Raw genomic sequence first — 240681 nt, forward strand, 5'->3', positions numbered from 1 at the left:
AAATGCAAGATATTGTAGATGGAGCAGCTGCCTCAAAATTTTGGTGGCCAGCAGAAAGTGTCTAGAAGATCTAGATTGACTATGCCTAAAACGTTAAATGTACCAAGGTAGAAACTTTTGTCAATAGAATTTTTTTTAAAGGCGAGAGGAATATGATACTCTTCTATTACAAACTTTTCGGACAGATACTTGTGCTCTGCATTGGTTGCATTGTTAAAGTTCACTGCGTTCCCAAGACCACACCAATCCATATCAAACACCAACGGGCGATAAGGTAGCGTAATTTGTTTAATAAAGTGTTTTCTTAAAAAAAAAAAAAAAAAGTTTTATAAGACACATATTTCACATGATAAATTATCAATGACAGGTTTTTTTTAACACATGAAAAAAGACTGTACTCCCAAACCTGGTGTTAGACAGAGCTTGTACAATATATGGTAATGCACACAGATTTATACATTGCTATGGAAACAGGCAGCACATGACACTACACAATGAAAATGAAAATACAAGCTTGCTTTGAGATATCTTCAGAATTAAAGTCAGAATTTGAGGAAAAACCTGATTTATTTTCAGAAATTGATCATGTGCTGTGTTGTCATATGTTCTGTTACAATCTGCATAAAAACAATCACCCTTTATTCAGTAAACCAGAGGTCCCCAACGCGGTGCCTGTGGGCGCCATGGCGCCTGCCGGGGCGTCTAAGTGCGCCCGCGTACTGGTCAGCGGACAAGCATCCGCTGAAATGCCGCCGAGAAGCAGCGTCATCCAGAGACGTCACCGCCGAAATGCCGCCGATTTTCGGCAGCATCTGGATAACGCTGCTTCTCGGCAGCATTTCGGCGGTGACGCCTATTCACGTTGCCACTTATCAGAGGCATTTTGGCGGATGCTCGTCCGCCGCCACAGTCTCGTCGTTTGGCGCCCGCCAGACGAAAAAGGTTGGGGACCACTGCAGTAAACCACGTGAAAACAAACACAGATACACAGAAAAATGCTGTGAATCATTTTCACTACTACGAATACATTTTAACTGAAACTGGTAACATTCCTTTGGTTGTTTTTAGTACAGAATGATGTAGAGTCATAATTTCTTAGTTCTATTTTCCTGCTTTTCTTTCTTTTCCAAAGTCTTTTAAGATCGACTCTGAGGATAATGTAAACTGTGAATTCTTAAGGATCCAACGTAGCCTTTGTATGACAAACTGTTAAATGCAAAAAGAAATAAGAATATCACTAGACACATGCAGGAAACTTACAGGCTTCTCTCAAACCACGTGAAGAAAAATACCTTTGCTTGCAGTCACGTGAAGTCTCCTCCATGAACGTTTTCCCTTTGCTACGCACACCCCACTTATCGACACCACTCCAGATCAGAGCTCCATTTAAAACCCAGGACAAAAATGCATGGCTGAGTAGCTAAAATAAGTAACTAATGGAACCCCAGAAAAAGGAAAAGCCCACATCTAGGGGAAAATATGCAGATTTGTATTCAGGCAGTGTAACGGTGATACCAAAATTGTTGGGCTATTAACAAGATGTAGCAAGAATTTACTAAGTGCTCCCCCCTCCCCCAATCTTAAAACAAGATGTTGCAAACACGACCAGCCTCTGTTGCTCTGAAGTACAGACCATATAATAGTAAGCTCTTAAAGTAACCCTCTCTACCTTCTGGCTTGATTTCAGCAGTGATATGTCACAGAAACCTAATTTGTTTTGATTGCAGCGAAGAGAGACAAATAATTCTCATATCCATAACAAAACTTCTTCGGTAAACAGCACTTCATTAGATCTCATTAGAAATCCTGCATTCTCGTCTGGCAAACCCCAGCCTACGTACTGCCATGGGTCAGAGCTTTTGTTTACTAAAGTACATTGTAAGTAGTATCAGAACAAATAAAGTAATGGCAACTGGCCAGTGGAAATGCAAGATTTACTGACTGTGTAATACGCCACTCAAGTACGAAAAACGAAGGGATCATCTAGATTATCATGAGACGTTTTGAAGAGTGAACTGTAGCCTAGCTGGTGTTAGTAAGCCAGCAGGACGTTAACAGGTAGAGGACATTAACAGAGCCGAGGACTGGAGCACGGGACTGCATACTCCAGGATTCCAAGACAAAGAAATGTTTTGACTTAAAGGTTTCTCAAGATCTTCTCTGAACAGACTAAAGCCCTTCTAGAGAACTCCTCTTGCAACCTGATTCATTCATTCACTTGAATCCAATAGGTATGTGACCTACCATACTGTGGAATTCTTCCCTGTAGCCCTATGCACCAGGCTGCATCACAGATATAAACAGTTTCTAACCAATACCGGATATGTGACCAGATAAATCATAGCCCAGCCTTTGAGAGGAGGGCCAGGTCTAACTTAGTCACTGTGGTAATAAATTAACATGAGTAACAAATAGCCATTCAAGGGAAGCACTGCTTTGCTATTAGTAAAAGAAAAACATTTCAAAGGTGCCAAAGTGATTTAAGCAACTATGTGCTATTGATTTTCCGTGGGAAGCAGGCACCTACATCACTTGGGCAGATCAGTGGAAGTGTTCAAAGAAAGGGTGGGAAGCCTTGTCTTACAGACCTCAAACAGGTCTGAGATTACAAGGTACTAAGCGATGTGGCAATTAAAGAGGACTAGATGTCAGACCAAAACATCTCAATAGTAGCTGCCAGGATGAATGGAAAGAGTCATTTGTCCAAGTCATCCTCAAAAATATTTAGAAACATTGGGAAGGGAGGGAGTCATAATTGGATGACTCATTTCTGGTCTCTCTTCCAAACCAACTCTTGGAGACAATGTTTTCTGGAAATAAATTATGGTGGCCAGTGCTTTCAGAGAGATGCCTCGCTATTAGGGAAAGCCAGGAGGGCAAAATATCTCAGTGCCTCTCAATGCTGAAGAGGACCAAGAACAGGATTTCCAGACAGGCCACCACAGAGCTTGAGAGTGAGAATTTACTAGACTCCAGCTAGAATCAGATCCAGATTCAGCTAAACTTCTATACAGTAGATCTGGACTATGACAGGCATGAATGGCTGTCAGGAGTGAAGAAGTTTCTCCCAAAGGCATTTATTATCACGCTCAGAGCTGTGGGGAATGGATCCTAATAGCCCTATCAATTGTCAGGATGTGGGGTATTCTCTCAGCCCCCGAAGAGTCACAGCTGGGTTTTGTTTTTACAAATAATATTTTTATGACTGTTACCACTGCGCGCATTATTTTCACTTAAGTATATCACAGGCCAGGACAAAGTTCAGGTCTCTTGGGTCAAGCCAACAACAGACCCAGCGGGGCCTGATTCCCATTTACAGCAAGGCTACTTTACGCTTCTCTGGCAGAGTAAAGGGGCCTTCAAATGGAAGGAAATTACATTTGTACCCACTTTAATGCCCCGTCTGTGCTGCCGTAGTGGTGTAAAACGGTGTGGGTGGAAATGAGAATCAAGCTCAGAGGTTTTTAAAGACAAGGGATTTTGAGGAATAAAGCCGCGAAAAACATACCAGGAAAGTCCGAGGCGTTGTGTCTGGAAAAGGAGGAGGAAAAAGTATAATTGATGGTGCAGTTAGATTGTGTACACAATGGATATGAATAGTAGGAAGGGCTTTAGCTGGTAGAGAGAGAGAGAAAACAAATGATTATTACAATTGGTCTGTAGGTCTTGATTGATGGAACCTGGAGTGTGACAACCCAACAGCTGATTTGTGAATCCATAGTGACAGAATAGGATAAGGTGGGAGCAAGATTAATCTGCTCAGGGCAGGAGATTTCATTCTAGTCACACCAAGGTCAGATCAGGACAAGAGCTGCTGAAAAATGTATCTTATTCTGCTGAAAGAGTCAGAATATGGAGCTTGAGTTTGTCAGAATCTTTTAAAGGAGACACATTACAAATTTCAGAGTAACAGCCGTGTTAGTCTGTATCCGCAAAAAGAAGAACAGGAGTACTTGTGGCACCTTAGAGACTAACAAATTTATTAGAGCATAAGCTTTCGTGGACTACAGCCCACTTCTTCGGATGCATATAAGAAGTGGGCTGTAGTCCACGAAAGCTTATGCTCTAATAAATTTGTTAGTCTCTAAGGTGCCACAAGTACTCCTGTTCTTCTTTTTACACATTACAAACCCGTCTTCACTAGCTGGGACGGGGCTAGAGATATAACTGGTAGGCTTATCGCTGCTAATGGAAAAGCCCTGCAATATTCTGGCTGGCATGCCTTAAAGCAAGAGGATAAGAAAAACACAAGCAGCTTTTAGCAGTTTTATGTCCATTTGATAAAATAAGCAAGTCACATTTCTTCCTGATATATGCAGAACTACTGATCGCCTGGGAACTCAAACTGAACTGAAAAGTATTTTTGTATCTTCAAAGGAAATTTTGCACAAGATTGTACAGTCAGTCATTTTATTCGCTTTCTTAGATCTTTCCTGATATATGACGTTAAGGCCTCCGAGGATTTTTCAGCTCTTCAGAGTCAGTTTCCAGTGCAGCTTCCAGTGCAAAGCTATGAGAAATCTATGGCTCACTTTAGCAGGTTCTGTCGGCTTCCTGAAACAGGAACAGGGTACATGCAACTGCAGCACCATCTACAAAACACTCTACCATCTAGGAGTCCCCTCTTTGTTTTAAATTCTGCTTCACTCACCCGCCACTGGATTTAGCCATTTCAGTGCAGCTGAACTAAATGCATGGCAGGCTGGCAAGTCATCAAACGCCACAAAAAGAAAAAAAGAACAAGATGCAAACCTGGACAATAGCTTCAGGTACATAGGGATCTGATTCTTCATCTGAAATACTGGGCAATTTTTTTTAAAAGTACCATCATTTAACCTGCAGCAGTTCTCAGAAAAATAAGAAATTAAAAATGAAAAACATAGAAGGTAACATAGTTCACTCCTCAACCTAGGACCATCCCCTACAGTATAACCTTAAATGCTTTATCCAACCAAGTTTTGAGTCAGTCACTCACAGCGGGTTTTGCCACTACTTTATAACGCTTGTGTAACACACCTCACTATCAGGAAACTATTTTCCAAAAACTCATTTTAGACTAAAGGTCTGCCTGACCAGAGGTGTGCTGCCAAAATGTTAACAGGGGTTTCCCTAAAAATGTTGGCCTTAGAGGTTCATGTAATGCCTCCTAAGCAAAAACCACACTCCTTAACCAACAATCTGCCCACTGACCCAAATCCACCTATTTATTCCCTGCTCTTACCTCACCTCTTAACAAACCAGAGGCTGGGAGTGGGCGACAGGGCATGGATCACTTGGGTGATTCCCTGTTCTGTTCATTCCCTCTAGGGCACCTGGCATTGGCCACTGTGGGAAGACAGAATCCTGAGCTAGATGGACCTTCGGTCTGACCCAATCTGGCCGTTCTTCTGTTCTGAACCATCAATTCCATACTCATATTTCCCCACAATCCATTAATTACATTCTTCCTCCCAACCATCAATCTTTCAACACCTCCCCTATCCTTGTGCCCTTCAGCCCACCAGGCTCCTCCTTCCAAGCACATGTCCAATTTCTTCCACATACGTGATTTTTTTTTTTTTTTTTAAGATAGAGTTGACTTTGTGAGAATCTTTAAAGGAGACACTATAAACCAGTCTTCGCTAGCTGGAACAAGGCTAGGGATGGTATGATTATTGCTAATAGAAAAGTCCTATAAAACCTTCTGGCTCATGTGCCTTAAAGCAACAGGATAAGAAAAAGAGAAGTAGCTTTTAGCAGTTTTATGTCCGTTTGACCAAATAAGCAAGTCACATTTCTTCCCGATATATGCAGAACTGTTGATCACCTGGGAACACTAACTGAACTGGAAGACATTTTCTTATCTTCAAAGGAAATTTTGCACAAGATTATACATTTTTTCCCATCTCCCAAACCATCAATCCTTCAATCCCACCCCTATTCTTCTACGCTTCAACCCACCCTTCCACATGTCCAATTTCTTCCACACAAGCCATCTGAAAATTCTGGCTAAATGAGGGTAAGGAACGTCCTACACTGGAAAACAAGAGAGACATGAAAGCTTCTGTAAATGAAAACGCCACCAATTAAGATGTTTCCACACCACTGACTATTTCATGTATCTCCACAAATACAAGAAAATGATCAATAACCGAGGAAAATACCCACAGAACAAAGTTAGTTAAGAATTAAAACTTTCCAGACAAAAAGAAAAAAAGCCCACAAGAGCACTGACACCTCTTGACACCTACATGACAGTCTGAAAAGCAAAAGTATGGAGCTACCCAATGATGATGATGAACTACTGTAACTGGTCACTGAGAATTGCAGACGGGTCTTTGGTGACATTGTATAAGCAAAAGTCTGCAGCTGATAATTATCATGAACTGAAGAAAGTCCATCTGTGTTGTGAATGAAAAAGAAAAAGACGACTCGCTATTCTTGTGTGATCAGTTTACATGGAACACGTCAATTTTTTCCGCATGCTGCTGCTCCTCGTTCGGGAGCGTGCCGGATGCCAGTTACCTGGCTTCAAGTTTTCAAATACCAAAAGCATGGTCCTGTCGGAATGTTGCATTGCAGATCTGTGACGTCTCCTTTCGTTCAGATTATTTTATTAAATTAAGTGGCATTTTGCGTGAGAACATAAGAGTTTTAAAACCTACAAAAAGCTTAAGAATGACATTTACAACACGTTAACAAAAGAAGATTTAAACCCAAAAGAGTAAGGTACATTTATTCCACTAATCCCAGGCACAAATGAATTTGCTACTTACGTTCCCTTTCCAAAGATCTAGTTTCAAAGATGTATGACAACTCCTATATTATTCCACCTATTTTTAAATCAAGATTGGATGTTTTTCTAAAAAATATGCTCTTGTTCAAACAGGAACTAATTCAGGAAAGTCCTAAGGCCTGTGCCGTAAAGGAGGTCAGACAAGATGATCACAATGGTTTTATAACCTATGAATCTACTCTTCTTATAGGAACAGAAGCATTGACATATGGCACCAAACTAGTGGTCCATCTGTTCCAGTATCCCATCGCTGAAAGGGGTCAATTCCAGGTACTAGTTAATGGCCAGCTTCTTCTTATTTTGTTTGTAATTAAAAAAAAAAAAGCCCTAAAACTTGAGGGTTTATATCCCTATTTTTAATACCATCTAATGCCAAATGGATGGCCTCATAAACCATATCAATGTCTAATTCTTGTAGACATTCGCATAAGTCATACAAATGGGTCATCTGACTCCTACTAAGATCTAGGATTCAATGTTATATTGTGCCAATGCCTATTGCAAGTTAATTATGAGCTGTATGAAAATATTTCCTTTTTACGCTTTATATGGGCTGTCTTGCCGTTCTTTGAATGCTACTTGTTCTTCTATTATAAGAAAGGATAAGTAGGAGCATCTGATTTACTTTCTGTATACCATTCATTATTATGCATACCTCTACCATGTCCTCCTATTCATCTCCTCTAAATTAACAGCCCCAATCTTGACAGTCTCTCTTTTTACAGAAGCCTGTCTGTGAACTCCTATTTCTGCCATATCTTTAATGAAGGCCGTGTAGTTGTAGTCGGACTGTAGTCGGACTCAGGATATTAGAGAGGCAAGGTGGGTGAGGTTATATCTTTTGTTGGACCAACTTCGTTGGTGAGAAAAACAAGCTTTCAAGCCACACAGAGCTCTTCTTCAGGGCTGGGAAAGGAACTCCCAGCATGACAGTAAAACGCAAGGTAGAAGCGATTGTTTAGCGTAAGTAGTTAGCACATATTGTAAGGGACCATTCAAGCACCTCTGCAGTCATAGGACAAAAAGAGGGGTTAGTGGGTTACAGATTGTTGGAATAAGCCATAAATCCAGTGTCTCTGTTCAGTCCATGATTTTTAGTGTCCAGCAGAGTAATGAATTTGAGCTCCCGGGCTCATCTTTGAAAGTGCCGTCCAGATTTCCTTTGAGGATGAGGGCTGATAGGTCAGATATAGAGCGATGGCTTTGTGAAAAGTGTTCACCCGCAAGTGATGGGATGTTTTTGTCTTTTATCATTTTCCTGTGCGAGTTCATTCGATAGCGTAGTGATATGCTCTGAGGAGAAAGTCTGGGATATACACCTTATCACACACAAAACCACATTCACTGAACACAGACACTCCACCAGAGAAGTCGTTCACATTGTTGAACAGGCCACCCAAATACCCTGAGGGAACCTGCTTCCACACAGAAATAAAACCCCCTCGGACTGCATCCCTAGTTGTCACCTACCACCTCACACCGGAACCCATATGGGATATCATCAAACAACTACAGTCCATACTCTATGGGGAGGCCAGCTGGGAAGAAATCTTTCCTAAACCCCCTCTTCTGGCCTTCAAACACCCCCACAACCTCTCTAAGTTCCTCATCAGAAGCAAGCTATCCACAGACCAGGACCCAACAACTCAAAGCAGCACCAGACCCTGCCAGAACAACAGATGCCAAACCAGCAGACTTATCTCCACTGCTACAACGATCAACACACATCAAGATCCATGGGTCTTACACATGCCTATCACAATATGTGGTGTACTTCATCCAGTGCACTAAATGCCCCAACAACTATGTGGGTGAAACCGGACAATCTCTACACTCCAACAAACTCTCACAGGAAAATGATAAAAAACAAAAACACCCTATCACCTGCAGGTGAACGTGGCTCACAAAATGATCACTCTATATACATATTTGTAGTTTGAAATGCAAAACATACAACTTTAGAATTCATTTTAATGTTTTAAGTGTCTGGTTTAAAGAAGCAGGGTATATTGTTTGGAAATAAATGCTTATTTGCTACTTGAGTTCATAAAACTCAAAGATATCTTGTATATACATAAATATGTGGATACCTATATTCAGCCTTGGGCTGAATTTGGGGAGGAAAGTTTCACCTGAACAAGTTTAGCTGTTTCAGAGAATGATATTAAGAAAAAAGAGGTTTTGTCCATTTAAAAAAAATTATAACTGTTTTGTTGAGACATTCTAGCTTCTCCCTGGCTTTGCAGCAGGGACTTGAAATTTGGTAAGGGCTCCCCTGCCATATCTGGGGTGTGCCTTTTGCTGTCCCCATGAAAATCCACCCACATCTGGCCAAGTTATAACTTTCTGAAAATCTCAGTTCGCACATGAGCAATACAGACTTGTTCGAATTTGGCAGCTAAATTCTTTGGAGATCCTGTCTACACTGAGCATGTTCCATGCCGGGGCTGGGGAGGCTGACTAGGATTCTGCCTGCGATTGCTCCTTCTGGCAGCCAGAAATCACTGTAGTGTCAGGCACCATAACTAAGAGTAAGGAGACACTCTCCCCAGTGCTCCCAATGCATCCCATGCTGGTGGTACAAGCAGCAAGCAGGAGGGATCACCCTGAATGGAAGGCAGAGGGTGAGCAGCTGGGAGGGTCCCTACTCTCCTAGTTTCAGCCCGGGCTGCGTGTTGCGACTCTGCCTTCAACACACCCCTCCTACCACCAACCCCTGGCACTCCCCCTACACCAGGGCTTACAGTGGGGTCCTGAGAAGGCAGCCAGGGTTCTTTATTGTGGGAGTCCTCTCCTGGCTGGAACCAGGGCTTTCAGAGCTTCTTTATGCTTGGACCCTTTCGCCCAGCCTAAAGGGGGGAGAATGGGACTGAGGCTCTCACTCGGTCATGCACACCACAGTTTGGGTTCGGGGTGAGTAGAGGCATTGGAAATGCAACCAATTGTAAATGAGAAAAAAGTGACTGTTCAAGAAGCTGAACTGAAGAGGAGATATACTTTTGAAATCTCTAAATCAAAGACGCCATCATCTCCAAGTTAGCTGTCTAGTTTAGGGCCAGGCTGAGGAGACCCTTGTTCATACTGAATAAGTACCTCGCCCTACAAATAGGCCCTGAGGCTAGTCACTGCGAACAAGGGTATCACTATTAGACCTTTAGGCACTTGCAAGGTGACTGTCAGAGTATCCGGGCAAGTGACAAGGATTCATACCTGAGGCCTGCTTTTGAGGATCACGGTTCCCTTTCAGAAGACACATCTCCCTCTGCTCCACTGCTTGCACTGGGGTCGTCCTTATTACGAGGGGCATTTCTTTCTCTACTTGATTCAGAGGGTACCTTGGTTCTGGTCTTCTCTTTCCTTTGCTGCTGTTTTTCAAGCTTTGTCAGCTATTAACAAAGAGAAAGGAAAATAAATACTTTAAAAAATACAAACAGAATATTAGACAATAGCACCAAAAACTTCCTGAATTTGAACCTCTCTTCTGCAACTACAATAAAAAGATTTTCAATGGTTCCTAACAGCAAGAGAAAAGTGAATAATTTATAAGACGTGATCTCAGTGGATCAGAGGTGAATAGAAGAGCGCTCATCCTCACGCTCTTCTTTTGGGAGCGCAGTACCTGGTCATTTGCCACTATGGAAAACTGATTAAAGTCCTGGATCAAAAGAGGAGAGAGAGTTTAAATACAAAGCCCCGGATCCACAAAGCGACTTAGGCGTCACAATGCTGAGCACTACGGCACCTAACTTTTAGGCATCTAGAAAAATCACAGGAACACCAGTGCAATCCACCAAGCCTGAGTTGGGTGCCCTATACAATGAATGGGAGATGGGTGCCTTAGAATGCTATCTGCAAAATCCAGTACATGGCAGGAACCCGATGAGGATAGGGCGGGTGTGCTAAAAAACATCACCCTTCTCTCAGAGACAGGCTCCAAAGTCCAGGCTACATGGACCGCTTAGTGATCCATGAATGGGAACCCACCTGGAGTCAGTCACGCTCACGCTCTCTGGCCCAATGACTATTTAAGTATTTATTCACAGTGAAACAGTCATTGGGCCCGAAAGAGAATGAGGATGACTCTGTAGTCCAGAGGTTAGGATGGCCACCTGGGAGACCCAGGGTCCAATCACTTGCTCCAATCACTCTTATTATCTATCCACAGCGGAACAGCTTCAACAGGACAGAGTGAGGGGGCCCCACATCAGATTATCCCATAGCTCAGTGGTCAGAGCACAATCCTGAGAGGTGGGAGACCCCTGTGCAAATCCTCTCCCCACTTCTGGCAGAGAGAGGGTGGAACTGAACTTAGGTCTTCACATGCTAGGGGGTGCTCTAACCATTGGGTTAAAGTTAAAAGATAGGCACTACCCCCACCTCCTCCTAGATTTGAATAGGATACGAGCCAGTAGGCAGCCTCTGAGCATGCCTACCAGATCGGACCCCGTACCTGGGTTCGGTGGCCGAATGCCTGTCTTCTCGGGGTTGCGAATCACTCCGGGGCTTGGCAGGAGAAAGGTGTCCGGACGCCTAGAGGGAGGCAGCAGTGCGCATGCCCAGAGGCAGAAACGTAGGCGCTAAGGGAAGTTTTACCCTGAAAACTTAAGTGCCAAGTGAGTTTAGATGCCTACAGAATTCAGCAGGAGTTCTGTGAATTACTGTGGAGCCAAACCCTAGACTTAGGTGCCTACCCCCAAACGTAGGTGTTTAAGTCTGAGGTTTAGGTGCCTAAGTCCCTTTGTGGATCTGGGCCAAAGCTCTTATAGAATTCCAGTGGAAACCCACCAGCTCTACAGCCTCGGGTTTTAGAGGGGCTTCATCATCTCAGACATTTCTTATTCTGTAATGTTATGACTAAGGCAGAGCCAGGAACCAATCAGACACATCCCGTGTTCTGAGACCCAGCCTACACGACCATGCTAGAGGGGAGTGTTATTTTTATGGAGAAAAACATTTGTATGCTCCAAAGCGTGGGAAACAGAACACCCAATTTCAGCCACATCAGAGAGAAATCTCTGCTAACATTGTAGAGCTAATATTCAGAAGGAAAATAATGAAGAAATCATTTCTCAATGTAGAAGCCTTCAACCCAATGTGAAAAATCAAATTAAGTTGAATGTCAGTGTCACTTTGGCATTTATCTCCCATTTTTCAGAGAAGCAGCCTGCAACACGCTTCCGGTATGTTGCTTATCAATTGCTACCCTACTGACTGGAGACACTTCATGATTTTAGTTTATCAGTTGATTTGATTTTCTGTAATCTACTGTAATTTATCAAACTGTTCTTTCCAATTTCTTCTGGGTTAATCATGTGTTAGCTGCAAATCATTATTTTCAAGGCCAGCAGGACTTTTAGGGAATGAAATCCACAGAGAACAAATGGCGCTAGTTTACGTGTTACGATTCAGCAAGCTTCTTTTTCCTGTATGATCTGGTATAGTATAACACAGGGGTAGGCAATCTATAGCTGATTTTCAATGGCACTCACACTGCCTGGGTCCTGGCCACCGGTCTGGGGGGCTCTGCATTTTAATTTAATTTTAAATGAAACTTCTTAAACATTTTAAAAACCTTATTTACTTTACATACAACAATAGTTTAGTTATATATTATAGACTTATAGAAAGAGACCTTCTAAAAACATTAAAATGTATCGCTGGCACGCGAAACCTTAAATTAGAGTGAATAAATGAAGACTCGGCACACCCCTTCTGAAAGGTTGCCAACCCCTGGTATAACAGTTTAATTAATGCCATATAGTATATTGATAAGTCACAAGGACAAATATGTAACCCAATGTATATGTCTCACCTATATGTACAACATTCTAAATCCCATAGTATATAACATGCGCATTATTTTCCCAACAATACTACAGATAATACAGCAAGTGAATGTTTTAGGTCAGTGGTTCCCAAGCTTTAACAACCTGTGAACCACTTTTACTAAAATGTCAAGTTTCCTGAACCCCCTCCTAAAAATGAATATTTCCAGGGATTTTCTCTCTTACCTCAGCATAAATTATAAAAGCAGTGATCTTGGAAATATAAAATTTGTTTTTATGACATGCTTATTGCACACTATTTATTATTCATTATTATTTATCATTACAGTATTTTTATTACATTATGAAAACGGCAACACTCTTCCAAGATCTCACTTTCGTAGCTTGTATCACTTTGAATAAGCCTGTTATAAGACAAGACTCCTATGTGTCATCAAGGAATATCAGATGTGAAACAGCATGAAAGTATTTAAGAAGCCAACTTCCTCCTGCACAAGCATTCAGGTCTTGAGCAGTCCGGGCAAACAACGCATGTTACAACAAAGCTTAAACTTGTTTTTCATAATAATTTTAAAAACAATCCTAGCTGCCTATTTAATTTAAAAACAGCAAAAAAATCCACCTCCCTTTCCATTTCTTATGAGTCTTGAAGTTTAAATCTCCTCAGTGAGATAGTTATGCTTGCTTTGATCTGCTTAGCTCTTGGAAGTCCAGGGGCTCCGGGCTGCTGGCCCCGTGCTGTCCGGAGTCCCTAGGGACAGCTCTGTCGGCCATTAGAGAATTTTTCCCCGAGAACGCCCTGTAACATTTTGCGAACCCCGGTTTGGGAACCACTGTTTTAGGTGATAATGGAGATTGGTACATTTGCATCCAAGGAAATCTAGGATACATTTACACTGCAAAAAACAAACAAACACAGCAGCAAGTCTCAGAGCGACTTGGGCTTGCGGAGCTCATGCTACGGGGGCTAAAAATAGCAGTGTACACGTTTCCACTTGGGCTGAAGCCCAGGTTCTGAGACCGTGCCCTCTTACTGGGTCTCAGAGCCGTCAATTGACTCAGGCTCGCTGCCGTGGGATTTTTTCTGCGGAGTGTCTGTACCCCTAGATTAGAATGGTTATTTTAAGAACCTTTGTAATTTTGGGCTGTTCGACCTCTCGCAAAGCACTGACGTGTGGTCCGTGCAGTTCGTTGCGGTAATGGTAAACTCCAAAGGCCCAAATCAGAAGCAGAGCCTCGTTGAGCTCAGCCCAGTGTAAACACGACTGTCCCTACTGCAAGGAGTTTACAATCTAATTTAAGAAGCAATACAACTAGTGTGACAAATTGCACAAGGGAAGGAAAAATTGACGGTGAGGGAACAGAATGGGAACATGCTAACAACATGAAGAACTCAAACTTTCTCAACCAGTTTTAAAAAATGTTATACACCTCTACCTCGATAGAACGCTGTCCTTGGGAGCCAAAAAATCTTACTGTGTTATAGGTGAAACCGCATTATATCGAACTTGCTTTGATCCACTGGAGTGCGCAGCCCTGCTCCCCCGGAGCGCTGCTTTACCGCGTTATATCCGAATTCATGTTATATTGGGTCGCATTATATCGGGGTAGAGGTGTATGTATTTAGATATGTGCATATAATAAAATAAATACCAGCAATCTTCAATCGCTTGGCCCTCAACCTAGCGGTTATCAGTCACATTTATATATCCAATATTAACCTCCAGCTGCACCAATGCAAAAGTGCCAAGAGGAGATGGTAGACAAGACTCACTATGGCTGACAAACCTCTAAGAAGTTACTCCTATTATCAATGTGTTTCCTCGTAGAATTACAATGATTTCCTTTACTGACATACATTTAATCGCAACAATGTCCCACCTACCTTAAATAATGGTGGCAGAAACAATCTCTGCTCCAACTGCGTAACCTTACCTTCCACAACTTTTAATAGTTTGTGATAATGATGTGATTATCTGAATAAAAAGAAACCCATTATTCTGTATCCGATGTTCTCCTGCTCCTCATATTAGTCAATTGTTTAAAAAACAACATATGGCACCATGAATCAAACACAAAATTTTCTCTGAGAACACTGCGAACCAACCTAAGAAATCTAAGTCTGTACTTTCTGAACTTGGAAAGCAGCAGTGTATGCAAACTGTGGAATTTGCATTATGAAGCAGAGAAGCCACAATGTTTATTCCATGTTTTTATATTCTATATTTGATGTGCAAATGGACCAGATATGCTCTTAGGATAACAGTCTTCAAGTTATGGGATAGATGCATATGAAAACAAAAATACAACCTCGAAAGAAATAGAAAGACCCATGTATATTTAATGAAATATTTGCAAAGGTCATTTTTATCGGTTGAAACAGTTCATATTTCTAAAAATCAAATAGTCTAAACCAAGCAGAATAAGGCACTACAGATAGCAAATTAACTAGAGATCCTAAGGCAACTCCAAAGCCATCTCAAAGCAGGTCAAGAATCCAGGTGTCAGTATTTAAATAAACCCCTCTCTTCTAGGATGTGGTACTGTTAATAGACAAGAAATGGGAACTGAGATAACTGTGGAATTCAGGTTGCAGTGGTCTATATAGCATATATAAATAATATAATATAATAATATAAATATATATTCCCACCCTAAAAATAGAAAAGATGTAACAAATGACTTGAAGAAAAAAAGGTGCCCAACTTTTTAGTTGCTAAATTAGCCTACAACTTGTGTCATACATGGGATGTAGTATCTACTACATAATACTTTATTAAAAGATTAAAAAGTAGATCGTTACTTTCAGCAAAAACACAAAGAGCTGTGAATTACATGTATAGAGACAACAATCTAACTATGTACTTATATGCTACCATCACCGTACCATTAATCCGTGGGTCAAAGTTCAGATACTTAGGATGTGATCAAATAAGTATTCCTAGCACAAGACCTATTTTGACCTTAGCTTTTCATTTCCTTGCTTTTAAGTGCTTGGGTTTGTTAAAATGATGTGATAAGCAAGTACAATGTTGTCACTACGTTTAAAAAAGTTAAGGTAGTTCCATTTTTTGGCTTTGGATAGAATATAATCTGAATTGTTAATAGTCTGGTCCAACAAATCATGCCTTGCAAGCTTTCGGTGTATTACTGAACTTTTCATGAAGATCACAATGTCCTTTGAGATGGTTTTAAAAACAAGCATAAGACATTTTATTGTTAACATTATATTGTGTTTGTTGATTTATTATTGTTGAGAGACTTCATGTGTGCAAATGCTGTAGTCAGTGAAGAGCGTTTCCATATTTTCCAAGATATCCTGAGAGGATCACAGACTACATACCTTGTTAAATGAGTATGAGCTGCAAGGGGAGCAATTAAGCCTTAAAACTAATTAGGAAACTATAATTTTTAAATGTAGACCCTGGAAACTCTGACCATCCAATCTACTGATGCAGTGTCCTGGAGCTCATTGGTGTTATCTTTCTGGTCCTCAGTCAGAGAGGGCCGGGGGGGGAGGGAGAACACACCATACCAAACCAATCAGTTATACAGAAATAATCCTCCAATTTATTGCACCGGCATTTTCCACTCATGCTTTCTGAATCAAGAACCCATGGTTATTTTTTTTAATATCAGCTTCAGTTTTGGTTCAACTGCTGACTTCCTGGAGCATGGCAGGAGTCAAACATCTCTCGAAATATCTCAGGTGTTGTAAGGCTATTTTTCTCCTCATCCCACATAAAAATGCGAACGCCCTCACTCCACAGAATACAGCTTCTTCCATTTAATATTGATATTTTTTTTCATTGAAACTGAGCTGATAGTCAAAGCCTCTGGACCTATGTAAATACACATTTTTTCCATCACTAAAAAAAAACCAAAAAAACCTTAAATAATCAACACGCAGATTAACTGATGTATGGGATAACAGTTTTGAAAAAGATCAACATTTACATCTGGGTTAACAACTTCTGTGCCAAATTCTAGCATGAGGCAATTTAACAGGACATGGCAGATATGAAATCCTAAAAACGGAATTCTTATAATGGAAAGCTTGACAGAACGTTAAGACAGGAGGTTTCATCAACACTGAAATGTCTGCCATTATGTCAGTTGAAGTGTCATGTCATATCACTTTTAAAAATCAATTTGCCTTTAATAAAAACACTCTGAAACAAGCTGGCACATCAAGTGAAAGAAAGAGTCAAGTCAAATGAAGTAAAAATCTTAAATGAACCAAACTGTACCATGGAATATCTTTGGATAGTAATTCCATGCTCTAAGAAGAAGAATATAGCAGGAGGGATATACTATCTATCACCTGACCAGGATGGTGATAGTGACTGTGAAATGCCCAGGGAGATTGAAGAGGCCATAAAAAACTCGATAATAATGGGGGATTTCAGCTATCCCCATATTGATTGAGTACGTGTCACCTAGGATGGGATGCAGAGACAAAGTTTCTGGTACCTTAAATAACTGCTTCTTGGAGCAACTAGTCCTGGAACCCAAGAGGAGAGGCAATTCTTGATTTAGTCCTATGTGGGGCACAGGATCTGGTCCAAGAGGTGAATATAGCTGAACCGCTTGGTAATAGTGACCATAACATAATGAAATTTAGTATCACTGGGAGGAGGGAGACACAAAAGCAGCACAACACGGTAGCATTTAATTTCAGAGAGGGGAACTACACAAAAGTAATGCACATTGGAAAACAAAATCTCAGTTATACATATAAATTGATGGGGTCTAAATTAGCTGTTACCACTCAAGAAAGAGATCTCGGAGTCCTTGTGGATATTTCTCTGAAAACATACATCCACTCAATGTGCAGCGGCAGTCAAAAAAGCAAACAGAATGTTGGGAATCATTAAGAAAGGGATAGAGAATAAGATAGAAAATATCATAATGTTTCTATATAAATCCATGGTACGCCCACATCTTGAATACTGCGTGCAGATGTGGTCGCTCTATCTCAAAAAAAGATGTATTAAAATTGGAAAGGGTTCAGAAAAGGGCAATAAAAAATTATTAGGGGTATGGAACGGCTTCCATCTGAGGGAAGATTAGTAAGACTGGGACTTTTCAGCTTGGAAAAGAGATGACTAAGGAGGGGATATGGCGGAGGGCTATAAAATCAAGACTGGTATGGAGAAAGTAAATAAGGAAGTGTTATTTACTCCTCCTCATAACACAAGAACTAGGTGTCACCAAATTAAATTAATAGGCAGCAGGTTTAAAATAAACAGAAGTATTTCTTCACACAACGCACAGTCAACCGGTGGAACTCTTTGCTAAAGGATGTTATGAAGGCCAAGACTATAGCAGGGTTCAAAAAAGAACTAGATAAAGTTCATGGAGGATAGGTCCATCAATGGCTATTAGCCAGGATGGGCAGAGATACAAAACCATGCTCTGAAGTGTCCCTAACCTCTGTTTGCCAGAAGCTGAGAATGGGCGACAGGGATGGATCACTCATTAATCATCTGTTCTGTTCATTCCCGCTGAAGCACCTGGCATTGGTCACTATTGCAAGACAGGATACTGGGCTACCTGGACCATTGGTCTGACCCCGTATGGCTGGTCTTATGTTCTTAAGTATCCAACTTACAGATCTTAATAACTCCAGGGGTCTTTTGTTTGGACAAAGTTATTTTTTCCAATCTTAGGCCTTGCGTTCTCAAATTTCTCCTACTTTCCATTGTTTTTAGAACGCTGAAAGGTGACTCCCAATATTTTCCTTTTCCATTTGGCAAAAGTCTGAATTTAGCTGAATCTCTTTACTCCAGATCCAATATTTCTCTTTTGGCTGCACCCTAAAAACACAGATAATGTCAGTAGGAAGTGAACAATTCTGGCAATATTGATACTTTGTTAGCTGCTTGCCTCATTTTACTATAATCAAAATTTGGATTATATGAAAAGAAAGGGGGAGAAGGGTTACATAACCTAGTATGGATAGAAATGTTTTCATTTCACTATTAAAAAAAAAAGTCTGGGAGCCAGAGGGAAAGAAATTAAACATTCGCCTGCATTGCTGGAGCCCAAAATGACAGAGGAGCAGCATTGTTCTAGATGGATGAGATCTTGAAAGAGACGCTATTAACAAAAGTGAAATTGACCAGTCACTACTCCTGATTAAAATGTAAAAAGTCAAACAACAGCATCTTTAGTTTTAATCATCTAAAAGTTACTGGTAATGGAGATAAGAGAGAATGTGTTGTCTAAACATGATTATTAGTTTGATAGTGCCTCTTTCAAAAATGGGATTCACAGTTTCCAAAATTCAAAAGAGTCTGGGGGGGGGGGAGGGGGAGGTGTAAAATCTGCTTTTTGCCTCCGGCAATGTAAATGTCCAAATATACACAGATTACATTTGGGATGCCAAAATGTTATTATGCAAAATTAAAAATAAGCCAGCTTTCCCCTGCATTGCTATAAACTAAGAGCATACAATTTTTATGAAGGGATTTAGATAAGGCACATTTCTAATGAAAAGGGGGGGAAATTATAATTGGATGATGTTGTATTATGGTATCATTCTTAACAGTTATGCAAAGCTGCACAAAGATAAAACAGCTGTCAGATAAACTTCACGATTAGTGCTGAGAAGCCCTTGCATTTTGCTTTAAATTCTCCTGCTATTACAAGATACAAAACAAACTGATGCCACAAACCAAAACCCCACAAAACTTTGTGAGTAAAAGTAATAGAGTCTGTCTTTCTCAAATCCTTCATCAGAGAAGCAAAGCAGCATGAATTCCACTTCTATTTAACCTTCAGCTCTGATAGATTTTCACAAATAAAATTTGTACAACAAGTGGATTTTAACAAAAAATGGCCAAGAAAAGTGTGTTTCTCTTGAATCCTGACCGGATTAGGAAGGATTAAGTGGGCAACGGATTGAATTTTCAACTCTGCAAACCTGTGCAAATCCAACTTCTGTTATTAACTAAAATGAGTTTAGTAGCAAAGGCTGCCTTTGCTCAATTCCTAGTGCCCATATTCCACTACTTCTAATTCCTTAATATTAATCACTGTAAGATGAAAAGTCTGGAACTGGCATGAATCCTCCACTGAACGTGCATTACTTCTTGCTAGTACAAGGAGTGGTCCCACCAGGACAGGTTATGGATTACTGTCCAATCCTGACAAAAAGTTAATGATTGAAGTCAATGAGACTACTTGTATGAATAAAGTTACCCACAAACTTCTGTCTTTGCAGGACCAGTCACTATATGAGGTGTTGGGTTAAGAATGCTTCCTACACATTGTAAGCTTTCCAACAATGTTTCAGAGATGTTTGTAGGTAAAGTTTATTGAACGGGGAAAAAAGTCCCTGAAACTATATAAAACAAACAAAAATGCTTCAAAGTTTTGTTGCTAGCACCTTCTGATAGTTAGGGGTATGTATTCTTAAGAATAAGTTGAGGGTTTTTGTGTGTCTAGACCAGGAGTCAGCAACGTTCGGCACGCGGCTCGCCAGGGTAAGCACCCTGGCGGGCCGGGCCAGTTTTATTTACCTGCTGACGCGGGTTCGCTGTCCCAGGCCAATGGGGGCGGCGAGAAGCGGCACGGGCGAGCGATGTGCTGGCCGCGGCTTCTCGCCACCCCCATTGACCCGGGACGGCGAACTGCGGCCAGTGGGGGCCACGATCGGCCGAACCTGCCACGTCAGCAGGTAAATAGGCTGGCCCGGCCTGCTAGGGTGCTTACCCTGGCGAGCCGCGTGCCAAAAGTTGCCAACCCCTGGTCTAGACCATTGCAAGTCTTAACAGATTTCTTCTAGTTACTTGTATTAGAGGAAACTCTACAGAATGCATTGCATTCATAAGCAATCTAGAAGAAAAAAAACTAGACAACTCATCTAAAAGTAAGAAACCTTGCAAATTAAACAAACCTCATTACTGTTATTTGTATTTCGTTAGCACCTGGGAGCTCCAATCATGGACCAAGACCCCAACACCATGGTAGGTGCTGCATCAACACAGAACAAAAAGAATCCATTAGCTCACTGTCTGATATGATTTAAAATAATTTACAGAAGGACAAGATGGCTGAGGGGATTAGCAACAGGATCTACAGCTTTTCACTTAGTGATCTAAATCTGGTCAGTAGTAACTGAAAATAATTATCTGTCTAGAAACCTATTATATAAGATTAGTGTACAGGGACATCAGTCCAGTAACCAGTGTCCACACCATGAAAAAGCACCACCAAAATAAGCATTAATTGACAATGCTCGTAGCAGACTTGCCAGACAGGGGGAATGGGCACTGGCACTGAAATGCACTCCAACCCCGCAAGACGATCCCGCCAGGTCAGATTTCAGACACGTTGGCAGAGCAGAGCACCGTTACTGCTCATGTTGTACTTGTTCTGTGGACAGTAAATTTACGTCTCCAGGTTGGTCAATCCAGCACCTTTGACAGGGACTAAATTCCCACACAGTAGAAGTGTGTTTTGTTGCATTTCTTTAACGAAAAGGAGCTTCTTTACACAATTCAACTTTTTTTTTTTCCATTGAGCAAGTTTTAAATTCACTCAAAAATGAAAGCTGACAAGCACTGGATAGCAACAGGCAAAGCCAAGCCTCATCTAAATGGGCTAACCTCATCCCTGATGTCAGTAGAGTTACACCAGGGATTAATTGGCCCAATACTCAGACAGGAGCTTGCTTAAAGTCTTGTCCATTGAGGTATATTTTTCATTAGAACAGATCAGTTTTATGTGCAAGCGAAAATATTACATAAACGTGAAAGACGTCAATTTTGTGATTAATAATGGATCAAGGCTTTTTCTAAATAGTTTATACTGCTCCTTTTCTTGGGACAATAGCATGCGCCTGAAGCAAGGTCTTGGCTAGCTAATTATCTTCATTTCGGAGACAAACCTGTTAATTAGAGAAGGATAATTTTTTTAGTCACTTCCAAACAAAACCATATTAACTAGTCTCAGACACAAGCATGCAATGACAAGGAGATGCAGTCCAGGGCTGACTGGACTTATATTTGAAGTTCAGCTACAAGAAAGTTCCTTATCTACACTACAAAAATTAAACCCTGTAATTTATCATGGTTACAGCCCCACCATATGACATACCATATATAGAGCTCAGACGTTTTTACCACATCATCTGACCTGCTCAGAGCAAGTCTAGCTGACACAGAAGTAAACATGTCAATGTAACTGTACTGGTGGGTAGCAACAGCGGGAAATTTTAAGAAAAAGTGTCTAGGGTAGAAAAGGTCCCAAGAGACAAGCGTCATTTCTTTTTCAAACGTTATCTTGCTCTCATGCAGAGGAACTTGCAAGTCAAATGCCTCTGCCTCAGATATTAAAATATTTAAATTAATGTTTTAAGGCTGGAAATCTCTCTTTCATATAGTCGCCAAGTAAATATGTCTATATAAGATATGCTTTGTTTATCTTGCTTAATTCATATTTTTTTTTCTAATGTAAGTTTCAATTCCTTCAGGTTTTCACATGAAGAACTGAATACTTATTTTACAAAACACGGAAGTCAAATAGGTGGATTTGATTTTCTATGCATCTGAAGAAGTGAGTTTTTTTTACCCACAAAAGCTTATGCCCAAATAAATCTGTTAGTTTTTAAGGTGCCACTGGATTCCTTGCTGTTTTTGTGGATACAGACCAACATGGCTACCCCCGATACTAGATTTTCTATGATTATTAAAAGATTTTTTTAATGTTTCTTCCAAAATTTATTATTTATGTAGCTCTACTTTTTATCATTTCATTTTTATTTTCTTCTCTTTTTGTCTTTTTAAGTTAATGATAATAAAATGAAGTTGGCACTTTTGTCTTTGTGGGATGAATGTTAGCCCTTCTTCTGTCTTTCACGAGTGTAACTTCATGAAGCAGTGCTTCAGGATTTTCTTGCAGTTCTTCTTGAGGAATAAACTGCATATGTATGCGATGTTTTGATCAATCAATCAACTATATTTTTATATAGTCAGTTTTATAACATATCAAACAGTTGTTTCACAGTTCCATCTTCCTCTGACTAAATATGAACTAAAACATTTGCAAGACATCGCCATCTACTGGCTATGAAGGGAATGCAATCCAGAAATCCACCAGCCATACCTGTCACTAGGTACTCCTCAGACCAACAGGAATGAAGAGTGTTCTCCCATGTTACTGACAGGTCTCTGCAAACCTGAGTAAACCCCTATCAAAGATGCTCTACAACTGAACCCAGCCAGGTTGTTGTGGTTTCACTTCTGCTACAGCCTATGGTATTCACTGTACATTATCCTCCCGCTCGAAATGGTCCAGCCATTCAATCAGGAAACAGAAACAATTCCATGTGACTATGGTGGCCAATCATACCACAGGAAACAAACAATAAATAGACAGAAGAGTGTGCAAGTATCCACCCAAACTATCCAACAAATAGTTATAGACAACAAATACATTCTCAGAAATCAGCACTGGTTTGAAAATGTTTTGCAAACAGAAAAAAAAAATATGATGAGCCCAATGAATAATATCGGCAACAAATAATTCAGCTAACTTTAGTACTAATATACAAATTAATACATTATGATGCACAGGATATGAAATATTAATCCATGAAAAAGGATGAGATCCAACAAGAACACTACATAACATTCATTTATTGTTGAAATGAATGAAAACAATTATAACAATACAGTGTTGCACTGTTAAATAACTCATCTATCAAGCATTTGATTTCATAGAAAGCTAAAAAGCTGAAGAGCATGGCAACATTTCCAGTTTGAGCCCATGTACTCTTTAAAGGAGAGTTTATTTTTTCTATGACTCTCTGAAATGTCCCATTACCTAACATTTCAGGAGCTGTTCTTGTGTCTAGTGAAGAAGCTTAAATGTGACGGGAAGGGATTATTCTATTGATTAAGGGTGTCATCATACTGTTAAGAAAAATATGATGATTTTAAAATATTTCAGTTGTTTTAAATACCATTCCTGTTGAGCAGCCAAGAACAATCAAAATCCCAGCCCAAAGAAATTAAGTTTAACTGACTTATCCATCAAACAAACTTCTGACCAAACAAGGTCCTAATCCCAGTTGCACTGACTGACCAAAATGTCTGACTTTAAACTGAATATGAAAATGGGGCCAATTTTTTTTTTAAAAATGAACCCTTAAGTAAAGCTCCCGAATAAAAGTTTGCCTGATTTTTCATAACACTGAGCATCCTTAGCTTCCGCTGATTTCAGGTGGACTTGAGGGTGGCTCACCATTTTTGGAAAAATCAGGCCAAACTTCTTTAGGATCTCATCTTTAGGCACCCACTTTTGAAAATCATGGTCTGGACTTCCATCTCAGTTTGTCACTGACGGGCAAAAGAAATTAATATTCTCATCTCCCCAGCTATTTTGTTTCTCTGGCTCTATTCTGCCAGCGATGTACCGATGCTGCAGCAGGGAAAGAATGTATCTATGGCTTAAAAATAAATAAATAAATCTGAATAATTTTCCAGTCAGCCAATAATCTGGAAGCTCTATCCTTTGACAGGGTGTTTTAGTTTTTTCTTAATGTATTATGGTACTTTTTTTTCATGGGGATGGGCCATCTTGTCCATTTCACAATGTTATTGGATTCAAAGTAAAAGGTTCCAGAAATGAACAGTTATCACAATAATCAACTTAAGCAGCTGGGTTTATCATTCCCGAATGCATTTTAACAAAGATGCCAAGTCAAGAACTGCATATTGCCATGGTATGTTTCATTATTTTTAAAATATATGTTCCATTTCTCATGTATAATCACAAGTTTGGAAGCCTGACACTGAAATCTATTTCCCCTACAGCATGTTTCCCCTTCACTACATCTGTGGTACTGTCTGGTCGTAAGGAGAGTTGTAACTACTGGATTGAACTGAGTAGTTCACACACATAAAAGCATGTGGTTCATATTTTAAAAGAAAAGTTCACGACACTAAGACCGCATTCCTACAAACACTTCTGCATACCATTAACTTTATCCATGTGAGTAGTGCCAGTGACTTTAATAGGATGACTCACATGAGTGAAGTCAGGCAAAGCCCATGCAAAAGCATTTTTAGGAACCAGGTCTATGGTAGATGTGATGGGTTGGATCACAGAAACCCCCTTGGGAGCTGCCACCTGATGTGCTTGCACTACCTCTGAGCCTGTTTTCCCTGCCAGCTTGGGACTTCAGTGCCCTGACTAGTTTGAGCCAGACATGCTAGCCTGCTACAAAAACAGACCCAGGTCTGAACTACGTCCCCCAAAAGCTGCAGGCTTAACTGAAAACAGCTTAAGAAGTGCTCCTGTCTCCAGGACTCAGATACCCAACTCCCAATGGGGTCCAAACCCCAAATAAATCCGTTTTACCCTGTATAAAGCTTATACAGGGTAAACTCATAAATTGTTCGCCCTCTATAACATTGATAGAGAGATATGCACAGCTGTCCGTCCCCCCCCAGGTATTAATACATACTCTGGGTTAATTAATAAGTAAAACGTGATTTTATTAAATACAAAAAGTAGGATTTAAGTGGTTTCAAGTAATAAGAGAGAACAAAGTGAATTACTGAACAAAATAAAATAAAACACACAAGTCTAAGCCTAATACAGTAAGAAAGTGATTACAGATGAAATCTCACCCTCAGAGATGTTCCAGTAAGCTTCTTTTACAGACTAGCCTCCTCCTAGTCTGGGTCCAGCAATCACTCACACCCCTGTAGTTACTGTCCTTTGTTCCAGTTTCTTTCAAGTATCCATTGGGGGTGGAGAGACTACCTCTTGAGCCAGCTGAAGACAAAATGGAGGGGTCTCCCAGGACTTTATACAGTTTCTCTTTTGTGGGTGGAAACCCCTCCCTCCCCATGTGTAGAATCCCAGCTACAAGATGGAGTCTTGGAGTCACATAGGCAAGTCACATGTCCATGCATGACTTAGTTGTCTATAGGGACGTTCCCAGAAAAGCTCAGATGTGGATTGGCATCTATCAAGGTCCATTGTTCGCCAAGTACTTCCATTTAGTTGAATAATCCCTTCACACTATGTTGATCAAATCTGCCTTAGGTGCTTTCTACAACACTTTAAATACAAGCATAGAGCCAATGCTCATAACTTCAGATATAAAAATGATACATGCATACGAATAGGATGAATACATGCAGTAGAACAAAACCTTTGCAAAGGTGTGTGTCCTGGCACATCTAGCATAAAACATATTCCAGTTGTGTCATATTTACATTCATAAGCATATTTCTATAAAGCATTATGGGGTGCAACGTCACAGTAGATTCCTCAGATCGGAACAAACAATAGGCCAGCGCAGTTTATCTTAGCATGAAAGCTTCACTTACGATCATATAGTCTGAGTTCCTGCCTAGCACCGGCCACAGAACTACACCCAACAATGCTTGGATCAAGTCCATGACTTCTGCCCCTTTCAGAGAGACATCCCATCCTGGTTTAAAGACTTCAGATAACAGCGAATCCATCACATCCCTTAGTAAGCTCTTCTAGCAGTCAACAGCCCTCACATTAAATTTTCTGCCTTATTTCTAGCCTGAATTGGTCTAACTTCATCTTCCAGCTATTGTATCTTATTGTGCCTTTGCCAGCTAGATTTAAGAGCCCTCTAGTATCAGCAATCATCTCCCCATGTAGGTACTTATAGACTGTGAAGGGTTATATTCTGGGAAATTGACAACATTAACCCCTGAGCCCCAGCGCCTCCCTCCACCTTTGGGGAGTCTTGCATCCTCCATGGTGCTAGGAGGGAGCAATAGCTGGAATCATAACAGGACTGCAATTGTACCACGTGCAGGAGCTGGTGCAATAGAGAGGAAGGCTTCTTGGGACCTCCTTCCTTGCACACCTACAGAAGGTCAATCCCAGCCTGGCACTTGGCAAGTTTTTCCAATATTTAGAATCTTCGTGTAATGTGTTAGACTGTGAATTAGTTGCCCGAAGGCAAGACATTTGAAAACAGACTGGACAAAGTAATAACAAATACTGTAGGTAGCAATACTGCATTGGCAGCAAATGGACCAAATAACCCAAAGGACTTAACTTTTACGATTGTACAAACCCTCTGAAAGAGTTCCCATCCTTTGAGTTACCCCTCTCCTCCCTCAGCTACTCCTCTCACTTACCACACAGTCTACTGGACATGGAAAAATCTCTCTCTCATGTACACAGGTTGAACTCTCACACACACACACACACAAATGTGAATGAGAAATTTTTTAGAGGCAGTTTCCTCTAGATTTCCCTGGGAAAGGTTACTACTACCATGGAAATGTAGAGGCAACTTCAATTAAAATTTTTTTTTAAAGGGACGTGGTGTTTGTTGACTGTGAGAGGAGCAAGGGATCTTCCCATACAGACAAAAATGAAGTTAAAGCACTAAGAATTTTAAGAGCCCTCAGTGTCTACCTGCTGTGAAAAACAAAGTCACCCCAAGGAATGGGAAAAAAACCAAACAACTTCATGTAGTATGGCTTATTTAAGTTAAGCACAAACCTGAGACAACTAAAGAAGAATGCTGTAAAAGGGCAGAATACAACTCACAGAATATACAGAGCTGTTTTAATATGGTTCACAAGACCAGATGCAAACAAGAAAATGGAGGGTAAGCTTTCCGTAAGTTACATAAGCTCTCTGAACAATATCATTCTACACTAAACATCCGTATGCCCCTTCATGCTTCGGCCACCATTCCAGAAGACATGCTTCCATGTTGATGACACTCATTAAAAAAATATGCGTTAATTAAATTTGTGACTGAATTCCTTGGGGGGAGAATTGTGTCTCCCTTGCTCTGTTTTACCCACATTCTGCCATATATTTCATATTCATATTCTCGGATGATGATCCAGCATGTGTTGTTCGTTTTAAGAACACTTTCACTGCAGATTTGACAAAACGCAAAGAAGGTACCAATGTGCGATTTCTAAAGATAGCTACAGCAATCGACCCAAGATTTAAGAATCTGAAGTGCCGTCCAAAATCTGAGAGGGACGAGGTGTGGAGCCTGCTTTCAGAAGTCTTAAAAGAGCAACACTCTGATGCAGAAACTACAGAACCCGAACCACCAAAAAAGAAAATCAACCTTCTGCTGGTGGCATCTGACTCAGATAGTGAAAATGAACATGGGTCAGTCTGCACTGCTTTGGATTGTTATCAAGCAGAACCCATCATCAGCAAGGATGTATGTCCCCTGAAATGGTGGTTGAAGCATGAATGGACATATGAATCTTTAGTGCACCTGGCATGTAAGTATCTTGAGACACCGGCTACAACAGTGCCATGAGAACGCCTGTTCTCCCTTTCGGGTGACATTGTAAACAAGAAGCAGGCAGCATTATCTCCTGCAAATACAAACAAACTTGTTTGTCTGAGCGATTGGATGAACAAGAAGTAGGACTGAATGGACTTGCAGGCTCTAAAATTTTACTTTGTTTTATTTTTGAATGGAGGGGTTTTTTGTACATAATTCTACATTAGTAAGTTCAACTTTCATGATAAAGAGATTGCACTACAGTACTTGTATTAGGTGAACTGAAAAATACTATTTATTTTGTTTTTTTAAAGTGCAAATACTTGTAATCAAAAATAATTATAAAGTGAGCACTGTACACTTTGTATTCTGTGTTGTAATTGAAATCAATATATTTGAAAATGTAGAAAACATCCAACAATATTTAAATAAATGGTATTCTATTATTGTTTAACAGTGCGATTAATCACAATTAATTTTTTTAAATCACTTGACAGCCCTAATTTTAACTCTTCATTACTGTAAAATGGACGTTACAGGTCATGCTCATACATTAACTAGTATTGCTCCGTTTTTAAAAGTGAATGGAAAATAACTTGAAGATGTATAATGATAGGTAGATAATTATACATTTCTGCCACTAGCTGACATTTTTCTCTGTCATGTAGAATCGTAATTATATATTTATTGTTTTTTTAAATCTGCAGGCAATTAATCTGTTGCTGATTAGAAAAGCGATACCAGCACTGTTACTCTAGAGCCTGAAAAATAATAAAATGTTCACCAAGATAATAAAAGGCATAATGGTCTATAACTCCTGTTTAATTTATACTGTAACTTACCCTGAGGTATTTAATATGGATCATCCCAACACTATTTACTTTCTTTGCTCCTCCTTCAATTCTGAAATTTTAAGCCTGCTCGATCAGAAAGTAAAAAAAAGTTTTTGTTCATGAGCATCGTTACCAAATCTGAACAGATGTTATCTAATAAGCAGACATGCAGAACAATAGGTCATGCACTCAGTACTAGTGTGTCTGTTGCACCTTTATAAAAAAAAACACACCGTCTATTAGCCAACTAGTTCTCCCCATTCTACACCAATTAATGACACACGCCAAAAACACCCCACAAAACAGCAGTCTCCATTTTGTCTCGGAGACAAAACACAAGATTACTTGGCATCTGTGCCATCACTTTCACAAAAGTATTACACCTGAAAGTTGCAATGAACAGTTCTCTACCCCATAAAAAAGCCAATGACACAACCATGCCTCAGTATACTACAAAATGCCTGATCCTGTGCCACTGAATTCAGTGGGAGCTGACTTCAACAGGTGCAGAATCAAGCCCAAAAAGCCACTAGAAACAAGCATTAAGTTCTTTCAGTCACCAAGGAGTCAAATTCTGAGAACTAAAGAAAAAGTCACACTTTCACCTATCCTAACAACAGAGAGAGACTGCCAAACAGATTAGTCTCAATACCGAACACTGCAGTATTGCCAACCTCTAGTTCAACATCATGAGACCAGCTTAAAAAATCATGAGATTTTTTTAAAGCTGACTCTGTATTTGCCTTCTAGTTCCTGAGCCTCTGGAGTGCCCCTGTTTTATGTTGCCACAAAAACTAGAAACTTACTAGAAATGTACTTTGTTTTAATGAAAGCGGAGATTCTCATGAATTCTACTGATTCTAACAGTTGGGTTTTAAGAATAACACCAATATCATGGGAAAGTTTTCAGAATAGTATATACTAGAAGTAGCTTTATGTATGATAAAGCAAATGTTAACCTCAAATTGTTGGTGAAGGCAGATATACTACATAACTTAGCTGTTTCTCTAGTTCATAATATGCCAGATAAGGGATGCAAAATCCACACGTAGTAGCTTCTGTACGTGATATATTCCTTTTGACATGCCAGCACTCAGCACAGAATGCAACAAAACGCAGCAGTCAGCACAGATGGAATTAAATTACAGTGTAACGAGAAAAAATAAGCAGTCCTCAGCTTTTTATTTATTATTATTTACTGCTTTCTTTATGGTTTAGTTTAGGCCGGATTTTAAATACACACTGTGGGCTTGTCTTCACTGCACCAGTTTGCTCGACTTACTCCACTTGAGAGCTAGCCTCGCTCCGTAAGAGCAGAGTGAGGGGATAGCGACACAGCAAAAGCTGTGCATGGCGTAGCTACCTGAGCTACCTTGAATTCCAGCCTTGCGAGGGAGGAGAGTGCCGCGCAGGCTAGCAGGGTCTGTGGCGGGCTTGTACTACTTGTGCGGAAGCCCACACTGCCCTGTCTTCCCTGCTATGGTTACCCGTGCTAGCTGGATTCAGGCTAGCCCATGCCCAGCTTTTGCAGTGTAGACATACCCTGAGAGTCACCACACTTCAAAACACTCGAGCTGCACAGAGTGATTGGATTAGCAGCTGATGAGCGACTGCAACTGGAGCTGCTGCATCGGCACTGCACACTAGCGCCAATCCACACACGCCCCCACCCTCCCAACGGGCCAGGTAGCTCCAGCTTAAAACACCGCTTCACAGCGGCAGTACAGAAGCTTTGATGTCCAGGCTATACAGAACAAACAAACGTGTGACACGTACGGTAAAGAACAATCATCCATGATGCCAGACATTGTCACTCATTTTCCCACTAGCTTTATTTTCATTCAGCTGTTTCGCCGGTTATCCTCCACTGATGGTGTACAGATTCCCGCTGGCACGCCTCTGCTGAGTTATGACAGAAACTCAAAATGCCCCCGCTTCTGAGAAAATGTGAGCAAAGACAATAGTTCTGTGAATCTGTTGAATGGTTAAGAATTAAATGGCCAGTATTGTTTTCATTTATGCAAGGGAGAAACTAAGGGTTGGTCTACACTGAAAAGTTACGTCATTGTTGCTACGTCTCTGAGGGCTGTGAAAAATCCACATCCCGGAGAGACGGAGTTATGCTGACCTAACTCCTGAAGTAGACAGCATTAGGCTGACAGCAGAAATCTTCTGCTGACCTAGCTACCGCTTCCTGGGGAGGTGGATGACCTATAGTGATGGGAGAACCAGTCCTGTTGCTGTAATAAGTGGCTACACTGAAGTGCTATAGTGGTGCATCTGCAGCTGTGCCGCTGTAGCATTTTAAGTGTAGACATAGCCTTATGCATGGGAGTGAAGTTACACAACTAAGGGCAGGTCTACACTTGAAATGCCACATCAGCGTTTAAGTGAAGACACTCCTATGCCGACAAGAGAAAGCTCTCCCACTGGTGTACAGTAGAACCTCACAGTTACAAACACCAAGCTGATCAGTCAACCACACACCTCATTTAGAACCAGATGTATGCAGTCAAGCAGCAGCAGAGACACAAAAAATAAGAGCAAAGACAGTATTGTTCTGTGTTACATGTAAGTTACTAAAACAAATAAAGGGAAAGTTTAATAAAAAAAGATTGGACAAGGTAAGGAATTGTTCCTGTGCTTGTTTCATTTAAATTAAGATGGTTAAAAGCAGCATTTTTCTTCTACATAGTAAAGTTTCAAAGCTGTATTAAGTCAATGTTCAGCTGTAAACTTTTGAAACAACCACCATAATGTTTTGTTCAGAGTTACGAACAACCTCCGTTCCCAAGGTGTTTATAACTCTGAGGTTCTACTGTAGTTAATCCATCTCCCCTAAAAGCGATAGCTATGTTGGTGGGAAGTGTCCCACCAACATAGCCCTGCCTACACGGGGGATTAGGTCAGTATAACTGCATCGCTCAGGGGTGTGGATTTTCACTTGGGTAAGTGCTTGAGAAACAAGGCATAGGGTTGTATTAAACACAGCAGAAAAAAATTATAGTCTTTTGACTATGTATTATTTTACGCAGTGTTTTTCTTCTGAAGCAGCATATACCACCTGATAGTCCTTACAGAATGTAAGTAAAAGGTCAGTTCATATGTTTATCTTAGACCAGATTAGTTATTGACTTCTTCAGAGGCAGCTTATTTTACATTGCTGAAACCTCAGAATTATTATTTTTAAATAGGAAACTCCAACATTAAAAACAATATAGATATACACTTTCCGTACTAAAGCAAGCTATAACGTTGGACAAACTAACAGGTTCACGTTGTACTTTTCATATTAAAATTTAAACAGGCTATATTGTTTTGATCACTGGCTTCATCCCAGCCAGAATACGGCTTTGGAAAAAAAGAGCTATCATCAATAAAATAACACAGGGAACTGTTAGAAGGGTGGAGAAAACAGTTCCTCTAAACATCGTATTAGATGGGGTTCAGACCAGCTCTCAGAATCAGGGAGTTAAAGTTATGCACGTGCTTACATGTTTTTCTAAATCAGGGCCTTCAGAAGACATTAGTGACAGAGAATCCATACAGCGCTCTGAGATTCTTCACAATACAAACTATACAGCAAAGAAGGAATTAGGACCAAATTACCTCCTTTTAACAACTAGGGAGACTGTAGAAAGTCTTCAAGAATATTTTGCAAGGATCATAATCCTAGCTTTCTGAAAAACTAACATAATCCAAAAAAGTACATTCTTAAATCTACTTGCAATTAAATATACACCTCTACCCCGCTATAACGCGACCCGATAGAACACTAATTCGGATATAACGTGGTAAAGCAGTGCTCCATGGGGACGGGGCTGCGCACTCTGGTGGATCAAAGCAAGTTCGGCATAATGGGTTTCACCTATAACACGGTAAGATTTTTTGGCTCCTGAGGATAGCGTTATATCGAGGTAGAGGTGTATATGCTAATTCTGTATTTGCTGATGCTGTTTTTTTTTTTTTTTTTTTTTTTTTCTTTTTGAACAAGCCTGGAAAAATGTTTCTGGCTTTCAAGGCTGATGTACAACATCAACTCTTGTATGTCATATGTGGCTGTGTGGTCTGCAATTATAATATTGGTAGGAAAGCGAATATATTTCAGTGAGTCAGTGACAGCATGCTGTATAACTCACCTTTTAAAAAACAAAGGTTTTGGGGAGAACAGAATAAGAAAGGTTACCAACTCATAACCACATTGAAACATTAAAGATATCAAAACAAGAATGTTTCAGTGTTTAAATCACATGAATTTCTTATCATTAACCCTCTAGCTAAGATTTCATAGAGCATACTGAGACACTATACCAAAAATAGACACCAACCAATCTTAAGCTTACGTAAAGGATTCTCAATGACATTTCCAAAACAGTATGATGCATCCTGGGTATATCATTTTCTGCTGACACCATTCAGTCATAAGGAATATAATGATTTATTGAAGTACGCATTTAAAAACAAAACGAAGTTAACGAACAGGGTACTATTGCTTCATTCTCCTCATGTTCAAACATAAGAATCTCATTAACTAACTGTCATCTATGAAAAAGCTAGAAGAATAGAGTATTATCTGAATATTGTTTTTCCTCCATAAAGGAAGAGGAAAATGAGTTTTTTCCAGCAATTAATATATGTCTCACGTATATCAAATTCTGATTATTAGCCAGAGGTGTAATACTAATAAAGGCATTTAATTCAAACACTCAGGCTGCCGCTACTGCTCCTGTTTGGCAGCTGAAAAATTATTTTGGGGGTGAGAGAGGCTATTGGCATCTTCTACATCTTGCAAGTTAATCTCTTTAAATATAAATTAGTTTAAAGTAGGCAAAAAAAACTTTCCAGCAAAAATGTCTGAAGCTACTGAAGGTCAAAAGAATTACTCACTGGAAAGGATACAAGAAATTTCACTTTTAACGAACATTAATGAGAGTATCTGCAACGACCAGAAAGCAAGGAACAGTTGCAAGTGCTACACTGCAGGGAAGGGAGGGAAGGGTGGAGTCAATAATAGGACCCAAAGTCTTGCACTTACTATTTTCATTAGCAAGCTAAAGAAAGGAAATATTTCAGCCATGAGCGAATTTCCCCACCGCACTAAAAAGAGAGTGACAGTAAATACTGTACACAGGAAGACAGAAGTAAACTACAAATAATGTGGCAGACCGGTAGACTGTACACCAAAAGGTATGATTTGTTATTAACAAATGTAAAGGCATATGGCTAAGGAAAGGAAATAAACTGCACGCCTGTAAAAAGAAGGCATCTACATGGAGAGGTGGTATCTGGAAAAGATCTGATAGGATTTTGGGGTTATTTTAGCAACAACGTAAATACAATTGTTGTTTTCCACTTTTACACCTAACTACATATTGTCCGGTGACACCATCAGCGAGATTTTGGATAAATCTAAAATATCCCAGGACTCATGAGCGTTACTGAATATTTTTAAGCATCAGTGCAAGTTTTATCATTGACTTCAATAGGATCAGATTTAGGCCAACAATGACTGCTTCTGACAATCCCACCCAACATGTTCTAATCCAATGGCTTTCAACAATTCAGTGACACTCAAGCTACTTGCATGGTGACAGGTTTCAGTGGTAGCCGTGTTAGCCTGTATCAGCAAAAAAAACGAGGAGTACTTGTGGCACCTTAGAGACCAACAAATTTATTTGGGCATAAACTTTTGTGGGCTAGAACCCACTTCATCAGACGTATGAAATAAAAGATATAGGAGCAGGTAGTTTATGCCCAAATAAATTTGTTCGTCTCTAAGGTGCCACAAGAACTCCTCATTTTTTTTACTCAAGCTACTGTTATGTGCAAAATTACTTTCAGACTCAGCGATCAAGTGCCAGTGTACAAAGAATGCAGTAACAAACTACTAGGCCAGAAAAATCTAGCCCTTGTAGGCCTTGATTCTCATTCACAGTAAGACCCTTATGCCCTTCTGGAAGCATAAAAGAGTCTTGGAGTGAGTGTGAATGTAATTTAAGACACTTTACAGCCCCTTTACATTGTCAAAGAACTGTACGGCCCACTATAAACTTACACTGGTATAACTACGTTGGTCAGGGGTGTGAAAAATCCACACCCCTAAGAAATGCAGTTATACCGACCTAACCCCTCGGGGAGCAGTGCTGCGGGGCTTGCCGGGCTCGGGCCGGCGCTCCGGCCAGGGGAGCGGGGCCGCGGGGCTCGAGCCGGCGCTCCGGCCAGGGGAGCGGGGCCGCGGGGCTTGCAGGGCTCGGGCCAGCGCTCCGGCCAAGGGAGCGGGGCCATGGGGCTCGGGCCGGCGCTCCGGCCAGGGGAGGGGGTCCGCGGGGCTCGGGCCGGCGCTCCGGCCAGGGGAGCGGGGCTGCGGGGCTCGGGCCGGCGCTTCGGCCGGGGGAGCGGGGCCGCGGGGCTCGGGCCGGCGCTTCGGCCGGGAGAGCGGGGCCGCGGGGCTCGCCGGGCTCGGGCTGGCGCTCCGGCCAGGGGAGCGGGGCCGCGGGGCTCAGGCCGGCGCTCCGGCCAGGGGAGCGGGGCCGCGGGGCTCAGGCCGGCGCTCCGGCCAGGGGAGCGGGGCTGTGGGGCTTCCACCGGAGGAGCAGGGCCGCGGGGCTTGCCGCGCTCCGGCCGGGGGAGCGGGGGCCCTCTTAGGCGCGGGGCCCAATTCCAGGGAATTGGCGGAATCGGCCTAAAGCCGGCCCTGCCTGGTGTGGATAGCGCTGTGTCAATGGAATGCATCTCCTGTTGGCACAGCTACAGCCTCTTGGGGAGGAGGATTAACTACTGCAACGGGAGAAACTCTCCTGTCGGCGTAGTGGTATCTTCCCTGAAGCACTACAGCGGCACCGCTGAATCTGTGCCACTGCAGCGTTTGAAGTGTAGACCTGCCTTTAGCTTTTCTTTTCAGTAATCAGACCAATAGGGCTGGAGTTGCTTGATTTGGCCTAGCATGAAATCATTGTCTCCAAGGAAGCAGAATTATATTGCCTTGAGGTGGGAATGGGCTCCGTGTACCATGATCTGTTTGATACCTGTAGAGTGATAATCATCTATATACAGTACTTAGGGCTGGTCTGAACAAAGTTATTCCGTCGCAAACTGGGGTGTAAATCTACAGTATTCCAGCACACACGCACTAACTATCCATGTGAACCCTGATGCTGTGCACTACAAGTTCCCCAGTGTGTTTTGTGTACTGCTGTTTCTGGAAACTGAGACCCTTTTTGAATGGGAATTATCAACTAGCCCAGGGGTAGTGCTGAAGGCGTCACGCAAGCTGATTTTCAGTGGCACTCACACTGCCCGGGTCCTGGCCACCGGTCCGGGGGGCTCTGCTTTTTAATTTAATTTTAAATGAAGCTTCTTAAACATTTTAAAAACCTTATTTACTTTACATACAACAATAGTTTAATTATATATTATAGACTTATAGAAAGAGACCTTCTAAAAACGTTAAAATGTATTACTGGCACGTGAAACCTTAAATTAGAGTGAATAAATGAAGACTCGGCACACCACTTCTGAAAGGCTGAAGACCCCTAAACTAGCCTCTGTTGTGGGGTCTGGATCAAAGGACTACCTCCATGTATTAAACTAACAGAACCATCAGAGCTACACCTCTTTTCATAGAAGACTTTCTGTTAGATAGAGGATCTGATGTTGTGTTTTATTTTCTCCCTCTTGGGTGGGAACAGTATACTGAATCACATTTCCAAATACTCATCATCTGAATCGGAATTTAAGGGGAAATAGCTGGGTCTTGTTGCCATGTGATCCGATTTTCAAGTGCCCGGCATCTTGTGTACTCCCATCTGCTCAATGTGAGTGCAAAGCGGGTGTCCAACTACCATTTCTGATCTGATAACATTCTACAAAGTGCAAATCAGTGACGAATCAGGCCCCTGGACTCTGAAAAAGTCCAAGTAGTGACTGAACTGCTGACATCATTGCTTGTTTTAACGCTGCATGGATTAACACCAATCTAGACCACAGTTGCCTATCAAGGCTGCTACCGTGACTTTCATTATTTTCTGCAGCCTCCAGGAGCTGCTGACAGTCTGAGTGGCAGTGCTTCGTACTGGAGATGACAGTCCTCTAGGTAGTGCTGACTATGGGAATGTGAAGTAAGCACCAGATGCTAGTTATTTATGTGGACCTATAGCGATGAATGCAGACTTCACCAGCTCCATCCTGGGGTGTCTTTGTACCTGACATCTAGTACAGCTTTTAGGAAATATAAAATAGAGTAAACATCTCAGCAGCTCTGTTTGCAGAACTGGAATAATATCCCTACAGAAAAGAGGTGAAACTATAAACAAACAAACAAACAAACAAACATGCCAGTTCTCTTTTCTGATTGTTCCTGGACCAAGGGAGACAAGGAAACTGCCTGTCTTGAAACAGACAGAACTGGGAGAAGTCTATCTAATGCCGTGCTGAAGCGCCAGGCCTCATTTGCCTGAGGTAACCTGCATCCCAAAAGAGTAGAAGACTCCCTACAGGAGGAGTTGGTAAGGCAGTCTGCTGACAGCCAGAAGGACAGAGTAGAAGTACGTTAGACTTCCCAGAGCCACGGATAATTCACAGAGCTGTTTAAGGAAAGATTCCCCAGAGAGAAAAATCCTTATTTGGAGGTTTATACAGTTCTGCCACATTTACAGCCTAGGAACATTTTTAGTTCCAGCAGACTATACTGGTAAACTATTTACTTCAGTGTCTCCTTTCAGAACTGAGCGCTCCTCTCTCTGATTCCCAGGACAGGTCTTCACCTTCAGCTCTCTGATAATAGCTTGGGGGTGCACGCAATAATCAGGGAATTAATCTTCCTCAACTGCCTTTACAAACCAGGGCACTTTTTGATTGCTTGATGGACCACTGAGGGAAGGGCATGAGCTGGGTCCTCTAAAAAATGTCAGAAAGGAACAGTACAGCAAGATCAGACAGGAGGAGAGACACAAATTATTCAGCAGGCCCAGAGGCAGGAAGGCTTGCATCATATGGAGAATAGTCTGGATTCCTGTGGGTGGCATAGCAGGAAGTTTTAGGCTCACTAGTTTTGGAAGCCATACTTCTAGCCTGATAACTTCATGACAAAACCTAGTTTATTTGCTGTTTTGTTCAGTCACACCTGTAGGCCCATGACCAGGAGAGAGAGCTTTAGATTTGTCTATCCATCTCACTCTCCTTGTGGGTCAGTGGTTGTCTCCCCACACACTGTGCAGAGTTCAGCACTTTATCTGTTTTTCTTTTCAGTTTGATTTTTCCTTATTTTTTATCAGGGGCTGCTTGCTGTGACTATCTGTGCGAGAGCCACAACAACAAGCAGAAAGGTCACAGAGGGAGGGGCGCCAATAGAGAGCATCAGAAAGACAGGTTGTTGGTAGCTGTTGCTGCTGGAGGCAATATGAAGAACTCATTCCATCATAACTGGTGAACAGAAGGAGCAGAGTTACATTTATTTTAATGGCATGCATCCTTGGCCCTAACCTTTGAAGCAATTAATGGGTCATGTCTTACTGCACTAGAGATCACATCTCCATCTACCAATTGCCAGCACAGTTGCATGCCTCTGGGAGAACGCAGATCACCAAGCTCAGAATGAAGCACGTGAGCGTTGGGAGCAGAGCATTCTAAGTTACGGGGATCCAGCTACAGAATCAATTTCTAGAGAAAATTTCACCTTTCGAAAATGCCACAAAACCTTCCAAGTTGATAACGCGTTTCCAATATAACCAGAACGTCCACAACATCAACCACCTTTCTTTTACCCTTTGCCCCCTCCCCTCCACAAAAACCAGACAAACAAACCTCCATCTCAAGCAGAACTTTCTATAACCCCACACTCCTCTCCTGCCAAGCCATTTTAGGTGGAAGCCTGGAGATACTACGTTGATGCGAAACCCTAAGAAGTGTTCATACTTAGTTTGACTGCTGTTGGGTTTTAGTTCAATTTTCCTACTCGGCATTGATCTTTGAGACCTGAACATAAAACCTCCCAGTCTGGACTACTGTCGAAGATTGTGTACTTTTTGGTCTAATACCTTTAATACTGGTTTAAAGAAACCATTGAGGACCTGAACCTCATTTCATTTATGCCAACCTAATTGCACGGACTTCAGTAAAGTTACTCCTAATTTACACCAGTGTACAAGTGGGTCAGAATTATATCCTTAAGATTTAACAGATTGCTAAGAGATGGCTCAAAGACCTTATTGTGCCAGGCGAGGCTTGTTATCTAGCAGCAGATTACGCATTCCAGTGGCAAAGCCAATGTTGAGTTCCAAGCTGTTAGAGACTGGGAACACTGCAAAGGCAACTTACCCAGCCTCTGGTGGGAGGAAGCATCTCATATCCTTCAAACAATCCCCTATGCTCGGCATTTGGAGCACACTTAATGGACTCCTCTTTGAGTGGAGTCAAGAGGGCCCCCATGATGTAATGGTGAGAAAGAATAATGAAGGGGAGAGTGAACCAGAAAAGCCTCTCCTTGAAATTAATAAAAGAAAAAGAAAATGGGATGGGAAGTCCTACATATACATGCCTGAAAGTTTTCAATATATCACCATGATGTGCTGTGATCAATCTCGTGTCAACTCTGTAGGCAGGCAATTTCTTTTTCCCTTTCTCTTCCTTTATTAATAGAACTTCAGCCGCAATTAATTTGTTTCTTATATCCAAAATACCATGTACATGAGCCACCAGAAGGCAAGTAATCAAGATAATTCTGTTTTTAGGTTCGTTTGATGTTATAACTTTTTATACCAACTGCCCAACAATATGCTATTACTCACATAATTCAGAGTCAACCGCCAACCCTACATAAAATTCAATCACCCACCTCTTCTGCTTGTACCCTTGGGGAATTTGAGTGCCTTGAACAAAACCATATTAAAGGACTCTAAACTAAAAATGACAGGCAAATGACAGCATTGAAAGGGCAACACATTTATAATACCAGGTTTCATTTTTCATAGATTTCATAGAGTCCAAGACCAGAAGGGTAATTCCTAGAGCTTATCTTTTAGAAAAACATCAAATCGTGTTTTAAAAATTGTCAGTGGTGCACTCAGCAAAGAAATCACTCCCCGCTGCAGAGTTATGGTATTTTTAACAATATAAACAACAGAAAATTTATCTGGAATTTACTTACTGAATTTTCTATAATCCAGATCATTCTGCCATTAAAATTAATTAAATCTCACTCTTAAGCAATTCCACCCCCATTCAAAATCCTGTTCACTCAATTCACAGAGGCACTAAATTATTATTTATTACTTATAGAGCAGCATAGATGGGTGCAGTGCTTTACAGAACAGATAACGCCAGATGCAATGACAAAGCCTGTTCCAATGCTCTCGTTTCTCTCTTCTCTCCCACGATAGTGTCCAGTTCCAAAATATGGGTCTAAAATAGAATGTAATTTATTTCCTTCTGGACAGTAATGGAATAAAAGGGGACCTTGGAGATCAATTCAGTCTTCCATTACAGGACATGCATTAAACATTAAAACAGCTATACTCTTTCCTTGCAGAAGTATTAAAAATGCACGGTACATTTCCCATTTAAATTTCCATAATTATGCCTAATGCTTTCAAAGGTTTTTATTTTTTGATCTGTCACTACGCCGCTGCCACCACTACCACATCACCCCTACACTCTAAAACCTCCCAACATCCCATCTCTGGCTGGCATCTCCTGCTAGAGACATGCTCCTTCAATAGAAACTTGAAGATTCTTTCTCCCAAGCCTTCCCCAAAACATAATATAAACAAGATGTAAGTGTTCTATCTGGCTATAACTGTCCTAATCAGTCTGTCAACATACAACATTATGTGAGTGCTAACTTTGAGACTTGTCTCTATTCTTTAACTGATGGGAGGTATTACAGAAACTTAACATTCTGAGAAGGGTGTTTCAAACACCACTCAGGTCTTGTTTCTGTAACATATGGCTGGCTCCCTTAGGTGAGAAAGTACCTACAGGATGTGGCCTGCTCTAGGTATTCTGCTGCTTACAGGGCTGCAGTCTCCCATGCAAGGACTTACTGAATATTTTGTTGCCCCTAGTATTTTGCTACTCTAGGTGACCATCTCTTCAGTCCATATCTCAGAGATGGCTCTTTGAACATTACACAGGTAGTGGCATATTCCAAAGCTACGATAAATAAGTGGATTCTGGTAACATAACAGCAAAAGCAACAATATGATGTTACTACTCAAGATTTTGTTTTAAAGTTTATTTTTTTATTGTACATAGGAAGTAACAAATAGAAGACAAGAAAATATTCTCTCTGGCCTCCCATCCTATGCAATCTTTTCCCTTTTCTTCCTTCTAGTTCTTTCTTACCCTTTTATCGTCTTCTGCTAATTCCAGTCTCCTATAGTGACACTCTTTCCATCTTATCCATTAGGACCAAACCAGTGGTGCATCTAGAACTGCATCCTGTCTCCACCAGTGGCCAGTTCCAGATGTTTCAGAAAAACTTACAAGAAATCCTGCTGGAGACAGTTATGGATTAACCTGTCCAGAGGTAAAGTTTCTACCTAAGCGCCATTAGTCAGTCACTTGCTTATGCCTGGAGGCATCAGTGTTGATTCTAGTTGTGACTTTTTTTTGTACACGGACATACATCCAACTTTTTTTTTTTTTTAAATTCTGCTATGCTTTTGGCCTCAAAGATGGCTTGGGGCAGTAAGTTCCACAGACAAATGAAAACTTTTCACACAAAGCATTATCAGCTTTAAATTTGTAACTTTCAATTTTGTTGAACATCCTTTTGCATTTGTATCATGAGCAAGCGTGAACAGAAATCCCTGATCTACCTTTTCTAGAACATTTATTAGTTTGAATGCCTTTATCAACACATCTTAAGTGAAACACTGGAACTGTTTAAAAAACCCTTTCTATGGAAGTTTTTCTATGTATCTAATCATTTTTGTTGCCCGAATACCGCCTGGTCCCCGTCCCCCACCACCACCTTCCAGTCTGCTACATCCTTTTTTGAGATAGGGTGACCAGGACTAAACACAGTATTCAGACAATGTGCAACTGATTTATACAGTGGCATTGTAATAATTTATAATATTATTTTATCTGTGATTGTGCCCACTATGCACTAAGCACTTTCCAAATTCCCTAAGAATCCTAAAATTTTGTTTGCTTTTTTGATTGGCGATTCATATTGAGCAGCGATCTCCATTGATCTCTCTGCAATGATCCTCGGGTCTCTCTCCACCACACACCAAAGTGGTTACAGTTCATTTATATCCTAGTAAGGTGTGCAAGTAGTTCAAATGATTCCTTCTAACGTGCTTTACCTTGCACTTGTCAACATGCACCTGACATGGTTAAGTCCCTCTGAAGTACCTCATCCTCTTCTCTGGTTTTGAGAAAACTGAAATAATTTTGTCATGTGTGAATTTTACAACCTCATTGCTTACCCCTTTTCCAAATTCTTAAACATATTAAACACTGGTCCTAGTATTGTTCCATCATTCCTCTGTTAACCTCTTGCTCTTATAAAATGTGCCTTTTATTCCCATTCTGTTTTCTGTCTCTGAGCCGGTTTCTGATTCATGACAGTACTCTGCCTCTCATCCCATGACTACCTAGTTTTCTCAATAGCCTCTTCTGAGGGACATTTTCAAAAGGTTTTTTGAAGGTCCAAATAAACTGTCAGTCCGCTCTCCTTTATGTCCTACTCTACTGACATGTCCATAGAATTCTAGTACATTAATAAGTCACGACTTTTTCTCTGTAAAAGCCATAGTGGTTAGTCCTTTTCTCTCATGATCACGTAGGTATTTTCTAATTTTATTTTTTACTTATTGTTTCAACCAACTTACCTCGTACTAAAGATACCATCCTTCTAACAATGTCAGAAAAAGAGAACGGCATTTTTAAACTAATAGTTATTGTGACTACCGCTTTTTACTAGTGTTTCACCTACAACTGGGCCACTCCCAGCGTCTAATTTTTATTATACAACCTCTCAGAAGATGCTTATTGCCCTGAGTTTAATTTTTAACTGATTTATTTATAACAGTGTAGTCCAGAGAAATCTGAAGTATGTTTAGATTAAATAGCCAGAATTAGATTAAATCAGCATTACAAAAGAATGAGAAAGATTAGAATTACCATTTATAATCTGAAATAGCCACTCCCTTTTAAAAATTAAGTGATAGTGAAATATACATAAAGACATGAATGAATTACTTCTCAGCAATTGTTTTAATCTCCTTTTGCCCATCTTACAATCACACATTATCGAGCAATTTGTCTCCACTTGTTAAACTAGGAAGCAAGAAGCACTACCCTTTCACTTCTAGTTAGAACATTTCCCATGCGACAAACATGCCACCAGACAAGAACGCGGTGTTAGGATGTTGAGGGAAGACGAGGGTGACAAACATAAATTACCGGTAATTCTTTCTTATCTAACATCTCTTCACCTCCCCTATAACTGATTCTAAATGACAGCAGATACATCAAACAGTTTTATGACGAAGAGAGCTTAAAAGTGACAGAAGCGACAGTGCCTCTGACAATGTGCGGTAAAGTCTCAGTACAAGCTACGGAGAATTCCCTTTAAAGTATGTCTGAACAATGCAAAAATACAGCAAACAAACATGCAGATGTGGAAGCAACTGGAGCTTTGTTTCCTCCGCAAAGATCATCAGGACCAGAACTCTTGTTTTCAGGAATGTAAGATATTCAAGACACTTTCAAGTTTACACAACTACTAGCTACCATGCAGAAAATGTTTTCCCTTCCCGAGTTTTCCAAAGAGTAGGACAAAGCTCAAAAAGTCCCCTCTGCCCCAATGGCTCCCTACATTAAAGTCCCAGTCTTGACAATATATTCTACCATAAATGCTAGGCAAACAGAGATCAAAGCTATGAAGCAGCTGCTGGGGGGGAAATAGTCACACAAAAGACAAAGAATAAAAATGCTGAGGGTACTGGATACAAACAAACATTATGCCAGTAGAAGTATCTGCTACATACTATTTAAGCTTGTTAGTTTATATAGTTTTAATTCTCATGCATTCTCTTTCCGCTGGCTTTAGATGTACATTCTGTTTAAGAGAGATTAGTCTGTCTGCTGATAAGCTCTCAGCCCTTTTTTAAATTTAAAGTTCATTCTTGGAGCAATTTGAAGGAAATTCTGGTACCCCAGAGTAACGTTGCCCTTTTCAAACTTTGCCTTAACTTTTTTCCCCTGATGAACTTTTGATGTTAGAACAAATGTTATCCAAGGTTATATGCAAAGATATTTTAGTCAACAAATTCTCTAAATCTGCTAAGGGCTTTAACATGCAATAATGAAAAAAATAAACTTGGTAAAGCATGTCCATTCCTTCTTGGCCTGTCAGCCAAGACTGGCACTCACTGGCACAACTGTAGTAAGAGTCTGCTAACAAATGTGCCACTCAGTGCCAATTGTGGTAGGTTTTGCACTGTGAACATCTATGCACTAGGACCTGGACTAAGGCCACCAATTCATTTTCAGAGAGGCCATCAAAGAGGTTTCAGATACTTACTAGTTTTGCTCACTTGATGCCCCCAACCTGACCTCAGTTTGAACTCAATGGAACAGGTTTGGGGCCAAACTGCATCTCGCCGTGTATAGGTGTAAAGGGCAATGGGCAAAAGAGGGCGCAGAAAAGCTTTCATCTCTCTCTTCCTTCCATTTGATTTTTACAGGCTTTTCTCTGGTGCTCCTCATTGCAGTATCTGAGCAACCCAACATGAATTAAGCCTCCCAACATCCCTGTGAGGTAGGGAGGTGGTATTACCTCCATTTTACAGATGGAGAAACTGAGGGACAGAGAAAGGAATGGCCTGATTTTCATAAGTGCTGAGGCTTACAACTCCCACAGCCAGTGATGAGAACGGTGGTTGCTCAACACCTCTTAAAAAAATCAGGCCATATGCAACTTTCTGCAGTCACACAGGAAGTCTGTTTTCGGGCTGGGGAGGGTATTCAGACTTGTCAATACGCAGTCCAATGCCTTAGCCACAAGACTACCCTTCCACTCACTCATCCATGGGTGGGAACTAGACACAATATCAGTCCTTGCATTCAGGGAGCACAAGAAGCTCATACATAGCTGGTCCCGTGTGTGGAGCATGTATTCGCTTTGCAAAGGCTGTGGTAGCAGCTAACCTTCCGGAGACTGCATATTCATCGAGTACAAGGCCTCTGGGAGGTCACACTGGACTCTTTACTCTTTGCTCACATTCTTGCCACTGGACTGAGGCTTAAAGCTGAAACCCTTTGTGTTTTCCATTAGTACAGTTCTCAAACTTCTAGAACCCAGGGAAGATTATTCTAACATATATTCAGGTCTATTCTTTGTTTTTCATTTCAACAGTATTGGATAATGGAGAGTTTAACAAAACACAACACAACCGCATACAGCACTGTTTACCTTATTTCAAAGGCAAGTATTTCATTGACTGATTGCATCTCTAGAAGTGGAGTGAAAGTATAAGAAGCTATAAATCCCTCATAAAAAGCAGCTATTATAAAAGCCATAAAAAGCAACGTTTAGAGCAATAATGTGCAGAATTATGAGCCAGGAAATACAAAACAAGATCTTTTTTAAAAAACAAACAAGCCGAGAATTTAGATCATGAAGTTCAGTAATTTTCAGCTACTAATGTAACAGTACAGCATGTTTCCCATAGCAACTGTTACCAAGATAGTTGGTCTTTCAAGCTGAAGCCACGAAAAATGTAAATCACAATAGGCTTCAGTGAGTAAAAAATGCTCAATACTCATTCATTACGGAATCATCCGTGTTTTTAAATAAGTACAGGAGTGGGAGTCAGCCCACCTCGGTTCCATCCCAGTCTCGTCCACTCCTTCTCTGGGCCCATTTCCCTGTCTGTAACATGGGGATGAGATCTCCCTTGCTCACCACGGTGTTGACACACTTCACTCATTAATGTTTGTCAAGCTCATTGAGAGGCTCAGACATGCTACATAGCGCTGAGTATTCATACTGAAACTGGAGCCATGATACCACCAAGGCTGCAGGGGACAGACTGTCCCCCCACAGGTAGCCCTGTGCCCCACACAGATCTCAAGAGATCTGCTGATTTGGGGCTGCCAAAGCTCTGCTCATTCAAAGAGGGGGAAAACCCCAGCCAGTCCTGTCCACTTCTGAGGCAACAGTTCCAGAAATATTCTATGAGGAGAAAGGCGGCAAGCTTCCAGACTGTGACACAGGCTACTCCCACATAAGGCATAATCTGGCCCTAGTGCTCAGATAGTCCATATCCATGTGTTATCAGCAAACTTCTCGTCTATGGACCTTGAATTATTAGGTTTACCAGTAAAGAAGAAAGCACTTATTCTTAAGTTACCTTATTTGTATTCTTTTATAAATACTATTTTCTGAAACTGCAAAATAACTTGTTACAGAACAGATAGTCCATATCCATGTATTATCAGCAAACTTCTCGTCTATGGACCTTGAATTATTAGGTTTACCAGAAAGAAGAAAGCACTTATTCTTAAGTTACCTTATTTGTATTCTTTTATAAATACTATTTTCTGAAACTGCAAAATAACTTGTTACAGAACAGACCATCTATTAGAGTCATGAAATGTTCCAGGATATATGCAACAAATACTTTGCGATTAATAATATTGAATCACAGCACTGTTTTTCTTTACAAAACCTACAAAAATTCTAAAACTACTAATCCATCAGCCTGTAGCTAGGGAACCAACATGTTGAATATTTGCTGTTAAGGTTTTTATTGGTCTTGAAAATCCATCACTTATTCAAGCTTACTTCGCTAGAAAAAAATGCATCTGAGACTCACTTTGGAACTACTCCCCCTATAAAGCGCTTTTCACACAAGAATCTCGGGGTGGTAAGGAGGGTTGGCAAACACCATTAATGAATACAGAAATATTCACTGACTTCCCCAAGGTCACACAGTCAAGCACCAGCACTCAGAAGAAACCCCCAGATGTCTTTACTCCTAGCTCCCTGTACTAACCATTAGCCAACATTGCCCTGCCCCCACTGCTACCTAGGGCACGTCTACACTTAAAACCCTGCATTGGCACAACTGCACTGCTTTAATGAAGGCGCTCTAAGCCAATGGGAGACAGCTCTCCCATCAGCATAGTTAATCTACCTCCCTGAAAGGCAGTAGCTATGTTGGCGGGAGAAGCTCTACTACTGACATAGTGCTGTCTAGACGTGCGGTTAGGTCCGCATAACTACATTGCTCAGGGATGTGGATTTTTTCCATCCCTCAGCAACGTAGTCATACCGATATAGGTCTGTAGTGTAGACCAGACCTGAGATCCCTGCCCAGGCTAAAGAAGATCTGTTGACAGTTTCTTAAACGCACTTTAGTGCCATCCATAATGATGAGGGACACCACATTAGCACCTTTCGAGAGAATAATATTATTATTATTAATTATTATTAAATGTGTTTTAACAAGGCTTTCTAAAATGGTGCTAACGCTTACACATCTCAGGGCTGGTCTACACTGAAAACTTACAAAGGCATAGCTTAGGGTGCCGACCTACAGCCCCTCTTGCCCCCCAAGATGAGGCCGTGCTAGGTCGACGGAAGAATTCTTCCATTAACTTAGCTACCAGCTCTTCGGGAGGTGGATTAGCTGTAGCAATCGGAAAACCCCTTCTGTCTCTGCAGTGAGTGTCTAGACTGAAGTGCTACGGGTGGAGCAGCTGCGGCGCTACAACTGTGCTGCTGTAGCATTTTAAGTGTAGACATAGCCTCAGTGTAGACAGGGCCTAACTTAACATTAAACAAAAGGGAATTCAGTGGAGTGTTTTTCCTGACCCTCTTCTCTACTGGAAGCTCATTCCAACAGGCTTGTTTCTTTGCTACATAATCCAGTAATAAATTTGACCAGGCCAGGCATGGGCAGATATGGTTCTTAATTTTATTTTAGTTCTGAAGAATTGCAAAACAGACAGGCAGACAGACATAAAACAGACAAAAGTCAAAAACATTTTAACACCTCTTCCAACAAACACAAGTTAAAGTGTGATGACAAAGCCTACTAAAAGTCAGACAGAAGAAAGCTTCAGTACTTTACACTATATAATAAACAATACAAGGATACCTTATTGCTCTTATTCTTGGCTATAAGATTTAGGTTAGGAAGAGTGATGCTTTAAAAACTGCATAGCATGGAGTCTACTCAGCCAGAAAAGCAAGCTGAATTCGTGTTGCTCATAACAGAGTCAAGAAATTATTAAAACAGTCCTTTACTAATCCATTACATTTATTATGGGAAGGTGTTAAATACTCTGTGACATTTCATATTGTGTTTTATTAGTCAGATTTCTTTTGTTTTTCAATAAAAGACTTTTGACCGGAGAAAGCAGATTCTAGCATTAACAGGTGACAAAGGAAAGAAAACTCAAATATGATTAAAATTTATATTCCAGGCCAAGAACTGCCAAGCTGCAGAAAAATTAATCACAGCAGAAGCAGCATAAAGACTTCTATTACAGAACGATTTACGTATGAAGTGGCAGCTTTCCTTTTCTTCTCACTTTCTCTCTCTCTCTTTTTTTTTTTTTTTTTTAAGTGATGGGAAAGGCAATCCAATTTGTAAATACGGGTGAACCCAAAGAGCAGAAGTTCCTGTAAAACTAGGTCTGCTGGATCATTGGCACAGCCTCCACCGCCTTGTGGATGAGGTTTCCCAGTTGACTTTGGCGGTAACGTAGGAGGTGAAGGTGAACTTGGAACAGCCCATGTCAGGCAGGGGTTCTGAAATCTACTCAGAGGCTAAATACAACTTTTCAGTAGGGAGAGTAAATGGAAATTCTATATCACCCAACAGAGCAAATAAGAGATCGTCCATTAACAGTGGAGAGTTGGTGGTTGGGTAAAGAGCGAATATTGAAGACACCCTCTGCTGACCCAGCTACATGATGAGATATCATCAATCCATTGCATTTGGCTTTGGTGCTCTGCTGTGAGGTTGGTCTTGGGCCTTCACCTTAAGGAATATGTGAATTTTTGAGGGCCACGAGGATTGAGTCAGAATCGGGAAGATTGATCAGTCTGGAGCATCAGTGTCCTCAGATTTTTTTTAGTAACAAACCAGGAGAGATTAGATATTATAAATTTAACTGCCAAGCACAAATCAGTTACTAATCTGTCCATATTCCACATGCAGTAGTCATGAGTCAAGTAAGAGACTGACACCTTCCCCTTAGGCCAGTGCTATGTGATACAGGTCTGGTTCAATTGTGGGTAAGATGGCCAACTTCGCTTGCATGGGCACTCAGTTTAGCATGCACCTAGAAAGGGCCGCAGAGAGGACGTGACTGTGGATTTCCATCTGAGATGTAAGATGCATGCTACCCCAAAAGTGGCATTTGTTCAAATGTGACATGTCTACTTTGGCTAACCCTCTACATGATATTAACATAGCTGTGGTGGTGTACAGGTCATTCAGCCTCTCCCCTGGATTCTTGTTGACTCTAGCCCTGGGGTAATCAAAATGTATTGTACTTGGTGACTTCCACATTTACATCACTGTAACACTGTGGACATTGGTTACAATAGATTAAAGACCAAAAGATACAATAATAGGAGTGTCAGAAAATCCTAGATAAAACGATCAGTCAAAGTTTAATGGATAAAAGCCTGTTTCGGCCCGTCACAACTCCTGTATTGTGTACATTGAGAGACAGTCATATGCACTTGTTGTCCCAAAAGGAAAAGGGGAAGCCACAGATCTGCATTTGGGCCCTCAGATCCAAAAAATGATGTCACTGAGTTTTGGCGCTGCTTGATTAAAGTGCAGTAAATAAATACAATTTGTATTTTCCTTTTACAAATATCAATCTTATTCCTAGAGACAAATGTGGTGTTTGAGAGGCAGACCTAAGTTACTAATCTTGGTGGTATTTACAGCTCTAATTATAATTATCTCTCAAAAAACTCCCAGTAGGTTCAAACAGCAACAGCCCATTTGCTTAGCAACACTGATTTCCATGAATGTCACCTTGTGTTCTACTCTCTGCAATGGCTTCTCAGTGCATAAAGTTCAGGTCAAGGTCTTTGTTCTGATGTTCCGAACCCTTCATGCCTCCCCGAGGCTGGCTCCAAATACCAGAGAAATCATCTCTTTCTTCAGACTGGTCTACACTAGAAAGGTAGGCTGACCCAGCCATGCTCCTGAGAGATGTAATCAAGTTGCCCCAATCCCATCATAGACAGCACTTCATTTATGGAAGAACCCCTTCTGTTACTGTAGTTAATGTCTACAACAGCGGTTCTGAAACTTTAGCAATCTGAGGACCCCCATTTTGATTTAAAATTTTTCATGGACCTCCCAACCCAGCTTCTAATTTTTCCCAAGGGTGCTCAACCCCCACTCAGCCCCAGGCTCCACCCCACTCTACCCCTTCCCCCAAGGCCCCACCCCGCCCCTCCTCTTTCCACCCCGCCCCTCCTCTTCCCGGCCTCTTTCTGTCCCATCCCACAAGTGCACCCCGTCTCTGCTCCTCCCCCTATCTCCTAGTGCCTCCGGCACACCGCTGAACAGCTGTTCTGCAGCATGCAGGAGGTATTGGGAAGGAGGGGGAGGAGTTGATCAATGGGGCCAGCGGTCCCGGACATGACTCATGGATCCCCTGGAGCCGGACATGACTCGCGGACCTCCTGGAGTACTCTCGTGGACCCCAATTTGAGAATCCCTGGTCTACACTACAGCAGTGCAGCCGTACAGCTGTAGTGTTTTTAGTATACACAAAGCCTCCATGGCCATGAACTCCTGCAATAATTGCATTCTACCAGAACAATGGAAAAACCATCCACCTCCTACAAGGGGGCTTGCAAACAGAGGAGACAGACCTTTTAGAAGAGCTGGAGTTAGGCTATGGAACTCACAACCTCAAGAGATAAGATCCATCATGGACCTTGACACTTGCACAGTTAAATTCAAAACTCATTTCTTTGCCCTACCTTTCCTTAGTAAATTTCTTCAAAACAGAGATGCACAGCACACCCACAAATAACAAAGCAAGCACGCAAGCAAAATACCCATATAAAACTAATCAAGCAGAAATTATTGGGTGACGTTCTCTGGCCTGCACTACGCAGGAGGTCAGACTAGATTGGGAGTTAAGGAAGGAAAGAAGAAATTATTATTTCTATTTTTAAATATCTGGGAGGAGCTTAGATACTACAGTGATGCGGATGACTGAGTGTACTGGTTCATCAAGCATTCTACAATAATCAAGATCTGAAGACATAATGTCCCACAATTTATGCTACAACTAGCCTGAACATGGTGTTCCCTTCTACAGCAATACCCTTTGTGCTTTTTAGTTTCAAAACATGCTTCACAGGGGGAAGAAAAAAGTACTCCTACTCTAAATAGATGTCACTTATCTTCTGACAGAAACACGCTCAAACAAATTGCTTGATTCTGAGCTGATAGTTCCTTGTTGAGTCTCTGGAATTCAGCAATTGCTATACAATGTGTTCCTATAACTCAGCAAACTACCATGGTGCTATCCAACCTGTTATTTGTCTCACATCCGACTGCCCAGAACAACTGCCTGTTTAAAGTGCTGCTTACTAGACTGTATGTCAAGATGAAAGGATCAATGCCAAGATCTTTCTTCGTGATAACTTTGGCAAAGCCAAAAACACTGCCTTATAAGAAAGCAGAGTAGTTTACTTAAGAATACGAAGTGAACTAGGTGTACAAAAAGTCTATAGTTAAAGGGGAGGTCTTTCCAAAATAAATGCTGTCATTCAAACAGAAGTTATGGGTTTGATACAGAAGTCCCTGGGTGAGGATCTTTGGCCTGCACTATGGAGGAGGTCAGATTAGATGATCATCATGGGCACTTCTGGGCTTAAATCTATGAAAATGTGGTTACAGTCAGATAATGGACTATGATACAGAGGGGAGCGAACCTATGGAAAAAGCCTTAGTTGAAAAGATGACCCTGGGATGATCCTTCCCTTCCTTATTGCAGCCCTACTACTCTCCATGAAAGATCCACACAGAAGAAAGACGCTTCATGTCTGGGGTGAGGAGGAATAACTGAATTCAAGCTCCCCACTATCAAGAACTTCATGTCTTCGACAGTAAAATATAAAGGCTGTTACTGCAGCTTTGAGCCCACTCATGCTCAGCAGGTTTAAGTGAGATGGTGACAAAAATGCTGGAAGTCGGCAGATCTTTGTCCACCCTAGGGCTCTATCAGGGCCACCTGGGAGAGGGGGGGGCAAGTGGGGCAATTTGCCCCTGGCCCAGCGGGGGTAAGGGTCTTCGGCGGTATTTTGACAGCGGGTCCTTCAGTGCTGTGGAAGACGCAGAGCAACTGAAGGGCCCCCCACCACCAAAGACCCGGACCACCGGTGGGTGAGTATACTGTAACCGCCGCAGCTCCCCCGCTTTGCCCCAGGCCCCCTGAATCCTCTGGGCAGCCCTGGCTCCTATTATTATGTATATTGTAGTAGTGGCCAGTATCCCCAGTGATACACCGGGCCCCATTGTGCGAGGTGCTGTACACAGAACAAAAAGACTTTCCCTGCACCCAAGAGCTTACAATCAGTTCAGCTTAACAGCTGGTAGCACCAGTGGGAATTCCCTAGCATAGACACAGTCACAGTGAAATGCAAGCCATCAAGCCAATGGCAGCATGGCTGTTGGCCTGGCAATACTGCCGTGGCTGAGGGACCATCCATGCAGCTGTCCAGGATTCTTAGAGTTAGGATTGTTCCATAGTACCCCGGTGTGGTCCTGCCACTGTGAATCCCTTAGACTAGCCAGGGCAGAAGAGATCATGTGCTGATTCTACAGCTAGCCAAAAGCCAGACTTTTTGTATTAGCTGTCTTCCTCCTCAGCATGTATTTGTTCAGGAGGTAAATACATGGCCCTATTTTAAAATATCACCTTCATAATGAAGGGCTCTGCTTCCTATGAATATTCAAAGTCATACAGTCTTACTTTACTGACAAAAATAAACTTTAAAAAAGACTACTGACAATACTAATGCACCACCACAGCTATAAAAGAGGGAGAGAGAATGCTAGATTCTATTATGGTTTGAACTTTGGCAACAGAACTTTTAACCAGTCCAACTTTCAAATCCCGAGTCAATCCACAGGGCTAAAGTTAAAAATATAATTTTCTACTTGTTAACAAAAGGATTTAATATGAAAAAATTACCAAGAAAAACATACATGGAACCCTATGGTGTTTTTACAAAGTTACTTTTCAAAATATATTTTCCATCAGAGATTTTAGCTTTAACTATTGCCCTGGAAAAAATAAATGCCAATTTTATTTTCCAGCACGTAATTGCAGTTATTGAACTAAAAGCTTTTCACTTATATTATGAATAAAAAAAATTATAAGCACTAAAAAGCAATTGAACACTAAGGCATCTTTACTTCCCGTGATGCACATGTAAGTTAAGTCACTGATGTAAATTACAGTTTGAGGTAGTCAGAGAATAGGGACCTCTCTGCCCCCCGTAATTACTGACTTACAATCTTACAATGCAAATCCTTGAAATCTGATTTGCTAATGCCCTCACAACTGAATAACTGTATGTCCACAGATATAAACTTGGCTAACTTTTTATCATCGCTTTTCTTTCAGTTCAAAAACTTACTTCACCCAAATTATATTGCAAAACATATAAGCATAATAATAAAATTTGAGTATCTTTTCTGATAACTTGGTAATAACCTAGTCTAGAGTTAATACCCAGTACACGACTGTTTTTTTTTAAGGTAATAACTAATTTATATTAATTGGAATTATGGATGAATTGACAAAGGAACAGATCTCTTTCTCCATTCCTACCCCTTTTTGTTTTTTAGGAGTATTAGTCCTCTTCTTAAGGGCTCCAATATTACCAAGTTATATTTTAACAAGCTAATAAAAATGTAAACTAAAGTCAGAAAATAACTGTCATCAAAGAGAACAGATGTTTTGTAAATTATATGAAATTCACTGAAAAGTACCACTCCACAATTGTGTTAAAACACTTTGGAATAACGATCTACCTCATGATCTCCCTACCATATGCCTTAATATGTATTATTTCTAGTACTACGCTTCTTGTAAATGAAATTTCAAAAGGGTTTCACTAGTATTACAATTGCAGCATGGTTATTAGACTCTCAAAAGTCTTTACAAATGACAGTGTTCAGTACTCCACAAGTATTGTTTGGGATCTAACTGCCTGGGTTTAATGAGGCCAATTGCATCTCTGTCTCTAGAAAGGTTAGTCTCTGTGCTTGTGGAGGGTCATTGGTTTCTCCCCTAGGATGAAGTGAGGAACCTTGGAAGTTTCAATTCCCTGATGTTTCATAGAACACCAGCTGCTGATGAGAAGCAGGCATTGATTTGATGGGCACCAGCTGTTAAAGTCAAATACAAAAGGTAATTGCTACATTAGAATTGCTTCTTTAATGGAAAGCAACTTCATCTTGATAGGATAGGCCCACGTCAAGGGAACAACAACAGGCCTGCTTTTCTCCTAAAGCTGAAGTATATCGAATCATTTCCCTCTCCACCCATCCCCTCTCCCAGGAACTCACTCCAACTCTGCATCTTCTTATTTGGTATTCCTTCACACCTGCAGAAGTGAAGGAGCTTAAGCAAACAGAAGGTGGGCAGCATTGCCAAGTTCTGCCTGAAATGGCTCTCTCGTCTCAGCAGCCAAGGCCTGTTGAAAAAAATATATATATACTCTATTTCCTGCTCTTCCTGACCCTCTACTCCCTAACACACACACACAATTACATTTATTCAGCATTCTGTGATGCCAGGGGAATCCTCCTTTGCCTACTTTTTTACTATGACAGCCCATTAAAACAGAGCTTTTAGACAGATAATGTCTTAATTTCATCCTCTCCCAGGCTTTATTGAACCCCACGGAGGGGTTATTTTTGGGTTCCCACATCACCCAGAATTCAGCCTCCACATCCTTGTTTGCCCAGCCTCAAGCACTAGCCACTTGACCTTGAGAATCAGTCACCGTCACTCTCCTCCCTCTCGTTTGGTGGGTTCTGCCCCCTGCCCCCACGCCCAATAGTCACAAAGGGTTTAACAACCCTCATTGCCAATCCTTGTCAGGGAGGAGTCCATGTGCCGGATAGCACTATCTGGACAACATGGTCACCAGCTCCCTGGCAACAGCTTTGCTGCAGAAGTCAAGAGAGTGCGTGTCAGGTTATCTACAGTGGCTCACGATCATGAATGCCAACTGCAGGGCAGACTGTTAAGAAGCAGGGCACACACCCAAAACTGGTTGTGTGTTCTGTAACAACATTTCACCAACCAAATATCAAGTGTGAACTCAAGCACCAGGGTTATTTTGTATCTCTTCATGCCACTGGATCAGGTCTAGCTATAAGGCCCAGCAGGTCTAGAACACAGGCCTGCAGACATCTCCAGGTTGCCACCCAGTGGCAGCCGCAACCAGTTTGTGCTCCTCATGTGCTACTCACGACCCGCTGGGGACAGAGACCACAGGAAGTCCCGCCTTGGGGGGTCTGACAGGCAACAGCCTCATGGCTCCTGATTGGCTCCCCACACTGGGTAAACCAAAGGGGCATTCCAGAAAGTATCCAGGCAAAGGTGCAGATTTCCTGTAGCTGCCATGAGCGCTTGGACTCGTGGTTTTGACCTCAGCTTGATTTGGACTTCACCGCCTGACCCAGAAACCTGGCTCAGACTCTGACCCTCGGTATTGACCCTGACCTGGAAGCTGACTACGAACTCCTCTGCTACTCCCAGCCTCAGGTTTGACCCGCTCTGACCCTTGCTCCTGACTGCCCTTGTTCGGATCCTGACATAGATTGATTTAAATTGAAGTGATTTACATCACCAATTTTAATCATTTAAATCAGCAAGCAGGAAATCTTGAGTTAAATCATTGATCTGAATTGTGTTTAGGAAAATAACTAAAAAGTACGAACGCTAAAGAAAGGTTGATTCTCATTGGTTAGTAACTATTAAAATATGTTGATTTGCAACTAGACATAGTTGCACATTTAGTTACCACTAAATTTGGTGCTTCCTTTTGCTAATCAAGAGGATAGGCCAGCTATGCATTTATGTAATCCAGGGGTTCCCAAACTTTTTGCCTGCATGACCCCATTTGGAGACTGTTTCCGGTGACCCCAGACAGCAACAAAGCAACACAATGACCAACAAATTTACACATTAAGTACGTTATTTAATGCCTCTAATGTGACACATGGGCTTGCATGTTGCAACACAGCTTCTCGAAGTCCGGAAATGTGGGAGAAATTACACATCTAATCTCCGATGTGACATCAACGGTAGATTGATACTGAAACTTGATGGACACAAGGGTGGCACAGGCAAGAAGGCACATCTTCCTTTGATCACATAGAAAATCAAATTCACTTTTTGCAGTCCATTGCATAGGCACGCAGCTCATCTCTCAGTTCAAAAAAATCGTACCAGTGTTGTTCCCCTTGAGAGCCAACGAGTGTCAGTGTGGAACAACAACACGCCATGATCCGACCCCATGTCTTCATACAGTTTTGCAAACAAACATGTGCGAATAGGCTAAGTCTTGTTGTTCATAATAGACAAGACCTGCTGTAAAACTTCACCTAGGTCTGGACTCAGAGTTTCATGATCTCTGTGAAACATGCAGAGAGTCCACACAACAGATGGAACAACTTTCTTTACCAAGGCAGCCTGACCTGCTTTGTGGCCTGCTGTAGATGGAGCTCCATCTGTGCAAAAGCCCACCATACGATCACATGGGATATGTTTGTCTTGCTTGTAGAACACTGAACATTCCTTGGGCAGTCTTGTGCCCAGAAAGAGGGAGTCAGAACAGAATATCTTTGAGAACTGCACCCCTCCCATGTGTATTTCAACCAAGAAATGTGCATCATGCCCTCAGTGCTCACGTCAACCTGAAGAGCAAAAGCATCCATGTTTTTCAGACCACTCCACCAGTGTGTTTTCCTAATCTGCCACTATCAACTCAATCCATCGCTTCACTGTGTTGTTGGAGAGTGGTACGGCTTTAAGTTTGTTTGCCTTGGTTTCCCCACACATTACCTTCCGCATATCAACTGGAGCTGGCAAAAACAAAGTGTCTCCAATTGTGTGAAGGCTCTTGGCCTATGCAATGCAGTAACTCACCTCAAATGATGCCTTTGGAGCATGGTCAGAGTCGGATATAACTCTCTTGAATTGCACTTGTTGAGCTAAAGTTCTTCTTTCCGGCGCTGGAAAAATGACCTTGGTTTTCCAATGTATTCCTTCTGAAGGGTTTCCAAATGTTGTTTATGTTTATTAGGCATCATGCTTTTACTAGATAACTCTGTGTAGGCAGTAGGCATTTTAGCTTTTCTTCGTTCTTGACAGAAACACACTGGTGATGTCATACTCAAAGAAAGCCTCATCCTATCTGCAAGCACGTTTCTTGCACTCTCGTTTTTGTTCATAACTTCACCACTAGACTCACTGCTGGAGGCTGAAGCACATACTCTGCATAAAATGAGTCCATTGTGCCTGTTATCACAAATCAGAAAAAGGAATTTGAAGTTAAGCAAATGAGGCCAGGACTTAGGAAACCCCTCTGTGATGATCCTAGGGCAGTGTAGACACAGTTACTTACAAGGATTCTTTATCAAGTGCCAGCAGGGACTCATGGTGGCATAAAACAAGATATGGGCCCTGCCTTAAGGAGCTTACAAGCCACTGCAGGTTCCTATCTCAGAAAAGGCTAGGACAGGCTCCTACCAGCCCCAGCAGAGAGGATGCTCTGTTGATAAGGCTGTTGCCCAGAGATAAGGATTTTCTGGATTCAAGTCTCTCAACTGGATGCTTGCACAGCCAGATGGTGCAAAAGACAGAACAGCATCTGCATACCCACCTCTGCTCAGCCAACATGTCCAGACCTGCTCCACAAACACCACTCCAGGAGGCCACCATTTTACAAAATAGCAGCCTCCGCACAACTTGGCCTCGCACACCCTGTACATGTGAGGTCACATCACAAGGAGGCTGCCATTTTTATCTCCGCACACTGTGACCTCGGATGCCCTGCGCCATTTTGTAGATTAAATGACATCACCTCATAGGCTGAATCTGGCCTGTTGGACCCACGATCCCATCTGCTGATGGCATGACCCCATTTTGGGTCAAAAACCAGTGTCTGGGAACTGTTGATTTAAGCAATGATACAGCTTAATTTACACTTATTCACATTCTTAATTTTTACATTTTTTATTATGTTAATTGCATCATTCATCATTTTCTGTTATTTACTAGATTTTTATAGGTGATTTGTGTCAAGCTCTATTTGGATAGAAATCCAAATTAAATTAACAATCCACAAAAACAGCATTTTTTTTTTAATTTATTAGCTGAATTACTCCTGGGGTAATTCTGCACCACTGCGCAATGCAGAATTTTGCAGAAATTAATGGAGAATTTCCTTTTTTTCCCCCCCACAGAAATGAGATGCAAAGATGTTGGCCGCCACTAGGGGCCGCTGGACCCAGCTCACATATAGAAGACAAGGCTGGGGGGAGGGGGAGGGAACTGGAAGGTTCCCGGCAGTTGCAGTTCCCAGCATGCCCTGAAGGAAGGAGACTGCAGCAGGCAAGAAACTCCATGCAAGCCGGGGACCCAGCATCAGGCTGTTTCTCATTCTGGATCCCTGGACTTGTGGGGAGGGGGGGAAAGAGTGCAGCTGGCCTCTGAGGGGGGAGGGGATGTGAGTGTCTGGGCTGGGGGGCTCTTACACATTCTAGTCCTAGCCAGCTGCAACTGTAGACGATATATTTAGTATTCAGATAAATGTTTTCCATCTTTTTATAATAATTCTCAGTACTTTGCCTCAATATCTTGTGGCAATGAGTTCCGCATTTTTATGAAATTAAACTGTGGATCGCCTTTTGTCAGTTTTCATGCTCTAGGACAGGGCAACAAGGTGAATGGGAGTATCTGACTGATCTTCCAAAGACTGATTATTTTATTCAGCTCCAGCGTGCTGCTACCTATTTGTTACCTACTCAAATTAAACACACTCTCCTCTATATGGAAGTCGCTCCATGACTTTTCTGGGCTGCTTTGATTGCACACTATTCAAGATTGCCTGTACTTAGCATTGGAATTTCAGTGACAGGTTTTTTGCTACCAGGCCAGTGCTACAGGATGAACAGATTTCTCAGAGTTTTGCCATTTATTCTAAAGAACATGTATTAAATAAAGTCATAGCATATATGCTGGTTTCTACAAAGGCTGTAATGTCATCTGCCTTCCAATGATGAAGAATCACATTGTCAGCAATGTCTTTTAGGCATACCTCTGTCTTCTGTATAGTTCCTGAGCATTGACCCAGACAGGGGTGACTCCCCCTCATGTATAAATGTATTCCTTTCACAAAATGAGACATAGCTAGAACCAAATATCCCAGGGTGCTATTTAAAGTGTGTGATTTGACTGAAGTAGGACACTGTATTGGCAAATGAAGTATAAAATGGACTCCGGAGACTCCAAGCAGCTTCCATTCCAGTTTACCTTCATCCCTTATTTCACTAGAAAAGTTTTAAATGATCACTAGTGCTGTGAGGCAATAGAGCTTTCCACTGAACTCATTACCTGGCTGGAAACGAGGAGCCTCTTTGCATTTACCATCTATTTGGTGCGTGTAAATGTCTGTCGATTTCTGATGTAGCTGGCAGACAGTTTCCCCTAATGGGCAACTACCCTTTCAGCACTGTCTTACTTTTTACCTATGCGTCCTTTTGAACAGTGGAAACTTTAAAAATTGTAATAGACTAGTAACAGTAAGATTGTCAGGCAACAGAATGTTTTTCCTTTGAATTGCATTGTACTGACTGTCCCAGGTCTGTGTTATTGTACTGAATGTCCTATTTTTCCCTTGCCCTTACTTGATGTGCCTTTGGACACTGATACTCGTGTGCCAGCAGAAGTGAATTACAACAGATCTTTGAGAAATTTGCTTTTTGGTGGTGTGCACGTGTTTGATTCTCACAGCTTTTTTGACAAATGTTGAGGTTTTGTTTTTATCCTTTTGCAGGTTAACTTTTTAATGCATTTTGTGTTTACTTTTTGGCAAGCCCAATGAGATTGAACATCAATTTTTAATTTGCTGGAGTAAATCCTCACAGCAAATAAACTGGGACAGTCTTAGAACACTTTTTGACTGGAAGTTTCGTGGTGCTAGCCAGAAAAAAAGTACTCAGAATGCTTAGATCTAAGCTACAGTAAATAATCTATGTTAATATCTTTACCCGAACCTCGCTTTTCATAAATGTATCATGGGAGCGCATTCTTTTTTAACTCCATCATTTATTAAATTTGGCTTTGTTTTTTAAAAACATTGAAACAATGCAGCATTCTATTTAAATGCTAGAAAGGGCATGTATGGCTTTTAAATAAAGGGAAACAATTATCAAGTGACAATTTTTTTTTTTTTAATACCTGTGCTTCTGTCTTAAGAATTACTAGGGACACTATTAATCTTTCAGACCTTTGTGAAAAGTTTGATCTTGAATCGAATTGCCTTTTATTTTTTAAAAAGGCACCAGACACTTTCACAGTAATATAAAAGAATAATTTACTCTGACAGCGCCTGGCTTGTTTGACTTAACTTGTGAAAGCAGTTCAGAGCCGAAGACCAACACATGGATTTCACTTTATAAAACAAAACATAAATCAGCTACTTTATACAAATTATATAGTTGTCAAAAAATAAAATCCCCAGTTTTGAGATTTTAATCTAATTGTTTTTCTCTGAAAGTTAAAAGCACTGTGAAAAGCACTTAAGTGCATAGGGCCCAGACACGTTCCCTTTCAGAGAGCGAACATACTGCAGCTCCACATCGAGACATTTGCAACTTAAAAAACTCAGCTGCGCCATCACTGTCCTTTGGAAAAATGCTAGAATTCTACTCAAGTTCTGCTTCCTCTCTCTTGGCAACTTCCATTCTACTGCTTACCTTCTCCCTTCTGCTTGTGATTGCTGGTCCTTTTCCTTTCCCCCATGCTCTCTGTGAGCCCTAGGGTGCAACTAAGAGTAATGGGCTGAAATTAACTCCCTTCATTGAATTAATCAGTTTGTTTTATATGGAAAATATACTTTAATACATTTTTAGAACTTGTTTTAACTTATGTATCCAGCACATTTTAGGTACACCTCTACCTCGATATAACGCTATCCTCAGGAGCCAAAAAATATTACCGCGTTATAGGTGAAACCACTTTATATCGAACTTGCTTTGATCCGCCGGAGTGCACAGCCCCTCCCCCCACCCCCGGAGCACTACTTTACCGCGTTATATCCGAATTCGTGTTATATCAGGTCGCGTTATATCGGGGTAGAGGTGTAGTTCTATTCAGTACTCCTGGGGGAATTCTGCATCAAAAAATAAAAAAATTCTGGCACATTTTAAAATTTTGCAAATTTTATTTGTCAAAATAACACTACCTCATCATGCCAGTTTCAATTATTTTGCTAATTTATTTCAAAATACCTGTCGGAAGTACGTCTGTAACAATATAGACACACACCAAAATTCTCCCAGAAGTAGAGAGTTACAGAAACCCCTACAACAACCCAGTTCCTGTTTCTCTGGCTCCTTTCCGCCCCACTCCCCCCCCCCCGAGGGGCCAGCCCTCATGCTTCAGAACTGAAGCAAACCCATAGGCATATTACTGCATAGCTTCCTTTGAAATATTGGATACTGCATGACGGTAGAGTCAGGATACCTGATCTACGTGTGCCATTAATCTGATCCACTATGGAAATTCCACAACTCATAAGGAGAAAGATCAGCATCGCCAACTTATTTCATAAGAATGGCCATGCTGGGTCAGACTCATGGTCCATCTAGTTCAGCATCCTGTCTTCCGACAGTGGCCAATGCCAGGTACTTCAGAGGGAATGAACAGAACAGGGAATCATCAAGTGATCCATCCCCTGTCGCCCATTCTCAGCTTCTGGCACACAGATGCCAGGGACACTTCAGAGCATGGTTTTGCATCCCCGCCCATCCTGGCTAATATCCATTGATGGACCTATCCTCCATGAATTTATCTAGTTCTTTTTTGAACCCTGTTATAGTCTTGGCCTTGACAACATCCTCTGGCAAAGAGTTTCACAGGTTGATCGTGCATTGTGTGAAGAAATACTTCCTTTTGTTTGTTTTAAACCTGCTGCCTATTAATTTCATTTGGTGACCCCTAGTTCTTGTGTTATGAGAAGGAGTAAATAATACTTCCTTATTTACTTTCCCCACACCAATCATGATTTTATAGACCTCTATCATATCCCCCTTGTCATCTCTTTTCCAATCTGAATAGTCCCAGTTTTATTAATCTCTCCTCCTATGGAAGCTGTTCCATACCCCTCATCGTTTTTGTGACCCTTTTCTGTGCCTTTTCCAATTCCAATAGATCTTTTTTGAGATGGGGCAACCAAATGTGCATGCAGTATTCAAGCGTCCTTATTCCATTTCGGGACATTACTGAGCACTGGCCCAGGACAGATTACATCGAATTCCCCTATCAACCCACAAGTAGCAGGATATTGCCCATACTGGCTTGGCCCAGAACATGGCATCAGAATCTGATTCACCCGAAAATCTGTTTTCAGTGCAGATCTGCCAGTTTGCAGCTCACTGAAGCACAAACTAGTTTGGTTCTACTGTACAGTACAACTATAATAGAGATATTTAGACACTGGAGTATTCTACCCAAACTATTGGTAGCTTACTTTTTTTTTAAATTACATTTTAGATAACGAGCCATTAACAAAACAATGCTTACTCCACGTGCAAGTCTATTCTCCAGAGATGTTTGTTTTCAGATATAAAATGGCCCTTTATGTTTTGATATAAAGAATTTAATTTCATTGAAGAGCTAATACATGTAGCATGAACTTGTGTTCAGAAACACTAGGAAGTCTGCAGCACCACCAAAATCAGCTTCTCTCTACTGCAACCATAACGCTGAATGTCTCTTATTAACCTAATTGCACAGAACATTTTATTAAACAGATATTACCATTTTTTCCACTTGTCAAAAAGCTGCTTGGAACTAATAAAATATGACAGACTGTGGAGACTATAAATTGAGATTTCCATGGCTTTGGCTGATAAAAGTGCAAACAGAACTGCAAGGACTTGAGTTCATAAGTATGGCATGAAGCAATATTGACTCACTATCAATAGTGTGTCATCTGGAAAGATTTTAAAATAAAACATTGGGAATGAAAAACAACTAAAGCATTATATCCTCTGTAGTCTGAATCAGCAAAGAATCTTTCCAATTGCTCAGTCACAAATATAAGCACAAATCCAGGTACAACTTTCTGCAGCAGATAGTCAGGTCTAATTTTTAAAATCAATATTTTGAATGTTTTGGGTTTTTTTAAACAGCCACATGACAAAACAAGAAAATAGTTATCAAAAGAAAAATGAACATATTGCAATTTGATATAATTTCACTTCTTCTCCCCGTCAACAGTTGTGATTATTTCTTTTTGGCCTGGTCTGCACGATGAGTTTAATTCGAATTTAGTAGTGTTAAATCGAATTAACCCTGCACCCCTCCACACAACGAAGCCATTTATTTCGAAATAAAGGGCTCTTAAAATCGATTTCTGTACTCCTCCCCGACGAGCGGAGTAGCATCAAAATAGATATTGTCATTTCGAATTAGGGTTAGTGTGGCCGCAATTCGATGGTATTGACCTCCGGGAGCTATCCCATAGTGCACCATTATGACAGCTCTGGACAGCAATCTGAACTCGGATGCACTGGCCAGGTAGACAGGAAAAGCCCCGCGAACATTTGAATTTCATTTCCTGTTTGCCCAGCACAGGAGAGCACAGGTGACCACAGAGAGCTCATCAGCACAGGTAACCATGCAGGCCGATAATCGAAAAAGAGCACCAGCATGGACCGTACGGGAGGTACTGGATATATATGGGGAGAGGATTCAGTGCTAGCAGAACTTTGTTCGAAAAGACGAAATGCCAAAACTTTTGAAAAAATCTCCAAGGGCATGATGGAGAGAGGCCACAATAGGGACTCAGAGCAGTGTCACGTGAAAGTCAAGGAGCTCAGACAAGCCTATCAGAAAACAAAGGAGGCAAACGGTCGCTCCGGGTCAGAGCCGCAGACATGCCGCTTCTACACTGAGCTGCATGCAATTCTAGGGGGGGCCGCCACCACTACCCCACCTCTGACTGTGGATTCCGAGGTGGGGGTAATCTCAGCCACACCTGAGGATTCTGCGGACAGGGAAGAGGAGGAGGACGACGAGATTGCGGAGAGCACACAGCACTCCGTTCTCCCCAACAGCCAGGATCTTTTTCTCAGCCTGACTGAAGTACCCTCCCAAGCCAGTACCCAAGACCATAACCCCATGGAGGGGACCTCAGGTGACTTTACTTTTTAAAATACAAAACATGGTTTAAAAGCAAGCATTTTTTAATGATTAATTTGCCCTGAGGACTTGGGATGCATTCGCGGCCAGTACAGCTACTGGAAAAGTCTGTTAATGTGTCTGGGGATGGTGCGGCAATCCTCCAGGGACATCTCCATGAACTCTCCTGGAGGTACTCCAAAAGCCTTTGCAGAAGGTTTCTGGGCAGTGCAGCCTTATTCCGTCCTCCATGGTAGGACACTTGACCACGCCATGCTAGTAGCAAGTAATCTGGTATCATTGCATGACAAAGCCTGGCAGCGTATGGTCCCGGTGTTTGCAGGCATTCAAGCAACATCCGTTCTTTATCTCGCTGTGTAATCCTCAAGAGAGTGATATCGCTAACGGTAATCTGGTTGAAATACAGGAATTTAATTAAGGGGACAGAGGTGGCCGTTCCTACTGGGCTGTTTGCCTGTGGCTGAAAAGAAATCCTTCCCTGCAGTTAGCCAAGCGCGGGTGGGGGAGGGGGGGGGGAATTGGCGCTGAGCTTTTCGCGTTTGGCTAGCAGAGATCTTCCCTGATACCAGCCACGCGGTAGGGGGAGGGGTAGATCGATCATCCCAGAAAATTCATGGCGGGGGGGGGGGGGGTTAGTTTGGTTTCTGCGGGAATCTTCCCTGATACCAGCCACGTGGTGGGGGGAGGGAGAAAGCGATCATCCCAGAGAATTGGATTGTGGGGGGAGGGGGAGTTAGTTTGGTTTCTGCTGCTGAAGGTTAACAGGAAAACCACAGCACTCAACGGGCTTTGCTTGGTATGTGGGAAAGGAGGGCGCAGAAGCCGAAAGACAATGTTTTACCATGGCCGCATGCAAGCCGAATTCTGTTGCCCGAACCTGCATCTGTGATCTCTAACACCAAAGCCGCAGACACTCAATATTAAGATGCAAAATGCGACCTTGTACTGAAATCATGTGTGCTATGTACTATGAATAGTGTTGTTCACCGTGAAAGAGTATAAGCATTGTTCTGTAAAATGTATTTTTTTAAAAACTTCTCTCCGTTTTTCCATCCCTCCAGCAGCTGCGAATTTTTCAAGCCTCCCTCCTCCGTCCTGAAGGCTATCTCAGATATGGCAGCAGAGAAAGAGGATGCGAGACGAGATGTTCTCAGAACTAATGGAATGCACCCGCAATGAAAGAGCTCATTTGAATGAGTGGAAGGACACGGTATCTAAGTACAGGAAAGATGCCAGTGAACGTGAGATCATGAGGGACACTTGAAATGAGAGGTGGCAGGCTGCAACGCTGGGGCTGCTGCGTGATCAAACGGACATGCTCCGGCATCTGGTGGAGCTTCAGAAATGGCAGCAGGATAACAGAGTGCCACTGCAGCCGCTGTATAACCTCCCTCCCCCCTCACCATGTTCCATAGCCTCCTCACCCAGACGTGTAAGAACGCGGGGGGGGGGGGGAGGCTCCGTGCACCCTCCCACTCCATCCCAGTGGAGAGCCCAACCAAAAGGCTGTCATTATATTGAATTTTTTCAGTGGCCTTTTCCTTCCCTCCTATCCTCCTCCCAAACCCCACCTGGGCTACCTTGTTGGTTCTCTCCCTATGTTTATAATCAATTAATAAAGAATACATGATTTTTAAACGGTAGTGACTTTATTTCCTTTAAAAGCAAGCTGTGATTTAATGGGGGAGGGTAGTTTGCTTACAGGGAATGAGTCAATCAAGGGGGCGGGTTTTCAACAAACAGAACTTTCACACCGTAGCCTGGCCAGTCATGAAACTGGTTTTCAAAGCTTCTCTGATGCGCAGCACTTCCTGGTGTGATCTTCTAATCGCCCTGGTGTCTGGCTGCGCATAATCAGCAACCAGGCGATTTGCCTCAACCTCCCACCCTGCCATAAAGGTCTCCCCCTTACTCTCACAGAGATTGTGGAGCACACAGCAAGCAGCAAAAACAATGGGGATATTGGTTTGGCTGAGGTCTGACCGAGTCAGTAATGAGCGCCAGCGACCTTTTAAATGTCCAAATGCACATTCTACCACCATTCTGCACTTGCTCAGCCTGTAGTTGAACAGCTCCTGACTCCTGTCCAGGCTGCCTGTGTATGGCTTCATGAGCCATGACCTTAAGGGGTAGGCTGGGTCCCCAAGGATAACTATAGGCATTTCAACATCCCCAACAGTTATTTTCTGGTCTGGGAAGTAAGTCCCTTGCTGCAGCCGTTTAAACAGAATAGTGTTCCTGAAGATGCAAGCGTCATGAAGCCATCCCACGTTGATGTCGGTGAAACGTCCCTTGTGATCCACAAGTGCTTGCAGCACCATTGAAAAGTACCCCTTGCGGTTTATGTACTGGGTACCCTGGTGCTCCGTTGCCAAGATAGGGATATGGGTTCCATCTATTGCCCCACCACAGTTAGGGAATCCCACTGCAGCAAAGCCATCCACTATGACCTGCACATTTCCCAGAGTCACTACCTTTCGTAGCAGCAGCTCAGCGATTGCTTTGGATATTTGCATCACAGCAGCCCCCACAGTAGATTTGCCAAATTGATTCCTGACTGACCGGTAGCTGTCTGGTGTTCCAAGCTTCCACAGGGCTATTGCCACTCGCTTCTCAACTGTGAGGGCTGCTCTCATCTTGGTATTCTGGCACTTCAGGGCAGGGGAAAGCAAGTCACAAAGTTCCATGAAAGTGCCCTTACGCATGCGAAAGTTTCACAGCCACTGGGAATCGTCCCATACCTGCAACACTATGCGGTCCCACCAGTCTGTGCTTGTTTCCCGGGCCCAGAATCGGCGTTCCACGGCTATAACCTGCCCCATGTCCATGTCCTCATCATTTTCGCCGCCACGCTGCCGTAGCCTACTCCTCAACGCCTGGTTTTGCAGGTTGTGGTTCAGCATAAACTGCACGATAACGCGCGAGGTGTTTACAATGTTCATGACTGTTGTCTTGAGCTGAGCGGGCTCCATGCTTGCCATGGTATGGCGTCTGCACTGTTCACCCAGGAAAAAGGCGCGAAACGGTTGTCTGCCGTTGCTTTCCTGGAGAGAGGGGGAGGATGTACCCAGAACCACCCGTGACAATGTTTTTGGCCCCATCAGGCATTGGGATCTCAATCCAGAATTCCAATGGGCGGAGACTGCAGGAACTATGGGATATCTACCCACAGTGCAACGCTCCGGAAATCGACGCTAGCCCTGGTACATGGACGCACACCGCCAAATTAATGTGCTTAGTGTGGCCGCATACATTCGACTTTATTCAATCCGTTTCCAAAATTCAAATTCTGTAAATTCGGATTAATCCCGTAGTGTAGACATACCCTTTAAGTGGCAACTCCGGGGTAACAGGAGCTCAACAGTCCAAAATATAGGGCATCTGAGGCTGAAAAATCCAATCGTCCATGGTAAATAGGAACTTCCCCTTTTCAAGTGCAATCAACTTTTGCAGTATCTAGGCTTTCACTTAAAAAAAAAATTCCATCCAGTATGGTTCAAGTAATCTTGCAGATAAGAACTGAGCGTCTTCCTACATCTGCCCACACCTCCAGTACTTCTGCTGCAGCAGAGGGAAAACAGAACAGTCTGGTCCGTTTTTAGTGCTGCTGTTCGAATCTCATGAGCAGCAGTGAAACCAACCAGGTTCAAGACAGCTGCATCCTGCTGCATCTTGGGAAAGCTCTGAGCAACAGGAGAGGCAGAAACTTGGGCTATACGGTGATGGGGGGAGAGGGCCCTCCAATGGAGGTTGGGAGAAGGATGAATTAGCAGAGATCCTCCCTTATAGAAGCCAGGAGCCTGCACAATGTGAGAGGTGAGGAGAGAGCATGTGAACTTTCAATATCCCTTCCAGCAACCAGAGGCAGATGGTGTAGATGTTTGAAGCCTGTAGTCAGAGGCTACAAAAGAGGGAGTCACTGAAAAGGGTCAAAGGACAGCATCCTTGCAGGAATCCCAACAGCTACCCTCTCCTTGCAGATGAGTGGGGAAAGGGCTTGATTTCTGAATTGGGCATTGCCTCTGGAGAGTGGCTCATCTTAGAGGCTACTGGGCATTTGGCAAAGTTTTCAGCTCTCATATTTGAATAGCAGAAACGGAAAGAAAATATAAAAGCCAGAGAAGTGGTGAAGCAGGATGGTCCTTCCTGGCCTACCCAGACTGCAGGGTGGAGCGGAGAGGCACGGTCACCCCCATGAGAGATTGACAGTGACTGTTAGCAAATGGCATCCCTCGGTTAAGGAAGCTGCTATTGGTTAGTGCCCAGCACTTTTTCCAAGAGCTGGGATTAGCTAGTCAACGAGGGAGCCACTTGTAAACGAAGAGCTGCAGGTGGAGTGTGTCCTCATTTTGAGCCACCCTCCATTGCTTCCCAAGAGTCCATGGCCTTTGCCAAGCCTGGGAATACAGCAGGCTCGTTAGGATGCCCAGTTAGAGCACAGAAAAAGTGGGGGGCTGTGGCCTGCCCCTCCTCACCCCCTTCACTGCTGCCAGGACAGGTTGTTTTTAGGAGACCTCCTGTATTACGGTTCAACAAAGTTGCAGCCAAAAAATACTATTTGTCTGTCCTCACTGCCTCCCTGCCATTCGCAAGCAACATTTTACATGTTTTATTAAAGGGGAAAGTTGTTTTGACAATAAGGTACTAATTAACACAGCACATGCCTCTTTCATTCCATTTGAGTGCTGGGGGCAAGGCTACACAGGTATTCCTCAGCCTGTCTGGTATTAATGGCCAACGAAGATTAATTATCTCGTACCCAATTTTTAACTGCAGGCTAGACACTATCTGAGGTACAGTCAGAAAGATTTGATTTTCCCAGCCAATGGTCCCCAGGGAGTGGCTGTTTTCCTCAGCGGGTCTCTCTCAAGTGGATTGTTGCCAGATGCCATTTCCTACTCATTAAACTGGAATCAACACCACTCCAAGGTCTGCAAGGATGCTGGCAGACAGATCTGTGACACGTCAGAAGTCAAGTGCTCTGAAAAGTTGAAAGAAAATAGAACACATCTGGAAATCTAAGGCTCACTAAACCAAGCACACCTCAAAAGTTGAGATGCGAAGATTAATAATGAAACTACAGCATAATAGGCTGAACTGTGCTCTCATTTATACCGGCTGAGCCCCGGCGGGACCACTCTAACCAAGGGCAGAAGTTAGCTGAATCCCCTTAGATTTTAAGTTCTTCGGGACAGGAGTTTTGCTTTATGGTATTTATATTTTTGTTTAAAAAAAAACAACAACACTGTGTACATCTATCAGTCTGTGTAAATAACTTATTTCCCCTTTTCCTGGCTCCAACCTAGACATTCTGGTCCATACGTTTGTGAACTCCAGGTTCCACTATCTTAATGTACTGTACCTAGGAATGTGGACACCAGCCCTGAAAAGAGATTCAGTTTAGTTCAGAATGCAGCCCCCTCCTTAACGATACAGGTCAGTCAACCTCTCTCCTTGGGAACTCGCTTGCTTCACTAACTCCCCAGTGAAGGGGAGGAAGAGTCACATTCAAGATTTCAATCCTGATGTTCAAGGCCCTCCATGGAGATGGGCACCTCTCTCCACTGCAGTCATGACCTCCCACAACAGCAACGTTCCTCAGAAGCAATGAAACAGCCTACCTTGCAATGGTAGATGAAATAACTTGGTAACCAACTGTGGAACTTGCTTCTGCAAGAGATCAGAATGGCCACAGACCTTGCCACATTCAAAACAAAAATCTCATGGCTTCAGTGTCACTTCCCCACAACAAACCAAACCAAAAGGATGGAGTACAGAGGGGGAGCGGGAGAAAAACAGAAATGTATTCAATCTAACTTTTAGAAGTTGTAATGCGCTGAGGTACTATGGTGATAGGCACTGTTTAAATGCCTAGAATAAGAGAGAATAGAATAATGGTCCATGTGCAACCACAACTTGGATACTTTTTAATTGGTGCATGGAAGGCAGACAAAGATGTGATCTTCGATGTTGTCCATTGTACACTGGAAGTTCCCTATCCTCCCATGCTTGTCTTGATAGACACTGGCATGGCCACTCAAAACGAACAAAGTCAACCAGATACTGCATTAGGCAAAAACTGTTCTGTTTAACGTCTAGATGAGCTCTCAAATTAGCTACTGTAACTTGAACAAGCCATCAGGAAAAAGGTTTCCTATGGAATTCCTCATGGAGTTACTGACAGATTTTTTTAATGTAAGATGTGGTCCCCAGATCTAGTAAATAACAGATTCAGTTCTCCAAACCTCCGTGTCATATTACAACAGCAAACCCCAAATATCATGAATATCTGGAACAGCCAGGACATTTATTTCCAAGCATTTGAAATAAGAACTTTGTCACTGTGTCCCTCAAACTGGCACAGCTACTTATTTGAACTTATGTGACTGATTTTGGATCTCTTATAGTTCTAATGCTCAGGCCTCATACGTTGTGTCATCAGGTATGGTTTCAACTATTGAAAAAAAGATTTCACACATGTGCTTTACAGCATCAGAGAATCTCCTTAGACAGAAAAAACGAGGGCTGCACTTCTATGAATAAAATGGAAGAAAAACAACACACTTTCATGCTAAATACTCAAAAGAGTTCTGGCAAATGCTTCAGTACGTTGTATTAGTAACAATAAAAACAAGAAGGGTGTGTAACAAGTTAGGTATGAAAGGGCTACTGAGAAGCTTTGACCTTATGACATTTCCCTAAGGGCACTCCAATTTTAGCTCTGTGCACTGAGAAATCCCCGCTTAGCCTCAAGAGTGAGCATCTTCTAATCTCATATTTACATTTCATAAATTATACAGCAACTTCAAGCCACGAAAACCTCTTCCCAAATAAGGAGAATCTATTTTTCTTTATTATTCTTTGACTTTTATAAATTGATATGCATCATCTGGGACACAGATTTTTTTCAGCTTTTTTGTTATAAACAAAACAAACATGTGAAATGTGTTTACTGATCACATTTTTGGTTTAGTACTTTAATATTTTTTTATGTTCATTAAAAAACCCAGATGCTCTAGGGAGTGGACTTTGTACTGTGTAGACTGCAGTAGTCGATCCACAGACCTGGGGTAGTCTGGAAATGATGGCAGTGTGACTTTCTTCACACTGTCTGGCTATCGTACCTGAATCCTGATCTAACAGGGGCTAACTAGAAGGATTAGGGGGAAGTTCAGCCTCTAAGCTTTTTCCATCCTTGACCATTCTGCTGAAAGCACCAAATCAGAAAATGTAAGTGTCAACTGTGGTACTGACTTTATTTATGTGTCATATCCCATTCTCAAACAAACACCAACGCCAGCTCTACATGACAAAGTTCAACATAGCTGTGCCAACAGAAGAGTAGTAGTAACTACCGTAATAATATAGTATTAATATGGTGTTATTATACTGACAGAAAAACCCCTTCTATCAGCATAAACTGCGTCTACACTAGAGGCCTCTGTGGGGATTGCTATACAGGCAAAGCACTGTTATGTAGACCAGGCCTGGCTAAAGATATAATCTACTATGGCTAATTCAGAGGAGAATGAGAAGCAAGTCCCAATACAGCATGGTTCTCCAGGGGGACTACTCACATGCTTATGTATCTTGCTGCATTGGGGCTACAGAGCTGGGGGGTCGTCAGCATGCTGACAACAGAACAACCCACATAGCTTCACTAACCCCTCCCAGTGGCCTTAGATGCATGTGAAAGAAAAGGGGAGACAAGATGGAACTGTGAAGAACCACGTGAGAGCTGGCACTCCATTTTGAAACGGCTTAGCAAAAACAGCCACTTCATGTTAACGGCACCAAAGGCAGCTAATAACTGTTTAACTTAACTCTATAGGTAGGCTTGGCCAAATTCAGTTTTATTTCAAGAGATAGTGATGTTTACGTTTAAGCATTTTTTTTTTTGCTATTTTTATCCATTTAAATGTTCACAGTTGTGGAAAGGTATGGGAGGCTCAGACAATGAGCGAGCGCATTAGACAATATTATTTAATGACAGTAGACGCTGAGATTCAAAAAGTTAATGCTTTGTGAGCATTAAAACACAAATGGCCAACAAATACGTCAAAATAGACACAGTAAATAGCCTTAAATCAAATTCTAATAAGTTCTCAAGCAGCATTTTTCTTACTTGGCCTATCGTGAATTTCGATTATTATTGATGAAAATATTTTTTCTTTGTGAGTGTTGGGTGAAATCAATGTTTCATTGACATTTATCAATAAAAATTGAATCCTTCCAAGCCTATCTATAGGTTTTATATTACAGGCTTTTCAATGTCATTTAAAAGTCCATACCTTTTCCCCTTCCTAGACATGGCCATATTGAGAGACAGGTCAAGAATTGTGTTTACATTTGTACAAATAAATGGAAAGATAAAAGTTTCTATCTAGAAAAAAAAAATCTTATAAGTAAAGACAATTGCTAATAAGTATTAAAACACATTTAAATATAAACATGCTACTGCCGTACCAAATTATTTTGAACTGAGAAGGAGAGAGTTAGAAAAATATGCTCCAAACAACAATACAATATTTGAATGTATAAATCTAAAAGTGCTGTTGAATGAAATACTGAAAGTCATATTACTGGATACATATTACCCAGCTCATCATGAAATAAAAGCCTGCTGCTTGCCTTTTGCAGGTCGAGTCTGTAATGCTGGAAAATCAGCCTGTGTGCTAAAAACAGACTAAATATGCACGGTCTCATTAATGCTCTGAAGTGTAGAACAGTTTTAGTACAACAGCTGTTTTGTTCAGCATTACAATCCAGGTTGGAGATTAGAAATGTTTTATGGTTCAACACAAAGATTAAAAACTGAGTCTCAAAGAGAGATGCAGATTAGGAATAAACCCAAAAGGCTGGAGGTAAGGAGGGGGCACACTCACAACATTTAATTTACGAGTAGTTCCAAGAACATGGAACAAAATCTTCCAGGTTTGCAATTTCAGTAACACGGCTGTAGAGTTAGAGAGGTAAAGTGGAGGACAATAAATCAGGACTTCATGCTGAGCAACAGGCTCAAATTAACTGCACTCTTGCACTTCCTGGAAATGGTTCTTTTACCTTGGTAATGCAATTATCAGATAGCAATCACAAGGGAGGCAAATTACAATACCTGTGTTTAAAACAGCTACCCCTATTGCTTCTCTCCCCGACCTTCTTTGGCGGGGGAGAACTACCACTCTTCAGTTAACCACTGGCCCTTCAGACTTTTCACACTTATACGAAAAGGAGAATAGCTGATGACGCTTAGCTATAACGGGCAGCTGAATTAACATTCAATTACAACATGGCCCAGTGTCATTCATTCCATAGATACAAAAAGGAGGAGTGTCAGGTCTGGCAGTGAACTTGGAAGTATCTTTCCCCTAAGTGGCAACTCCTTTGGTCTATAGGTATTACTGCAGCAACACACCCATACAAGTTTTAAGCAACCCTAATTGAAGAGAAATGGGAAACTGTACGCAAGAGCGACTAAAGTGATTCTGAAATAAATACCAAATACGCTACATGTTAATCTAGCACTAGAGTAGCTTGTATTTATTTTTATCTGATGTTCTTCATTAAACTTCTACCTTCACCTTCCTAATCAAAGCAATCATCACATTTGCCTTCAGCAAAGTCAGCTCTCAAGATAAATTATTTCTCAAGACAAGGTCACTTTATGATAGGAATTTGTATTGATTAAACCTTTCATATATTTGAGTTACCATCTCCAACATCCAGCACAGTTTATCCTGTACACATAAAAATATAGTAATTTAGGAAGGTAGCCAGACTTGCCGTTACATACCCCTGTGTAGCCACAAAGACTCACCCAATGCAGGGGCAAACGAAGGAAGCTTCATTAATCACCAGAATTATCTTTGGGGCTCTCAAATCCAATTTAGAGACATTTTTTTTGCTGATTACCATTGTTTAAAGCTCGATCGTGCAATTTTAAAGGAATTCTATGCAAGAGATACCACGACGGATGAGACTTCTCTTAGGGTTTTACCCTTTTTTGTAAGGCCCCCAATAACATTTGAAGAGTATCCAAGGATATCTAGAATTCCTGATTTACCTACTCTGATATTTGTTTAAAAAACTGTATATAAGCACCATCTCTGAAGTAATGTAACTCTACTGACATCTAGTGGTACGTGCGCTGTTCCAGGAATAAAGAAAGGTGTGATTTTTTAAATAAAACGTATTAAAGAAAACTGAAAAATCCTCAGTCTCCAATTCCAGAAGCATTCTCTGTTATTGCAAAAAGACGGTCCATAAAAAGGAGATACAGGCAAGATCAACACCTGGAAAACGTACAACATGCCTTGTGTAAAACCCTGTATGAACCCAAGTCAATCACAGTTTGTCTAACACTATTATGCATTGAGATTGAATGCTGCTTTATCATGCCAATTTTTAGAAATAGTCAAGGAGTCATCATGGTGATAAGGGAAAGAATTATATAAGTATACTGTAGTAAAAAAGCATCAGGTGTTACAGCCATTTGTATTCCAGAGACGTTACACCGTGTCAGTTCCATAATACGAGAGGACCGATATGAATATGCAATAGCAATTGTCGTTCTAGAGTGAAACTGAAAAACCCAACGTAACTCAACAAATAATTATTTTTACCCTAGAGGGTAGGGAAACCTCATCACCCGAGAGGAATTAAATTCTCCCAGTTCTCTAGTCTGATCCAATGCGTCACAGCAGTGTTGCCGCTACTTCTCATTAGCCTCCCATGCAGCTCAGGGTTTAATCTGGCAGCACTCTAGTTTCTCAGAAAAGCTAGTTTGCCTGTTGATCACTCCATGCACCCACCCACGTACAATAGCCCCAAAATGTCAGAAGTCTTGACTGTAAAATAAAAAGCAAATACGTTAAAAAAAAAAATCTATGACTCATGATTAAAAGGCAGCCTTAATGATGAATAAGAATGTACTATAAATGCTGCTCCGCATGACACATACATAACCTTTAGCAAGACGGTAGGCAGCTTCCAAGAAGCCACGGAACTAAAGAAAAATTATTTAACCTTGCAGGGGCAATTCAGAAAGCATTAAGACCTTATGGCAAACGTCAGCTGTACTGTGTGATACAGAACAAAGTCAAGCCACCCAATTCTCAGCAGGGCACGTCCACCCTGAGAACTCTCCAAGAATTTCCCTCGCTCTGAATTAGAGCCTCCTAAGGGCTTACCTGCTTCGGATCCATGGTGGCAGCAGGGGATTCCAGTTCTATCGTCACAGGACCATCATTCTGGATGTTTACCTGCATGTAGGCTCCAAACTTGCCAACTGAAAATGAAAAGAAAAAAAATGTCACGGGGCTCTTGAAAGAAGGATGCGCACCAAAGGATCACACTATTGAAAAAGTGGGGTCGACATTTTTTTTTTTTAAATGGCTTGTTAAAGTTAGGCCTGTTTTCCTATATGTAGGTGCCTAGATAAATGGTCTGACGTTCAAGAGTGTTGAGCGCCCAGCAACCTCCTAGAATGAAATGCTTATAAATAAATTAAGCAGAAACACTCATGCTTTCATCACATCAAAATGTGAGGGAAGGGACCATTTTTTTGTTCTGTGGTTGAATGGGGTTCTGGTCCATTACTAGGGCTCCAAGGCACGATGATAAATAATAACTCCATAGCCTGTTTTGGTAAACGGGGGCTCTCTGAAGTCTGTGGCCTCTGATAGTTGCATAGCGTGAAGTGGAAAAAGGTAGGGACGTGGCTTACGAGAGAGGGGGTCTGCTATTCGCACAGCTAGGTGAACGCTGAAAGTATAACAGAGCTTCCAATACAGAAGGAGAAGTTGGATGGGTAGCCTGGGCAGCTCTTAGTTCATGCTAGAATGGCAGACAAGAGATAGTGCTCTTTCGGTCGGAGGATAAAGACGCAGCATGTGTTTTTGTTTTTGAAACCATAACAGGAAGTCAGGATGGTAGAGGGCCATGTTTCTGGTCTGTATTTGGAGGATAAGAAGCAAGAACACCGTATTTAACCATAATAAGCAGCTAAACTGGAGGGTGGCCTACAGGCTTTACGGGGTGGCTGGATGAAGATTCTTCACTCATATTGGAAAGGTATAGGAGGCAGGGAGGGTGGGGGGGTAAAAGGGGTTGGGACGTTGACTTGCAACAGGGTGGAGCCAGAGAGGCAAGATGCTCCAGTAAGCCTCAACCATGAATTAGCTCAAATAGCGGGTTTGGGGTTTTGGGGGGGCACAGTTTTGACACTATTTACAGCAGGGTTCCCAGCATTTTTTCCTAGGGTGCCCACTTCACCATGGATTGGTGCCTGGGCACTTCAGTTCCCACCACACTTGGTCTCGAAATAGTCACTGCAGTCTGAGGTTTTTTTCTGTACACGTTTTCTCCTGTCCTTTTCTGCCTGCTCCTTTTCCTTCTCCTTCCTCCTTTAGTTCTCCTGCAGCTCTTTGTATTTCTTCAGCTTCCTCCATCCCAAGTTTCTCACCTGCCCCCTGTGCTCTCCTTGTCTCCCTTCCTATGTGGTTGAGACTGCTCTGCTGCTAGCCCCAACACAGTCCCTCTCCTGATGCATGAGCTTCAGTCTCCTTTTTAGCCCTACTGTAGAGACAGCAGGTGGCAACACAGAGAGAAAAATGCTGTGTAATGCCTCGTGGGAGAGGGAAAAGGATACCAGACAGACAGAGAGGAACAGTTACCCAGAGGCTCCTTTACCCGTGAACACGGGTACCTGGGAACCCTTTAAGGAGCCTGGCGCACCCCTAGGCTGGGACAGCTCCCTGAGACGCTGCCTTATGGCAACGCTACCAGAGCTTAATTGTTTTGGTGAAGAACATCTGTTGCAAAAACATTGTGCTCTTTTGAATAACGCTTGAAAAGGATTTTCAGCAGACAGGAAATAGTCATATCTCAAAATTTGCTACTCCAAGTTTTTGGGCATGCTGAGCCAGTCTCTGAGGGAACAGCTGGCTGTGGGCAAGTGCATCCTCAAAATTACGGACTAAAACGAGTTAAAGCTCCCCCAGCACAAGGGCTTCTTCCATTCTCCAAAGCAAAGTGGTGAATAACCCCGGGGGGAAATATTTCCCCTGACCTTGAATTCGTGTTCCCAGCACAGATGTGCATTAAGCCACATCGAATAGATCAGATACATCAGACGTTAGCAGACAGTGGAGGTGATGTGGAAAAGTCCCATTTCTGACTGCATAATATACCTGAAGAAATGTTCTGAGACCCGTTTTCTGTTCGCCAGATAAAAGCTGCGTTTTGCTACGCATAGTGAGCTGAATCCCCACCTGCCCATTGCAGGCACATACGTTCTGAATCTCAGCAGAAATACCACGTTTCTGTTGCTTAGCAGGCCACACCACAAACAGCGCATCCAGGGGTACCACACGGCACGGCACGGCGTCATGTAGAGGCCAGCTCCAAGACAGCTCTCCGAGAAAGTGCAAGGCGCTGCGTGTGAGCCAGAGGAACGGCATGGGTTTGGCCACAGCAGGCCCACTGCAGCACAACCCTGTGTGTGCATGGGAAGAGAGGGTCTGCAGAACACAACTGCCTTCATAACACATTCTGTAGCAGTGGCTGAAGCCAGCCTGCATAGTGCTTCACATCCTCCCTTCAGGCCGAGAGGCTGAAGATTACACTCACCCTCCCACACTCCCATGTTGTTCCCCAGTGCAAAGCCCTTTGCTTGGGCTCTGAACTGCAGATGGGGATTTGACCAAATCTTTCCACACAGATGGGAGCAACTTGCTTTGAACAACGGTAACCAGATAAGCACCGAAGCTGCTATCTTCTTTCTGATAATCAAAGACGTAACAATGCACTGCTGCTCTTTCGGGGCTAAAAGTCACAACATTCCAAAACATAAAGCGAAAAGATTTCTTGCAATGGAAACTCACTAATGACTTCCCTAAGAACTGACAATTATGAAGAATTATTGCTTCAAAAAAGCTATGACAAACCGTATTTTCCATTCAAATAAAGATACCATGAAATATTCACTATCCTGGGGAAATGCCATTCTATTCTCAATTGCTAACTAGCTATGCACCAAAAATACCAAGTAATAATGGAAAATAAAACAATTTACGAGACTGAAGTGCTACCAAGCAAGTGAAAAACAGACCTGATCTCCCTTGTACTGCCTCTTTCTCAATTTGCAAACTTGCAGGAGACTGGAACATGAAAGGGGTCCCACAGGGAGATGACGTCAGAGCAATCAAAAAGCCACAGTCATTATAATTCTTTTGCACATTGCTTAAACTCTTTGCCACCCACAACAGATTAAAACCCACAGAGAAACCCCAGATCATTTTTCTATATTTGTGGCCTGGAGGTTTGCTGGTGAATCACATGGGCAAATGTTTCTGGGACTATTATAAATGATTCACAGCTGAAAAATAAGTTTTAGAACACTGAATCTAACAACGGTTAACCAATAGCCATGTCCACAGACCTAACGTCTAAATATCTATTCAGACGTTTAGGGGAAATCTCTTTGCATTTACGTTGATTATGGCACAGAACATCTTACAGGTTTGGTTCCTGTTTCTGATAAACACATTAAATCTGGAACTCCAGCATTAAACACAGGCTAGCAGGGATGGTCCACACCAATGCCTAAAAAGTATGCAAAGTGGTTACATGTTTACATAGCTTCCCCAGGAAGTGACTATAAACTCTGGATGAACTTGTACCAAAAAGGCGATTATTATTTGTATACTACATACTCCGATACGACATAGACCAGTGGTTCTCACAGTTGGGCTGCCACTTGTTCAGCAAAAGCCCCTGGCGGGCCAGGCTGGTTTGTTTACCTGCCGCGTCCGCAGGGAGCTGCGGGAAGGGCGGCCAGCACACCCCTTGGTCCGCACCGCTTTCCGCAACCTCCATTGGCCTGGAGCAGCGAGCCGCGGCCAGTGGGAGCCGTGATTGGCCAAACCTGCAGACACGGCAGGTAAAGAAACAAGCCCGGCCCGCCAGGGGCTTTCCCTGAACAAGCGGCGGACCGGCTTTGAGAACCACTGACATAGATGACACCAGGTTTATAGCCCCATACTTAAAATTGGAAGAACTGTTTTGATTCAAACAGGCAGAAGCCAAACTTGTCAAATGTCAGTCCAAAAGATAAACAGAATTAGAAAAGATAAGAGCTTCTGAAAACAGCATCTTAAAATGGAAACACTTGCTGCTAATGCTCCGGCTCCTTATACATTAAGGCTTGGGCTACACTAGAGCTTACTTTGGTATGACTTACTTCGCGCAGAGGTGTAAATAATTCACACCCCTGAGGGACGTAAATTACACTGACCTAAGTGCCGGTGTGGACAGTGCTATGTCGGTGGGAGAGCTTCTCCCATTGACATGGTGCGTCTTCACCAGACGCACTGCACTGGCGCAGCTACACCGCTGTAGCGCTTCTAGTGTAGACTCGCCTTAACTGTCTATATCTCCCTGCCCTGGAGCCTCTGTTTCTAGAAAGGTGGTAGTTCAAAATGGCATAATAATGAAAGGAACGCCAGCTTTTGTTCCATCCCGCTTCACTCTCTCATGGGATCTCACAGACCAAGTGAGGAGGAAACCCGCCTTAGCTAGAAAGTCTCCAAAGAGCCGGTCATCCCTCCTGGGGGCAGTTGCTAGCAGCTGTTTGGCTTGCGAGTCAGCTTTCCAAGTACTCGGTCACAGACCGTGCTCCGGCGGCTGCACTGGATAGCCCGGTGCTCATGGGATTTCTATCACTTCCTTACACTTCACCAATACTGCTCTGGAAGAGCAAGTGAAAGATGAAGGAACTACTATGAGTTCGCTACAGACTTCATAGACAGGCTTCTTTTGTTCTCTCTACCTGTTTCTAAGGCATGTATTCTTCAGCAGGAGCCACCATTTTCTTCCTACATGTGGCAACTGCGGCCTCAATTTTGGGTACCTGTACCAGAAATTGCTCCTTTTAGCAAAAGCTGAGATACTTCATTACCTGTCTGATATCCTCTCTTAGAGGGCGCTTCTCATTCAGATGTAATGATTCCTGAAGGCATGAGTTGAGAGGCAAGCCTGGTTCCACCTAACTGCAGAAGGGAAAAATACTTGCCTGACGGCAGTACCTCTCCACCTTGCCTCGCTGGTGGCATAATACAGAACCAACACACCTGGACACAGTGCCAAGCTAGACAGCGGACAACAGTCTGTTCTCTGACCCTGCATATGACTTCTTGAGTTCTGATACAGATGAATTCTTTTCTTCCTTTGACGAGGGAGGGAAGCATAAGATTCTGTGGAAGAGTCCAAATCCCTGCGACGCTTCCTGGATTTCTTTTATATTTTGGGGGGACTTCCAGCGTGCTCCAGTATTGTCCATAGGAGACACGGAGACAAGACGATCTAAGTGCTATTTCTTGGACAAGGCCTTTCTAGAGGGAGTGAGTTCCCTCAGTCTTCTGAAGTACCAAGGGATTGCTGGGTAATAATCCTGACCAGGGCATGGGAAACGATAGCTGTGGAGTGGCCACAGCTAGAGGGAGAAAACTAGCTTGTCTGCTCAGTCAGCATAACCCACCTTAGCACTTTGGGGCTGCACCAGGAATGAAGGAAGGGGGAGTTGTGAAGGCAGTGCCTAGTAGGGTGACCAGATGTCCCGATTTTATAGGGACAGTCCCAATGTTTGGGTCTTTTTCTTATATAGGCTCCTATTATCCCCCACCTCCTCTCCCGATTTTTCACACTTGCTGTCTGGTCACCCTAGTGCTTAGCTTCCCCTGTGCTCTCAGGTCTGCCTGGTGAGAGAACTGATGAGGTAACCAGGGGCCTAGATGGGAGCACTTGGGTTTGCAGAAACGAGGAAGTAATTTCTCTTCTTGCTTGTGTGTCCTGGCTAGGAAATACACGCTTGCATCGTTTCAGAACCAGCTGCCACAGGAGCAGGTGAATCAGTCTGCAGAGCTTTCTGGCTTCTACGCCTGTGATCCAGGGGCTCCTTCCATTTTCTGATTGACTCTCCTCTAAGTCCACCTTAAGCACAAAACAAGTCTCTCTCCCCTAGGCACAGACAAAAGAGAGCTCTGCACTGCCAGCAAAACCCTTTGTTCTTCTATTTACCATATTTATCCTTTGGCTCTCCAGCCAGTCATGTATCGGGGGTAGTCGTGTTAGTCTGTATCCACAAAAACAAGGAGTCCAGTGGCACCTTAAAGACTAACAGATTTATTTGGGCATAAGTGTTCGTGGGTAAAAAAAACTCACTTCTTCAGATCTATTCCTCAGGCAGAGTGAGCAAAACATACAAAACAGAAGAACCTACCCTCTACATTTACAAGCTTCTTCCAAACAAGAATTTTGACTTCATCGCTGGAAGGCGGCTGGGAAATACATGTGATGCCATTTTAAAAAGCAGAAGCAATTTACTGAAGGTGTGTTCTTTACAGCCTTTTTTTTTTTTTTTTACTGCCACTGTAAATAACCCAAAGTTAATATATATTCCATTCCAAAACACTATGTTAGAAGAACATCACGATTTCAAAGGGAAGCACTCAAAAGTCTGGAGACCGCAACCTGGAGGTTTGTAATGCTTGGGTGCGTTTGTATTTGACACGACCACACATTCTTTTTTCCTCTAGACCCCTACTTCAGTCACGGTACACCGAACAGCTTGTACAGTCCATGAGGCAAGAGCCAGTTTGGCTCAATGCTACACCCCTCAAAAATCATATTCCACACACATCCCAAACGTCACTGCACCGTGACCCCCTTCTGACAACAAAAATTACTACACGACCCCAGGAGGGGGGACCGAAGCCTGAGCGTGCGCGAGCCCTGCTGCCCCCAGTGTGGGGGCCAAAGCCCAACCTGAGGCTTGCTGCCAGGGCTGGAGTCCTCGGGGTTTGGCTTCAGCCCTGGGGCCCAGCAAGTCTAAGCCAGCCCTGACGACCCCATTAAAACGGGATCCCGACCCACAGTTTGAGAACCGCTGATCTACACATTAAAAAATGAAATTCCAGGGTCAAAGCCAATGGAGAGTCTGTGGACAATAAAACAGAAAAGACTCAGTCTTCAAAGCCAGGGCACATGCACGAGACCCTTATAACTCAGCCAAATCAAAAACAAATTTTCACTGCCCCCCGAAGAAACCCAATCCCAGAAATAAAGTCCTCCAAAGACGCAAAATACTGTACTAGACTCTCTTGTTACTAACGTTTAAGATAGACTTTACCAGAGCTCTGTACTTTAAATTTAAAAAAAAAAAAAAAAAAAAAAAAAAAATCAGGTCTAGAGAACTACTTTTCCCAAGGGTGGGGCAAGGCCAGAGCATGAATGGGATAAACAGTCGAAGAAAGGAAGTTATCAGGTCAGTCTACCTTTTCCCATTCTCTTCCCTATTCATGACTGTCCATTTGACATTGGGATATGTCAAGAAACTCAATCCATCCCTGGGTGAATCAGCAGTACCCAGTTTAACTATTTCCATCTAGTACCCCAGAATACAGGGGCTACCTTATCCAGTGCGTAAGATTTTTCTGCTCAGGTGGTCGCCCTGCTTTGAAACTATGTGGGTCCTTGATACCGTTGATTGTCAATGACTCTTTTGCTTTATTCATTTCTTCACTATGTGCCCCAAACCATCTTGCAGTCAATGCCTTGTTGTCCTCAATTGCTAGCTGGTAAAGAACGAAGGGGTGCTGGACTGTCTGATGTCTTGGATAGCCTAATCTAACGTCTTCACTGCCATTCTCATATACGGAATATGCCACTTGACATCTTTAAAGTGCTTTTGGCTTGGGAAGAAGGAAGGTGAAGAAATTTCTTGCCATCAGCAAAAAGGGGCGTTAACTCTCAGATAGGCTGCATCTGTTCCAAGGACGACCCATCTGGTAATACAATACAGTAGTGCAACTGAGTGCCACAGCTCAGGAGTTCTCCGGGCTGACAGCTCTTAGAAATGGAACTCTGAGCAAGTGAAAGTGACACAGGACATTATTTGGGGGGTGCTTGAAGTACCCAACTGAGACTGCATGTGGAGAAATCTGCAAGTAGGTATTTTAAAAAGCACTGTATATAGATTCGTAAGATTTTTAGTCCAGAAGGAACCATTATGACCATCTAATCTGACCTCCTACTAACACAGGCCTTATCCAGTGATTCCTGCATCAAACACAAAAACTTGTAGTTGAGCTAATGAACATTTTAGAAAAACAGCCGGTCTCGATTTGCAGACTTCAAGTCATACAGAGTGTAATACATCCCTTGGCAAGCTGTTCCAATGGTTAATTTCCTTCCCTGTAACAAATACACATCTAGTTCCCTTTTGAATATTTTTACGTCAACTTCCAGCCATTGGATCCTGGTATACCTACATCTGTTAGATTCAGGAGCCCTTTCACATCCGGGCCGGTGCAACCGCTAGGTGAACTAGGCGGTCGCCTAGGGTGCCAAGTGGTTGGGGGCACCAAAAAGTTCCCTCCGTATTTCCCCGGACATGTCCTTTTCGTCTTTAAAAAGCCGGGAGGAATTGGTAGAAAGGTCTGGGATTTTTCCCCCTCCCGCCCCATGCAGAGTGCGGCATGGCTGATTGGGCGCCTGTGCCTGATTGAGTTGCTCCCATTGGCCTCCAGCAGCCAGAGTCCCTCCCCTGCTCCCCCCTTCCCCTCCCCCAGTGCCGCGTCGCCAGCACTCTGCAGGGGAGGGGCTGTGCGCTCGGCAGCCTGTTTGGTTTGGCTCCAAACCAGCGGCTCGAGCGGCATGGTGGCAAGAGGAGTCCCGGGGGGCAGTCAGGGAGCAGGGGGATTAGATGGGTCGGGAGTTCTGGGGGTCCTGTCAGGGGGCGGGGAGTGGTTGGATGGGGCATGGGAGTCCCGGGGGTCTGTCTGGGGGCAGGGGTGTGGATAAGGGTTGGGGCAGCCAGGGGACAGGTAGGGTCCTAGGGGGGCAGTTAGGGTGGAGTGGTCTCAGGAGAGAGCAGTCAGGGGACAAGGCGGGGAGTTCAGGGGACAGGGAGAGGGGAGCCTGATCTCGGGAGCAGCCCCTGGGCATGGCTGGCCCCTGGGGTCTATAAAGGCTTGTTGGGATTTGCCCCTCAATGAACCGACGTGCAGGGGGAGGAGGCGCAGGGTGGAAGTTTCGCCTAGGGCACAAAACATCCTTGCACCGGCCCTGCTCATATCAAATACCTTCTCCCTGCCTAGGCACTTATCAGTTGACCAAAATACCTTTCAACTTTCTCTTTGATACAATAAGCTTATAGGCATTAGTATATATGTAAGAATTTAATTAAAATCACAAGTTCATTTGTGCTTATATCATCACCCTCTTAATTCTTTAAAATCCTTTTCCTTTAGAGGTTTGTATGTGTGGTACTTCCAGGGCCAGAGAAATTGTGTTTTTTCCTTTTCTGTATTTAAGGTGAAACGAACAAGCCATTTCTGAGATATGAGACTTTAAAAATAGAAGTAATTTGCTTTTAGAATATTCTTTGGACACATCTCTCAGACAGCATGGCCTAGAAACTTCACATTTGTTTTATTCCTAAATCTATCTAAGGATATGTCTGCACTGCGCAATTAAACCCAAGCTCTCATCCAGGTTTTAGCCTTAACTCCCCTACTGTCCACACAAAGACCTCTGACCTGGGTTTGGAGGTGTTTTAAGCCCAGGCTGGCTGGCTCAGCTGGGGATGTGGGCTAGAGCCTGGGTTCCTTCAGGCTAAATCATTCAAGTGCTAATAGTCCTCCAATGCCCTTCCCACAATTCCCTCCCTCCCAAAGGACGGAAAAGTTCTCTTGGAATTGACACGAAAAACTGAAAAAGAATCTTAGAGCTTCTCAGCACGAAGACCCATAGGCTATGCCCCAAGACGGGGGAGAGCAGAAACAGTGTGGCCACAGTAACTCAAGTATTGCTTTGCAGTGGGCACGCTCATATCTGGGCTAGGCTAACCTGGATTCCAATCACATGGGTTAACTGTGCAGTGTAGACATAGTCTTAGACAATTATCTCCGCCCATTCTCCCCCCGTAATATCTCAGGAGAACTGAACTTGGGTCCCCGGCTAGTTCTCTGGCCAATAGACCATTCCTCCCATTATCCTTCATAAATTCTGATGCACAGAACAATTTCTGGCAACGTAGGCTGCTGACTTCAGGAAGTTTTCAGTACAGATGTCAGGATGTTTGAATGCTCCATCAGGTCCTAGACTGGTTATTACAACTTTGCCAAAGGTTATTACAACTTTACCACAAGCCCCACTGATATATGGCTTCACTGAATATGAAAGTTCCATTAGCTACAGTGCGCTAGTTCAGCAAGATTATTACAGATTGTGAATTCCATCAGCCAAATTACCAGGTGTAGTAGGAAGAGAGCCTGAGACATAAGCCCTTGTATCAGAGGCCTGGTATGAGGCAGGACCTGCTCACAGAATCTGGCAAAAACAGGGCTAATATTGCAGAAATACACATTCCTAAGAAGCACTAAGCAAAGAGCACTCACACAAACGTATCCTGATATCAAGTGGTACCAAAACATCCCAATATCAAGGATGGTACAAAAACATTCCCCAAGGATAACAGGAACACACTGACCCCTCCTAAAAGATAAGGTCAGGATGACAGTACATAATAGAGATGTTTTGATTGAACCAACATGTACAAGGTGGTGGGTGATAACTAGCCACGTCAGGAGGCAGTAACCTTGTCAGAGGCAGTACAGAACTTGTTTGTATCAGGGTATAAAGATGTATCTCAGAGGGAGTATCTTTGTCCAGCCGAGGGAGGAATGGAAAGTCCCACTGTTCACTGAGCTACGTCCATTGTCGCAAGCATACGGGTCTCAGTACCCTCATAGAGTCTGACAGGTGCCAGGGCCGGTGCTACCTTTAAGGCAAACTAGGCGGTTGCCTAGGGCGCCAAGATTTGGGGGCGCCAAAAAGCGGCGCCCCCAATTTTTTTTTACAGAGTTCCTATGCCCTCTCCCCGAGTGCACAGTCGCCGCTCCACTTCTCCCACCTCCCAGGCTTGCAGCACCAATCAGCTGTTTGGCGCCACAAGCCTGGGAGGGGAGGAGAATTAGCACGGGGGCAGTGTGCTCGGGGAGGAGGTGGAGCAGAGGTGAGCTGAGGTGGGGAGTTGCTGCAAGGCTCCCCGGGGGGGGGGAGCTGCCGCAGGGCTGTGAAGGGGCGCGCAAGGTGGAAGTTTCGCCCAGGGCGCAAAACTTCCTTGCACCGGCCCTGACAGGTGCTATTACCATGCTTTGTTGACAACAAACCTGGCCTGGTGCTTTCGTACCTTAACGGAGCTTGTTGTCATTGGGCGGTTCGTTCAATGTCTACTGTGCCAGCTGTCTGCGCAGAGCTGGGGCAGCACACAGACTGTGTACAAACTTCCGAAAGTTTACAAATATGCTGGCAAAGGCATCGCACTCTGTAAGCCACAAACTGCGGGGGGAGATTTTAATATCCATCAGTAGAATTTGATTCAGTAGGTTACAGACTGGCGCAGCCTCCAGAAAGTATAAATTAGTAGATGGTTCTTATAACTGAGCTAGTTTGAAATGTATATTACCTGGCACAGCAGTGAGAACAGCAATTCCCAACCCCTCACACAACACTATTACAGACATTGTGCATTTTTAAACGTACATTTGCAGCAAGACAGAGCAGAAATCAAAGCTATTTTTAAAGTAAAAGCAGACATTCAAGAGACAGTGGTGACTACTATTTTATTTCAAGTGCACAACTATGATGTTGCTTGGAGACAGGGGAGAGACAGAGAAAGTATTTAAAATATTGTTGTCAAAATATAAGAAGCCTCATAGTGAAGCGCTGTAGTATGAGAGTTCAGAAACAATGAAACAGAAAATTCCACAAAGCCAGAAACTAAAGCTAGATATGCCAAACCTTCTATATTTCATTCTCTAGGTGAGCAACACACTTATGTTGTTCAGTTTAATTTCACTGAGAGATGAGGCTTCAACTAAGCAAAGTCAGTATTGGACCAGATTCTGGTCTCGTTGACTTCAAGGAAGTTTTGTTACTGCCTTTGGTAGAGCAAAAACAGGCTCCTTACTTAGTAGTAACTTGACATACACATAAAAGGAAATATGTGATTTAGGCTATAACTATGGTGGATAAGAAGAAGCCTGAAAGCTACAGTTTAAAACTCTGTAATTTCATCAGATTTAGGTTTACTATATTATGTGTCAAAACTGAAACGTCTATCAGAACAACATTACTTAGATCATTATCAGCACACTAACTGCAAAAAAATATTATACTAAGACACTGGAAAGCTGACATGAGACTGATGTTTTAGGAATGGATTTCATCCCTAGCAGACACAATCTTTTGAAAGTCTATATGATACACCGATATCTGGGATAATTATGGTTCATATACTGTCAATCAGGAGATTAACCCTTAAACCTTTCCCTATCTACCATTTTTCTCCTTACTTTTCGGCTTTCCTCTTAAGCAGGATGAAGCAGACCTTGACAATACGAGTTATATTTTTAGACTTCAATCTACCCTACCAGCTATAGCAATATTTACACAAATGTACTTTCTGTATACAATTGTTATACAGTTATACTAAAAATTCAATACAAATTAGAAGAGGACCACAGGAAGCAGAGAGAAAAGACGAACAGAGGGCTGATCACAGGAGAGACTGTTACCCACCATGTTTCCTTTAGCAAAGAGAAGACTGCTGTTTAGTTACTAGGAACGGAGCAGAGAACAGACTGACTAGATTAGAGCCTAATATCAGCAACATATAACATATCCTACTATCATCATCAACATGTAACGTGGTGGGAAACGAAGGAGTAAAAAGTGAAAGTCATAATGTTCACTACCCCGTTCACTTTTTAATGTGACTAGTAGAAAAACCTTAAGGAGAGAAGATTCTGGTTTGGTCCAGCTGTCTGGGGTAGCACCACGCATGGCCACACGTGGGAAGAAAGACTGAGGCATCGGTCTATGGAGCAAAGTATCGATGTTACGAGGTGGCAAAGAGAAGATGGGAACTCTTAGGGAGCAGTCTACATAAGCAGCTTTTGCTGGTGACATTAAAGACTGGGGTTAAACCCCAGAAAGGACTCAGTTCTACCCTAAATGGGAAAGACAAAAGTCACCCACAACATTTTTTAAGTACCCCTTTTTCAAACATACCGGGTCTACCTTACCTTTAATGAGCTCCGGTTTATAGGCTTTTTTAAGTTGTTCTAGGAAGTTGTTGTAGAAAGACTCTGCTTGCTCTGCAGGCATAGCCATGTGATAGTCTGGTTTGTTTCCTTTCAGGATGCACTGAAGAGTAAACTGGCTGACACAAAGCACCTCATACTGTTTATCCATCACGCTTTTAGACCAGTGTTTGCCGCTTTCGTCTTCGAACACACGCAAGTTTAAAATCTTGCGAACCCTGTGAAGAGAAACAGAACAAGGAAGGCTACTTGCATGACCTCAGCTCATTCCGAATCATCATGTGTAAGGTTAACAGATGTGAACGGCACACAGGTATTGATACAAGCACAGGTAACAAGATATATATTATAATATATATGTACAGGTATTTGATCACAAATGGCAAAGATACAAGCCATTCATGCATCCCTTCCCCTAAAAAAGGGGAGTCTTATCAATATCACACATACAGAACCATAGGCATGAAAGCCCTTACAAACTCATCATGCTATTTGTATAAAAGCCTTCTCTTAAACATTTGGGGATAAATAATTTGGAAGCAAAATTAATTGGATTGCGGAGGACAATGGTTTATTTGAGGGGATAAAACTGATTTAGAAAACAGAACCAACTGCCTGGACTGGGCACACAAATGGGCCACAGGGCAACTATGAACTGGGCCCAACAATAGTCGTCAGCAGAGATGCAATTGCCCCCTCTATATGTATGCATTGTTGGTTCATTTCTAGTGTTCGAGCAATAATAATACTCCATTCCCATCCATCTTGATTCTTTTAAGTTCTTCCTTTAACGTTTACTCTGTTTCATCACTTGCAGCAGCCAGTAATGAGCGCTGCGAGTTGCAGTTTGTCTGGAGAAGTACATCCAGGGCAAAACACTACAGTCATCACTTGAAATTGAGCATTTTGTCCCACCCTGAAGAGGATGTTATTAGCCTAAACTTGGAACGCACTTATCATCAAGCGTAAGGCTTTGCCTTTCAGCTGTTTTTACGGCGCAGTCACATATTGATGTTCAAGAATCTCTGAGTGTCAAAGAAACAGAAACTGCTCCTGAATCGAGCTGCTGATTAAAGGCTGCTGGAAGGCCTGCGGCGGGGACTTAAATCATCATCATCATCACTGCTGCACTTAGCAGATGTGACAGCATTAAAATGGTCTCACTTGCAGGATCAACAGAGGAAGTTTCATTCAATGGCACTTGAAGAATCTGGTTAAACCAGTTTGTCATTTTTTACTCCTTAGCAATTCTGGACCATGTTTATATTTTATTTAAGAATAATTCTCTCTCTTCAATCGTTCAGTCCATTCAATTGTTTGTTTCCTGACTCTTTATTCAACTTCATATACGTTGAGTCAGAGACATTAATCCCTTGGAGTTTGGGAATCTCTACATTCTAATCACCCATGTGCAGTATTGATCACCAGCTTTCACGGTTACTAAAGCAAGTATGAGATGCAGTGACTCAGTGAATTGAACACACTTTGAAGATAGGAAAAGTGAGATAAGGTAGTCCAGCTTTGCACAGAAGCACATTTTCAAATTTCCTGCCCATCTTCTAAAAATTTTAGATTCTAACAAGTCAAGCCCCAATACAGTTCACAACTCCACGCACCATTCTCTCTTCAACATCCAATGACAGTTGATTTCACCCATTCTCCACTCTGCTCTCTAATCACCAATGATTTCACCTATTTCATTCCCCTTCTCCTTCCCTCTCTAGACATGTCTGCAGTTTTCTTACTCTTTCTTGTTTGACGTAACAAAGCGCTAAAGTTTTCATGTGCAGATTGAAAAGAGATCCTAAGATTCCTAGTATCACAAAATCTTTCAAATATGTTGTATGTTAATGTAAACAGTTTAAAGTTACATACAGTAGAAATTTTTAAAACAACTATAACACCCAGAAAAAGATAATGGGAGGTTATTTTCTGTGGAAAACACGTAGTGGTTGGTTTATTTGTTTTGGGGACACTTTTCCACAGTGCTGCATAAAATGAAGTGAAACTATATTTGTTAGTCTCTAAGGTGCCACAAGTACTCCTCGTTCTTATAACCAGGAGGCCCACAATCAAAGTGTAACATAAAAAAAGAACATGGAGATGCTCACATTTTCCTACAGCAAGAGGCCACTTTTTGAATATAGTTCCGATATTACTGATTCGGAGTTAGTAACATGAATAAACAGGAATTAAAAGGGAACACTCAATGCAGGTCATGACTTACATGTGTTCTAGCTCTTTGTGAGTATCTTCCACAGAAATACCCAGCAACACACAGATGCCTCGTCCAATGGAACTTATTTGTTCCCCACCCACTGCAGGACAACAACAAAAAAGAGTGTGAAATTAACACACTATCTGGTTTTATGTCACATGCAAGCATCAATTCCAACAGGCAATGGTACAATAAACACTTTCTGGAAATGTCACTTGAATTTAAAGAGTTAACTAGCTGTCTACAGCATGTACACCAATTCAATTTTATAGAGAGGACTGAAAGTCATTTCTGTGAAAGGAGAATTACCTTACAGCATTGCAAGATGCTAAAATTACTTGTAAGAAAAATCAGAACATGTACACACGTCATACCAGCATTCCAAATGTTTACTCCCCGGTATACATTTCTATCATCGGTTTAAAGGCAATATTTAGTGTCCCCCCGCCCTTTTTTTTGTGAGTTACAAAATATCAGCCCCTTGCCTCTCATGAAATTGATTTGCTAAATGAAGAGGCGATTTGGCAGATCAACATGCTTGCTCCAGTGTTTCAAAACATTGCATGGAAAGTTTTAGCACAGCAATTCTCATTATAGTCAATGTGAGGCACGTGGTTAAGAACCTGAAAAAATTCTTGGAAAATTTACCCAACTGTATGAAATCAATAAACTCATTTGATTTCTGCATTGCAGAAGTCCCTACAAAAATAAACATTTTTAATAGATTGATTTTTTTTTTTTGGTCGTTTTCACTGCAAAAAAATAAGTTGCATTCAATGGTTTGGTTTTTCAAGATTTGCAAAGAGACAAGCATTATGGTGCAGAGGTTCAGGCCCTAAGCCGAGACCAAGTAGACCTGTGTTCTCTACAGCTCTCAAGTTGGCTGAGCAGTCTACGGGGTCCTGAGTGGTTTGGGCGGTTTTTTGAGTGTTTTTTCTAAATATAATGCTCTAATACAAGCACAACTATTGAACTTGAAGCAGGAATTAATACGGGGACATCCTGTGACCTTGTTATGCAGAAAGTCAGATGAGAGAATCACAACGGTCCCTTCTGGCCTTCGAATCTATCTCCGAAAACAGATCTTGGTATAAACGGGCCAATTCTACCCAACCGCATGAAAACAAATATCAGTTTCATGACATCTAAAATAAAATATGTCCCTCTAGGCCCACTGTAATATGCTCAGAGAGATAAAAAGTGATTTTAATGAGAACCCGTGGCCAGGGTAGGATTATTTTATTTAGATTTATACATCATCTAAAAAACCCACTGAGCTAAGCGCATGTTAATATTGGTTAAAAAACACAACCATACCTGTACAAACAAGAAAAAAAGCCAGCAGCTACCCACGAAACAGAATATAAAATGCCATGAAAGATGAGAGTCAAAGGCGTGAACAGAACCTTACCCACCCTCCAGCATGCCTACAAGAAGTGACTGGCTGCGTAGCGCCCTTGGAGGGTCAATAGATTTGGACAATTTCCGATGAGGGTTTGGAAGGAGCAAATTGTAGAGCTGAAAGCCCTTCATGGCGACTATCTTGTACCCAGCCTCCTCTGATTGCTACTGAGAGGTCACCAATTCAAGCACCTCTGCTGATCTCAACTGTATTTCCCTCAGATAGGCATGTCCCGAGCCACTTATGGCTTTATGGGTCAAAGCCAACACCTTAAATCCCACCCACAAATCAGCAGGTAATCAGCGTGGATCACAGAGCACTGGTGCCGTGCTCCACGTAAGATACAAGTGGGCTGCTGTATTGACGGTCTGCTTCAGTTTCCAGATGAACTTAAGGGGGAGCCCCAAATTGAATGTATTGCACTATTATCATCATCTGTCCTGAAGTAACATCTCGGATCCCTAGTTATGTACCAGTGCCCTGCTGTCATAGGTGCTGTACAAACACAGAAAAAAAAGTGATGAAGGCCTGGATCCCAGCAGTGAGGTCTGCATCCAGAAGAGACAGCTGCAACCTCTTGGCTAGATGCGGATCAGCAAAGCCTCGCTGTAATCGATAACAGTCGGCAGTTAATCCAACATGCAACTACAGTCGTGTTGTTATAATTGATTTATGCTACAATATTCCTGTGTATCAGTGAATAACAGTAAGGACACAAAAGACAGAAGTGTGTTGAACAACTAAGACTAAAAGTAAACAGAAAATAATTAATTTGTAGAGGGAGTTCCACCAAATAGAAGACAGACAGACAGACAACCTGCCCTCTGGACTATGCAAACTGAACGAGATAGGTTATGAGCAGGTCAGGTCAAATCAAATGTAGCAGTCATGCTGGAAGTACACATCAATCAGTTCCTTCACTGAAAGGGGCCTTTTACCAATCTACACCAACAACAAAACTTTGAACTTCATTGGGAGGCTCCCAGAGAGGAAGTGTAGCCAAATGTAGCAATGGGAGAATAATGATAATACATATACAGACGCTCCCCGACTTACTTAAGCGTTCCGTTCCGGAACACCTTACGTAACTCGAATTTTGCATAAGTCGGAAACGTATACCCCACCATTACGAAAAGAAAAACCCCAACAGTAAAACCCTCCTATTTCTAGCTTACGGAACTGTTTCCGTAAGTGCGGATTTGCGTAAGTCAGGTTTGCGTAAACCCGAGGGTGCCTGTAACGCTTTTCATCAGTAGATCTCAAAGCACTATACAAAGGAGTTACAAATCATTATCTCCATTTTACAGATGGGGAAATTGAGGCATGTAGAAGTGAAATAACTTGCCCAAGGTGACCCAGCAACCCAGGGGCAGAGCTAGGAATAGAACCCAGGACTCACAAGTCCTTGTCCAGTGCTCTCTCCACTACTCAACCTTTTCTTCGAGTCATTCTCCCCCAGTGAATAGCTATAGTGCCTGCTCCCACAGCTGCTCTGAGATTTACCCAACTGCAGCAGAATGGTTTTCACTTTAGTGCTGTGGGCTCCGCGGCTGTCCAAAGGTCCTAAACATCAGCAGAGAGAACCAAGGGGGCCCTGGTCTGTTCTCTTTGTGGCACAACTCAGCAAAGCACTGAGCAGCAGCAGAGGCACTGGGGCTGGCTGCAGGCTCAGGAAGGCAGCATTAACATTTAGAAGGGTTTTTGTTTTGTTTTTAATCTTGAAGGAGATTTTCAATGAAAGCTTTGACTCAGCACAAGGTGATGGGGCTCGTCTGGGAAAGCTTCGTAGTGGTTTACTCAAGGTTTAGTAAACAGAATGGGTGGGTGGGCCAGTATGTGTGTGGGGGAGGGGGGAGGAACAGTTGGGTGGGATGGATTGTAGATGCATATGTGGGCTGAGGGGGCCAGTGGGCCAGTATGTGTGTGGGGGAGGGGGGAGGAACAGTTGGGTGGGATGGATTGTAGATGCATATGTGGGCTGAGGGGGCCAGTGGGTGGGATGAATGGTGGGTACAGGGAATGTTGGAATGGGTATGTGGGTGGGTAAGACAGTGGGTGCAGGGGCGGGAGGGACACTGGGTGCTGGGGAGTGTGGGTGGGTGCAGGGGTGGAACAGTGTGTGGGAGTGCAGGGGCAGCATTTACGGGTATGTGGGTGGGAAGGTCAGTGGGGGCCAGGGGCAGATGTGGGTGGGATAGCGGATGCAGGGGCTGATGGGTGGGTGGGAAGGAAGGAGATGGGATGCAGGGGAGAGTGGAAAGGACAGGAGTGCAGGGGAGAGTGGGAATGCAGGTGGGTGGGACGGACACAAGGTGCAGGGGGTGAGGGTGCTGGGGGAAGGTAGGACATGGGGTGCTGTGAAGGATGGGAAGGACAGTGGGGGAGGACGGAGTGCAAGGGGAGAGGGTGCAAGAGGGAGGGGTACATGGGAAGAACAGGGGTGCAGGGGGAAGGACAGGGAGGGGTACAAGGGGAAGAAGGTGCAGGGGGAAGAACAGAGGTGCAGGGCGAAGAACAGGGAGGGGTACAAGGGGAAGAAGGTGCAGGGGGAAGAACAGAGGTGCAGGGCGAAGAACAGAAGTGCAGGGGAAGGATGGGAAGAGGGTGCAGGGGGAGAAGGAAGAACAGGGGAAGGGGTATATGGGAAGGGGGGCGCAGGGGGGAAGGATGGGGAAGGGGTGCAGAGAGAAGGACAGGAAAGGGATACATAGGGGAAGGGTGCCAGGGGAGAGGGTGCAAGGGGAAGGACGGGAAGGGCTATGTGGGGAAGAGGTGCAAGGGGAGGAAGAAGGATAGGGGGCAGGGGAAGGATGGGGAAGGGGTACATGGGGAGGAGGAAGGACAGGAGGTGCAGGGGAAGGACGGGGAAGGGGGTGCAGGGGAAGGACGGGGAAGGGGGTGCAGGGGAAGGACAGGGGGTGCAGGGGAAGGACGGGGAAGGGGTATATGGGGAGGGGGGTGCAGGGGAAGGACGGGGAAGGGGTACATGGGGAGGGGGTACATGGGGAGGAGGAAGGACAGGAGGTGCAGGGGAAGGACGGAGGGTGCAGGGGAAGGACGGGGAAGGGGGTGCAGGGGAAGGACGGGGAAGGGGTACATGGGGAGGGGGTACATGGGGAGGAGGAAGGACAGGAGGTGCAGGGGAAGGATGGGGAAGGGAGTGCAGGGGAAGGACAGAGGGTGCAGGGGAAGGACGGGGAAGGGGTACATGGGGAGGGGGTACATGGGGAGGAGGAAGGACAGGAGGTGCAGGGGAAGGATGGGGAAGGGGTACATGGGGAAGGGGGTGCAGGGGAAGGACAGAGGGTGCAGGGGAAGGACGGGGAAGGGGTACATGGGGAGGGGGGTGCAGGGCGAAAGACGGGGAAGGGGGTGCAGGGGAAGGATGGGGAAGGGGTATATGGGGAAGGGGGTGCAGGGGAAGGACAGAGGGTGCAGGGGAAGGACGGGGAAGGGGTATATGGGGAGGGGGGTGCAGGGGGAAAGACGGGGAAGGGGGTGCAGGGGAAGGACGGGGAAGGGGTATATGGGGAAGGGGGTGCAGGGGAAGGACGGGGAAGGGGTATATGGGGAGGGGGGTGCAGGGGAAGGGGGTGCAGGGGGAGGACGGGGAAGGGGTATATGGGGAGGGGGTGCAGGGGAAGGGGGTGCAGGGGGAGGATGGGGAAGGGGTACATGGGGAGGGGGGTGCAGGGGAAGGACAGGGGGTGCAGGGGAAGGATGGGGAAGGGGTATATGGGGAGGGGGGTGCAGGAGAAGGGGGTGCAGGGGAAGGACGGGGAAGGGGTATATGGGGAGGGGGGTGCAGGGGGAAAGACGGGGAAGGGGGTGCAGGGGGAGGACGGGGAAGGGGTACATGGGGAGGGGGGTGCAGGGGAAGGACGGGGGGTGCAGGGGAAGGACGGGGAAGGGGTACATGGGGAAGGGGGTGCAGGGGAAGGACGGGGGGTGCAGGGGGAGGACGGAGAAGGGGTATATGGGGAAGGGGGTGCAGGGGAAGGACGGGGAAGGGGTACATGGGGAGGGGGGTGCAGGGGAAGGACGGGGGGTGCAGGGGAAGGACGGGGAAGGGGTACATGGGGAAGGGGGTGCAGGGGAAGGACGGGGAAGGGGTACATGGGGAGGGGGGTGCAGGGGAAGGACGGGGGGTGCAGGGGGAGGACGGAGAAGGGGTACATGGGGAGGGGGGTGCAGGGGAAGGACGGGGGGTGCAGGGGGAGGACGGAGAAGGGGTACATGGGGAGGGGGGTGCAGGGGAAGGACGGGGAAGGGGTACATGGGGAGGGGGGTGCAGGGGAAGGACGGGGGGTGCAGGGGGAGGACGGAGAAGGGGTATATGGGGAAGGGGGTGCAGGGGAAGGACGGGGAAGGGGTACATGGGGAGGGGGGTGCAGGGGAAGGACGGGGGGTGCAGGGGAAGGACGGGGAAGGGGTACATGGGGAGGGGGGTGCAGGGGAAGGACGGGGGGTGCAGGGGGAGGACGGAGAAGGGGTACATGGGGAGGGGGGTGCAGGGGAAGGACGGGGGGTGCAGGGGGAGGACGGAGAAGGGGTACATGGGGAGGGGGGTGCAGGGGAAGGACGGGGAAGGGGTACATGGGGAGGGGGGTGCAGGGGAAGGACGGGGGGTGCAGGGGAAGGACGGGGAAGGGGTATTTGGGGAAGGGGGTGCAGGGGAAGGACGGGGGGTGCAGGGGAAGGACGGGGAAGGGGTATATGGGGAGGGGGATGCAGGGGGAGGACGGAGAAGGAGTACATGGGGAAGGGGGTGCAGGGGAAGGACAGGGGGTGCAGGGGAAGGACGGGGAAGGAGTACATGGGGAAGGGGGTGCAGGGGAAGGACGGGGGGTGCAGGGGAAGGACGGGGAAGGGGTACATGGGGAGGGGGGTGCAGGGGAAGGACGGGGGGTGCAGGGGAAGGACGGGGAAGGAGTACATGGGGAAGGGGGTGCAGGGGAAGGACAGGGGTTGCAGGGGGAGGACGGGGAAGGGGTACATGGGGAGGGGGGTGCCGGGGAAGGGGGTGCAGGGGAAGGAGGAAGGACCGGCGGGCAGGGGACGGTCCCCGCGGGCCGGGGGGCAGACGGGCGAAGCCGGGCCCGGCCGGGAGAGGGGCGCGGCCCGGCACTGACCTGTCACGCTGGCCTGGGTGACCCGCTGGATTATCGCCTTCATGGTGCCGAGGTCGCGGAGCCAGGCCCGGCCGGGGACCAGCGGCGGGATCCGGGATCCGGAATCAGCGGCCGCGGCCGCCCCCTCCCGGCCCCAGCGGGCACTGCAGCAGCCGGCCCCGGCCCCGGGAGCCATCGCGGGGGCAGCCCGCAGCCGGCCGGGGATGAGCTCTGCCCCGTGCAGGGAGGGGAACGGGACAGCCCCTATGGAGAGAATAGGGGCCATTCCCCATAGGGGAGGAACGGAGGAATAGTCCTGGGGGGGGGGGGGGGCAGCAGCCCCTATAGAAAGAGCGGTAGAAAGGGGACAGGCCAGATAGGGGAGGAATTGCGGGAGACCCCCTAGAGAGAATAGGGACACTCCCTATAGGAGTGGGAAATGGGGGACACTCCCTCCAGGAGTGGGAAATACAACTGTCTTGCTTGAAAATGAAATCAGGATGTTTGCTCGGGTACAAAGGTCAGGAGAGGATCTTGCTTCACAGCTACAAAGCCAGGCTTGGACATAAGGGAGCAGGTTCTGATGCTCTGAGCCAGCAGAAAGGTTGCTATTGATTCTGGCTGTTTTTAATGTAAGGGTTATATACACACCGGTGAGAGATCCTGGTTTTAGTTTTGTGATTGGTTTCCCTCCACATTTATGTTAACACCACTCAAGTGACCACATTGAACAGCGCTCTGTGCATGCCACTATTCTGTTGCCACAGAAATGGCCACTTTCACCACAAAATTCCTGAGAATAATTTTTTGCCGCCACTTCCCAGTGGCCTTTAGCTTACCCACTTGACAGCATATGCTAATGGTGGTTTTAAAGACAGAGCAGAAGGCCTTGAGGTAGAGAGCCTTTTCAAGTTCAGCACAGCACTGAACTTTAAGGACGATACTAAGTATGCCACCTAGCCCCACAGTGGACCTGCCCTCTGAGAAATCAGGATGGACTTCTCTGACTTTGGCCAGATTCTGGAATTCAAAATGTTAGCCCAAAAAAGAATGTGACTACACTGTCATAAGCCATCGTAGTTCAAGCCCATCGATAACTGAGCCATCCTTGGGCCCTAAAAAGCTGAATCTCAGCTTTGTTAAACAAAAAAGGAAGGCACGTGACTTTTTCCATGAGAAGTCAGGCTTGAAAACATGAACCCACTATGTTAAAAGAAAGAAGTAAGGCTTAAAGGATCTAAAGTGCCCACCCACACAATTAGTCACGATTGGGGAGTACCCTAAAGAATAATTTTACTACCCACCCCAGATTGGCAGACCACCCATATGCGAAGTAGTGGGATAATCACAGAATTTGGGTAAATTTGGGAAAGGAAAAGCAGCAAAGAAATTATTCACAATCTACCCAAAAACTGCCAAGGTCAGCTCTGCTTGTTAGTGGCCAACCCTCTCTAGAAAGCAGTCACTATTGCCCAAGGAAGTCCCTTCTTTCATTCCGCACCAGTGCCACTAGGTGCATATTGGGGAGATACAACATAGTTCTTGTAAGCCCCACGCCACTCTAACAGCACCACATGGAGACAGAATCAAGCTGCTGTTACAGTAAGTAGGAATCCTCTCATTACTGCCTCCTGGCTTCCTCCCTGCCATACCTGCCCAGCTCCACACTAAAGCCATTCCTATCACAACCCCTCCCACCAGCCTGGAGGAAACCTGCGCTCTCATCTTCCAGGAGAGACCTCCCTACCAAGAAAACTCATTCTCCAGCTGACCACCTAATCCACCACCGGAAGGACCCATCTTCCACCCAACCAAAGACTGCAAAACATTGGTGCTGGCACCATCACTAAAGCGAGGAACAACTGACAGGCAGGGGAGTCACTCTGAAGAGTCCCAAGTGTTGAGAAAGGAGGAAGCATGAGATGGTAGAAATATGAACTAATTAATTCTTGGTGGTGGTGGTTTTGAGGAGGTAGGGGCAGGGCCTGGGAAACAGCATGGAACTAATGAATTGTGTGTGTTCAGAAGATGGGGAGTAATTTCTCCAAAGGAAAGTCATATCTAACCTTCACTGAGCCGGCTGCAAATGGGTTTGGCAAGCTCCACATCCGATAAGATGACAATAACTGAGGTAGAAAATTGGAGGGAAGGCTGTGGTAAAGCTTTGCCATCGCATTTCTATCTGAAAAATGTCTTTATGCTTTTGATAGCACTTTTTGTCTACAGGGAATGGATCACTTGTTGATTACCTGTTCTGTTCATTCCCTCTGGGGCACCTGGCATTGGCCACTGTCAGAAGACAGGATATTGGGCTAGATGGACCTTTGGTCTGACCCAGTATGGCCATTCTTATGTTCAGTTTCCCTTGTTCACATCGTTTTTCAGGCAGTTAACCGAGAGAAACCATGTACAAATAGGAAAAAATATATAAGCCTGCAAAAACTGGCAGCAGAACTCAGGTCAAATAGTTGTACCTAAAACTACTAGTAATTCTTTTTTAAAAGACTAGATTTCAAGTTGATTGTGTCCATTTTAAAGAAAAAAAAGGTGAATAAGGACTTGATCTGGTTTATAGTTTAAAGTGCGCCACACAGTTCTTTCGGCAAAGAAAGATGATGCATTTCATTAGCAGGCTAAATAGAAAGACCCATTTCCCCTCCACAATTACTCCCTAACTAGGCATACATGCTTCTTAAAATACAGACTTAATTTAAAAGGTGTTTATGGAAATCTGCCTTTGGTTGCAATAATAGTCTTCCATGGGAGCAGGGCTAGATTCTGTAACTCAGTAAACTCCACCTCCACCCTCTTACTAAAAGCTTTCTTTGGCTGTTCATTCACCATTTCACAGAGCAGCACAGACACTCCTTTCAAAGTAAATGCAAATATCTCCACTGATGGACTTACCTACATCCCTTACCTACACTACATACTAGCAACTGTCGATGGTCATGTATAAGGCTTCTGTGTTATGGAGTTTGACTATCCTGAAAATAGTACACACTTAGCTGTTTTTTGTTTTAAAGTCCTTGGCAATACCTCACGCAGGAATTTCTTTTCTAAACAAAGTTGATTTTTTTTGTCCTGTGTTTCAAATACTGCTCAATTCATGGCTGTTCTTATAGTTTTTTTTAAATCTACTTCACTTTAAACAATGCCTAACTGTGATAAAAACTGACTTACTTGTGGATTAGCATCACTGCTGTCAACATGGATTTGGGAATCCTGATTAGTTACTTAATACTATAAATCCAGCAGAGGAAGCACAAAACGGCTCTTAAGCACCCGCCTTTTAAAATTTTCTAGTTTTGTGATTAATCCAGATGATGTTCTCCCCCCACCCGTTATAATTTTAAGATTTTTTTAACAACTGCAAAACAATCAAGATTTAAGAGATTAAAGATTTTACTCTATTCCCAATCTGAAGTTATTCTAAAGATAGCATTTCACATTTACTGCTCTATGATTTGTGTGTTCAATTAGTAAGTTCAAAAACAAAAATAGTTGCTTCCATAGCTGCTACTGCTATAAAATCCTGCTGAGCTCTGAAAATTAAACTCTGTTCTTTCCAGCTTACTGATCTTCCCCAACCCAGGTGAGATATAATATAGTGATAGTCAAGATGCAATTATGCCAAACAGCCCCTTGGTAAAGATTTTGTAAATGGTACTTTGTAAAAAGATATGATCAACTTGAAGTCTAAGTAACTTCAAGTACACCTGCCCCATGTTTGCAGTTCATGTGCATCTCTCCTCCACTGCAGTACGAAAGAGCCACAAACACAAGGAAAAATGTCAAAGCACTAGATGAGCAAACTGAAAACAGAGAAAGATATTTTTCTACTCTTTTCAGTTAGTGATCTCAGATGTTACTTGTATTACAAGTAGGCTAGTCAATGTTTGCACAATATTTTGAGTATGGCAAGTGCCAGGTGTTACATATCAGTAGTAAATAAAATAAATGTTCAGGGATAACTCTGATTTTTATCGTAGGCCTTAACAATTCTCTTCCTGAAGTTCCAGCCAGAAAACAGACCAGCTCAGTCTCCCATATGTGTTGTCTCTGCAATGCTAAGAGAAATAAAAATACATTTTATCAGTACAGTAACTCTGTATACACAGAGGTGACTCTGAATACACATAGTGAACTGATCTGTGGAGTAAAGTAGTGTGATTCTCACTGAGGTGCTCTTCAGATGGGAGCCACACTTTTAAATTATTGCTAATGCAACTTTACATATAAACAAATTGCTTCAAGAAAGTGACCTGGTAGAACAGTTGAGTCATGAACACGGACATAGCTATTGGTGAGAGTGCAGTTAATATCGGGCAGTATTTACACCTTTAACTTCACTCCTTTAGGAAAAGAGATGAAACAGATGAGTTACTCCTACTGAGTGGTGTACACTTGAGTCACTTAATTTTGTTTTTAAGAGTTGAATTTCTATATTCCTTTACGGATTAAAGTTGGAAAATGGGACTGGAAGTAGATAACATGAGGACTCTCTCAAAAGCCAACAACGTAAAATATAATTCACTTTACTCGAAGAGCAGTTGGTGTCCAAGATTGTCTCACATTCACAATCTCTAAACTGACTCTGTGCAATTTCTTATTACCTGATCAAAGCTAAAGCTCTAACAGAGGCAATCATGTTAATTTAGTAGACACTACATGGGGTGTAGCATCATTAAAATAAACTTCAAACTATACAGATTTAATTATAGGAAGTTTAATAATTTGCAACTTGTTTAATATTTCAGCCCAGTAAGAGGTTTTGCGAACACACTGTCTTTAACACAGTTGAAAAGGTTTACTAGGCTTTGTTGTTTTTTGTGGGCAGGAGAAAGACAGTGAATGAGTGAGTGGGTGTGTTTCAACTAAAGACTTTTCACATCCAAGCAAGCCATCTTGATGCAAGCCATTTCTCTTGTATACATATCAAATTTCTAATTTTCAGGATCAGTTACTCTTCTGGACCAGGGCCATCGCTGGTTACAAAGAATGATTTCACATTATCATACATCCAGTTGTAGAAGGTACAGGATTCTTTTTATAGTTCACTGTTGACGTGAAAAATTCATCTGCTGGTGTTTCATTTGGACGTGTTCTTTCTTCATCTAATTTAAAAAAAGAAAAAAAAGTCATTCTTAGGCACTCTTGTTTCCCTGCTTATGGCTGCCAACACAGTTGTATCAGAATACTGTAAACTATATTTTTAGTCAGTTTGTGGTTCACTTAATTGCTTCCCAAAATTTAGGAAGAAATAAATGACATTTTTAGAAACAAGTTAAAATCCAATTTTTGTGTACTAAATGAAATTTAAAACATTTGAAAGGGTCCATTTGGTACTGGCATCTGAACTATTAAGCCATAACGCTGATAAACGGCAGGAACAAATGAATAATCTTGACAGCCTTTTCTGCACTATCCACCAACCAGTTATAAAACCAGATTGAAATTTTGGGTGTATTCTGGGGAGATTTACAAGACAACTGAAAGCAAGACTAATCCTTAATATATTTGGCATGCATGTAAGCCACATGGATTTTGTGTGTGTGGACAAAGTGTATTTTACAAGCATGTTGAGACACCAAAATGGTTCTTAGCACCTTAAGCGTATCCAGTATAGACAGAGCCTAGGAGTGAAAAGCTCAATCTCCAAGATCATTCATGTTTGGCCCCTCTACTGAGACTTGCCAAACAGAGTGTCAATCCTGGGTTTTTCAATAGCCTCGGCATTAGTGACATTTCTAACCCAAAACCAACAAAATGTTTTTGAAACAAAACTATCAAGACTTCTTTATATATCAGCCAGCAGCAAATATGGGTGCAAGCTTCCCCCCCCCCTTATGCCCTTTGTAGCTCACCTCCAAGTTACAAGGCAAAGACAACTCACCAACTGAACTGGGGCCTAACTATTTACCGAGCCCTTCCTTGACCCCCTCCTGTTGCAGGCACCGTTAAACACACGCACAGTTAAGTGGGTGCAGAACTGGCAGCCCGGCCCCCCATTGGAGCAGAGACTCTGGTAGTCACGTTTCTGAACACCGGCACCTCCAGCCGCCACTAATCGCTGCGACGTTCAATTGGAACCACACAGTCCGGCACCCAGAACAGGGAGCGCACGGAGGCCACCCAGTGTCCTCCCCGCCCAGGGGGCAAGTGGGGCAATTTGCCCCAGGCCCCACAGCGGCCCCCCATGAGAATATAGTATTCTATAGTATTGCAACTGTTTTTTATGGAAGGAGCCCCCGAAATTGCTTTGCCCCAGGCTCCCTGAGTCCTCCGGGCGGCCCTGCTCCCCCCACCCAGAGCCCGGGGCAATGCAGGGCAGGAGAAGCCCTGGCCCAGGAGGCAGCAGTAAGTACGGGGCAGGGGCAGGGGCAGGGCGCCGCACCACGCACGGTGCTGGGGAGAGGCCACGCTGCGGCCAAAGCCCCCCGGATAAACAAACACAAACACACAACACACACACACCCACACCCACACACACACCGAACTCCGCCTCCCAAGAGGCGGCTCCGCCCCAGGCAGGCGCGGCGGTGGCGGCGGAGGCGGCCTCAGGCGGGCCCTGCCTGTCCTGGGCGGCCTCCGCTTCTCGCGGGCGCACGCGGTAGCAGTAGACGAAGTAGCCCAGGAGGGTCCAGGTGCCCAGGGCGTACATGGCGGCGAAGCGCGCCTTCCAGCGCATCGCCTCCTCCGGCGACATCCTTCGGCCAGGCCGCGCCGCCAGCCAGCAACGCCCGCTCCTATTGGCTGCGCCCAGCGAACCAATCGGCGGCGGCCTCCCCCAAAGGCTGCGGGAGCCAACGCGGTCTCGCGCAGGCGCTCTGGCCTGGCGGGGCGGGGCCGGTCCTCCCCAGAGACCCCGCCCCCGTGTGGGCGGGGCACCCGCAGATGTGCGCGGACATGGGCCCCTGGGGCCGGTTAGGGCGGGAGCTGCAGCCCGGGGCCCGCAAAACTGAATCACAGGCAGCGACCTCCGGGCCCCTAAAAGGGGGGGAAGGGAGCTCCGCGCGCCAGCCCCGTCCCGGCAGCTCCATGCACCCAAACTCCCACCCCCTGCCCCAGGTCAGAGCCCCCTCCTGCCCCCAAACTCCCGCCCAGACCCCGCACCCCCACCCCCTGCCCCAGCTCAGAGCCCCCTCCTGCCCCCAAACTCCCGCCCAGACCCCGCACCCCCACCCCCTGCCCCAGCTCAGAGCCCCCCTCCTGCCCCCAAACTCCCGCCCAGACCCCGCACCCCCACCCCCTGCCCCAGCTCAGAGCCCCCTCCTGCACCCAAACTCCCGCCCAGACCCCGCACCCCCACCCCCTGCCCCAGCTCAGAGCCCCCTCCTGCCCCCAAACTCCCGCCCAGACCCTGCACCCCCTGCCCCAGCTCAGAGCCCCCTCCTGCACCCAAACTCCCGCCCAGACCCTGCACCCCCACCCCCTGCCCCAGGTCAGAGCCCCCCTCCTGCACCCAAACTCCCGCCCAGACCCTGCACCCCCACCCCCTGCCCCAGCTCAGAGCCCCCCTCCTGCCCCCAAACTCCCGCCCAGACCCTGCACCCGCTCCTGCATCCCCACCCCCTGTCCCAGGTCAGAGCCCCCTCCTGCACCCAAACTCCCTCCCAGACCCTGCACCCGCTCCTGCATCCCCACCCCCTGTCCCAGGTCAGAGCCCCCCTCCTGCACCCAAACTCCCGCCCAGACCCTGCCCCAGGTCAGAGCCCCACTCTTGCACCCAAACTCCCACCCAGACCCTGCACCCCCACCCCCTGCCCCAGGTCAGAGCCCCCTCCTGCACCCAAACTCCCACCCAGACCCTGCACCCCCATCCCCTGTCCCAGGTCAGAGCCCCCTCCTGCACCAAAACTCCCTCCCAGACCCTGCACCCCCACCCCCTGCCCCAGGTCAGAGCCCCCTCCTGCACCCAAACTCCCTCCCAGACCCTGCACCCCCTCCTGTACCCCAATCCCCTGCCCCAGGTCAGAGCCCCCTCCTGCCCCCAAACTCCCGCCCAGACCCTGCACCCCCACCCCCTGCCCCAGGTCAGAGCCCCCCTCCTGCCCCCAAAGTCCCGCCCAGACCCCGCACCCCCACCCCCTGCCCCAGCTCAGAGCCCCCTCCTCCACCCAAACTCCCTCCCAGACCCTGCACCCGCTCCTGCATCCCCACCCCCTGTCCCAGGTCAGAGCCCCCCTCCTGCACCCAAACTCCCGCCCAGACCCTGCACCCCCTGCCCCAGGTCAGAGCCCCCCTCCTGCACCCAAACTTCCGCCCAGACCCTGCACCCCCTGCCCCAGGTCAGAGCCCCCCTCCTGCCCCCAAACTCCCGCCCAGACCCTGCACCCCCTGCCCCAGGTCAGAGCCCCCCTCCTGCACCCAAACTCCCGCCCAGACCCTGCACCCCCACCCCCTGCCCCAGGTCAGAGCCCCCCTCCTGCACCCAAACTCCCGCCCAGACCCTGCACCCCCACCCCCTGCCCCAGCTCAGAGCCCCCTCCTGCACCCAAACTCCCTCCCAGACCCTGCACCCGCTCCTGCATCCCCACCCCCTGTCCCAGGTCAGAGCCCCCCTCCTGCACCCAAACTCCCTCCCAGACCCTGCACCCGCTCCTGCATCCCCACCCCCTGTCCCAGGTCAGAGCCCCCCTCCTGCACCCAAACTCCCGCCCAGACCCTGCCCCAGGTCAGAGCCCCACTCTTGCACCCAAACTCCCACCCAGACCCTGCACCCCCACCCCCTACCCCAGGTCAGAGCCCCCTCCTGCACCCAAACTCCCACCCAGACCCTGCACCCCCACCCCCTGCCCCAGGTCAGAGCCCCCTCCTGCACCCAAACTCCCACCCAGACCCTGCACCCCCATCCCCTGTCCCAGGTCAGAGCCCCCTCCTGCACCAAAACTCCCTCCCAGACCCTGCACCCCCACCCCCTGCCCCAGGTCAGAGCCCCCTCCTGCACCCAAACTCCCTCCCAGACCCTGCACCCCCTCCTGTACCCCAATCCCCTGCCCCAGGTCAGAGCCCCCTCCTGCCCCCAAACTCCCGCCCAGACCCTGCACCCCCACCCCCTGCCCCAGGTCAGAGCCCCCCTCCTGCCCCCAAAGTCCCGCCCAGACCCCGCACCCCCACCCCCTGCCCCAGCTCAGAGCCCCCCTCCTGCCCCCAAACTCCCGCCCAGACCCCGCACCCCCTGCCCCAGGTCAGAGCCCCCCTCCTGCCCCCAAACTCCCGCCCAGACCCTGCACCCCCTGCCCCAGGTCAGAGCCCCCCTCCTGCACCCAAACTCCCGCCCAGACCCTGCACCCCCACCCCCTGCCCCAGGTCAGAGCCCCCCTCCTGCCCCCAAACTCCCGCCCAGACCCTGCACCCCCACCCCCTGCCCCAGCTCAGAGCCCCCTCCTGCACCCAAACTCCCTCCCAGACCCTGCACCCGCTCCTGCATCCCCACCCCCTGTCCCAGGTCAGAGCCCCCCTCCTGCACCCAAACTCCCTCCCAGACCCTGCACCCGCTCCTGCATCCCCACCCCCTGTCCCAGGTCAGAGCCCCCCTCCTGCACCCAAACTCCCGCCCAGACCCTGCCCCAGGTCAGAGCCCCACTCTTGCACCCAAACTCCCACCCAGACCCTGCACCCCCACCCCCTGCCCCAGGTCAGAGCCCCCTCCTGCACCCAAACTCCCACCCAGACCCTGCACCCCCATCCCCTGTCCCAGGTCAGAGCCCCCTCCTGCACCAAAACTCCCTCCCAGACCCTGCACCCCCACCCCCTGCCCCAGGTCAGAGCCCCCTCCTGCACCCAAACTCCCTCCCAGACCCTGCACCCCCTCCTGTACCCCAATCCCCTGCCCCAGGTCAGAGCCCCCTCCTGCCCCCAAACTCCCGCCCAGACCCTGCACCCCCACCCCCTGCCCCAGGTCAGAGCCCCCCTCCTGCACCCAAAGTCCCGCCCAGACCCCGCACCCCCACCCCCTGCCCCAGCTCAGAGCCCCCCTCCTGCCCCCAAACTCCCGCCCAGACCCCGCACCCCCACCCCCTGCCCCAGCTCAGAGCCCCCCTCCTGCCCCCAAACTCCCGCCCAGACCCCGCACCCCCACCCCCTGCCCCAGCTCAGAGCCCCCCTCCTGCCCCCAAACTCCCGCCCAGACCCCGCACCCCCACCCCCTGCCCCAGGTCATAGTCCCCCCCTGCCCCAAAACTCCCGCCCAGACCCTGCACCCCCACCCCCTGCCCCAGGTCATAGTCCCCTCCTGCCCCCAAATTCCCGCCCAGACCCTGCACCCCCACCCCCTGCCCCAGGTCATAGTCCCCTCCTGCCCCCAAACTCCCGCCCAGACCCTGCACCCCCACCCCCTGTCCCAGCTCAGAGCCCCCTCCTGCACCCAAACTCCCGCCCAGACCCTGCACCCCCACCCCCTGCCCCAGGTCAGAGCCCCCTCCTGCACCCAAACTCCCTCCCAGACCCTGCACCCGCTCCTGCATCCCCACCCCCTGTCCCAGGTCAGAGCCCCCCTCCTGCACCCAAACTCCCGCCCAGACCCTGCCCCAGGTCAGAGCCCCCCTCTTGCACCCAAACTCCCACCCAGACCCTGCACCCCCACCCCCTGCCCCAGGTCAGAGCCCCCTCCTGCACCCAAACTCCCACCCAGACCCTGCACCCCCATCCCCTGCCCCAGCTCAGAGCCCCCCTCCTGCACCCAAACTCCCACCCAGACCCTGCACCCCCATCCCCTGCCCCAGCTCAGAGCCCCCTCCTGCACCCAAACTTCCGCCCAGACCCTGCACCCCCTGCCCCAGGTCAGAGCCCCCCTCCTGCCCCCAAACTCCCGCCCAGACCCTGCACCCCCTGCCCCAGGTCAGATCCCCCCTCCTGCCCCCAAACTCCCGCCCAGACCCTGCACCCCCACCCCCTGCCCCAGCTCAGAGCCCCCTCCTGCACCCAAACTCCCTCCCAGACCCTGCACCCGCTCCTGCATCCCCACCCCCTGTCCCAGGTCAGACCCCCCTCCTGCACCCAAACTCCCGCCCAGACCCTGCCCCAGGTCAGAGCCCCCCTCTTGCACCCAAACTCCCACCCAGACCCTGCACCCCCACCCCCTGCCCCAGGTCAGAGCCCCCTCCTGCACCCAAACTCCCACCCAGACCCTGCACCCCCATCCCCTGCCCCAGGTCAGAGCCCCCCTCCTGCACCCAAACTCCCACCCAGACCCTGCACCCCCTGCCCCAGCTCAGAGCCCCCTCCTGCACCCAAACTCCCGCCCATACCCTGCACCCCCACCCCCTGTCCCAGGTCAGAGCCCCCTCCTGCACCAAAACTCCCTCCCAGACCCTGCACCCCCACCCCCTGCCCCAGGTCAGAGCCCCCTCCTGCACCCAAACTCCCTCCCAGACCCTGCACCCCCTCCTGTACCCCAATCCCCTGCCCCAGGTCAGAGCCCCCTCCTGCCCCCAAACTCCCGCCCAGACCCTGCACCCCCACCCCCTGCCCCAGCTCAGAGCCCCCCTCCTGCCCCCAAACTCCCGCCCAGACCCTGCACCCCCTGCCCCAGCTCAGAGCCCCCCTCCTGCACCCAAACTTCCGCCCAGACCCTGCACCCCCACCCCCTGCCCCAGCTCAGAGCCCCCCTCCTGACCCCAAACTCCTGCCCAGACCCCGCACCCCCACCCCCTGCCCCAGCTCAGAGCCCCCCTCCTGCCCCCAAACTCCCGCCCAGACCCCGCACCCCCACCCCCTGCCCCAGGTCATAGTCCCCTCCTGCCCCCAAACTCCCGCCCAGACACTGCACCCCCACCCCCTGCCCCAGGTCATAGTCCCCTCCTGCCCCCAAACTCCCGCCCAGACCCTGCACCCCCACCCCCTGCCCCAGGTCATAGTCCCCTCCTGCCCCCAAACTCCCGCCCAGACCCTGCACCCCCACCCCCTGTCCCAGCTCAGAGCCCCCTCCTGCACCCAAACTCCCGCCCAGACCCTGCACCCCCACCCCCTACCCCAGGTCAGAGCCCCCTCCTGCACCCAAACTCCCTCCCAGACCCTGCACCCGCTCCTGCATCCCCATCCCCTGTCCCAGGTCAGAGCCCCCCTCCTGCACCCAAACTCCCGCCCAGACCCTGCCCCAGGTCAGAGCCCCCCTCTTGCACCCAAACTCCCACCCAGACCCTGCACCCCCACCCCCTGCCCCAGGTCAGAGCCCCCTCCTGCACCCAAACTCCCACCCAGACCCTGCACCCCCATCCCCTGCCCCAGCTCAGAGCCCCCCTCCTGCCCCCAAACTCCCGCCCAGACCCTGCACCCCCTGCCCCAGCTCAGAGCCCCCCTCCTGCCCCCAAACTCCCGCCCAGACCCTGCACCCCCACCCCCTGCCCCAGGTCATAGTCCCCTCCTGCCCCCAAACTCCCGCCCAGACCCTGCACCCCCACCCCCTGTCCCAGCTCAGAGCCCCCTCCTGCACCCAAACTCCCTCCCAGACCCTGCACCCGCTCCTGCATCTCCACCCCCTGTCCCAGGTCAGAGCCCCCCTCCTGCACCCAAACTCCCGCCCACCCCCTGCCCCAGGTCAGAGCCCCCTCCTGCACCCAAACTCCCACCCAGACCCTGCACCCCCACCCCCTGCCCCAGGTCAGAGCCCCCCTCCTGCACCCAAACTCCCACCCAGACCCTGCACCCCCACCCCCTGCCCCAGCTCAGAGCCCCCTCCTGCACCCAAACTCCCACCCAGACCCTGCACCCCCACCCCCTGCCCCAGCTCAGAGCCCCCTCCTGCACCCAAACTCCCGCCCATACCCTGCACCCCCACCCCCTGTCCCAGGTCAGAGCCCCCTCCTGCACCAAAACTCCCTCCCAGACCCTGCACCCCCACCCCCTGCCCCAGGTCAGAGCCCCCTCCTGCACCCAAACTCCCTCCCAGACCCTGCACCCCCTCCTGTACCCCAATCCCCTGCCCCAGGTCAGAGCCCCCTCCTGCCCCCAAACTCCCGCCCAGACCCTGCACCCCCACCCCCTGCCCCAGCTCAGAGCCCCCCTCCTGCCCCCAAACTCCCGCCCAGACCCTGCACCCCCTGCCCCAGCTCATGGCCCCCATCATGCACCCAAACTTCCGCCCAGACCCTGTACCCCCACCCCCTGCCCCAGCTCAGAGCCCCCCTCCTGCCCCCAAACTCCCGCCCAGACCCCGCACCCCCACCCCCTGCCCCAGGTCATAGTCCCCTCCTGCCCCCAAACTCCTGCCCAGACCCTGCACCCCCACCCCCTGCCCCAGCTCATAGTCCCCTCCTGCCCCCAAACTCCCGCCCAGACCCTGCACCCCCACCCCCTGCCCCAGGTCATAGTCCCCTCCTGCACCCAAACTCCCGCCCAGACCCTGCACCCCCACCCCCTGCCCCAGCTCAGAGCCCCCTCCTGCACCCAAACTCCCTCCCAGACCCTGCACCCGCTCCTGCATCCCCACCCCCTGTCCCAGGTCAGAGTCCCCCTCCTGCACCCAAACTCCCGCCCAGACCCTGCCCCAGGTCAGAGCCCCCCTCTTGCACCCAAACTCCCACCCAGACCCTGCACCCCCCCCCCTGCCCCAGGTCAGAGCCCCCTCCTGCACCCAAACTCCCACCCAGACCCTGCACCCCCATCCCCTGCCCCAGGTCAGAGCCCCCCTCCTGCACCCAAACTCCCGCCCATACCCTGCACCCCCACCCCCTGTCCCAGGTCAGAGCCCCCTCCTGCACCAAAACTCCCTCCCAGACCCTGCACCCCCACCCCCTGCCCCAGGTCAGAGCCCCCTCCTGCACCCAAACTCCCTCCCAGACCCTGCACCCCCTCCTGTACCCCAATCCCCTGCCCCAGGTCAGAGCCCCCTCCTGCACCCAAACTCCCTCCCAGACCCTGCATCCCCATCCCCTGTCCCAGCTCAGAGCCCCCTCCTGCACCCAAACTCCCTCCCAGACCCTGCACCCCTTCCTGTACCCCAATCCCCTGCCCCAGGTCAGAGCCCCCTCCTGCACCCAAACTCCCACCCAGACCCTGCATCCCTATCCCCTGTCCCAGCTCAGAGCCCCCTCCTGCACCCAAACTCCCTCCCAGACCCTGCACCCTGCCCCAGGTCAGAGCCCCCTCCTGCACCCAAACTCCCTCCCAGACCCTTTCCCGCCACTCCCTGTCCCAGGTCAGAGCCCCCTCCTGCACCCAAAGTCCCTCCCACACCCTGCACCCCCTCCTGCATCCCCACCCCCTGCCCCAGGTCCCCCTCGTGCACCCAAACTCCCACACAAACCCTGCACCCCCACCCCCTGCCCCAGGTCAGAGCCCCCTCCTGCACCAAAACTCCCACCCAAACCCTGCACCCCCTCCTGCATCCCCACCCCCTGCCCCAGGTCAGAGCCCCCTCCTGCACCCAAACGCCTGCCCAGACCCTGCACCAGGTCAGAACCCCTCTGGATCCCTGGGCTCGGGTGAAAAGGTTGTGGGTGTATCAGAAAAAGTAGGGGCACAGCTGGGTTCATGGGGGAGAGAGTGTAGATATCTGGGCCAGGAGGGCCCTGTGGTTGGGCTGTGGGAGGAAAGGGGGTGCAGGTGTATTGACTGGGGGAGGCACCGGGCTGCGCTCTGGGGGGGAGGAGTTCATAGAATCATAGGGTTGGAAGAGACCTCAGACAGTCATCTAGTCCAACCCCCTGCTCGAAGCAGGACCTAATCCTCAATTAAATCATCCCAGCCAGGGCTTTGTCAAGCCTGACCTTAAAAACCTCTAAGGAAGGAGATTCCACCACCTCCCTAGGTAACCCATTGCAGTGCTTCACCACCCTCCTAGTGAAAAAGTTTTTCCTAATATCCAACCTAAACCTCCCACACTGAAACTTGAGACCATTACTCCTTGTTCTGTCATCTACTACCACTGAGAACATTCTAGCTCCATCCTCTTTGGAACCCCCTTTCCAGTAGTTGAAAGCAGCTATCAAATCCCCCCTCATTCTTCTCTTCTGCAGACTAAATAATCCCAGTTCCCTCAGCCTCTTCTCATAAATCATGTGCTCCAGCCACATAATCATTTTTGTTGCCTTCCGCTGGACTCTGTCCAATTTTTCCACATCCTTCTTGTGGTGTGGGGCCCAAAACTGGACACAGTACTCCAGATGAGGCCTCACCAATGCTGAATAGAGGGGAATGATCACGTCGCTCGATCAGCTGGCAATTCCCCTACATATACAGCCCAAAATGCCATTAGCCTTCTTGGCAACAAGGGCACACTGTTGACTCATATCCAGCTTCTCATCCACTGTAACCCCTAGGTCCTTTTCTGCATAACTGCTGCTTAGCCATTCGGTCCCTAGTCTATAACAGTGCATGGGATTCTTCCTTCAAAAGTGCAGGACTCTGCACTTGTCCTTGTTGAACCTCATCAGATTTCTTTTGGCCCAATCCTCTAATTTGTCTAGGTCCCTCTGTATCCTGTCCCTACCCTCCAGCGTATCTACCACTACCTCCCAGTATCTACCTCCCAGTTTATGGTCATCTGCAAACTTGCTAAGGGTGCAATCCACACCATGCTCCAGATCATTAATAAAGATACTGAACAAAACTGGCCTCAGGACCGACTCTTGGGGCACTTCGCTTGATACAGGCTGCCAACTAGACATGGAGCCATTGATCACTACTCATTGAGCCCGAGGATCTAGCCAGCTTTCTATCCACCTTATAGTCCATTCATCCAGCCCATACCTCTTTAACTTGCTGGCAAGAATACTGTGGGACACTGTATCAAAAGCTTTGCTAAAGTCAAGGAATAACACGTCCACTGCTTTCCCCTCATCCAGAGCCAGTTACCTCATCATAGAAGGAAATTAGGTTAGTCAGGATGACTTGCCCTTGGTGAATCCATGCTGACTGTTCCTGACCACTTTCCTCTCCTCAAAGTGCTTCGAAATTGATTCTTTGAGGACCTGCTCCATGATTTTTCCATGGACTGAGGTGAGGCTGACTGGCCTGTAGTTTCCCGGATCCTCCTCCTTCCCTCTTTTAAAGATGGGCACTACATTAGCCTTTTCCCAGTCATCTGAGACGTCGCCTGATCACCATGTTTGGATTGTGGGTATCTGGCCCCCTGGCTGGGCTCTGGTGAGGGGGAAGGAGGCAGAGAAACAGGAACTAGGTTGTCATAGGAGTTTCTTTAACTCTCTACTCCTAGGGGAATTTTTGTGTGTCTGTATTGTTACAGACATACTTACTAACATGTATTTTGAAATAAATTACCAAAATAATTGAAACTGGTATGATTTTGTAGTGTTATTTTGACAAAATGTGGAGAATTTTGCAGAATTTTAAAATATTGTGCATAGAATTTTTATTTTTTTGGCACAGAATGCCCCCCAGGAGTATGAGATATATTAGCAGAAGTGCTGTAAGAAAGACACAAGTAGTAGTTTTTCCACACTACTCAGTACCGATAAGGCTTCAAGTGGAGTACTATGTCCAGTTATGCGTTGGAGATATGGACAAAGTGGAGAAGATCCAAAAGAGAACAACAAAAATGATTGAGAAAAGATTGAAAGAAACTGGGTTTGTTTAGTCTGGAGAAGAGTACACTGAGAGAGGACATGGTCACCCGCTTCAAGTATATCTAAGGGATGTGGTGAAGATTAATTATTGCCTACATTCTTTGAAGATGTAAAGCACAGTAGAAATGCCAAGGATGGTTAGCACATGGAACATGGAAATCACTGAAAGACCATGAAAGTTCATGCTGCCATTTTTTACAGTCACTTTTCAAACTGCATTTCAAGGGCGTGGCATGTGTTAAAATTAAATTTTACGCATAGGGAGCTATACAAAGCATTTTACCAGTAGCGACACACTTGTGATATGAAATCTAGCTATAGACACATTCTTCATTCTTGGCTCATATCAGCAGTTTTGAGGAGGGAAAATGAAATGCAGAGACTCTTGATGTATTAAGTATGGAAAAAAACCTCAAATTCTCTGATATTCTGGGCAAGAAATGTTAGTTTTTGATCTATATAAAAGAAGAGTTACATTCAACAAAGCCAATATTAAATTCCTGTAATTACAAGTCAATGCAAGTCAATTTAGATAACAACAGAGCTGGAAATTAATAAAGGTAATTTAGATAGAGTCCTTGTGTTTTTGATCAGCATAACCCTATATACAGGAGCAGGTCTGAGTCTTAACATGATGAAGTAACAAGATGAAGCATTCCAAGATCTCCAGAACAAAGAAAAAGTTCAAGTTCATATTGTACTTTATTGTGTGATAAAGTCAACCTCTCAGCATACATGCATACACACAACAAGTTCAGTCCAGCACTAAATATTAATGCTCTCCTCCTCCACTTTTATTTTTCATCAGTACAGTCTCCCGATACCTGATGAAGCTGCTGAAAGGCAAGTTATTGTTTTTTAATGATTTTACACACAGGCCATTAAAATTAATCTAAAAATGTATTAATAGCTGTATCAGCTAAAACATCCTTGGGCTGCAATGTATGAAAAAAATAAAGTTCAGAGAGATCACATAAAAAAGGAATACAAATAAATTAAAAACTAAAAGAACTAAGTACAAAACTCCCCTTGAATATTTGTTTTGTGTAATATTTAAAAGCCTTGATCTCAAAGAGGGAAAGGAATGTAGTTAAGTTTTTCCACACTGTTAAATGTCACCATGATCCCGGTAATTCTTTGCTTCTTTTGTCACTTCCTTGTTAAGTCAAAGTTATGATGCACTTGACACTGCCAACTTTTTCAGATGATCCATGAACACCTGGAGACTAACATCATCTGTTAGGATGGGAGATCCCGATTCCTACAATAATATAAAATAAATTAGTAAATAACTGTAAGAACAAAGCAAACATGGTTACCACTAGGACTGTTCTGAAAGGATGTTGGGCATCAGTGCCCTATCCTAATTGCCCGCTAAATCAATTGCATGAGGATATATTGGGAAGATGCTGCTTGGTAACAAAAGCAACAATAAAATTCCATGTTGTGGATTCCCAAAAGAATATATAGTCATTAAATATTTATTATTATTCATGAAGCAACCTGTGTATCCCTGCCCCGGAGAGTTTACATGGACAAAATAAAGGTAGAGGAAGAATGGAGAGTGACAAAATCAAGCACATTGTATATTCAGATGCGGTACACTTATACCTGGTGGATTGATTCATTTATTATTAATATTTTTGCTCTATAGTACCAGAGTACTAATGTAAACCAGCTGTGATCGTGATCTCATGGTATCAGACCAGTTAGTGAAGGGTAGAGCAATAAGATATTGTGGACAACCTTTTCAAACCTGACTGCCTGAAGCTTTGGAAGTGCACCCTAAATCAAAGTAGCTTGATTTTCAGAGTTGCTGAGCTGTAGCAGCTCCCATTGAAGTCGGCAAGAGCTATAGGTGCTCAGGACCTAACAATCAGATTACTGTTCCCACTAATTATCACATTACCTTTATTTAGGATCTTAAATTTAAAAAAAAGTTAGGAGCTTAACTTTAGACATCCAGGTTTGAAAAGGTTATCCTGAATGTGCAAGTTATTTTTGTTCATTTAATTGTTCCCTGTTAATCTAGCTTAGCTAGTATATTCTAATCAATTGATATTTATTGTAATGAACACATGATGTAGGTCTAGGTTCTACAGAAAATCTGGCTCCTCAGAACTGAGTTGTACATTTCTCAGTTTTTAAATACTATGACTATCAAAGCCAACACCCAGCAATTCCACTGCCAGTTCTGTTGTTACACTGTCACAAAACATGACAATTCCAAATCATCAAGGCATCAATGTCTGTGAAAGTTGCTAGCCAGGGGAGAAGCAGGAGAGGTCTAAAGCAATCCACAGGAACAAAGCAAGCCACTGTTCATAGCCTACTGCTATGTGATTAGAGAACAAATAGAATGGGGAAAAATAAAAAAATGTGTGCATCTTATATATACACACTTCTGTCCTTCCTCCAACAGTAGTAATTCCTCCATAACTCACCTGTCCCCACGCATAGAGATTATTGTGAGTCTGAGAGGGGTTCACTTTAGACAAGAGGAAGCGGGCCTATAAAAAATATATATATATATTACAAAAATAGTTTTTAAAATAAAGAATATCAGCTCCCTCAGGACTTACCACCACACCCCAGGTCACCACAGCAGTCTGGCTAGCCTTTGCTTTCAAGCCCTTGTTTAGAGAATATATTTTTCTGATTTAACTTGAACGGATGTCCCATTAAAGTTCAAATGCAGCAACTATTATGGATATCACTATGGTAACCAAATGATGCAATGGTTTTCATCTCTTGATCACTATAATAGCTAATATTTGACCAATATTTTTGGACATCAGTTACTGCTGCTAACTGATGTGGCAGTTATGCCGCTTTTATAGGGTGTAATAAGCCGAGAAGGGAATAAGAGGAAGATAAAGCTAAATAGCTTCTTATTACCAACAGCATATGGACTATACCCATTTTTGTTGCGAGGCACAAGTATTCCCACTCGTTGCTAGTTATGAATGTTGCCATAGGCTATGGAAAAGAGAATGCCATGACTAGGTTTCTAATCCAGTGTGAGTCAAACCAAGTTGCACTGAATGCATTACCTAAGCTAGATACGTTTTGATATGTACAATCATTTATTCTCCATGTAGTATTTGATCTGAGCATTTTCTTTTTTGCACCCTTTTATTTCAAAGGCCTGTCCCATGAACAATTTCTAAAGTACGCTTTTAAAACAGACTATTAGTGGTAAGGGCTCACACAAGGAAAGATATACATACAGGCTGTGCACTTTGAGGGTTGAATTACTGCAAAGTTATTTAGTCTACAGAATCAGCTAATTACTAAACCTAAAGCTATGAACTCGCTACATTCAAAACTAATACACGTGTGCTCCTGAATAAGGCTTTGCCATACCTGACTGCCTCCATGTTCAGTGTTAATATAACGCGGCATTGGGAATCTAGTCTGCAATATTTCCTGGGCATCGTCCAATGGGGCTTGCAGTAAATGCTTGAAGTTTTCATATTCAGGCATGTCTTGGTAGCCAGCTTTCTGCCACTGTGCAATCGTCTATTGGAGGAAAAAAGAGAAAGTAGGAGAGAAGTAACAGAGGGTCTCTCTGTTACTTTTTACAGATTCAGACTAACACAGCTACCCCTCTGATAGGAGAGGGGTCTCCATGTTACCCCTCACTTTGTAACTTCTGTGTCTTTGCTTTAAAAGACTAGAATGTTACAGGATACACCTTTTTATTATTTAGTCAATTACTTTGTATTTGTCTAATCCTGAATTCAAATAAAGAGCTAACTAACAAGATGAGAAACTCAGCCAAATATCTACATTTATTTCTGTAGAGCTGCAAGAGCAATTTGTTGAAAAGAAAATTGAAACTATTGGTTATCAAAAGATACATTTATGAGGGATATGCACAGCATTGTTAAAAATTGCTATTTCTGAGTTTAACTAAGACTTAAATACCATGGCCGTAGTCATTTTCTTGTACTGTTTATAAGGCTACAGATACCTGACAACTGCTCCACTCACATACAAATTTACCCCTTCCCTTGAGAGATTTCACCAAAACAGCTGATTGGCTCAAATTGCAACATTACAGGAAGGTGATGATTTCTTCAGACAACACTGAAAGATCTATCCTCCTGCTTGACTCAGGTGTACATACAACTCACGTTCATACTAATTAGATCTGTGTGCATATCTCTCGCAGAGAACAAATCTCTTAGAAAAACAGGTAGCAGATAACTGAGCCATTGAAAACTGACATGCCTTTAGAGGCAATATCGCAGGGGTATTAACACTGGTGTCATTACACTAGCCCAAGCTTTTCAAACAGCTCATTTTACACACACAGTAACGGTGCAGGGTAACAAGAGAAAGACACACGATTTGCACATTACCTCGCCAAGGTAGATTACAATCTGGAAGAAAGTATCCATCAGCAAAATTCTGTCAGCAAGAATGCTGCTGCTGTCCAAAAGCACAGGCTGAGAAAGATCAGATGAGAAGTCAGTCACCGTGATGCCCTCAGAACTGTATTAAACTTCAAGTTCAGAGCAATAGATAACTGTACTACAGCGGTACACAACAGAATCAAGAGAGAGTGCTAATCAGTCTGAATAAGCAAATTTCAGAGCGTAGCCAATGACACCAGTATCGCGGAACGAATCATAAAGATACCAGCTGCTGCAGGAAACAGAATGCGTAGAAAAGCTATATTTCAACTACCTGAGTTTGAGTCGAAATGATCTTGGACAAGAATCTCTCATCGAAATAATATGATGTTTACTGTATGTTCACAACTTTAGAATTTAAAAAAAATATCCTTGTCTTTGAAATACAAATATTTTTCTGAATAATTACTCTAATTAAAGGCAGGCCATACTACAAGCTAGACTATTTGTATAAAACAATACCATTGTGATGACTGACTAGACACCATTAAGGGTTGTTCCAAAGCGCTCTGCTCAACACAGCAAGTGAATGACTTACCTCGGGGGGTCCAGAGAAAGAATAGGAATAAAGGATGGGCTGGATCATGATAAGGGACTGGGTCAGATCTTGTCTGGCAAAGTGATGCCGGTAATAGGAAGATTCATCCGGGCTGTTGTTAAACACTTGAAGAAATGGAGATCGTCGCAAGTGGAACATAAACTACATTTACATAGAAAGATGAATGAGAAAAGAAAAGAAAAGAAAAAAAATCAATGGATTTTTTTTTTTTTAACCTCCCTATTCACAAGTCCAGTCTGAATGTACAATAAGTTACTGCCAAAGTCTTTCCTCTAATTAACTCTTTGGAAGCTTCATCTACCAGTCGTTTACAGCATTTAACTACATGCCAGGGTGTTGACTTGCATCACAACAAATTTAAAAATCATCAAATAATCATGATTGTGTATTTTATTGACATTTCTGCCTGTAACTGCCTTTTTCCACATTTCCATATCTATACAAAGCGGAGTCCTTACCTGGGGATACAGAGAAAATGAATCTGACAGTCTGAAGGAATTCGGATCATCCTTGTTATATTGTCCAAACTTCTGACACTGTTGGAAGGAATGCGTATATTTTAATCTCTGGGGGTTTGTTTGTTTGTTTCACACATTCTGTATTTGTAAGAATTTGTACAGAGTAACCCGATAAGAAGAGAATACCAACAGGTAATACAGAGAAACATTACACAATGTGGCGTCTCTAAACCTCTCACTGCTAGAAGCCGGGACTCGATGACACAGGATGGATCACTCAATAATTAACCTGTTCGGTTCATTCCCTCAGAAGTATCTGGCATTGGCCACTGTGGGAAGACAGGATACTGACATAGATGGACCTTTGATCTGACCCAGTATGGCCGTTCTTATGTTCTTATCACATTATTAATTAAGTCACTAATGTGTGGGGCTATTGCTGGAGTAATGATTGGACTCCATCTTCACTGATCATATTTTAGCATGTAAATACATATCACAAGCTTAGTACGAAGGTCAGATTCAAAATATCTAAAGGGAAAAAAATTGCTTCCAAGAAATTAATGTTTTTTATTGGATCAGTTACGATCTGATAGCTGGGTCTCATTTAATGCTTTGTATATCACATCACATAGGCTTCATTATGACCAAGGTGTCTTGTATGCTACGAAACACTGGCTGGCCCAATGTTCCTTGGCTCTGTGACAGCAGACTGGAAATTCGGCAGCAGCGTCATTGAAAATTGATGGTTTTAATGACTGAAATATGTAAATGAACACTGCAAATAAGTGCAGTAGCCAGCCCCTCGCATTTGCTTTAGTATTCAATTCACTTTTCTTTTACATTTACCCCACCTTTTCAGTATTGGACATGCCACAGATTTTTGTACTAACCCAACGTAGCTGCATTATAGGCTACGTGTACACTTTAAATGCCATGGCAGCACAGCTTCGGCTCTGCAGCAGCACTTCAGGATAGACACTTGGCAGAGTGACAGGCGGGGCTCTCCCATCGCTGTAGTTAATCCACCTCCCCAAGAGACGGTAGCTAGGTCGAAAGAATAATTCTTCCATCGACCTAACTCCATCTACGCGGGGACTTCGGTCGGCTCTGCTCCATCACTCGGGGTGTAGAGTTTCATACCCATGAGCGATGTAGCTGGGTCAGTTTACTTTGTTAGCATAGACCAGCCCTAAAAGCCGTTGGGGCACAGCTGGAGATTTAGGTGGCTGGGACTTTTGGCCCCTGTAGAAGAGTTGGAGGCTGTCTGGAGTTGTAATATAACCATGTGGGCTAGAGGATTCTGCTAAAATGGAATCTTACATGGCATAGCTATGTCTCTCGGGGGTGTGTGAAAAAACCGATATCCCTGAGAGTTGTAGTCGTGGCTAAGCCCCAGCGTACACACACTGAGCTGACGGAAGAATTCTTCCATTGGTCTTGGTCGGGGAGGGCAAACTTTTTGGCCTGAGGGCCGCATCGGGTTTCGTAAATTGTATGGAGGGCCGGTTAGGGGAGGCGGTCGTGGCCTGGCCCCCACCTCCTATCTGCCGCCCCATCCTCCCGGGACTCCTGCCCCATCCAATCCCCCCTGTTCCCTGACAGCCCCCCCCTCAGGACCCCTGTCCCATCCACACACACACCCCCGTTCCCTGACCACACCCGGACCCCTGCCCCTGACTGCCCCCCGCCACCCCAACCAACCCCTCCTCTCATTCCTGATGGCCCCCCGGAACCCCTGCCCCATCTGATCACCCCTTCTCCCTGGCCCCTGACTGCCCCCAGAACCCCAGCCCCTGACTGCCCCCTGCTGCCCCATCCAACCTCCCCTCCTTCCTGACTGCCCACTGGGATCCCTGCCCCCATTCAACCCCCTGTTCCCCGTGACCCCTATCCACACCCCCGCCATATGACCACCACCCCGAACTCCTCTGCCCTCTATTCAACCCCGCCCCACTTACTGCGCTGCCTGGAGCACCGGTGGCTGGCGGTGCTACAGCCGTGCCACCCAGCTGGAGCCGGGCCACGGTGCCACCACTGCTGTCACCGCACAGCACAGAGACCAGGTCAGGCCGGGTTCTGCAGCTGCGCTGCCCCAGGAGCTCACAGGGCGGTGGGGCGAGCGAGCTGAGGCTGCGGGGGAGGGGGGGCGGGGGGAAGGACAGCAGGGGAGGGGGCCGGGGCTAGCCTCCCGGGCCAGGAGCTCGGGGGCCGGGCAGGACGGTCTCATGGGCCGGTGTGGCCCGCAGGCCGTACCTTGCCCACCTCTGGTCTAGGTACTACATCTCGGGGCGGTGAATAACTACAGCAATAGCCTCCCATCCCGTCCCTGCAGTGAGTGTCTACATTGAAGAGCGACAGCAGGGCAGCTATAGCGTTTTAGGTGTAGACAGAACTGACGTTTATACTATTTCAGATTTAACCCACTGAGATTCGCCCATCACACTTACCAATCTGATTAGCTGCCTGTCTAGCCATCGCAGTACATCGGGTCCCTCCTCCGACTCAGCTCTGTAGACTCCCAGACGCGCCATTAGCACTGCAGCTGCTTCCTGGTCAAACGCCGCTTCGATATGTTGGAGCTGACTCTGTGCATCTGCCCAACTGATAATAGGAAAGTTGGTAAAGATGAATGTATGTCGCACTAAGTACAAAAACTGGCTCATGCCATACAGGTAAAACACCCTGCGTCCAATCCACCCAGATGGCTGGAAAAATGCAGAAAGATAGACTATATTTACAATACAGTAGGGATTGGCCTATGGAGCTCACTTTCTGGCAATGGTGGTTACTCGAATGCGTCTCTGTGTACTGGAGTGCTGATACTGAGTGACAAACTGCGCGGCGCCTCTGCCACCCTGAGGTATCGGTGCATTGTGCTGCAAAACAGAGGAATAAAGTGTTACTCTCAAAGAGTTGATAGGGTAGAGTTACAGAACAGCAAAAGAACTGCAGTGCATTATACGTCAAGCCTGAGTATAACTGCAAGCTTGAGTCCCGTTGCTCAAGAATGTCATTTTTCAGGGCTGCTGGAAAATATAAGGAATATTAAGCAACCCCAGAGTAAGCATGGGGGTGGCAGGTTCATTAGCTACTTTGCTAACAGTTGGGCAATAAAGAATGGGAGCAGTTTATCATCCCTACAACAGTGGAAAAATAGCACATGGAAGGAGTTGGCAGGACTGAATAAATATAACAGGTAAGGAAGAGAAAAGAGAGAAACAACAGAGTCATTGTGCAGGGTAAAAACATGTATTACTTAACTCTTCTAGAGTGCTTTTCATCAGTAGAGCAAGTAGGAGCATGAATGCAGTCTGTGTGAGACTGTTTTTTCTAGCTATGAAGCTTGTTAATAGGTATCTCATATGTTACAAAGGGACCATTGTAATTACTCTTCGTGGATCTACTAGGCAGGTGATGGCTACTATAGACAACAGTATGCTGTAACTGTACATAAATGAGGGGGAAAAAATGGACTGACCTGATTCACCACTTCAAAATATATGGCAAGAGTTGAACTGGGATCAAGGCTACAGATTTTCCACTGACATGTACCTCCAATACCAAGTTCCTGGAGAGGGTTCAAAAGAAAGTGATTTTTTCTCTAGTGCAGGATAAGTTAAGATCACTTTAAATTCTGACCAAAGGTAAGACTCAGCACGTGCCCTCTACTGGATCTTACACCTTCTAGATACAAATTAAAGTCCAAAAATGAACCTGAAAACAAATAATTAAATGAAAGCTTTACTGTGTAACAGTTGAAGCCAGATTCAGCTGTCTTCTCCAAGGACACCAGTCATCTCTTTCCACTGGTCAGCCATCCGTGGGATACATTAAGGGCATCCTGCAGGAGACCCCCACCCCATCCAAAGACCAAGCATTTCACCTCCACAATGCACCCAATTTCCTCTAGCCTGGGGAGATGAACCCTACAGTACTCCCAAACCAGTCTCTCCTCCTTGACAGAACCCAGCATTGCTGTCAGACCACAGGGCTAGCCAAAAGGCTTTGCACTGCTTATTTACTTCTTTATAAAAGATTTTCCACGTTAGTGACTTACGTTTTCAGAGACGCATGGTCCTTTAGCGTTTAGGGATACGCATGGTCCAATAGCCCCTGAGATTTTCAGCTCCCTAGAAGTCTAAAATAGGGTCAGAAAAGTTTGAAAATCAAATCGGTCAAACAAAGTACACATCTGAAGTGACAGAAAAATCAGCCGCTCAGCTTTAATCAGAAAAGACATTGATGATCAGAAGTTCCCAAACTGCTCTGCAGAAAGCTCGCAGGTCACATAGGGCTGCCTTCTCCTTCTCCTCCTCCTTTCCAGCTGCTAAGTTACATTAAAAGACAGCTAGACCACATCTACTAATTTCCCAGGGCAGCTAGTGTTGCAGTTGCCACAGGGATGTTGTGCAATCATGAAGGGGAGGAAATGTAACCCACGTGACTGTTCCTCTGAACGCCACACTGCGGTTAGAGTTTGAGAACCTCTGATCTACATAATCAGATTTCAAACAAAAAACACAAGCCCACAATTGCCTGTGGGAGTAGGAAATTCTACTTGACAAGTGTGGGCGAGTAGGGCTAAGCCATTCATCTCTGCAAAGATTAAGCTTTCCCTAAGGAAAAACACCCCAATAAATCCATTATCTGTGAAAGTGACAAGAATCTGGTCAATTTCTTTCTCCTGCTGCCTGGGAAAGTCAAAAGCAATAGCCTGGGCAGGCACTGGAGCTATTCAGAGTGGGGAGGAAAATGCCAAAAATGGAGGCAGGGGAAAGGGAGAGTAGCAGAGGCCAAGCCACTCACTATTCAACAGGCTCCAGGATGGGACCAGAGAGAAATATCCTTCCTTCCAGCAGCCCAAGGGACATGGGTGCTTCAAGTCAGTGGGGCTGGGCACCAAGTGCAGGGATCTGCCTGCATGGAACAGCCTGGAGGGCTGAGGCGTTAGGTAAGATACTAAGTGTCAGGATCTTAGAACTTCCTCAAGACAGGGCTGGAATTCCCTCCAAACAGGCGTGGTTTCAAAACATACACGCTCTCTAAGGTTGCTGCTTCTATCACTGAGAGCCACTGGAAATTTGAAATAACTCACTAAAATGTTACATGTTGCAAAATAAGCTTAAGTATTTCATTGTTTATATCCTACACAGAACCAGCTATTTAACCCGTTAAATCAGAGTGCTCTTTACTGATTTATCTGTTCATTCTCTTTAATCAGCCCCATCTCTCACCTTCACTTCTAACGTAGCACCAAACGCCATTCGGAATTCTCCATTGAAGTCTTTGCTAAACACCCGCTGGAAGGTCTGCTTGAAGAGAGAAGTGTTGAAAGAGTCCCCCATCACCATGTGACCCCTGGGAAGGGAAAATGACAAGGGAACTAAACAACAAGTACCTGGAACGGACTCACAAAGGATGTCTCTCTCCTATCCTTTACCCACCACACAGACAGACACCATTTAAAAAAGTTTCCATGGTGAATTACAAAGTAAGGAACTAGCTACTGGATGGATCCATTCCAATCCTCAAATCTGAACATGCTGGCACCACCCCCAGGGGCTGGGCACAAAGGAGCAAGTTCTGAGTTAACACAAAAATGGAAAGTACAGTAAGTGTTTATGAAAGGGATTAGATTGACAGCCAGGGAGTTGTCTGTTTGGCCACAGAACAGTTCTTGCAATGGCAGTGCAGTCTTCCCCATCTGTGTGCTAGAATGGAGACTGGGGAAACCTAATTCTAGGGCTGGAGGGTAGTTCTGTCTTTATCTGTTTATTTTCCAATGCATGCAGTGCACCTAACTCACAAACTACTTGATGCCCTAGCGGTGATGATGCTTGACACATTACAGAACTCCCCAACCCATGAACCACCACTAACTAAATCCTCCTCAGAAAAAGCCCGAGTAAATGGATAGGACCCAGTAGGCAGACTGACAGTCTATAACACCAAGGAAAGGCAATTCTAGAGCTAAGAGTCTTGTATCAAAAACACCTTGCCTCCAGAAAGACCAACATAGGGACTTCCCAGTTAACTGGCCCAGTAGATCTCAACTGGCAGATTAAAGAGACAGGCAGTCCCTACAATAATGCAGGTAGTGGTTGGCACCTCTGCAAATGCCACCAGCAAGGGTGCTACTCCGTGCAAATTATGATGGTGTTTGGAAGTAGCATGCCCTGGGGATACGTGCCCACTAGGGACTGCAATGACTCTTGGCACTGGCTTCTTGACTCAGAGAGGCCAAGTATCCATAAGAAATTATAACTCTGCTACTACCCTGAAGCAAATTCAATCCAGTGCCCTAGTACCAAGCCCTCCTGGTCCCTGCAGAACATTTCATTTTGCAGGACACAGTGCAGGCACTTAACATTATGCTCATAATGCCACCGCTCATATGTGACTGCTTAATCTGTCTTTCAACTCTCCCCTCTGGACTTGCTAAGTCTCAGTGAAATAAAACGTGTTTGTGGAAAAGACAGCATCCAGGGTTTAGGAATTGGTTAAAACATTAAATCACCCTTCTCTAAACAGGACATCTGCTTTGCCACTGACTGCATCAAAATTCATCCCACACAAGCTGCCCTGAAGTACAACCCTGCACTACTGAAGTCAAGGGCAGCTTTGCCATTGAATACAATGGACACAAGATCAGACTATTAATGCTTAGAATCAGGGAAATGACGACAATTGCTCACCTCCATACATTTATATCAAACTAATCATTTCCTATCCCACTCCTCCACCCCAAAAGACGGGGCTGTGCTTGCTCACTGCTCAGGGCTGAGGACATACCCAGTGAGGTTTGCACAACACTTCATCTCCAGAAGGCCAGTCTGATCAAGAGCGCAGGCGTAGATATCAATGCAGTGGCCGTTGGCTGCCGTGCGATTAGCTAGAATCTCGTAGTGCTGTGGAGACAAAGGGCACGCAGAGCTTTTAAAACATTCCAACCGGCATGTAAGGATTTCCTTGGGTTCTACAGCTGGAGCCGACACAGGAATTTTCCCTTGGGGAAAGCACGTTCTATTTTAATGGTGACATGCCACCCCTAAAGTAAGGACCCCAAATCCCAGAGCCACAGTACACAATGAGCACTGCATTAGAGCTTGCTTTTCACTGCTATGACCTTTGCTACCATCTCCAAACTGCACTGTACATTCAGAGTAAATGCAGCACATTTGAACCACTTAGCTAGGTTCAAGACGACCCAGGAGGCATTTGGAGACTGACTGGTTCTCAGCGGGAAAAGCAAACTCTCTCTTGCCAGGTTAGGATACTCCTGGAACTGAGGGTCAGATCCTTCTGCTCTCCAAATGGCTGAGGAAGAGATTCCAAAATACCTTCTTGTTCTCTGGAGAAAGAACTGTGCTGGATGCAGACTGCGACTGAGGGACTTAGCCTTTTGTTTGGGACCTGGCAGAACAAAGCCCAGCCTTATACTTTGACCTAGGTAGTTGGCTGAAGAAAGCAGCATCTGTACCCCTGAGGGAGACCCAGGTCCATGTCTGGGCATTGAGGCCTCAGGGCCACGAAGCAGCAGCGTGCTGGTCACTAGTAAAGTCACACAAAGGGGTTAGTAAGGGGAAGCGCAGCTCACCAATACAGACCTAGGATTAGCTATTGGTCCCATAGGGGTGGCTTAGAGCCGTGAGCTGGTAAAACTGCGCTGCTACCATGTACACCGTGACACCAAACTGGTTATACCCAGCAGGTCCACGACATCGTTTGTGCAGCAGAAGCAGTGTCTGTGCTTTAGCAGACAGCAAGACCTACCTTTGTAGCCTTTTTCATGAACCGTGCATTGTCCTTCTCTATGTCATGCCAGGAACGAATGGGTGTTTTCAGTTCGTCTCCTACCACCATGCCTGGCCCTTGTGTGGGTGGCCCGCCTGTAAACAACATTATTCTGGCCCCTGTGTTTGGAAACGTGCCCTAGAATAAAATTAAAGCCTTATTTTAGAGGTGGGCAGATTAAAGGACAGCAATACTTTTAATCTACTTTTTGGGGCAAGGTCTGTGTCAACCTCTGTGTACAGCACCTAGCACATCAGGGGGCTGATTCCGATGGAGGTGTTTGGGTGCTCCCTTTATAAATAATTCCTGCCTTCTTGACATGGAATAGTGGGGACTGAGGCACTACTGTCCATTTCTAAACACAGGGCAGGTCAGATTTCATGCTCCCACTCCAGGAAGCAGGACTGTATCTGCTCCCATCTTCCCCCCCTGTCCCTCAGGTGATCTATCCACAAAACCAGTGTATGATTCCACAGAGATGTGGTGAGGCCCTGATGCATCTAAAAGCCAAATATTGGTTGTAAATATCTCTGAGATTCCTGAATGCTCTCATACAAAGCATCTTTCAAATATTATTTAAGCATAACTATCCTCAGCATCACACCCCAGGAGGCATCAAGTTGGGTCATTTTCCCATAACAAAGTTAAATAGGTATTTCAAAAGTTAAGGGATGCGACAAACTATACTCATGTCTGATACGTAGGGCCCTACCAAATTCACGGCCATGAAAAACACGTCCTCTCCTCTCTGGCAGTGAAGTAAGGGTGGCAATCCCATGACCTATAATAACCTTGCGACCCACCCCACCCCCGACCACCTTTTGGGTGAGGACCCCCATGGTTACAACACCATGAAATTTCAGATGTAAACATCTGAAAACATGAAATTAACTAATTTTAAAAACCCCTGGCCATGAAATTGACCAAAATGGACTGTGAATTTGGTAGGCCCTATTGATATGCAATCAGGCCACAGACCAAGTCTTTCAAATCCTGAGACATGCTGGCCAAGCACAGCATAACCCCATAAGATTTTAATTTACCAGGTAATCGCACATTAAGAGTGAATTAGGATTACCTCCAATAAACCAACAGCAATTGACAAAGCTACTCCAGTTGATCTCAAGGGTCTCTTTCCCTGAGTCACTGGCCACGGGTCCCTCTGTAGTTCCCCAAGAAGATCTGTCAGGTTCATGTCAATCTTGTGTATAGGCTGCAGGAACCTGCAAGAATTCAAAATGAACAATTATAAATCCTATTGGTTTGGTCTTTTCTGCCAAAAATTGTATCAAAGTAATGCACCTCGCACACCTGAAGTTTTCAAAACAACAGGCACAAGCACAGATAAACAATTTGATCAGAGCAAGATACAACGAACACATAGCATGAGGACTTGGAAAAGCTACTCCACCAAAATGCATAGGAGAGCTGCCCACAGAACGAGAGCTTTAGGAGTGAGTGAGTGAAAGAGAGCACATGAGCTGGGACCCAACACAGGGAAACAATTTAATCTGAAAACAAACTCCCGCTTTTTCTAATCATTCAGTCTCTGCTTACACTCTAAGTACCGTATATACTCGTTCAGAAGCCAAATATTTTTGGTAAAAAAGTGACGCATCAAAGAGCGGGGGTCGGCTTAAAAACGGGTCTACACCAAAATTTGATGATTTTAAACTGTATGGAATCATTGAATTGAATATCTAATACATTGTTGTTTTGTTTACCTGGAGCATCTGCAGGCATGGAGCCCCTCAGCTCCCTGTGGCCGCAGTTCACCGTTCCCAGCGCGCCACTTCCCACGGCTCCCATTGGCTGGGAACGGCAGACCGCGGACACTGGGAGCTGAGGGGCTCTGTGCCTGTGAACGCTCCAGGTAAACAAAACGTCCAGGCCCGCTAGCGGCTTACCCTAACGGGCCAGGAGCCAAAGTTTGCCAACCCCTGAAATATAGAGTCGGCTTATGAAAGGGTCATGCAGTTTTTGCTATTTTTACCTAACCATCGGGGGGGGGGGGGGGGGGGGGGGAGAGGAGGTCGGCTTATAAATGAACGGGCTAATGAACGAGTATATACGGTAATAAGTTTTCAGATGCTGGCTCCAAACGGAAATCCAGCCTGGATGGCGCTATTTTTGGAGTCTGTAAGAAACAGACACTATGAAAACTCTATAGGCTGCTCAGATAAACCCCATCAATATAGCTCTACAACTGTAAACAAATTATTGCAATTAGAGAACAACTCAAGACATCTTACAAAGGATTCTCTTTACGAAACCCGCATTTAGGGGCTTGGGTCCTACAGGTCATAATGTGAACATGGGCTCTGTCCTACCCTTCTGGGATAGTGTGTTTCGCCGAGCCACTTACCTGCTTGAAATAGGTGGCTGTTCCTGAGGCTGAAGAGGTCTTCCCTGCTGAACAGGTACCACAGGCCTTGTAAGACCCAGCATATCCTACGGGACACAGGGAGGTGGTGGGAAGGATAAACTTGATTACTTAAAAATCAGATCTATTATTTATTATCTAGCTACCGACCCTAGGTACTTATCTACCCCCTTTCCCCTAGTATCTAACTGCTTCACAATCTTTAATGTATTTATTCTCATACACCTCTGTGAGTTTGCTATTCTCCCCATTTAACAGACACCAAGGCACAGACAGGTTAAGTGACTTGCCCAAGGCCACACAGGAAGTCTACAGCAGGGCAGGAAATCAAACCCAAGTCTCCCTAAGGTTAGTGCTCTAACCACTGGACCATCCTTCCTATTTGCTCTTTACAAGCCAAGAGTTTGAAAAGGGTGGACTATGATAAGACACCTAAATGGAATTCCGTGTTGGATTAAGTGTAGGACGAGAAGGCAGACCATACCTGTATTTGCTTAGCTGTCAGGTCCTTGGTCCCTCTGAAAACATAGCTCTTGGAGATTCCTTCGCAGCTCAGTTCATGAACCTGGACCATTCTGCCAAATGTGATCAGCCCCACCAGCGCCTCTGGAGGCAGCAGACTCAAGGACATCTGCAGGGATTCCTTCAATGCTTGCAAGTCTTCCTCTTCCAGACACGTGTCAACAACGTAAAGGAAGATCAGTGGGGTCGGAGAACCTCTCTGTTGTGGAAAGAAAAAGGTTTACTATGAATCTGCATATGCTCTCAGTGACACACATTGCCCATCCTCCTTGGGCTGGGAATTATCATAATGAAACAAAATATTTTAATCAAAATGGTTATAGAAATAAGAAAACTTATGTCTTTCATTCACAAATATCTGTTAAAAGTCAGCAAGTTAAAATATCTTGTTTCAGGAATATCACAGCGCTCCTCCTGAACCATAGAGAACAGCAACAACAGATCCGCAACTGGATCAGCAAAAGATGGTCACCGTTTCTTATGAATGGAGGCATCAAGAACAAAGCCCAATGCAGGCAGGACAAAGACCTGGGAGACACTTATCTCTCCATTGACTTATTTCAACTATGAAATTGGTTTTAGAGACCCACTGCTCAGTGGGCTGGCAGGATTGGGCCACAGTCCTTGTCTACACACAGATTAACTCTGAAATGAGTTAAACTAAACCGGAACAAGGCACTCTTGTCCTGGAATAAGGATGTCTGCATATGGAGTAGTCAGGAACAGCTACTGCAAAATAGCTACTCCAGTCAATTTCCAAGTGTAGACAAACACTTAGAATATGACTTGTATGGCTTCTATTTAATTAAAATAGAGAACCTGGATGCTAAATGTAAGGAACTGCATCCATTTCCACTCTCCAGTCTTCACATTAAAGTTGTATACACAGATTTTAGAGGAAAGCTATTTAAATTAAAAAGCTAAAAGTGAATGGTTTAACTCAAGAGATCAGTTAATTAATTAATTGCTTAATTAATCTAAAGACCAACTGCACTTTGCTCATGAAAACACTTTATTCAAGGTATCTTGAATAATTTTCCAGCACACATATGTGTTTCAAATGTTTTCTGAGAATCCCAAGCTTGACCATGATGCACTTACCTGCACTATGTATTCAATTGTGGAAAACTGAGGCATAAGTTCTGCTGGCTGATTTATTTCAGATATGCCTGCATACGCTGGAGGGAACTGAAAATGAGAAGCAAGGATTAGAACAAACAAGTTAACTGTGCAGGTTATTTGAAGAACTCTACAACAGCAGGGATATCTCCTGCATTCTGAAGGCTGGATGATGTACAAGGGAGGAAAGCTTTCAAATTCAAGTACGTGTTGCTCAATTGCTTATTTCCTGGTATAGCAGCAAACCCTTTTACCTGAATAAAATGCAGCATTAGTTCTTTGCTGCTTTTCATTATGGATAGCAGTGGTGTTTAGCAGCATGTGTATAAGTCTGAAGCACAATTCAATTAGAAAGCAACTGAGAATAGTTTAGTCAGATGCTACACAGTGTTTCTGACAGCAGACATCCACTTCCAGCACAGCAAGTTTCATATTCAGAAGAACAAAAGACAATGATGATCACTGGCCTCAACATGCACAAAGAATATGATATAAATGTAAGGTACAAAAATAACTACAGATTTGCTGCCTGTAGCACATGCACTGGCAAACAGCCACTGCAAAACTGAACCAAGACTAGAAGAGATGACATTCCACTGCTTTCACATCACACTGATTAAAAAGAATGCTGAACTGGGTGCACAAAGAGAAAGAGGCCATGGGGAAGAGTCTCATTAGCAGAGATTTCTGCTTATTTTACTACCCTTCGCTAGAGGATGCTATCAATTGAATACTCAATGAAGAGAGAATGAAGTGGAGAGAGAAGATAATGAGAAAACGAAGCACTTTCCCAACCTACCTGGTTTCTCTGAAAACAGAAGTTACAGGCCCAGAGCTTGGCACGATAATCCACTTGACTATAAGAAAGGAAAGGTGGGACATTTAGTACAAAGGTATCAATTTTACAGCCAAACACCTACCAGACTTTACAGTTGAGATGAAAGAAAAAAGACATCCAGGTTTGATCTGAAGACATCAAGAGAACATAAAGCATCTATTTCAGAAAGGCATCACCATTTCCCTCGGTAGTTTGTTCCAATGGTTAATCACTCTCTCTGTTAAAAATCTGTGCCTTACTTCTAATTTGAATTTGTCTGACTTCAGCTTCCAGCCACTGGTTCCTGTTCTGCCTTTCTCCACTAGGTTAAAGAGCCATTTAGTACCCAGTATTTTCTCCCCGTGGAGGTACTTACATCGGAATAAAGTCACCTCTCAATTTTCAGACTGTGTTTTGGGGTTGGTGTTTTTGCTCCCAACATGTAACTAGCTGATAGTTAACAGATGCCACAAGTCAGTGGAATATTACTATTATTTATTTGTATTGCAGTTGGACCTAGGACCCACAGTCTTGGAGCAGGACCTTAACGTGCAAGGGATGTACGAACAAAATGATGGTTCCCTGCTCCAAAAAGCTTGGCCCCCGTAGCCCCTGTAATTTTACAGTGTGAAGGCTAGTGCAGTAACACTTGGATGTACTTTCCTTCCTATAGCCTTTCTTTACAATCACACTTCCCGTTGATCTCACTGGCAACACCTTCCTCCCAATACTTGTCAGCAGACATGCATGTCCATAAGACCATCATTGGAGTTTGAGAACACAGAAAGTGTTTCCTCCCCTAAAATAAAAGCACACCCACAAACAAAACCCTTCTACTTACATCAAACCTCACCTACATCCAGGAGCACTACAGCGTTGATTCAAATTCCCACTTTGCCACTAAAGGCACAGAGATCAGTCTCTTCAGACATTCCTGGTCCTAATTAATATGTAGAGCCCTGCAAATCCGCAGATAACTGCTTTATATCCACAGATGTGGATATCCGTGGACCATTCTTGCAGATTGTGGATTGGATGCAGAGACAAATTTTGTATCTTCGCAGGGCTCTACTAATATGCCCATCACTGCAGCCTCTAGGCGTCAAGCATGATTTTCATTTAGTTTAAGTTGCATACCACTAACGTTACACAAGGTCAATGTCTCAGTAATTATAATGTAGCTATTTACACATCAGTGCTGGTTTTCCTTTAATAGCTACCCCCTGACCTCAAATAATCGTTTGTCTCTGCACCCCATTTTTGCTTCCTTCTCATTCTGACAGCCCTGACTAAGAGACTGGCGTTCTTTGCTTATCACTAAGTGCACAAGTGTTTTAAAAATTCCAGGACACCTAATTTGAAGGGTCTCTTGGGACAGGCCCTGGACTGAGAGACGGGGAAGGAAAGTGATGGAGATCAGAAAAAATAGATTGCGATAAGCTCTATTTCCATCCAGCGTTAACATTCATAGGTTAGAGTGAAGTCAGAAATTCATACCAAAGCGGGTTGAGCACTGCTTTGCAAGTCTGCCTGCTACAAAGCACTGGTTCATATTGTACAGGCGGCAGGTCTAGACGTTCTTTCAGGGGAGTCAGTAGACAGGCCAAGGGTACGACCATTCTTGTAGCCTCCAGCCTGCTGGAAGGCCACACATTCCAGCTGAAACGCACCCCGTCTCGCTCTTCATTTTGCTGAATGAACTCCAGATACGTCGCCATGGAATCTTCAAGGTTCTGAAAGAAAGGACAACCGATATGACACGTTCATTCAGGAACCACTCGCTCGAGCAACAGCACGACAAGGGAGCATATCACTTGGCAGATAGGCACAAGACGACAAGATTCCAGCCCTAAAGAGAATACCATCAAAAGCCTGAATCTCTACAAAGGTGGACACCCAACAGTGGGACTACTCACATGAGTAAGTTACACACATACACAAGCCACTGCAGGATCAGGCCCAACATGATAAAATTAGTCAATCCCACAATAAAGGGAGCCAGTATGAATACATCCACACCTATGAAGTTCCCCCGGTGCTCTGGCCAAGCTACCAAATAAACATTTAGGAGCCAACTGAAATCAGCAGATCCCAAAGGCCACAGGTAGACCTCACGCTCACAACAAGATTACTCCCCATTAACCATGAGCATCTCTTTGTGGTAAACACCCCAATTCCCCAACTCTGTTGCCGAGCTCAGCCCCACAGCTTCCAGACCAGTGGTTCTCAACCCACTTACTACTGTGGGCCACGTGTGCAGCTCTCTGTGTTATGTACAGTACAGTAACTCCTCACTTAAAGTCATCCCGGTTAACGTTGTTTCGTTGTTACGTTGCTGATCAATTAGGGAACATGCTCATTTAAAGTTGTGCAATGCTCCCTTCTAACGTCATTTGGCAGCCGCCTGCTTCGTCCACTGCCTGCAGGAAGAGCAGCCCATTGGAGCTAGCTGGTGAGGGCTTGTTACCAGGGTGGACCGGCAGCCCCCGGCTCCCCTAAGCTCCCTGTGCGGCAGCTGCCCAGCAGGCTATCAATTGGCAGTTCAGCTGTCCCTCCCCCCACTGCCATGTGCTGCTCCTGCCCTCTGCCTTGGAGCTGCTCCCAGAGACTCCTGCTTGCTGTGCAGGAGGGGAAGGGGGGGGGCTAATGTCAGGGTGTCCCCCTCCCCGCTGCTCCTGCACCCCGCTTACCCCTTCTCCATATAGAGCAGGGAGCGGACACGGACAGAGAGAGACAGAGAGAGCTTGGGGCAGCAGCTGCTGTCTCAACTTCCCGCTCCACTTAAAAAAACAATACACTTAAGATTGGGTCAGCTTACTTAAAGGGGCAGTGTGCATCTCTGTCTCTCTCCCCCACACACAAGATGTGGGTCTGTCTCTGTCTGCTATGCTGTCTCCCCTCCCTCCTGTTCCTGCTGCCTTGTGTGAGAGGCTACATTAACAACAATGTGTTAACCCTTGAGGGCTCAGCTGAGTGCTAGTTCATCATTTAGCAACAAATGCATTTCCTGGGAAATATCCCTCCCTCTTCCACCCTCTAACTTCACCACCTCAGCCAAGCTTCACAATCATCATAGCAGTGAACAGTATTACATTGTTTGTTTAAAACGTATACTGTCTGTATATCTATATAATATATAGTTTTTTGTCTGGTGAAAAAAATTTCCCTGGAACCTAACAGCTCCCCCTCCCCCCTTACATTAATTATTTGGGGAAATTGGATTTGCTTAACATCGTTTCGCTTAAAGTCGCATTTTTCAGGAACAGAACTACAATGTTAAGCGAGAAGTTACTGTATATATACTACCGGTATGGCCCTGAGAATGTCATGTGGGTCGCAGCTGTGGGCTGATTGGGCCACAAGCCACCCCATGGAAGGATTGGAGAAAACTGGTCAAGCTTGCAATACAGCCTGATAGTCACCAAATGAAAATGGGGTGGACCAAAGGAAGAAGCAAGTTGTAGAACGCAGGACCCTTTACAGAGGACATCTTGCTGCCAACCCTCCCCTGTTTATAGCAGGAAAGGGAGCTGTTAGCCCGAGCACTTCAGATGATCTCTGCTCTGTGGCAGCATATGACGAAAAGACCCCAAACTATTTAGGGCTTTCAAGGTAGAAATGTAAGGTGGTGTTTCACCTGGAAATCACTGGTTGCCATGCAGATCATGGAGCGTCATGTAACATGGTCCCTATGTGAAATCCCCCTGAGATGCGGGCGCCGGGCAGCCAGATTCTGCACCGGCTGCAATTTCAGAAGGGTTGCAAGTAGCAGACCCATGTAAAGTGAATTGCAATAATCGATCCTACAGGTGACACAGGCATGGCTAAGCAGGCCAAAAAGTCTGTATCCAAAAGGAAAAGGACACAACTTCCTCACCAAGGGCAGGTAAGAAATACATTTGACCACCACTGCGGTCTGGGACTCCAGTAGCAGCGGTGGAAATAAAAAGATCCTCAGGTGCCCTTACAAACCAACCACAGACACAACCATTAAGCAGAGGTGCAGACAGAAGAAATGTCTCCCTCATACCCAGTGTAAGCCTTCTCTCAGTCAAAGCTGGGTGGAGGGTCAGTCACCCTAATGTGAATCCATGTCCCAATCTCTGTCAGACACTAATTTGTCTGATCACATCTTACAGAGGACATGACATGGAAAGAGAGCTGAGTTCCTTTCGCATACTGAAGAAGTCATCATGATTCCTGCTGCCTTACCAAACTCTCTAGCAGCACCACATACACACTGAACAAGACATGACAAGACGAAACCCTTGGGAACCCCATATGAGAGCACCTTCCTGACACATAAGAAACTGCCCACCATCCTTGATACATCCCAGAAAATACAGACCCACTCAAAAGCAAGACCATATTAGTCCCTGTTAGGATCCATATACATATTAATGGTCAATAGCCCACTGTAGCATTTAATTTCAGAAAGGGGAACTACACAAAAATGAGGAGATTAGTTGAACAGAAATTAAAAGGTACAGCACCAAAAGTAAAACCCCTGCAAGCCGCATGGAAACTTTTTAAAGACACCATAATAGAGGCTCAACTTAAATGTATTCCCCAAATTAAAAAAACGAGTAAGAGAACCAAAAAAGAGCCATCGTGGCTAAACAACAAAGTGAAAGAAGCAATGAGAGGCAAAAAGGCATCCTTTAAAAAGTGGAAGTTAAATCCTAATGAGGAAAATAGAAAGGAACATAAACTCTGGCTAATGAAGTGTAAAAATATAATTAGGAAGGCCAAAAAATTATTTGAAGAACAACTAGCCAAAGACTCAAAAAGTAATAGCAAAAAAAAAATTTTAAGTACATCAGAAGCAGGAAGCCTGCTAAACAACCAGTGGGGCCACTGGACGATGGAGATGCCAAAGGAGCATTCAAGGATGATAAGGCAATTGCAGAAAAACTAAATAAATTCTTTGCATCGGTCTTCATGGTTGAGGATGTGAGGAGGCATCCTCAAACCCAGTACACAGTACTACTTCCTCTCAGTGTTCAACACCCCCATCCCCAAGGTTCAGAGCTCTCTCCAGTGAGCCACTCAGCTGTATCTAAACGTCATGACACCCTCACCAGTGTCTCTGTACTGAGCAGAGCCTGTCAGATAGGCAGGCTGACAGCATCACAAAACAGGAGCTGACGTAAAGAAGTTAGCTTATCCTGGGTTGATAGAGGAACGCTTTGCCTCTTTAGTTTTAAATGTGGCCTGTATCCAAGATGTTCACAGAAGGTCTCTGTGAAGTTTGTTGGACTGCGGGTGTTAGCTAGAGAGTGAGGAAATCAGGGCAACATTTTTAAAAATGGAGAAATTTTAGCTGTTTCCTCTGCGAAAGAGAATAAAGGTTTACCAAAAATTACACAGAAAATGCAACAGTGAGGCAGGGCCCCTCACACCAACCCATATTGGGGGAGATTGCTCCATCTCCTCCCTAACAGTGATATGGGAACCCCCACACCAACCCCATACTGGGGGAGACTCCCCCATCCCACTCCAACAGCAACACAATGGCCTCACACCAACCCCCACCCAGAATGGGAGAATCAATGATGTGGGGGGTCCTTGTCCCTCCTTCACTGCCCACAACAGTGGCCCAGGGGATCCTCCCCCTGTTCTCTGAGCCCTAGAATTACCACCTCTGAAGTACAAAAACACCATAATATTCAGAATGATCCTAAGCCCATCAAGCTGGGGGGCTGGTAGCGTGCACTGAACACCCGGACAGATTCCCGGGGCAGTGACCTCAGAAAAGGGACGATATCGGGGAACCTGGACAGGTAGAACAGCCCTACTCAGCTCCCAGATCGTAGAGGAGATGGCCCCCTCCTACAGTGGCCTGGGGAAATTGACCCCATCCCCCACTAGTGGGGACTGCCTCTTTTGGCTGGGGGGACCTCCGCACACCATTGCCTGCTGGGGGGACCCCCCCTTGCCCTATCCTGCACTAGAGGGGGACTCCCTCCCCTGGCCCAGGGGACCCCCCCTTGACCCATTCCCTACTGGAGGGGGACCCCCGCCCCTGACCCGGGGAACTCCCCCTTGACCCATCCCTTACTAGAGGAGGACCCCTTCCCCCATCCCTTACTAGAGGGGGACCCCTTCCCGACTCAGAGGACCCCCCTCGCCCCATCTCCCACTGGGGGGACCCACGGGACCCTCTCACACCATCGCCCACTGGAGGGGGACCCCCCTCCCCTGGCCCGGGGGACCCCCCTCACCCCCATCCCCTACTAGAGGGGACCCCCGCCCCTGACCCGGGGGACCCCCCCTTGACCCATCCCCTACTGGCGGGACCCCTTCCCCCATCCCTTACTAGAGGGGGACCCCTTCCCCTGACTCAGAGGACCCCCCCCAGCCCATCTCCCACTGGGGGGACCCACGGGACCCTCTCACACCATCGCCCACTGGAGGGGGACCCCCTCCCCTGGCCCGGGGGACCTTCCCCCATCCCCCACTGGCCCGGGGGGAGCCGTCGCCCTCTCCCGCACTGGGGGACCCCGTCTCCCATTTCCTCCCCACCCTCAGCACCGGGGGCCCTGGCGGGACCCGCCCTCCGAGCACCCACCTGCCCGCAGGGCTGTAGCTCTGCCGGCCGGCTCCGCTTCGCAGCGCCCGACGATCCCTGTCCCGGCAGCGCCCGCGCCCGAAAGGCCAGCTCAGCGGCGGGGCTGCCCGCCAACGAGATGGCGGCGCGAGCGCCTGGCCGGCTACATTGCCCTTCCCCAACATGGCGGCACCATTGCCCGGCTGCTGTCGCCATCTCGGCTAAGGGCCCCCGCGCCTCGGTACGGGCTTCCGCCCGCATCCAATATGGCGGGCGGCCGGAGTGAGGCTCCCGGTAGTGGGCAGGCCCCTCCCTGGGGCGGGCCCTTGCGGGGTTAGCGCTGACTCGCCCTTCCAGTGGGCGCTGGCGGGGGAGCGGGGGACGGGCCGCTGTGATCAGCCCCCAGCCTGCTCTCTCTGCCCTGGGCATGGGTGCGGCTCCCCGGAGCTTCCCCCACCGAGCCACCGAGCCCTTCGGCCCCCTGAGGTGGAGCCCACACGGCGAACATGCTCCCCACCCCACAGTGCCACCGCCGAGGGGACCCGTGTCCTGGCACAAACCATCACCCCACTAGGGTGACTAGACAGCAACTGTGAAAAAGCGGGACATGGAGTGGAGGATAATAGGAGCCTATATAAGAAAAAGACCCAAAAATCGGGACTGTCCCTATAAAATCGGGACATCTGGTCACCCTACCCCAGACTCAGAGTAGCTATACCGTTAGCCTAACACCGTCTCTAACACAGGGCCGGCCCTAATTTTTTTGCTGCCCCAAGCAGCAAAAAAAAGCGCTGCCCCGCCGAGCACCACTGGACCCCACTCCCGAGCGCCGCGCCCCGTGCCGCCCCCCCCCCCCCCGCCAAGCACCGCGCTGCCGGAGCCCGCCCCCCCTGCCGAGCGCCCCGCGCCGCCCCCCCACTGGAACCCCTCCCTGAGCACCGCCCCCCTGCCGAGCGCCACGCCGCCGGAGCACTCCCTGGCGAGCGCCCCGCGCCGCCCCCCCCGCCAGAACCCCTCCCTGAGCGCCGCCCCCCTGCCGAGCGCCGCGCCGCCGGAGCACTCCCCGCCGAGCGCCGCGTCGCTGGAGTGCCCCCCCCCCCACAGAATGCCGCGTCGTGCTGCCCCCCGCCACTCCAAGACTGGCCGCCCCTTACCAGGGGCCGCCCCAAGCATGTGCTTGGTTGCCTGGTGCCTGGAGCCGGCCCTGCTCTAACACATTCAATTCAACTCAGTGCTCTCATCAAAGAACTCAAAATTACCCTGCAACTTGCAACCTTAACTTTGACATTCTAACCTATTCTATTTAATCATCTAAAGACAATTATAACCATTAAGACAATCTTTGCACCTTCACATACAGTACAGCAGACAGAGAACCCAAAGGCTGATTACATTCTCAAATGTTCTTACCTTATAAAAAATACAACCCTGTTCTATATAATATATTTACACTATGTCTTTCAAAAATTACATCAGCTATCCAATACATACTGCTAAACAAAACCATACACAACCATTATTGAAATGTATGCATACACACTTAGGTAAATTGATAATATTATCTACTGAAAATAATAATAGTAATTTGCGTTGCATTAGTGCAGGGGTAGGCAACCTGCGGCACACGAGCTGATTTTCAATGGCACTCACACTGCCCGGGTCCTGGCCACTGGTCTGGGGGACTCTGCATTTTAATTTAATTTTAGATGAAGCTTCTTAAACATTTTAAAAATCTTATTTACTGTACATACAACAATACTTTAGTTCTATATTATAGACTTTTAGAAAGAGACCTTCTAAAAACGTTAAAATGTGTGACTGGCACATGAAACCAGGGGCGGCTCTAGGCACCAGCAAAGCAAGCACGTGCTTGGGGCAGCCCATTTGCAGGGGCGGCAGGGATCCAGCATGGGAGCTGAGAACCAACAGGGGCCCCTGGGAGCTGTAGTTCGTTGGTTAGCTCCCTGCCTATAGAGCCAGCCCTGGAGCAGGGAAAGAACTACATTTCCCAGCATTCCCTTGGCCACTACCAACAGGAAAGAGGATGAGGGTGTGAGGAAGCTGAGACCTCATGCTGTAGCCTGCTGTGAATGGAGAGCTGCGCTGTGAGTAGGGATTCCATATTTTAACATTCAAAAAATAGGACACTCCACAGGGAGGGAAGGTAGCCCCACCCTGCCCCCATCCAACTGCCCCCCACAGAAAGCCCAACCCATCCAACCCCCCTGCTCCCTGTCCCGATCACCCCCTCCCGGGACCCCTGCCCCTATGGCCCCGCAGGACTCCACCCCCTATCTAAGCCCCACTGGTCCTGGTACCCAACTTCCCCCTTCCTGAGACCCCCCCCCAACTTCCCCTCTAGGACCCCACCCCCTACCTGTCCCCTGACAAACCCCTGGGATTCCCATGCCTATCCAACTGCTGCCTGTCCCCTAACTGCCCCCCCAAACCCCTGACCCATCTAACCCCCCCTTCTCCCTGCCCCTGACTGCCCCCCCAAACCTCTGCCCCATCCAACCCCCCCTGCTCCCTGTCCCTTTACTGCCCCCAGCCCCAGAACCTCCTACCCCTTCTCCAACCCCCCAACCCCCTTACCGTGCCACTCAGACCAGCGTGTCTGGCTTCGTGCAGCGGCAGACACACTGCTGCATACATGCTGCCGTGCTCCCCCGCGGAGCCACAGGCTCCCCCTCCCGCCCCCAGCACCTGCCTTCCAGATTTGAACACCTCAAAATTCAGGAGCGCTCAAGCTCAGTTTGGGCAGCTGTTACTTCATTTCTCCCAAATCAAATATACTGATCCACTGTAACTTGCTGTAGAAAAAGTAGGATAAAATTGAGCAAGAAATGCTTCCCAGTGGTTATTAGGACTGGAATTGCTATTTTCAACAGCCATTGCCTTTTCTTTGTTTGTTTGTTTGTTTAAAAGGAAGACAGTGATATTGCATTGGCAAATTCCCCATAGAAAGAAAGAGTGGAAGAAAAGAATAATAAAGGCACCTCAACTTTTCCTCATTTATGTAAGACAGTCTTATAATATGGAGGATATCTGGATGCAATCACACAAGCTGAAAATTGTTCCACTTTATTGTAGTTCTGTAACCATATGGGAACCAATCCTGTCTGTGTTCTGTGCACATCTAAAATTCCTGCTGAATGACCTGCCGTGGGAGCGAGTTACCAGTGACCCAGGTCTGCGGCGGAAGGATGGTGCAGGTGGTGGGAGTGAGCCCAAGGCTGGGGCGGCAGGAGGTGTGTGTGTGGCAATGGTGGGGGGGTAGGGGGAACCCAGAGCTGGGGCAGCAGGGTGTGTGTGTAGGAGAGCCCAGGGCTGGAGCGGCAAGGGGATGCGGGTGGGGGAGGTGAGAGCCCAGGGCTGGAGCGGCAGGGGGGTGCGGGTGGTGGGGGAGAGCCCAGGGCTGGGGCGGCAGGGGGGTGTGGCGAGGAGCCCAGGGCTGGGACGGGGGGCAGCCAAACATTTTTTTGCTTGGGGCAGCAAAAAACCTAGAGCTGGCCCTGTTCAGAATGGAGAGAGGTAAATGGTGGTGTCCCCCTGGGGTCTGAACTGAGACCAGTGCTGTTCAACATATTCATAAATGATCTGGAAAAAGGGGTATACAGAGAGGTGGCAAAATTTGCAGATGATAAAAAAAACTGCTCAAGATAGTTAAATCCCAAGCAGACTGCAAAGAGCTACAAAAGGATCTCACCAAACTGGGTGACTGGGCAACAAAATGGCAATGTTCAATGTTCAGAATTCAATGTTGATAAATGCAAAGAAATGCAGATTGGAAAATACAATCCCAACTCTACATATAAAATGATGGGATCTAAATTAGCTGTTACCACTCAAGAAAGGGATCTGGAGGCGTATGGAACAGCTGCCAAATGGGGAGAGATTAAGAAGACTGGGATTTTTCATCTTAGAAAAGGGATGACTAAGGGGGGTATATGATAGAGGTCTTTGAAATCATGACTGGTGTGGGGAAAGTAAATAAGGAAATGTTATTTACTCCTTCTCATCGTTCAAGAACTAGGGGTCACCAAATGAAATTAATAGGCAGCAGGTTGAAAACTAAAAATAGGAAGTATTTTTTCACACAACACACACAATCTGTGGAACTCCTTGCCAGAGTATGTTGTGAAGACCAAGACTATAACAGGGTTCAGCAAAGAACTAGGTAAGTTCATAGAGGATAGGTTCATCAATGGCTATTAGCCAGGATGGGTAAGGATGCTTTCCCTAGCCTCTCTTTGCCAGAAGCTGGGAATGGGTGACAGGGGATGGACCACTTGATCATTACCTGTTCTGTTCATTTCTTCTGGGGCACCTGGCATTGGCTGTGGGGTTCCAGGCGGAGCGGATAAAGCACACGACCAATGTGGTTGCAAGCTGAATCCGAATTCTGTTTATTGCAAGCTTTCTTTTATAGTTTTTCTCAACATTACATAACACAATTAGGCTATAATAACACATCTACGGATTGGACAAGAAGGAGAATCATGTGTTTATCACATGTATAGCCCCACACCGATTGGTTCAACTGTTCCTTACATAAGGCCATGATTTGTTTACCTCATCTTATATAATCCTAGACCACCAGGGGGTCTTACATAAGGCCATGATCATCTTATATAATCCTAGACCACCAGGGGGCCTTACATAAGGCCATGATTATTTTATATAATCCTAGACCACCAGGGTACTTACATAAGGCCATGATTTGTTTACCTGGCAAGTGTCCCATTGTGACCCTTACCTCCTCATGGAACTTTTCATTAGGTTGGTGTATTGATGATACATCCCCACACCTCCCCCCTTTTTCTTAAATAAGGCCTATAGGAGGGTCCAACTAACATTAGGACAATTACTAGCCACCTGACTACTTTTTTTGAACCTATAAAACTGACGACAGGTGACATTTAACAACTGGGAAATATATGGAGAACTATTAAAAAACATAACATTACATAAATACCCACGAAAACCATTGGGGTGTAAATAAGGATAGCCAATAAGACATGTTCTAAAGGGATCCGATGGGGTGGCCATGGACAAGCAAAAAGGGCTTCTTGGCCAGTCTGGTTTGCCCAGGTGATCCAAACATTTTGTCGTGGGTTAACAAAAGGTACAGAGTTTGGACATACAAAGACCCCTGCTCCTATAATAAGGAGTCCGAAGAAACAGAAGTACAGCATTATTAGGTGTTTAGGCTGTGACAAACAACAAGTGCAAGTCCGGTGCCACGTGGTTCTGTGGATCCGGTGTCACTACTGGATAAGCCTCGGGCGCAAATTCCCCCTCTATATGGGCTTCCCTAATAAGTCCGTGCCAACGCCGTACGGAGTCCGGGGGGCCCGAGCCGCCCGGGATATTGTCCGAAGCATGTCGCAGGGTGGAAACATCGGATGAGCAAACGGGTTGGCGACATCCAGTGGCCGGTGCGTGGACACGTTATCCCATCCAGTGCACCCAATCGCGCAGCCCCACAAACCACAATGAGGACAGGGGGTAGCTACATCATTCGCCGGAGGGATCTTATCCGGCGTTTTTTTCCTATATGTCCTTTCAAAGTTAGATAAGCCTGGCTCCGCCATTCTTTTCAACCTATTCCGCAACTTCTCACCCTGCCCCGGGAACTCCGCCCGGAACTGTGGGGTACAAACATCACTGGTGACAGGAAAGCCGGGCTGGTTCAGGGCTCGCAATGTGTGGGACTGCGGGGGATGGCTCTCACCGGCCAAATGGGACAACTGATTCAGCATGTCCTGTAGCTGAAGGCCCTGTTTGTACATTCCCGCGTTTCTGCCCCCATTTCAACAAACGGGACAACGCGTCAGAGGGAAGCTTCTCTCCCCGCTTTTTAGCGATGCGTAATAAAAAATCATGCACCATCTCCTCCCCTGCAGACAAAGCAGAGCCCATTTTATTAAAAGCAGCCGCTCACCTGTGAGCTCACGAACGTCTCTCTCGGACGACCAGGAGCCGGTATCCTCCGGTACCTCCTGCCGCGGCTGCCACCTCCGCCTTTTCTCACCGAACGCTTCAGTCGGCTGTGAGCTCACGAACGTCTCTCTCGGACGACCAGGAGCCGGTATCCTCCGGTACCTCCTGCCGCGGCTGCCACCTCCGCCTTTTCTTACCGAACGCTTTAGTCGGCTGTGAGCTCACGAACGTCTCTCTCGGACGACCAGGAGCCGGTATCCTCCGGTACCTCCTGCCGCGGCTACCATCTCCGCCTTTCCTCACCGAACGCTTACGTTGGCTGTGAGCTCACGAACGTCTCTCTCGGACGACCAGGAGCCGGTATCCTCCGGTACCTCCTGCCGCGGCTGCCACCTCCGCCTTTTCTCAAACCATGTTCAGTTTTTGGTCGTGCTCCAGTTGACACTGAGCTTGGCAAACCATTTAAATCTTGGTACCCTGCCCTCTTATTCCCACAGATTCCCTTTATCTCTGTGAAGAAGCCCTGTCTCCACCTTAACAGGGCATGGCTGTTTGCGCTTTTTGGAAGAAGGAGTGCTAGAAGGAGAAGAGCCAGCACTGAGAGCCTTTTTAATATCTAAATTCAATTGTTCCAGTTTCTTCATGAGAGATGACATAGAGTCTGACCTCTCAGATCCTTTTTCTGGTTGGATCTGCTTTCTCTTTGCTTAGCTTCTGAGACAACACCTGTTGGGTCTACTGTCTGAGAACATTGATCCCTGCTCCACTGGCGGCTGTGTCTAGTATGATCTCTGCTAGCTCACTCTGGGCAAAGTCCTGGCTGCCTTGATGTCCAAGCCGAATCACGTCGGGGTCACCATTTGTGGCGTCCCAGGCGGAGCGGATAAAGCACACGACCAATGTGGTTGCAGGCTGAATCCGAATTCTGTTTATTGCAAGCTTTCTTTTATAGTTTTTCTCAACATTACATAACACAATTAGGCTATAATAACACATCTACGGATTGGACAAGAAGGAGAATCATGTGTTTATCACATGTATAGCCCCACACCGATTGGTTCAACTGTTCCTTACATAAGGCCATGATTTGTTTACCTCATCTTATATAATCCTAGACCACCAGGGGGTCTTACATAAGGCCATGATCATCTTATATAATCCTAGACCACCAGGGGGCCTTACATAAGGCCATGATTATTTTATATAATCCTAGACCACCAGGGTACTTACATAAGGCCATGATTTGTTTACCTGGCAAGTGTCCCATTGTGACCCTTACCTCCTCATGGAACTTTTCATTAGGTTGGTGTATTGATGATACATCCCCACAATTGGCCACTGTTGGAAGACAGGATATGGGGCTAGATAGATCTTGGGTCTGACCCAGTATGGCTGCTCTTATGTTTGGAAAGCTGACAACACTCTGGTGATGCATATCCTTGTGTGATGTAGGTCTGAGTGGGGTATAATGAGTTCTATACATGTACTGGAAATACGCCCCCTGAAATATGTTGAGGGGTCAGACTTGATAAACCAGTTTGGCTTAGAGATAGAGAAGAAGTTCCTTTTGTTTCATGTTCATAGAGCCATAGCCTAATAGCCAAGGCAGAAGGGGAGAAGAAAGTGTACCAGGGAAAGTGCAGGGGTAGGATCCGGTCAAGTGCCCACTCTCTCCCAGGTTTGTGGGTGAGAGCTAAGACAGGTATCTGTTGGATAAAGGACAACGCCCTGCTCCTTACAATCCTCTGTGTCCATGGGAGAGAAGGGATGAATCCCTCCTTGAGAATCTCAGCAGCTTCCTAGGAAGGAGCCAGTGCTCTTCTCGGAGGGCCTTCTCCTGGACCTCACAGGGGTCTGATGCTCTCACTCCACAAGCCTGCCTGGGGCCTTGGAGTTAGTGCTCAACAGAACCAGGCAGAGCCCTGATGTCGAGTACCAGCGCCTTCCCTCTATCCCGGAAGGTGGAAGGGCCCCAACACTGCCCTGCACTCACTGCCCTGACCACGGATGGCTCTCAGGTAGCAGAACACACTGGAAAGGTGGATCATCCAGTCTCTCATTTCCAGGCCTCCCCAGGGCTAAGGTAAAATTCCTGCTCCCCCTGACAATTATGCTCACCTCCAAAATGTGCTGGAGATTGTCTGTGCTGGGGGTTGCTGTCAGCAAGCTCTTCAGCATGGCATCCGTGTCTCTGGGCAGGTTTTCTTCAGAGCCTGCCAGCGGAGGGAGACCATCGGTCAGGGTTATGGAACCTGGGCCTACACCTACCAGGATGACAGCTGGCTCTGCAGTCCTTGCCCAGAGCAGCTCTCTGCAGAGGGCCTGGTGCACAGCAGGTAGGGAACAGCCAAGCTGCTAGGGATGGGAGCTGGGCTTCCTGGCAGAGTCCAGCATCTGCAAGGAAGGGATTCCCCACAGAGGGGCAACATAATCTCCCGCAGAGGGGGAGTCTCCCCCTGACACTTGATTAAATCCTATGGCCTGTTCCCACCTCTGCCCACCCCACCCCCAAATCAGAGCAGCTCCAGCTACCGAAGAGAGCAAAAACCAGAGGCCTTCCTGGCCCTTGGGACAGAGGAGTAGGTTGATGATCTACCTGGAGGTGAGTTTTGGCCTTCCCTATGCCCATGCTCTATACTCCTTTCAGGGCAGCACACAGGAACCCACCATGGACTGCTCCACCCTTGTGTTTGTCGCTACTTCAGTCTGCTTCATCTCTGTGCCAACCCTTTCCTCCTTCACCTCCCTGCAGCACTCGGCAGGGTGTGTGTGTGGAGGGTCAGCATGGTCCCCTTAAAAGCCCAGTCACCACTTAACCAGGACAAGAAGAACTTGACTCTACCCAAGCTCATTCTCTGCTCTGCCTCTGCCTCCGCAAGAGGAACACACCTAACCCACAGCCCCTGCAGCAGCAGATCCTACAGCCAGTTGGAGCCAGCCCGTCTCACCCCTCCTGATGGTGGGAGGGGAACAGGAGAAAGGACAAAAGAAGGAAGAGATGAAGAGAGAGGAAGCAGGGATGGAGGAAAAGGTAAAATGAAAAGGACAAACCTAATGTCCCCAATGATTGTATGGGACAAAATCCCAGATGGGAAATAAAATTCTGACACCTTAAACTAGTGTTTTCCATGTCTAGAATTCAGCTGGCACGCGGTGGATCAGACTGAACAGGTCTCGGAGGCTCTTACCTTCTGAACAGGGACGTCTGTTTTCTAGTAAAATCAGTAAAAGGAAAGGAGAAAACTCGAAAGAGGCTCCTCCTCGCACTCACGTACTTGAACCCTAATACTCTCTCAGTCCTCAAAGAGAGACCTCGAGAAGGAGACTTGCTGAAGCAAAGCCACAGGGGTCTCTGAGGTTTCCCTGGCCCTGCGCCCCTATCCTGCCTGGCACATGTCAGCATCTCTCTGTGAGGTCACCACCTCCCCACCACCTTTGACCAATAGGCTGAGGTCCTGCAAAAGGCCTTTGTGATGTCTCTGCCACACACACCCCTCCCCTGAAGTGCTAATGTCCTGCTGCTGGCCAGACACTTTGAAGGTTTGAGCTACTCTCTGTGGATCACCCCACTCAATGCGTGTTCATTCTAGGAAGCAAGCCGGCTAGACAGTGAAACATAGGAGGCCGCTCCCAATGCTACACTCAGTTTTTCCAAAACTAGTAGACTCGATGGCCAGAAGAGACCTTTAGAGCATCTAATCTAACCCCCTGCATGATCACGGGCTTCCTGTATAGTACAATAGTTACTTTTTGGGTACACACATTGCAGGAAGTCATCTAGTCTTCATTCAATGACATCAAGAGAAGGAGAATCCACCACTTTCCCTTTTAGTGAGTTCCAGGGGGTTCCATTTCCCCTTCCACTAGCTCCTCACTTAAGGTGAGCCAGAGCAGTACCTGCAGCAGGGAGTAGGAGTCGCTGGTGGCCTCAGAGGCACAGCCCCTGCAGTGTCTCAGGCACCTGGCGCAAGTGCCGGATGATGCGGAGCTGGTGCATCACTTTGTCCGTGACGTTCTCCTGCTGCAAGGGAACGAGAACCTATCAGAGACTCAAATGCCCCGAGGAATCAGGGGGAATTAAGAGCACCTGGAACCAGCAGCATTTCCACACAGCACCTGCCCACCACTGAGGGATGGATTCACCTCCTGACCCCCAGAATGGAGTCTTGTTGTCCTTTCTAGTAACCTCCAGTGCCAAACCCTCTTCTTGAAGGGTGAGCTCCTGCCACCTCCGCCTCAGTGCCCTTGACAGCTGATCCACCTCCATACCACAGCTCAAGTTCTCAGAACCCTCTCCTCCCACCCCCACCCAGGTTGGGCAGGGAGGGGCCTCTAGCAAGGGCGGGCAGGAGGGATTCTGGCAGCAGTGAAGTGGGTTGCGGGGAGGTTGAGATCTTGCCTCAAGTCATCCCAGACACTAATGCTGAAGCCTCAGGATGGCAGCCCTGGTGAATGGGGCAGATTAGCAGGCCCTGCTGACTGAATCCTCCCGTTCTCTCTAGGTGGTGGCTCAGGTGACTCGGACACTAGGCCACTGGCAACTGGGTGAGGCCCTCTGGGACAGGAGAGGCTCGCAGAGGGCACTTAGGGGACTCCTCTGCTCTTCCCAAGATCAAAAGCACCGTGCCCTAAGAACATAAGTCCGTGATGAGGTAACGCTTGTCATTAATTAGCTTTGCTAAAGAGCTGTGTTGGAGCTGCTCCGGGGACAAGCTGGTTCCCTCCTGCTCATGGAGGTGAATTCATCTCCCTTCCCAGTATCACCTGCTCTCGCTCTCATTCCCCACCAGGTTCCTTGCTGCCAGGCCAGCGAATGGCGATAGGATGGGAATGAGTCCTGGACCCCGCCCCAATCTCCTGAGTCTAATGTAGCTGCTTACCTTGTCCCCCATCAACTCTTGGGCTTCCCTCAGGAGGGAGTAGGTCAAGACCAGACCAGCCTGGCCGATACGCAGCAAGGGGTTGTGGATGGCCAGCACTGCTGTCTGGAGGAAGAGTCTTCTCTGCCCTTCTGAGAAGAATTTTCCGAAGACCTAAAACCAACAGGATGTGAGGCATTAGGAGATTGCCCAGAGCCAGGCTCCAACTCCTGGGGCTAGAACGGAATCTCCATCCCCAGGAGGCAGCCACTGCAGGGGACCCAGCCACCCTCACTCCCTGAGCTGTCTCATGCCTTGGCAGAGTGTCCTTACCTCCCCCACCCTGGCTGTGTTCCTGTAGCCAGGAACCTGCTGTCCTGGTGCCAGTCCCAGCACCACAGGTCTTCGGCCTCATGGATGCTCAGCCCTGGGAAAGAGAGAGACACACACACATTTGTCATTCTGGTAGCAGTGCTTGTGTCCTTCCAATCCCATTGGTGGCTGCATAGTGGGCAGAGTCCTCGCTGCATGCCTGGCCCAACAGAATAGTAGGGGAGGGGTGTAGAACAGAGAAAGAGACAGACAGAGACTCATCCTCCAGCCGGGGTCAGTCTGAGAGAAATTGGCTGGGGTCCCAGTCTCACTCTTCAATCGGGTGCCATTTCCCAGCTGGGTTCCTTACCCCTCTGGTGCAGCAGCAGCTGGTAGAGCTGGTAAACCCCCTCCCTGCTCTGCCGGCTGATGTCCTGGGCTGGGTCACTGATCAACAGAGCCAGCTGTGCCACGTGGTGACCCATCCTGGGGAATTCTGCTGAGTTCTAATGGAATGGATAGGGAGAGGGGACTCCATCAGCATTTTCCTGCTAGCTCCCAGTCCCCCGTGGGCCAGGACTCTCTTTTTCCCCTCAGCCCCTCTGCAGGAGATGCTAGAGGATAGAAGCTAGAGCTAGACCCTTAATTTCCTCTGCCCCCAAGGGAGCCTGGAGAACAGGGATATGGGCAGGGCCCTCCTTGTGGACTTGCTTCCCCAGCTACTTCAGGATGACAGGAAGACATGAACCTGGAGCATGGTCCCCTTAAAAGCCCAGTCACCACTTAACCAAGAGAAGAAGAACTTGACTCAAGCCAAGCTCATTCTCTGCTCTGCCTCTCGAGTCCTTGGTTGGGTGAAGGGACTGAGTGTGAGCACAATCCCCCCAGGAATCTCAGGGCCCGTTGGAGAGAAGGGCTGAATCTCTGGGGTCCTTCTGTTTCCCTAGGAAGGAGCCTGTGACTCTTCTCTGAGGACCATCTTCTGGATCTCACAGGAGGGGTTCAGACTCTCACTCCCCAAGCCAGCCAGGGACCCTGTGGTTAGTGCTTAAGAGAACCAGGCAGAGCTCTGACTTGAAGTCCCAGCTCCTTCCTCTGTCCTTCACTAGGAAGGGCCTGACACTGGATTGCACTGACTGCCCTGACCGAGGACGGGCCACTGGGGACCCAGCTAGGAGGACAAACTGGAAAATGGATCTAAGAGTTAAGGTAAAATTGCCCCCACCTCTCTCATCGGGCTCACCTTCAAGATGTAGTGGAGCCTGTCGGTGTCTTGGGACTCTGCCACCAGGTTCAATATGAGCCATGGGTCAGAGTTAGGGAAAGTGGGGCTACACTGTCACAGGATGGGAAGAGGGGTCTCTGGGAAGCACTGGTGAGCCCCCAAACACATATCCCAGCCTCTCTCATTCACATCCCTCTGCAGGCAATTAGCAAGGATTCATGGCAGGATGACAGCTGTCTCTTGAATCCAAGACTTTAGCAAGATCTACCTGGACTTGGGTGGTGTCCTTCTGGGTGCCTAGGGTGAAGACGGCATGCAGGGCAGCTCGAAGGAGAAGGGTCTCTAGCTTTGGCTCACGGGCAGGTGTCATGGTGCTGGAAAGAGAGAGGAGCTGGTATTAGACTGTGCAGTGTGGGTGTGGGACTGGCACCAACACGGCCGTGAAACAGCAGGGAAACTGAGGCACTGAGCCAGGGAATGACAAAGCCAAGGTTTCCCAGACAGACAGTGGCAGGGCAGGAATAGCGCCTGTTCCCTGGACCCTGCTGCCCGTCCTGTATCTGATCCTCGGAGTGAGCCTCTCCCCAAAGCCATTGCAATGTTACTGGAGTGGAAAGAACAGCCGAGCCAGAAGACAGTGAAACTTCCCACCACCTCTGCCACAGGAGCCACCCTCGGCTGCCCCTGCAGCACCAGCCATCCCCCATCCATTGGCCCGGGGAGACCCCTGCCCCTCCCATGACTCTCTGCTCCCTCCAGCAGCTGGGCGCCATGTCTCACTCACCACAATCCTCTCCACCACAGCCGCCTTGCAGCAGTGCGATGTGTCCTGCCCTCTCTGCTGTGCAGCGAGACACGCGGAGTGGATGGAGGGCCCTGAGCTTCATCCTGCACCGACCAGGAGTGGCATTAGGGGAGAGAGAGAGAGTCAGTTAGCTAGGGACCTCCCTGCCCCACCCACAGCCACTGCAGGACTCAGGCCTGAATGGGGGATAGTGGGTACCCGCCCACTGTCCAAATCACCCACAACTCCTACACAGGCAGGGTCAGGATCTGGGACAGTGCCTGTGGGGGTGGAGACCCCGGCTGGTGGGTGAAAAATACCCCCATCTTGGGGGTCCCAGATCATGGTGGAGAAAGGTCCCCATTAGGGCTGGTAGATCATCAGAGACAAGACCCTCTGCAGGGGGTCAAGGTGCTGGGAAGGGGCAGGACAATCTCCGTTCCAGTACATCTGGGGAACCTTTGTACCTTTTCTCAGCCCTGGAGCTGCTCTCGGATGTTTTTGAGAGCAGCCTCCTCTGTGGCCAGGTCTACCTATTCCTCCTCCGCGTCCTCTGAGTCCCTGGGGGTCCCTGCACCAGGGAGAGAAGGGGACAGGATGACGCCTTGTCATAACTATAAAGGGAAGGGTAACAGCCCTCCTGTGTACAGTAACTATAAAATCCCTCCTGGCCAGAGACTCCAAAATCGTTTTACCTTTAAAGGGTTAAGAAGCTCAGGTAACCTGGCTGACACCTGACCCAAAGGACCAATAAGGGGACAAGATACTTTCAAATCTTGGTGCGGGGAAGGCTTTTGTCTGTGCTCTTTGTTTTGGGGGTTGTTTGCTCTTGGGATTGAGAGGGACCAGACATCAATTCAGGTTCTCCAAATCTTTCTGAACAAGTCTCTCATATTTCCAACTTGTAAGTAAACAGCCAGGCAAGGCGTGTTAGTTTTTATCTTTGTTTTCTCAACTTGTAAATGTACCTTTTTGCTAGAGTGTTTATCTCTGTTTGCTGTAACTTTGAACCTAAGACTAGAGGGGATTCCTCTGGACTCTTTAAGTTTGATTACCCTGTAAAGTTATTTTCCATCCTGATTTTACAGAGATGATTTTTATCTTTTTCTTTAATTAAAAGCCTTCTTTTTAAGAACCTGATTGATTTTTCCTTGTTTTTAGATCCAAGGGGGTTGGATCTTGATCCACCAGGAGTTGGTGGGAGAAAGGAGGGGGATGGTTAATTTCTCCTTGTTTTAAGATCCAAGGGGTTTGGATCTCTATTCACAAAGGAATTGGTGAAGAGTCTCTCAAGGCTACCCACGGAAGGGAATTAGCATTTGGGAGTGGTGGCAGCGGACCAGATCTAAACTGGTAGTTCAGTTTAGAAGTTTTCATGCAGGCCCCCACATTTGTACCCTAAAGTTCAGAGTGGGGAAGCAGCCTTGACACGCCTGCTGCCACTCAGGGGAAAGATGGGGGCATGGTGGGGCAATGTGCCCCCTTCCCACCTCCGGGACCCAGGGCAGCTTGGGCCCCACACTCCCCCTCTCTCAGTGATGCCTTCAGCCCCCATCTCCTTCAGCAGCCCATAGCAAAGAGACCCCCACACACTATCCTGGACTCCCTAGGAGGTGCCTTCCCCACCCCCCACCCAACTGGAGCATCAACAACCAAAGTGGCAGCATCTACTGTAAGTGGGGTCCAAGCACTATTTGAACCCCACATTTTTGGATGGACCTCCCACAAAGAGAGATGAAGAGCACCCCCAGCAACACAAATGCACACACACCCCTCCTGGTGGTGGGAGTGGAAATTCTGCCACCTTAAACTAGTGTTTTCCATGCCTAGAATTCAGCTGGCACCAGATGGATCAGACTGAACAGGTTCCAAACCTCTCGGAAGCTCTTACCTTTTCAACAGGAACATCTGTTTTCTAATAAAATCAGTAAAAGGAAAGAAGAAAACTCGAAAAAGGTTCCTCCTCGCGCTCATGTACGTGAACCCTAATACTCTCTCAGTCCTCAAAGAGAGACCTCGAGAAGGAGACTTGCTGAAGCAAAGCCACAGGGGTCTCTGAGGTTTCCCTGGCTCTGCGCCCCTATCCTGCCTGGCTCATGTCAGCATCTCTCTGTGAGGTCACCACCTCCCCACCACCTTTGACCAATAGGCTGAGGTCCTGCAAAAGACCTTTGTGATGTCACTGCCACACACACCCATCCCCTGAAGTGCTAATGTCCTGCTGCTGGCCAGACACTTTGAAGGTTTTAGCTACTCCCTGTGGATCATCCCACTCAATGCATGTTCATTCATGCGTCTCACTCACCACAATCATTCTCCACCACAGCCGCCTTGCAGCAGTGCGGCTCCAATGTGTCCTGCCCTCTGCTGTGCATCGAGGCACGCGGGGTGGATGGCGTGCAGGAACATGAGCTGTTAGGCCTCATCCTGCACCCACCAGGAGTGGGGTTAGGGGAGAGAGAGTCAATTAGCCAGGGACTTCCCTGCCCCACCCACACCAGCTGCAGGACTCAGGCCTGAATGGGGGATAGTGGGGACCTGCCCACTGTCCAAATCACTCACAACTCCTACACAAGCAGGGTCAGGACCTTGGACAGTACCTGTGAGGGAGGAGACCCAGCTGGTGTGTGACAAATACCCCCATTTTGGGGGTCCCAGATCATGGTAGAGAAAGGTCCCCATTAGGGCTGGGTGGATCATCAGAGACAAGACCCTCTGCAGGGGGTCAGGGTTCTGGGAAGGGGCAGGACAATCTCCGTTCCAGCACAGCTGGGGAATCTTTGTACCTTTTCTCAGCCCTGGAGCTGCTCTTGGATGTTTTTGAGAGAAGCATCCTCTGTGGCCACATCCACCCATTCCTCCTCCTCTGAGTCCCTGGGTGTCCCTGCACCAGGGAGAGAAGGGGACAGGGTGACGCCTGATGCCACTTGGGGAAAGGACAGGGGCATGGTGGCGCAATGTGCCCCCTTCCCACCTCCGGGACCCAGGGCAGATTGGGCCCACTCTCCCCCCTCTCAGTGATGCCTTCAGCCCCCAACTCCTTCAGCAGCTCATAGCAAAGAGACCCACACACACTGTCCTGGACTCCCTAGGAGGTGTCTTCCCCACCCGCCACCCAACTGCAGCATCAACGACCAAAGTGGCAGCATCTAGTGTCAGTGGGGTCCAAGCACTATTTCAACCCCAAATTTTTGGATGGACCTCCCACAATGGGAGATGCAGAGCACCCACAGCAACACACACACACACACCTACCTACCTACCTCCTGGTGGTGGGACGGGAACAAGAGAAAGGACAAAAGAAGTAAGAGATGAAGAGAAAGGAAGGAGGGATGGAGGAAAACGTAAAACAAAAGAGACAAACCCTAATGTCCCCAGTGGTTCTACGGGACAAAATCCCAGATGGGGAATAAAATTCTGCCACCTCAAACTAGGGATGTCTGTTTTCTAGTAAAATCAGTAAAAGGAAAGGAGAAAACTCAAAAGAGGCTCCTCCTAGCACTCACATACGTGAACCCTAATACTCTCTCAGTCCTCAAAGAGAGACCTCGAGAAGGAGACTTGCTGAAGCAAAGCCACAGGGGTCTCTGAGGTTTCCCTAGCCCTGCGCCCCTATCCTGCCTGGCTCTTGTCAGCATCTCTCTGTGAGGTCACCACCTTTGACCAATAGGCTGAGGTCCTGCAAAAGGCCTTTGTGATGTCACTGCCACACACCCCCCTCCCCTGAAGTGCTAAGGCTCTGCCGCTGACCAGACACCTTGAAGGTTGGAGCTACTCTCTGTAGATCACCCTGTTGCTGGCCCAGAGGGCCCCGAGGGGGCAACAGGGTTCATTGCCCGGTGTGCGTCGCACCAATAGACACACCAGGGTGGAGAAGCAAACCAAATTTATTCAAGAGCTCTGAATAGGCATTAGGAGACCAGCATGTCTCAAATCAAGCGCAGCACATACAAGCAGGTTTCCCATTTTATATTCCAAGCTGTTTCTGTGTAAGTCTTTGTCTGTTTCTCCCCCACTACCCCTCCCATCCCGAGCAGTTACAGCAGGTACACATTGTGGTGTATTAGAAAAGTTCTCGTCCGCATGCTTATCTTCGACCTTGCAAGCTCTACGTAGTAGGCTTCTCGTTCCCCCTTTTCCCCTCGTTATCACTACTGCTTCTGTAGTGTGAGCGAAACTGCAGCTGTCTGCTAAAAAGCTGACTGTTACATAGAATATAAGGGTTGGAAGGGACCTCAAGAGGTCATCTAGTCCAACCCCCTGCTCAAAGCAGGACCAATTCCCAACTAAATCATCCCAGCCAGGGCTTTGTCAAACCAGGCCTTAAAAACCTCCAAGGAAGGAGACTCCACCACCTCCCTAGGTAACGCATTCCAGTGCTTCACCACCCTCCTAGTGAAATAGTGTTTCCTAATATCCAACCTGGACCTCCCCCACTGCAACTTGAGACCATTGCTCCTTGTTCTGTCATCTGCCACCACTGAGAACAGCCGAGCTCCATCCTCTTTGGAACCCCCCTTCAGGTAGTTGAAGGCTGCTATCAAATCCCCCCCTCATTCTTCTCTTCTGGAGACTAAACAATCCCAGTTCCCTCAGCCTCTCCTCATAAGTCATGTGCTCCAGACCCCTAATCATTTTTGTTGCCCTCCGCTGGACTCTGTCCAATTTTTCCACATCCTTCGTGTGGTGTGGGGCCCAAAACTGGACACAGTATTCTAGATGAGGCCTCACTAATGTCGAATAAAGGGGAACAATCATGTTCCTCGATCTGCTGGCAATGCCCCTACTTATACAGCCCAAAATGCCGTTAGCCTTCTTGGCAACAAGAGCACACTGTTGACTCATATCCAGTTTCTCGTCCACTGTGACCCCTAGGTCCTTTTCTGCATAAATGCTACCTAGCCATTCGGTCCCTAGTCTGTAGCAGTGCATGGGATTCTTCCGTCCTAAGTGCAGGACTCTGCACTTGTCCTTGTTGAACCTCATCAGGTTTTTTTTGGCCCAATCCTCTAATTTGTCTAGGTCCCTCTGTATCCGATCCCTACCCTCTAGTGTATCTACTACGCCTCCTAGTTTAGTGTTATCTGCAAACTTGCTGAGAGTGCAGTCCACACCATCCTCCAGATCATTAATAAAGATATTAAACAAAACCGGCCCCAGGACCCACTCTTGGGGCACTCCGCTTGAAACAGGCTGCCAACTAGACATGGAGCCATTGATCACTACCCGTTGAGCCCGACGATCTAGCCAGCTTTCTATCCACCTTACAGTCCATTCATCCAGCCCATACTTCTTTAACTTGGTGGCAAGAATACTGTGGGAGACCGTATCAAAAGCTTTGCTGAAGTCAAGGAATAACACATCCACTGCTTTCCCCTCATCCACAGAGCCAGTTATCTCATCACAGAAGGCAATTAGGTTAGTCAGGCACGACTTCCCCTTGTTGAATCCATGCTGACTGTTCCTGATCACTTTCCTCTCCTCTAAATGTTTCATAATTGATTCCTTGAGGACCTGCTCCATGATTTTTCCAGGGACTGAGGTAAGGCTGACTGGCCTGTAGTTCCCCAGATCCTCCTTCTTCCCTTTTTTAAAGATGGGCACTACATTAGCCTTTTTCCAGTCATCTGGGACCTCCCCCGATCGCCATGAGTTTTCAAAAATAATGGCTAATTGCTCTGCAATCTCATCCACCAACTCCTTTAGCACCCTCGGATGCAGCACATCCGGCACAATGGACTTGTGCACGTCCAGTTTTTCTAAATAGTCCAGAACCACTTCTTTCTCCACAGAGGACTGGTCACCTTCTCCCCATATTGTGCTACCCAGTGCAGCAATCTGGGAGCTGACCTTATTCGTGAAGACAGAGGCAAAAAAAATCATTGAGTACATTAGCTTTTTCCACATCCTCGGTCACTAGGTTGCCTCCCTCATTCAGTAAGGGGCCCACACTTCCCTTGATTTTCTTCTTGTTGCTAACATATTCTGCTTCTAGGCTGATTAGCATGTAGGTAGGTTAAAGTTCACAAGATGTAGTTACTGTGGCTCACTTAGACCCAGAGCAGGAGGGTTTCATCGACACTTATGGCCTTCCACTCCCACGAGTTACCTGGTAGCTATGCCTAGTGACGCCAACAACCCCATTCAATGAGTGTTCATTCTAGGAAGCAAGACGGCTAGAAAGAAAAACATCAGAGGCTGCTCCCAATGCTACACTCAGTTTTTCCAAAACTAGTAGACTTTATGGCCAGAAGAGACCTTTAGAGCATCTAATCTAACCCCCTGCATATCATAGGCTTCCTGTATAGCACACCAGTTACTTTTTGGGCACACACATTCCAGAAAGGCATCTAGTCTTCATCCAATGACATCAAGAGATGGAGAATCCACCACTTTCCCTTTTAGTGAGTGCCAGGGGACTCCATTTCCCCTTCCACTAGCTCCCCATTTACAGTGAGCCAGAGCAGTACCTACAGCAGGGAGCGGGAGTTGCTGGTGACCTCAGAGGCACAGCCCCTGCAGTGCCTCAGGCACTGGCGCAAGTGCCGGATGATGCGGAGCTGGTGCATCACTTTGGCCATGACGTCCTCCTGCTGCAAGGGAATGAGAACCTGTCAGAGACTCAAACACCCCGAGGAATCAGGGGGAATTAAGAGCACCTGGAACCACCAGCATTTCCACCCAGCACCTACCCACCACTGAGGGATGGATTCACCTCTTGACCCCCAGAATGGAGTCTTCTTGACCTTTCTAGTAACCTCCAGTGGCAACCCCCTTCTTTGTAGGGTGAGCTCCTGCCACCTCCCCCTCAGTGTCTTTGACAGCTGTTCCACCTCCAAACCACAGCTCAAGTTCTCAGAACCCTCTCATCCCTCCCACACACAGGTTGGGCAGGGAGGGATCTCTAGCAAGGGGGTCAGGAGGGATTCTGGCAGCACGGAATGGGTTGCGGGGAGGTCGAGATCTTACCCAAAGTCATCCCAGACACTAATGCTGAAGCCACAGGATGGCAGCCCTGGTGAATGGGGCAGATCAGCAGCCCCTGCTGACTGAATCCTCCCGTTCTCTCTAGGTGGTGGCTCAGGTGACACGGACACTAGGCCACTTGTAACTGGGTGAGGCCCTCTGGGACAGGAGAGGCTCACAGATGGCACTTAGGGGACTCGTCTGCTCTTCCCGAGAGCGAAAGCACCGTTCCCTAGGAACAGAAGTCCGTGATGAGGTAATGCTTGTCATTAATTAGCCTTGCTAAAGAGCTGTGTTGGAGCTGCTCTGGGGACAAGCTGGTTTCCTCCTGCTCATGGAGGTGAATTCAACTCCTTTCCCAGTATCACCTGCTCTCGTTCTCATTCCCACCAGGTTCCTTGCTGCCAGGCCAGCGAATGGCGATAGGATGGGAATGAGCCATGGTCCCGCCCCAATCTCCTGAGTCTAACACAGCTGCTTACCTTGTCACCCATCAGCTGCTGGGCTTCCCCCAGGACGGAGTAGGCCAGGACCAGCCCAGCCTGGCTGACATGTAGCAGGGGGTTGTGGATGGCCAGCACTGCCGTAGGAAGGAAGAATCTTCTCTGCACTTCCGAGAAGAACTTTCCAAGACCTAAAACCAACAGGATGTGAGGCATTAGGAGATTGCCCAGAGTCAGGCTCCAACTCCTGGGGCTAGAACGGCATCTCCATCTAGTGGCCCCAGGAGGCAGCCACTGCAGGGGACCCAGCCACCCCCACTCCCTGAGCTGTCTCATGCCCTGGCAGAGTGTCCTTGCCTCCCCCACCCTGGCTGTGTTCCTGTAGCCCAGGAGCCTGATGTCCTGGTGCCAGTCCCAGCACCACAGGTCTTCGGCCTCATGGATGCTCAGCCCTGGGAAAGAGAGACACACACACACATTTGTCATTCTGGTAGCAGTGCTTGTGTCCTTCCAATCCCATTGGTGGCTGCACAGTGGGCAGAGTCCTCGCTGCGTGCCTGGCCCAACAGAATAGTAGGGGAGGGGTGTAGAACAGAGAAAGAGACAGACAGAGACTCATCCTCCAGCCGGGGTCAGTCTGAGAGAAATTGGCTGGGGTCCCAGTCTCACTCTTCAATTGGGTGCCATTTCCCAGCTGGGTTCCTTACCCCTCTGGTGCAGCAGCAGCTGGTAGAGCTGGTAAACCCCGCCCTGCCCCGCCGGCTGATGTCCTGGGCTGGGTCACTGATCAACAGAGCCAGCTGTGCCCAGGGGCGGCTCTAGGCACCAGCAAAGCAAGCACCTGCTTGGGGCTGCCCATTTGCAGGGGCGGCAGGGATCCAGCATGGGAGCTGAGAACCAACAGGGGCCCCTGGGAGCTGTAGTTCGTTGGTTAGCTCCCTGCCTATAGAGCCAGCCCTGGGGCAGGGAAAGAACTACATTTCCCAGCATTCCCTTGGCCACTACCAACAGGAAAGAGGATGAGGGTGTGAGGAAGCTGAGACCTCATGCTGCAGCCTGCTGTGAATGGAGAGCTGCGCTATGAGTAGGGATTCTATATTTTAATATTCAAAAAATAGGACACTTCACGGGGAGGGAGGGTAGCCCTACCCTGCCCCCATCCACTCCCTCCGACTGCCCCCCACAGAAACCCCAACCCATCCAAGCCCCCTGCTCCCTGTCTCCTGATCACCCCCTCCCGGGACCCCTGCCCCTACAGCCCCACAGGACTCCACCCCCTATCTAAGCCCCACTGGTCCTGGTACCCAACTTCCCCCTTCCTGAGACCCCCCCCCCAACTTCCCCTCTAGGACCCCACCCCCTACCTGTCCCCTGACAAACCCCTGGGATTCCCATGCCTATCCAACTGCTGCCTGTCCCCTAACTGCCCCCCCAAACCCCTGACCCATCTAACCCCCCCTTCTCCCTGCCCCTGACTGTACCCCCAAACCTCTGCCCCATCCAACCCCCCCTGCTCCCTGTCCCTTTACTGCCCCCAGCCCCAGAACCCCCTACCCCTTCTCCAACCCCACAACCCCCTTACCGTGCCACTCAGACCAGCGTGTCTGGCTTCGTACAGCGCCACACACTGTGCTATATACATGCTGCCGTGCTCCCCCGCGGAGCCACAGGCTCCCCCTCCCGCCCAGCACCTGCCTTCCAGATTTGAACACCTCAAAATTCTTGAGTGCTCAAGCTCAGTTTGGGCAGCTGTTACTTCATTTCTCCCAAATCAAATATACTGATCCACTGTAACTTGCTGTAGAAAAAGTAGGATAAAATTGAGCAAGAAATGCTTCTCAGTGGTTATTAGGACTGGAATTGCTATTTTCAACAGCCATTGCCTTTTCTTTGTTTGTTTGTTTGTTTGTTTAAAAGGAAGACAGTGATATTGCATTGGCAAATTCCCCATAGAAAGGAAGAGTGGAAGAAAAGAATAATAAAGGCACCTCAACTTTTCCTCATTTATGTAAGACAGTCTTATAATATGGAGGATATCTGGATGCAATCACACAAGCTGAAAATTGTTCCACTTTATTGCAGTTCTGTAACCATATGGGAACCAATCCTGTCTGTGTTCTGTGCACATCTAAAATTCCTGCTGAATGACCTGCCATGGGAGCGAGTTACCAGTGACCCAGGCCTGCGGCGGAAGGATGGTGCAGATGGTGGGGGTGAGCCCAGGGCTGGGGCGGCAGGAGGTGTGTGTGTGTGTGTGTGGCAATGGTGGGGGGGTAGGGGAAACCCAGAGCTGGGGCAGCAGGGTGTGTGTGTGGGAGAGCCCAGGGCTGGAGCGGCAGGGGGATGCGGGTGGGGGAGGTGAGAGCCCAGGGCTGGAACGGCAGGGGGGTGCGGGTGGGGGAGGTGAGAGCCCAGGGCTGGAGCGGCAGGGGGGTGCAGGTGGTGGGGGAGAGCCCAGGGCTGGGGCGGCAGGGGGGTACGGCGAGGAGCCCAGGGCTGGGACGGGGAGCAGCCAAACATTTTTTTTGCTTGGGGCAGCAAAAAACCTAGAGCCGGCCCTGCATGAAACCTTAAATCAGAGTAAATAAATGAAGACTCGGCACCACTTCCGAAAGGTTGGAGACCCCTGCATTAATATCTGTGGACCCACAATCGTGGCCCCATTGTGCTAGGCCCTGTACAAACATCCAACAAAAAGATGGAAATCACAAAATTAACAAGAAGAAGAACTCTGTGTAGTTTGAAAGTTTGTGTCTCGCTCGCCAACAGAAGTTGTTCCAGTAAAAGGTGTTACCTCACTCACCTTGTCTCTCTCATATCCTGGGAGTGGGACCAACATGACCACAACACTGCAAACAAAATTGCCAAGTAGCAGGTAAGGCACTAGCTTCCATTGTGATTTTCAGGTCTTTTATGTGTTGCTTTTGTCTGTGCACTTGTTCTTTGGGGCTTCTAAATTAGCTCATTTCAGAGAGGAACAAATGACAGCAACGACCACACTGCGAATAATTTTCTACCAAGAAAACTACGACTCCCAAGATGCCTCCTTTCTGCCTCCATTTCCCATCATCCCCTCTTCTTGGCTTGAAACAGTGTTTCCGCTCCTCCTGCTGCAGTGTTGCGGCATGTTCCAGGTGCGACCGCAGCTTCGTCCCACTAGGGCTGTAATAGTGCCTGGGAACGGGTCAGGCGATATAGAGAAATCCAACTGGTACAGATGGGTGTGGGAAACTCTAGAGGAGGTGAGACATGGTGATGACAAAAGGTTTGATCTGACTGTATTTATTTACTTTCCGCCCCACCAGGTGTTTGGAACGCCCTGGATCAGCCACCTGGTTTCTTTTCCTAGTCAAACTGTGTGCCCCAGTCTCTACTTCGCTTTTGTGAGGTTTAGCATATAGGTTCCCTTTCTTTAAATCCACAGCTGGCAAGCAGGAGGGGAACTGGGGAAGGGTCTCGGCCTGGGGAAGGGTCTAACTTTTCTTCATGGACCACTTTAAAATTGCTGAGGGTCTTGGTGGACCACTTAATGATCTTTCCAAATGCTGTTTGTACCACTATTGTAAAGCACTTTGCATAAAAGTGCTATATAAAAAAAACCTTAATAATAATTAACTTTTTTGTTCTACAAATAAAAGCACACAACTCATATTTTAATATCAGTAGTCTTACCTTTCTAATGTGATGGATGTGCCCTCTTTCCCCCGCTGTAGCAGCCCCCAAGCTGGGGCTGGGAAGAAGGTGGGTCTCTCTCCAGCAGCCGTAGCCCTAGAACTGGGGAAAGTCAGTTCTTTCTCTGGCCGCCGCAGCCCTGCACGTCCCAAATTTCCCCCACCCCCTCTTCTCACCCCACTGCCCCCTCCCACCTATTCCCACCCCCCAACCCCACCACCTCACCTTACATGTGCATCTTCTCCAAGGTCCAGGCACCTAATTAGTGGAGCCACACCTGTAGGGCTCCACTAATTAGGTGGGTGGCCCTTCATTCTCTCATTTGCGGCCGCCTAGGCGTGCACCTTAGAGGAAACTATCCACGGACCACCTGAATGGAGCTCGCCGACCACTGGTGGTCCACGGACCACAGTTTGAGAACCTCAGGTCTAAGCAGAACATCTGCAGTGAAGCAGAGAGAGAGAGAGAGATCATATTGTTTTTCTTACTCTAATAAACTTCCTTGTTCAGCATTAGAAGTAAGCGACTTTTTCTGTGATTCTTGTCTTTGTCATATAACATCCCTCCCCTCCCCCCCAGGCTTGTTCAGAGCTACCTTTTGGGGGAAGATCTAGCATGCTGATTTGAATGATGCATGAAGGATGCAGTATATGATGTTTTATTGCCCCTCTAGGGACTCTCACCTGGTTCCCTGTAATTCCACTCAGGTATTTCTGTTATGAAGTTCAGCCACTTGACCTCATACAGAGGAGAAAGTTAGCACAGAAATAAGGGATCACTCTTAGTGAGATGCAAGCACAAGAGTGCAGTGATTGGTCACCCAAGGGAGAACCCCAAAAGAGAGACAGAATGCTTGTAATTCAAATGAGGAATATTTGTAGAATCAGCAATCTCTCTCCACCCGGGGTATAATAATTTGCAGTGTGTACAGTGCTTTACATTAGGTAAATACCAGCTGCTCACTCTTCTCCATGTTCCCCAGTGCACCCCAAGTGTTTAACCTTTCAACCTGACACGCTGTAGCAAGGCCCGTCTTTATAATCCTGAAGACCCATTGGAGGAAAGCGAGCAATGCAATGGTTGGCTAACTTTGCTTGCTAAGGGACTGCGCAGCCTTTGACAGTGCGATCATTGGTCTTCTCCGCACAGGTACCTGGTTTCCAGTGTATACTTCGAAATATGCCTGACCCAAGTAAGTCTGTTTTTTCTTGTCCCCTTATTTTGCCTTATCCCATGCGCAAGACACCTCTACCCCGATATAACGCGGCCCGATATAACACAAATTCGGATATAATGCGGTAAAGCAGCACTCCGGGGGGGCGGGGCTGCACACTCGGGCGGATCAAAGCAAGTTCGATTTAATGCGGTTTCACCTATAATGCGGTAAGATTTTTTGGCTCCCGAGGACAGCGTTATATCGAGGTACAGCTGTGTTTCCAGAAAATGAATGTGAGCCTGCACTATCTCAGTGGCTGTTTTCATGCTTGGGGAGTTGCTGCGCCCCCAGCCCACAAGGAGGTCCATAGCCTACTCAAATGCTTTAATGGGAAGAGGGCTTGGGATGCTCATCTGAATGCTCGGGCACATACTGTGATGCAAAACATTGCTCGTGCCCAGACAGTACCTGCTTGGTTAAGTCCTGAAAGCCCCAGAGATTCCACAGGGTCCCAAATGAGCTGGAGAGCTCGGTGGGGAAGTGTTCCTGAAGGCTGACGTTCCAGAGGGCTATTTCTGCCAGTCGTTCTAGACTAGACAAATAGTCTCTGTCTCAGCCGGGTTTCCAGCAGACTGGTGTCCACAACGCCGCCACCATCATCAGGACTGGTCTCTTTGTTGGCAGTCTCAGCCAGGAGGCCAAAGACTGAGCCTTGGAGGTTAAACCACACACTGACCTTACACCTGGCAGCTCCATGTGGAAGCACTTTGGTGGGGTAGCATGGTTGGAATTTGCACAGCTGCAGTATACATTTGACGCATCCTGGGGATAAACAGAGGCCTTTGGTCTCCAGGGCTGCTAACCTAACCCCTTTCACAAGCACTAAATACAGGGCTGCTAACCTAACCCCTTTCACAAGCACTAAATACACTGAGAATTAAATAGAGAGAAAATCCCTGAAAGAGACGCACACAGAGCATGCCAGCCGGGGTGGCGAGGAGGGGAAGAGCTCATTCTTTGCCAAATCAGGAAACGCAAAGCAATTGAATCATTTCTCTAAAAATCAGTTACAGCTCGAGAGAGAATCTGGCTGCCGTTCATGGAATCAGAACTCCATTGCGATGAGCAGACGATCGTTATTGGCCACAGTTCTGGTGCCGCTGCTGCCATGAGGTACAGTACAGGGGACATTGCACAGAGCTTCATGTTTCACACTCTAATGTGATCAGGCCCATTTAAACTAATGATCCCAGTTCTGCTTGACTTGAGCTCACTGGCAAAACTACCCCCCCGGCATCAGTGTGAGTAGAATCCTTTTAATGGGATTAGAACCATGCGTCAGGGATTCAGGATTGGCTCTGTATTGGAGCTCTTATCTGTCATTGAAGAACTGGACATGTAACAATGGGGACAGAATGCCACGATAAAACCCCCCCAACTAAATCAAATGTAATAGTTTGGCTGCTATGGCATTACACGATCCATCTGAAAATCCTTGGATGACTTGCCTGTTGCTGTAACCTGTCCAAATCTTTTACATGAACATCACCCCAGCTTTGCTGAAAGGACGTTGTGTAGCCCTGCCGTCAGATTCAATCAGTTACTGTTTTGGCTGCTTCTCGTTCTCCTTTCAATGTAAAAACAATCTGGATTTTTTTCATGTTCTTAACTGATAGATTAGAAGGTAAAAACCATCTCCCAAAGGTGTTTGTGAGCACTTGGCAAACTGTGTAAAATGACAGAAACTGTGTATTGTGTACCAGAATGATGTACAGCCGGCTTAATCTCCTGGCTCCCTTTTTTCCCTCAGGTATGCAGAAACTCACAAGGTGTATGCAATTATTTTAGTGTCTGCTTACGTTTCCGACTTGGGAGATGAGACTGAAAGAGAGAGCGGTAAGTTCCTCTCATTTGATCTATGTGTGGCCTTCTCTTGAACCAGTTAAATTACTAGCGTAACATTCACTAATCATTTGAAAGGAGAGTCCTGTCCTTTCACATACATCTGCTGCCAAACCTGAGACTGATTGCTTGACACTGGGAAGTCAGAAATCTTTTAAATCCGGGACTGCTCCCAGTTTGCATCTGGTCCCAAGAAGAAATTTGTTTGCATTGGAAATGTACAAGGAAGTAAACAGGACAGTGAAGATACTACAGAGAGATTAGATTCTGTTCCATGATGATTGTTTTTGTGCCCTTCAGGATACTTTAACCGACCTTGGCAGTGGGAGAAGATCAAGGCTAATTGTCATCACATTGTGCAGTTTGCTTCCACAGACGATCCTTTCCTTCCCTGGAGCGAGCAGCAGGCAGTGGCCAATGAGCTCAACGCAGAGCTATACAAGTTCACAGACAGGGGCCACTTTCAGAGCAGTGAATTCAATGAGCTAATCAGTGTGATCCAGGAAATACTCAACAGGGCTGCTTAAAGCAGGGCCTGTTCATTTTGTATTTCCTTACCTTGGGGACAGGAGGTGCAGTCTGTATTTCCTACTGAGCAATTCCACAGCAAAGATCTAGAGCAGTGGCTTTCAAACTTTTTTTCTGGGGATCCAGTTGAAGAAAATTGTTGGTGCCCGTGACCCAATGGAGCTGGGGGAGGGGCTCAGGATTGGGGCAGGGGTGCAGGAGGGGGTCAAGGCTCTGGACTGGGGATGCAGGCTCTGGGGTGGGGTCAGGGCTGAGGGGTTTAGGGGTGTAAGAAAGGGTTCTCGGTGGCTCAGGGCTGGGGCAGGCGATTGGGGCACGGGGTTGGGGCACGGACTTACCTGAGGCGGCTGCCAGGCAGTATAGTGACTATACTTCAATGAGTTCTCTTTCCTAGTTCAGTTTTGCTCTGCAGCTTCTGGGACATGCCCATTCTTTTGCCCTGTCTTTTTGCATTGATTAGATTCATGGTTTTAAGGGTGGTGATAATGTTTGATACTTTGCAAAGGCTTTGACTTTTTTTTTTTTTTTTTTTTAAATCTCACAATAACATGGCTTTTGTTACATAAAATACGTATCATTTCTTTTAAGGAGTTTAGGCTGTTATATGGGTCTATTCCAATACCTGTGGCTCAAGGCATGGATTTAGAGCCACAGATTTTAAGGTCAGAAGGGCCCTCTAGTGGAACACAGTCCAAAGAACCTCATCCCCTAACACAGTGGTCTCCAAACTTTTTGATTGCGCACCCCTATCAGTAAAAAATTTTTGAGCACGCCCCCCTTGCTACGGCGGCTCTACCATTTTTGCCGAAGCACAAAAAAAAAAAACGCTCGGACAAAGAGGGGGAAAAAAAAACGCTCCTCCGGCCGCACACCCCCAAGGATCCTCTTGTGCAGCCCCTGGGGTGCATGCACCCTACTTTGGAGACCACTGCCCTAACACCCTGTGCTGGTTTGCTTTAAAGGGACATCTTCTGCAGTAGTGCTGCCAGGCTGTCCTTTAATATTATTGTTTCCAATAAAATATTGACGGGTTGGTTTGAAACTTGCCAATGTAACTAAGCAGCTGCCACTCCATTAAAGTCAATGAAGTTACACCAGAGCTATTACTCCAGACCAGACACAACTAATGTTGGTAATTAAAACTGTAGCAAAGGCATGGATATTTCGGGAAGGAAAAATCACAGGCCGGGCAAGAAAAAGGGTGTGGGATAAAAACCTCAACTATTGCTTTGTACTTAAAATAGTCTCCTTTTCTCTTTGTTATGCAAACCTGGCATAGTGCAACAATAAAAGATCGCTCTTGCATTAGAGAAGTACATCCCTCTGCCGGTGTTCTGGGAAGATCAGTTAGCGTTGTGAGGGCATTCATTCCAGTTACCCATTTACTACTCTTCCAGCTCCACAACATTAATGGGGATGTGGGTTTGGGGTGTTGTCGCCAGGGAGGCGGTTTGTCTTGCTGCATACAGGACAATGCAAACTTTTATTAAATGCTTTAAAAGAAAAAAATACATTAAACATTTTACATAAAAATGATCAAATGAACCTGTGTATCACTGTGTGTAATTCTCTGTTTGATATATATGTGGGTGTGGGTGTGTGTACACGCCTGCCTGGACACAGGCCCAAGCATCCTCTAAACTTTAGAGGATGAAGTTTTTCAAAGAGAATAACTGTTGCTTGACAGTTTCTCAGAGGCTGCCAATTGTCTGTGGTGAGGAAGTATCATTTTGAGGTGTTAGCTCTCAGGCCCTGCAGTTCATAGAATATCAGGGTTGGAAGGGACCTCAGGACGTGATCTAGTCCAACCCCTTGCTTAAAGCAGGACCAATCCCCAGACCGATTTTTGCCCTAGATCCCTAAATGGCCCCCTCAAGGATTGAGCTCACAACCCTGGCTTTAGCAGGCCAATACTCAAACCACTGAGCTATTCCTCTCCCCTAAATAATGTCAAGGAGGGTACTGAAGAGCTGCCTCTTGAAGTTCTTGGGGATACCACAGGGGAAAATGATCACCCCTACACCTGATCAGGGACTTGAACCCTGGACCCTCAGATTAAAAGTCTGATGCTCTACCAACTGAGCTAGCCAGGCTCACAAAGTCTCATGCTGTCTCCTCTCAAAACAGGATAAACACACAAGGTTACAGAGAGCATAAGCTTTTGGGGTACGTCTACACTGCAGTAAAAGACCCCCAGTCAGCTGACTTGGATGTGTGGGGCTCGGGCTGCAGGACTAAAAATTGCTCGGTAGACTTTGGGCCCAGGCTCTCTGACCACCCCCTCACAGGGTCCCAGAGCTCGTGTGAGCCCTGATGTCTTGACCCTGGCCAGCTGCGGGTGTTTAATTGCTATGTAGAAATATCCTTTGAGGCCAGGGCCGTCCTTTTGTTCTGTGTTTGTACAGTGCCTAGCACAACAATGGGGTCCTGCTGTGCAGTACATAGAATTAACAACAGGGGAGGGATAAAAAGTGCAGTAAACACTGCTTTGTCTCCTGTTTGGGTGGCAGTTCAGTTGCTGGAAAGCTACAAACAAAAGTACATGGCCCAAGACTCTGTCAGACACCCCAGGATCTGGCTTTACTCCTCTGCTCTGAGAAATGTTTGGCTGATCTACGTTGAATTTCCTCTGGCCAATCTGGGGGAGACAACTCTTTTTCACTGAGATTGGGCCGCCCAGGACAGCTTTTTGCTTGGAGAATTGGCCCCGAAGCCTTGCAAGGTTAGAGCTGTGCTGGCAAAAAGACAAGATGGGGGAAGAAGGAATAAGACAGAGGATGCAGACTGTCATGCTGGGAGGGGGTGACAAGAACCTTTGTACAGGGCATCACCATGGCGCTGGTGATGTCATAGGCTTGCCTTTCCTTGTCTGAGCCCATCATAATATCCATTTCAGGGTCAGCAAGAAAGGCTACCGGTAAAGCCCCAGGTCCCAGCGTGGGTGGCCGTAGTGATGACCACAGTGAAGAGAATGGCCCCTGTGAGGCTGACATGCCCAGAAGGGTTAGGAAGCTGGACTCATCTAAATGACCCAATCAAAGCACATTATTGATGGTCCACGTACAAACTTTTGCAACGATTTGCCCGCTTGGGTAGCCTCACGAGCTGCCATAGTCAGTGGTTCTTTTAGTTCAAACTCCTTTGCATCACATTTGTCTCCCTTCTGGGCGTCCTTCCAACGAGGATTTTAACATTGCAGCTATCCAGCTGGTCACACTGACTTGCTTGCCGCCTTTCACCCACTTTGAGATTTCAGCTCAGGGGAGTGCTCAGCACAACAGAGGGTTTTATTGATCTAGCACCCGTTGAGGCATCTCGCCGCCATTCTACTGTGCGTGCGCCTTGTGTCAAGCAGAAATAACAAGGCTACGTGGCTGCAGTGGGAACGAGCCCTCTGCAGAAGCACTGTTCATTAGACTGAGCTCCGTCTCACTGTCCTAAAGGAGACGCCCAGTGCAGACTCCGCCGTGTCAATCATTTGATTTGCAGATTGGTCCAGCCCATCACAGTCATTTCAACACCCTGGCCTTATGCAGGTTCTGGCCTAAGGCAGCCCGAATTGCCAGGGAGCAGCTTCTTCAAATGTGGCTTATCTTTGCTTGTGCTGCAGAAGTCACGGCTGTGCCAAACCCCTGCTCCCGCTGGTAATGAAATGGATGGAAATAGACCTTGCAGTAGAAAAGGGGGAAAAGACGTTTTTTTAAAAAAAAAATCATTTTGAAGGCTACAGCTTCAGTAAAATTAATAATCTTCTTAAGACTGGACTCTGAAGACCCACCCTATTCTCCAAAGGGAAGACATTGGATACAAATGCAGGACTACCCACAGCAGGCAGCAGATGGTGCTGTGGGAGCAGCAGATAAACCTAACTCGCCCTTGACTATTTCCAGTCAAATGTAACTGAATGAAAAACGCCTGTGAGTCACAGGGAAAGTGGTTTCTCTATCAAAAATCCTGGTATATCATTACTGATACAGTCTGTAACCTTTGGACTTTTCTATGGAAGGGTGGCACTGTTAAAGAGCACCTGTTAGCTCTGTGCTATCAGTATATGCTGCACAATCTGGCTACTGGAGTTAATTTTTTTCTACCAGGAATTAAAGCAGATCTTGTGTCTGGTTTCCCAGATGAGAACGGTATTTGGGTGCGACTATCAGCAGCTTGCATTTGGACTGTTAGTTTCAGATCTCCAGCCTGCTTTTATAGGCCCTCCTGGCCAATGAATTTCTGATGTTTGAGCTTCCGTCTCTTGAGGGTTTGAATGATCGTGAACATCCAGGTCTACTATAGTTAAGGTTTAGACCAGCTTTCTGCTTAAAGCGTGACTCTTCTAACTGCTCTACAATCAGCACGGGTTTTGCTCGGCTAGATAAAGGATTCAGAAACACAGTCTGCTCAGACATTTTTTCTTTGGAGGCGAAGTTTAAATCCAGTCATAGATTCTAGAGTTAAAGGACAGCAGGCACCGCTGCCATCATCAGGTCTGACCTCCTCGTGCTATTAAAGCTACTTAAAGATCTAAAGTTTATATGAATAAGCTATTCCATTTTCAGTACAAAATCCAGAATTGTGGTTCCCTCTAAACCAGTCTCAACCTTTCCAGAGTACTGTACCCCTTTCAGGAGCCTGATTTGTGTTGTGTACCCCTAGGTTACACCTCATTTAAAGACTATTTGCTTACAAAAATCAGACAAAAATACAAAAGTGTCACGGCATACTATTTTTCAGTTTCTCATTTTTACCATATAATTATAAATCAATTGGAATATAAATATTCTACTTACATTTCAGTGCATAAGATATAGAGCAGTATAAACAAGTCATTATATGAAATTTTAGTTTGTACTGACTTCACTAGTGCTTTTTACTTTAGCCTGTTGTAAAACTAGGCAAATATCTACATAAGTTGATGTACCCCCAGAAAGACTTCTGCGTACCCCCAGGGGTACACGTACCCCTTGTTGAGAACCACCGCTCTAAACCACTACTGAATGCAAGCACAGCCATGCATTTCCTCAATGGAGTCCATCTTTTCCGTCAGACCGAGGAAACTGAAGGAATCCGAAAAAGAATACTGACCATGTTTGTTTTGAGTTTGTCGTCTCTCATTAGATGGACAGTGGAGGCAACATAAACCAAGTTCAGAAAGGCCCAAATGATAGAAAGCTTGTTCCTCATTTCTTTATTTACTGAAACACATTTTTGCTACACCCAGCAGGAGTTTGATTTCAGAGACAGTAAAATAAAATTAGTAGCACCCCAGGGTTCCCATGAGAATCAGGGCCCCATTGTGCTAGGCAGTTTAGAGACACGGGTAGACAGATGCCAACTTGAAGTGCTTAATAAACCAGTTCTTCCTTGGTGATGTGCTCTAAGCCTCCCAAAAATACATTCACATACCAGGAGGTCTCTCTCTTATTTCCAGGGCCATCCATCCATAATATTGCACACGTAACAAGAATATGCTGAAATTTCAGCTTCTGGTCCTTGTTATTTCCCTGCAAATCAGTTTCTAGCTCTAGTTTGAAAAAAACTTCCATTGCAGGAGCCCCAGTCTCAGACCAGGACCCCACTGGTCATTCACAATCTACCTCGGCTTGGACAGTTAACCTGAGTAGACAAGACAAAGGGGTACAGAGAGGTGAAATAACTTGCACAAGCGCACATAGCAGAAGTGACCAGCTGGAAGTCATATGACTCCCCTTTCATTGCCCTACTCACTAGACCCCATTGTGCTAGGCGCTGCACAAACACAGAACAAAAAGAAGACAGTCTCTCCCTTGTACTTTAATGCTAATGATCTTTCTTTGAGTAGACAATGGATCCTCAAACCAGGATTAGAGTAGCTCTGGTTTCCTAAATCAGCATTCCTGTTATCCTCTCAACACCCTGAGGTGAGGGCTAATTAGTCTGAGAAAGACAAACATCCCTCCACTATGTCACAGCTCATCTGCCTGGAAACTTGCTCCTCTTGAAATTACGATTAAAAAATGCAGTGCTGCAATTGTGATCTGATCTACACTTCAAAATTAGATCAACCTTGTTACATTGCTCAGGGCTGGGAAACGTTTCACACCCTGGGCACCGTAGTTAAATCAACCTAATCCCCTGTGTAGATGCAGACATGTCAGTGGAAGAAATCTTCCATTGAGCTAGCTACCACCTCTTGGAGAGGGGGATTAATTTATGTACTGTGATAGACCCAGGCCAGTTGGGTATAGCAGAAGGCAGATATACTGGCCACTGGATTAACAGTTTTCTGTTCCCTGACTGACCAGAGCAGGGGCTGCTCCAGGCTAATGAGAACACCTGACTCCAATTAACCTGCAAAGAGTCAGGTGAGGCCATTAAGCTAATGTGACCACCTGACTCTAATTAAGGCCCTGCTGATACTATAAAAAGGGCTCACTCCAGTCAGGCAGAGGAGAGGAAGTGTGGCTGAAGGACTGGTTAATGAAGACACCCTCAAGTCATTGGTAAGGGAGCCCTAAGGTAAGGGTGAAGAGGGGAGAAGCAGGAGAGCTGTGGGGAAGTGGCCCAGGGAAATGTAGCAACTCTGGCAGTGAAAGATCTCTGGGCCGGAACCCGGAGTAGAGGGCGGGCCTGGGTTCCCCCCAACCCACCACTACAGGAACACCTCCTGGGAGGGGAAGTCAGGCCCCTCTCAGGACAGGAGGCTCAACTGTTCTAAAACAAGCCCTAGGGACAACAGAGACTGTGGGAGTTCTCTCACCAACCTCCTTGCTGGCTTACGATGAAAAGTGCTCAGTAGACTGTAACCCTGGCCCTAGAGAGAGAAGGGCCACGTGGAGGGTCACAGAGAGCCACTGAGGCTAGCATAAACCATCTAGAAGCACAGGACCCACGGGGATAAGGTCAGAGCTCTGCCACAGTACATTGACACTACAGTAGGTTTGCTGCAAAGTTGCAAATCTAGTCCAGTCCCCTGCACTGAAGCAAGGCTAAATATCATCTAGACCATCCCTGACAGGTGTTTGTCCAACCTATCCTTAAAAGCCTCCAATGATGGAGATGCCACAACCTCCCTAGGCAATTTCTTCCAGTGCTTAACCACCCTGACAGGAAGTTTTTCCTAATGTCCAACCTAAACTGTCCTTTGTGCAATTTAAGCCCATTACTTCTTGCTATCCTCAGTGAATAAGAAGAACAATTTGTCACCCTCCTCTTTATAACAACTTTTTACATATTTGAAGATTGTTATGTTCCCCACCTCCTAACACCCCCACTGAGTCTTCTCTTCTCCAGATTAAACAAACTGTTTTTTCAATCTTTCCTCCTAGGTTATGTTTTCTCCAGCAGAGGCCTTATCAGTGCAGAGAAGAGTGGAAGAATTGCTTCCTGTGTCTTGCTTGCACTCCTCCTAATAAAGCCCAGAATGATTTTTTTTTTTTTATTGCAAATGTTTTACACTGTTGACTCATATTTAGTTTGTGATCCACTCCAGATCCCTTTCTGCAGTACTCCTTCATAGGTAGTCATTTCCCATGTTGTATTTGTGCAACTGACTTGCTTGCCACAGGATCTTACCTACCAATTCTCTGAGTTTGTAAAGTCTGCCTTCTTGAAGTCCATTGTCTTTATTTTGCTGTTTTCCCTCCTACCATTCCTTAGAATCATGAACTCATCATTTTCTGATCACTTTCACCCATGCTGTCTTCCACTTTCAAATTCTCAACCAGTTCTTCCCTATTTGTTGGAATCCAATCTAGAACAGCCTCTCCCCTACTCGCTTTCACCACCTTCTGTAATAAAAAACAAACTTGTTGGATAATCTGTGCCCTGCTGTATTATTTTCCCAACAGCTATCTGGGTAGTTGAAGTTCCCCATCATCACCAAGTCCGGTGCTTTAGATGATGTTGTTAGTTTAATAAGCCTCATCCACCTCTCCTTCCTGGTTAGGTGGTCTATATTAGACCCCTACAATGATCCCACACTTGTTTTTTACCCCCTTTTATCATGCCCCAGAGACTTTCAATAGGTCTGTCTCCCACTTCTGTCTCTGCCTCACTGCAAGTGCCTTGTATATCTTTATATACCATCTTTCCCCTGCCTGTCCTTCCTCAACAAGTTGTACCCTTCTAGACCAATATTCCAGTCATGTGAATTATGCCAGCAAATCTCTGTGATACCAACTATGTCATAATTGTGATTATTCACTAGTATTTCTAGTTCTTCCTGTTTAATCCCCTTACTTCTTGCATTAGTATACAGACCTTTAAGATGTTCATTAGATTTCCCCCTCTAGACTCTCCTTGGTCCCAGCTTTGATTGCCCATGTTCCTCCCAGATTCCAACCCTTCACCCAGGTCTCCATGTTACAGACTCACCTGTGGGCTTTTGTCTGCTGCCCCACTAGATTAGCAGGTCTGCATCCAAAGATACTCTTCCCTTTCCTTGATAGGTGGACTCCATCTTTGTTCAGCAGTCCTTCTCAGAACAGTATCTTGTGGTCAAGGAAGCCAGTCATCCTGGCAACACCATCTGGGTGGTCACCAGGTGTTCACCACCACGATGTGAATGTCTGTGCTTGGGCCCCTCCCTTTGACCGAAAGGATCTATGAAAACACCATCTGTGCCCCCATCTCCCTCACCCCTATGTAAATATCAGAAACAAAACAATCATTCCAATAAGAAGTTAGGAAAGTTTCTCTACTGAATAGCTGGCCAATTGTGAGTATTCCATGGGTCTCCCAATCTTTGGTTCATGATTTGGGTGAAGAGCTGGATCATTTGCAATGGGCGTCATTGGCGAAAGAAAAGAGCTCATCTTATTTCTAGTTCTATCCCAATCCCACCTAGAAGCCTTTGCTAAAGGATGTGTGCACATTTCTGGAGGGCGTGATTTTACATTAATCCATGGTAAACCAGCAATGTGAAATACACTCTCCTATCTGTAAGACTAAACTGTGAAGATTTTTTAAAATATCACTGTCATTCTAGTCAAATACTTTGCTTTATCTCTCAGTTATGTGATTTTAATCCCCAAAATGCACTGACAATGATTAACAAATTATCTCTCCGGCTGTTTGTTGAGTGAAATGAAAATCTTAAATGACCCTCAGTTCTGGGTACCTACAGCCAGGTTCTACTGTAGAACCGTAGGGCTAGAAGGGACTGCAAGAGTCATCTAGTCTAACCCCCAGTCAAGATGCAGGATTTGTGGTGTCTAAATCATCCAAGACAGATGGTGATCCAACCTCCTTTTGAAAACCTCCAATGAAGAAGCTTCCACAACCTCCCAAGGCAGTCTGTTCCATTGTCTTATTGTAATAGAAGTAATGAAGAAAACAGACCAAATATACCTGATGATATTCAAATAGCGTTTTATTTAAAAACACTAGAAGAGGAGAAGGAAGAATCAATGAGTGATGCTTGCCAATGCGCTCAGAGTCTGTGTTATGCAACATTTGTCTCCAACCAGACTTTTGTTACCACTGGAGTAAGGTGCTGCCTTTAGGACTGCGCTCTCCGCTCAGAATTGCTGCTCTGAACATTGAAGTTCTTTGTAAACATCAGAGCTAGCAACTTATTTTCTCATGTTCAAAATGTACCTTTCAGTACAGAGCTATCCATAACCCTCCAAGATTTTCTATTACATCCCAGTCCTTTTGTCAAGTTACCATGCCTTCCTTTTTGGTGTGAGAATGGGGATAGGTTGCCATCAATCACTTGACCTCAAGTAGTGCATCACTTTTGGTCCATTATCAGGACTGCTAACAAACCAATGTGTTGCTTCTCTGCATGTAATTAAAACAAATAAACGCCATGTCCTGAAGTGGCTCACAAAAAAACGAGTCCACAATTAAAAAGCAAACTGGTTCATGAAGGTAGGCTGCAAAGAGTGGGTACAAGCCACGGTTCTCATCTTGTCATCAAAATTCTAGCCACTCTGCCATATAAATGCAGTTTGATGGAGAAATCTCACCACCTTCATGGCAGTCATCAAAGACCTGTGGTAAAATGAAAGCAGATGTAAGTAGACTTCCTCACAACTGGATGTAAAACACTGAAATGTTTGCTCCATGGAGGGGTAGAATGAACACAAGACTGGGATCCAGGAGATCATGGGATCTACTCCCAACCCTGACAGAGATCATTATTTATATTACACTAGCACCAGAGGCACCACTCAGGATCAGGGCCCCACTGTGCTAGGCACTGTACACACAGTGATTGACTGTCCCGGCCTTGGACAGTTTATAAGTTAGCAGACAAGACAAAGGGGTACAAATAGGTGAAATAACTTGCCCAAGAGCACACACCAGGGGAACAGCACTGGGATTAGAACCCGTTTTATGACTCCCCATTCAATTCTCGATCCATCAGACAAGACCACAGTGCCATCGCAAAGAACAGGAATAATCAACAGCTAGGCTGCTTTGATGGGCAAGAAATCATTACATCAATACAAACAGCCCTTGTAAAAACCTCCATTCACACATTATACCAATAAATGAGTTGGCTGAGGGTAAAGAGATTAAAAATTAGAGAGGGCCAGAAAGAAGCTAACGGACATTGTCCGGTTAAAACCCTGGTTTGAAAACATTTTCTACTCACGTTTAAAGCCTTTGATTATTACAGCTAAAGAGTTTTAGAAGCATTTACTGTTTATTTCTGCTTTTTTACTGCAAGGCTTTTTGTAGTTCTCATCTTGGACAGTGAAAGTAAATCAGGGAGTGTCACTTTTTGGTTCCCATGTGTTATAAAAATGCAACAATGTTTGGGCTGTCACTCAGCCGGGGCATGAGCTTGTATAAGCTTCCCGTTGGAATTAAAAACAAACAAAACAAAACATTATTAAAACACTTTCTACTGGTCTTAGATCTCCCAGACACGTGTGTATAAAAACTACATTTTGGAGCATGTTTAACTTGACAGTGTCCTTTTACCATGCAATCAAGGGATGAGATGCAGTGTGTAAATAGGAAACATCATGGGCTAAATAAAAGTATCAGTCTTTTATTTACTCCATAGCCAAGGCTTTGTGACCTCCACTGACTTTTTGAAGTCAACGGGACTACTCCTGTGTGTAACGTTAAGCACGTGACTAAATGTTTGCCGGACCCGGGTCTACATTTGTAAGTACTTCTTCCTCCATATACACAATAAGTAACTTACTGGGCAGAGTCCACAGGGTGTCCGGATTAACCCAGTGGGTTGGATGATAGGATTGACAGCTCTGTACAATTTCATGTGTCCATCCACACTGCCAACTGTCCCTTCTTTTGCGGCAATGATGGTCATCTCCACCTTTCCATCATATATTAGTGTGTTTAAAATAGTTTCGATATCCTCCATTGACAATTCGACCTAAAGGCAATTTTGTAAAAAAATAAAAAATATTGGTAACAACTAGAGAAAAGGTGTAGCAATAGGAAAATAAACTCTCATTAATTAATGACTACATTCATCCATCATTGCTAAGACTTTAGAGATCCGGTGTAGCCTTGATACAGGCACGTAATTCACTGAATCACTGCAGTTATGCAGTAAAGAGAACAAAGATTTTTACCGCTTTTCTTACAGTTCTTTTAAAATAATGCTGGGCTTTCAGATAGATTTTCCAAGTGGGATTTCCCCATACTCCTTAAGTGTCTGCAATAATTCAGATAGGATTATCTGATAATCCAATAATCCTATGATGATTTGGGAAATCTAAGTACAGTTTATGAATTCTGTTTGAGATTATGAACTATGGTCAATCATAATGTTTAACCCTTATGATCATCATTATGATGTTCTTGCCTCTAAGGAAACAGGGAGGAGTGCCAAGTGTCTATTTCTGAATAGAGGGCCTTTAGAGACCATCAAAACCTGAATATAATCTTGCCCAAACAGAACAGGATGTCTGTCTCCTCCGGGAAACAACTTTTCTCATTTGTCTGCATACAGTTACGGTTTTAAGGAGTGGAAAATCCCCAGAAAGGGGACCAAGAGAGGTATCAGGGCAGGAGCTTAAAAACACAAAGGGTGAGAAGTTAAAGGAGGACTTGGAGGAAGACAGAGGAATAAAGGGCCAGGTGTCATGAGCTAGAGGGAACCTTGTTGACGGTCAGATCAGCTGGAGCTGAAGGACACTGATTGAAGGGGAGAGAGAGAGACACACCCCCCCCCCCCCCATGATTTGGAGAAGCCTTGAGCTGGAGGATTGCAGTTCAACAGAGCACTTGGATCCTGAAGAGACACTGATCCAAATCCCATAGAACTCTCAAGAGTGGTGAGGAAACTGAGCCAGGGAATGGCACACAGGCAGTTGTTGTTATGGAGCTGTATATTCCATGCTGTCTAAAGCAGAGCGACTGTTTTTAGAAGTCCTTTTACAAAGTCTGTGTCTAGTCGTTTCAACGATCATGTGTCCCTGAAGGTGACAACTGTAAATCAGAGTGTTCACAAGGCGAAAACTCTGGGAATGGGCGTGCTAAAGCTCATAGACTCATAGATTTTAAGGTCAGAAGGGACCATTCTGATCATCTGGTCTGACCTCCCGCATGATGCAGGCCACAAAGCCGTCCCTACCCTTTCCCTTGACTCTGCTGTTGAAGTCCCCAAATCCTGTGGTTTAGAGACTTCAATTAGCAGAGAATCCTCCAGCTAGCGATCCCTGCCCCATGCTGCGGAGGAAGGCGAAAAACCTCCAGGGCCTCTGCCAATCTACCCTGGAGGAAAATTCCTTCCCGACCCCAAATATGGCGATCAGTAGAACCCCGAGCACGAAGGCAAGATTCTCCAGCCTGCCCCTCATTAGCCATTATACTATTTACCAGCGATGGCACGCTGTTCCTTTGACTAAAATCACGTTATCCCATTAAACCATTCCCTCCATAAACTTATCTAATTTAATCTTAAAACCAGACAGGTCCTTCGCCCCCACCGTTTCCCTCAGAAGGCTGTTCCAATATTTCACCCCTCTGACGGTCAGAAACCTTCGTCTAATTTCAAGCCTAAACTTCCCCACGGCCAGTTTATATCCATTCGTTCTCGTGTCCACATTAGTACTGAGCTGGAATAATTCCTCTCCCTCCCTGGTATTTATTCCTCCGATATATTTAAAGAGAGCAATCATATCCCCCCTCAGCCTTCGTTTGGTCAGGCTAAACAACCCAAGCTCCTCGAGTCTCCTTTCATACGACAGGTTTTCCATTCCTCTGATCATCCTAGTGGCCCTTCTCTGTACCCGTTCCAGTTTGAGTTCTACTGAGATATCTTGAGGGTCAGCACCGGTCCTAGGGCCAGGACAGCAGGGCCATGGGGTCCCACTTCCAGAAAGGACACCAGACAGAGTCTGCACCCAGGAAGGGTGCCAGAGAGGCCACAGGCAGAGAGAGTAGCTAAACCAGAGCCTACCCAGTGAACAACGGGAGCTTTCGAGCACATGGATTCAGCTGAGTCCAAACACAGCAGCCTGGTGAGTGTCCAGCAGGGAGAGCTTGACCAGGATTGTGACAGATCTTTACTTAACAGGAAACCCCTGGCTGTTTTCTTGCTCTTACATATTATGGTGGAGGTTTTTGAAGGCAGCTAGGAATTTGTTACACATCTCCCATTAAAACTGTGTGGCTAAATTCCTAGCTGACTTCAAGAATCTCAGTTTATGTTCATAGGGAAATTCCAACAAAGCAATTACAAAATTCCCTGTAGCTGGGATTGCCAAAAGAAAATGGGTCCCAATTTGCATTGACTGGGCAGTGGATGCCTAACTCCCTTAGGTGCCTTTGGGAATCCCAGCCTATATCAGCTCTGGAATGTAGTGCAGCACTAACCGCCTACTCCATACACACTGCAATACACGAGACCAATATGCAAACTTGGATGCATCAAGTCAGACACCAAAACTAGGACTTGGGGTCCAAATCCGAAGGTTAGCCATTCGGCAGCAATTTGAAAGGTGGTAAGTTAAACGCCATTCTGACCTTACTGATGCCCAGCTCGCAAATGTATTTCCACACCTCATGGGATGATGCAAACGAACTGTTTCTCTGTATCATGGGGTTCTGTTTGCTGTCATGAGCTGCTTCTGCCTGGGGAAGGATGGAGGGGAGAGTGTGACATACGCAGTCAGTGCTCCCTGTGAAGAGAACGTCTCTAGGTATACAACAGGCTGCTTTTAAACCACTGCAGAGGCAATTTCCAGACAGACAGTCTCTGCCATGTTTTAAGCCAGGGGTGGGAATCTGGCCCCCTGCTTAATTTCATCTGGCCTGTGGGGGAAAACAAAGGTTGCCGGGCCTTCGTTAAAAGTCCGGTCGGCAGCACAGCGGGGCTAAGGCAGGCTCCCTGCCTGTCCTGGCTCCACGCAGCTCCTGGAAGCGACCGGCATGTCCCTGCGGCCCCTAGGCGCAGGGGCGATCAGGGAAACTCCGCATGCTGCCGCCACCCCAGTGCTGGCTCTGCAGCTCCCTGGCCAATGGGAGCTGCGGGGTCGGTGCCTGCAACGCACACTGCACAGAGCCACCTGGCTGTGCCTCGGCCTAGGGGCCGCACACGCCAGCTGCTTCCAGGAGCAGAGTGGAGTCAGGACATACAGGGAGCCTCCTTTTAGGCCTGCTGCGCCACCGACCGGGAGCTGCCTGAAGTGCCATATGGCTAGATCCCACAACCCAAACTCCTGCCCCAGCCCTGAGGCTGCTCCCGCACTCCAAACCGCCTGTTCCCATCCCAGAGCCCCCTCCCACACCCTGAACCCCTCATTTCTGGTCCCACCCCGGAGCCCACACCTCCAGCTGGAGCCATCACCCCCACCCCAACCCCCTGTCCCAGCCCAGTGAAAGTGAGTGAGGGTCGGGGAAGAGTGAGTCACTGAGGGAGGGGGGCTGGAGTGAGAGTGGGGCGGGGCCTCAGAGAAGGGACGGGGTGTTCAGTTTTGTGCAATTAGAAAGTTGGCAACCCTAGAGGAAGCCCCAAGCCGCCACAGCCCCCATCCCCCAGGACTGTGTGTGGCCCGCAATTGATTTTTTCGGTGAGTCAATGGCCCCGATAGAAAAAAGGTTCCCCACCACTGTTTTAAGCAGATGATTGTCAACAAATGGAATAATCCTAGATCCATATTGCACAATGAACAGTAAGTGACAAATTACTAGTTAACACTACATACAGTAACGGGACACATTACATTGACCTGAGGCGTTAGAACGTAGGGACCATCACTCTGAGTTTCCCGACAATGGAAAAACCGCAGCCGTAGCTAGCAGCCTGTAATGTTCATTTTGGAGGGAAAGGGAAATTGACACGATTGGACTAGGACTCAGAGAATGGAGGTTGAGCTTTCCCTGGAGAACGGATAGGGAGTACCACTTTCCAGGCACAGTTCACAATAATCAGGGCCGACAACTTTTTTGCACAACTGAGGCAGTATGGGAAAGTTGACCTTTGCTAATTTGTTGTTTGAGATATGAATCTGGGGGAATGATGCTTCTTTTCTTTTAAAAGGTACAAATTATGGGTTTATTAAGGTGAATGATCCATTGCATACATTTGCAGTGGCAATTAAATTAAATTAGGAAAATGCCAATGAAGAATTATGGTCCAGCAACTACATAACCAAGTCCACCTATTTTTATATTAATAACTATATACAAAACTTTTCTTCCACCAGTTTTTAAAGGAAAAGCAATTACCTGTAAAAACAATCAAAGATGGGTTAATCTGTAGCAATCCCTCACCTTAGTCTGTAAGAATTTACAACACTGTTGGTTTAACACCTCCACAAATTCAGATTCAAAGTCTTGGTCGCTGTACCAGGCCCCACCAGTCACGGACCGGTCAGGCTGCAGATTATATAACATGTACACCTTCTTCTTTGAGGCCTATTGAACAATACACACAATTTTTTTTAATACCTGAAAATCTTCCATGAAAGGAAAATTTCATTTAAACAAGCATAGAAGCAATCCATGTAGCACCATGTGCCCTGAAACATGGGAAGTGCATAGCTGCATCAAACCATTATTAGCATGATCTGCACTCCAAGAATACCTGGGTTAAAGAGGAGGTAGTATTTTTGGATTCTGACTCTCAAACTTGTTTTATGGAGCAGGGTTGGAAAAGGTAAACAAAACTACACATCAAAGATAAAGGGCTTTAAAGAAAATGGGACAGATTCACACTAGGGTGGGAACCACTACAACTTCATTTCAAAGAAGTTGCAAAAGGTCTGAATTTAGCCTGTTATCTGATGCCTTTCCAAGTTTCGAGCCTGGTTTTGACCCTTCTTCAGGTCAGAATGCGGTTCAGCAACCCCTCCTATAACAGCATGATGATTAAGCATGACTGATGACCTAGTCTAAAGGGGATGAGAAACCGCTTTAAAAATTATTTAATACAGAACTAGCACTAGACATAGCCAAAACAGCAGTTGTGGCCCGCTATAAACATTTCCCAGTTAAATCAACTTCCATTTTAAAATCACTTCTGAGAGTTTACTCATTTTGTGAAAAGGACACTCGTTCTGCTTTTTGACTCATGGCAGCTACGACAGGACATTGTCTGAGATGACATACAGAGTCAGGTAAGTTTACACATACAATATAGTGGGGCTATGAAACTTCAGAGGGTTGACTTTTTAAGTTATACAATGGCATCTTTAAATTGGAGAAGTTAATTTTAAGATTTTTAAATATAAACATGTATCTTTAGCCATAAATTATAAGTCTTGCTCTGGTAATTCCAGAGCGATGTATTATGCTGTAGGCAATAAGCGGTACCCAAGCTTTTGGTGAACATGAATTCAGTACTATGAATAGGAAAAAGGTTTTATTACACTAAATACAAGTTAGAAAGACAAGGTGGGTTAGGTAATATCTTTTACTGGAGTAACTCCTGTTGCTGAGAGAGAGAAGCTTTCAAGCTACACCGGTAGGTGATTCTTCAATCACAGACCTGAAGAAGAGCTCCGTGTAGCTCGAAAGCTTCTCTCTCTCACCAACAAAAGTTGGTCCAGTAAAAGATTTTACCTAACTCACCTTCTCTCTCTCTAATATCCTGGGACTGACACAGCTGCAGCAACACAGCACTAAAACACAAGTGCCTAATGAACACATTTTAGAGTGAGCATTTCTGAAGCTTCATTAACAACTATGACAAGAGACCAAAACAGCTCAGAACATGAAGCAGCTGCAATAAAGCCCCTGGATTCTGCAATAAATGAAGGATGAATACACTTCACAAAGCCATCTCATAAATGGTTTACATATTCCAAATCAAGTATTGTAAACTGGGTCAGATGCTTTTTCAACTCCATTGAAGTCATGTTATTAGTATAGACTTTGATTCAGGATAGCACTTAGGCACATCTTTTAAGTCTGTCCTGAATAGGAATGCTTTCCTGAATCACAGCTATAACCATCAGCAGGTTAAAAACTTTCCCCCACTTAAGAGAAATTATGTCCAAAGAAAATTTTGGCTGTGGGGATAGTCTGGAAAGAACAAAGCACAGAAGTTTTAGTTTGGCCTAAGCAGTGCACTGTAACAGAAGAGACGATTGTTATAAGGATTATTGTGATTCCTACTGTTTTGAATAAATGATACCAGCAACTCTTTGCTAAAGTTATTGCACCTCTACTCTTCTCTAATATTTGCATTTAGATAGTGCCCTATATTGGAGACTGTCAGTGCTTTACAACGTAGTTAAAGTATTGTCTCCATTTTATAGAGGAGCAAATTGAGGTACAGAGATGTTAAGTGATCTTCCCAAGATCATGGAGAGTCAGTGACGTAGCTGGGAGAATAACCCAAGTTTCTTGACTGCCCGTCACCTGCTCTAACAAACATACTTTGCAGTATATACAGTATTTCAAGTATTTAAAACTACAGATTACTCACTGCCACAGACTTAACAGCTTTAATAAGTTTCTTGCTCTCCAAGTTTTTCAGTATCTTGTTTATCTCTGTTAAAGGTAGATTACTTTTGTATCTAATATCTCGGCTCCAAATACCTGTTTAAAATGAAAAAAGGGAAAGCTGAATTCAAATGAATATGAACAGAGCATTACAAGTCTCAGGCACATTACAATTGTTCTTATGTTCAAGCCAAGGCCCGAGCTGTTCCTTTCCAATTTAGAATTCACATCAGTGTTGCTAAATAGGATGCACTGTGTAGCGTATTATTCAAGCATCTCCCTACAGTTGTTATAACAAGAACTTGCCTGCTTTGAGAGCTCATACAGGTGAGTTCTATTTTGTCAATAGATTTGACCAAAAAATGGGGAAACCATTTTGTCTGAGGGCCCCTTGGTTCTGGAACTCTCAACCCTTCACTCTTCAGTCTAACAGTTTGTTGGCCTTCATATGCTGCAAGGCTCATCTGTTTTCCTAGGCTCGCTCAGAGAGTTTGGGATATGAAGCAGTCCAGCAGGGGAGGATATTTTATAGGGAATCTATACTTTCTAGTCACAGAAGGGGCTGGGAGAGGAATTGACTAAAGTCCTAATGTGGATACGGATACTTTACTTGTTTATTTTTAGTGATTAGTTAAGCATGTAATACCTCAAACGGATGCTTTTAAAACAACTAGAGTAAAGAAGCCAGAGTTAGTAATGCTTTGTTTGTATATTATCATGCCTTTAATTCTTGAGTATTGAGAAACAGTACACACCATTTTCCCCAAATACATGCTAAGCAACGGAGCTAGCACAGGTCATGAATAAAATTAAAATAGTCCTTGAATAAGTCACCTTTGTTGGCTGCATCCTCTATAATTTGATAGACCAGCTTCTCTTGATTGTCAGATCCCTTCATTTTACTGTAAAGGACAGATTACAAAAGGGACAGGTGTTAGTTATTGTGAATGTCCAGCAGGATAGAAGTAAACTAGATTTGTTTTAAACTGTGGAAAGCAAAACTATAAAATGAATTCAATTACACAAAGAAAGCAGCTAGTTTCTAGTTATTGCAGTTCCTTGTTATTACAGACAGCTTTTATCGTTTCTTACATGTCATGTCAAGTCAGCCATAGACACACTCAGCATTTTGTTGGTGCACTACTCTGGTTTTCCCCATCACTACCACGAGCACCAATTGCTCATCTACAACTGCAGTAGCTCAATCCTGAATAAAATCTTACCCAAACTAAGCAGCCCCTGGATGGAACATCTGGGAAGGTGCAACCAAGTGCTCTCACCTCTGAAGTTTGCCTTCCCCACTGGTCTAAGAAAGCCTGATTCTGCTGAGCTCCAGGCCACAACATCTCTTTTTTGAAGCATTTGAGAGTGGATTAGAGGTGTGCGCATTTGAGGGGGACGGTGGAGTGGGGAGGACTGTTAGGTTTGGGGATTTTCCTTCTTTGAAGCAAACAGAGTACATCTTTATTCAGTTTTGTAAAGGCACATTTTATGAACCAAATAAAAACCCCATTTAGTATACAGAGTAATATACTCAGGGTTGGATGACTGTTACAAATGTAGGGCCTCATCCTGCACTCTGCTCCATCGAGGCAGACCCCTGGACCCACAGCAGAGCCCCAGTGACTTCAGTGGACTACACTTTAGCATACAGGTCTGCCTGCATGGATCAGAGCACCTGATGGGGGGCTTTACTACCCACAATAGTGTTTCCAACACCACATAATCCAACTTCAATGCAACTATTCACAGTGGGAAGTATGATCTCCAACAGCATTTATAAAATGGGGCCCAAAGCAAGTAAATGTGCCAGCTTGGAATGAATGGGTGAATAACATTTGATTGCTACCATCACAAGGATTTCACTGGGAGAGTGCATGAGAACTGTCCCTTCAACAAAATAAAGGTTACCCAGCATTTTGAGACTCTTTGATCCTGTAGAGAAGGCCAGTGTTGCTCCTGAGAAGGTCTAGCTGTCCCTGAAAGAGACAGACACAAATACTATTATAAGAGCTTGACATTTACCTTTTAAACATTAAATCTCATTTAATTTTGCCTAAATTAAAAAAAAAAAAAAAAAAAAAAAAAAAAAAAACAGACCAAAATACATTTTCATCCTTTGGAAACACCAGGACATTTTCGACAGCTCTGCTCAGGAAATATTCTGTCCATTTATCATCCAGCTGCTAGAGATGATTGACATTGCTCCTGGCCTCTTCCTGCAACACGTCATTAACTAAAATGTAGAAATCTACTCTTTCCTCTTCCAACACTGCACAAAGGATGTAAAGCTCCAACATGCACCTCTCTCAGCCTGCAGTAACATGTCCATTGAATCATTTCATTGCTCATTTACATAGCCAACAGTTAGCTTGAAAACACAAGTCAATGTAAAAAAATATGACTAAGGCTCAGCTCCGATAAGATGGAGGTGATGTCATATGATATGAGAAAGCATTCTAAACTGCAGTAAAAATTGTGACAGTTCCTTCAGTTGAGTGCATTTACCCACCTACTGTCAGAATAATTTACATTCTCAGGATGCTGCTAGATTCTCCTCCTTATCACTCCCAGACTCCCATACAACAGCTGTGACTAAGAATACATTATTTCATCTTCAGCTGGCCAAGAGATGGTGACCATTCCCCTCAGATGCAGGCTTTGCCATGATTACTTATGTCCATTACCTCAAGGCAGGACAAGTGCAACATGGTCTAACTTGGGCTAACTTTGAAGATCTACCTTTTTAGGTAGGGCAAACAGATGGAAGCATACTATACCAGTGCATCATATTCTACATTGCCTGCTAATTAATTTACAGGCGGAAACCCTAAATAGTCTAGGCTCCCAGTTATCTCAAAGAATGCTCTTCTCATATGCCACAACTTTGCTCAGAGGGAACACTTGCTATTTATCCCAAGGGTGAAGCATGTGAGAGATGAGTGCGGAGTATTCTCAGTGGTGGCCTCTTGCATCTGGAATTCAATTCTGACATATACATGTATATCAGGACTCAGACCTGGTCACTTTTAGAGCAAGATTCAAGATGTCTGGTTATTAAGGCTTTAACTATAACAGCAAAGCTTGGACTTTCCTGACAGTCTACTAAATTGTTAATCACCACTTCAAATCCTCTCAGGGAAGCTGCGTTGGCTACTGTAGAGAAATGCAAGAAACATGGTCGCCATTTTGGGCAATATGTTGGTTGGTTCCATGCTCGCATATAAATGGCACTCAGTTATATTGGTTACATGTGCCTTATAATAATAAATGCAACTAAAACTACAGTAAATCAAAAGATATGAGATAATCCTGTACACTTTGACCTAAAATCTAGTAAACATTGGGTGAAATCCTGGCCCCACTGTAGTCAATGAGAAAACTTCCTTTGACTTCCATGAGACCAGGATGTCACCCTCCCTCTAAAAGCAGACACCAACAGGATTCAATAAGGGTAGGTAAATCTATGGCTCTTTCAGGTTATCCCTATATTACAGAACAATACCAATGAGGTTTCTGATGCAGTGACAGTCCTTAACAGAAACACACTCGTATTGCTTTGCTAGATCCCGGAAGATTAATACACAAGGCCCAACTCTGCAGCTGCTCTACGCTGGTAATGCCTGATGAAGTCCTCGGAGTTCATGCATATGAAAGGGCTGTGAGCTCCCTCCAGCAGCGCCAAACTGGCCGTACGGATGGGGAGGTGACCCTACCACGGAGAGCAGCCTGTTGATAGCCATGGCCCGCTGCTGGGGTTCCATGTGGGGCATGTCATTCTGGATCACTTGGTCGGTGATGCCGTGAGGGAACTGGTGGCAGAGCTCAATGATCCTGGAGGCGAGAAGAGGAGGAGGAGCAGAGTCAGTTCACAACACAACACAAAGACACAACACACAGCCCCTCTCAGCCCCCTCACCCCACCCCAGCTGCGCTCCAGCCCTGCCCCCACCTCTGCCCAGCGCTGGGGGCCCGCACCCCCCCGAGCACCGCTCACCCCCACCCAGGCCCCGGCCCCTCAGCCGCACCTGTTCTCTATCTCCAGCGGGTCCGGGACCTCCGGCTTCACCTTCACCTCGGCCATGGCAGCCGGGACCCGGCCGCGGGTCAATCCACTACCCCGGCGGCGCAACCCCCAGCCAGGTCCCTCGGCGGCGCGGCGCGGAGAGATGACGTCACAGAGGAGCCCCGGTTGCTATGGCGCAGCCGGAGGCAGACCAATCCGGGGCCGCCTTCTTGCGGGTTGGGCAGCGTCTCTGGTAACGGGGGCGCCGGGGGAGTAACGGGGAGGGAGCCGCGTGGGGGGCGACTGGAGCCCCGGGGTGAGCCCGGGATGGGGACGGGAGCCGGTCCTGAGCCCGGGAGCCGTATACTAGGGGGTGGGTCCAGAGCCCGGAGTGGGGCGGGAGCAGTTTGGGGGGGGTCCAGAGCGGGGGGAGCCTGATGCGGTGGGGGGGGGATCCAGAGCCCGGGGCGGGGGGAGTCTGATGGGGGCGGGGTCCAGAGCCCGAAGTGGGGTGGGAGCAGTTTGCGGGGGGTCCAGAGCGGGGGGAGCCTGATGGGGGGGGGGGCAGAGCCCGGAGTGGGGCGGGAGCAGGTTGGGGGGTCCGGAGCCCGGGGCGGGGGGAGCCTGATGGGGGCAGGGTCCAGAGCCCGGAGTGGGGCGGGAGCAGTTTGGGGGGGTCCAGAGCGGGGGGAGCCTAATGCGGTGGGGGGGGGCAGAGCCCGGAGTGGGGCGGGAGCAGGTTGGGGGGGTCTGGAGCCTGGGGCGGGGGGAGCCTGATGGGGGCGGGGTCCAGAGCCCGGAGTGGGGCGGGAGCAGGTTGGGGGGGTCCGGAGCCCAAGGCCGGGGGAGCCGTGTAGAACAACCAGAGCCAGCGGGTGCGGGTGGCTGCCCGGCTTTGGTATCTAGTCTGAATGCGGTGAGATGCCTGCTCTGTGCACCAACAGAATTACAATTTTTGGTTCTGCCTCCCGCAGGTGCATAAGAAACAATCAGCTATTCAAATAAACCAGTATGGTCAGCTGGCCACCTGAGGGTGTAGAAAACCAATCTGAATGATTCCGCCATTTTTTAATTCTGCGCTAGAGGTGGCAGATTCTGGCAAATGTGCTGCATCCCGGCGTTTCTGGTGGGAGGAATAATGGCGCTGCTGAAATTGCTATACCAGTGCTTGCTATCAGTACAGGCAATGCAATAGTGCAGAGTCAGACTGACACTATAGTTACCCTTGATCAGAACAAGTGCAATCCCAGTGTTCACATGAACGAATGAACGTCTGTGCAGAATGGATAGTAGTTTTGTGTGTGGATGTGTGGGATGTTACAGACATATTGGGGGGGTTGGAAAGTTGATTGTAAAACCAGAACTTGCTAGTGTAGACAAGGTCTTTGGCTGTGAACATGACCACCAAGACCTACATTAGGGGCTTGTCTATATTATACATTTTTATCATCTCTAAGCACAGTTGTTTGCAATTAAGTTCGATGACACAGTGCTGGCCATTGTAAATCATGCCAAAATCATGTTCTGCATCATTTGTCTTAATATAGTATAGGGCAGGCGAGACACCACTCAGGAATAGCAGAGAGTGCCTTATTTTAGTCCTCTTCAGCAAATTATCTTGGGTTCCATGTAGACACTCATATAAACATAGTGAAACAAGTAGCTGATTTCTCCTACATCAGATATTAGGTGGGTGGAGCCACATCTATTATAAACAAGGCCAACACTCTTCATGATTATCTCATGAACTGTCACGCAGATCCGGCGCCATGTATCACTGACACATCATGGACAGGGCTGACCTTGGCAAAGCTGGTTTCAGATCAATCAACTCATGCAATGAAGATCAGATTGGAATGAATGTAGTGGTACTTTTCTCACACTCTGTCCAAAATTCCAGAGTTGCAGTTCTTTTAGCATGCTCAGATTGGTTCAATAGGAAAAAATTTTCAATGGACAGCAAAACAGATAAGAATGTTGTTGTTATAAGGATTAACAATTTACTGCATCTAATGTTCTCTTTTTTCAGGGAGGTGGAATAGGGGTGTGGAGTTGCATGAAGATTCATTTCTGCTTCACTCTTATGTTTTAAAAGAAACATATGCTATTTTTTCAGATCAGTACAAAGAAAAATGACTGCTGGTTCAGTGTCAGTGCCTCAAATTATACCACTTCGACTCCCTCTGCCAGGGAAGGCTAAACATGAAATAGACACAAATACACATGTAGAAATAAAATCAGGTATAAACAACAGCTTTAAATCTGTACTATAAACCCTGTTCTTTTTATTCTGTAATTTGACTCTCACTTTTTGATACTGAGTTTGCATTCACACTTTATTGTGATTCTGATGAGTACCCATTTTCATAAGTACCTTGCATAAATTAACCCTTTACATCTCTATCCTGAAAACATGCATGTGCTTAACTTCATTAATGTTACTAGTCGCGTTGAAGCTAATAGGACTACTCATGTGTAATGTAACTCAAATGTGTCAGTGTTTGCAGGATCAGGGCCTTATATTTCTGTGCTATTGTGTCTGTTCCATATTCACAATGAAATAGGAAAACCTCAGAATTTGATGATTTTGCAAAACTGTTACTTGAAAATAGCATGGGTCAGTTTCACTCAAAAGGTCCTATCTGTTAGCAAGAGTCTCAGTTTTGAAATTCCAACTTTTCTTTTTCAACCATGATCGTTTTTCATATCAGAATGAGTGACATGTAGACCCTGTGCATATTTTCACATACCCTTTTTGCAACTTTTTTGTGAGAAGATGAATGGCCTGTAATGAAATTGTAATTATTTTGTTACCAAATTTTGTGAGGAGAGAGAGAAAGGGAAAAAAACAAAACACACATTATGGCCCTAATCTTGCAATCCCTTACTCACATCCTTATTTTTTCTCATGTGAGTAAATTAAGCATATGTGTAAGCATTTGCAAGAGGGGGCGCTTATTTTTGCACAGCCCTAATACTGTTTTGGTAATTATCTTATTTGTGTCTTTCAGATACTCCTGATGTTACTATATATTACACGTTAGATGGAAGTAAGCCAGAACTCTTTAGGAGACCTGGCTATGGAGAACGTAACACTTTTAAGTATAAGGGACCTATCACATTACCTGATGGGAAAATAACAGTAAAAGCTTTGGCAGTCACCAAGTAAGTAGCAACGGTCTATATTGCATTATAATTATTGTAATTTATTTGCATTACTGTAGTGCCTAGGAGTCCCTGTTATGGGCCAGGACTCCATTGTGTTAGGCGCTGTATAAACACAGAACAAAAAGACAGCCCCTACTCCAAAGAGCTTACAATCGAAGTAATAGTCATGTAGTCCTCTGTATGGACATCAGTATTGTCTATGCCAGAACATTTATTATTATTATATAGCAATTATTTGTATTGCCCCAACCATGGATCAGGGACCAATTGCACTAGGTATGCTACAAATGCATAACAAAAAGACAGTTTTTGCCCTGAAGAGCTAACAACATAAGTACATTTTTACAATCAAAGTAAATTATTATTATAAAATAATAGTAAGCTCACTTTATAAAGATTAACACATTCTCACAATGACACTGTAAGGTAGGCACATATTATTATTCCCATTTTACAGATAGGGAAATAGACTCCACTGCTCCTGTGTCTATCGTTCTAGGCCCTTATACCACTCGCAACAGAGCTTTGCCCAACCCCATGCTGTGAGTGGTAGAGCTAGGGTTAGAATGTAGTTGTTCCATGGTCATTCCTAGATCATACTGTCTCATTACATTCAAAATCAAGCACATGATATGACAATGGCACAATATTCGGTCATGCAGCATATGTGGGTATGAGAGCATTCTCAGGACTCCCTCTTCCCAGACTTCAGGCCTGACGTATCAGTGACATGCTTAGTCAGTTGGGAGGGAGGGAGAGTGCTCACAATGCAGCTCTTAGAACTCCACCCTAAGGGCTCTCTTACTAGTTATGCTCCTTAGGAGATAGTAGTACTGTTCCTGTCTTTTAGGCTGACAGTTAAAACTGCCTGGGATACCAATGCGATGTCAAAGTATCCAGTGATTCACAGATATATAGTAAATTTATAAAAATGTGCATTAGCTTTCTAGCAATATGCTCAGTGGATATTGAACCAACAATGAGGACTTGATCCTCCCTGGCTCAGGTGCAGCGTTGCATGTATAAGAGCAAGGTAAAATGTGAGGGAGAGGACAGGGAGAAACAGGGGACTTGATCCTCCTTCAAGGCCATCAAGTGTCTTCTGACTAGTAACAAAACTTCACATTTAAACCCAGTCACATCACACACGCTCACTCTCTGCCCTCTCCCATTTCCAAGGGAATGGAGACTTCCACTCCAGTTGGAGGACTGTGCCTATTGTTCCTTTACTGGCAATCATATGTTGCCTTTGCTCATACTTGCCCTGGAGTGAAACGACCTTGCATTCCCTGTGCAAGGACTTGCAGGATCAAGGCTTATATATAGTTCTTGGTATTGCTGTCCAGACCATACTTTTTTTTTTATTGTTGTGGTTGGGAAAAGACACGTTCTCAGCTCCTTCATCCCATGCTAAATGAATGGCATGGACAGTGAATGTCTGTGGTATCAATTGTTAGCAAGGACGTATAACGAATGGTGTGGAATGGCAAGCTGAATGTGGCTCAGTTTTGGAGGCAAGTGCTCCCATTCCATGTGGCATTATCACCTTCCCCCCCCCACCCCCCCACAAGTGAGTTGTACAGTAGGAGGGACAGAAGGAGGACATGGATTAAGGCATATCAGGAATATCTTATGTAAAAGGGAATCAGGTATTAAAATTATCCATAGTTTCATCATTTTTAACTGGTAATTTTTCATCATCCATAGAATTTCCATCGTTTTTTGAAAGCACTGATTGATTGGGAGTATGACGGGATCATGGCAGCTTGCTGAAATAGCAATCTGGCTAGCAGGAGGAGTTTCAATAAAAGACCCATTTTCACCACTGATTTCCTTTCTAATAATACCCATCATTTTGTGCTATAGCTACCTGTAGCCTTTTGATTATTAACTTTCAGAGACTGCAGGGAGAGTGCCATTGTAACAAAGGTATTTCTGGTAGAATACGAGCCACCAAACATACTCTTTGCTGATGAAGATAATGATGAGAATTTTCTGAAAGACCTCTCCAACCAGGCAAGTTACAGCAATGGTAAATCCCTGTTTGACCATAACATTTTGTATTATATTACAGAGAGACAAAATCCAGGTAGCTGTCGAGTTTCATTACTTTTATTTCTTTATCTGCCCATCTTTGTTGGTTTTAACCTTTTCTGGTATTGAAATCTATGAAAGTTCAACCATACCATTCATTGGTTCTTTATTGGGACAGCCAATTAAAACTATTGTATACATCTCTTTTACTTATGAGCTGCTGACATTATGCAAGAATGGTTTTGTTTCAGCTGCTAGTAACTTACAACATTTGCCATTCACCCTGCTCAGGGAATGTTTTGTTTAACTGACAGGTTTATACAGAGATTTCCTTTTGGAAATAACACTTCAACGTGTCCCATAATGTTTTCTCTGGGATTGTTCTGATCTCATTAGAAAAATTAACCATCTGAAAATGAGAAGTCCAGAAAGGGCCAAATCTTGAAATTCTTACTCAGAGCCTGGTTGTGCCCTGCTGCTTGGGTGTGCAAGGGGGGAATGTGTACAAGAAATCTGGTCCCACTTGTACACCACCACCATGTGCGACAGCCTGGTGCTACTATAGTTCTTGCACTCCACCACATGCTGAGATTGTATCCACTTACTATCTCCACGGGGTACAAATCTCATTGGTTGTGAAGAAATTTATACTGTGAGGGTGGTCTGGTAGTGCAGTGACAACCCTCCTCCTTCCATACCTTTCCGTTCCCAACCCACAGACCTGGACACCTCCTAAGTCCCTTCAGGGGAGTTTCCATGTAGTTAGGGTAAGGGAACAATACTGCAAAGACTTGAATGGGGGAATGAAATGATCTCAATGATGGGGAAGGATGATCATTTTAGCATCTGTGTTTTAGGCTATGTCTACACAGGCACTTTTGTTGGTAAAACTTTTGTTGGTCAGGGTTGTGAAAAAAACACCTCCTGAGCGACAGAAGTTTCACTGACAAAAGCACTGGTGTGGACAGTGCTATGTCAGCGGGACAGGTTCTCTTGCTAACATAGCTACCGCCACGTGTTGGGGGTGGTTTAATTATGCCGACGGGAGACCTCTCTCCCGTCAGCATAGAGCAGCTACATGGGAGACCTTACAATAGCGCTGTAGTGTAGACATGCCTAAGACGTATTGGAGGGGAATGATATTGTTATCAGGGAAGCCAAAGGAGACGAGGCGACAATAATTGAGGCGAGTGATGACTAGACTGAGCATGGGCATGTGTTTGAATTCAGTGTTCTAAGGAATGGGCCTGTGTGGTTATAGACAGGTAATCTTTGTATTCGTAGGAGCTGGAAGGTGGACTGTCAGTCACAAAATTAAAAAAGAAAGGAGTGAATGGGGAAAGCAAATCCAGCTGGAATGATACAGCCCAAGAGTTTCAAGGTATGACTGCATTAAAGCCAAATTGGACCTTAACCCCACTGAAAGTAGTTGGTAGAAGTGTATTTTTCTGTTCTCTGCAGGAAACTGCAGATAATCTCACAGATATCTCAGAGCCCAACCATTCTCTGTGAGTTCACACGTGCTTATGCTTAACAATCTGTCCCAACTTGTATTTAGCTTAGACACTCCGGTTACCTTTTCCAGACCTGAAGAAGAGCTCTTTGAAGCTCAAAAGTTTGTACCGTCCCCCAACAGAAGTTGGTCCAATAATAGTTATCACCTCACCTGTCCTGTCTTTCTCGTATCCTGGGACCAACACAGCCACAACAACACTACAAACATTTAAGTTAATGGGAGTTTCAGATGTCTTAGACACAATTGTGTCGAGGGCCTGCAGAGTTTTGCTGCATAAGGAGTGCAGGATTTCACCACAAGGCAAAAACGAAAACTTAACTCACATTTTATTCATGCTATAAATAGCTATGATAATTGATCCTGCTTACGAGCATAAGATCCTAAAGCCATTGCTCACTAATTTACTTTTGGATGGAGGTTTTAGGAGAGGAGAAAATCTTAAATTAGGGGAAAATGCAAAAGGAAACACTTCTTCAGTGAGGAACTTGTGATAGATTTCCACTACCAGAAAACTGCTTGCCAAATAACCTTTTCCAAAACGGCTAGAACTGTTCTTAGATATTGGGATGTGGTCCTGGGATAACGTGTGGCATAATGTTAATCAAATCCCATGTTTTTCTGAAGTGCATGATAGAGGAATGATGGAATGAAATTTGGCTGTAATTTTAGACTTGGAGGTAGAGAGAAGAACTGTCCACAAGTCTTTGAAAGGGCCACGATTCTTGAATGGTCATTTGGAAACACCGGGTTATAGAGAAAAGTCAATCTCACCACCACCACCACACCAGTCCCAGGTAAATGAAACAGTTACTGGGGGAAACAATAAGGGCTAGGCTGAGAGTTGACTCTCAGCCCAGCGTGAGGGAATAGCTCCAGAAAGGATCCGAAAGTCAGAGACATCCCTCTGAATCACAGTTCCTCCAGAGCTCCTGCTTTGCACCCAGTTGGAGGCAGGGAAAGTTGATTGGGTTGGCCCATTTTCAGAACCAACATAGTTGCTGGCTGGTATATAAAGGATGCAGGTTGAGGGCTCTTCTCACTCCCCATGCACTACCTTGCAGGGGACAATATCATGTCTATGGGCCTTATTGTTCCCTCAGGTCTGGATTTATGATGAGTGAGCCCTGCAGGGTGGCCTGAGATCCCTTTACTCTCCTGCACAGCCATGCAGGACTGGGTGAGAACTGAGCCCTAAACAATTAAAAATGTTTGAAGGTTTCATAGTCATCCTCATTCCTTCGTCCATCTAGTTCACTTATCTGCCTATACTGCACAGTACTGATTTAAACAAGCTGGTGGTGACAAGCCTGTCATACACAATTCTAGGAACGCCCAAAGCAGAACTCAGCCATCGTTAAAGACTGATGAGGCAGAGCAAATTATTGATGACTGACTCTTACTGTTTCTCTTTCTAACTTGTTAGTGATTGACAGACCTGCAGCAGTAGTAGTTTCTGTTTGTTGAATACGGATGAAATTGTTAAAATTTAGGATCTGATCCTGCTCTCGTTGAAGTAAATAGTAAAACTCACATTTATTTTATCAGGAGCCGGAGGTTCTTAGTGTGAATCACAGATGAAATTCACTGGTTTAGCAGGCCTTATCTGAAGCCTCTGAATTGCAGTGAGTTTTACCTTGAACAATAAGCATTCATGTGGGGATGTAGCTGGGTCAATCGAACTTTTCAGTGTAGACCAGCCCTTGTTCTACACTGAAAAGTTAGGTGGACAGAGCTACATTGGTCAGGGGTGTGGAAAAGCCACACTCCTCAGACATAGCTATGCTGACCTAAACTCAAGTGCAGACTCAGCTATGTCAATGCAAGCATGCCTCCATTGACGTACCTAGCTTGGTTCAGTGAGGTGGAATTCCTACACTGATTGGAAAAAACCCTTCCATTGGACTAGGCTGTGTCTACACTATGGGGTTATGCTGGAATAATCTCTTAACTGTAAATGTACTTGGAGACTAATGCAGTGTACACACAGCCTGTACTGACAGAAGGGGTTTTTCTGTCAGTGTCAGAACACACCTCCCCAGACGAAGTGTTGACAGCTCTCTTTCACTGCCAGAGCTGCATCTATTCTGTGGGTTAGGTTGGCTTAGCTACATTGGTCAGGGGTGTGTTTTTTTACATCCCTTGCCAAAGTAGCTATGCCAATCTAACTTTTGAGTGGAGATCAGGCCAGAGGTAATAAGTCATTTATAATCAAATTAATATTTGACAGTGTGTGTTTCACTACCTTAAAGAACCATCTTTATTTCAGTTCATTGGTTCCGCAGTGTCTTCCAGGAAAAGTCTAACAAGCACCCAGACAATGAGAATCCAGAGGGAAACAGACTTCCTCAAGTAAGGTGCTTTTCCCCCCTGCTGTTTGTGGTGGGAGAATCACAAAGAAATTGCTTTAACAATTGAAGTGACAATGCTGTTAAATTAAACTAAAATGAGGAAGGCAAGTGTGGACATTGGTTAATAAAAGGGGATTGCTGTTGTCATGTTTTTAATGTTACTGTATCTTACTGATAATGTTTTATTATAGTGAGATGTAAACCTAATTAATGATCTGCCATCCCAAGGAATGGGGAGGGGGAGGATTGGTTTTACAATTACAGTGTGCAGCCCTTTCTCGTGTTGGTGAGCATTTGCCCAGGAGTAGTCCCAGACAGTGAGTGTGAGTAAGTGCTCACCAGTCTGGGCTCTTTGATCCCCTGTGCTGGGTTTCACTGCAGGAGGTTGCAGGATTTAGCAGCACAAATTGAGAACACGTTGAACCAGTTTCCTGTTATTTCTAGGTGTGCACATTGCTTAGCTCCTCGCCCATCTGATCCCTTTGCTCGCTTCTGTCAAGAATGCGGTTCTCCGATCCTGCCAGTGCCAGGGTGTCGCCTTCCACCCCCTGAAGGAGCTCAGGTCAGCAAAAAAATTGTAACCAACTCACTCCTATTTTGAGAATCAGCCTCCACAAAGTATATAAGTTACTGCTGAGGGAACTGTGTTTTCATCACACTTTCAGTTGGAAAATCCTGCTTTCTACGATTCTTCATATCGGTCAGTAACTTTGGCAGGAGTGACAATAATAATTTTCTGGTTTGTTTTGCCTGTGGCTTTCAGCTGACCAGGGCAAGTTTCTAATGGGATCTGTTTTTATAAGGATATTTTGGAAAAATAAATTATTTTTTCTTCATCTGTGCCAGAAAAAAGCGACAATATAGATACCCATTAGTGCTGCAGTGACCAACAAATCTTCAGAAACTGTAAAGTTCAAAACACAGACAGGTCTTATTCAAAAGCTAAACATGGTGCACGGTCCCATGACTTTTGCTGGTATTGCACTTAATGCCAGTATCATATAAGTCTCTGATTCTGGTATGTCACATATCTCTAAAAAGAGCACACTAGTATTCATGAACAGGAGGTGATTTTACAAGATCGATAGACCGATATGTGCACATCTGAGATCTCTCGGTTTAGCTAGGTTTTTATAATGGTGCCCATCACTCTCCCCCAAGAGATAATAACCAAAATTCACAATGAGCCAATGGTCTAATTTTCTTCACTATTCCCCCTGAGGCAGTCACAGATATGGCCACAGGACCCGATCCTGCAATGTACTGAGTGCCGTCAGCTCCTAGCAAAGTCATCAGAAAGTGAGGATATTCAGCCTCTTTCAGGGTCAGAGTTAGGAAGATTTTAATTGCAGACATGTTGATGTTATTGTACCATTTTAGCTCTATTAGGATCTAATTTAGCACCTTTCTGGCAAAATCTTCAGTAGTCAGTAAATTGTCCTCCTACCTTTGCAGCAGTCCTACCTTTCTTCTTTGTAGCATCTTGTATCCAAATCCTGGTCCTATTCATTGCAATCAATTGCTAAATTTTTACTGGCTTCACTGAGAGCAGTGTCAGACTCTGTTTGGAAAAGAAATTGCCTTTGCAACTAAGGCCCTGAATCGGCGGGTAGAAATCGACCTCTCGGGGATTCACGTAGCTGAATTTGTGTATCTTAAATCGACACCCCCCCGTAGTGTAGATGTAGCCTAACACTTTTGCTCCTTCTGTCTCATACAGGGGGCAGCATCCAATCATGAGCTGGTCAGACCAACAACAATGTAATTCCACAAGAAGGTGTCTGCACCCAGGATTGTACTCTCGGGTTCTGCAGAAATCTGACTGAATAAGCAAAACCAATTGCAGGTTTTGTTTGTTCATGAGCCTTTTTTTGCCTCAGTGAGCAATGTATAGGGTTAAATACCACGGAAGAGTAGATCTCATTTATTTCAGCCCCATAAGTGTCTCCGACTTGAAAAGCAAATGCAATTACTAGAGTCCACGCATAGATCTGATCAGCAGCCTGATACTGAAAGTGGAAGGGTTTAGGATCAGTTGTAACCCTTCCCTAGTGCTCATGATGGGGAACAAGAGTCAGTGGGACTGGACAAGGGAGTGTGACATTAACTAGAGAGCAACAGATCTTCATCAAGCTCCCGCTATGCCCAAGAAACCCCTCTGCAGGTACTGTCTTGGGATTCGACCTCTGCAGGTCTCAAGGGAATATATCAGAGAGGAGGGGCTAAAATGGAGGAGCAGCTACTGTACAGTCCCCACTGAGCCCCAGTGGATTTCTGAGGATAAATAAACCTGGGAGTTAATGCTGATCCATTTTAATATAATACAAAATACAGTGTGATATAAAGTATAGTGCAGCCCCGTTCTTTTAGAATTTTGAGAGCTTGTTATTTTTTTAAAAGTGTTATTAAAAAAGGACCATGCATGCACATGCTGTTAGGCGGTTATAACTCAGCCAGGGTCACTGAGTTGCAAGATTAATTTTATCATAGCAAAAGTGTATTTTTTTTCACTCTTTTAGTTCTCAGAACTGTTGATTAACTTTCTGCCTTCAGGCAGACTGGATCTGGACAATTTCAGCCTGAAAAGTGAAAGTTTGAGCCAGCTGTCAGCAATTAAAAAACAGCCTTTAAAATGGAACTACTTGGGTAACTTTGACTATAGCTGGAGCACACACTGTTAGCAATAGTTAGGTTTTGACATTGCCGCAGTATAATTAATGTTGAACTTGTTGCAGTTGAAAATGAGTATTATGCTTTTGAGGGACTCTGCATGTATGTTTTAATTATTTCTCTGATGGGGCACCCACTGCTCCCATCTTCTTTGCTTTTTGCATAAACTGCTCGGAGAGTCATAGGAACATAAGAAAGGCTATACTGGGACAGACCAAAGATCCATCTAGCCCATTATCCTGTCTTCCGACAGTAGCCAATGCCATGTGCCCCAGAGGGAATGAACAGAACAGGGAATCATCAAGTGATCCATCCCCTGTCACCCATTCCCAGCTTCTGGCAAACAGAGGAGAGGGACACCATGTAGAGTACAGTTCATTTATAGTGTTTTACTCTGCCACCTTCTGTATACTGTATTTTATGTTATTCAGCTTTACTACCCCTGTTACAAAGGGTAGGGGAGAAGTTGTCTCCCTCCACCCAGAGAACTCCTCCTTCTGCTCTCTTCCTCTCCCTTGCTTTGCTTTTTCCACTGCTTCCTTCCTGCGCTCTTTTATCCAGTCTCCTTAATGTGCTAATTAGCTCATTCACTCCCCAGCCCCAATCAGATCTGCTCATCAGGAACTCCTCTTCTTAATCCCCTAGGCCTAATTGATTAAACAGTGACCATAGTGCTTCAATAGGCGCTGATTCCTAGCACTCTGTCACAGTCCTGTGATTTTGCTCACATAGTCACAATAACACGAGGCCGATTTAGATGCACAATTCCCATTGGAATTAATGGGAATTGTGTGTCTAAATCCCCTAGGTGGCTATGAAAATCTTAGCCTAGAGCTCTGTATAGCTATTTCTTATCTATTAAGCATAATCAGGGTGTTTGGTACTGTACAAAACATAGAGATAGCCACAAGTAATAGTCTAAGACTCTGATCCTGAAAACACTCGAGTAATTTCACACATGTAAGCAGTCCCAGTGATTTCAATGAGACTGGTCACATACTTAAAGCTAGTTAGGTGTGGGTTTGCAACATTGAGGCCATAATTAGTTAGACAATGCAGACACATGCCAGATGATGGACAAATGTCAAAGCAGTGTAGATTTCACTTTCTTTTAAATGTTACATTAGACACTTAGCATGAACTCCTGGCCCCACTGAGATCAGTGAGAGTTTGGCCATTGACTGCAATGGGACCAGGATCTGACCCTTATTACATTGTGGCAGAGATGATTTGATGAAGAAGAAGGAGTTCCAAGCATGAGGGGAAGCATAGAAGAAAGTGCAAAGACAAAGGCCTGAGGACATGCAGGGACATTTAGTGGGAGATCAGAGTAGAGATGTAGGCAGTGCCCAGCTTGAATGAAGGGAAAGATGCGAAGTTTGAATCTGACATGAATGCCAGTGGAAAGCCAGTGAAAGGAGTGGTATGGTCAGAGTGGCAGGAGAAGAACAAGTTTGGCAGTGGCATTTTGGATAGATTGTAGGGGTTGAAATAAGAAGCAGTGAGAACAGGAAATAGGAGGTTATATCAGTTGAGAGCTGACCAAGGCCTGGACAAGAGTTATAGTAGTAGGAATTAGAAGAACTTTTGGGACCTTGAATGATATGGTATATCTATGGAATAAGTATAGCCGTAATTGCATGGGTAACATTGATTCTGCTGTGTTAAGACTGCATGGATCAAAATAAGTAATGTTGTGGGAATCAACTCACTTGTCCCATTATCCTAAAAATGATTCATAGCAGAGTAATGCCAAATGATAGACACAGAAAAGCAGCAGTTAGTTTTTGGTAAGAACCCATCCTGTAATCTCTGAGATCACATATGAGGAGAGAGAGATTGTTTGAAACAAATGAGAATATTCTCCCTCAAACACTGTCTTACATGTCAGTACAGTACTCATGTTGGACTTGTTTTCATCTGATAATAGTAAGTAAACACCAGGCCCGCAGAACAGCAACAGCCTCCTTATTTAATCTGATGAGATGGGTATCTGGAAGAGAATGTGAATTGACTTGTTTGTGAATGGCAGCGTTATGCTGGAATTAACTCTTATAATGGCACCATTAGAGTTCATCATCAATTCCAATGAAACCACTATTTTGAGGGGGGTAAAATTTAGCTTTAAAATGTGTATAAATGGGCTGACAAATGAAGTTAAAAATTTACACTCAGGCCTCTATTTTTTTGAGCAAAACTTACCTTATATGAGTTTGTCCTTTGTTTTTGTTTTCTTAGTTTTACTGGGCTTTGAAAAACAGTACCTGCAATCTCTGCTTTGTCTCCCCTTTCCCCCAGCTAAAGTAACAATAATAATCTTTATTATTTGTAGTGCAGTGGTGCCAGAGGGCTTGATCAGGACTTTATGCTAGGCGCTGTACACACACACGGGAAGACCCAACCTCTGCCCCAAGCTGCTTAGAATCCATTTTTTAGCAGAGCACTTGTCTAATGGGAATAGTTCCTTTTGACAGCTAGGGTTCATGACGCTTTTTAGTATTCACTGTGTATTATACACTGGTTATTATGCATATTGGGGAAAATCTTGCCCCATCTATTGCATGGCTGTAGAAAGCTCTGGGCCCATTGGAACTCACATGGTTCCTTGTGTGGTGGGCTGCAGCAGATCGTGTCTGGTACGGGGCGCATGTCTGCGAGGCTCATGGGGGAGGTGTAATTTAGGGGCATGGCAAGAGCAGCTGATCTGTGGAAGTATGCACATACAACTGTTCTCCTTGTGCAAGTAGCCCTCAGGCACATAGCATCTCCCTGGTCGACTGGAACCTAAAGGCAGCGATAAGTGCTGCAGAATGGCACTCTGCAGCCTGGAGGGAAAATTCTTTTCCCTTCTCTTGAAGCACCCATAGAGGTCCTCGGTGTACTCCTGTGCAATGTAGACTCCAGCTCGGGCGGGGCAGGGGGGGAAGTGGGGGCCTTAAGTGAGGATGAGGTCAGGGGTTCCTGCTGTTCCCTTCCTCCTCCCTGTCCCCACTGTGTTACTGTTGCAGCCATAATAGCAGCTGTGAAGCTTCTCTACAGAGGCACCACCTTGTCGGGGGAAAGGAATCCTTCCCCACCACAACCACGAGGGCTACTCCAAGCATAGCCTAAGATTTAGCTACTCGGGGCATAGCCCAGGATTTAGGTCTTTAGGAAGCAATTGCCAGAAGCTGGGAATGGGCGACTGGGGATGGATCACTGGATGATTCCCTGTTCTGTTCATTCCCTCTGGGGCACCTGGCATTGGCCACTGTCAGAAGACAGGATACTGGGCTAGATGGACCATTGGTCTGACCCAATGTGGTCGTTCTTTTTTTCTATTTCATTCCACTTTCCTGCAGTGTGAATTGCCCTAGATATTTCATTGTAATGCTCCATGTGCTGCAATGTGTACGTTCCTTAGTATTTCTTACCCACGAAAGCTTATGCTCCCAATACTTCTGTTAGTCTCAAAGGTGCCACAGGACCCTCTGTTGCTAGTATTCCCTGACACCATACCTCAGAGGAAAGGAGCCAGTCTGTTGTGAGTGTGTTATGACTGAATGCTGAGGCCCTTACTCAGGTAAATGTCCCACTGGAATCAATGTGAGACTTTTTTCCTGAGTAAAGACTAAGGACTGAAGGGTTTGGCTTATAAAGAACCCTAGTAACGACAACATCTTACCATTTGTAGCAGGAATAATATGTAGTGTAGGTACTTCCTAACTCAGCATGTAGATATATAAAAATATCAGGCCCCTGTGCCTACTGCTTTACCCTCTGCTAAGTGATAATATCGAAAAGTCTGATATTAACTTTCGTGAGAGTGTAATTTTCCATTCTAAAGAAACAGCATGTTGTCTTTTGTACAGATGGGACTATGTGTCGAATGCAGAACTATGGTGCCAATGAACACACCAACTTGTATTGTCTGTGAGGCCCCTATAGCTCCACAGCTGCAACCCCAGGCCAGCATCTGCTTAAAGGTAATTAAGAATCAATGTAACCAAGAAGTAAATTACCTAGAGCTTGGTATGTTTCCTGTAGACGATTTTGTTAGAGACGTTTTGATTCCGTTTGGCTTTGGCTCTTTACCTTGCCGCAACTTTGAGTTAGTAGGATTTAAAATGTTTATTGAACAGTAGCTGTCATTAAAGATCGACCTCAGTGGCATGACAAGGCATGTTGCACAAGACCACAACATGTCAGTAATATCTATTTGAGTAAGGTAGGGAGGCATTTCTTCTGCACAGTATAGAGTATGTTAATTTGATCTGTCTAGGCATTTATACCTTACTCATAGCTATTTTAACTCTAATAAATCTGTCCTCGCAAGTCTATTTACCTCTTTTGATTGTGAAATATTACTTGTTATATGGGAATGGCACAGCTGGAGCTGGGGTGGGGGGGGAGAGACATGTTCAGGGGGGTTCCTGTGGGATGCAGAATGCAGTCTCAGCTGGTGATTCTCAGCTAGCGTGGTATTGTGGGGTATGAGGGGCTGGGGAAGCATTTCTGGGAAAGGGAGGAGGCTGCTGAAGGAGGAACTGAGGGAATGGGGATTGTCAGACAGTAAGGACATTCACTGGCTGAGGACTTGTTTTTTTTACAGTTGTCATAGACCTCAGCCCACACTTTAAATGGTTTAGAGCAGCCCTAATGTAGGTACAGGGGCAAACCTAAACCGATTGAGCATGGCTAGTGTGGACACACTTGTCAACACTAGAATTTGTCATGCTCATAATTCCTAGCACCAGTGGAAACTCACACTCCGTAGCAGTAACCAAGGCTGCCCAGTGAGATCTCCCCAGGAAGAGTAGCCCAAAGGTATAGGTGTCTTTCTTTTGATTTTCATTGCAAATAATAGACTGTCTGCAAGGAACTGTGTGTACAACTGAGCAAATATTGTAAACAGCCTGAAGGGAACACTGATGTTGGAGCCCCTAAGTCAAATGTCTTGCCAATTCAACAACACTGCCCTCAGCTGCAGATCTGCATGGCAACTGGGCAAGGTAGCTTAACTTTATTAAAGCCCACAGTGCAGGAGTTATTTGAGCACTGTGCGTGCACACTTGAGGGAGTTCCTCCATCTGCAGGACTATGCGACTGCAGGCTCAAATCCCTATTGAGCAGATGGTTTATCCTTACCGTCCTGTTGGTTACAGTTTAAAATTATCCAATGATTAGTCTGTTTTTTCTGTATTTTAAAGGGCAAAGTAATCTGTCGGGTATGTGGCACCGGAAACCCTATTCACATAAAACACTGTGTGACCTGTGAAAGCAGACTGCCTGAAATACAGACGGTAGGGTTCATGCACAAAACCGTCACACTTGGTTACAGTGAATGAACTTCATTTTCTTTGTCTTGAAAACGTGGGGCCAAATCTGGCCCTGTGCTGGGGGCTGTGCTTTCTTTTGTGTAGCCTAGGGGAGAATTCTAGCACCTAGCAGCTCTCCCTTTGAAATACCCTGCTCCAAGCTCTACAAGATACTGGAAATCCCATCATACACCTTCTTGTTTCTCCCGCGGGAGCCACGATTGTACAGTGCTGCTGTCTCTGCCGAAAGGTGCTTTGAAAATGTCTGTCAAAGGTGATGGTCTTGACTCAGTTTCCTGAATTTAGTGACGCTTGTGTGTGTTCAGTTCTCTTTTAAATTGCAGTTAAAAACTATAAATCTTGACAGCAATGATGGGTAATCGCAGCAGGAAAGACCACTCATATTGATTTAAAATGCTGTGTGTATTAGTGACCTTTTAATTATTTTTGTTATCTCCACTTCCTGCATGCCCCATCAGCGTACAACTACTATGCTTGTTTTTGGCAGTGATTCTGTCCAGAGGTGAGAGAAACAACCGTGAATTTTCCCTCTAAGATCGCTGTCTGTGTCATCTTCCAGTTTAGCTGTGTTCATTTGGCTGGAGTAATTTTTAATTTCTACCCCTTAGGCAAAATCTCTTCTAAATGCCCAAGGAGAGATTTCCTTTCGCTAAGCAGGGAGAGCTACAGGGCTGAGAGAAGACAGTAATAATTTGGATCTCATTGCCTATTGGTCACTATGACAACAATGCTAGATCTTAGCTAAAACTACCAGGACCTGGGTGTAGAGGTTTCCTGTACAATCCCTGTAATCTTGAAAATTCAGTGGGACTACTCACAAGCTTTAAGATAAGCACATTGTGCACTCTGACTGGTTCGTTGTAGTGGGGTTACACTGAGGAACTGACTTACTAGCAGTGAAACAACTATAGAAAATGAGAGATCAAAATAAATGCAAAACAAGTGATCTAATCCCCCCTGGCCCTCCACTCACGCCAACATTTTAAGATTTACACGAATCTTGCGAACAAATTAGAAAATGTGACCAATATTTTTCTTTTGTGGAATGTAATTTTTTCAACATAGCCTGTTTTCATTTCAAATTTTCCTTATGTCCCCATGTTTCTAGCTGAATAATTGCACTATTAAAAAAGGACAAAATATGTTAGGAAATAAGGTTTTGTGGTCAGATTTCTCAGGGGATGAATAATGGAAAGTTAGACACACACACAACTATTTAAAAACATATTTGATTGTATCCTTTAAATGAGAAAATTCCACATTAGATCAGAGTAAGCCCAATGTTAATTCACTGCTGAAACCATTGCTTTAGACTGAGCATTCCCTTAGATTGAACATTGCTTTGTGCTTTCAAATTGGCTTGCTTTCACCCTCCCCTTATTTCCCCTTTGGTTTTCTTTTACTGTAGCCTATGAAATTCTTGTTTTGCTTTACTAGCCTGCACTCAGTGGAGATACACCCCCACCTTTATCAAGTCATCTAGGGAGAACAATATCCTGCTCAAAATGCGGCCGTGATAACCACTGTGATGCTCGTTTCTGTGACTGGTGTGGAGCCAAGGTATGCTCTTTGGCTCAGGCTTCTGTAAAGACCATTTTCCCTTTCATTGGCATTTGGTGTTTGTGTTGACAAGCCTGGTTTTACGCATCTATGACCTGCAGCAATTCCATAGCGCCATTCCCAGGAATCTTGTGGGTTAGGACATGTTTTTATATTGTTACTATTTAATGTTTGTATACAGTGCTATAGATGCGCAGAGCTCAGTAAAGAGAAATTAAAGACATAGGATGAAATTGCAATCCCATTAAAGTCAATGGCCAAACTCCCGTTGCCTTCCGGAGGGCCAGAATTTCACCCATGTTCCCTGCCCAGAGGAGCTTTTACCTAAAATAGTCAATGTAAAGATGTCCCCATGTAATGTATTTCTGCAACCACATTTCTATAACTTCTTGTGCTAGATTCACCCCCACCAGGATGGGGAAATTCAAACTGTATCTTCTAGGGCCACATAAAAATTAGAAACTCTGCTATATATGCCAGTGAAATCATGGGTTTTCATAGAGAGAGGGCCTGGGGAGGAGTACAGTGGAACAGACAATTAACTGAGATGCTTTGACGTTCCAGAGTGCCACAGTACTAAAGACAGGGTTTCCAAGAGGAGAAAAATATTTTAAAAGTGCATTTGATACCAATATTTTAAGGTTGGTAGGCCTAAAAATTAACCTATGTAGATGCTGATTCCATCTGCAAAACCTTACCTCTGCATGGCCTGGTTCAGCCACAGTTGACTGTGATGAGCTGCACATTTGGTCTGGCTTTTGTCAGGGTATGAGCCTGGTTTAGAACTGGCAACCAAGGTCACCAGTCTAACAATTGTAACCACTATCACTCTAGTTTCTCTAAATTCATGCTGGTTGGTCTGATTGGTAGCCTTATTTCTGGGAGTACAAGAAGCTAGATCTCCATTGTGCTACATATTTATGTGCTCCTATGATGACAATAGTTTCATTGTACTTTTCAGCCAGGTCCTCCTCCAAGCTACTTTACTTGCTTCAAGTGTGGTGCAAGCAACCACCCATATGCTAGATTCTGTGGATCTTGTGGTGTTTATATTGAGCCTCCATCAAGACTGGCCTCTCAGAATAGCATGCTATTGGATGCTGGAGATACCTTTGTGTTTTCTGAGGTAAGTCATACAGCGTGACAAACGAGGCTGAGACCACAGTAGAGAGACTGGTATCCTCAGCTGGTATAAATTGGTGTAACTCCATTGACTTCTTCCATCTGAGGATACCATGTTCTGGTCGCAAACATTCTGTGAGCAGAAAAAGAGGTTACATACATTTATTGAGGGAATTGTTTGCTGTGGATATTTACTCATCCCTAATCATTATTACGTATAGCAAAATGAGAACCAATCCATCTCTTCTTAAAGTGTTTGCTCCTTAAGTACTATGATCTGGTTCTGACACAATCACTCACAAATTATATCTGGCTAATTTAAGGTTTTCTTTGATAATGCACATGCCACATTGTTTTAAAAAACTATATTTTAAGAGAAGATCATAATACTTAGCAAGCACAAATGTGTAAGGGTATCAGAACATAAGTCAATTTCTATTTAGAAGAAATAGGCTGCATGGGTTTTTCTGAGTATTTGTGATATGCGAGGGTGGCATTTTTTCCAAATGTTAACTGTAATCGGGCATTATTAAAATTCCGCCTTTAAACAGTTTGCATCTCTAATGACTTTTTCATTCTAGAATTGTTTTTACACACGTGGTTTCTTTCCTTTTTTGGTGATTTTTTTTTCTTGTATAAAGTTATATAACTATTAATTACACTTTATTATCACTTTTGTCATCCGGGCACTGATCTTTCCTAACAGGATAAAGGATTACGGACTCGAGCTGCCTGGGAGCCTCTGGTTGTTTCATTACCAAAGTCAAGACTAGATAGAACAGAAAGAAAAGACAAAGGAACCCAGACCATTGGCCTGTTCTACCCATCCAGCACACTCTTAGAGAAGAAGGAACTTGAGCTGGTTTCTCTAAAAGAAAAACAGGAGAAGATGAGTGATCGCAAGCCCCTGCTCACAGCCATCAGTCCTGGAAGAGGTTAGAAATAGTTCATGATTGCATATGGTCAGCAAGGAAAACTTCCCCTGGTTCTGAAAAAAACTACCGTACTTTACCTTGTATTCTTTTAAAATGGGTCCTCTGTGGCATAATCCCTTGAAAGGCCACTCTTTTACATCATTACATCATCTCTCTTCCCACTAATAACTGTACACCCTGTGTCTGGTGCTTTGATCTGAGACCCCAGCCCTTCTCTAAAGCACAGCAAGCGTTCACAGAATGCACCAGAATTGCATTATAAGGCCTTTGTGCAGCTTTACCATTTGGCTGTGATGTCTCATGAGCAAAGGGTCAGACTTGGTCCGTATTTGGATTGGAGACTACCAAAGAAAACTCAGGTTTTGTCTGAAAGTGGTGTTCACGTAATCAGTGATGTTATTCTTTCTGGCAAAAGTGGCATTTAGTGCTGCTGGAGGCACTGTCTTTTGGAAAACATGTAAGGGCTTGTCTGCACAGGGACATTGACCAGAATAGCTATTGCAGAATAAACTGTGGAAACAGATTAAACTAAATTGGAAAAAGGCACTATTATTCTAGAATAAAGTGTCCACACAGGCAGCTCTTCCGGAATAACTATTGCAGAATAGATTATTCTGCAATAACTATTCTGGTCAATTTCCCTATATAGACAAGCCTAAATCCAACATCTTGACTGTTTGCGGTCATTAAAAATCCTTTACGATTAGGGATCTTAGCCTCAGTGTCCTGGCAAAATTCCAGTTTAGAGCCAAAAGAAGCCTTAAGACAGACTCCTATAGCGATATTTGAGCACCTAAATAAGTGGCTTGATTTTCAAAAGCACCCAGCAGCTCCCACTGACCTCATTAATTTCATGATGTGTTCCAGTCTGTCAGCCCGGAGGATACTTTAACTTGTAAAGAGCTAGTAGAGCCTCAATACAACTAATGGCCAGCGGTTCGGTGGGTTGATTTTTTCCCCAGTTGGTTCACCCATCTGTAGCTATTCTCCCATTCAGTAGAGTACCTAACTCTTAGAACACTGGTGTTTTTCAGTGTGCCAGCCAAAGGACTGGTTAGAATGATGTCTATGTCTATAGTGTAAAAAAAGGGGTTAATGCATCTTTCAGGCCTTCCTACATTTTTTGTAAACATCTAGGTGAGGCTTTTTTATTTTTAACCTATTACAGTACTTGGGGAATCACTCTTCGCACTGTCTTGCTGTGAGGAGTCTCCTCCCAGTTCCATCACTGCCGTGAATAGAGTACTTGACTCAACCTGTCAAAGAAGTTATCTTAGTCAGAGATACTGGTAAGGGATTGGCCCAAAAGAGGGCTGAGAAAATATTTAACTCTAAAGACTTTTGTGTCTGTGCATCGGAAGTGCAGCTTTCACCCTGGGAAAGAGAACTGCCTTCACAGGGGCAAGTTGGGGAGAAGCTTTGAATTGCTTTGTATTACAGTTGAACCGCACCAACTGACATAACGTTAGAGTCCCCAGAGGCCTTTGCTGAATATAGAGAGGGGGTGGCTGGCAGGTCGTTCTCCATTGGAATCCCCTAGGCTTTGGCCCACACATCCATAACCGTTTGTTTGTTAGCCCACAGGTCTCAGCCTTCCACATCATCATCCTTGCTTCATGCTAAGCTACATAGGCTAGAGACACTTGTACCAACCCCAGCCATTCAGTGACACCCAGGCTGGTCTCAGTTATACTGGCCACACACATCCATCATTTCTTCAGTGCAACTGTATTTGACTTATGACATTATTGCTAAATTAAAAAGCCAAATAATTAAGGTAATTGTTTCCTCCCTAAACAGATAAGCCTCCTGCACTAAATAGACAATCAGCCTTCCAGGGAAAAATGAACAGGTAAAGGCAATTTGGAGGGATAGGTCAGTGGTTTGAGCATTGGCCTGCTAAACCCAGGGTTGTGAGTTCAATCCTTGAGGGGGCCATTTAGGGATCTGGGGCAAAAATCTGTCTGGGGATTGGTCCTGCTTTGAGCAGGGGGTTGGACTAGATGACCTCCTGAGGTCCCTTCTAACCCTGATATTCTATGAACAACAAAATAGAAGTGTCAGTTTTCTGATCTGAGCTCTATTTTTTCTGTTGTATTTTCAGTCGGTTTTGAACAGGAGCCAAAAGCATTTGCAAAGTAAATATTACACAGAAGCCATCCCTTTTGTAACTGTAATGTACAGTAAATCAGTCCGATCTAGGTGTAACCAGTTAATGACAACATGAGTTCAGATGTTCAGTCAAGGCTGCCAGAAATCCTTTAAGATACATAACAAACATAAGTAGCGTGAAGCCAAGCACGCATATGTGTATTTCTGGCGTCCTGGTTTTACATCTTGATTTTTATGTCACAAGCACCTGGCCCAATTTAACCCTGGCCTAACATAGTGCAGCTATCACTGACTTCACTAGGCGTTGCATCTACAAAGTAGTAGCCCAGTTGTAAGGTTTAATTGTTACTTTAAATGAGTATTTATTTAAGTCTGTGATTTAGTTTAAAGCAAAATGCCTCTGCTTTGGAAGCCATTGGGGAACAATTTGGGGTACTGTAGAGATGAGTACCCCTTAGTTTGTTTCTTTAAAGCTTATCTTGATGATCAGTACCCTATAAGTCTGTTGTTTCGCTTTACCATAATTTCTATATGGCCAACCTTTGAACTTGTTGATTTTCCTTCTAAGCCTCCATATCTTGATTTTCCTCAAGGGCAACAATGTTTTGAGAATCATTTCTTTGTTTATACTTTGACATTTTGTTTTTATATAATAAAATAGCATTTATATGGCAGTAGTGTCCAGAGGCCCCTCGTTGGGTTGGGCCCCATTGTACATACTGATATTAAATCAGGGACAACTGTTTTTTATCTAAGTATATAACAGCTTTGGTACAGCGGATCCTTTCTAAGAATTAGCGACAGAATGGAGAGAGCCCACCCAGTATATTTTCTCTTCTGCTCTTGGCTTGTCTTATTAAAGCCGCACAGTACCATTCTTTTTCTGCTTTGGCTTCATGTTCCTATTCTGGTCCTACAGCAGGTCAGAGTAAGGTCAGGGTGATCTTACTGTTTCGACTAAATGAGGCTTGTCACACCTACACTGTTTATTTACTCTCTGTACTTTCTATAAGTGCACTCGACAGTAAAGTTGGCTGGATCCTGATACACAGCCACTTAAGGTTTAAAACGAGTCCTTCCATCCCTTTGTCCACTAAACACAGAATATTGCATTGGAAATAATGGATTCAGATTGCAAAAGAATTAAAAATAAATCCTACTCAGACTTCTTATTAATTATTTAGATTGTGGCAGCACCCAAAATGTTCTAGATATTATTCACCCCTACCCCAAAGAGCTTGCAATCTGATAGACAAAGAGCAGACAGAAAATTGGGGAAAGAGGTACAACATACAAGCAGAGAGATCAGTGTTAAGACTGGGACATCTAATGGCAGCTCCACATTGTTGTTTTTTTGTTTGCTATATGCATAAATTGTCTCCAGCTGCCCCCTAGATGCTACCTAGCAATTAGCTAATTTCTCATAGGTGCTGTCTGAGAAGTGAGTCTGGAAAAGGGAACTGAAAGATGAGAAGGCAATTGTCAGTTGTATCAGCTCAGTCCATTTCAAGAGGAGGGGCGCCTATGGAAGAAAGTACAGAGACGGTTTCATCTGGACTTAATGAGCCAATATTGTTTCGTTAGAACGCCTCCCATTCCCCACAAACTGCATGTCAAAACTCAGCCTTATCTGTATTTCTTTGTGATTATGCCTTAAAATATACTCTCTCTTTAGGAAATTATAAAGTATTTGTCCAGTAATACAGTCTATAATACAAACTGGAACCCCTTATACCCTGTTACAGTGTATGCAGTTTTCAGACCTGGCTTCATTTTTAACTCTCAGTGAGATCTACAAAGCAAGCCACATTTTCTGAAAATCAGTTCAGTCATGCCTGATAACTCAGGCTTAATATGGCACTAACACTAACCTTTTTTTCCCTGGAATTGTTTTATATTCTCTGTCACGTAGGGCTAGCTTGAGTCTTTAGACTCAACACTGAATATGGGGCAGCACATAACTTTTCCATCCCAAGAGGCACTCTGGGAAGGAATGACTCAGCGCTCCACTTTTGATCTGAGGGGAAGTGTGTTATTTCACCCCTTTATGGGGTGCACCTTGCTTCTTTTCCTCCTCCTTGGTCAGCTGGATTTGCTACAGAAAAACGCAGCGTTGTTTGTCCTGGTCAAAATCGACAATTCTTTACTTACTGCACCACATCAGTGGAAGAGTTATTGATGACAATTACAGGGTATTTTCATATTCATAACTCCTACTTTTTAGGGTACTGGAGAAAACAGTTAGATCATGTCTGCGCTCATCTTAGAAGCTATGCTCAGAACAACCCAGAGTTCAGGGCTTTGATCGGAGAACCTCGAATGGGAAAGGTAAGAAATAGCATTTTTCTTGTGATGTATCAAGGAACGATTGAAGAGAAAATAAATCTGATCAAAATACTGTTTTATTTTCTAGAAAATTAGCCCCTTAGGCCATGTCTACACTAGAAGCGCTTTACCAGTATAGGAATACCAGTGCACTGTACCAGCACAGCGCTCCTAGTGTGGCTGCAGCCATACCAACAAAGCAGCACTTTGTACGGGTATAGTAAACCCACCCCCCCTGAATGAAACAAGCGATGCCGGTTGAAGTGCAGCTTTGCTAGTCGAACTACATCTACATTAGGGGGTTCTGCTGGCACAGCTGTGTTGTTCAGGGATCACACACCTCTTCCCATCCCGACCGATATAGCCACGCAGCAGAAGTCTGTAGTATAGACCTGGCCTAAATAACTGTGCCAATTATTGTCTTGATTCATCTACCTGTGTTTTATTTTTGTCCTACTTTTTTTCCTGCTTGCTTTTTCTAATTCCCCTTTGTTCTCTTTTTCTCACTTCTTTCATTCTATTCCAGTTTTTGCTTCTTAGTTTGCTGTTGAGTTCTTTCTGCTTTCTCTCTAGTTATAATTCCCTTCCTTCTCTCACATATTCTCTTTGGAACCACCCCCGAAGTTAGGGGAGATGGTCACCACAACCTTAAAGGCCTTGCTGACCGATCAGAGCAGAGGTGTTATTCAGCTGATTTTATTATATCCCAGAGCAGATGTTCACCCCTGTGCCTTGGGTCAGCACAAGGCCAATGCACTTTTTAAGTCCTACTTATAAGTGTTGCATTTGCCTTGGGCTAGCCCTCTGCACAGGGATGAATTTCCCAGCAGACAGCACCAGGTCACTTTGTCTCGAATACTTTATTTCTGCCACAACCTACGCCATTATTGGAACAATGTGTTCTTACCTCAGTACTAGGCACTTGGCTTGTGTATATTAGGGATATTAGCTGACTTAATGTCACCAGTCAACACTAAAAAATGGTGAGCTGTGGCTGTATTGGTGGCTAAAATGGTCATACTGGGGAGATGGAAATTTGAGGTTTCTTCTACATGCAGTGATTGCTCTCAATGGCACAAATGCAAAAATCATATCAAACAGAAACAGTTGGAAAAAATACATGCTTTAGCTATGGTTCCATGTGCCTGGGAGCAGGAATGGCATGTACTTTGTGGAGGTATGGCATTCCATCAGATTCTTATTAACACTCTGACATTGTGCAGGGTCCTGAATGTGAGGGTAATGTGAGTGGTGTCTATTTTAAAGCCTTTCTACGCTGCCAGAGAGGTGTAGAGGAGAATCGGGCCCATTGCAATTCGTTTTCTTTGAGAGAAGGTTCAGGCATATGCAGTTTGGAAAGATATGGAAAATATCTCCAGGAGGGATATTCCTGCAATTTCTAGGCCTCTATCATCCTACTGTAATGAAACCTCTGCCAAGAAAAGTATCAGTGCTGATTCAAGGCAAATGCCAATATTTGGTCTTTATTAATGCTTTTTCATGTTTCATGCAGAATATATATATATATATATATATATATATATATATATATATATATATCAAAGTTCTCAGCCTGCAGTGATGCCAACTTGCATTGTAATCTTATCAGCTTTCATAAGCCAACTAGTTATGTGCCACTTGTCTGAAATTTCCCTGTAGTTTCAATTTTATAAATAACATCATTTCCCCTCTTGAAATCACTTTCATATAGTTATATGGTGTGGCTGGCACAGAATGGTGCTGTTTCCTCCCCACAGCAGGCTGCATTTCAGTAGTGGGTGAAGTTAGCCCTGTATGCACAGCGCTCTGCTCATGTCCAGGCGCAAACTGGCATAACCCAAGTGGAAATTGTCCACTGGCGATAAGTCTTCCTGGAGCCGGGTGGCACAAGCTGCCCATATCTCATGCTCCACTGGGGCTCTGTAGCCAAAAGTGAGTGGGAGATAGGCCAGGTCAGCTGAGAAATATGCTTACTTAGCATCAGCCCTCCTTCATGGTAAAGCATCTCTATCATATCAGTTGCATCTATTGTATTTATGAAGCACTGTGCACCATAGTATTTGCACACAGCTGCCCCTGTGGGTGCAGGGTGTGTGTGTGTGTGTAAATGCCATCCCTCTGCAGCCATGGGTGTGAATCTGTTTCATGACATGTACAACATTTTGGGATGAGAGTATAAGGAATCATTAATATTTTTAGACATTTGGCATTTTCAGTCATTCAGGTTTCTCTACTTACCTCAAAATATCACCTGTTATAAATTCGTACCCCTTCACTCAGTTAAAATGGAAAGATGATTAGTTAATGCTATAAAGACGTAAAGTGTGAATTATTAATTATTATTGTTACTATTACTGTATTATTTATTTATGGATATATTGGTTCAGTTGATAAACACTTTCAGCCGACAGCAGGATTACTTAGCATTACTGAAACTGTCTTCCTGTACTTTTATAAGAAGAGGTGCTAACTTGTGCTTTTTTTCCTTATAGATTATTTCTGCTACAGTCCATGAGGATGGTTATGAAGTCAGTCTCAGATTAAATTACATTCTTGCCATAAACAAGGTCAGTTTAGGGGAGCAGGCTAATCACTGGAGAAGTTGACCTACTGAGCCAATAGCCATTGCTTGACAGCTCAGCATGAATATGTATCTCTAACCCTATTCCAGAATTTCTCTTGTTGAGAGCATGTTATTCCTTTCTAAAGTGAAAGTCTTTTCTTTTTCTGTTTGAGCTAAGTAAACAGGAATCCCTATGGCTCAAACCAGACTTCATAGTCATGTTGTTGTTATCTTGTATTCACTGCCAAGGCATCTTATAAAGTATGCTATTAATATTAACGTTCTTCTTTCAACTGAGATTTTTAATAGTCTTAACACCACTTTCCGCCTCTCAAATCTTCCTACTCTCCAAACTGCAACTGGTTGTCTTGTGGCACAGGTTTTCTAATTCCAAATACAGTTGAGAGGCAGCACATGACAGAGCTTTTGCTAATTTTGCTCTGAGGCTCTGCATGTTCCTGCAATATTACTTTGTTCACCCATGTTCTCAATCCTTCCAAGGAATCCAGTTCAACTCGGAGAATATTTCTTTTGGATGGCACCCTGATGAAAGGTGTTTCAGAAGGTGTATCATTTGGCTTCTTATTGCTGTATCTCATTTGGCAAGCAATACGTTAAGAGGTTTTCTTAATGAATATGTATAATGCTTTTCTTTGGATGTGTATCTTCATTTCACAATATTGAGGTGATGTTCAAGTTTTTGCATTAAAACAAGTCTTGAATAGTGAGGTGCTTTAAAAACCTGTTTCCTTTGCCTGGGCTGAAACAGTATTAACTAAGATTGAAGACACTAAATAGCTGTATATCTTTTTCTTATATATAACTTCCTCCCATTTCATGCCACTGAGGATATTACAGAATTATGCGATCATCTGATTAAATGTCCACATGTTATGATTCCCCAGGATATTCTCACTGGTAAACCAATGAAGTTTGACAATCATTATCTGAGCACTGTGACAGAAGGCAGAGATGGACGGTATGATAGTCAGGCTAGTTTGGGTGAGTTTTCCTATATCTTTACAATCTGACTAACTACAGCACTCAAGAACAGGAATCTGTCTCCTATGAATAACATGTTAGATGCTCAAATGGGAAATTTACCACCGTGCAGACAGCCTGCAACATTTAAAACCTCAAAATAGGGTGTAAGTGGGATTTAAAGGTGGGATCCACAGAGGGGCTTAAGCATTGCGGTACCTAATTCTTAGGTGCCTAGAAAAATCACAACAACAAGATCCATAAAGCCTTGTTAGGTGCCTAGGCTCCCTATACAAAGAATGGGAAGAGATCGGTGTCTTAGAATGCAATCCACAAAATCCCGCATGCTAGATAGGGAGCCAATGGGAGATGCCAACGAGAGGGGGCTGTGCTAAATTCCACCCCTCTCACAGATGTAGACACCTAAGTCCGGGCTGCAGAGAAGCGCCTGTCTTTACTTAGCAGTGCATGACCAGAAGTTCTCTCCTGGAGTCAGGTGACTTAGGCTCCTGAAGGGTTTCTTGAGGGAATGAGTTAGGCCTGCCTCTCTCCACACAAAACAGCTGGAGAAGGTGGTGGTGCCGCTGGTACCCACCTTATAACTTTTATCCTAATGGTTTTATCTCACTTCTGTGAGATGTGGGAGACCCAGGTTCAATTCCTCCCTCTCACAGGAGTGCTGTAACCACTGAGCTCTCATGTTGGAGCTGTTCCACTGTGGATAAATACTTAAATAGCTATTGGGCCACAGAGGGAATGACTCTGTGGTCCAGTGGTTAGAGCATCCACCCAGGAGGTGTGTTACCCAGAGTCCAGCCACCGTGCTCCACTCACTCTTTCATTATTTATTCACAGAAGACCTTCAGCAGGACAGACTGAGGGACTCTGCCCTCCTCAGAATATCCACAGCTCCGTGGTTAGCGCACTCTCCTGGGAGGTGGGAGATCTTTGTTCAAATCCTCTTCCCCCCCCCATCCCAGGCAAGCACTCTGACCACAGGGCTAAAAGTTATAAAGCAGGTACCACTCCCACCCACCCTAGTTTTTGAATGGGACCTGATCCATTTGGGGGCCTCTGAGTACACCTACTGGATTGAGCCCTGCATGCAGATTAGGCATCCATACACCTATCTTGTGAATCGCTCTAGGGTTTAAGGGGAGAGACAGGAGTCTGAATACTTAACGGGAGGCAGCAGGGTGCATGCCTGGAGGGTGAAACATAGGCACCAAGCAAGTCTGGGGTTTAGGTGCTTCAGTATCTTTGTGGATCTGGGCCTAAGTGATTGACAGGCATTGTGCAGCTGTGTTGAGTGCTCACAGACACTGAATTACATCTTCAGAGAATAGCTGAAAAGATCACTTAAGTGCAGCTGAAGCTCAGTTTTTTGAATCCTAGTTGTAAAATCCATGCACAGTGACACTGGCTGGCTCTAACTGGGCAGTAACAGAATCATAGCAATGTAGGGTTGGAAGGGATCTCAAGTGGCCATCAAGTCCCAGCTCCTGCATACCTAGACCGTCCCTGACAGGTGTTTGTTCAATATCTGAAGGCCACAACTTCTAGCTGTTGTTTGTGGGGGTTTGGTTTTGCTCCATTTGACAAATGAAACAGAATTGATGATGTGTAAAATCCTAGGGCTCAATTTTCCAAGGTGCTGAGCACTCGTAGCACCCATTGGCTTCAGTAGGAGGTGTGAATGCTCAACACGTGAAAATCAGGCCACCTGTTGTTAGACTCTGGCTTTTTGCTTCAACAGCTATTGCCATTTAAGATCAAACTAGTCTTATAAATGCACATGCGTGTGAATTATCATGGTGCCTTATTTATTTCTGAATGCTTTTATACATACCTAGGCAGATAAGATGGGTGAGGTAATATCTTTTATTGGACCAGCTTCTGTTAGTAAGAGACACAAGCTTTCGAGCGTGCACCTGAAGAAGAGCTCTGTGTAAACTCGAAAGCTTCGCTCTCTCTCAGCGACAGAAGTTGGTCCAGAAGAAGATATTCCCTCACCCACCTTGTCTCTCTAATATCCTGGGACCAACACAGTTACAACACTGCATTTACACATTCCTGTCAGTTTTCCTTATTAGAGCTATTGTAAACCAAGTCACCTGAGATTTGGCATGGTCTGTGGAGTTAACCCATTTTCAATGCTATTCAAATCTGAAACACTCCAGTTGAAGTTCATTCCAGTGCAACTGGCCAGCACAAGGGGCCACTTAAATGGGGCGCTCTGGATAGGGGTTGATTTCATGCTGCCACAACACTGTATGAATGGCTCCTGAGTTCTTGTTACACCACTAGTATCACTTTTAGTTTTAACTCTGGATTCTCTCATTTTAGTGTGTGAAGAGGGTCACAGCATCTCAAGCCCCAGAGAAAAAGTAAAAAGAACAAAGAAGACAAGAACATTTTTTGAAAAAGAAAATAAGCTATCTGTATGTATATACTACAGTCTGTGAGTGTAGGAAGGATACTGGGACTGCCAAAGTGCTAACGCTAATCGACACATCCAATGGAAAAACTGGGCTGCTTTATTTTTTAACACCTTCCAAATGCATTGGTCTAGGAGAACATTTTGGAAGGGAAAGGTGGAAAATAGTCAAATTTGGTTTAAAAAGTAAGGACCATCTTTCCTAAATAGGAATGGTTGGTTGGCATGTATATATTTTTGTAGAAGTTGGATTTAACCAAATTTCCCCCTACTCTCTGAAAAAGATTTTTTTTAAACTAGATAGCTTTCATTTTTTAACCAAAGCATTACTGTCTGGACATTATGCAAGTAGCTTAATGAAAGTATTTTGGACCCATTCTTCTCCCTTTGAAGTGAATGGTAGCACATCCATTGGAACAGGATCAGGTCCAGAATCTTTGTCACTGTTACAAATTGGGAGTGTTAATGCTACAGAAGATGTGCTATGGAAACCTTTAAAGGCAAGCCACATGTGGTTACATCATCTATCCAGTGGGGACAAGAGGAGACTTGCCATGTTACCCTGTAAGAAATAGAACACGAGTAACTGAATTTTCAGGGATTTTAAAAAAATAAAGGAACAAAAAACCAGATAACTGATTTTCAGTGCAAAACTAAAAACACTTTGAGTGAATTTAACCCCAAATAAAAGATCACATTTCTGCAAGCCCTACTTCACGAGAACCTCTGTGTGGCAATGGGCCGAGGCCACAGTATGGGTTTTACATGCGAAAGTGCTTCCCTCACTCCCTGCTATTTCATAGTCTCTCCTGGGTTTAGCACATACTCAGGCTCAGCCGAAAGCCACTGGACCATAGATCTGGGGAAACTATGGGGTGAAAATAATTGTATAGGCTAATCCCGGCATTGGCTTGAGTTTGCCATAGAGTGACGCTGTGGCCTAGGAGGAGTTCCTACCTCTTTCTGTCCTCCTGTCGCCCATGTACAGCCCAGATTTTCAGGCTGGGTGCTGGAGTTTGGCTTAAGTGAACAGAGTTAAAAAGCAAGGCCAGCAAATCGCAAAGTGTATTTTGTTAATGTGCTTTGGCAATTAGTTTAGTTTTATTTGATAAAATTTCATAGTATGCTAGTAAATATTATGCAGCGTATTTTATAAAATCAGGAAGTCAAAGGCCCTGAATTGTCAAAGATATGCATGTGCTTAACCTTATTATCTTGAGTATTTATTTTATTTCAGTAGGACTACTCATGGTAGTAATGTTAAGCACATGTATAAGTGTTTACAGGATTGGGACCTTAGTAATATGACAGTTGACGATAGCACCCTGCTGTTCAATATTTGCTCAGAAGTGGGGAGAGACAGCCTTTTTTTGTAGAAATTGTGTGTGGATTAGTGAGGTTCAAATGCCTAACATGCATAAGACCAAATTCTGCCCTCAGTTACATTTGCACTACTCTGCCAGTGTGAGTTGCCTATAATCATATTTCTACTTTGTGAAATGTTATCGAGTGGTGTTGCTTTCTGTATTTTCACAGCCTGAGGCTAGACAGCTCCTGAAAGAAGTGGGTCCAGAAGGGGAAGGAAAAATTTCAGTGGTAGAACAATTGCTTGATGAAGTAAGTTTAAAAAGATAAAGTAATTTCTAGTTCAGGTTTTCAAGACACAGATCCAGGCCCATTGTCCATTTACTTCATGAACTTTAGTCCTGCCTTCATGACTTTTAATAAGAAAAATAATAAACGTAACCCAACAGAAATTGTTCCAAGGGCAGACCACTGCAGTAGAGCTTTTAGGCCTAGATTCTCAAAGGTACTTAGACTCCTAACTTCCACTGATTTCAATGGAAATTAGGAGTCGAAGGGAACGTCTACACTAGAAATGCTACAGCGGTATCACAGCAGCTGTGCTGCTAAAGCATAGGCACTTACTACAGCAATGGAAGAGGTTCTTCTGTCAATGTAGTAAATCCACCTCTCCACGATGCGGTAGCTAAGTCAGACGAATTCTTCCATCGTCCTAGCAGTGTTACACGAGGGCTTAGAGCAGCTTAATTGCATCGCGCACAGCATGTTTTACACAGCCCTAAACGATGTAGTTAAGTCAGCCTCACTTTGTACTGTAGACCAGCCCTAAATATATCAGGCCCTGGGCCTTACTGCCCCCAGTATTAAAGAAAATGAACTTGTAAATAAAAACCAAACAGGAAAAGCTATTTGCATATATTCTGTTCCAAAATTGATAATGAACAGATAGACGAGTTCGCCCTGGTCCCACCAAAAGCATTGTAGTAAGGAAAAAGTAACCTTTTCTGTAACCATTTTATGGGTTAAGGTCAAATCCTTAGTTGAACTGCCACAAGCCTGCCCTACAGTAGGGCATGCACCACCACTCTATGGTGATGTACTACACAGTAGAACGCAAGGAGAGCGAGAGCTTTGAGGTGAAAGCAGGTTGGGAGTTCTCCATGGGCCAAATCCATCATCACAACACCACCACCATCTCTACCTGGAGTTGTGGCCACAAAGCAAGCTGGGTGGGGAAGCCTTTGACCTTCCCTCCCTTTTTTTTTTTAAATATGCAGATATACCTATCTCATAGAACTGGACAGGACCTTGAAAGGTCATAGAGTCCAGTCCCCTGCCTTCACAGCAGGACCAAGTACCATCTCCCCTTTCTTTTGGGGGCCCAGATCCCCAAATGGCCCCCTCAAGGATTGAACTCACAACCCTGTGTTTAGCAGGCCAATGCTCAAACCACTGAGCTCTCTCTCCCCCGACAAATACATGAAAGTTGAATTTTCCAGGTTTCAATGTTTCTCTAGTGTTTCTGAATGTTAAAGCAGATTTGAGAGAGACTGTGACAGTACATGTGACAACTAAAGCGGAGTTTGTTATATTAAATCAGGGGAGGCAAGTTGAAACATGCATAGCTTGTAATAGCTAGTCCTTTTCTGCACATTCCAGGGAGCTGACCCAAACTGCACCAACAGTGAACACCGACCTGCTTTAACAGTTGCTGTCCTAAACAGACATGATGAAGTGATTCCAGTTCTTGTCCAGAAAGGTGCGGATATTGACCGGCAGTCAGGACCGTAAGTAAGCAATTTCTATCCAGAATCCTCTATAGAGCTTGACTCGCAGAGGGACTTGAGACTTATATTTCACCAAAAGGGACTAATCTCCTAAAGCGACTGTGAATCAAAATTTTCAAAACCAAACAAAAACACCCACACTTGCAAACATGTCAATTGACAACTCCCCCTTTTATTGCTTCACTTTAGTTGGCCAGCTTTGAAAATGTGGTCCCATATTTTAGCTCTACAAAGCCTCAGTCCTCCTTCTAAGCCCTTCCCCTCAATTTTCCTGTCACTGGTACCTTCCTTCTTTTCCCCCACTCCTAATGTGCTCCTATCCCATTTCTCCCTATCAAAAAGAAGATAGTCACCTCACCAGAGACTACAGTTGTTGGTCCTTGATTTTCCCACCTAGTTTGAGGCAGTTGATATACTAGTAGAGATCAAACATTCCTCTAAATAAAGCCACGACTTTCTTTTTAAATAGAACGTATTTGAGTACACCCTGTTTTCCTCCCCTACAGGCATAACAACACTGCTCTTCATGAGGCAACTTTGCTTGGATTGGAGGGAAATAAATGCATCAAAGTCTTGTTAGGGTAAGTTCTGCTGTTGTGGCATCCAGTGCAGCTCTGGGCTATGTGTAATCTACATGCATCACACAGAAGTAATCAGTAACAGGTATGGGCTTCATCCTGCAAGGAGCTGAGTGCCCTCAACTTATGTTGACTTAATAGTGTGCTGTACATGTACAGCAGGACCCAGGGCCAGACTCTGATATCATCACTCACATTACAACACGAGTAAGCATCAGAATCTGACCGTATGCGATTTACTTTTGAGTTTAGTAATTTCAAACCGATTCCTTTTCTAGAGTAGCTTGAGCAGTCTGTTCTTTATTTACAGCTGTAATGCAAACGTTAAAAAGAAGAATGAAAAAGGCTTATCAGCATATGACTTGGCCCTGAAGACTGGGAACGAGGAAATAATTTCATTGTTTGCTAGTAAGCTTGGACAGGGAATGCTGGACAAACTGACCAAGCCCAAGATTCTCAGTCTGGCCATGGCTTGAGTGTAGCTTTCTTATCCAACATGGAGCTGGGTGCTATAGATGTTTGGAAGAAAGTGGATTTTTTCTTTTTAAAAAACTGCATCGCCAAGGCTTTTTTTTTTTTTTTAAACCGAGTCCAAGTGGCTTTGAATCAAGCAAGTAGCTGACACCTTTTGATATCAAAAATCACAAGTAATCTTCTTATCCTTAGAAGAACTACAGGATTGAGCCCAAGGAGAGCAATTGTGCCTTTAAAATTAGGATGCTGTTGGAATTATCTTAAATGGATCATTCCCCACTTCTGCAGGGGTGCCTCTAAGACAGCATTTACTGTGATTAACTTATATTTCACATTTTAAAATGAAAAATGAATTATGTGAACTATTCTAATAGGAGAGATTGTTAGACTTCACTATAGAATACTCGGTTTGAGCAGTTAAATAAATCATTGTACATTAAGTTTCCTTTAGACATTTATTTATGTGTCAACATGAGAAAATTTCAAAGGAGGTTTGCAGAGTCATGTAAGAGATTTAGGAACACAAACGTCAATGGTAGTTGCAGTCCTAAATGCCTTAGGTGATTTTGAAAATCTCCCCCTTTGTTTATAAGTATACATCCCTTTGATCCTTGCATGAAAGGGACCTGAACTACTACCACCACCTGGGCACAAAGAGGCAACTCTAGAGAACATATATACAAGTCAGATACTGCACAAGGCAAATCGCAGGGGCCTAGGAGACCAGCTTCTCAATATCACGACGTGCACGCTGGGATTCTTCCTTAAACTCCGTCACTTTCTGAGAGATTTGCTTTTTCTGGAAAGATCAAAAATAAAATTCCTTCAGCTTACTACAGGCAGTATCACGCTCAGCGTGGTGGGAAAGGACAAGGTACTCCAGCTCAGCACTCCCCCCCAGGGCAAAGGCAGGGAACTGCCAGGTGACATGCTGGCTGGCCCAACACATGTCAGAGGGGAGAGTAATGAAGTGTCTCCTTGGCAAGGAAGCCAAATTCTCAGGAGGCTACCTAACCGGTCCTAGGACTGGAGGCTACATTAGCCTTCTGGAATAGAGGACCTAAAACACCCCAATTCTGAGCTGTACGTACAATCATGTTTCTTGTTCGTTCCTTGTCCAGTTTCAGGAATTCCTGCAGTGTCAGGTCAACGGGGTTCTTATGGAGGGAGAGAAAAGCGCAGCCAGAGGAGTGTTTCCTGTGCTCATCTCTAGGAAAGGGAGACCAGGCTCATGTTAAAGGCACACAACTGTACTCCAGCACAAAGCATTTCAATAGTTACTTGCTTTCACCCCATCCTCTACCAAAGCAGTTCTCAAACTGGAGTCCTTAGAGACTGCACAGAAGGTCCACAAAATGTTATGAGCAGAGGTGATGCCGGGGGGGGGGGGGGGGGAGGGAGGGAGGAAGAGCATGTGGGGTCCTGCTCATGGAGTCAGTGGTGTGAGGCAACCCCTTCTGATGGCAGGGGGAGCCATCAAAATGTTCACGGGCCCAGGGAGGGAGCACCACCTCCACCTCACCTGTCTGGGCTGGGGAAGCAGGGGCACACAACCAAAAACTGCAGTGTCACTGCAAAAGAGAGATCTCCCCCTGCCATCAGAAGGAGTTGCCTCACAGCCACTGACTGCATGAGCAGGCAACAGCTAGCCAAGGAGAGAGACACCACTGCTCTGCCCTGCTACATCAGCTCTTCAGGTAGCAGGGCCAAATGGAAGGCAGAAATCTGGCAGGACATCTGCATTCCCACCTCCAGCCCCCCCTCCCTATTGCCTCTGGATAGAGGCTGCAGTAAGAAGCAGGCACACCCATCTCACATAACTGTAAGTACTTATACTTTTTTTCTTAAAGCATTGCTAACAGTACGTGTTTATTTGAAGTACACATACTTTTATCAATCCATTTATCAGTTGGGAGTCTGTGATGAACATTGCATTTGAAAAGGGGGCTGTCAACAAAAAGAGTTTGAGAACCTCTGCTCTACCATATGTCCACTACTCACAGAGCCACAAGTGAATCACTCCCCAACCCCACAATACTGAGAGATACCAACTTACTGGTATTTTGCTAAAACACTCCACCCTTGAGATTCAGCTGGCATTTCAATCCTAAAGTAGTTTCCTCACTCTCAGCCATTTCAGTCTCCTCAGGGCTCAGTCCCAAACCTATAGCAACTGGGCTATGGGTTCAGGGAACTATTTTAAGGAGCCTAGTCCTCTGTTGGGATTTCTGTTAGTTAAGAAAAGTAGAACATAACCATATCTCACTTGGCATGAGTGAAGAACAAAGTCCTGGAGGAGGTTAAAGACAGGAGTGTTCCGGTTGCTGATCAGCGATGTGCTGTCTTGCATAGTATGGTACTCTAGCTTCACTCCCATATTTAGCTGACCTCTGTGTTTGTGACTTTCACACACACTCAGAGGGGGAAGCTATTGTGATTCCTACAGTGGAACTCCTTCCATGGAGGTCCAATAGACTGGCTCCACTCCTGAGTGAAAATTCAAGTTACTGAGGACACACAGAGGACATTAGTTTTCCTCCTGATACTTAAAAGAACATTGGGTCCAGCTACCAAAGCAGCCCTGGGGCAGCAGAGGCTCCTTGTTCTCCTTTGAGGAGCATAAATTCAATACATAATCTTGTATTCGTGCAATAATCAGGGGATAACTCCACCCAGGAGGCACATGCTGGGTAGCTTCAGTGATGTGTAATTAGACAGTAGCTGGCAACGTACCACACGGCCAAGAAAATGAATGCTGCCATGGGACTTGTTGGCATCCTGGTTTGCAGGGGTCTATTCGCCCCTATTACAGGCAGCTTCTAGCTGAAGAAGCCCCTGTAGGCATCGTGCAGGGCTATTGTGGCCCCCGGGGGCTGGGATACTTACACGGGGTCATCCTCCGGCTCCCAGCCTTCCAGCTCCTTGAAGCAGAAGAAGCATTGCACCACATCAGGCCCGTTCTCACTGGGGCAGTGGATGAATCCGGCTTCTGCCATCTGGAGCGGGGGGAGAGAAAGACGGGATCAGCAAGACCCCCCCCCCCAGCTCCTTCCCGCTGGGGCTGGCGGCGGGCCCAGCAGGGGCCCGGGGAGAGGCGGGGATGCCCCAGTCCCGCAGGCTCGGGGGTGCTGGAGGAGGAGTCCCCCGCAGCCCGGTGGGCGGCCTGGGGCTCAGTGCGCCGGGGGACCGGGGCAGCCTCCGAGCCGCTCGCAGCGCGGGACGGGCGGGCGGGGGTCCCGGCTCCCAGCCTCACCCGCTCCGGGGTGCAGGCGCAGCCCTCGGTGAAGGGCCAGCTGCGGTAGGTGGCCAGGCGGGTCTCGCTCAGGTAGAGCTGCCACTCGGCGGGCAGGAGCGCGGCGGCGGCGGCCGCGGGGCACTTCATCTTCAAATCGCGGCGGCGGCGGCGCGGGGGCTGCCGGGACGGGGCGCGGCCGCACGCGCGCGCGCGCGCGGGGCAACCTGGGAACTGTAGTGGGGAAGGCCGCGCGGGCTGGGCCGTTATAGCGGCTGCCCCTCGTGCGTGGATAGCGCGTCACAGTGAGACGGGGCGGGAGCCTGGGGGCGTTGACGGGCGGGGAGAGAGAGAGAGAGAGAGAGAGATGTGTCAGGGGCATGGGGGCGTTGACGTGAGGGAGGGGCTGTGGGACATGGGGGGTGTCAAGCTTTGGGGGTGTTTAGATGAGAGAGTGAGCGGGGGGGTGTGTGTCAGGGCTGTGGGGTTGTTGACCTGTGGGAGGGGCATGGGGGCTGTGGAGGGTGTCAGGGCTATGGAAGTGTTGACCTGAGGGAGGGGCTGTTGGGGCCATGGGGGATGTTAAGGGTTTCAGGGCTGTGGGAGTGTTGACCTGGGGGGGGGGGGGCACTGGTGCCATGGGGGGATGTTAGGGGTGTCAGGGTTGCGGGGGTGTTGACAAGTGTCAGAGCTGTGGGGGATGTTGGGGTGTCAGGGCAGGGGCTGAGGCACTCTGCCCTGAGTGGTGATGTTGCCCTGCTTTGCCCCAGCCCTGCTGTGTGGTATTTTGGGGAGCAGGACAGAGCTCACCCCATCCTGGGAACGGCATGAGCAGTGATACAGGTGGTGAATTGCAACACCCACCCGTCAGTCTGAGCCTGTAATTAGAAAAGGAGTCTGGAGTCAAAGAAGATGGGTTTGGGTCTGTGCTGGGAGCAGAGATTGGGCCCTTATAGGGAACAGACACAAACAGGTGAAAACTCAGTTGATCCAGGTTTGACTGCTTCTTGCGTTTTACTGAGCACTATTATTATTTGTTTTACCATCATGCCTAGGAGCCGGTTACAAACCAGGACATCATTATGTTTGGCACTGTACAAACAGAACAAAAAGACAGTCCCCACCCTAAGAGGTTTATAATCTAAGCATGAAAGCCAGTTTTGTTTACTACTACCTAAAGATTAAATTTTTATATTATAATTGAGGAGGGCTTGAAACCCTTGTATAGCTTGTAGTTGCTAGTCTCCCTCTTCTATACAGTCCAGGGAGCTAATCCCAACTGCACCAACAATAAAGACTGACCTCAGACCACAGAACTCGGGGAGGGTGCAGGGGGTGGAATTGTGGCCCGTTTGGGGAAAGGTTGCTGATAGGCTGGCATCCCGACTGAGGCTTGATTAATATTCTGAGGTATATGATGGTTGTGCTAAAGAGGAGGTGTGTCTCTGAGTGGGGAAGTTGGGATATATATTTCTGTTAGTCTTAACTTATTTCCTTCTCTTAGGTATGCTATGCACAGAGCCACCTTATCTAACGCACAACGTGGTGCTTTTGTGTATTAATTCATATGTGCTGGCTCCCACGGAGTAACACTGCAAAAGATGGTGGTGTTGCTACTGGTTTTAAAAAGAACAATACAAGCTGTAGCTGTCCAAGTGTAATAACTGCCTGCTAAGATCAGTATTGAATTTGCATAGTAAATTATCTCTTACCGGTATGTTCTGCTTAACTCCTTATGTAATGTGAAAAGCAAGCTTTTATGGAAAATATGCTGTAACTTTAATAACAGGTATTGTGAGGCACTCAACCCCTTAGGCTAATCCTTAACAACCCAGTCCAAAGGGAATTCTGTTTTGTGAATGTTTGCCACAATTGGCAGATGAATAACAGCCTCTGTGTGGGTGTCTGTAATTCACAAGAAATCAAAGGTTATGCTGTCTCTTTTTTCAGGGAGTTAGTCAAACCCTGTTTCTCAGTTCTACTGAAACTCATTATAAATACACCTAGATATTACACAACTATCTTCATCAAAACTCTCAATGTCATTTACATGATGTTTGTTCTGGATCATCTCAGGATTTTATGGCTGCCATTACATGTCATGTAGGCAGTTGCCATCTTTACTCATAGTGTTGGACACACTCAAGTTGGGTGAAATCCTGGCCCCTTTGAAATCAATGGCAAAACTCCCATTGCCTTCATAAGGCCAATAATGTTTGGCTCCAGACTGAAAGTTGAGCAGGAAAATATTATTTCTTTGTCGTGGGCTGACGGTTGTCTTTTTTATTCTGTTAGGGCAATGAACCATTTTTTTGCTGGTTCTGTTTTCAGACTGCCATGAGAGAGAATACTGTTCAGCTGAATGACTGCTCTCTCAGTGGTGTGGTAAGATTTTATAGTGTTCTTTTGTCTTCTGCTATTGATACGATGGGCTTCAGACACTTCCTATACTAGCTTCATCTTCATAGGTCACGATGGTAGACTGATTCCCTTCAACAGAGGAGAAAGAGTATTCCTGGTGGAAGTCTTGTGGTGAGTCTGACTGATCTGCAGAATAAGGAGCTTTTGATGTTCAAAACTCTATGGTTGCAGGTTACCACAACAGATGGGACCATTGTGATCATCTAATCTGTCCTCCTGCATAACACAGGCCTTAATTAATTTTTTGAACTAGAACATATCTTTTAGAAAAATATTCCATTTTAAAGTTTTCCAGTGATGGAGAATCCACTACAATCCCTGGTAAGTTGTTCCAATGGTTATTACCTCACTGTTAAACTTGTAGCTTATTTTTACTCTTAATTTATCTAGCTTCAGCTTCTAGCCACTGGATCCTGTTATGGTGAAAGGGGAAAAAAAATGCCTTCTTTCACCATTATAGTGTCCACAGTTACACACTGCAGAACTCTCCCAGGTGACTACAAGGTTGGTTAATCATTGATGTCTTCATTTGATATGGGGGGGTTGAATTTTTCTCACTGGGAAGAATGTTCATGTTACACTGCAGATAATAGCTCACGGTGGATCTGAGTGATATCTCCTGCTGCTGAAACAGAGCAGTGTCTCGGGGGATAAATGCCAAGTAGTGTGTACATTTCGGCTAGAGCTGCTCATTGATGCTGTGGTGGTGCTGGGGAGGGGCCTTGAGGCAGACGCGCGAGGGAGCACTATTGCTCAGCCTTTGGAATTTTTGAGCACTTATTTGACTTTTAAGTTGTATTATTGATGCCAAATGATCATTTTTCTGAGCAAGTACCCAGGTTGTGCCTGCAGTTACAATGACTGCACATACAAATATAGAAGTGCAACTAGATATACATTTTTACCTATGGACTTTGTCTTCATGTTTAAAAACTTGTTCTGTAGTGTGCGCATAGTTCATAGTGCGAATTAATATTATAGCCAGGTAGTACCATGTCTCTAAGAATAAGGAGCCCTTGATGTTTCTTCTTAAGTAAGTGGAATATCTGGCATCCAGCCCAAATTTTCAGAAATATTCACTAATTTTGGGTGCCTCAATATTTGGGTGCCCAACTTGAGACCCAAGGGCCAGGATTTTTGGAGGGCCTCAGATGGAGCTGTGGGCATGTTTAGCGCGTCTGAAAATCAGACTATAGGTGTCTGAAAACATGTATTGAAAATCAGAGATTACTGCTGAAAATGTCGGCCTTAACTTTCAATAAAATTATTTATTTCTGCAAAGAAATCAAAACTACTTCGTCCTCCCCCCCATGCCTGTGTCAGACAGAACATGTCTGTAATCCAGATTCTCAACATTCATTCCTGTGGATGGAAATAGATCTACTTTAAAGCAGGCTGCACTGTTTTTGAACTTAGATGTCAATCACATGGAAGAAACTGCCTTGTTTGTCTCCCCCCAAATCGTGAGTGAATGATGGCACAATCAAGGTTTGGAATTATTCTACTTATCAGTTGGCCATTCTGCTGTGGAGGGAGAGAGGGTCCTCTGGTATACTATTACTTGGATAATGCATTGACATTTGGGGCAGGTTGTGCTTTTGGCATAGAACCCATTGCAGTAATTGTGGATATTTCCTCATCTATGAGCTTCAGCAGCTCTTCACTGCAGAATTAGCCCAGGTGATCAGCAGTTGGGTTAGCCTGGCCGATGTGTGAGAGGCCACACTGCAAAGCCATATCCCAGTTACTGCACCCTCACTGGTGCTACGCTCATCCATGTGTGTTGCTAGGACTGCTGGGGACTGACTGCCCATGGTTCTTTGTGCTGCAGTAAGGTCAGCTGCTCTTTTATTCTTTCCCAATGAATTGTGTGAGAACTTGTCTGTCCTTTTGAGAACATGTGGGGAGGGAGGCATTGGAGAACTGTCTGCACTAAAGTGGTTTACCCTGTGTCCTCACTCCAAAGTGGGCTGGTTGCCAGCCCAAGTGAAAGTGGAACCTGGCTTTTAATCCACATCTCCAGCTGTGTCAGATTGAAAGTATAACTAAATTTGTATGAGACGTTTCTGTGTGGTCAGGAAGGGGGTTAGAGAGCCAACACCAAGTAAGAGCCTGGACTAATTCTGCAGTGAAACATGTAGCCTTTGAGGGTGGTCTGAGGCTAGGTCTACACTACCCGCCTGAATCGGCAGGTAGAAATCGACCTCTCGGGGATCGATTTATCGCGTCCCGATGGGACGCGACAATCGATCCCCGAATCGACGCTCTTACTCCACCAGCGGAGGTGGGAGTAAGCGCCGTCGACAGGAAGCCGCAGAGGTCGATTTTGCCACCGTCCTCACAGCGGGGTAAGTCGGCTGCGATACGTCGAATTCAGCTAAGCTATTCACGTAGCTGAATTTGCGTATCTTAAATCGACTCCCCCCTGTAGTGTAGATGTAGCCTCAGTCTTGTCCTTCAGGTTTCAGTTTTTGTGCTGATTATGCAGGCCTCATATTTTTCCCATATAAACTTGTTTTCTAGCTTCAGAAACAGCAAAGATGGAGAAGTTCTTAAGGGCCAGCTCCAATCTGAAAAGCAACTATGTAAAAGTGCTGCTATCTTACTTAAAAACATGTTTCCATTTATAGTCAAAGCTGCTGACCTTACTGACTATAAATAAGTTTATGCTACTTTTTATTCCTGTAAACATTCCAGAGCCAAGAGACTAAGCTGGATTGTATTTTGGTTTGTGCACCATCAGTAGAACAATTAGCTACATTTTGACTGCAGAATTTTTATGGTTGGTAATACATGAGCCAGAAAAAAAATCTTTGACTTTCAGATGCCAGGCTGAGTCTGCAGGACTGGCAGTTAAAAATCCATTGTTTTACTCGTAAACTGAACCAATTTGGTCAGGAAATTATGGAGACATATCAGACATGGAACCTCCACACTATGGTCATTACAATGTCATTTCCACAGTAGTCACAATCTAAGGAAAGCTTGCTCTGTAGGCTGGGATTATGGCGGGGTGCTAGGATTGTTGTCCCTTCTTGATGTTACAGGAAAAATCACCTAAGATCTGGTGTATTCATCATGAAAGTGTGGTGAGGTTCAGTGGGCAGCAGCCAGGCACACAAGAACGTTGAAGTTTCTTAGTTCTCTTGAAAGGACAAGAGAAGCCAGGTGGGGTTTAGTGGTCACATTATGAGGCTTGGTTGATGTTGATGCAGCCCCACATACCCCTGTTCTGAGGATTATTTCTGTTGCTGGCATGAGTACACTCTACGGGTATGTGTGTGTGCTTAATGCCACAAAGACAGCATTCAGGGATGCCTGCTGCCAGGTAAACCCAAAGAGTGCCAGCATGTGACCATTTAACTTCATTTTTAAAGTGATTTTTTTTTTAAATGATGAAGAGGGCTTGGACCCAGAACTTTCTGATTGGCCATCCAAGATTTTATACTTATCAGTCATCAAGATACAAGTATAATCTGAGTGAACAGCATGTGTGTTTCAATACATGTGGAAAGGTTTCTTTTGGAATACCATGATAAATCCCATGCCCTACAAGTGAAGCAACTTGTTTTGATTTCTTTGCAGAAACTCTTGAGGTCCCTTCCAACCCTGATATTCTATGATTTTAACATCCCTTACAAACTAGACAATAACAATTTGTAATTGTATTCTCAGGAGAGATGACAGTCTCCTGCCAACTGTATTTACCTCCAGGCCAGGCAATAAACTGACTGAGAACATTTTTTGTTACTAGGTGAGAACCTGGCTTACTCAGTTAGGAATAGATGAGCTCCTGTAAACGTTGTTCTTACGAATACATTATGCACCACAGAAAATATTTCAAAGGAAAATAGTTATTAAGAAAATGTAGTACAAATCCTATGGAGGCAGTGTTATCTGGTGGGTGGAGCAGTGAACTCCATTAGTTAAAACAGTGCAACTTCTAAATGTGACTTGTATGTGACAACAGTTATATGTGCAACTATAAAAGTGAGCAGTCTTATTTGGGTTAGCTTCAGGCAATAAGTAATTGACTGAAGCCACACCAAAATAAGAGTATCCACAAAGACTTTTGCTCTGGTTTAACTAAGTTGATTTAACATCACCATTTTAATTAAACTGGTGCAACATCTGTGTACAGACAAGTCCTAAGTGTTTTTATAGAGCCCAGCAGAATGGAACTGCTGTCTCAGCTGGAGCCTCTAATGCTACTGCAAGAGAAATAATATCAAACCCAGAAATAACATGGACTATTAAAAGCATATTTAGGGCAAAGTTTAACATTTTTGACCAACATTTTTGAATGACTGTAACAGGAAGAAAGAGTTTTATACAGCTGGGTTGAGGAACTTTTCCCAGCACTTTGCACAATGATATGCTTATCTCTCTGGGGAAAGCTAATTACTTTTATTCAATATAAAAAGACATAGTGCTTGTACCAGCAGCCACTGCTGCAGGTCAAATTGCAAAGCACTTCCTTTGTCATTCAAAATGCAGCCAAAAGTCAGAATACACAAATGTTAGGGTTAATCGTGCTACTTATGTGTAAGCATCAAATTAGCCTTTAAATACACGCTCCTATGTTATTTTAGATTTGTGAGTGTATCTCAGGCTGTAAAGAAAATGGTATTTGAAATCCTATGTGATCACATGACGAAAAATCCCATTGTAAATGCCTGCATGCAAAATGATAGAATGAAAGTTGCATATTAAACCTTAACTTTCTCATTTCCTGACTTTGGAGTGCTTCCTTGTGGAACCTTAACTATACATTAACTTAGTGTTTTACACCAAGGTTGAAATGTTCAAAGCCGACTGGGGCATTTAGCCACATAACTCAATGGTATTCGTGGGGCAGAATCACCTAGTTGGCTTTGAAAATCTCAATGATAGGTGCACTGTACGGGCCTAATCATGCAAGCCCTTTCTCCCATGAGTAAGGATTAGTGAATAAGAATTTTGTGGCTCAAGTCCTAAGGCCTTATCTATACAGCAACATCTCATGGAATTTGTATCCAGTTAATGGTGTGGCTGGCTCTAAACATGATTTGTGAGACAGCACAGAGCATGGCTAACTTTCTGTGTAGCCATCATGTGCTCATGGTTTTTGCTACTCACAGGCCTACGCTGCCATATGGTTGTATCTGTAACCAGTTCAGCATGCTGCTTTTGTGCAATATGGATAGGTCCCCTAACTGCCTGCGTAATGGATTTGGACAGTCATCCTTCTTTGCCCCAGCTCGCTGTAGTAGGACATCTCAGAGCATGTTACTGGTGATGCTCTGTGTTTGTCCTTAGGCCATTCAGTCCTTCCTACTGCAGAACGAAAACAGGCACAAATCTAGTTTTGTGGGGAAAGGAGGAAACCTTTTTTTGTGTCAGGTTGATTTTTTTTTTTTTTAAATGACAGCTATTAGAAGCTGCTCATTGGTTTGGAATATTATTAGTCTTGGTGGAGAGGGATGAGTGACCATAGTGCACGTGAGATGGGTGATGCAATTTATCCTGTTAGTCTGCAAACAGAATGCTCCACCATGTATGTTTGTAGTTGTGTAAAGTACATGTACACACAACGGATGTAGCATTGTATCAGGGGTTCTCAAACTGGGAGTCAGGACCCCTCAGGGGATCATGAGGTTATTACATAGAGGGTTGCAAGCTGTCAGCCTCCACCCCAAACCCCGCTTTGCCTCCAGCATTTATAATGGTGTTAAATATATTAAAAAGCACTCAGAGGCTTGCTATGTGAAAGGGGTCACCGGTACAGAAGTTTGAAAACCACTGCAATATATGTACCAGACTTTGCCAGTTCCCAGCCTTGTTTGTCCAAAGAGTAATCAGATTCCTCTGTCAAGGTGAAGCGCCAAGCATGATTTTGCCCAAATTATTTAGTGCTCAAAGAATTACAAAACAATCTTTTTTGCCTACCCTGCTCATCTTATGTTGCAGATCTAGATGCAAGATGACCCAAATGAAATAGGCAGCTTCCATATCACGTAATATTAACATACACAGGTAAGGCCACTTAGAAAGATTGATTTTTCTCCTGTAGGAGGAAGGTGAAATTTGATTATTAGTCACAAAGGGTAAGTTTGCTCAGCTGAATCTGGCTGTAAGAAGGTGCTGGTTTAACAACTGGAATTGCACAGTCATGTACAGCTCAGTGGAGCTGCAACGTAATTCAAATTGATGGGGTGTTGGTTTTCTAATCAGTGATAAGATTGCTTGGCAGTCAAATGACTGAGGCACAAAGGAAAGGAAAGCTCAGTAGTGAATAGCATGTTACTTACACTCTACCAGAGGGCTCTAGCTATTCCAGAGAAAGCCAGCTGCCCCATGGAGATTTGTGTGGGTGCTTGTTTTCATACGAATGGTCTTGAACGGCAAAGAGCCATTTGGAAGTTCAGAGTTCTGGGTCCCTATTCCATTTATGTAAGGCCTTTTCTACACTACAAAGTTTTGTCAGCAAAAGCTGCCTTTGGCCGACAAAACAGGGGACGTGTACACACTACAAAGCTACTTTTGGTGTCAAAACTCTGCTGTTTTCCCGACAAAATAAAACTACCTCCATGAGAGGCATAGAGCTTTTTGTAGCAAAATTAAAGCGACAAAGCATCAGCGTAGACACTGCTGTTTGTATTGTCGACATAACTGGCTTCCACCAGTATCCCACAATGCCTGTGGTGACCACTCTGCTCATTGTTTTGATCTCTGCTGCCCTGCAGGCATGTGCCCCTCCCCTTCAGAGCTCTGGAAAGTATCTGACAGCTGATCCTGCTGCTCTTTGGGGAACAAAGAGCAAATCATTAATGGGGAATGCTGCTGTTCTGCCCTGCCCTGCACTAGGAACCCAGGGGCAGACAGACTGCTGCTGCAGGGAGCATGGGGGGGGACTGCTGTGCTGCTTTGACATTCCTCAGCATGGAGAGCTGAGCTTACAGAGCTCCTCAGGATGCGGCTATAGGAGAACTCAGAGGGAATCACGGCACCAGAGGCACACAGGCAGGCAGAGCGGGCTGTTTCAGGAGAGACTGCTGTGCCATGCAAAGCTGGGGGATGACATGGCAGGGTAGGTCAGCCTGTCTCCCCAACCCCAGACAAACCGCTCTCCTCTCCCTCCCCCACCACACATCAGTTGAAAAGTGGCTGACAATCTACTAGGATGCCCCTGGAAGGATGGGATTGAGAAACCTGCATCATGTGATGCTGTACCTGCCCCATGAAGCATTGCAAACCCTTCCCAAAGCACCCTGCAGCTAGTTGCACAGTGGGATAGTTACCCACAGTGCACTGCTCTGTGTCTGATGCAAGAGTTGTCGGCAGAGCACATCCACACTAGCTCCTTGTAACAGCAGCTTTAATTAAAGCAGCATAACTTTTATGGACAAAACTTTATAGTGTAGACAAGGCCTAAGATAGATTCAACGTGTGAGAGGACAGGCTTATTTTGAGGAAAGGAGATTGGAGTCACTCCATAGTACAACCATAGCTGGTGGTTGGGGAGACAAATGGTTAACATTCTGGGATGTAAAACTTCCTTTTTTACCTCTTCAGATGGGTCCTCTGAGCACAAAGAATCCCCTCTTTGGACTCCCGCCCCCTCAAAGGCCTCATGTGGTGGTGACGGCTGTTTAATGGGCAAGGCTGTGCACAGCTCCCTTGGAACCCATCAAAACTGCACCATAGAGAAGGAATCAGAGTAGCAGCTGTGTTAGTCTGTATCCGCAAAAAGAACAGGAGTACTTGTGGCACCTTAAGCTACGTCTTCACTACCCGCCTGAATGGGCAGGTAGAAATCGATCTCTCGGGGATCGAATTATCGCGTCTCGTCAGGACGCGACAATCGATCCCCGAATCTACGCTTGTACTCCACCAGCGCAGGTAGGAGTAAGCGCCGTCGACGGGGGAGCCGCGGAGGTCGATTTGCCGCGGTCCTCAGAGCGGGGTAAGTCAGCTCGGATATGTCGAATTCAGCTACACTATTTGCGTAGCTGAATTTGCGTATCATAAATCGACCTCTCCCCCGTAGTGGAGACGTAGCCTTAGAGACTAACAAATTTATTTGAGCATAAGCTTTCGTGGGCTACAGCTCACTTCATCGGATGCATGCAGTGGAAAATACAGTAGGAAGATATATATATACACACACACAGAGAACATGAAACAGTGGGTGTTACCATACACACACTAACGAGTGTGATCAGTTAAGGTGAGCTATTACCAGCAGAAGAGAGAAAAACTTTTTGCAGTGGTAATCAAAATGGTCCATTTGCAGCAGTTGACAAGAAGTTGTGAGGAACACTGTGTGTTGGGGGGGAATAAACATGGGGAAATAGTTTTACTTTGTGTAATGACCCATCCACTCCCAGTCTTTATTTAAGCCTAATTTAATGGTGTCCATTTTGCAAATTAATTCCAATTAAGCAGTCTCTCATTGGAGTCTGTTTTTGAAGTTTTTTTGTTGTAATATTGCAACTTTTAGGTCTGTAATTGAGCGACCAGGGAGATTGAAGTGTTCTCAGACTGGTTTTTGAATGTTATAATTCTTGACGTCTGATTTGTGTCCTTTTATTCTTGTATGGAGAGACTGTCCGGTTTGGCCAATGTATATGGCAGAGGGACATTGCTGGCACATGATGGCATGTATCACGTTGGTGAATGTGCAGGTGAACGAGCCTCTGAGAGTGTGGCTGATGTGATTAGGTCCTATGATGGTGTCTCCTGAATAGATATGTGGACAGAGTTGGCAATGGGCTTTGTTGCAAGGACTTAGGTGCCTGGGTTAGTGTTTTTGTTGTGTGGTCTGTGGTTGCTGGTGAGAATTTGCTTCAGGTTGGGGGGCTCTCTGTAAGCAAAGGACTGGCCTGTCTCCCAAGATCTGTGAAAGTGATGGATCGTCCTTCAGGATAGGTTGTAGATCCTTGATGATGCGCTGGAGAGGTTTTAGTTGGGGGCTGAAGGTGACGGCTAGTGGCGTTTTGTTACTTTCTTTGTTGGGTCTGTCCTGTAGTAAGTGACTTCTGGGTACTCTTCTGGCTATGTCAATCTGTTCCTTCACTTCAGCAGGTGGGTATTGTAGTTTTAAGAATGCTTGATAGAGATCTTGTAGGTGTTTGTCTCTGTCTAAGGGGTTGGAGCAAATGCGATTGTATCGTAGAGCTTGGCTGTAGACAATGGATCGTGTGGTGTGGTCTGGCTGAAAGCTGGAAGCATGTAGGTAAGTATAGCGGTCCGTAGGTTTCTGGTATAGGGTGGTGGTTATGTGACCATCGCTTATTAGCACTGTAGTGTCCAGGAAGTGGATCTCTTGTGTGGACTGGTCCAGGCTGAGGTTGATGGTGGGGTGGAAATTGTTGAAATCATGGTGGAATTCCTCAAGGGCTTCTCTTCCATGGGTCCAGATGATGATGTCATCAATGTAGCGCAAGTAGAGCAGGGGCGTTAGGGGACGAGAGCTGAGGAAGCGTTGTTCTAAGTCCAACATAAAACTATTGGCATGCTGTGGGGCCATGCAGGTACCCATAGCAGTGCCGCTGATTTGAAGGTATATGTTGTCCCCAAATGTGAAATAGTTGTGGGTGAGGACAAAGTCACAAAGTTCTGCCACCAGGTTTGCCGTGACATTATCGGGGATACTGTTCCTGATAGCTTGTAGTCCATCTTTGTGTGGAATGTTGGTGTAGAGGGCTTCTACATCCATAGTGGCTAGGATGGTGTTTTTAGGAAGATCACCAATGGATTGTAGTTTCCTCACGAAGTCAGTGGTGTCTTGAAGATAGCTAGGAGTGCTGGTAGCATAGGGCCTGAGGATGGAGTCTACATAGCCAGACAATCCTGCTGTCAGGGTGCCAATGCCTGAGATGATGGGTCGTCCAGGATTTCCAGGTTTATGGATCTTGGGTTGCAGATAGAATACCCCTGCTCGGGGTTATAGGGGTGTATCTGTGCGGATTTGCTCTTGTGCTTTTTCAGGAAGTTTCTTGAGCAGATGGTGTAGTTTCTTTTGGTAACCCTCAGTGGGATCAGAGGGTAATGGCTTGTAGAATGTGGTGTTGGAGAGCTGCCTAGGAGCCTCTTGTTCATATTCCGACCTAGTCATGACGACGACAGCACCTCCTTTGTCAGCCCTTTTGATTATGATGTCAGAGTTGTTTCTGAGGCTGTGGATGGCACTGTGTTCTGCACAGTTGAGGTTATGGGGCAGGTGATGCTGCTTTTCCACAATTTCAGCCCGTGCACGTTGGCGGAAGCACTCTATGTAGAAGTCCAGTCTGTTGTTTTAACCTTCGGGAGGAGTCCACCCAGAATCCTTTTTGTAGTGTTGGTAGGAAGGTCTCTGTGTGTTAGTATGTTGTTCAGAGGTGTGTTGGAAATATTCCTTGAGTCGGAGATGTCGAAAATAGGATTGTAGGCCACCGCAGAACTGTATCATGTTCGTGGGGGTGGAGGGGCAGAAGGAGAGGCCCCGAAATAGGACCAACTCTTCTGCTGGGCTAAGAGTATAGCTGGAAAGATTAACAATATTGCTGGTGGGGTTAAGGGAACCAAATAAAGACTGGGAGTGGATGGGTCATTACACAAAGTAAAACTATTTCCCCATGTTTATTTCCCCCCTCCCACTGTTCCTCACAACTTCTTGTCAACTGCTGCAAATGGACCATTTTGATTACCACTACAAAAAGTTTTTTTCTCTTCTGCTGGTAATAGCTCACCTTAACTGATCACTCTCGTTAGAGTGTGTATGGTAACACCCATTGTTTCATGTTCTCTGTGTATATATACATCTTCCTACTGTATTTTCCACTGCATGCATCTGATGAAGTGAGCTGTAGTCCACGAAAGCTTATGCTCACATAAATTTGTTAGTCTCTAAGGTGCCACAAGTACTCCTGTTCTTTTTATAGAGAAGTGCTTCCCCAGGACTAGACATGCTGCCTCCTCAGTGCTACCAGCCTAGGGCCCGGACCCTGATCTCCCATAGTGCTCCATTATAGAGTGGGGACGGCCCAGCCCATCCCCTCTAAAGGAAACTTCAGTTTAATGAGCTTTTCTGCATTCTCCCTGGTTAGCTGATAAAATAGAAGCAGCTGAATTTTGAGACATTTGAGTCACAAGTGAAAACAAACTCCATATCCTATAGAGCCATGAATCTAAACTTACCCAGAACAGGTACAACACGAGCAGCATGGTCCCACCCACCTACTTCAGATTCAACTAGGAAGGACTTTCATGGGGCTCGAGGGTGCTTCCAGTTCCATGGCCATTGAGTGCCAGTGGGGTCTTGCTTGACTGCCTGCAAGAGCAATTTTACTGCCAATTCTGGTGGCATCCTGCTTTCACACCAGAAGAACATTATGATGCAATATGAGAATCAAATTTCCAAAGGGACCTCAACAAGGTAGCACTTTGTGAAAGGGACTTTGTGTACGCATAGACAGCACAATAGCACACTGCAGAGAGTATATTCATCATGGTAATCAGGTATCTCATTTTAACCCTTCAGTTCTGGGAGTACAGTAAACTGTAGGAACGAGGGGCAGAATTTAGACAGCTAACTGGCTGACTTTACATGAACAAGCAATATTTGCAAGTCAGAGAATGTAGCCATCTCTGTATTATCACCTATGCCTACACTTCACTTGCCTACAAAACTGCAGAAGAATCTATTTTACTTATTTGTCCTCTATTGGCATGGTGTCTGAACACTTCACAATTGTTAATATATTTTGCTTAACACCACCCCTGTGAGGTATGGAAGTGCCACTACCCCCATTTTACAGATGTGGAACTGTGGCACAGAGAAGCTAGGTGACTTGCTCACAATCACACCGTGAGTCTGTGGTAGAGCAGGGAATTGAAGCTGGATGATCTTCAAGTCCTAGACTAGTTCCCTAATCACTGGCCCATCCTTCCTCTCTAGGACAGGGTGCAGTTGTGCACGTACAAAATTAAG

The 240681-nt window shown here is 45.6% G+C and overlaps 6 protein-coding genes and 1 non-coding gene across 13 annotated transcripts; 2 read left to right on the top strand and 5 right to left on the bottom strand.

The window, feature by feature from the left end:
* Positions 1 to 275: 275 nt before the first annotated feature.
* Positions 276 to 97161, bottom strand: DTD1 (D-aminoacyl-tRNA deacylase 1). The gene is made up of 6 exons (XM_054023797.1): positions 97054 to 97161; positions 90529 to 90619; positions 88284 to 88519; positions 75324 to 75421; positions 9986 to 10161; positions 276 to 1206 (listed from the first exon to the last, which is right to left on the bottom strand). The coding sequence occupies exons 1-5, from the start codon at positions 97094 to 97096 to the stop codon at positions 10006 to 10008; spliced, it is 624 nt and encodes a 207-aa protein (XP_053879772.1). The 5' UTR covers positions 97097 to 97161; the 3' UTR covers positions 276 to 1206; positions 9986 to 10005.
* A 17083-nt stretch (positions 97162 to 114244) lies between these two features.
* On the bottom strand, positions 114245 to 138302 carry SEC23B (SEC23 homolog B, COPII coat complex component). Its single transcript, XM_054023082.1, has 20 exons — positions 138209 to 138302; positions 133135 to 133370; positions 131620 to 131677; positions 130803 to 130889; positions 129664 to 129900; positions 129162 to 129247; positions 127875 to 128019; positions 126776 to 126934; positions 125795 to 125910; positions 124237 to 124360; positions 123060 to 123140; positions 122481 to 122570; positions 121772 to 121878; positions 121450 to 121603; positions 119000 to 119077; positions 118521 to 118682; positions 117929 to 118015; positions 116928 to 117083; positions 116006 to 116071; positions 114245 to 114822 (listed from the first exon to the last, which is right to left on the bottom strand). The coding sequence occupies exons 2-20, from the start codon at positions 133353 to 133355 to the stop codon at positions 114733 to 114735; spliced, it is 2304 nt and encodes a 767-aa protein (XP_053879057.1). The 5' UTR covers positions 133356 to 133370; positions 138209 to 138302; the 3' UTR covers positions 114245 to 114732.
* Positions 138303 to 161827: 23525 nt separating this feature from the next.
* RBBP9 (RB binding protein 9, serine hydrolase) lies at positions 161828 to 167525 on the top strand. Its single transcript, XM_054022424.1, has 5 exons — positions 161828 to 161964; positions 163544 to 163586; positions 164618 to 164723; positions 165361 to 165446; positions 165753 to 167525. Exons 1-5 carry the CDS (start codon positions 161848 to 161850, stop codon positions 165977 to 165979), a joined length of 579 nt encoding a protein of 192 aa, XP_053878399.1. The 5' UTR covers positions 161828 to 161847; the 3' UTR covers positions 165980 to 167525.
* Positions 167526 to 168000: 475 nt separating this feature from the next.
* TRNAK-UUU (transfer RNA lysine (anticodon UUU)) lies at positions 168001 to 168073 on the bottom strand. Its single transcript has one exon. It is a non-coding gene; the product is annotated as a tRNA-Lys (tRNA).
* A 7235-nt stretch (positions 168074 to 175308) lies between these two features.
* POLR3F (RNA polymerase III subunit F) lies at positions 175309 to 187987 on the bottom strand. 2 transcript variants are annotated; one of them, XM_054024119.1, is made up of 9 exons: positions 187865 to 187987; positions 187553 to 187670; positions 185748 to 185815; positions 184671 to 184738; positions 183820 to 183932; positions 181662 to 181805; positions 179913 to 180020; positions 177121 to 177312; positions 175309 to 175952 (listed from the first exon to the last, which is right to left on the bottom strand). In XM_054024119.1, the coding sequence occupies exons 1-9, from the start codon at positions 187918 to 187920 to the stop codon at positions 175875 to 175877; spliced, it is 945 nt and encodes a 314-aa protein (XP_053880094.1). In that variant the 5' UTR covers positions 187921 to 187987; the 3' UTR covers positions 175309 to 175874. The 2 variants fall into 2 exon arrangements, with proteins under 2 accessions (XP_053880094.1, XP_053880095.1); XM_054024120.1 differs by lacking the exon at positions 179913 to 180020.
* Positions 187988 to 188074: 87 nt separating this feature from the next.
* Positions 188075 to 223181, top strand: DZANK1 (double zinc ribbon and ankyrin repeat domains 1). Of its 6 annotated transcripts, none has more exons than XM_054024265.1 (21): positions 188075 to 188095; positions 189959 to 190083; positions 190854 to 191007; positions 192909 to 193026; positions 194329 to 194425; positions 195230 to 195354; positions 196827 to 196909; positions 197353 to 197470; positions 203430 to 203543; positions 204768 to 204860; positions 206334 to 206456; positions 207418 to 207582; positions 208285 to 208513; positions 212850 to 212953; positions 215443 to 215517; positions 216419 to 216515; positions 218841 to 218935; positions 220468 to 220548; positions 221896 to 222023; positions 222530 to 222604; positions 222912 to 223181. In XM_054024265.1, exons 2-21 carry the CDS (start codon positions 189975 to 189977, stop codon positions 223075 to 223077), a joined length of 2349 nt encoding a protein of 782 aa, XP_053880240.1. In that variant the 5' UTR covers positions 188075 to 188095; positions 189959 to 189974; the 3' UTR covers positions 223078 to 223181. The 6 variants fall into 6 exon arrangements, with proteins under 6 accessions (XP_053880240.1, XP_053880241.1, XP_053880239.1 ...); XM_054024266.1 differs by lacking the exon at positions 188075 to 188095 and adding an exon at positions 188139 to 188158; XM_054024264.1 differs by lacking the exon at positions 188075 to 188095 and adding an exon at positions 188141 to 188215.
* A 438-nt stretch (positions 223182 to 223619) lies between these two features.
* Positions 223620 to 226494, bottom strand: BIRC5 (baculoviral IAP repeat containing 5). The gene is made up of 4 exons (XM_054024268.1): positions 226329 to 226494; positions 225962 to 226071; positions 224167 to 224284; positions 223620 to 223874 (listed from the first exon to the last, which is right to left on the bottom strand). Exons 1-4 carry the CDS (start codon positions 226455 to 226457, stop codon positions 223791 to 223793), a joined length of 441 nt encoding a protein of 146 aa, XP_053880243.1. The 5' UTR covers positions 226458 to 226494; the 3' UTR covers positions 223620 to 223790.
* Positions 226495 to 240681: the final 14187 nt, after the last annotated feature.

This window comes from Malaclemys terrapin, chromosome 3, assembly GCF_027887155.1.
Source record: "Malaclemys terrapin pileata isolate rMalTer1 chromosome 3, rMalTer1.hap1, whole genome shotgun sequence".
In the NCBI taxonomy this organism is placed as follows: Eukaryota; Metazoa; Chordata; order Testudines; family Emydidae; genus Malaclemys; species Malaclemys terrapin.

Bases quoted from the DNA above. Each gene is read 5' to 3' on its own strand.
- DZANK1 (XM_054024262.1), top strand. From the start codon at position 188,764: ATGCCTGCTCTGTGCACCAACAGAATTACAATTTTTGGTTCTGCCTCC. The intron at 193,027-194,328 runs GCAAGTTACAGC...TTGTATTCGTAG, and splicing joins TGAAAGACCTCTCCAACCAG to GAGCTGGAAGGTGGACTGTC. The intron at 195,355-196,826 runs GTAAATGAAACA...TCTTTATTTCAG, and splicing joins CACCACCACACCAGTCCCAG to TTCATTGGTTCCGCAGTGTC.
- POLR3F (XM_054024119.1), bottom strand. From the start codon at position 187,920: ATGGCCGAGGTGAAGGTGAAGCCGGAGGTCCCGGACCCGCTGGAGATA. The intron at 187,671-187,864 runs GTGCGGCTGAGG...TCTCGCCTCCAG, and splicing joins CCGCTGGAGATAGAGAACAG to GATCATTGAGCTCTGCCACC. The intron at 180,021-181,661 runs GTGAGGGATTGC...ATCCTTCCCCAG, and splicing joins GTAAATTCTTACAGACTAAG to GCAGAAGCAGCTCATGACAG.
- DTD1 (XM_054023797.1), bottom strand. From the start codon at position 97,096: ATGAAGGCGATAATCCAGCGGGTCACCCAGGCCAGCGTGACAG. The intron at 75,422-88,283 runs GTAAGGTAGACC...TTTCATTTTCAG, and splicing joins TAAACCGGAGCTCATTAAAG to TTGGCAAGTTTGGAGCCTAC. The intron at 10,162-75,323 runs GTAAGCCCTTAG...CTTTGTTAATAG, and splicing joins CCACCATGGATCCGAAGCAG to CTGACAAAGCTTGAAAAACA.
- RBBP9 (XM_054022424.1), top strand. From the start codon at position 161,848: ATGTTCCAGGTGCGACCGCAGCTTCGTCCCACTAGGGCTGTAATAGTG. The intron at 161,965-163,543 runs GTGAGACATGGT...TTCTCCGCACAG, and splicing joins TGTGGGAAACTCTAGAGGAG to GTACCTGGTTTCCAGTGTAT. The intron at 165,447-165,752 runs GTAAGTTCCTCT...TGTGCCCTTCAG, and splicing joins TGAGACTGAAAGAGAGAGCG to GATACTTTAACCGACCTTGG.
- BIRC5 (XM_054024268.1), bottom strand. From the start codon at position 226,457: ATGAAGTGCCCCGCGGCCGCCGCCGCCGCGCTCCTGCCCGCCGAGTGG. The intron at 226,072-226,328 runs GTGAGGCTGGGA...CCCCCGCTCCAG, and splicing joins GCGCCTGCACCCCGGAGCGG to ATGGCAGAAGCCGGATTCAT. The intron at 224,285-225,961 runs GTAAGTATCCCA...TCCCTTTCCTAG, and splicing joins GAGCCGGAGGATGACCCCGT to AGATGAGCACAGGAAACACT.
- SEC23B (XM_054023082.1), bottom strand. From the start codon at position 133,355: ATGGCGACGTATCTGGAGTTCATTCAGCAAAATGAAGAGCGAGACGGG. The intron at 124,361-125,794 runs GTATGTCCTCAG...TTCCCTTCCCAG, and splicing joins TGTTGTGCAAACCTCACTGG to GGGTCACATGGTGATGGGGG. The intron at 119,078-121,449 runs GTAAGTGTGATG...TCCTTCCAACAG, and splicing joins ACAGGCAGCTAATCAGATTG to TGTCAGAAGTTTGGACAATA.